The sequence below is a fragment of the Coregonus clupeaformis genome, chromosome 13 (genome assembly GCF_020615455.1).
Source record: "Coregonus clupeaformis isolate EN_2021a chromosome 13, ASM2061545v1, whole genome shotgun sequence".
NCBI lineage: Eukaryota > Metazoa > Chordata > Actinopteri > Salmoniformes > Salmonidae > Coregonus > Coregonus clupeaformis.
Window position 1 is genome coordinate 16,218,868 of NC_059204.1, and position 230,325 is coordinate 16,449,192.

At 43.1% G+C, this 230,325-nt stretch overlaps 13 protein-coding genes across 21 annotated transcripts in view; 7 read left to right on the forward strand and 6 right to left on the reverse strand.

Annotated features, from left to right (window-relative positions):
• Positions 1 to 26,069: 26,069 nt before the first annotated feature.
• Positions 26,070 to 29,253, forward strand: LOC121579345 (frizzled-9). Its single transcript, XM_041893864.2, has one exon. The coding sequence runs from the start codon at positions 26,742 to 26,744 to the stop codon at positions 28,476 to 28,478; it is 1,737 nt and encodes a 578-aa protein (XP_041749798.1). The 5' UTR covers positions 26,070 to 26,741; the 3' UTR covers positions 28,479 to 29,253.
• Positions 29,254 to 86,331: 57,078 nt separating this feature from the next.
• On the reverse strand, positions 86,332 to 101,634 carry LOC121562617. Of its 4 annotated transcripts, XM_045224252.1 has the most exons (8): positions 101,533 to 101,634; positions 101,354 to 101,392; positions 101,145 to 101,219; positions 90,050 to 90,154; positions 89,823 to 89,966; positions 89,647 to 89,739; positions 87,565 to 88,099; positions 87,342 to 87,433 (listed from the first exon to the last, which is right to left on the reverse strand). In XM_045224252.1, exons 1-7 carry the CDS (start codon positions 101,569 to 101,571, stop codon positions 87,593 to 87,595), a joined length of 1,002 nt encoding a protein of 333 aa, XP_045080187.1. In that variant the 5' UTR covers positions 101,572 to 101,634; the 3' UTR covers positions 87,342 to 87,433; positions 87,565 to 87,592. The 4 variants fall into 4 exon arrangements, with proteins under 4 accessions (XP_045080191.1, XP_045080187.1, XP_045080188.1 ...); XM_045224253.1 differs by lacking the exon at positions 101,354 to 101,392; XM_045224254.1 differs by lacking the exons at positions 101,145 to 101,219; positions 101,354 to 101,392; positions 101,533 to 101,634 and adding an exon at positions 100,201 to 100,964.
• Positions 101,635 to 103,603: 1,969 nt separating this feature from the next.
• On the forward strand, positions 103,604 to 105,356 carry LOC123492181 (zinc transporter 7-like). Its single transcript, XM_045224260.1, has 4 exons — positions 103,604 to 103,770; positions 103,987 to 104,134; positions 104,382 to 104,832; positions 105,299 to 105,356. Exons 2-4 carry the CDS (start codon positions 104,016 to 104,018, stop codon positions 105,335 to 105,337), a joined length of 609 nt encoding a protein of 202 aa, XP_045080195.1. The 5' UTR covers positions 103,604 to 103,770; positions 103,987 to 104,015; the 3' UTR covers positions 105,338 to 105,356.
• Positions 105,357 to 106,064: 708 nt separating this feature from the next.
• Positions 106,065 to 120,521, reverse strand: LOC121562619. The gene is made up of 8 exons (XM_045224615.1): positions 120,001 to 120,521; positions 109,166 to 109,240; positions 108,987 to 109,025; positions 108,788 to 108,862; positions 108,358 to 108,459; positions 108,131 to 108,274; positions 107,955 to 108,047; positions 106,065 to 106,175 (listed from the first exon to the last, which is right to left on the reverse strand). Exons 2-8 carry the CDS (start codon positions 109,202 to 109,204, stop codon positions 106,065 to 106,067), a joined length of 603 nt encoding a protein of 200 aa, XP_045080550.1. The 5' UTR covers positions 109,205 to 109,240; positions 120,001 to 120,521.
• A 131-nt stretch (positions 120,522 to 120,652) lies between these two features.
• LOC123492180 (rhomboid domain-containing protein 2-like) lies at positions 120,653 to 123,335 on the forward strand. The gene is made up of 5 exons (XM_045224251.1): positions 120,653 to 120,932; positions 121,320 to 121,724; positions 121,966 to 122,113; positions 122,361 to 122,811; positions 123,278 to 123,335. The coding sequence occupies exons 1-5, from the start codon at positions 120,746 to 120,748 to the stop codon at positions 123,314 to 123,316; spliced, it is 1,230 nt and encodes a 409-aa protein (XP_045080186.1). The 5' UTR covers positions 120,653 to 120,745; the 3' UTR covers positions 123,317 to 123,335.
• Positions 123,336 to 123,393: 58 nt separating this feature from the next.
• LOC121566785 lies at positions 123,394 to 130,624 on the reverse strand. Of its 3 annotated transcripts, XM_045224259.1 has the most exons (8): positions 129,968 to 130,624; positions 129,624 to 129,877; positions 129,414 to 129,488; positions 128,981 to 129,085; positions 128,754 to 128,897; positions 128,578 to 128,670; positions 123,617 to 124,154; positions 123,394 to 123,485 (listed from the first exon to the last, which is right to left on the reverse strand). In XM_045224259.1, exons 4-7 carry the CDS (start codon positions 129,062 to 129,064, stop codon positions 123,789 to 123,791), a joined length of 687 nt encoding a protein of 228 aa, XP_045080194.1. In that variant the 5' UTR covers positions 129,065 to 129,085; positions 129,414 to 129,488; positions 129,624 to 129,877; positions 129,968 to 130,624; the 3' UTR covers positions 123,394 to 123,485; positions 123,617 to 123,788. The 3 variants fall into 3 exon arrangements, with proteins under 3 accessions (XP_045080194.1, XP_045080192.1, XP_045080193.1); XM_045224257.1 differs by having other exon boundaries at positions 128,981 to 129,488; XM_045224258.1 differs by having other exon boundaries at positions 129,414 to 129,877.
• A 206-nt stretch (positions 130,625 to 130,830) lies between these two features.
• LOC123492221 (rhomboid domain-containing protein 2-like) lies at positions 130,831 to 134,500 on the forward strand. Its single transcript, XM_045224560.1, has 4 exons — positions 130,831 to 131,193; positions 132,294 to 132,698; positions 132,915 to 133,062; positions 133,310 to 134,500. The coding sequence occupies exons 1-4, from the start codon at positions 131,007 to 131,009 to the stop codon at positions 133,797 to 133,799; spliced, it is 1,230 nt and encodes a 409-aa protein (XP_045080495.1). The 5' UTR covers positions 130,831 to 131,006; the 3' UTR covers positions 133,800 to 134,500.
• Positions 134,501 to 138,995: 4,495 nt separating this feature from the next.
• On the reverse strand, positions 138,996 to 169,311 carry LOC121580195 (NADPH--cytochrome P450 reductase-like). Its single transcript, XM_041895252.2, has 16 exons — positions 169,119 to 169,311; positions 163,417 to 163,423; positions 161,978 to 162,024; positions 149,524 to 149,652; positions 149,058 to 149,207; positions 146,435 to 146,559; positions 146,247 to 146,336; positions 145,397 to 145,495; positions 144,811 to 144,927; positions 144,030 to 144,148; positions 143,572 to 143,753; positions 142,689 to 142,838; positions 142,190 to 142,460; positions 141,711 to 141,856; positions 141,352 to 141,437; positions 138,996 to 139,513 (listed from the first exon to the last, which is right to left on the reverse strand). Exons 1-16 carry the CDS (start codon positions 169,302 to 169,304, stop codon positions 139,369 to 139,371), a joined length of 2,049 nt encoding a protein of 682 aa, XP_041751186.1. The 5' UTR covers positions 169,305 to 169,311; the 3' UTR covers positions 138,996 to 139,368.
• Positions 169,312 to 175,963: 6,652 nt separating this feature from the next.
• Positions 175,964 to 184,920, reverse strand: LOC121579346 (ion channel TACAN). The gene is made up of 12 exons (XM_041893865.2): positions 184,763 to 184,920; positions 180,887 to 181,005; positions 180,604 to 180,720; positions 180,303 to 180,362; positions 180,074 to 180,169; positions 179,747 to 179,836; positions 179,386 to 179,451; positions 179,032 to 179,093; positions 178,701 to 178,793; positions 176,872 to 176,936; positions 176,656 to 176,724; positions 175,964 to 176,482 (listed from the first exon to the last, which is right to left on the reverse strand). The coding sequence occupies exons 1-12, from the start codon at positions 184,838 to 184,840 to the stop codon at positions 176,369 to 176,371; spliced, it is 1,029 nt and encodes a 342-aa protein (XP_041749799.1). The 5' UTR covers positions 184,841 to 184,920; the 3' UTR covers positions 175,964 to 176,368.
• Positions 184,921 to 186,077: 1,157 nt separating this feature from the next.
• LOC121578868 (serine/threonine/tyrosine-interacting-like protein 1) lies at positions 186,078 to 193,953 on the reverse strand. The gene is made up of 3 exons (XM_041893193.2): positions 193,882 to 193,953; positions 187,867 to 188,148; positions 186,078 to 186,364 (listed from the first exon to the last, which is right to left on the reverse strand). The coding sequence occupies exons 2-3, from the start codon at positions 188,128 to 188,130 to the stop codon at positions 186,182 to 186,184; spliced, it is 447 nt and encodes a 148-aa protein (XP_041749127.2). The 5' UTR covers positions 188,131 to 188,148; positions 193,882 to 193,953; the 3' UTR covers positions 186,078 to 186,181.
• Positions 193,954 to 194,435: 482 nt separating this feature from the next.
• LOC121580196 (proline-rich protein 11) lies at positions 194,436 to 205,493 on the forward strand. 3 transcript variants are annotated; one of them, XM_041895255.2, is made up of 10 exons: positions 194,436 to 194,562; positions 195,462 to 195,580; positions 196,094 to 196,208; positions 200,583 to 200,705; positions 200,812 to 201,051; positions 201,150 to 201,248; positions 201,428 to 201,546; positions 201,862 to 201,921; positions 202,058 to 202,154; positions 204,680 to 205,493. In XM_041895255.2, the coding sequence occupies exons 2-10, from the start codon at positions 195,525 to 195,527 to the stop codon at positions 204,746 to 204,748; spliced, it is 978 nt and encodes a 325-aa protein (XP_041751189.2). In that variant the 5' UTR covers positions 194,436 to 194,562; positions 195,462 to 195,524; the 3' UTR covers positions 204,749 to 205,493. The 3 variants fall into 3 exon arrangements, with proteins under 3 accessions (XP_041751189.2, XP_041751187.2, XP_041751188.2); XM_041895253.2 differs by lacking the exon at positions 194,436 to 194,562 and adding an exon at positions 194,595 to 194,724; XM_041895254.2 differs by lacking the exon at positions 194,436 to 194,562 and adding an exon at positions 194,596 to 194,724 and having other exon boundaries at positions 200,815 to 201,051.
• A 204-nt stretch (positions 205,494 to 205,697) lies between these two features.
• LOC121579347 (protein SMG8) lies at positions 205,698 to 225,329 on the forward strand. Its single transcript, XM_041893866.2, has 4 exons — positions 205,698 to 207,287; positions 209,717 to 209,862; positions 223,580 to 224,503; positions 224,808 to 225,329. Exons 1-4 carry the CDS (start codon positions 205,769 to 205,771, stop codon positions 225,021 to 225,023), a joined length of 2,805 nt encoding a protein of 934 aa, XP_041749800.2. The 5' UTR covers positions 205,698 to 205,768; the 3' UTR covers positions 225,024 to 225,329.
• A 4,984-nt stretch (positions 225,330 to 230,313) lies between these two features.
• The window catches only part of LOC121579349 (protein yippee-like 1), a 16,121-nt gene continuing 16,109 nt past the window's right edge, over positions 230,314 to 230,325 (forward strand). For both annotated transcript variants that reach the window (XR_006661658.1, XM_041893867.2), the window contains exon 1: positions 230,314 to 230,325. This exon is cut by the window's right edge and continues 138 nt beyond it. The gene's annotated coding sequence lies outside the window, so the exon portion shown is untranslated.

Sequence of the window (230,325 nt, forward strand, 5' to 3'; positions counted from 1 at the left end):
AACTATAGCACATAAATACACCGTTTTTTTTTCTTCATATATTAATACATTAACATAAAGGGGTGGAACAGGGCTGCAACCACCAAACACTTTCATTTGAGCGCATGTAATTTGTAAATATTAAATTTTTTCAATTCCACAAAGAATGTACATCAAAATAAAGTTATATTTCTTCTTCTTGGGATGTGTCGAGACCGTGCTTATAAGTGCAACAGGAAAGCCAATGTATTCCGTTGAGCCCATTTCAGCAACTACCGGGTGTGTTAGACAGTTCATTACAAACATTTCTGTGGTTGTAATGTTAATGGGAAAAAAACGACAGGCACAAGCAAGAGTATAAAAGGTTGCAGGAGTCAAAGCAATCAATCCAGCGAGATTTAAGTGACAAGTGGATTTTCCACCCCTCAAACACAGGAAATAGATGGCTGAAAAGGACAGATCCTCAGGTGGGCGGGGCATGGGCGTTGCTGCTTCAACCGCACTAGGAGTAGCTTTTAGGCGTTGTTCAGTAAATTATGTTAAAATGATTGATTTGCTGTTTCATTATGCAGACAGCAGCATCAAATCAATCTATTTGGTTATTTTTTATTATTTTACCTTTATTTAACTAGGCAAGTCAGTTAAGAACAAATTCTTATTTACAATGACGGCCTACACCGGCCAAACCCGGACCAATTGTGCGCTGCCCTATGGGACTCCCAATCACGGACGGTTGTGATACAGCCTGGAATCGAACCAGGGGGTCTGTAGTGACGCCTCAAGCACTGAGATGCAGTGCCTTAGACCGCTGCGACACTCGTAACCAAACAATAAATCAAACTCTTAAAACCATATTTGGATCCTATGCCTGATTCTATTCTGCATTCGGCTCTCCATTAATCATCTTACTCTTATGTACTCGCACAAGTTATTGATGTATTTAGTGTTTGGGGCAACACAATGTACTTCTAGACACTCCCATAAAGCCAGACATGCATCCATATATTTGTATTAAAATGAAATCCAACTATTGGTAGAACTTGTTTGCCATGGTGGCCAGTGAGCTCTGTCAGGTAACATCCAGTGTTCCCAGTACGACACAACTCTGGGCATTGACCATGGCTGAGCATTATCACTTCATCTACCAAATTAGCATTATGGTTTCAGAAGCCATAAATTAGGAATTGCTTCAAGCTGACTACAATTTACTTGTGGGCCTATTTCTAAGATCAAATCAGGTTTTGGAAAGAGCTGTGAGCTTGATTCGACGGTGGTCCAGTGGATATTTTTATTTTAACACTGACCAACCTAAAGAGCCTATGTGGTTCTTTGAGGTAAGGTGTGCGTGCAGTGTAGAGTGGAAGCCGTGTCTATGGTTATTTAGCCCTTCACCTTACCAAATCCTGTAGCCCAGGGCTAGGCCTTTTACTAGGACCCCTTTTACTGCCTCCGCTTCCTGCCACGCAGTGCCCACTCCCCAAGCGCTGATGAATTCAATGGAGGAACTTGAAAGGTACATCTGAATAGTCTAAAATGGCTTCCTACCTTCCTCTCCTCATATTGTTTATTTCGTTTATACTGGTGTGAAAGAACTGGACAAGTGATAGTACATTTCTGTAGGGTATCTGCCATATTGCTTTTACCTGTGTTTTCAGATCTGTGTAGATGGAGTAGGAAAAAAGGGGAGGAAGCCACATTAGACCTGAGATTTATCCTAAATGTTCACCTGTTCTGCTTGGCTGACCGTTGGGCATGATTGCCGGGTACTCTGTGGACAATGGGGTTTCCGTCTACCATCGTTGTCCAGGAGTGAGCCTGCCTTAGCGAGTGTGCCTCACCAAGGATCTTTGTCAGAGACCTTCAGCGAAACAGTGTTCGGCTTTTAACCACACGTGAGGCAGAGAAACTCTCCCACCCGGTGTTTGTTTAAAGTGGTTGTTGATTGCGAGATAGCTTGCTCATTATAGCGGACCCAGAGCCATTCCAATTATTATGATTGGAAGTGAAACCATTATGTTTTTACTGCTAAAGGAGTTAGTCAATGAAGCATAATAGGCTAGAGGCACTCATTTTTCAAAGTCTAGGTCTATAGTCATTGGTGCAGGTTGGAGGCAACCCATTATTCTGTACGGAGTGACTGTGGTTCCGGATTTTCTGTAAACCCGATTTACCGTGGCTAAAGACATTTGCAGGTTTTTTTCACGTAGCTGCTGCCTACGTAGCTGCTGCTCAGTGCTACACTGCAGCTTCCCCCTCCTTGATCAGCGATGAACGCCTTTGTCTGGTGCAGCCTACAAACTTCATGTTGTACGCAAGACATGATCAACATGTTCATACAAACTCGCAGATTGTTTTTTGCCCCAATGCAATACTCAAGTGGGGAGTTACATGCAGCTATCTAGGCAGCATATCAAACACAAGCAAGACACAGCCTCGCAATCTAATTAGTCATTTAATGTTCTTTTTTCATCATCATTGCAAACATTGGCTAAAAATGATATGCTACTTATCCCTTTCTCTATAAAATGTCTTGCACAACTAGCTACATTTGTTTTTAATCACTTTATACAATTATTTTGGGATTCCACCCTGTAAACGCTCGATTGGAGTAGTAATTTCATACAAGCGCATTTTTGCCTACTTTCCCGCTCCTTGTCGCCTCTCCTCGATTACCTTTGACCTTTTTCAAAAAGAGGACGGAGTAGAGAGGATACAGGAGTTGAGCAAATCGAGTTGAGAAAAGGCCCATGTAATCAGGCGTTTGAAATAGGGTGGGAAGATCTTGTGGAGAGCAGCAACTCTCCTCTCCCTCTGTCTGTTACATCCACAACAACACTAACTACAATTAGATCATTCCTAGCTGAGAACACCTGACCTGACAGAGCAGGAAATTAGTCGAGCATGTGACTGTTGAGGGGTTTTGACTTATTCAAGGGGTTTTATCGTGGGTTGTGTACTTGTGTTCATTAGGCACCAAACGGAAAAAAACGCCGGGAAGTTGTGTAGGCCATAGTATTCAATTGAGCATATTTACATTTCGTATAATGTCAATATTAATGACAATGTCAGAGCCTATCATCAGTATTCACTCGGGCTCCCTGTATTTGGGGAGTTTCTCCCATTCTCTGCAGATCCTCTCAAGCTCTGTCAGGTTGGATGGGGATCGTCGCTGCACAGATATTTTCAGGTCTCTCCAGAGATGTTCGGGTTCAAGTTTGGGCTCTGGCTGGGCCACTCAAGGACATTCAGAGACTTGTCCCAAAGCCACTCCTTCGTTGTCTTGGCAGTGTGCTTAGGGTCGTTATCCTGTTGGAAGGTGAACCTTCGCCCCCAGTCTGAGGTCCTGAGCGCTCTGGAGTAGGTTTTCATCAAGGATCTCTCTGTACTTTGCTCCGTTCATCTTTCCCTCGATCCTGACTAGTCTCCCAGTCCCTGCCGCTGAAAAACATTCCTACATCATGATGCTGCCACCACCATGCTTCACCGTAGGGATGGTGCCAGGTTTCCTCCAGACGTGACGCTTGGCATTCAGGCCAAAGAGTTCAATTTTGGTTTCATCAGACCAGAGAATCTTGTTTCTCATGGTCCGAGAGTCCTTTAGGTGCCTTTTGGCAAACTCCAAGCAGGCTGTCATGTGCCCTTTACTGAGGAGTGGCTTCTCTACTATAAAGCCCTTATTGGTGGAGTGCTGCAGAGATGGTTGTCCTTCTGGAAGGTTCTCCCAGCTCCACAGAGGAACTCTGGAGCTCTGTTAGAGTGACCATCGGGTTCTTGGTCACCTCCCTGACCAAGGCCCTTCTCCCCCGATTGCTCAGTTTTGGCCGGGCGACCAGCTCTAGGAAGTGTCTCGGTGGTTCCAAACTTCTTCTATTTAAGATTGATGGAGGCCACTGTGTTCTTGGGGACCTTCAATGCTGCAGACATTTTTGGTACCTTCCCCAGATCTGTGCCTCAACACAATCCTGTCTCGCAGCTCTACGGACAATTCCTACAGACAATTCCTTCGACCTCATGGCTTGGTTTTTGCTCTGACATGCACTGTCAACTGTGGGAACTAATATAGACAGGTGTGTGCCTTTCCAAATCATGTCCAATCAATTTAATATACCACAGGTGGACTCCAATCAATTTGTAGAAACATCTCAAGGATGATCAATGGAAACAGGATGCACCTTAGTTCAATTTCGAGTCTCATAGCAAAGGGTCTGAATTAAGGTATTTCCTTTTTTTCTTTTTTATACATTTGCAAAAACCTGCTTTCACTTTGTCATTATTGGGTATTGTGTGTAGTTTGAGTTTTTTTAAAATCCATTTTAGAATAAGGCTGTAACGTAACAAAATGTGGAAAAAGGGAAGTGGTCTGAATACTTTCCGAAGGCACTGTATTTCCATTACATGCATTCTGGCAGGAGTGTAGTTAGTCCTATTAATTATCTAGAATTGCAATAGTTTGTGTCTAAGATATCTGTGACCAATTGTTCTCCTCAATTTCTTCCTTCAGATCTGTTTCCCATGTTGTCCTTATCGGTTCTGAACTATGAGGAGTTTCAATTAACTTGGCAATCAACTTCTTTGGAGTAGCAGCTATTTTCAGTAAAGCTAGATGTCTTGGGTTCATCCAGATTCTTTTGAAGCGCTTGAATAAGATTTCTTAGTTTTAAGAACTTTTAAAAAATGGCCTTGGATAACCCACATTTCTTGTCACTGATTTAAAGACAGAGAGCCATCATAGTACACATGCTCAATATTCATGATGCCACTTTGGAACCAGGACTTAAAGGTGTTGTCATTAAACACTAGAGGTACAATTCAAATGGTTTTGGTGGTCTGATGGTTTAATTTAAGGGGAGCTACATGTTTTTTTCTCTGGTGCAAAATGCTTTGTTAATAAAGGGGAACAAATATGCAATTGTCCCAAATAATTAGGTGGTTCCTACATTATCTATCCAGTCATGTTGAACGTTTCATCCCCTTTCTCTTGGCAAGTGTTTTGTTTTTGTTTTTTCAACCCACAGTAACTGACATTATTTTATGGTCAAATACAATTAATCCAAACCAGATGCCCTTTGGAAATAGTGGTTTCGGTCAATGTTGTGCAAGTAAGAAGCCTCAGTCAGCGTTAGATTTTTTTTCTCTCACAAAGCTAAGTTACTGCTGCTTTTTGGGTTGAGTGGCTTTGGTTGATGCCGTTCCATGCTCTCGCTGTTTGCGGCTTTGCAGACTAAGTGTGTCTGGTGCTAATGCTTCATATTTTGACTATTCCGGTCATGTTCAGTAGACACGAAACTGCCATCTTCATATTGCAAGTAGAAAAGACAGTAACTCGTCCAATATGTCATGGAAGACAGCAGCTCCAGCATTTGGAATTTTAGGTGTTCATTTGGAAGTTTGTGTTTGCAGGGCACGTCCGTTTCCTTTTGAGCCCCAATAAGAAAATCAGTAGCAATAATTGTTTTATGTGGTTGTTGCTGTGTAAATTGTGCACGGAACACTTATGGCTAAATGTGGAATGGGTGTGGGTATTTATATACTTTCTGTTGTTTAGCAGCATTGACAACATTTCAGTCATTAACTATGCAGATCTGTCCACAATCCTGCTCCGGTCCACAGGGATGTACTCTACCTCTCATTTTAGTTGTCATTCCCTCTGTGATCCTGTCCTCTTGACTTTAAATGAATGAGTGCAGGCTTATATTTGAATCAGGACATCCAAATTCATTTTAGTATGACTTTCAAAAGTCTGTCCAATTTGCAAAGTTATGTCATTTTAAGATTTGTTTATGGTAGAGGGTGAGCAACCACGTTTGTTTAGAATCCATGAATGCTGTTGAGTAATTGTGTTTACAGTAAAGTCTCTAATAAAAAAATGACAAAGCGTTTTGAGCGTGATTGTCAGCATCTAAAATGCAGTGGTTTGCACTGAATCTCCCACCTTGAAAAAAAGGTGCTATCTAGAACCTAAAAGGGTTATTCGGCTGTCGCCATAGGAGAAGCCTTTGAAGAACGCTTTTTGGTTCCAGGTAGAAACCTTTTGGTTCCAGGTAGAACCCTTTCCACCTGGAACCAAAAAGGGTTATCCTATGGGGACAGCCAAAGAACCCTTTTTGCTAAGAGTGTATCCATTTACCTTGTATGGAAAGTGCAATATTTTGACTTGTTATTGTTCATTTATGAAGATACAGGATGGAATCTGAAATATCACTACCAAGTAATGGGTTAGAGTAATTATTTTGGGTTGATGAATACATTCTGTTTGTTGAGAATAGTCGGAGTAATGAACGGAGGAGGAGTGATGTCGACGTAGGGTTTTGGGAATTAGTCTAACCATTAACATTTTCTCTAAAGTATCTGAAGCGCTTGTCTTTGAGTGATCAAGACGGAACACTAGGCTTTGTACTCTCGTCTTTGGGACTTGAAAGGCTTGGATTTAGGTATTTTGTGCGTGGAGAGTTTTTAGTCTGGTGTGAATATATTTGCATCCATTACATTAGCCAGTGCGGGTGTGAAACCACTCATTTAGGTTGCTCTACAGTCATGTATGGTGTGTGACAGCGTCCTTTCTGACACATTCAGCAAGAGGTCAGACCATATAATGCTGCCTTTATAAACTGTGGTATCTCTCTCACTCACTCACACATACACCAGAATTGGCGGTCATCGTTGTAAACCCAGTCAGACAAGCCCCGCTTTAGTTCCTTGGGGTTCCCTGAGGCTGTTTTGTAGAGGGCTGAAGAAAATGCTTGTCCTACCCAGGGTTCTGAAGCTGAGGTAAACTGAACCTTGTTTTCCTTGGGTCGTAATTGCAATTGATTGAAAATAAATACTGGATATTTTAGGCTTTTTGAATGAATGGAGCGGTTTAGTTTTCTTTGTTGGCATCCTACGAAGGTAAAATGCTTATCCATCCACTTTCTGTGCCCTCTCACCCTGTCCACATTAAAGGCATAACTGCACATCCACAATATCAATATCAGCAACATTCCGTATGTGCTCCTTTTCAGATGTTTTAACTACTGATATACTTCGTCTTTTGATATATTTTCCTGTAAATACACATTCTAATTTAAGTTTACAAAATAACCGAATGTAATGTTGTACAAAGGCAGTTTTCACCTGTCACCCCCCCCACCCCACCCCCCTTTCTCTGAAGACTTCCTCCTGTGCAGAAGGCTGAGTGCCTATGTATATCCAACCGCTGGCTACGTTCCTTTTCAAACTTTCTATACGCTCCATCAAGTTACTAACCTATCATCCAAGATTTGTCAAAGTCAATTATTCCCCTAATAAGTTCCACTTAAATAAGTTCCCCTTAAAGTTGAGAAACATACTGCCAATCATATGAGTTAGATACACTGAGGGTTTGTATGTTAAGCCCCCTGAAAGGCTGGAGAAAGCGTCAGAACTCTCACCTCATCCACATCCATATAACTCCGTCCCAAAGTTTTTGTCCTCTTTTTGTCTTATTTTTCGTGCCAGTGGTTGGCAGCAAAGAGCAGTGTGTTTTGGGCTTGATACAGTAGTTGTCTCCAGGCTGACACCCTGTCAATGGATTGGTCTGTCTATCAAGCATTTTTCATCCACTCAGTGTGCTTACATTCAAGTTATACACTGTAATTACACAGGTTGGTGTGCAACTAAAGGTGCATCTCAATTGTCTAACTTTGATGTACCCTAGGTGTGTGTTACAGATAGCAGTCTCAGGGTATAATATTCATATGAAAAGCATAATTTGTATGTATGGCGATGAAACTGAAAAACTGTTTTGATAATGAAGATGCTCAAAAGCCTACTTAAGTTTTGGACCTACCCCAACGCAAGCCCATTGCATGTCTAGACAACGCAAGCCCATTGCAGATCTGTTTGTGTACACAGGCCTTCGTGCAAACTCGGAGCAGATAGCGCCTTCAGATGGTACAAGCCGATAAGGTCTACACAAAGGGATCAGCTCTATGCCTGAGCTCTAGTTTGTTCCTGAGGAGGAGACGATGGAACCCAATGACCGTCCATAGAGGAAGGCCAGCCAGATAAGATAGCGCTGCCATGGAGTCTGCAGAGAGGCAGGACCAACGGAGCCACCCAGCAACAACGAAGATATTATCAGAGACTGTGATACCATTTACTCTCTGGGTGAGGTAGACCACACGAGCTGAGACGTGACGTTAGGGGCTTGACACACTTGACAGTTTGTATGTACTTAAAGATGAAGAGGATGCAGTGGGTTAAAAACACTCCCAAACCTACAGCAACATCAGAAGTAATTGTTGGCCTATGCTTTTAGCTACACAGCCCATGAGTGCCAATGCTCTCCTGGGGTACGTAGAGGTACGGTCAAAATCACTCAGGTGATGATGGCACATCAAACCGAGCTCCAAGAAACGTCTAAGATTAGCTGTGTCCTGGGAGTTGGATGACCAGAGGGGCACGGGCACACTACCATGCCTGTTCTGCTAGGTCTACTTTAATATACCAGTGGTGGTGACAGAAACATGGCCTTTGAGATGTGCAAGCGCTCACTGTCTTGTGTGTGTGTGTGTGTGTGTGTGTGTGTGTGTGTGTGTGTGTGTGTGTGTGTGTGTGTGTCAGCCCTCACTCCCCTGGAGTCAATGAGCCAGAGAGAGCATTAGGGCTGCGGCACACACGGTGAGAGAGAACCAGCCAAGTCAGCCAGCCAATTCAGCCCCAGCCAGCATCAGGGCCAAGAAGACAGCCACGCTATAGAGAAGCAACCAAAACATGTCTAACCAGGCGCATAGGGAACATGCTGAGGAGAAAGAAGAAACACACCGTAGTCTTAAATCAACTCTGCCTGAGGAGGAAGAAGAAAATACTCCTAGGCCGTTTGCATATATTCGACCCCCTCCTCTCAAACCCATTTGGTGGATCAATGTCCTATTCATAACTTCTAAAGTGGTGCTGCCATCCCCCCATTTTTTTCAGGTTTAGGAAAGGTTGTGTTTTCTTTTCCTCTCGCTGCTCTCCCACCTCTGATTAAACACACTCCCTGCCGTTTGGAATAGCAGCGCTCTAAAGAGAGAGAGAAGGAGGATGTTTCCTTTCTTTTCCCCTCCAATACAGAAGTGGCTTTGTCAAGGAGCTGATTGCTTATCGCCATATCTTGGAGATTCGGTTCCTGCCACCACTAGCAGGGAATGAGGGCTCCTTTCTCTGTTGGAGGTCAAGTATATGTAGGCCTATGTGTCGAGGGGCGGAGAAACCTACAAGGGGACGTCATAAAAACAGTGGTGTTTTTGTTCAGGCCTCTTTCCTTGCATATAAAGCGGAGAGCCCTTTTTTTCCTCTTGGACCCTCTGTATAATTACTTGCAGATTTGACAGCTCAGCTTTTCCCCCAATGTTTTTCTTGAAGGATTTCAAATGGAGCTGAAGCGAGTTCTTCCGAAGACTGCAACCTTTTCATCTTGAACATTCATTTATCAAATGGGTGATTGGTTTTCGGATAGACGAATGCCAACATGGTTACCTTATTGGGCACAGAGGGTCATTGTTGATGTACAAATTATGCTGCCCGCTTTCTCTGGTGTGGTGAGCTATTTGTTCTTGCAGAGCAGGGTTAGATGGCACAGGCACAGCTCCTTGCCAGCCTGTGGATGGAGGGCGTGATACAGAAGGAGGAGATGGGTAGAAAGGACAGAACAAATAAAGTTTATTGATGGGCCGATTTGAAATCCTACTGTTTTTATATCACCAATAGTATCAAGGAGTTTAATTGTTTTGTTGTTGTGAAATTGCGAACAATGATACAATATGCTGCATTGGAATGTATCTTTGTCCTAAGGCTAAGCTGTTGGTTTTAAACAAAACAATAAATCAGGGGGGGTTGAATGTACCCTTAAGGGCAGGAAAAATATTTTAGATGGTCCTCATCTCAACCATTTGATTGGCCTACAGAGAGGTCATTTTTCCACATGCCAAAGCTACCCCGCACGGCTTTCCTTGGCCATCTGAGACCACTTGATGCAGCTCCAGCCTCTGTGTGGAGAGATCCAAATGCAACTTTTTCTCATGGGATACGTAGCAAACGGCATGGCGAAACGTAGCCCCAGGTCTGTTTCCGATGTTTGCGGCTCCATTCTCCCTTAAATGCCCGCTCTAGTCCCCAGCATTTAGGACAATTACCAGAGAAACACAAGTTTCTGCTTTTACATGCCCCCTGCAGCACAAATGCCCCATTTATCCTGGCTCCAACTGAATACACACTTTGTATTCAATAAACCTATAAAAATGGGCCACTTAATAAAAAGAGAAATAATTGTTCCAATCATGTGTCCAGTTTTAGTGACCTGCAAGGATGTGGTTTTTAAATTATCTTTCTTGGCATCAGTGTTTTTAAACCCCCACACAAATGATGACTCGTTGGTCAGATATGTAAGATTTGAACCATACACAATAACTGAGAGCAGCATAAGGTATTTAGGTACGTTACACTACATGACCAAAAGTATGTGGACACCTGCTCATCGAACATCTCATTCCAAAATCATGGGCATTAATATGGAGTTGGTCCCCCCTTTGCTGCTATAACAGCCTCCACTCTTCTGGGAAGGCTTTCCACTAGATGTTGGAATATTGCTGCGGGGACTTGCTTCCATTTAGCCACGAGCATTAGTGAGGTCGGGCACTGATGTTGGGCGATTAAGCCTGGCTCGCAGTCGGCAATCCAATTCATTCCAAAGGGTTCGATGGGGTTGAGGTCAGGGCTCTGTGCAGAACAGTCAAGTTCTTCCACACTGATCTCGATAAACCATTTCTGTATGGACCTCGCTTTGTGCACAGGGGCATTGTCATGCTGAAACATGAAAGGTCCTTCCCCAAACTGTTGCCACAAAGTTGGAAGCACAGAATCATCTAGAATGTCATTGTATGCTGTAGCGTTAAGATTTCCCTTCATTGTAACTAAGGGGCCTAGCCCGAACCATGAAAAACAGCCCCAGACCATTATTCCTCCTCCACCAAACTTTACAGTTGGCACTATGCATTCAGGTAGGTAGCGTTCTCCTGGCATCCTCCAAACCCAGATTAGTCCGTCGGACTGTCAGATGGTGAAGAGTGATTCATCACTCCAGAGAACGCGTTTCCACTGCTCCAGAGTCCAATGGCGGACGAGCTTTACAACACTCCAGCCGACGCTTGGCATTGCGCATAGTAATCTTAGGCTTGTGCGCGGCTGCTCGGCCCTGGAAACCCATTTCATGAAGCTCCTGATGAACAGTTCTTGTGCTGACGTTGCTTCCGAAGGCAGTTTGGAACGCAGTAGTGAGTGTTGCAACCGAGGACAGACTATTTTCACGCTCTACGCGCTTCAGCACTCAGCGGTTCCATTCTGTGAGCTTGTGTGGCCTACCACTTCCTGGCTGAGCCGTTGTTGCTCCTAGATGTTGCCACTTCACAATAACAGCACTTACAGTTGACCGGAGCAGCTCTAGCAGGGGAGAAATTTGACGAATTTACTTGTTGGAAAGGTGCTATATGACTGTGCCACGTTGAAAGTCACTGAGCTCTTCAGTAAGGCCATTCTACTGCCAATGTTTGTCTATGGAGATTGCATGGCTGTGTGCTTGATTTTATACACCTGTCAGCAACGGGTGTGGCTGAAATAGCCGAATACACTAATTTGAAGGGATGTCTACATACTTTTGTATACAGTGCATTCGGAAAGTATTCACACCCCTTGACTTTTTCCACGTTTCAGCCTTATTCTACAATGGTTTAAATTATTATTATTTTCTCTACAATCTACACACAATACCCCATAATGAAAAAGTGAAAGTATGTTTTTAGAAATGTTTGCAAATGTATTAAAAAACAGAAATACCTTATTTACATAAGTTTTCAGACCCTTTACTATGAGACTCGAAATTGAGCTCAGGTGCATCCTTTTTCCATTGAACATCCTTGAGATGTTTCTACAACTTGATTGGAGTTCACCTGTGGTAAATTCAATTGATTGGACGTGTTTTGGAAAGGCACACACCTGTTTAAATAAGGTCCCACAGTTGACAGTGCATTTCAGAGCAAAAACCAAGCCTTGAGGTCGAAAGAATTGTCCGTAGAGCTCCGAGACCGGATTGTGTCGAGGCAGAAATCTGGGGATGGGTACCAAAAAATGTCTGCAGCATTGAAGGTCCCCAAGAACACAATGGCCTCCATCATTCTTAAATGGAAGAAGGGCCTTTGTCAGGGAGGTGACCAAGAACACGATGGTCACTCTGACAGAGCTCCAGAGTTCCTCTGTGGAGATGGGAGAACTTTCCAGAAGGACAACCATCTCTGCAGCACTCCACCAATCAGGCCTTTATGGTAGTGGCCAGACGGAAGTCAATCCTCAGTAAAAGGCACATGACAGCCCACTTGGAGTTTACCAAAAGGCACCTAAAGGACTCTGACCATGAGAAACAAGATTCTCTGGTCTGATGAAACCAAGATTGAACTCTTTGGCCTGAATGCCAAGCGTCACGTCTGGAGGAAACCTGGCACCATCCCTACGGTGAACCATGGTGATGGCAGCATAATGCTGTGGGTATGTTTTTCAGGGGAAGGGACTGGGAGACTAGTCAGGATCGAGGGAAAGATGAACGGAGCAAAGTACAGATAGATCCTTGAGGAAAACCTGCTCCAGAGCGCTCAGGTCCTCAGACTGGGGTGAAGATTCACCTTCCAACAGGATAACGACCCTAAGCACAAAGCCAAGACAACGCAGGAGTGGCTTCGGGACAAGTCTCTGAATGTTCTTGAGTGGCACAGCCAGAGCCTGGACTTGATCCCGATCAAGCATCTCTGGAGAGACCTGAAAATAGCTGTGCAGCGACGCTCCCCATCCAACCTAACAGAGCTTGAGAGGATCTGCAGAGAAGAATGGGAGAACATCCCTAAATACAGGTGTGCCAAGCTTGTAGCGTCATACCCAAAAAGACTCGAGGCTGAAATCGCTTCAAAGGTGCTTCAACAAAGTACTAAGTAAAGTCTGAATACTTAAGTAAATGTGAAATTTCCGTTTTTATTTTGTTATAAATTTGCAATAATTTATAAAGACCTGTTTTTTGGTTTGTTCATATGGGGTATTTTGTGTAGAATAAGGTTGTAACGTAACAAATTGGAAAAAGTGAAGGGGTCTGAATACTTTCCAAATGCACTGTATATAGTGTATATCATTGTGCAGTGTCGCTCTAAGCTACAACTGCATGAAACCAGGCATAACACTGTTGTCCATGAAGGTGCCCAATAATGGGGGCAGGGAAGTTGGCACTGTTTGGGAAGGGAAAGGATCTGGGGCTTTTTTATCTAAAGCAGGCTGTTATCAGTGTCATCGCAGGTATGTCCAGACTTGGTAGCCTAGCCTATAATTTAAGGAAGGAAGCAGGATTTCTATTCGGCCAATGGGGGCCAAGTTCTGTATATCCTTTGTGGCAGTATTTTGGGCATTCACACCGTACAAGGCATTGATAATAGCTTACTTTTACAGTTGTAACTAATTTTGGAGAATTCACATTACACTTGCTAAACATGCTCCCAACTTATGTAACTCAAAACCCAATACTGTAGGTATGGCCTCAATTTCGACATAATTCCTTCTATTCTACTGCTTTTCCCAAACGGCCAGCCTGAAAACAGCCTAATATCTGTTTAAGGCACAGTTACCCTCAAGGTGTTTAGAAAGTCTCCAAATGTGCATCCTGCAAAACAATTATCCTGTATCATAAAGGTTTAGCAAGCCATGTAGTCTCCATTCCACCACTTCATAATTCTCCACAAAGCATGGCATCTATTCCTGAGAACCAGCGGTGACATTGTATGGCCCCACTGTCCCATGCCAAAAATGAAAAGTATGTGGACACCCCTTCAAATGAGTGGATTTGGCTATTTCAGCCACACCCGTTGCTGACAGGTGTATAAAATCGAGCACACAGCCATGCAATCTCCATAGACGAACATTGGCAGTAGAATGTCCCGTACTGAAGAGCTCCGTGACTTTCAACGTGGCACCGTCATAGGATGCCACCTTTCCAACAAGTCAGTTTGTAAAATGTCTGCCCTGCTAGAGCTCCCCGGTCAACTGTAAGTGCTGTTATTGTGAAGTGGAAAGGAACAACAACAGCTCAGCCGCAAAGTGGTAGGCCACCCAAGCTCACAGAACGGGACTGCTGAAGCGCGTAGCGCGTAAACATTTTCTGTCCTCGGTTGCAACACTCACTACTGAGTTCCAAACTGCCACTAGAAGCAAAGTCAGCACAATAACTGTTCGTCGGGAGCTTCATGAAATGGGTTTCCATGGCCAAGCAGCCGCATACAAGCCTAAGATCACCATGCGCAATGCCAAGCATTGGCTGGAGTGATGTAAAGCTCGCCGCCATTTGACTCTGGAGCAGTGGAAACGCGTTCTCTGGAGTGATGAATCATGCTTCACCATCTAGCAGTCCGACGGACTAATCTGGGTTTGGCGGATGCCAGGAGAACCGTACCTGCCCGAATGCATAGTGCCAACTGTAAAGTTTGGTGGAGGAGGAATAATGGTCTGGGGCTGTTTTTCATGGTTCGGGCTAGGCCCCTTGGATCCAGTGAAGGGAAATCTTAACGTTACAGCATACAATGACATTCTAGACGATTTGGGGAAGGACCTTTCCTGTTTCATCATGACAATGCCCCCTTGCACAAAGCGAGGTCCATACAGAAATGTTTTGTCGAGATCGGTGTGGATGAACTTGACTGGCCCTGACCTCAACCCCATCTAACCCTTTGGGATGAATTTTAAGACCGACTGCGAGCCAGGCCTAATTGCCCAACATCGGTGCCTGACCTCACTAATGCGCTTATTCCAGCAATATTCCAACATCTAGTGGAAAGTCTTCCCAGAAGAGTGGAGGCTGTTATAGCAGCAAAGGGGGGACTAACTTCATATTAATGCCCATGATTATGGAATGAGATGTTCGACAAGCAGTATATGTTTTTCCTTTTCCTCGTTGTCCCTCTGCAGATCCTCTCAAGCTCTATCAGGTTGGATGGGGAGTGATGCTGCACAATTATTTTCAGGTCTCTCCACAGATGTTCGATCAGGTTCAAGTCCGGGCTCTGGCTGGGCCACTCAAGGACATTCAGAGACTTGTCCCGAAGCCACTCCTGCGGCTGTGTGCTTAGGGTGGTTGTCCTGTTGGAAATTGAACCTTCGCCCCAGTCTGAGGTCCTGAGCGCTCTGGAGCAGGTTTTCATCAAGGATCTCTCTGTACTTTGCTCCGTTCATCTTTGCCTCGATCCTGACTAGTCTCCCAGTCCATGCCGCTGGACAGCATCTCCACAGCATGATGCTGCCACCACCATGCTTCACCGTAGGGATGGTGCCAGCTTTTCTCCAGACGTGATGCTTGCCATTCAGGCCAAAGAGTTCAATCTTGGTTTCATCAGACCAGATAATCTTGTTTCTCATGGTCAGAGTCCTTTAGGTGCCTTTTGGCAAACTCCAAGCGGGCTGTCATGTGCCTTTTACTGAGGAGTGGCTTCCGTCTGGCCACTCTACCATAAAGGTCTGATTGGTGGAGTGCTGCAGAGATGGTTGTCCTTCTGGAAGGTTCTCCCATCTCCACAGAGGAACTCTGGAGCTCTGTCAGAGTGACCATTGGGTTCTTGGTCACCTCCCTGACCAAGGCCCTTCTCCCCCGATTGCTCAGTTTGGCCGGGCGACCAGCTCTAGGAAGTGTCTTGGTGCTTCCAAACTTCTTCCGTTTAAGAAAGATGGAGGCCACTGTGTTCTTGGGGACCTTCAATGCTGCAGACATTTTTTGGTACCCTTTCCCAGATCTGTGCCTCGACACAATCCTGTCTCTGAGCTCTACGGACAATTCCTTTGACCTCATGACTTGGTTTTTGCTCTGACATGCACTGTCAACTGTGGGACCTTATATAGACAGGTGTGTGCCTTTCCAAATCATGTCCAATCAATTGAATTTACCACAGGTGAACTCCAATGAAGTTGTAGAAACAACTCAAGGATGATCAATGGAAACCGAATGCACCTGAGCTCAATTCCGAGTCTCATAGCAAAGGGTCTGAATACTTATGTAAATAAGGTATTTCAGTTTTAAAAATTTTATACATTTGCAAAAATGTCTAAAAGCCAGTTTTCGCTTTGTCATTATGGGGTATTGTGTGTAGATTGCGGAGAAAAAATATATATTTAATCCATTTTAGAATAAGGCTGTAACGTACAAAATGTGGAAAATGTTTCTGAATACTTTCCGAAGGCACTCTATGTGTAGATAATATGAAACATTCATCCCATGATCTGAAAGTGTTTGAATTGATAGATTGAGTTTGATTTTGCCTCATGCACAATTTTATAAATTGAAAATAAAAACAACAGATTGTTGTTTTAGCTTTCTAATTTGAATTAATCTATTAGCTTGGACAACACATTGAGATTGAGTTGATATTGGGCTATGGACTTGTGTATGTCTCCCCTCTTCGTGAGAGTCTAGGTCTATACCCAGTTACACATCTCTCTCTCGTAAATGTCACATCCCAGTGACAGTGCATCTGACCTGTGCTGTGCATGACCTCGGTGACACATATCTGGCCCCCCTGTTACCATCTCCGCCCTTAGTGGGCCCTGCTGCCTGCCACACCCTGGCCCAGCCACTCGGGTCACGTCTAGATGGGATACAGTTTATGTCAAATTGACGTCCACATTTTTGTTGTTGTTGTTCCTAACCTTTTCCTAACCTTAACCTAATTCTCCTAACGTGCTGTGTAAGTTCTCCTTACCTGCTATTAAAAGTCAATTCTGACATACAGAGTTGTAAACTGTATACCATCTAGTCAAAACCAGCCACTCACTGCCAGCCATGGAGATGCCACCTGGCCCCTCTGTCCGTCCACACTGTATTAATAGGACTTGTTTGGCATGCCTGCCTTGCTGGTAACCCAAGCTGGGGAGGGAGGTGATAGGTTAGGAGGGGAGGGGGAGAAAAAGGGAGAACCAGAGCAGAGGGGGAGGGAGAAGGAGAGAGTAGATGGGAGGAGGAGGCGGGCAATATATCTTAATCTGCCACCGTCACGTCAGGCTTCTCTTGTCCTCCAGCAGTCAGTCTCATGTGCCAGTGGCCTTTCCTTCAGCTGGGGCTAATATAGGCCCCCTTGTCTCCACAGCCCCTGTTCTCACCTCTGCTCCCATCTTTATCCCCTGCTGGGCTGCAAGCTGAATAAAACAATAGGACAAGTGCCCCCAAGAGATCCACAGATGACGCAATCTCTACTGCACTCCACACTAGAGGTCTTCACGGGTCCAAAAAGTTGGACCCGTTCCGAAATGGACCTGGGGCTAGACCCGTTCCGAACGGAACCGAGGACAACTAGACCCTTTCCTTATAGACCTGGTCGGATCCAGACCCAGTCTGACCCGATCTGAGTGAGGGAAACAGCAGGGTGAGAGGTGCTGCTCTAGCAGGCGGGGGAGGGGCCTTACTGTGAGCAGGGACAGCAACCAACCAAGCTGACTCACGCTATAGTAGACTAATAGCTGCCATAGCTAGGTTATTTATCATCAAATATGATTAGGTAGTACCTGTCTTGACTGCATCAAACCGGGAGAAGCTATTTAGGCTGCAGTGCATGCACTTCCTCATCCTACAGTTACAAATAACTCCATTCAGAATATTAAGTAGCAGCCTACCTGTTAGCTCTTGGTCGTTTTAGCCTATCCTCCTTTTAATTCCATCGATTAGATATCTCCTTTTTTATTTTACCAGGTAAGTTGACTGAGAACGCATTCTCATTTACAGAAACAACCTGGGGAATAGTTACAGGGGAGAGGAGGTGAATAAGCCAATTGGAAGCTGGGGATGATTAGGTGTCCATGATGGTATGAGGGCCAGACTGGGAATTTAGCCAGGACACCAGGGTTAACACCCTTACAATAAATGCCTTGGGATCTTTTAGTGACCACAGAGAGTCAGGACACCCGTTTTAATGCCCCAGCTGAAAGACAGCACCCTACAATGTCCCCAATCACTGTCCTAGGGCATTGGGATCTTTTTTTAGATCAGAGGAAAGAGTGCCTCCTACTGGCCCTCCAACACTACTTCCAGCAGCATCTGGTCACCCATCCAGGACCGAACTTCTTTAGCTTCAGTGGCAAGCCAACAGTGGGATGCAGGGTGGTATGCTGCTGGTATTCTATCTTTTGCCACACACGGAGGCTCTATGACAGTAGCCTATTGGCGCTTTGATGACTTATGATTGGCCAACAACAACAACAAGCCACACGCGCCACTCTCCACTCTTGTGAAAAGGAAGAGCAGCAGCATAAATGTTCAAATGTATCTCTCTCTCTACTGCAGCAGTTGCGTTCAAATGTGTACGGCCCTTTCGGACAAATCAGAATTTAGAATTCTGGTTCTGGACACGCTCGGATCCCGGATCGGGTCTCGGGTATTCTGATACAGGTGGATCCGTGAAGACCTCTACTCCACACTGCCCTTTCCCACCTGGACAAAAGGAACACCTACCTGAGTTCTACAGCTGCACCATTGAGAGCCTCTTGACTGGCTGCATCACCGCTTGGTATGGCAATTGCTTGGCATCCTACCGCAAGGAGGTACAGAGGGTAGCGTGTATGGCCCAGTACATCACTGGGGACGAGCTCCCTGCCATCCAGGACCTCTACACCAGGCGGTGTCAGAGGAAGGCCCTAAACATTTTCAAAGACTCCAGCCACCCAAGTTATAGACTGTTCTCTCTGCTACCGCAAGGCAAGTGGTACCGGAGTGCCAAGTCTGGGACCAATAGGCTCCTGAACAGCTTCTACCCCAAGCCATAAGACTGCTGAACAATTAATCAAATGGCTACCCGGACTGTTTGCATCGACCCCCTTTTTTTGTTTTACGGACTCTCTTGCACTGGCTCTATGCACACTCACTGGACTCTACCCACACACTCACACATACTACACTGACACAGCAACACACACATACACACACACACTACATACGCTCACACACACACAGCACATACACACACATGCATATTGACACACTTTCACACTCTTTACACACGCTGCTGCTACTCTGTTTATTATCTATCCTGATTGCCTGGTCACTTTTACCCCTACCTACATGTACATATTACCTCAATCACCTCAACTATCTCGTACTCCCTGCACATTGACTCGGTACCGGTCCTCCTTGTATATAGTCTCGTTATTGTTATTTTATTGTGTTATTATTTTTGTGCATATTTTCTTACTTTCTAACTCTGCATTGTTAGGAAAGTGCTCGTAAGTAAGCATTTCACGGTAAAGTCTACACTTGTTGTATTCTCCGCATGTGACGAATAATATTGGATTGGACTTGATTTGAATAGCAATATAGGCCTAAAGGGTTTATAGCTCTGGTTTACTGATAGTCTCAACATTGATGGTGGGAAGTGGCTTATTGTTGATCATTATGGGCAAGACTACACTTTAGATATGATGATAATTATCGGAGTCTATGTTAACTGAACTTGCACGGGCATGCTCAGTCAGCTGATCTACACTGTTTCTTTCTTTTAGTGCGTACAGCTCACATGTCTAGCCCCTCTATGGAGTCCACAGGCCAGGCTCATGCTCTAAATGTATTCCCGTAGCTGTGATATAAATATCTGCTGTCTGTTCAGGCAAGAGAGACGGGACTGTGTGTGTGTGTGTGTTTGTCCTGTAGACACTGCCGTTGAGTAAAGAGGCGGCCCCAGAGGCGGTGACAGATGAGGCGGAAGCACCCCTTCCAGGTATTTTCCCGTTAATTAGACCGATTTGTCAGATATTTATGGTTTTGACGGGGGTCTGGCCCTGGCCTTTTCTAGTATACGCTTCCTCAAAATAGTCCGAATTGATCTAAGATAACTCAAGAAATCTGTCATTAATTTTGACGTTATTGCAGAGATCTTAATCGCACAATTTTACATCTAACTAAAAAATTTGCATGAAAATGATTTGTCTCACGTTGAATGACAAACACTTTATTGAAGAATCCCTACTGGTGACCAATCACTGACGAAGGGGCGTAGACTTCGTCTACCGACTTCGGCTTGCCCCGGGAAACGTTTGTGCACGAACAAGTGAAAAAAAACCTTGCCGAAGACCAAAACGAACATAAATGTCCCAAAATGTAGTCATAATATACAGTATGCATGAACAGTTTCCTAACAGTTTGGTCTGGGAAACATGCGGACGCCATAACTGCTGATGCCGTGGCTACAAAGACGTATGTTTCCATCCCCCAGGTCCTGGTGGGAGATGACAGTGAGTGTCTGTTTGCTTAGTAGAGACCTCTTGGGCTGAGATGTTTTGCCCCCCTCCTTTATCTAAACTGAGATTGTAGCAAAGGGGAAGAAGAGAGAGGCTGTAGGCCGATACACCACACTTTTTTTTTTTTTTTTTTTTTTCACCTTTATTTAACCAGGTAAGCCAGTTGAGAACAGGTTCTCATTTACAACTGCGACCTGGCCAAGATAAAGCAAAGTAGTGCAATAAAAACAACACAGAGTTACATATGGGGTAAAAAAAAACAAAGTCAGAAATACAACAGAAAATATATATACAGTGTGTGCAAATGTAGCAAGTTATGGAGGTAAGGCAATAAATAGGCTATAGTGCAGAATAATTACAATAGTATTAACACTGGAATGCTAGATGTGCAAGAGATGATGTGCAAATAGAGATACTGGGGTGCAAAAGAGCAAAATAAATAACAATATAGGGATGAGGTAGTTGGGTGGGCTAATTTCAGATGGGCTGTGTACAGGTGCAGTGATCGGTAAGGTGCTCTGACAACTGATGCTTAAAGTTAGTGAGGGAGATAAGAGTCTCCAGCTTCAGAGATTTTTGCAATTCGTTCCAGTCATTGGCAGCAGAGAACTGGAAGGAATGGCGGCCAAAGGAGGTGTTGGCTTTGGGAATGACCAGTGAGATATACCTGCTGGAGCGCAGACTACGGGTGGGTGCTGCTATGGTGACCAATGAGCTAAGATAAGGCGGGGATTTGCCTAGCAGTGATTTATAGATGGCCTGGAGCCAGTGGGTTTGACGACGCATGTAGGACATGTAGTGAGGACCAGCCAACAAGAGCGTACAGGTCACAGTGGTGGGTAGTGTATGGGGCTTTGGAGACAAAACGGATGGCACTGTGATAGACTACATCCAATTTGCTGAGTAGAGTGTTGGAGGCTATTTTGTAAATGACATCGCCGAAGTCAAGGATCGGTAGGATAGTCAGTTTTACGAGGGCATGTTTGGCAGCATGAGTGAAGGAGGCTTTGTTGCGAAATAGGAAGCCGATTCTAGATTTAACTTTGGATTGGAGATTCTTTATGTGAGTCTGGAAGTTGAGTTTACAGTCTAACCAGACACCTAGATATTTGTAGTTGTCCACATACTCTAGGTCAGACCCGTCGAGAGTGGTGATTCTAGTCGGGTGGGCGGGTGCTAGCAGCGTTCGATTGAAAAGCATGCATTTAGTTTTACTAGTGTTTAAGAGCAGTTGAAGGCTACTGAAGGATTGTTGTATGGCATTGAAGCTCGTTTGGAGGTTTGTTAACACAGTGTCCAATGAAGGGCCAGATGTATACAAAATGGTGTCGTCTGCGTAGAGGTGGATCTGAGAGTCACCAGCAGCAAGAGCGACATCATTGATATACACGGAGAAAAGTGTCGGCCCAAGAATTGAACCCTGTGGCACCCCCATAGAGACTGCCATAGGTCCAGACAACAGGCCCTCCGATTTGACACACTGAACTCTATCTGAGAAGTAGTTGGTGAACCAGGCGAGGCAGTCATTTGAGAAACCAAGGCTATTTAGTCTGCCAATAAGAATGCGGTGGTTGACAGAGTCGAAAGCCTTGGCCAGGTCGATGAAGACGGCTGCACAGTACTGTCTATTATCAATCGTGGTTATAATATCGTTTAGGACCTTGAGCGTGGCACTGTGCTGGTATAAGTCTCACATTTTAAGATTTTTTTCCCTCCCATGTCTGATTTCTCCAGTAACAAGAGGGGACTATTTAATGGAGTCTGCTGCATCTCGAGCCCAGACTCCTTCTGCCCATTTCTGTTCAAATTTCTCAAAATATTTGCTTTCCTTGGCATCCTGCATTCTGTTCATAGTTCTGAGGAGGCCAAACGCGTGCATCTACTGCCAGGTTTGCTCTATTTCAGGGCAGAAGACCGCAGAAGACCGCAAACACCATGTCGTCTTGGCCTGTGGTTGAAATGGGCATATTTACGAGTCACCTTCTCTCTACTCCATCTGCCCCCTAAAGCCATACAGGTCACTGTGGTGCCACACCAAGTTTGATGAGAAGGCAGATGTGTTTTCGAAAGCGAAAGAATTGGAGGCTTTTGTGGCCTGTCACTCATTAGGGAAATCGATGACATATGTGCGACGCATTTAGACCGAGACACTACACAAACACGCTCGTCCTTAATGAAAATAAGTGTCAGGGGAAAGACACCACAAATGTTGTGAAAGGAAGGTCTGTCTGGAGACACATTGTAAAAGTAATATCATGTGGGGTTTTTCAAGATGGAAACTACCTGGACCAGTCTTCCTAAATAGGTTCTGAACAGATTAATTAGCCATTGTCAAAGATTTCCTGTATGTCCCTGGTTTGAAATGTTGTTTTTCCTTGAAACTGTGGGAAACCTTCATCTTCTGAAACCTGGACAAAATGTGGTCAGGGCTGATTGTGCAAATCTGACTTTGAATCTCCAACCAAGTAGTTTAATTTCACTGAAAGAAGTTAAATGACTGGGCTACTATCGATTCTCTTCATTCATGTATGTACCCTAAAGCTCTCATACAACATTATAGCGTTGTTTCACCAAGCTTTGGTATAGAATAGTACACTGTTCTCATGTCTCTCTACCTCCATGAATCTGACCAGTTACCTGTCTTGTAACTAATTCCACCTCTTACGACTAGACAGTAGGTCATTTGTGAAGGCAGCGTTGTGCTCTGCTGTGAGTACACTTGTGTTTTAGTGTTTAAGAGAATGACAGCTGGCAGATGGGTAATAGGGTGGTGAAGAGATTAACCCTTGAAATCCTAGTGGCTACCATGGGTGTCAACCAATTAGAATGTCACATTTCTCTAGGCTTAAAAAAAAGTTATGGTGCCAACTGCTACTCCTAAAAAAATAAAAAAATAAAAAAAATTCAGACACTGTGAATTTATGGAGTGTAGATGTAGGATTCTTTTCATTTCCATTCAAGCTAGAATCCTTAGTTGCTACATCAATGTTTGGACTTTTAAATTAATTATATACTGTATATTCTTGAAGAATATAACTTATAAATGCCTCATGAGCTTAGTTAAACTGTCGTACCCCATCAGAACCCAAAATATTAGCTTGTTTTACTCCGATGTTTGTAAACCACGTAAATGTAAACAAACACTGTATAGCCTCAAAACATAGTTAAACTATAATTTTGATATCATGGATGGTCCTTGCATCCATAGCACTGTCTATGAATTTGAGAGTGGCTACATTTCTCCAGGCCCATCCCTCAGCCTTTTACCAAAACTAAGGCGGGACAACCGCTTTGTTATTATTTCAATTAAAGATTCTAGTATTAACCATGTCATATAACATGTCATTTTGACATTATCAAAATTGTTTCCTCACTTATGTATGGGTTCTCTGTGTGTCATATTTCTTAACTCGACCACAACCATAAAGGCAAACATACTAATAGTAACACTTCACCTATCAGTGAGTGAGTCTGAGCATTGAGTGAGTCTGGGCCAAAATTACTGTAGAGAATTTGGTTTTGTGATTGGATTAGTGAATGAATCAGAGCTGAGAAAATGATGTGGTATCTGACTCAGGTTCTAGCACCACATCAAAATATACATTTTTTTTATTTTGCATTCTCTGCATATATAACCCAAACTTCTCTACACAAACTACAGAATCATTAGTCAGTCCTCTGAAACACACACACACACACACACCCTTTGTGTCAGTGCAGCGGTCTGTTAGTTTTAAATAAGTTAGCTAATGGTGAAGTTTATGGAAAAGCTCTTCCCCATCCTGATGCCTACAATTGTAACCTTAACTGATTGCCCTTGTAGCTGCGGTTTCCCTTTCTTTATTTTCTCCTCATCCAGTGAGCGCAAAGAATAGCCCCTTTTCATGGCAGGCTGAAGAAGACTTGCAGAGTACGTGGAAAGCGCTGCTTAAACAGCTCTCAGCCAAAACAAAAACAGCCGCCAAAAGGAATCCCATTTCATTTAAATGAGCAGGAAATTGACCCGTCGGAGAAAGAAAAAAAAATAAGCGAGTGAGTGGTGAACCGATCCTGTAGTCTGTGGGAACTTGACAAGTGGGCCTGCTTTTCTAAGTGCCTTCGGGAACAGGGCCGTTTTTGGGGAGTCTCGCTCCGGCACTCAGAGTGCACTCCTGTGCAAGGCTGCTTAGCATGACAATGAAGCTGGGAGATGGGCTCTGGGAAGCAGGTGCCGCTCTTGTCACCCCTCCGACCTGCAGTTTGGTCAAGAGGGGAATCGATATGGGTTAGCCTGATAGAGAGGTACCCTGGCCTCGTGTAGGCCTAGGCCCAGAGATGGAGAGGTTTTCATATGGAAAACATGGCCCTAGTGATTTTGTCCAAACAAAATGGACAATCGAATAACCCTGTGTATAGAAGGACCTTCTACAGGTTTCGTTACTGAACCATTCATTGGAAACTGGCGAAACACAAGGCTGAATGCCTCAGGGGGGAGGAAGAGAGGTGAGGGGGTTCTGACTGAGCCTAAAAGGAGAACAACATGGGTTGTTCTGTTTTCCCTTCAGAGTCTCTCAGTACTAGGCAGACAGTCATGTTGTTGGAAACAGATGGTTTTGCACAACCACCATAAGCATCTATCACTTTCTCAATTGTTTTTGAGAAACTGATAGATGAGATGGCAATTGAGTACAAGCACAAAGTATTTAACAATTCATACAAAGCAGGCCTTATGCTGCAGTTCATATACTGTTCTTCCTAAGGTTAACTAAAGCAATTGATCAATGACAAGTGGAAGCATATGACTCCTCTTTCTTCTATGTGTGCAATGCACCATGGATGGATGCTGTGTGGAGAGTGACCACTAGATGGGAACAATAGCCTATCAGGCCTTCAACTCTAACTGTTCCAGTTAACCCATGTTGTACAGTCACTGCTCAGTAATAGAGTGACACAGCTATCTGACATGGAGAAAATAGAAAGAGACATCATTAAAGTCCTAACTTCATTGAGCTTACAACTCATTTAAATTTAGATTGCAATCATCTGACCCTTGTTAATAGGGAATGGCCCAGTATTCTAGGAAATGAGTTTTGCAGACTCTATGCTAATTGAAATGTATTCTGATGTTTCCCAAGCTACACTTGCCACCCGGTGTAGACTACTTCATATGGACTGGAATACTAATGTCTTCTGTATGTTGTGAAAGGTCATGTTTCATGAAGACAGAGGTCAGGTGATGGACACTTATGCTTGACCAAAGCTTGTTGTTTTATAAGCAAATAAAACATGCTTATTACATAGGCTATAACATATAATACCATTCTTGTCCCAAAAAAACCCACATTCCTATTCAAACTAATTGAATTGTAGATTATATGATTGTTGTTATTGATTTTAATGGTGAAAATAAACTGGTGAAAATAAACTGAACCATATATTGATTGGCATTCAATATTAGTAAATGTTCACCATCAGGATGCACAAAACCTAAACTCGCGACAACCTAAGCTGTTTTCATTTAAGGCCACTGTGTGGAATGTCGATAAAAAATTTTTAACAGGGAGTAATATACGCACTTTCATTACATTAACCGCGCTAGCTGACCAACAGCTGACCAATTATTGAATTCAGACCTTCCAGCAAAAGTAGTGGTCCCCTATGGCTTGTGGCTCGTATTTTCTGCGTAAAGCCAGTAAGAAAAAGTAATTTGAGAATGAGTTTAAGGCGGGGCGAAACAAGTTCGTCACCTAATTCCCGCCCCGTTATTGAAGAGGCAGAGAGAGAGCACAAAAAAAAGTATGCACTTAAGCGATGGACGGAGAGCAAGACTGACAGAGCTGGACAACTTGACTATTTTTAAACGACCCAGTATCCCTCCGTGCTGTGCGCTTGTGTGGTTACAAACAGGAGCCTACTAACATGGGATTCTGAATAGCCTGTCATCTAAAAATCAATTCGGAAAATAAGGACTTTACCGAGGATTATTACGGTAAATAACGGTTCAACTCAACTGCCTGGTTTGAGATTTTACTATGCGTGCTACCAGTGGTATATTATAAACTAATTGTTTTCCATTCTAACTTTCACAGCATGTTGCCTTCAATTTGGTAAACATGTGAAGCATATCGTGCTTAAAAAAATTCGACTGGATTTGGAACTGTAACAACAAGCACATTTGTATTCCCCTTTTGTAATTCGCATACTGTTTCCAGGGAAAACAAAACGTTTTGCGTAGTTTGACCATAGGAGGTAACTTTAATCAGTATTAAAGTTCTCTCACCACCTTGGAACTAACGGACATGCTACATTGTTTTCATCAGATTTGACAGTGGGGAAATTTACACATTTCGGGCACAAACTCATCAATCTGGAATTGTTACAGCCACAGTTTCTTTCCTCAAAACTTTTTTCCTCATGGGATGAAATATTTTACTTTTCTTTTCTGTTTTAATACATGAAGCATTTCCTGATACATAAACTTTCCTGATATCACCATGGATGTTTTTAATTTGAGGATTGCCATTTTACTGTGGTGCCAACTTGTTATTGCTGCATCCAGCTTGGAGATCGGCGCCTATGATATAGAGAGAGGCAGACCTGCAAAATGTGAACTCATCACCATCCCCATGTGCCAGGGCATTGGCTACAATATGACAAGAATGCCCAACTTCATGAAATATGAAAGCCAAGCGGAGGCCAGCATCAAACTAAATGAGTTTGCCCCTCTAGTGGAATACGGCTGTGACATGCACCTGCGCTTTTTCCTCTGCTCCCTCTACGTCCCCATGTGCACTGACAAAGTGTCCACCACCATCCCTGCCTGCCGACCAATGTGTGAGCAGGCCAGGCAAAAGTGCTCTCCCATCATGGAGAAGTTCAGCTTTGGCTGGCCTGACTCACTGGACTGCTCCAAGCTGCCCACTAAAAACGACCCCAACTCCCTGTGCATGGAGGCGCCTGAGAATGACACAAAGCAGGAGACCAAGAAGGGGGAGGGCATGCTCCCGGTGCCCCCCAGACCCAGGCAGCCCAGCTCGGGTACCAGCCTGGGCTCCTGCGAGAACCCGGAGAAGTTCCAGTATGTGGAGAAGAGCCAGTCGTGCGCCCCGCGCTGCTCCTCTGCGGTGGACGTGTTCTGGTCGAAGCAGGACAAGGACTTTGCCTTCATCTGGATGGCGGTGTGGTCCACACTCTGCTTTGTCTCCACCGCCTTCACCGTCCTCACCTTCCTGCTGGACCCGCAGCGCTTCCAGTACCCGGAGCGGCCCATCATCTTCCTCTCGATGTGCTACAATGTCTACTCGGTGGCCTTCATCATCCGCTCGGTGGCCGGTTCCGAGAACATCGCCTGTGACCGGGAGAATGGCGAGCTCTACATCATCCAGGAGGGGCTGGAGTCCACGGGCTGCACCATCGTATTCCTCATCCTCTACTACTTCGGTATGGCCTCATCCATCTGGTGGGTCATCCTCACCCTCACCTGGTTCCTGGCCGCTGGCAAGAAGTGGGGCCACGAGGCCATCGAGGCCCACAGCAGCTACTTCCACATGGCCGCCTGGGGCATCCCAGCCATGAAGACCATAGTCATCCTCACCATGAGGAAGGTGGCCGGGGACGAGCTGACGGGGCTGTGCTACGTGGGCAGCATGGATGTCAACGCCCTGACTGGCTTCGTGCTCATTCCTTTGTCCTGCTACCTGGTCATTGGCACCTCCTTCATCCTCACGGGCTTCGTAGCGCTCTTCCACATCCGCAAGATAATGAAGACGGGTGGCACCAACACGGAGAAGCTGGAAAAGCTCATGGTGAAGATCGGTGTGTTCTCCATCCTGTACACGGTGCCCGCCACCTGCGTCATCATATGCTACTTCTACGAGAGGCTCAACATGGACTACTGGAAGTTCCGGGTGCTGGAGAGCAAGTGTGTGTCATTCCCTGGGCGCCGGAACAAGGACTGCTCCCTGGAGGAGTCGATACCCACCGTGGCGGTGTTCATGCTGAAGATCTTTATGTCTCTGGTGGTGGGCATCACCAGCGGCGTGTGGGTATGGAGCTCCAAGACCCTGCAGACCTGGCAGGGTCTGTGCAACAGGAAGCTGGCGGTGCGGACTAGTAGGAAGCCCTGTGGCAGCATCAGCTGCAGCACCTCCCACTGCCACTATAAGGCCCCAGCCGTGGTGCTCCACATGTCCAAAACAGACTCCTACATAGAGAGCCCAACACACGTCTGACACTTCAAGTGACATTTCTCAAGTGTTTTGTAAAGACAATGCCAAAGGGAAAGGAGGCTATTTTGTTATGTGATCATTTGAAAAGCTCAGGTTGGACTGCATCTGATGTTCGTTGAGTAGCAATACCTGAAAGTGACAGTGCTTGTGCTGTCGTTTGGGGACATTATCCAAATTGCTTGCAGTTAAACCACACAGTTTGGTGCAGAATCAGATATGCTTCTAAAGGGAACGTTTCTTGTATTGCATGCCATAAAGTTGGTTGTTTCTGCTTAACTAATTGCAAAAGAGAACTTGCATGGATGTATCAATATTTGGTTTATGCTCCCCTCCCTGTAAGTTTATTTATTGTGTTGTATATTTAATTGCAGGTTCTTCATGGTGTTTCATAAGTTTTTGTATATTGTATGTAAGCGCACGTACTAAATAGTTATGAATATAGGGCCTGTTGAGATGTACAAGTGCCTTTTGAAAAGTAATATTTTTTTGAAAAATGTAGGTTAATAAAACATATTTATATATTTTCACTGATGACTTTACTCTCCATTACTTTACAACACATGTAAAATTGTTAGGGGTAGTGGTCATAAACATGAGCAAAGCAAAGACATTCAACAATAGTATTTAAAAAAAATTGTTTAAATACCTGCTTTGTAAATATTAATTTGTGCCTGAAACATTTTGATTTAGATTTGCTACAGTGCCTCTTCAAATCGACAAGCTCTACAGTGGTCATTTACTTGAGGTAATAATGATCTAAGATGGTACCGTTTTAAGATGGAAGAATATATTGTGTGAATAAAATAAACATATAATTAGTTTGGGTGACATTCCTAAATGTAATAATTTTTGTTTATTATTCAGTAGACTTTGATGACCTTGTGGACCCACCTACAGTATGAAGCTCTCACTGGCAAAATGAGTCATATTTTCCCAAGTGACATCAGCTGTTAATTTTATATGCCCTTTCATGTATAATTCTGTCCTCGCATTGCATCAGTGTTCTGTTACATTTGTGGAATTCAAAAAGCTTGAGTAAAATGCGAACAAAAAGCTGTGTGTTCCACACAGTTGAGCCTTGTGCCAAATTTCTGGTCGGTTGACAAAAGCGTTAATATTTTTTTAACCTGCAGCCTCGGTTGAGGTGGAAAACAGTCAGCGCCTCTCTGCCTGCCCATGTTTGTGAAGCTATGCTGAACTTTCTGTTTTCCAATGAAACATCAGCTCCAGAAAAAATAACTTACATGGGGTGACAGCATTCCATGGTGCGGGAAAGAGAGAGAGACAGAGTTTTAACGATGAGTCATGACACTGCCTTTAAGAACATTTTTCTCTGCGTTTCCCAAATATAACACACAGGCAGTCAAAATGTCAGTCTTTATAAAGCTAAAGAATACATAGCATTATCCTTGTTGAATAGGTACAGTTTAGCAGATTTCTGCTACTGTGCTGCAGACCCCTTTTTACACCTCATCATTCCATTTTAGGCCTTAAGAATGATTATATTTACATTTTGGGCTGGTCCAGCCCACCAGCCTATCCTTAAATAGGGACATTAGATTTTTATCATCCTCTCTTCCCTGTTGCTGGTGCCTGCCTCCTGCCGGCGCAGACATTGTCCATGGCTTGGCAGCACGTGTCCCCCTGGAGCTGAAACCACTGTTACATTTCACCATAAAAAGCTGGGTTTGTCTTGGAACTGCGCATTGGGACCCCTCTCTGGTGTGTAAACCACATGTACCAGTCACAATTAAGTGCAATTAATGTGTGCCAGCTTTCAAGTTTCTATATGGGTGACATGCATAAACACTTCCCAGCTAGCACATAACGTTCTGAGAACCATATGTTTCTTAGAGCTTGGTGAGAGCATGGTTGTCCTATGGTTATTTTGTATACAACCTTCCCACAACATTCTGTAAATGGTGCAGGATACCCAGCTAGCACATAACGTTCTGAGAACCATATGTTTCTTAGGTGGGAATTTCAGTACTTCAGCATAACGTTTCCTACAGGTTTCCTCATGGTTCTATTTAAAGTAATGTTCCCAGAACAATCATAGAACGTTAGGAACAACGTTCTTCTGTGGGAAGTTCAGTACTTCAGCATAACGTTTTCTACAGGCTTCCTCATGGTTCTGTTTTTCCAGTTTATTTTTTTGATATTTCCACACTATGCGGTCGAAATAACACTCTGAAATTGTGAAAATTATGATGATGCCCTTTCTGTGTTTCGGGTGGGATGTAGTTTTGTAACTTTTGTAATTTTAAAGTCACCAGGCGATTGATTATAGAATTTGATTATAATAGACCAATTAACGTTCATCGTTTATTTACATATTCCCGCCTAGTTTTGGTGCTGGTCCAGCCCAAAAGCAAGAGCGTATGGCTGCCTTTGCACTGTATTCCATCCGAACAATCACTTTGTCTGATTTGGCTTCGATTTATTTTTCATAATCAACTGTCAGATAAATTCAGTCGAACCTCCTGCACAGCACACTTTGCATCGGACTACATTGCAAATCAGGCTAGGTACACATGGATTTCCCAGCAGCTCCATCAAGCATCGCATGGATCTTGAAATCGGCAGCAGCAGCAACCATTCATGAAGTAAGTGTCTAGATGGTTATCTTTCTATTATAAGTGAAGGACATGCTATTCATGGGTTGCATGCTTCGTCACAATATGGTTTTGAACATTCTTGTGAGGACTGATGCCTGAATTAATGTTCTACTAGCTACTCAATGGCAATCTCTGAGCTGCCATGTGCTGATGAAGATTTCAAATCAAATTGTATTTGTCACATGCGCCGAATACAACAGGTGTAGACCTTACCGTGAAATGCTTACTTGCAAGCCCTTAACCAACAATGCAGTTCAAGAAATAGAGTTAAGAAAATATTTACTAAATAAACAAATGTAAAAAATAGAAAGTAACACCATAAAATTACATAACAATAACGAGTCTATATACAGGGGGTACCGGTACCGAGTCAATGTGTGGGGGTACAGGTTAGTCGAGGTAGTTTGTACATGTAGGTTGGGGTAAAGTGACTATGCATAGATAATAAACAGCGAGTAGCAGCAGTGTCAATGTAAATAGTTCGGGTGGCCATTTTATTAATTGTTCAACAGTCTTATAGCTTGGTGGTAGAATCTGTTAAGGAGCCTTTTGGACCTAGACTTGGCGCTCCGGTACCGCTTGCCGTGCGGTAGCAGAGAGAACAGTCTATGACTTGGGTGACTGGAGTCTTTGACAATTTTTTGGGCCTTCCTCTGACACCGCCTAGTATATAGGTCCTGGATGGCAGGAAGGTTGGCCCCAGTGATGTACTGGGCCGTACGCACTACCCTCTGTAGCGACTTACGGTCGGATGCCGAGCAGTTGCCATACCAGGTGGTGATGCAACCGGTCAGGATGCTCTCGGTGGTGCAGCTGTATAACTTTTTGAGGCTCTGGGGACCCATGCCAAATCTTTTCAGTCTCCTGAGGGGGAAAAGGTATTGTCGTGCCCTCTTCATGACTGTCTTGGTGTGTTTGGACCATGATAGTTTGTTGGTGATGTGGACACCAAGGATCTTGAAACTCTCGACACCCTCCACCATAGCCCCGTCGATGTTAATGGGGGCCTGTTCGGCCCTCCTTTCCCTGTAGTCCACGATCATCTCCTTTGTCTTGCTCACATTGAGGGAGAGGTTGTTGTCCTGGCACCACACTGCCAGGTCTCTGACATCCTCCCTATCGGCTGTCTCATCATTGTCGGTGATCAGGCCTACCACTGTTGTGTCGTCAGCAAACTTAATGATGGTGTTGGAGTCGTGCTTGGCCACGCAGTCGTGGGTGAACAGGGAGTACAGGAGGGGAATAAGCATCACCCCTGAGGGGCCCCGGTGTTGATGATCAGCGTGGCAGATGTGTTGTTGCTTACCCTTACCACTGGGGCGGCCTGTCAGGAATTCCAGGATCCAGTTGCAGAGGGAGGTGTTTAGTCCCAGGGTCCTTAGCTTAGTGATAAGCTTTGTGGGCACTATGGTGTTGAACGCTGAGCTGTAGGCAATTAACATAATTCTCACATAGGTGTTCCTTTTGTCCAGGTGGGAAAGGTCAGTGTGGAGTGCGATTGAGATTGCGTCATCTGTGGATCTGTTGGGGCGGTATGGGAATGATGGTGTTGATGTGAGCCATGACCAGCCTTTCAAAGCACTGCATGGCTACCGACGTGAGTGCTACTGGGCGGTAGTCATTTAGGCAAGTTACCTTCGCATTCTTGGGCATTCTTGTGTTTTCGTCTGAAGTGCATTATAGTGACTTGGAAAAATGATGACATTTCTAAAGGAGGCAAATCATTAGTAGGAAAACCTTTTGTAATCACTGTGATGTCACCAGATTGACTTTAGATGGAGTATAATTTTAGCTAGCTAGCTAAGATTGAGGGACAGGACCGTATTTTAGCTAGCTAAAGTTAACATAGCTAGTTAGCTATTTTTTACTAACTTTTCTAGCTATGACAATTGCCATCTCTCTAAAGTAAATTTGACGACATGATAATGATGGCAAAGTTGTTTCCTACTAATTGCTTGCCTACTTTAGCAATGTCATCATATTTCCAGGCTAACTATAATGTCTCCTCAAATAATGTTAGCTAGATTGCTAGCTACCAAAATCTGTGAGCTAACTAATGGTAGCTAGCCTGTTGACTGTTGTTAAAGCTGCAGTCAGTTATTCACCCAAAACGGACCAAGGTACCCTACTTGATTTAGCATGTGTATAGTTTTTTTTGTTTGTGTTTTCTTTGATGACTGTACAAAATAAAATGCTCAAATTGACAATTTAAAGAGTCTTTTTCATTAGGTATTAGAGTTAAAACAAACTGGCGTGTGATTGGATTTGAATCTACTAGCCTGCCAGCCAGAAGAAAGAAAGAGGGTAGCTATTATTATTATTAGCTAGTGAGATATCTCATTAGGTGTATGTTTATCTGTGATATGATTCCTAAATAAATAGTAAGCCTTCTGGCGGTTGAACGCAAGAATGAATGTATAACCCTTATGATAGATCATATGACTTATGAAAGCTCAGGCTGGAGGTCTAGCTGGTTTGACTTTGCTACAGGCATACATGATCATATTATTTCAGTTATGGACTATCAGATATTACATTATGTTACATATTCTCAAATGTGAGAGTAAAAACTTTAGAATTATAAAATGTAACTTTGTCACCTTGCCAACAGGTTGATAACTTGTAGCTACACAATTCCCTACCTTTCATGATCCGCTTTCTTATGTGCTAAGGGGTCATCGCTGAGGAATGCAGGATGAGGAGGACCATGAGGTCATGGGCATTTTGGAGGAAGATGCTTTTGATTAGGAGCTACTTGGTGAATACTAGGATGAAGAGTATGAGACACACACACACAGACAGGACAGACATGTGAACATCGACTGGCAGAGAAGCAGCTGAACTGGTTCCCCCCCTAACACTCCTAGGTTTATGCTGGTGGTGGTTGCTGTACTTACCAAGCTGTTGGTGCAGGTCGTAGAAAAGCTATAGCCTGGTCCCAGATCTGTTTATGCTGTCTTTCTAACTCCTAATGTATGATAGTTGTAATGCTGTGTTACCATAGCAGTTGGCTTGGCTATACATAGGAGTTGGCTATATAGCACAAACAGATCAAAGACCAAGCTAACATTTGGCTGATTGTCAGAACAGAAAGCGTGAAACTTCAATGTACTTGAGGACTACTCTAGAAATTCTTGGCTTTGTTACAGGAAAGATAGAAAGGAGAATATGACTTGGTTTGCTTGTGTGGCACGCATAGCCGCGGGAAGTAGGGGTGCTGAGGGTGCTCCAGCACACACCGATAAATCACAATTAAAAAATAATGTAATAATAAACAATACAAAAATATGAAGAAAAAACATTTCCACCAAATTAGTGCACTAGGCCTATATCCTTTACTACTCCTGTATGAGCAGCGAAAAATACTCCTCTTTATTTACTTTCAACAACAGAATTCAGAGTGTTTACTCATTAGAAACATTTAAATAAGTTATAATCTCCAGTATCGCCACAAAGTCTTTTTCGCAAAATGATGAAACAGACTTTGTGATGATACTGAAGATTATACCATTAGCCATTGCGTCTCAGAGGCCTAACACATCAAGTAATACTAAGTGTCACGTCTACCCCCGCTCTGGTGCTCGACGTCGCCGGTCTACTAACCACCGGTCCTGGCAACCCATCATTACATACACCTGCGCCCCATCATTAGGCACACCTGGACTTCATCAATACCCTGATTACTTCCCCTTTATCTAGCACTCCGTTGTATTACCCATCAGGCAGTATTGTTTCTGTTTTCATGTTCAGACCCTACTCCTGTTTTTTTATTCACTCAATGCTCATTCTGATTAAACTCACCAACTGCACCTGCTTCCTGACTCCCTGCGTCTTCGTTTACAGAATACTGCCTCACCATGGAGGTAGGGGCCACACGCCTCTCTGCGGCTGAGCAACGCTGTCGGAGACAGCTGGGGCTCTGTCCTTATTGTGGTCAGGAGGGGCACCAGCTTCAACGGTGTCCGCTATGTCCCAACCCGGGTTCCACTAGAGCAGAGGGGCGGCCTCGTGACCATCCGTCTCCTGGGGTAGGCATGAGTATTCCATCTTCATCACTTTCCACCAAACCCTTTTTAGTACCGATTTCGCTAGCTGGCTGTTCCTCATGTGTTGTTTCTACAGCTCTAGTGGACTCCGGTGCCACGGGGAATTTCATTGACAATCGCACACATCACAGCACCACTCACCATCACTGTGGGACCCCTGCACCAAGAAAGCCTTCCCTTCCTCATCATCGAGGCACTCGTACACAAAGTCTCAATCCATCTCCGTTAAGTACTGGTGGCCCACCTTGGCGCAGGAAGTTGTCCCCTACGTCAACTCCTGCTCCATATATGCCCAAACCAAATCACCTCGGCACGCTCCAGCAGGGAAACTCCTTCCCCTTCTGTCCATAGATTTTGTTACTGATCTTCCCCCATCTGATGGTTTCACCACTGTTATGGTTGTTGTGGACAGATTCTCCAAATCCTGCCTTTTTATCCCTCTCTCTGGTCTCCCTACCACTCTCCAGGTCGCTGAAGCACTGTTCCAGCAGGTCTTCCGACACTATGGCCTTCTGGAGGACATCGTCTCCGACCGTGGTCCCACGTCGTGGGTATGGAGAGCCTTCATGGAGAAGCTGGGGGTCACGTCAGCCTCACATCCGGGTACCGGCCTCAGTCCAACGGGCAGGTAGAGAGGACTAACCAGGAGCTGGTGAGGTTCCTTAGGAATCACTGTCAGGACCGGCAGGGGGAGTGGGCCCGGTTCATTCCCTGGGCGGAGTACGCCCAGAACTCACTTCGTCACTCTGCCACCGCGCTGTCTCCCTTCCAGTGCGTCCTGTGGTACCAGCCGGCCCTGGCTCCGTGGACCCAGAGCCAGACCGAAGCTCCTGTGGTGGCCGAGTGGTTCCGGCGCGCAGAGGCGGTTTGGAACGTTGCCCACCTGAGGCTCCAGCATGGCGTCCGCCGCCAGAAGGAGCATAACGGATCGCCACTGCAGTGAGGCTCCTGTGTTCCATCATGGTGCTCGCGTCTGGCTCTCCACCAGGGACCTCCTGCTCTGCCTGCCCTGCCGGAAGCTGAGCCCCCGCTTTGTGGGGCCATTCAAAGTCCTCCAGAGGGTCAATGAGGTAACATACCGAATACAGCTCCCCACTAACTACCGGATCTCACCCTCTTTTCACATTTCCCTCCTCAGGCCGGTGGTTCCTGGTCCCCTGGCTGATGCCGTCCCCCACAACATCCCTCCGCCACCCCTGGACTTCGAGGGAAGCCCCGCCTATGCCGTCAGATCCCTCCTCGACTCCTGACGTCGTGGGGGTCGGCTCGTGATGCTCATTTAAACTTCCTGTCTTGTTCAGCTTCAGAAAAACAGTAAATATGTCTCCCTTTCCTCTGCACAGTTCTCTCACAGTGAGAAACAATAGGATTACAATAGAGTGTGCTATGATTTCTTGAGATTTAAGTGATGGAATGATTTTAGTCTTAGCTAGTCAGAGAACTGATGAGGATTCTCACATTGATGTATTTGTTGGTGTATTTTTAAGTGGCCACGTTGAGAGAAACTCTTCCAACAGTCAGAGCAGGAGTACCAGATCTCTTGATATTTTGCAGCTCTTCCCACAGTCAGAGCAGGGATACAGATTATTTCCTGTGTGTATTGTAGGTGTATTTTTAGCTTTGATAGAATTGGGAAAATCTCCTCACAATGTGGGCAGTGGTGAGACCTCTTAGCTCTGTGATCTTCCTGCTGTTGCTCTCTGGATGTACAGAATGTCTCAACATGGTCTCCTGTGTGAACAACATCAGAAGAACCAGTCAGTTGGTGTGATATACATGTCAATCAAATGTATTTTATGAAGCCCTTTTTACATCAGAAGTTGTCACAAAGTGCTTTATAGAAACTGCCCTGTAGATAATCATGGCATTCTGCAATGAATAGACGGTAGACAGGGTATGACTAAAATGTCAAATGAAGAGCGTCCTCTTCTGGTGACCTATTGAAAACAGTACAACAATGATATAGCAAATTTAGGTGCATTATGCATGCCTTTTGTTTTGATGACAAGAAAATTAGCCTACACACCTGTGAAAGTGTGAAAGCCTTTGTTGTTGTTTTTTGAAGGGGTAAGCGGGTGGGCTCTAGACCATCCTATCAGCCAATCAGGCTGTGTATGTAAATATCTAATTTCATATTACATTTTGTTTTCTAACGCCCACACAATCAGACTGAGCATTCCAGTGGCCCAAGGAGGCTCAGGGAAAAAATATATATTTTGGAGTTATATTAAAAAGAAACACACACAGTGATTTATTAGACATAAAGTGATGATTAAAAAAGTTAATTAAAAGGACTGCGTGGGAGCTTTAAGAAATCTTTCCAATAAAAACAGTAATGTTCAAAGACATTTACATTACATTTTAGTCATTTAGCAGACGCTCTTATCCAGAGCGACTTACAGGAGCAATTAGGGTTAAGTGCCTTGCTTAAGGGCACATCGACAGATTTTTCACCTAGTCGGCTCGGGGATTAGAACCAGCGACCTTTCAGTTACTGGCACAACGCTCTTACCCACTAAGCTACCTGCCGCCCTGGCCAAAGACCATTCTAAGAATGTTATTTAAAAACATTTACATTCTGTTCTTAGCAACAACAGAACTCTCTCTATCCTCTATCTTGTTAAGTGTGTTCAGGTGTGTTGCCCACGCCCACTAATTGCCACACCTGATCTTAATGAGTGATTCTTTCCTTTAAATAGGGTCTGTTTGAATAGACTAAAATGATCAGCTTTGTATGAATTAAAAAAACATGGCATGCAAGCTCCATCCTGGTGACGCAATGGACTCATTCCTTGGATAGAGAACAGAAGATCATAGGTTCGAATCTCACTTGCGCCGTGCCACAATAAAAAAGACGTGTTTGCATGATTAACGCCTAAGCAAATAAATGTATTGTGTCCTATCTGCCCTTGGAGTTCCAAATGAGTACTTCTTTCCTTTGAAATGGGGTCTGTTTGAATAGCAGTCTTATTGAAATATGTTCTCAGAAGGTCATTTAATTACCTTCAAATAACCTATGATTTTTGTTCTCAGAATGTTAATAAAACATCCCAGGAAAACTTTCAGGGAACCATAGTAAAACGTTCTCAGAACCTACCTGCAACCTTCACAGAACAGGCGAAATTTGCACTTCCATTCTCAGAATGTTTAACTTACCGGTCAGGAAACCTATGGCTTCGTTACCAGAACTGATGGGAAACCAAAAACGAACATTCCTATAACTTCCAAGGAACCAAATGTGCTAGCTGTGTTGCTTCTCATAACAATAATAATCTGCTTGCTCTGCATCAGCCATTACAACTAACAAAGCCTTTAATGATAAGATACTAGAGCCCCCTGCTCCTGGTTTTGTGGTAAGGGCATATTGGGTACAATGAAAAAGTGTTTGTTTGGCAGAAAGAGCATACAATAGCCAGTTATTAAGCCTTTATTTGTGTTGAAATAAAAGTCAGCATTCTTTGTATTATCTGAAGGGAAAAGCCATAGATCTGAAGCCAACCAACTTTTTACAAAGAAATAATTCAGAATTATGTAAGAATTAATGTAATTCAAATTCCCTTCAAATTGCGAACAGGAATTGACAATCACATTATAATTCACATACTGTGCTTGAAATCTTTCGAATGTTAATTGGAGAAATGGTATTGGATATGCTTAAAATATCTCCCCAGACATAAAGGAAAATACTCAGTCCATGAATGTGGAATTTCTCTTTCTGAGGGTTTGTAAGTCAAGCTAAAGTCTTTATTCAACCAATCAAAACCACTGAAATGTGCCACATTGACGTCCTAGCTTCTTAGCCGAATCATTCACAAAGACAGAAACCCCTTGGGAGACAACACAATAATAGAGATTCCTAATGGCATTTTAGGAGAGCAGACAAGATAGAGTATCTGTGTAATTGTGTGCTCTCTGAAAGGAAAAGGCTATGTCAGCCCATACGTTTGATTAAAGGAGATAATTAAAGCATCAGGGCTTTTCCCCCTCTTTCAAAAAAGAATGAAAAAGAGAGAAAGGGATGGAGAAAGGGCTCCTCATTACTCCCCACCCCCAGGCAGTATCCCTTTCCTGCGCTGGTTTTGATGTGGAAATTAGTCTATTGAAAAAGCCCATTGAAAAGCTGCAGCCCCTGAAAAGGGTGTCCTTCCGAAATGTCCCCCCCCTGAGCCTTGTGTGCCACTACCTCGGCCACGTCCCACGAGTACCCTTTGTGTTACTTGCATCCGCTAACACTCACACACACACAGGCAAACACACATGCACTAAGACTCACCAGGTTGTTGAAGTACACGGTAACATTGAACATCCCTCTAAACCTAGATTAGGTGAGTGGTGTAAAGAAACATAGACTATTGTTCCTCTGTGTACTGTGTACAATATGATGTTGTTGCTGTGGCTTGGACATTCTGATTTCCTATGCCACCCCTTATTTTAACTAGATATCACATTCATACTCTGTTGCAGAGTATTTGATATCTGACTACTGTGTTTGTTTCGCTGGGGTATCTATTCCTCATTCACTCTGCTTGCTTTACTTGACAGCCATCCAGCTCAAAGCAGACAGAAGACATCTCTCGCCGTGTGACAAACACACATCAGCCTCTCATCGCCCAATCACATGCAGCTATCAAAGACGCCACATTATCTAGGTCAGATGGTTGGGAGTTTGCCCCTCTTTAGTTGCCATTTTGATTGTGGTTGCTATGCAAGAGAAAGAAATAGCGAGGGAAAGTAAAAGACGGAAGGGGAAAGAGAGAGAAGGAGTAGGGCAGTGCTGCTGCACTCATGACTTGTCTTTATTGAATTTCAAAGTCGAATAGACAGATGGAAGACAGAGATGCTGTTAACTTATCCATGTGCCCCAACTGCTCTCTCACCCCTATTCTTGTGTCCCTTCCCTGTGTTAGGTTTCTACTGCCGTCCATGGCGTTTTCATAGATTTTCAGACATCTACTGTACATTTGCCTTTGATGTTTATTTTTACCTTCTGTTTGAAGCGTTTTGATTCCAGAATAAGGTGGAGCGGATTGACGTTGATTAACACACACATGCACACACACACACACACACACACACACACACACACACACACACACACACACACACACACACACACACACACACACACACACACTACAGGTGGAGTTGTTGGACAACTGCATGTCGTACATGCATTGTTGTACATGCATTACGCTATAGGACAAGCTGACTGAGGATTCTGCAGGAGCGTTAAGCACAATCCCACATTTCTTTGATCTCATGCTTGGGTATCAAAAGCTGTCTCTCTGCACTCTGCCTCTCATGAAGCCAGTTCCTCTTTCTCTGCCTCTCCTCCCTACCAGCTCTTAGACTTGAGTGTCCTTTCTGGTGTGGCTGTGTATATAGCATTGTTTTTGCTTTTTATGTATGAGTGTAATACACTGCTCAAAAAAATAAAGGGAACACTAAAATAACACATCCTAGATCTGAATGAATGAAATAATCTTATTAAATACTTTTTTCTTTACATAGTTGAATGTGCTGACAACAAAATCCCACACAAATTATCAATGGAAATCAAATTTATCAACCCATGGAGGTCTGGATTTGGAGTCACCCTCAAAATTAAAGTGGAAAACCACACTACAGGCTGATCCAACTTTGATGTAATGTCCTTAAAACAAGTCAAAATGAGGCTCAGTAGTGTGTGTGGCCTCCACGTGCCTGTATGACCTCCCTACAACGCCTGGGCATGCTCCTGATGAGGTGGCGGATGGTCTCCTGAGGGATCTCCTCCCAGACCTGGACTAAAGCATCCGCCAACTCCTGGACAGTCTGTGGTGCAACGTGGCGTTAGTGGATGGAGCGAGACATGATGTCCCAGATGTGCTCAATTGGATTCAGGTCTGGGGAACGGGCGGTCCATAGCATCAATGCCTTCCTCTTGCAGGAACTGCTGACACACTCCAGCCACATGAGGTCTAGCATTGTCTTGCATTAGGAGGAACCCAGGGCCAACCGCACCAGCATATGGTCTCACAAGGGGTCTGAGGATCTCATCTCGGTACCTAATGGCAGTCAGGCTACCTCTGGCGAGCACATGGAGGGCTGTGCGGCCCCCCAAAGAAATGCCACCCCACACCATGACTGACCCACCGCCAAACCGGTCATGCTGGAGGATGTTGCAGGCAGCAGAACGTTCTCCATGGCGTCTCCAGACTCTTTCACGTCTGTCACATGTGCTCAGTGTGAACCTGCTTTCATCTGTGAAGAGCACAGAGCGCCAGTGGCGAATTTGCCAATCTTGGTGTTCTCTGGCAAATGCCAAACGTCCTGCACGGTGTTGGGCTGTAAGCACAACCCCCACCTGTGGACGTCGGGCCCTCATACCACCCTCATGGAGTCTGTTTCTGACCGTTTGAGCAGACACATGCACATTTGTGGCCTGCTGGAGGTCATTTTGCAGGGCTCTGGCAGTGCTCCTCCTGCTCCTCCTTGCACAAAGGCGGAGGTAGCAGTCCTGCTGCTGGGTTGTTGCCCTCCTACGTCCTCCTCCACGTCTCCTGATGTACTGGCCTGTCTCCTGGTAGCGCCTCCATGCTCTGGGCACTACGCTGACAGACACAGCAAACCTTCTTGCCACAGCTCGCATTGATGTGCCATCCTGGATGAGCTGCACTACCTGAGCCACTTGTGTGGGTTGTAGACTCCATCTCATGCTACCATTAGAGTGAAAGCACCGCCAGCATTCAAAAGTGACCAAAACATCAGCCAGGAAGCATAGGAACTGAGAAGTGGTCTGTGGTCACCACCTGCAAAACCAGTCCTTTATTGGGGGTGTCTTGCTAATTGCCTATAATTTCCACCTGTTGTCTATTTCATTTGCACAACAGCATGTGACATTTATTGTCAATCAGTGTTGCTTCCTAAGTGGACAGTTTGATTTCACAGAAGTGTGATTGACTTGGAGTTACATTGTGTTGTTTAAGTGTTCCCTTTATTTTTTTGAGCAGTGTATATTGGGTTAAGTGTAATATTTGTCCGTTTTTCCTGGTTTGAATCTTTTTTTCTTTCTTCATATTTCAGATGTTGAATTACATGTTTACTGTAGTTTTTCATTATTTTCTGTTTAAATCTAAATTGTGCTTGTTAAAGGAATGCACCAGGCTCTCAGTCAATGTTTTTACTTCAGTATGTACATTTGAAGTCGGAAGTTTACATACACTTATGTTGGAGTCATTAAAACTTGTTTTTCAACCACTCCACAAATTTCTTGTTAACAAACTATAGTTTTGGCAAGTCAGTTAGGACATTTACTTTGTGCATGACACAAGTAATTTTTCCAACAATTGTTTACAGACAGATTATTTCACTTATAATTCACTGTATCACAAATCCAGTGGGTCAGAAGTTTACATACACTAAGTTAACTGTGCCTTTAACATTGACATTTTAGTAATTTAGCAGACGCTCTTATCCAGAGCGACTTACAGTTAGTGAGTGCATACATTTTTCATACTGGCCCCCCTGTGGGAATCGAACCCACAACCCTGGTGTTGCAAGCGCCATGCTCTACCAACTGAGCTACAGGAGGTCTGTATAAAACAGCTTGGAAAATTCCAGAAAATGATGTCATGGCTTTAGAAGCTTCTGATAGGCTAATTGACATAATTTGAGTCAATTGGAGGTGTACTTGTGGATGTATTTCAAGGCCTACCTTCAAACTCAGTGCCTCTTTGCTTGACATCATGGGAAAATCAAAAGAAATCAGCCAAGACCTCAGAACATTTTTTTTGACCTCCACAAGTCTGATTCATCCTTGGGAGCAATTTCCAAACGCCTGAAGGTACCACTTCATCTGGGACCACGCAGCCGTCATACCACTCAGGAAGGAGACAAGTTCTGTCTCCTAGAGATGAACGTACTTTGGTGCGAAAAGTGCAAATCAATCCCAGAACAACAGCAAAGGACCTTGTGAAGATGCTGGAGGAAACAGGTACAAAATTATCTATATCCACAGTAAAACGAGTCCTATATTGACAGAAAGGCCCCTCAGCAAGGAAGAAGCCACTGCTCCAAAACCGCCATAAAAAAGCCAGACTACGGTTTGCAACTGCACATGGGGACAAAGATCGTACTTTTTGGAGAAATGTCCTCTGGTCTGATGAAACAAAAATATAACTGTTTGGCCATAATGACCATCGTTATGTTTGGAGGAAAAAGGGGAAGGCTTGCAAGCCGAAGAACACCATCCCAACCGTGAAGCACAGTGGTCGCAGCATCATGCTGTGGGGGTGATTTGCTGCAGGAGGGACTGGTGCACCTCACAAAATAGATGGCATCATGAGGAAGGAAAATTATGTGGATATATTGAAGCAACATCTCAAGACATCAGTCAGGAAGTTAAAGCTTGGTCGCAAATGGGTCTTCCAAATGGACAAGCATACTTCCAAAGTTGTGGCAAAATGGTTTAAGGACAACAAAGTCAAGGTATTGGAGTGGCCATCACAAAGCCCTGACTTCAATCGTATAGAAAATGTGTGGGTAGAACTGAAAAGGCTTGTGTGAGCAAGGAGGCCTACAAACCTGACTCAGTTACACCAGCTCTGTCAGGAGGAATGGGCCAAAATTCACCCAACTTATTGTGGGAAGGTTGTGGAAGGCTACCCAAAACGTTTGACCCAAGTTAAACAATTTAAAGGCAATGCTACCAAATACTAATTGAGTGTATGTAAACTTCTGACCCACTGGGAATGTGAGGAAATAAATAATAGCTGAAATAAATAATTCTCTCTACAATTATTCTGACATTTCACATCGTTGAAATAAAGTGGTGATCCTAACTGACCTAAGACAGGGAATTTTTACAAGGATTAAATGTCAGGAATTGTGAAAAACTGAGTTTAAATGTATTTGGCTAAGGTGTATGTAAACTTCCGACTTCAACTGTATGTATACATTTACATTTGAGTCATTTAGCTGATGCTCTTATCCAGAGCGACTTACAGTTAGTGAGTGCATACATTTTTCATATGCAATTGCATATGCAATGATGACACAATCAAGTCAAGCATATATCAATGTCTGCTTTGTAAGTATACTCTTCATGTAGTGTATCATCTCTCACTTTCTATGTTTAGCCTTTGAATTTGGCAACCCTGTGAGCAAACACTGTTGTCCTTCAACAGCACTAGATAACACGCTCATCTCCATTTTTCTGTTTGTCCTTCCAGCAGTCGGACCAAATAAAATAAACAGAATTTATTCAGGAATGGGCTAACCGAGGAGCACACATACAGTATTTAAGGAATCAACAAACTGAAACATATTTGGCATAAAGACTTCTCACTGAGTTGGTTTTGGGTCTGCCACAAACGGGCCTTTTTAGACACAATTGCATTGCTGAATTGGCATTAATAGACACTTACTGTATGCATGCCCCCCTTAACATTCCCCCCCCTTGGTATACAAAAATGAGATTGACATTGAAAGATATGTTTTAGATTTAGGGAGAGTTGGAGTTCACCAGAGAGTTGCACAATGTTGATCACTTAGTAGTACAGTGCATTCGGAAAGTATTCAGACCCATTGACTTTTTCCACATTTTGTTACGTTACAGCCTCATTTTAAAATTGATTAAATATATATTTTCCCCTCATCAATCTACACACAGTACCCCATAATGACAAAGTGAAAACAGTTTTTTTTTTTGTGTGCAAATGTGTAAAAAATGAAAAACAGAAATACCTTATTTACATAAGTATTCAGACCCTTTGCTATGATACTCGAAATTGAGCTCAGGTGCATCCTGTTTCCATTGATCATCCTTGAGATGTCTCTACAACTTGATTGGAGTCCACCTGGTATATTCAATTTATTGGACATGATTTGGAACGGCACACACCTGTCTATATGAGGTCCCACAGTTGACAGTGCATGTCAGAGCAAAAACCAAGCCATGAGGTCGAAGAAATTATCCGTAGCGCTCCGAGACAGGATTGTGTCGAGGCACAGATCTGGGGAAGGGTACCAAAACATTTCTGGAGCTTTGAAGGTCCCCAAGAACACAGTGGCCTCCATCATTCTTAAATGGAAGAAGTTTGGAACCACCTAGACACTTCCTAGAGCTGGCCGGCCAGCCAAACTGAGCAATCGGGGGAGAAGGCCCTTGGTCAGGGAGGTGACCAAGAACCTGATGGTCACCCTGACAGAGCTCCAGAGTTCCTCTGTGGAGATGGGAGAACCTTCCAGAAGGACAACCATCTCTGCAGCACTCCACCAACCAGGCCTTTATGGTAGAGTGGCCAGATGGAAGCCACTCCTCAGTAAAAGGCACATGACAGCCCACTTGCAGTTTGCCTAAAGGTCTCTCAGACAATGAGAAACAAGATTCTCTGGTCTGATGAAACCAAGATTGAACTCTTTGGCCTGAACCTGGCACCATCCCTACGGTGAAGCATGGTGGTGGCAGCATCATGCTGTGGGGATGTTTTTCAGCGGCAGAGACTGGGAGACTAGTCAGGATCAAGGGAAAGATGAACGGAGCAAAGTGCAGAGAGATCCTTGATGAAAACCGTCTCCAGAGCGCTCAGGACTTCAGACTGGGGCGAAGGTTCACCTTCCAACAAGACAACGACCCTAAGCACACAGCCAAGACAATGCAGGAGTGGCTTCGGGACAAGTCTCTGAATGTCCTTGAGTGGCCCAGTCAGAGCCCGGACTTGAACTTGATCGAACATCTCTGGAGAGCTGAAAATTAGCTGTGCAGCGACACTCCCCATCCAACCTGACCGAGCTTGAGAGGATCTGCAGAGAAAAATGTGAGAAACTCCCCAAATACAGGTGTGCCAAGCTTGTAGCGTCATACCCAATAAGACTCGAGGCTGTAATCGCTGCCAAAGGTGCTTCAACAGTACTGAGTAAAGGGTCTGAATACTTATGTAAATACACCATTTAAATTTCTAAAAACCTGTTTTTGGTTTGTCATTATGGGGTAATGTGTGTAGATTGATGAGGGGAAAGAACTATCTAATCCATTTTAGAATAAGGCTGTAACGTAACAAAATGTGGAAGAAGTCAAGGGGTCTGAATACTTTCCGAATGCACTGTATACTGTTAAATAGTACTGTGCTATACAATGAGCACTGTGTAGGCATAGACCTGGGAGACCAAGTGAGTGGACTGATCACTGACATTAAGTGATCAATAGACAGTCTGTTAGACAACCAAGCCTGCAGGCACTCCGGCTGTAGATCCATTGGATGCCATACAAGTTAGGTCTGTACCTGAGTGACATAGGAGCATGTCATGTATAATTGTCATAGTGGAGTTCAGATATATCCAGGGATATGTCCAATGGCCTTGCTCCTATTAAAATTGTACTTTTTGCTCATGGCAAGTGCCAGTGGGATGTAGTTTGTGAAAATTACAACCAATTTCAGAAAGTAGGGCCTGAGACAAACATTGGGCTTGAGGCTGTGCTGTTAAGTTGACAGTGGTTGAGAGGCATGTATAATTTAGGCAACCCTCAAAACCCAGAGACAGCAGCCACCTGTAACAAAGGTGCCATTGCTCTGGCCTGGCCTGAGATGGGTAGCACAGAGAGGGCTTTGTACTTACAGAGAGAACAAGGGATAAAAAGGGAGTGTGAGAGAGAGGTCCACCAGGGGAGTGAAAACCTTGAAGCAGCCAGATGCTGCCAGGTCTGTCCCCTGCCCCCACCTCACTCTTTAATTTCTGGGCACGTCAATGCACAAGCGTGACATGTTATAGAGGCCAGACAACAGGCCACTGAGTATTACACACACACAACACAGAGAGACAGACAGACAGAAATGCATACACAACCTTTATAAAGGTGTTTGTCAGTATTACGCATATGAGTGAGTCCAGACCCACTGGTGTTGTAGTAAAAAAAGGTACTGCTAGGCCACATGTAGCCCATTTTTTATTTTTATTTGATTAGCCCTGCTCACACCAATGTGGGGCAGGTTCCCCTAGCAGGCTGGCACCCAGCATGGCATCCCCTGGAGTGCTGGGGCCTGGCTGGCATCCTCACCCTGCCAGTCCAGGTGATGAGTCGGGGATATGATGATTTAACACACTAGCAATGTCCCGCATCGGCTTTACTGCCCACCGCTTGGCCAGACAACTGATTGGCGGACGTTGGTTCCAGGAAGAGGCACATAAAGGAAATTAAGGTGTCTTAATGTAAGGGGTGGACGTTTTGTGAGAGTTCGCCGCTTTAAGATTTTCCACGTTTAGCGAGTAATGGGGCAGGTGATTAAATTATGGATGATGGTTGAGATGTAGTCATTCGCTGAATTTCAGGGGGCTGGCTGAAAAATAGGTTATTGAGTGTGAAAGTGGTTGTAGTCGGTCTAATGCTGAGTGAGGACAAATTCCAGTGAGGTGCCGGTTTACCTTTCTATAACTAGTGAGCTAATTGGCTTGTGGGGAAAAAATATCCCCTTTTTCTTACAAAAGTACGTGAAATTATCAAGTACTATTTCAAAAACAATTTCATAATGTGGGTTTTTAAAAATCCGGTTACTTCTGCGTATTTCCTTTCCCTTTCTTTATAGGCACCACATTCAGAACTAAAGTAGTATTTTCTCAGTCAATCATTTGTTGTACAAAGTTTAGGACACATTTTATGGCTGTTTAATTAGATCCAGACCTGTGTTTCTTGCTTCCTGCCCTTGTGATGCTGTGGGAAAACAGGGAGGTTACAAGTGGGAATACATTGAATAGAGCCATTAATAGAGAATTCTATTAAACATTTCCAAATGCATAGAAACTTGGAACAGAACCAAGATCTCTGACAGACAGGTTGTTGCACATTGGATTCACGTATTGTACTTTTTTGTGTATTGTAACATACACCTTCGCCTTCTCTACGAACACTGAGTCAATAAAAATACTATACTGCTCAGGCGGAGGAAACGGGATGAAAATGAAAAGAGTGATCATGTGCCTGTGTTTGTGGAGCCCTTGGTAATCCGTCATGCAAAGGGAAGCAGAGATTACCTCACAGAGAGCAACAGTCACTACATATTTATCTTAAAAAGCTCCATATGGCCCAGAACCTCTTGTTTCAGGGAGCCAGAGGAGCTGCTCAGGCCAGAATTGTTTTTCTTATAAGCTTTTAATGAAATGAGGTGAAAGACTGAACGAAATGGACGCCGGGCCGGGACTGGGATAAGAAGGAGGTTTTGGTTTCCTCGCAGCAGGGGGTAGAGTCGTGGAATGAAAGCGAGAGCACCGGGGCCTTAATGTAACAAGGCCACAACGGAAATGCTGATGGTGTGAAAAACTCTCCCTTGTTTTTGTTTGCCTTTTTTTTTTTTTGCGCTCGTTCCTTCCATCTGGAGCAACTTGGGTGATAGAATGTGTCCATTGTTTTCCTGGCCCACCCCCTCGGCTCATCACTATTACAACACAACCTGTGGAGACAGCAGCTCTACCACTAGCCAAACCCACATGATATCTGTGGACAGTCATTCTGCTTCCTCAAGACATTGAGAATTTAGAATAATTCTATGGACAACCTCAGCATCTTAACTCTGTTTTGATCAAGTCTTTTTGGTGCTGTGTTATCAACCTGGATTTGCTCAATCTGACCATATGACAGAATACTGTAAATCATAGCCTTAGCAATCAAAACAAAACAAAGTTACTTTTATTTAAATGTTGTTTTCAGTTCACATTTTAGCAGACACTCTTATCCAGAGTTACTAGGGTTAAGTGCCTTGCTCAAAGGCACATCAACATACTTTTTCACCTAGTCAGCTCGGGGATTCAAACCAGCAGCCTTTTGGTTATTGGCCCAACGCTCTTAACCACTAGGCTACCTGAAGCACTATGGTCACAGATATGTGTGCTTTAATCAGCATCTGACTCTGGACTTCATGTCATCTCACTTTAGATCACTTTTTATAGAAGACTTCAAACCAAGTTTCTGGCCAGGCCAATTAGAGTAAACTAGCTCTCACAGGTACAAAAATTGCCAATTTTAGGCCCATCAGGAAGCATTGAGTTTAACTGAAATTCAGGTCTGCTCTCATTCTTCCAGACACAATTTCAGTTCCCATAAACAGACGACCACCACACCATGTCTGCACATCACGACATCCATACCTGTCTGACACACAGCCTGTACAGCAAAAAAAAAAAAAAACTACGAGACCACGTTAGACATGAGAGCCAATCACATTGTCTGGAACCCAAAGAATCCCCACCCTGGGGTGTGCGCCAACATTTGTGGCTTTTCCCACTTGCTCTGGCAGGCCTGCGAAGGCCGTTTGCTCAGCCCAGGAGCTAGTCTTACAATACCTCTCTCCCACCTGCACTGCATTACTGGGCCTGACGCTCTGCCCGCCACTCAAAGGAGACTTTATGGATCTGTAAGACTGCGAGCTGCTCCCTCTCAGACTGTTTCCCATTAAGATCTCCATCGCCATCGAGGTTCTCTGTTACATACTTACACCGACTCACACCTCCCCAAAAAACCTGCCTTAATTTTACCTCCACTGACATAGCCTGTTTTCTTTTCTACAAACTGGAACGGTGAGCTGATTGAAGGCGGTGTGGTGTTAAGATGTGGCATGTGGCTTCGCCTAGGCAACTTTTCCCCTTCTGTTTTACTGTTATTGAATGGTACTGAAAGCCCTACAGTCACCTCGATGTTATGAGAGAGACGTTGTCGACCAGGATTAGTAGTTTGTTAGAGAAGTCAGTCAGCAACGGTCTGGGTTTGTCTTTTTTGCCTGAGGTACATTTGGTGTCCTGCACTCTGTGGCTTGTTTTACCTCAAATGAGAGGGTACGGTATGATGCGGCTTACACAACGCAGTTACTACGCCAAACTCACTTCTAGGCCAGTTAATCATACGTACTGTAAATGTGTGTGTGTAAGATGACACAAACCTTTGTATGAGAATGAGTGTGCTCTTTTCATTGAATAAGTATGTCTGAGTAAGACAGTGAGTGTGTTCCTGTGCCTGCGAGGGTATGTGTGTCTGTGTATGTGTGTGTACTGTACTGTACAATATGTGTTTACAGTAAATAAAATAAATGTACTGTTCCTTTGTATTTGCACGAATAGCAGAAGGGAAAAGTATTTAGCCTGTCTAGTCCAAGCCTTGCTGATAGACGTACGGGTCGGTGGAGGGACAAAGGGGGAGAGGTGATAGGATACCCTTCCAGGTGTTAGCTCCAGGAGGAGCCTAGCCAAGAGGATGTGGTTTTCCTCTCCACCCCAGCCTGGCTCACCAAGAATGCTGAGTTATTGGGAAAAGCGGGACAGGGAAAAGATACAGCGCGTACCGACCAGGGCAGCACTATTTTGTGTTTTACTAACTAAATTAGGCACACATGGCCCTAGCCTCACACTTTTTACCTCAGCAGATTCTGCAAAGCTGCTTTCTGTATTGTTCTGCCGAGGCTGTGTTTATAACATGTGTTTATCAGGACTATACGGTGGTTTGTTATGGCTGACTCAGGGCTTGTTCTACAATCGTGAATCATTTGAGCCAAAGCATTAGGAAAGCTAAGGGTCAGCAAGAACCTTTGAGAATGATAATAAAGCAGGGTGTAATATGACCTGAGCGTGAATCTGAACACTACATGGATCCAAATTGGAATGACTTGACTCCCTGTTTGCTCATATTAATGGGAGCACAGACATGGATTTAGTTTTGGGCAGGGTTTCCTTACTCTATTCTCTATGATAGACCTTAGCCAGCAGGGTCTGAGCACCTGGCTCCACCTGCTATCATTTTACCTTTCAGCATTTATATGCAAGTTTTTCCTCTTCGTCAATTATAGATTGAATTCAATGACCGTTGTAACCATGGCATGATTGGTCAGTATCGTACATTGCCAAAACAAGCAATGTATGTACATTTACATTTATTTGACAGGGACAATACACATCAATCAACATTTCCGTAAATGTGCCAGATTTAGCCAGCTGGCTATTTTTCAACCCATTACACCCCAATTATGATCCCATTTCAACACAGAAGGCTCTAGCCTCCCCAGTTACTATACTACAGCCAGTTATTCAGTCCCTGGCCCTTATGCACTGAGTTCTAACTACTTCTGCTCTCAAAATGTCTGTCCTCCCTGAAGAGATGTGAAAATATGGTATTGTGTTTCCATATTGGTGAAAGTACCAAACAAGAGGAAGTCTGAGAGCATGCAATAGCCACAGAGGGAATGGAGGAGGGGGAGCGTAGACCAAAATAAAAACACTGCAACATTCCAATAAAGGTTATGTGCCTTTATGAAAACAGGAGCAGCATCACTTAGAAAATATCTGCTAGAAATAACATTATTGCTGCAAACAAATGTTTTGTGGGAAACATGATCGGCTGCCAGCTGTTCTGTTTTTTTCCTCTTGTAAAAATTTGCCAGTTTGTATAATTCAGAACTTGTCAACATAATTTGAAGCGAGGCATTATATATATATTGGCAAAGATTAATTGAATACCAAGGCACAGAGATAAACTTGGGCACCTGAGTAATCACTCAGTCTACACAACAGAAATGCCACAATAACATTACTTCCATTGAAGAAGAAGTCAGAAATGTTCAGTAAAGATGGTGGTAATTTACTGAACTCTGTCATTGGGACATTTCACACAGACATACCCACAATGTATTGATACATGTAATGATACATTGTGGGTTTCCCTGTGGAAAGGAGCTGTTGTGAGGCTCTTACTAAACTACAGAAACAAATGAATAGTCAACTGAATGTGGCTAGATCATATCCTCCTATCGCCTCATATCCCTCTTCATCCTCCCCTCCTCCAATAGATGAAGTCTGGCAACAAGGCTAGCTATCGTACACCACGGAATCAAATCTTTAGTTACTTTTCATACCTCTCAGATGATTTCTTTGCAAGTTCACGGCCAAACTGCTTGTAACCTTGCAGTCAATGTAGCGCTCCCCGCTCACAGGCCTGTTGTTTTACCCTTGACCTGATGACCTCATTAAGTCGGTTGTAAGTTTATTGATACCGTCAGTGACCGTAGACCAGACTGCTTACGACTTTATACAAGATGTCCCTCTCTGCTGCTATTTGACTTTCAACCTGTGTGCTTGGACTCTTTCCAGCCTATGATCCAACCGCACTAGGCCCCCTAGGCCCCTAAGCATCCCCACGCATTTCCACGCCAAACAACCATCTCAATGTCAACTAAACATCCCTCAATACAGACACCACCTCTCCACCCTCACCCTCTGCCCTCCACGCCGTATCAGTTCCACACTGAAAAGTCTCCGCTTTCCAAACGGGAGTAAGGACACCGTTTCCACTTGAGCCCACTCTGCTTTATTGCATTACCCATAATCCCACACACACGCTACTGTGGCGAGGACTGCTCAGAGTTGGGTTTCCCAGAGTTGGCACACAAGCTGGGCCCTCACAGACATCCGTCCCCTCTGGCCTCCACTGAGAGGATGGGAGCAAACGGCACGTCTCTTGGCAGCGGAACACAGAGCCGTGAAGAATGGCAGTCTCGCCCCTGGCATTCTGCTCATTTAGCACCACTTCAAATGGTGGTGGCTGAGGGAGGAGGTGGACATGTCACTTCTCTTGTCTGATATTGGTTTCTGTACTAATGAAGAATGGCAAGTTGGCTCAAGAAACAAATATGTCTAGAACTGGAAGTTGGCTAAAGACTTGCACCCAGCAACTATCACAGCCCCTTCCCATTGTAAGTGCCATGCATTGTAAGCTTGGAACATATGCTAATGCTAACGCTAACGCGAATCCCTCACTGTTTATGAAAAGTGAGCATGTGTTTGGCCCAAGTAGGCGCAGAGCTGGGGCCCTTGGGGACCGGTCAAGCGGTTTGTGGTGGTAGCCCGACCCCCGGCCGCACGCCTTGACACACTCCCCGCCACTGACCCCAGCGGGCAATAAAACGGGTTGGCGCCAGAGATTCACTTTATTGCATCTGTCAGCAGGAAACAGGGCTGGATTAAGGGGACGGGGCTGGAGGGGTGGAGACGGCCATGTCTTGTTTGTTTCTCTGTCATGAACTCCCCTGTCAGCTGTCACTGTTAATGCAACTATTAATCCCCAAGTAGAGGCAGAGGAGACCCTGAGGTCTTAATATCACCGTCTTTATGAAGCCCTGATTGATATGTTAGGTTGATACGCTGTGGTGCTGTTGGCCCACAGTTGTCAGCTGTGAGCCATATCGATTTTAGTGGCAACTTATTGCTTGGAGGAAACTTTTTTAATATCCCCTCAGAAACTTGGCCATCCCAAATTTGTTTTGTGGTCCTCAAAGTTGACAACATGGAAAGCAAGTTTTGCGTACTGGACTTTCGATATGGCTCAAAATCTTGTTAGCCTGCTGAGTTAAGGCCTGAAGGCAAATCCTCAGGTCTCAGGCAAGATTGCTAGTCGCATAAGCATAGAGTAGCTCTGAAAACTACCTCCACTACAGACCATCACATAGCAACAATGACAACATAACTGAATTTCTGTTTGTTTAAAGAGCAGTCATTCAAGCTGCACTGCCTTTCTCAGGGGATGTTCTTTTGCCTCCTGCAGTCACTGCAGGAGCTTTTCCGCTCTACATCCGCCACACTGTGACCCACTGAGGACCAGAGCAATGGTCACACAGCAATGGTGTGTGTGTGTGGGTGTGTGTGTGGTGTGTGTGTGTGTGTGTGTGTGTGTGTGTGTGTGTGTAAGCAGTGAGCTGAGGCCTGATTCGCGTGGGGTGTTCTGTGGACTCTGCACACACATAAAGGGACCAGCCTCCTGTTTATTGCTGAAGCAATGATGGGAGGCCATTTTCTAGAGCTGTGAGCTGTGCAGGAGAAAACAAATGAGAAAGACAAATGTGGAGAATGACAAATGATGTGTCTCCACAAGACTAGACTCTGACGTTTGCCAGTCCCCTGGGGATAAAGCAATCTGGAATCAGGAGGCTGGTGCTGTGTCTCCAGAGTCAGGAAGCAGCTAGCACAGGAAGTGGCGGTTTTGAGATAGGGAGGCCTGATAGGACACAACACTATCCCAGCCAGCTGAGGGGTGCTGAGTAAGGAGCCCCAGCAGCCCATGGCTCTACCTCAGCGGCAGATTCCAGGCGGCCCCGGGGAATAGCTGGGAATGCTCGGACCAGCTGTTTGGGACTAGAGTGTGGGGAGCTAACGGGGTTGGAATGGGTTTAGCACATCCCAGGAGACCCAAAAACCAGTTTAACATTTAATCAGCTGGCCATATCTCTCTACCTCTCGCTCTGTTTTGTGGAGGCTGTGTACTGGAAGTAAGAAAACTCTGAGTTTTTTTGTCCTCTTCTCAGTAACCAGGACACTCCTTATGTCGGCCGTTTTTCTGTTGTTTTGACTGAGGTTTTGCATGTGCAATGTCTTATCAGCTAGAGTTAGTCTTAAGCCCGGTTTATACCTGACGCTTACATGTGTCCTTCGTCCTTATCTTGTCCTGATCTTGCCAGTTTACACTTGTAAGATCTGATCAAAATCAGTTCACGATGCGTATTTTAATCGTCTACACCTGTCTAGACATGTGGGTACAATCAGAATGAGGACAAGATTAGGACAAAGGGTGCATGTTAGAACCAGGTATAAACATGGCTTTAATGCTTGGGAGCTCTGTAAAATGTAAATCTTACTTGGTAAATAGTTATTTGTTGCATCATAATTTCTGTTGATTGGACGATCGAGTGTTCGGTTACATATACAGTATCATAATCACCTTTATTCACCAAATACATTTACATATACCCGGAATTTGATTAAGTGAAGTGGTGCTGCCACAGTAAACAGAGTCAAAAGACAGAATACAGACGATAAACATAATACAGTCAGAATATATCTGCGCTATATCTGCTAGCATGCTAACTGTTAGACCATAGGTAGCCCTTCCCTGGCAGTCTCTGTGGGAGTTTGCCTGGAGGAGGGTTGGGGGTCAGGGGGGATGTGGGCCAGGGTGGGTGGGTGGCATTCCTGTCAGTGCCATCTCTCACAGAGCAGTCTTGTTCAGCAGACAGGCCCAGTTGTCACCAGGAAGGGAGAGCTTTGTCTGCCTCACTCTGCCTCCTTCCTCACCACATGGCCCCTCACAGACAGCTGCTCTGCCATTACACAGCCCACAGGACAGGAGAAAAGGTTTTAAGTCAAGTAAATCAGAACAGGAGACAAGGGGTAAATAGAGGGAGGTTGTAGCCATCTGAATGGAACCATGCCCATTGCAGGAGATGAGGATAGGATGGTGTGAGTTGCCATACGAAGAAGCTACAGCAAAGCTTAATTAATAAAGCTAAGTGTGACCGGTGTAGATTGCCTCTGCGTTGTGTTTTCATTAGCTTGCATATGACCAAAGGATCTTGGTTGATGTTTATCTTTTATTCTCTGATAAAGAAACAAACAACATCCATAAATTAATTGTTGTGCAGCCCTTATGCACCAACACCTCTATTCCACATGGATACAATAAACAGGGCGCAAATAAGAATAACAATCGTCTCGTTTGACAACGATACAATATAGTGCAATGTACAGTATAAAATGTATAATGCAATGTACAGTATAAAATGTATAATGCAATGTACAGTATAAAATGTATATATAATGCAATGTACAGTATAAAATGTATATATAATGCAATGTACAGTATAAAATGTATATATAATGCAATGTACAGTATAAAATGTATATATAATGCAATGTACAGTATAAAATGTATATATAATGCAATGTACAATATAAAATGTATAATGCAATGTACAGTATAAAATGTATAATGCAATGTACAGTATAAAATGTATAATGCAATGTACAGTATAAAATGTATAATGCAATGCAATGTACAGTATAAAATGTATATATAGTGCAATGTACAGTATAGCCTAAGGCGCTAGACAACTTTCATAAATGACAGCCAGGCATAACAAAAACACGACATACCTGATAAAGAAACAAACAACATCCATAAATGAAATATTGTGCTGCCCTTAAGCACCAACTCCTCTGTAAAGTACAAATTAACAACAGGGGACATGAATAGCCATGCTAGCCCAATGACAACATGTAGCCTACAGTAGAAAGTACATTAGCTAGCTAGCATGTACAGCATTCACAAATCAACAGATGAAAAGTTAATAAATGCATGAAATGCATAAATATCACAATATACTGGTAGAAGACCATAATATTACAATGTCAGTGACAATATAAACTCAATATCCTTGCTTTAACATATAGGATTGATTGTGATTTTCATGGGACAATTTTTCAGTTACCGACCTCTTCCACATGGGTACAGTAGACAGGGAAGAGGTAAGGGGGCAGGGGATGTTTATGAGGGGGAATACAGAAGGAGAAGGAAGTGTGCAACATTAAAAAGGGCACTTACAGCAACAAAAGGAATGTACAGTAATATCAGGCATGGGAACTTGTTACATAAGCATGGGTGCTACAGTTTGTGATGTGGGCTGCCATAATGCCAGTACTGTTTATGTGACCCTGTCATTGTTATATTGTCAAGATGTGTCATAACATGTCATATCAACTTATGAACAGGTATTCATCTTGTATGATAAACTCTATTATGTATGAAACTGTCAAACATTAAACCAAAGTTTGTATGGTTACCTATGCAGGGTTTCCCAAACTTGGTCCTGGCCCAGGGGGGAAAAAGATATTTCAGTTTCATAGACGTCATTGTGAACCTTTAGCAACATGCATAATTTCTGGCTTGCTGTCAGCATTATCTGCAGATTAGGTTGTCATACGGGCTACATCATTAGAATATCATACTCCTTTCCACAAAGTTGCCCGCATACAGCTCACACACATCACACTCACACCATGTGATTGACTGGCAACTCCCCTGTCTCTAGTACAGGTAACAAGTTGACCAAGGAGATGTCTGGAGTGGACTGTTGGCATGTGGACAACATACAGTGGGGAGAACAAGTATTTGATACACTGCCGATTTTGCAGGTTTTCCTACTTACAAAGCATGTAGAAGTCTGTAATTTTATCATAGGTACACTTCAACTGTGAGAGACGGAATCTACAACAAAAATCCTGAAAATCACATTGTATGATTTTTAAGTAATTCATTTGCATTTTATTGCATGACATAAGTATTTGATACATCAGAAAAGCAGAACTTAATATTTGGTACAGAAACTTTTGTTTGCAATTACAGAGATCATACGTTTCCTGTAGGTCTTGACCAGGTTTGCACACACTGCAGCAGGGATTTTGGCCCACTCCTCCATACAGACCTTCTCCAGATCATTCAGGTTTCGGGGCTGTCGCTGGGCAATACGGACTTTCAGCTCCCTCCAAAGATTTTCTATTGGGTTCAGGTCTGGAGACTGGCTAGGCCACTCCAGGACCTTGAGATGCTTCTTACGGAGCCACTCCTTAGTTGCCCTGGCTGTGTGTTTCGGGTCGTTGTCATGCTGGAAGACCCAGCCACGACCCATCTTCAATGCTCTTACTGAGGGAAGGAGGTTGTTGGCCAAGTTCTCGCGATACATGGCCCCATCCATCCTCCCCTCAATACGGTGCAGTCGTCCTGTCCCCTTTGCAGAAAAGCATCCCCAAAGAATGATGTTTCCACCGCCATGCTTCACGGTTGGAATGGTGTTCTTGGGGTTGTACTCATCCTTCTTCTTCCTCCAAACACGGCGAGTGGAGTTTAGACCAAAAGCTATATTTTTGTCTCATCAGACCACATGACCTTCTCCCATTCCTCCTCTGGATCATCCAGATGGTCATTGGCAAACTTCAGACGGGCCTGGACATGCGCTGGCTTGAGCAGGGGGACCTTGCGTGCGCTGCAGGATTTTAATCCATGACGGCGTAGTGTGTTACTAATGGTTTTCTTTGAGACTGTGGTCCCAGCTCTCTTCAGGTCATTGACCAGGTCCTGCCATGTAGTTCTGGGCTGATCCCTCACCTTCCTCATGATCATTGATGCCCCACGAGGTGAGATCTTGCATGGAGCCCCAGACCGAGGGTGATTGACTGTCATCTTGAACTTCTTCCATTTTCTAATTATTGCGCCAATAGTTGTTGCCTTCTCACCAAGCTGCTTGCCTATTGTCCTGTAGCCCATCCCAGCCTTGTGCAGGTCTACAATTTTTATCCCTGATGTCCTTACACAGCTCTCTGGTCTTGGCCATTGTGGAGAGGTTGGAGTCTGTTTGATTGAGTGTGTGGACAGGTGTCTTTTATACAGGTAACGAGTTCAAACAGGTGCAGTTAATACAGGTAATGAGTGGAGAACAGGAGGACTTCTTAAAGAAAAACTAACAGGTCTGTGAGAGCCGGAATTCTTACTGGTTGGTAGGTGATCAAATACTTATGTCATGCAATAAAATGCTAATTAATTACTTACAAATTATACAATGTGATTTTCTGGATTTTTGTTTTAGATTCCGTCTCTCACAGTTGAAGTGTACCTATGATAAAAATTACAGACCTCTACATGCTTTGTAAGTAGGAAAACCTGCAAAATCGGCAGTGTATCAAATACTTGTTCTCCCCACTGTAGGTGACCTTAAAGACAAATAGCATAGATACACACCGGGGAGGGAAGGATGACGGTTTAGGCATGGCAACTAGTTAACAGCTTTTCAGATAGAGACATGGAGTGGGATGTGTCAGGGGGGCCGATCTGCACATAGCACCGGTGTTAAGAAGAGAACGGTGCTATGGGATGAGGGCATTGTCTGGCAGTGGGCCACCACTATTCTAATCCCCCCATGTTGGCAGACATGCAGCCCCACTCACACCATCACACACACTGGTAGGCTTGTGTGAGGCGCAAGGCCTCTGGGACTCGATATAGTGTGTGTGTGTGTGTGTGTCATGAGCGTGTTTATCTTTGTGTGTGTGTGTGTGTCTTTATTTGTGTGAGCATGTGTGTGTGTTGTCAAAAATAGGATTAACTCTGAGTCCCTCTCAGGGTTGTATGGCGTGTGGAGTGAGACAGTGTTTTACAAGGCAGCGATCAAGGCTGGCCTTGGGGGCCCAGATAAAAGCAGGGGCCCTGGGGTGTCACTGAGAGAGAAGAGGGAGGCACCCGCCCTGACACTAATGTAATACACACACACACACAGACCTGACGCCAAGCCCCCGACAGCCTCTCATCCCCCAAGACCTTGTGCCACAAAAAGTTGTCGTTATCTCTCCCAACATAGCCCCACTATCACCCCCACATCACCCATATAGCCATTCATATTTACACACTCTGTCATTCCCAGTAGGAAAACATTGCAACAGATCGTAATGCATAAGGTACACATAACGCATACATAGCCGCTCTCTCTCTATCAGCCTGTGGCGGTCTATCAGTGTCAATGTAACAGTGCCTCCTCCACTGTTATATAGCTATAGCGCCGGTCTCTGGGGGTGATGAGGCCTCTCTGAAGGCATTCGATGCCCGCATGGTCCACTGATAAGCAGGGGGATGTTTGGGATGCCGACACTTTCTAACGGCTGGGGGGGGGGGGGGGGGGAGGGAGGGAAGAAGGTTCTGCTAGTTGTCACTGGAGCTGTGGAGGTAGGCATACAGACAGGAAGACTGGGGTTACTGATACAGAGGGTGACCAAACAGGGGACTGATGCACTACCTGCCTTTATGTGATATAGAGAGGTGCAACTGTAACTTTCATATGACAAGGATGTGGTCACGATGATCAATTAAGAATACTGAAGTGGTCCTTACTGAATCCAAATCAAAATCGTTTTTTGCATGCCATTTAAAAACATGATTCATGGTGAATTGTCCTGAATTGACTATAAGCAACCTTGTTCACACACTGTCAGACTGAAAGTTTTGTGCTTTTGAAATTGTCTTCTTTGGAAGTTTTTAAGTAGCCGTGTTCAGTTCAAGAAATACATCACAATGTGAACAATACCCCCTCTATTGTAAAGCATTAATCCAAGAGTGATCCAGAATATTTTCATTATGGTGAAAATGTGTTATCCATGAACATGAACATGGAATACTTTCTGCAGTGGATTGTGGGGAGGGGTGTCCACATGGCAGCTGGGGCGAGAGGAGTGTGTGTGTATGTGTGTCTATGTGTGTGTGTTTCTGTGTATATGTGCTTGTGAGTGTGTGTGGGTGTGTGCATGGGTGCATGGAAGTGGTGCCAGCTGGCTCTCTGCAGGGAGGGGGCTAATTAAGTGGAGGTTGTGTTCTAGCTGACCTTGACCTCTGGGTCCTTAAACACTGGGCAGGTGTCCAGGGCATAGCCGGGGTGATTACACACACACACACACACACACACACACACACACACAACTTTGGATACAGCTTTAAAAACATTGTTCTAAAGCTGCATCCACACCCATTGGATGTAGTGACCATAATATAGTTGTTGTATCCAGTAAGGCCAAAGTTCTAAAGTATGGGCCTAAAATAGTGTATAAGAGATGATACAAAATGTTTTGTAGTGATTCCTATGTAGGAAATATTTGTTGGTCTGATGTGTGTAATGAGGAGCATCCAGACACTGCACTTGATGCATTTATGACATTGTTTCTTCCAGTTATTAATAAGCATGCACCTATTAAGAAACTGACTGTTAGAACTTTTAAGGCTCCTTGGATTGATGAGGAATTGAAAAATGGTATGGTTGAGAGAGATCAAATAAAATGTCTCACATGCTTCGTAAACAACAGGTGTAGACTAACAGTGAAATCCTGATTTACGGGCCCTTCCCAACAATGCAGAGAGATTAAAAAAAATAGGAGAAATAGTAGAAAAAAATAGAAAAATAATAACACAAGGAATAAATACACAATGGGTAACGATAACTTGGCTATATACACGGGGTACCAGTATAGAGTCTATGTGCAGGGGAATTAGGTAATTGAGGTAGATATGTACATATAGGTAGGGATAAAGTGACTAGGCAACAGAATAGATAATAAACAGTAACAGCAGCGTATGTGATGTGTCAAAAGAGATTAGTGCAAAAAGGGTATTATGGGTAGCTATTGGTTAACTATTTAACTAACTATTTAGCAGTCTTATAGCTTGGGAGTTGAAGCTGTTCAGGGTCCTGTTGGTTCCAGACTTGGTGCATCAGTACCACTTGCCATGCGTTAGCAGAAAGAACAGTATATGACTTGGGTGGCCGTAGTCTTTGACAATTTTTAGGGCATTCCTCTGACACTGCCTGGTATAGAGGTCCTGGATGGCAGGGAGGTCAGCCCCAGTGCTGTACATGGCCATACGCACTACCCTCTGTAGTGCCTTGTGGTCAGATGCCAAACAGTTGCCATACCAAGCGGTGATGCAGCCAGTCAAGATGCTCTCAATGGTGCAACTGTATAACTTTTTGAGGATCTGAATCTTGCCAAATCTTTTCAGCCTCCTGAGGGGGAAGAGGCGTTGTCGTGCCCTCTTCACGACTGTGTTGATGTGTGTGGACCATGATAGTTCCTTAGTGATGTGGACACAGAGGAAATTCAAGCTCTCGACCTGTTCCACAATAGCCCCGTCAATGTGGATTGGGGTGTACTCTGCCCTCCGTTTCCTGTAGTCCACGATTAGTTCCTTTGTCTTGCTGACGTTTGAGGGAGAGGTTGTTGTCCTGGCAACACTGCAAGGTCTCTGAACTCCTCCCTGTAGGCCCATCATCATCGGTAATCAGGCCTACCACCGTTGTGTTGTCTGCAAACTTAATGATGGTGTTGGAGTCGTACGTGGCCACGCAGTCGTGGGTGAACAGGAACTACAGGAGGGGACTAAGCACACACCCCTGAGGTGCCCCCCGTGTTGAGCATCAACGTGACGGATGTGTTGTTGCCTACCCTCACCACCTGGGGGCGGCCCGTCAGGAAGTCCAGTATCCAGTTGTAGAAAATGGTATTTAATCCCAGGGTCCTTAGCTTAGTGATGAGCTTGGAGGGCACAATCGCGTTGAATGCTGAGCTGTAGTCAATGAACAGCGTTCTCATGTAGGTGTTCCTTTTGTCCAGGTGGGAAAGGGCAGTGTCGAGTGCAATAGAGATTGCGTCATCTGTGGATCTGTTGGGTCGGTATGCGAATTGGAGTGGGTCCAGGGTGTCTGGGATGATGGTGTTGATGTGAGCCATGACCAGCCTTTCAAAGCTTTTCATGGCTACAGATGTGAGTGCTACGGGGCGATAGTCATTTAGACAGGTTACCTGGGCTAATAAGTCTGGCTGCACATCTGATTGGCAAACTTACTGTAAACTGAGAATTTATGTGACTAAACTGAACAAAAAGAAGAAGACACTGTATTATGAAAAATATATATATATAAAGTATGATAGAAAAAAGCTTTGGAGTACTTGAAATTATGGGCAGAAAAACTAATTCAACTGCATCTTTCATTGAATCAGAAGGCTCATTCATCACAAAACCTTTTGATATTGCCAATTATTTTAATGACTATTTCATTGACAAAGTGGGCAAACTTAGGCATGAAATGCCAACAACAAACTGTGAGACATCATATTCATGCATAAAATACCTAATCATTAAAGAAAAGCATTGTAATTTAGAATTTTGTAAAGTTAGTGTGGGAGAGGTGGGAAAAATATTGTTGTCCATCAATAATGAGAAACCGTGTAGCTCAATTGGTAGAGCATGGCGTTTGCAACGCCAGGGTTGTGGGTTCGTTTCCCACGGGGGGCCAGTATGAAAATAAAAAACATGGATAAGAGTGTCTGCTAAATGACAAAAATGTAAATGTAAACCACCTGGTATTGACAACTTAGATGGAAAGCTACTGAGGATGGTAGTGGGCTATATTGCCACTCCTGTTTGTCATATCTTAATCTGAGCCTGAAGAAAAGTGTTTGTCCTCAGACCTGAAGGGAAGCTAAAGTCATTCCGCTGCCCAAGAATGGTAAAGCGCCCTTTATTGGTTCTAACAGCCCACCAATCAGCTTGCTGCCGGCTCTTAGCAAACTTCAGGAAAAAATTATGTTTGACCAGATACAATGCTATTTCTCTGTGAATTAATTTACAACAGACTTTCAGCATGCTTATAGTGGAGGGAACTCAACATGTACTGTACTGACACAAATTACTGATAATTGTCTGAAAGAATTTGACAATAAGAAGATTGTGGGAGCTGTATTGTTCGACTTCAGTGCAGTCTTTGATATTATTGACCATAATCTGTTATTGGCTAAATGTATGTATTATGGCTTTACATCCTCTGCCATATCGTGGGTTGAGAGCTATCTATCCAATAGAACACAGAGGGTTTTCTTGAATGGAAGCTTCTCTAATGTAAAACATGTAAAGTGTGGTATACTGCAAGGCAGCTTTCTTGGCACATGACAGCCCGCTTGGAGTTTGCCAAAAGGCACCTAAAGACTCTCAGACCATGAGAAACAAGAGTATCTGGTCTGATGAAACCAAGATTGAACTCTTTGGCCTGAATGCCAAGCGTTACGTCTGGAGGAAAGCTGGCACCATCTCTACGGTGAAGCATGGTGGTGGCAGCAGCATCATACTGTGGGGACTGGGAGACTAGTCAGGATCGAGGGAAAGATTAATGGAGGAAGGTACAGAGAGGTCCTTGATGAAAACCTGTTCCAGAGCGCTCAGGACCTCAGACTGAGGCGAAGGTTCACCTTCCAACAGGACAATGACCCTAAGCACACAGCCAAGACAACGCAGGAGTGGCTTCGGGACAAGTCTCTGAATGTCCTTGAGTGGCCCAGCCAGATCCCGGACTTGAACCCGATCGAACATCTCTGGAGAGACCTGAAAATACCTGTGCAGCTATGCTCCCAACCTGACAGAGCTTGAGAGGATCTGCAGAGAAGAATGTAGAAACTCCCCAAATACAGGTGTGCCAAGCTTGTAGCATCATACCCAAGAAGATTTGAGGCTGTAATCGCTGCTAAAGGTGCTTCAACAAAGTACTGAGTGATATTTCCATTATTTATTTTTAATACATTTGCAAACATTGCTAAAAATCTATTTTTGCTTTGTCATTATGGGGTATTGTGTGTAGATTGATGAGGGGGAATTTTTTAAAATCCATTTTAGAATAAGGCTGTAACTTAACAAATTGTGGAAAATGTCAAGGGGTCTGAATACTTTCTGAATGCACTGTATGTACTGATGTGTGGGTAACTGTCAGCAATGTCAGTAGGACCTTTTTTTGGTTATATTTTTCTTATTGAACATTTGTGTAGTTCATGTCTATGGATGTTCTGTATTATGTCATGTTTTATGTTTAGTGGGGACCCCAGGAAGAGTAGCTGCTGCTTCAACAACAGCTAATGGGGATCCAAATAAATACTAAATACACACACACTCTGGTGTCTGTTTTCCCTCAGCTTACACTGCTGCTCATCGAGGCCCATTTCTGCAGAAAGTCATATTTTACATACGTTTCACTTCACCAAACATTCATTGCAAACACGGGGCTTATCTTTCTAAGATTGTGATTTTGTGACAGACTTTTTGACTATTGCTTTGGCCATGTTGATGGTCAGAAAATATCCTTAATTCAAGTTAATTCACTTATTCCGCTCCAGCCATTACCACGTGCCTGTCCTCCCCAATTAAGGTGCTGCCAACCTCCTGTGATATACACAACCTACTTTCTACAGTATAAACTCCTCCAAACCAAGAGTGACATCTACTGGTAGGCGAGCACAGAACAGCGTATGTATTATACTGTACCTGGCTGTTAAAGACTACCCACAGCTGAATTGTAGAGACATTTTAAACCTGATCAGATATTGTATTAAAAAAGGTTGTCCAGTAAGAATAATGCTCTGGCAATTGTATTCTCTTGATTCTCTTGATCTGTAGTTCCACAAACGATGAAGTAAATGTACTTCTATTCACGTTAAAGTGAAAGGAAGAACAAGAGTGGATTAACAGATGCATTAGTCTTTTAATTTTATTGGGATTTTTGTTTTTATCCCAATTGGTAGTTACAGTCTTGTCCCATCGCTGCAACTCCCCTACGGACTTGGGAGAGGCGAAGGTCGAGAGCCATGCGTCCTCCAAAACACGACCCTGCCAAGCCGCACTGCTTCTTGACACACTGCTCGCTAAACCCAGAAGCCAGCCACACCAATGTGTTGGAGGAAACACTGTCCAGCTGGCAACTGCAGTCAGGCGCCTGGCCCGCCACAAGGAGTCACTAGAGCGCAATGGGACAAGGAAATCCCGGCATACCAAACCCTCCCCTAACCCGGAGGACGCTGGGTCAATTGTGCACCGCCTCATGGGTCTACCGGTCACGGCTGGCTGTGACACAGCCTTGGATCGAACCCGGGTCTGTAGTGACGCCTCAAGCACTGCGATGCAGTGTCTTAGACCGCTGCGCCACTCGGGAGGCCCCAGATGCATTAGTTTTTCACATCCTCCCAAGACAGCAGTAGTCACAGCTGGGCTGGCTGGGCAGCGCTCCCGTGGGTTTCTGTAAAAATAAAACTTTCCCACAATCCCCCTGTCTGTCACTGCTGGGACATGTCTCCTCTCACAGCTAGGGACCCTCTTCCCATCAGCCACCTCTCTTCCTGGACCCTCATTCTCATTCAAAACATACAATTCTTGATTGGAAATTGACATTTGAACATTTAGTACGCATGATTTCTTTCTTGCTTCAGACCAATAGGTTCCTCCTCTCTTCCTGCTGATGTTACTTTTGTGAGACTTGTGAAACAACAGCCTTCTAGTTATATAGTGTTTTACAATATAAAATATAAACTTTATATTTCTGATATATCTGTGTTTAGTCAGTCACCTGACCCTCAGCCAGAGGAATCAGGGCCGGGTCATCTCCTCCTCGCCGGGCCCCGTGGTCAGCCGCTAATCAGGAGACAAAGTTCAGCAGAGCCTCTAATGAAGATGCCTAGCACGTCTGACAGGATGATGTGCGCACACACACGTGTACCTGTGTGCGTGCATGCTTGTGTGTATGTTAAGAGGGGGGTCGTTTGGCAGATCTGTCAACGAGAGGGTCTGCGTGGGACTCCATGAACTAATAAAAGCACCCCCTTACCTGTTGAAAAGGAGGGAGGGAGGGAGGGAGGGAGGGAATTACTATCTTTTGCTTTTGGACTACATACCTCCAATAGGGTCATTCTTTATTTTGCACTCTCCAAGCCACAACCATTACATCCATGCCAAATAGCATGACACAAGCACTACATTGTATATGATGGGATGCTAAATAGTTGTTGTGCCACTTTTAGTACCCATTGGGATATTTAATTTGTCCCAGTAACTATGATCGGTTTACACCTGGCTCCCGCTGTGGCTTTCTGAGAACAACAAAGCGACATTAAATTACAGAATGTAGCTGCCATAGCAAACTGTTCTCAGTGTTACATTTGATGCAAGCAGATGGCAAGTGCCATGCATTTCAGAGGCAGAGTGGGCACCAGTACACCATTCAATGACGTTAAATGATATAACATGAAAGAAAAGGCATGATATCATGATACTGTTCATCCTAGCCTCTGATAGCATGCTTGTCTGAGAATGAAGTGTGACATCTATCTCAGGTCCTTGAGTATGTGGTGCCGATTCTATCAGATAATGGAATGGAGTTGTTCAAATGGTTAAGTCAAACTGAGCAGTATTACAAAAGATCTCTAAAACCCAGACGTTTTCATATGACTGGTCAGTGTAAGCAATGGAAATAACTAATGCTGCTGGAGGAAGCAGTGAACAGTAAATCTCTTTTTTAGTCTGCACATACACTGTATATTACATTATTGTAAATAATCACCCTACCCTTCAATGCTTTTGTGGTCCAATCCAAGCTTGACATAACTACCAGGCCAATGCAGGTACATGGACTGCACCATTGTGCGGGAGAGTGGGTGCAGTAGGTCTTGTGTGAAAGGGTTCAGATTGGTGTGTCAGTAAGTAGCCTAGCAGTGCAGCTGATAGTGGACTAAGTGGACTGGTCTATATCAGTCTGCCTGTCAGCTCTCTACAGAGACCCCCACAGACCCCCTGCACATACTCTGTTACATTAGCGCCCTAGAAAACATACACACGCACACACACTTATCGCCTAGCTGAGAAGATAAGTGCAGGAAAGTAATCCTCCCCTCTCCCCCGACTTGTAGTCACTTTATCATCTCCGCTCATTGGTCAGTCACACAAGACAGCCCAGAGGCCTCATAACAGAATATTGTTATTGAGAAGTCTAGCAGGCAAGAGAGAGGTTCAACTTATATAGGAGCAAGGTGGAATCCTATTACATAGGCTCCAATGCCCGACGCATGTGGCAGGGTCTACAGTCCATTATGGATTACAAAGGGAGACCCAGCCGTGATCTGCCCAACAATGCCTCTCTACCAGACGAACTCAGTGCATTTTATGCATGCTACGACAAAAACAACACAGAGCCATGCACGAGGGCCCCCGCTGACCCAGGGGAGTGGGTGATCTTGCTCTCCAAGGCCGACATTAGTAAGATTTTTAAAAAGGTCAACACTTATAAGGCCGCGGACAGAACAGCTGGCAGGCTTATTCATGGTCATTTTCAACCTCTCCTTGTCCCAGTCTCAAGCTGACCACCATCATTACTGTTCCCAAGAACTCTAAGGCTACCTGCCACAATGACTTTCACCCTGTAGCACTCTCATCTGTAATCATGAAGTGCTTTAAAAGGCTGGTTATGGCACACATTAACTCAATCAGCCCAGACACCCTAGACCCACTCCAATTTGCATACCGCCCCAACAGGTTCATAGATGATGCAATCTCAATTGCACTCCACATTGCCCTCACCCACCTAGATATGTATGCCATTTAAGTCCTTCAAGCTCCGACGATAAGAGGAATACCTATGTGAGAATGCTGTTCATTGACTACAGCTCAGCATTCAACACCATAGTCCCCTCCAAGCTTGTCACCAAGCTTGGGACCCTGGGACTGAACACCTCCCTCTGAAACTGGATCCTGGACTTCCTGATGGGCCGACCCTAGGTGGTAAGGGCAGGCAACATTACCTCCACCACGCTGACCCTCAACACGGGGGCCCCACAGGGGTGTGTGCTTAGTCCTCTCCCTGTTCACCCAGGACTACATGGCCACGCATGACTCCAACGTCTTAATCAAGTTTGCTGATGACACAACGGTGGTAGGCCTGATCACCCGCGATGATGAGACAGCCTACAGGGAGGAGGTCAGTGACCTGGCAGTGTGGTGCCAGGACAACAACCTCTCCCTCAACGTCAGTAAGACCAAGTAACTGATTGTGGACTACAGGAAACGGGTGGGCGAGCACGCCCCCATCCACATCGACGGGGCTGCAGTGGAGCGGGTCGAGAGCTTCAAGGACTTAAAATGGTCCACACACATGCAAACAGTTGTGAAGAAGGCGTGACAATGCCTCTTCCCCCTCAGGAGGTTGAAAAGATTTGGCATGGGCCCTCAAATCCTCAAAGTTCTACAGCTGCACCATTGAGATCATCTTGACTGGCTGCATCGCTGCTTGGTATGGCAACTGCACAGCCCTCGATCGCATGGCGCTACAGAGGGTGGTGAGGACAGCCCAGTACATCACTGGGGCCGAGCTCCCTGCCATCCAGGACCGCTATATCAGGCGGTGTGAAAAGAAGGCCCTGAAAATTGTTAAAGATTCCAGCCACCCAAGCCATAGACTGTTCTCTCTGCTTCCACACAGCAAGTGGTCCCGGAGCATCAAGTCTGACACCAACAGGATCCTGAACAGCTTCTATCCCCAAGCCATAAGACTGCTGAATAGCTAACAAAATGGCTACACAGACTATCTGCATGGACCCTTCTCTGTGCACACTCACACACTAACTCACACACACCCACACTGACAGTCCAACACAGACACACACTTCATTTGCTCACACACACATAACCTGCAAACACATTCGTACTAACTCTACACACACGCACACACACTCATACAATCATTATGTACGCTGCTTCTACTTTGTTTATAATATATCCTGATGCCTAGTCACCTTACCCCTATACATATCTAACCCTACCACTCCAGTATCTCTGCACATGGTATTGGCACTGACCCTGGAACTGACCTTGTATATAGCTTCTTACTTTCTCGTGTTCTTCTTATTTCTATTTCTCGTGTGCTTTTGTTCTACTTGACTTTCTTTTTTCTTTTGTATAGTACTACTGATATTGATTACTGCATTGTTGGGAAAGAGCAAGCAAGAAAGGCATTTCACTTTACTAGTGCACCTGACAATCAAAACTTGAAACTTCACAACTATAGTAGTTGCCATTCAAGATCTATTTAACAATGAATAAAGGTTTTCAAAAATCAATCCAGCCACTTGAAGTTCCACCACCAAATTGCGAGACAGAATACAACGAACATACATTTAAAAAACATTTCCAAACCCTTTATCTTGTGTGCCAGACGACCTCCATTATCTATCAACAATTATAAACTGGGTGGTTCGAGCCCTGAATGCTGATTGGCTGACAGCCGTGGTATGTCAGACCGTATACCACAAGTATGACAAAACATGTATTTTTACTGCTCTAATCACTTTGGTAACCAGTTTATAATAGCAATAAGGCACCTCGGGGGTTTGTGGTATATGGCCAATATACCACGGCTAATGGCTATATCCAGGCACTCCGCATTGCGTCATGCGTAAGAACAGCCCTTAGCCTTGGTATATTGGCCATAAACCACACCCCCTTGTGCCTAATTACTTAAATAATAAACCTAGACACATCAACAAAAAAGAAAAAAACTAAATGGATTTCACTCTGACATGACCTTGTGTCAAAGTGCTAGCAAGTTTCCATTAGGACAACCAACTATAGATGTTTGTAATGTATACAGTTTCATTAGGGGAGGGAGACAGACAGTGTTCACACCATGGCCAGTGCCAGGCCACTCTGTGGCGGTGCCAGCAGGGCTGGTGACAGAGGCAGGTGTGTAGCAGGCGCCCAGACGGGCAGAGGGGAACGCCAGCACTGACAGTTTCCTGGCACCCTCACTCCTCTCAGACACTGTGCTACACATGGGAGTGAGACGTGCTCAGCAGTGAGAGAGCTGCACACACCGTAGGGGGAAAGTCTCATCTTATGCCATAACAGGCTTAATACAACCTGGACTTTACTAGGTAGACCTGTGCTCATCTCATTTCTCTAAATTAAATTACAAATAAATGTTAACAAAGATCCCAATTAAATTGACCCAATGATAGCAGAGTAATGTTTCATATACATTTATCAAACTGTCGCACACAACATATACGCATGTTTTCATTGATAAATCAGAGGCATATTTACGAGCGCTACAACCCCGCCTGGAAAACGCCCTCCATTCACCTTTTATGGTAACAAAAATGCCCTCATTTGTGCTGGCAGAATACTAGTCTCATTTGCTGTATGATTTGGAAATGTTGGAACTGGGCCATTTCTAAATGAAAGCGCAACAGAAAATGTTATCGCATTTCAGTAGAGAATGTTTTAATCTTTTGCAGTGACTTTTTCAAGCTAAAAATGCATACCACCTACAGTCGTGGTCAAAAGTTTTGAGAATGACACAAATATTAATTTTCACAAAGTCTGCTGCCTCAGTTTTTATGATGGCAATTTGCATATACTCCAGAATGTTATGACGAGTGATCAGATGAATTGCAATTAATTGCAAAGTCCCTCTTTGCCATGAAAATGAACGTAATCCCAAAAAAACATTTCCACTGCATTTCAGCCCTTCCACAAAAGGACCAGCTGACATCATGTCAGTGATTCTCTCGTTAACACAGGTGAGAGTGTTGACGAGGACAAGGCTGGAGATCACTCTGTCATGCTGATTGAGTTAGAATAACAGACTGGAAGCTTTAAAAGGAGGGTGGTGCTTGAAATCATTGTTCTTCCTCTGTTAACCATGGTTACCTGCAAGGAAACACGTGCCGTCATCATTGCTTTGCACAAAAAGGGCTTCATAGGCAAGGATATTGCTGCTAGTAAGATTGCACCTAAATTAACCATTTATCGGATCATCAAGAACTTGAAGGAGAGAGGTTCAATTGTTGTGAAGAAGGCTTCAGGGCGCCCAAGAAAGTCCAGCAAGCGCCAGGACCGTCTCCTAAAGTTGATTCAGCTGCGGGATCGGGGCACCACCAGTGCAGAACTTGCTCAGGAATGGCAGCAGGCAGGTGTGAGTGCATCTGCACGCACAGTGAGGCGAAGACTTTTGGAGGATGGCCTGGTGTCAAGAAGGGCAGTGAGGAAGCCACTTCTCTCCAGGAAAAACATCAGGGACAGACTGATATTCTGCAAAAGGTACAGGGATTGGACTGCTGAGGACTGGGGTAAAGTCATTTTCTCTGATGAATCCCCTTTCCGATTGTTTGGGCATCTGGAAAAAAGCTTGTCCGGAGAAGACAAGGTGAGCGCTACCATGAGCGCTACCATCAGTCCTGTGTCATGCCAACAGTAAAGCATCCTGAGACCATTCATGTGTGGGGTTGCTTCTCAGCCAAGGGAGTGGGCTCACTCACAATTTTGCCTAAGAACACATCCATGAATAAAGAATGGTACCAACACATCCTCCGAGAGCAACTTCTCCCAACCATCCAAGAACAGTTTGGTGACAAACTATGCCTTTTACAGCATGGTGGAGCACCTTGCCATAAGGCAAAAGTGATAACTAAGTGGCTCGGGGAACAAAACATCGACATTTTGGGTCCATGGCCAGGAAACTCCCCAGACCTTAATCCCATTGAGAACTTGTGGTCAATCCTCAAGAGGCGGGTGGACAAACAAAAACCCACAAATTCTGACAAACTCCAAGCATTGATTATGCAAGAATGGGCTGTCATCAGTCAGGATGTGGCCTAGAAGTTAATTGACAGCCTGCCAGGGCGGATTGCAGAGGTCTTGAAAAAGAAGGGTCAACACTGCAAATATTGACTCTTTGCATAAACTTAATGTAATTGTCAATAAAAGCCTTTGACACTGTAATTATACTTCAGTATACCATAGTAACATCTGACAAAAATATCTAAAAACATTGAAGCAGCAAACTTTGTGAAGACCAATACTTGTGTCATTCTCAATACTTTTGACCACGACTGTATAGCGAGTGCCAAACACTATCTGCGCTTTCTGAATGTTTGTCTATTAAAACAATTTAAAAGTAGGCTAAATGCTACAGCCAGACTATGCAAAAGAAGTGTTGTTCAATATTTTGTTTGTAAATAGATGATTGTGTTGCTATCTCCTGTCTTGGTATAGGCTCTTAGATAAAATAGGCTATGATGTCACGCTCCTATCACACAACAATACTGCGGCCTACCCATACTGTCTAGACTACCGGTCTATTTACTTTCAAGCATAATATTTGTTGTGTAGCGGGAATAAACCTGTCATGTCAGACAATATGATATAATAATACTCAAAGAAACATATTAGACTACATGCTGCTATGCTATCTCATTACCAACAGCAAATGCATATGTATTATCATTAGCTTACATTTTCATGTTTTTATTAGACTACCATTATTACAATTCCCATGCGTCAAACACCTCCATTTCCCCCAAAACAACATTTACTTGTAATACAATTATTCTACCACTAAAAGTAGTGCGTAAGCATGGTCTGAGATTTGCGTAGAGATACTCACTTTCCTGTCAAATTTCAATTAGATAAATACCAACCTTTGCGGGATGTGGCGCATGCACGTTTTTTTGTCTTTTTTTGTGCGCACGCACCTTTGATAAATGAGGCCCCTGGAGAGCACACATGAGCGGTATGGCTAGGACCTTTATGGATTGCTTCATTTAAGCTTTAGGCTAGTCCTGTTGACTTCATGTTTTCTTTTTTAAGTTTAAAGTCTGACACATATGTCTAGATCTCTAAAAACGCCAGGATTTCATTAGCCTTTTCTTAATATATGCCTCTTTGTTTGCACCATGCTCCTGTCTCCTGTGCCTTTATCTTTGAGTCATTGCCTATGCCTGACAGTGTTAAACCCCTTGTACTGTCACAGCCTCACAAACACTTTTTTAAAGATGTGAGTCTCAGATAATAAGCATATATTAGTTTTATTATAAAATCAATTGAACAACTATGATAACAAAACATTGAAAATAGTTCATACATCATCTGACACTGTGCTATAAAGTCATCAAAATACAACATCAAAGGCAATGTACATCTCTTAAAATATCTCAACCACATCTCAAAATATATACAGGTAATCTTGGATACTGGAATTTCTTTAGCAGGTTGTTTCAGGTTATCGTTGTGCTGCCTATGTAATACACTGTATGTGTCTATGCAGTGGAATCAGAGTTGAGTTGGGCTGAGGTGTTGTTAAGGTCTCTGTGAAGACTCTCTGTTTTCAGAGCACAAATACATTGTTTACCAGACTACGGTACTTGCTTTTGCTCAGTATATCATGCACCAGCATCTTGACTATTTGGACATGCTATTCCTTACCCAGCACATTATAGAAAGCTCCTTGCTGACTGAAGCCTCCCAGCTGGTCCAGAACACGCTGCCTCTTCTTCTTCAGGTTGCTGGCTTCAACAAACGCCCTGCACACAAGGTAAGCACAGTGACGTTAAACAAACAACAGAGAAAATATGGCCCAAATTGAAAGCATCCAGATCTCTAAAAGTCATAAATGTTTACATTATTCTGCTTTACCCCATACTGAACATAACTGCGGACCCCTCATATAAATAATCTGAAAATATTAATTGTGGTATTTTCATGTGTGCAACCAGACTCACCTGGCATGCTGGACACAATGGACATTGAAGGTGATGCTGCCTGTGGTCTGTATGCGGAAGCCAAAGCGACTCAGCCTCTCTCCATACATAGACAGAGTCCAGGGTTAGCTAGACTTGAATTTAAAGAAATCCTTCTCTTCTAAGTCAGTGGTTTTAGCACTTTATTCCCGAGAACTGCTGTATTTTATTTGTACCTTGAAGGTCCCTGGCACTCTGACGTAACTGTAGTCCTCCAGCTCAGGGGATCCACCAATAAAGAAGCATCTCAGTTCTGACACGGTCCCGGTCTGCAGTGGTCTCCACGTATGGCACGTTATTGTATGCTTCCCTATGGGATACAGACACACACCTGTTTGAGCCAAAGTAGATAAAATGTATACTACTTTCAGAAAACAATTCTGACTGTCATTGAACGCGCCATGCTCTATACACATCTTACCAGGGATGGAAGGGATGACCAGGTAGCCATAGCCTTCAGTTCTGTAGCGCTGCCAGAAGTCCAGGGAGAGGACCTTGAAGTAGAGCACTGGCCATTGGGGGAGGGACTCTATGATAAAATAATTAGCAGAAAAGTTAAATAAATGCCATATGAAGTTATGCTATGATGAAATGCATGGAGCCATGAAAATGCCCGTCACATATATCATTTCATTTTCATTATTATCAGGAATAAAATATAAACTCACCTTCTGTCTCATCCTCTCCCCTTTGTTTAGGCAAGCCTAAATTAGTTCAGGAGTAAAATTTGGCATAACAAATCACTTAATAAGTTACATGGACTCACTCTGTGTGAAATAATTGCAGTTGACATGATTTTTGAGTGACTAACCCTTCCTCTGTCCCCCATACATACAACATATTTAAGGTCCCTCAGTCAAGTATTGAATGTCAAGCATAGATTATACTACAAAGACCAGGGAGCTTTTCGAAAGCCTCATAAAGAAGGGCAGTGATTGGTAGATGGGTAACAATAGCAAATCAGACATTGTATATCTCTTTAAGCATGGTCAAGTTAATAATTATGCTGTGGATTATGTATTAAACCACCCAGACACATCAAAGATACAATCATCCTTCTGAACTGAGCTGCAGGACAAGAATGAAACTGCTCTGGGATGTTACCATGAGGCCATTGGTGATTTTAAAACAGCTACAGAGTTCAATGGCTGTGATGGGAGAAAACTGAGGATGGATCAACAACATTGTAGTGACTCCACAATATTAGCCTAAATGACAGAGTGAAAAGAAGAATACAAATACAGAATACAAATATAAAACATATATCTTGTATGCAACAAGGTACTAAAGTAATACTGCCAAAAAACACAGCAAAGGAATATACTTTTTGGCCTAAATGCAAAGTCTTATGTTTGCGACAAAACCAACACAACACATCACTGAGTAACTGCCTCCTTATTTTCAAGAATGGTGGTGGCAGCATCATGGTATGGGTATGCTTGACATCAACAAATACTGGGGAGGTTTTCAGGATAAAAATAAACGGGATGGAGCTCAGCACAGGCAAAATCCTAAAGGAAAACCTGCTTCAGTCTGCTTTACACCAGAGACTGGGAGAGGAATTCACCTTTCAGCAGGACAATAACCTACAACACAAGGCCAAATCTACACTGGAGCTGCATACCAAGAAGACAGTGAGTGCGGTTACATGCACACAATAATGCGATTATTGTGGATAGTCAGATTAATGTAATACTTAGATTAAAACGTTTACATGCTTTGCAAGAAGAACGATTTCCCTAATAATCCTTTTTACATAGACACATCTGAAATCAGGCTACCTGATGGCACTCTGATAATGCAGAAAATCGCCAATGAAAATAAACATTCTACCATAGCAAACATGTTATTTTTGGGAAGCATATTTGATTCTGAGTTCGGACATATACATTTTATATGTGAAAACTACTTCTGAGATGCATACGTTGTTGTTCCAAACACACTTCACTCGCGCTGAAGGGGGAGGCTCGCTTGGTTGCTGCTAGCACACTGCTGGAACGCCGATTAAGGTCCTAATAATTCAGAAAACCGGGTGTTTTAATCAGCATATGCTTATTTCGATTTTTACCTTACGCCGACTAAGATAAACGGGGTAAGGTGTTTACATGACTATTGCATAATATGCCTACTACCATAATCAGTTTAATATTGAATTATTAGTGTGCATGTAAACGTACTCATTGAATGTTCCTGGCTTAAATCTGCTTGAAAATCTAAGGCAAGACTTGAATCCCAACATCTTGACAGAGCTTGAAGATAGGGCTGGGCGATATGGCCTAAAACCCATATCTCGATTTTTTTCAAATTTATGGGTGATTCACGATATATTATATCTTGATTTTAAAAAAATATATATATATCTAAATAAGCTTTGTTGTACAATTAAAGGTCAAATACACTGCATTGCAAACAGTTAGCAATAATCTAATGAATTCAGAGCTTATGAAATTATACCTAGGCTGAATATATGCCTTCCACAACCATAAGACCCACTAATAATGTAATTATTTTATCAAAATAGTTGTACATGCTTTTTTTTTTGCAATAATCACTGATCTGGCTTTCAGGTCTGTCTATAAAAATGCATTTCTTTTTTCACATTTAACCAGAACCATGCATAATGCACATTCACTAATAATGTAGCAGGCATTATAGAAAATTAACACAGGTCTCATAAACAATCTCTCAAGCACAAGCCCACGTGCTAGTGAGTAGCCAGCTAATCTTTATATTTATACCACTAAGAAGCAAAATTAGGTTTTACATCAAAATGATAATTATTGCAAGTTTATGTCGCAAGAGAAAAGATAAATCGCCCTTATTAAACTCTCCAGATAATTTTCCATCAATGGATGTCGATTTAACTTATTTTGACTGCTATGAATAAACAATAAGGCCCTAAGAGGTGTGGTATATAGCCAATATACCACGGCTAAGGGCTGGTCTTTGCCATATATTTTTCAACTGTGCTGTGATGTTTCACAAAAGTTCTGAACCTTTCTATTCTCATAGTTTCTACAGATTGTAAATTAAAGATAAACATTTTTGTTAAAAGTGTTATTATATTATTGATCGATTGACTATGACTTTTCAAATCACCCAGTAGTGCTATCTGCAGAGTTAGCTCCAGGTAAATGTTCTATCTGCAGAGTTAGCTCCAGGTAAATGTTGCACTTCTTCAACCATTCCTGGACCTTTGACCAAAAACAAGCTACACATGGACAGTACCAAAACAAATTATCTAATGAATCGGTCTCTTCGCAGCAAAATCTGCAGAGCTGGGATGGTTGTATCCCCCATATATATTACATTCTATTGGTTGCAAGAATTTTGTATAATAATTTTAATTGAAAAATGTTAGGTTTTGAATCCGGCGTTGTTTTGCGTATCAGTTCATAAATCATGTGCCATGGTATCGGTACATCAAAAATCTCTTTCCAACTATTTTGCAATCTATATGGCACAGCTGTCCATTTTTTTGTCCTTAAATAAAACTGATATACTTTTTTATTTATCACAATTTTCTTTAAACAATTTTGGTCTTTAATTAAGACAAGTTCCTTATTTTTTCCCCCTTCCACTTGCCTCTTCCATTTTTGCGTTAATGCTGCAATTAGTTGGTTGTAATTTTGGGTAGAGCAGACATTTCCATATATTTTTGTTAGCTGCATGTGTGACATAACTCCACTAGTCCTATTTATGATATCATTTACAAAGATTATACATTTTTTAAACATTTTTTCGAAAAAATAATAATATAAAAATTATATTTGAGTTTAATCACAATATTTGTTGTATTATTTGTTCTGTATTTTCTGGTGGATTAAATATTTTGGAGATGATTTCATTTTCAGTGAGAGGTTGTAATCTGAATAAAGGGGAAAAGGCCGTTCTTCAAAATCCAAGATGGCGTAGTAGTGCAGTCCTGTTTTTGTCGTGTGTCTGTAAATAGCCTGTAAATACCCTGTTTTTTTTGTATTTTTCGTACATATTTTCCTATCAGACTTTTCATCCTTCTACAAAATATACTTTCCTGCAACCCGCCTCACTCAATGTGGAACGGATTCTATTATTGACTTACCTTTTATCTAGAATCTCCAGTTGAAACTAGCTAGCCAGCTAACTAGCTACTTGCTATTAGCCACAGTTGCTATTTCACCCAGAACATTGGATTTTCTGCCGGACAGGGGCGGTGTGTTCATTAGGGCGATATGGGCGACGCACTGCCAAACGGGAAAAGGAAGGGATTTTTTTTCTAATCAATTATATCACGGCAACAGTAGTTATTAGTGTTCTAATCTAGACGTCTGATCTGCCACTAAATGTCCAATCAGGCTAAAGTCGTGCTTCAAATGGCCCCGCCTGTTTTGGGGCGATTTCAGTCAGGTTGAAAATCGCCCAGAAGTGTCTCATAGCCTCTCATGTAAAATCTTTTTTTTTTCAAATATCAGAGCTTTCAATACAATCTCTATGGGTTCCGGGAGGGCTTGCACTTACGCGCTTTCGTCATACGTAACATAACTAAGAAAAGAGCGGGTAGCAGCGTCAATCAAGATGGCTAGCGTTCAGTGCAACCTCGATTGTCTCTTTGAAAGAAGTTCGTTTTTGTCGGCGAACAAATCAAGATAAATTGGCAACGAAACAATTAGGACCTCCCAGACCAAATTTAATAATTCAACAGGTTTCTACTAAAAGGGGGAAAGTCCTACACCCGAGGATTTTCCAAAAATTGGGCTGTCAAAGACCCACATGGATAGCTGTTTGAGATTGTCTGCTTTGGGGAGAGTGAACATTGCCACTCAACTGGATGAGGGATACAGGCTAGCTGTCCGCCGCCACAACGATGAGGTTAGCAAGAACCGCCACATCCTCAGCCGGCTAATCCAGTGTGTGAAGTTTTGCGGAGTGTTTGAGTTAGCTTTGCGAGGCAAAGATGAAACGGAGGGCTCCACCAACCCTGGTATTTTTCTTGGACTTGTCAACTTTGTGGCACAATTAGATAAGGTGTTTGATGACCATCTTAAAAATGCTAAAGTTTTCAAGGGCACATCAAAGACCATTCAAAACGAGCTACTGGAGTGTATGCTAGCGGTCATGAGGGAACATATTGTGGAGGAGGTGAAGTCGGCGAACTTCGTAGCTATCCAAGCTGACGAGACCACGGACGTTTCTACACAGACACAGCTGGTGCTTGTGCTGAGGTACATAGATAGCAAGAATATTTTATTTTTTTCCTGGGGCTTTTTCACAAAATCATGCCCCACATCGACATTCTGTACCAGAAGCTACAGAAGAAGGACATCGATGCTGTCTTCATCAAACGTGCCCTCGACAGCTTCACAAGGAGTGTGCAGGCCATAAGGTAAGATTAAACAATATCATTCGATCTTTCTCAAAGCAGAGCTTTATTTGAAAATGTATGCATGAAAGGAGACATCATCATATTTACAAATCTATACAATTGGCCAGAATATGGTTGTTCATTTTTACAAAGCCATACAGATAGCTGTGTTTACCTTTTCTAGAAATTATTTTCAAATTCTGTTTTCAGGCAAAATGTCTATCACTGTTCATTTTCACAAATCTATACAAGAGGGAAGAATATGGAAGTCTATAAAAATGTCTTATTACCAATAACTTGCATCAATGTTTTCAGTAGCCTCTATCAAAAGCTCCTGCTTGCTTGTTGTGAATTATGCTCAGGTGCACATATTTCCAATTGAACCATGAGGCCTTTTTGAAGCAAGTAATGTGTATATCAGTATTGACTTATATGCTGCCCCTGTCTTCATGTTGTTGCTGGACATATCTTTTTTTAAATGTGTGTAGGTCACCTAAATCATCAGAAAAATTGCCCCCCCTGAGAATTTTTTCAGGAGCCGCCACTGCTGCCGGAATAATTTAATCACTGGACATTAATCACCGGATCGCAACTAGCTAGCCGCAACCGAATGGATGTTGCTGTTTGGCTAATCACCACTGCCCCCGATGCAAGCACCAGTTAGCCTCGAGCTAGCCTAGAGCCAGGCTCATATCCCGGCTATCTACCTCTAGGTCTACCGGACGGGAGTAGCCAGCTAACTAGCTACTTGCTATCAGCTACCGTTAGCGGTTTTTCACCATTGTCCGTGGCCTGCACCACCTACCAGCCAGCTCTAGTCTGGACTATTATTCGGCCAGTCTGCACTGTCTGCACAGCGCGTTATCGACCCAGAACATATCAGTTTTTCTGCCGGAATCACTGGACCTTTAACTCCGGATTCATCGCTACCAGCTAGCTGCAACAAAATGGACGTTGAGGTCTGGCTAATCATCCTGAGCTAGGCCCATCTCCCATCTATCTACCTCTCTGTCAACCGGACGGGACCACCTAGTGTTGACACGGAGCCCAGCCGATCCTACACGACTGGTCTGCCGACTAAATCGTCTGATGAGGTAGATTTTACAACAGGCTTCCCGTTACGACGTTGACCACGAAGATTCCATCTGCTAGCCCCGGCCTGCTAGCACACGCTAGCCGTGCCCTCTTGCTCGCTATTGCTTTAGCAGCCCCCGAACTACCTCCGAACTATCCTATTGCTGTTCACCGGACCTTATAACTCAGCTATACAGCTGATGTCTGCTGGACTGTTCCTTTTTACGGTACTGCATCCTGTTTATGTTTAGCCTCAGCCCAAACTGTGTCGTCATTACCAGCTGTTGTCTTAGCTCTCTCAAATTACACCTTGATTGCTTTATGCCTCTCTCCCTTGTCAATATGGTTAGCTTATTGTTGTTTCGGTTATTTTTAATTGTACTATTTCACTGTAGATCCCCCAGCCCAGCTAAACCTGCCTTAGATAGCTCCTTTGTCCCACCCCCCCATACATGCGGAGACCGACTCAATTGGTGCCTCCAGTGATGCTATCTCTTTCATTGTTACCCAACGCTTAGGTTTACCTCCACTTTACTCATATCCTTCCATATCCTTGTCTGTACATAATGCCCTGAATCTTTTCTACAACGCCCGGAAATCTGCCCCCTTTATTCTATGTACCCAACGCACTAGAAGACCAGTTCTTAAAGCCTTTAGCCGTATCCTTATTCTAGTCCTCCTCTGTTCCTCTGGTGATGTAGAGGCTAACCCAGGCCCTGCAGCCCTCAGTATCACTCCTACTCCCCAGGCGCTATCATTTGCTGACTTCTGTAATCGCAAAAGTCTTGGTTTCTTGCACGTAAATATCAGAAGTCTACTTCCTAAGTTTGAGTTATTCACTGCGTTAGCACACTCCGCCAACCCTGATGTTCTAGCAGTGTCTGAATCCTGGCTTAGGAAGGCCACCAAAAATTCTGAAATTTCCATCCCCAACTATAACATTTTCCGTCTAGATAGAACTGCCAAAGGGGGTGGAGTTGCAATCTACTGTAGAGAGAGCCTGCAGAGCTCTATCATACTATCCAGGGCTGTGCCCAAACAGTTTGAGCTTCTACTTCTAAAAATCCACCTTTCCAGAAATAAGTCTCTCACTGTTGCCGCTTGCTACAGACCCCCCTCAGCCCCCAGCTGTGCCCTGGATACCATATGTGAATTGATTGCCCCCCATTTATCCTCAGAGTTCGTACTGCTTGGTGACCTAAACTGGGATATGCTTAACACCCCGGCCATCCTACAATCCAAACTAGATGCCCTCAATCTCACACAAATTATCAAGGAACCTACCAGGTACAACCCTAAATCCGTAAACATGGGCACCGTTATAGATATCATCCTGACTAACTTACCCTCTAAATACACCTCCGCTGTCTTCAACCAGGATCTCAGCGATCACTGCCTTATTGCCTGCGTCCGTAACGGGTCCGCGGTCAAACGACCACCCCTCATCACTGTCAAACGCTCCCTAAAACACTTTAGCGAGCAGGCCTTCCTAATTGACCTGGCCCAGGTATCCTGGATGGATATAGATCTCATTCCGTCAGTAGAGGATGCCTGGTTGTTCTTTAAAAGTAATTTCCTCTCAATCTTAAATAAACATGCCCCATTCTACTAAGAACAGATATAACCAAGAACAGATAGAGCCCCTGGTTCTCCTCAGACTTGACTGCCCTTGACCAGCACAAAAACATCCTGTGGCGTACTGCATTAGCATCAAATAGCCCCCGCGATATGCAACTTTTCAGGGAAGTTAGGAACCAATATACACAAGCAGTCAGGAAAGCAAAGGCTAACTTTTTCAAACAGAAATTTGCATCCTGTAGCACTAACTCCAAAAAGTTTTGGGACACTGTAAAGTCCATGGAGAATAAGAGCACTTCCTCCCAGCTGCCCACTGCACTGAGGCTAGGAAACACTATCACCACCGATAAATCTACAATAATCGAGAATTTCAACAAGCATTTTGCTACGGCTGGCTATGCTTTCCACCTGGCTACCACTACCCCGGCCACCAACTCTGCACCCTCCGCTGCAACTTGCCCATGCCCCCCCCGCTTCTCCTTCACACAAATTCAGACAGCTGATGTTCTGAAAGAGCTGCAAAATCTGGACCCCTACAAATCAGCTGGGCTAGACAATCTGGACCCTTTCTTTCTAAAACTAGCCGCAGAAATTGTCGCAACCCCTATTACTAGCCTGTTCAACCTCTCTTTCGTAACGTCTGAGATCCCCAGAGATTGGAAAGCTGCCGCGGTCATCCCCCTCTTCAAAGGGGTGACACTCTAGATCCAAACTGTTACAGACCTATATCCATCCTGCCCTGCCTTTCGAAAGTATTTGAAAGCCAAGTTAACAAACAGATCACCAACCATTTCGAATGCCACCGTACCTTCTCCGCTATGCAATCCGGTTTCCGAGCTGGTCATGGGTGCACTTCAGCCACGCTCAAGGTCCTAAACGATATTATAACCGCGATCGATAATAGACAGTACTGTGCAGCCGTCTTCATCGACCTGGCCAAGGCTTTCGACTCTGTCAACCACTGCATTCTTATTGGCAGAATAAATAGCCTTGGTTTCTCAAATGACTGCCTCGCCTGGTTCACCAACTACTTCTCAGATAGAGTTCAATGTGTGAAATCGGAGGGCCTGTTGTCTGGACCTATGGCAGTCTCTATGGGGGTGCCACAGGGTTCAATTCTTGGGCCGACTCTTTTCTCAGTGTATATCAATGATGTCGTTCTTGCTGCTGGTGACTCTCAGATCCACCTCTACGCAGACGACACGATTTTGTATACATCTGGCCCTTCATTGGACACTGTGTTAACAAACCTCCAAATGAGCTTCAATGCCATACAACACTCCTTCAGTAGCCTCCAACTGCTCTTAAACACTAGTAAAACTAAATGCATGCTCTTCAATCGAACGCTGCTGGCACCCGCCCACCCGACTAGAATCACCACTCTCGACGGGTCTGACCTAGAGTATGTGGACAACTACAAATACCTAGGTGTCTGGTTAGACTGTAAACTCTCCTTCCAGACTCACATTAAGAATCTCCAATCCAAAGTTAAATCTAGAATCGGCTTCCTATTTCGCAACAAAGCCTCCTTCACTCATGCTGCTAAACATGCCCTCGTAAAACTGACTATCCTACCGATCCTTGACTTCGGCGATGTCATTTACAAAATAGCCTCCAACACTCTACTCAGCAAATTGGAAGTAGTCTATCACAGTGCCATCCGTTTTGTCTCCAAAGCCCCATACACTACCCACCACTGTGACCTGTACGCTCTTGTTGGCTGGTCCTCACTACATGTTCGTCGTCAAACCCACTGGCTCCAGGTCATCTATAAATCACTGCTAGGCAAATCCCCGCCTTATCTTAGCTCATTGGTCACCATAGCAGCACCCACCCGTAGTCTGCGCTCCAGCAGGTATATCTCACTGGTCATTCCCAAAGCCAACACCTCCTTTGGCCGCCATTCCTTCCAGTTCTCTGCTGCCAATGACTGGAACGAATTGCAAAAATCTCTGAAGCTGGAGACTCTTATCTCCCTCACTAACTTTAAGCATCAGTTGTCAGAGCACCTTACCGATCACTGCACCTGTACACAGCCCATCTGAAATTAGCCCACCCAACTACCTCATCCCTATATTGTTATTTATTTTGCTCTTTTGCACCCCAGTATCTCTATTTGCACATAATCTCTTGCACATCTAGCATTCCAGTGTTAATACTAATTGTAATTATTTTGCACTATAGCCTATTTATTGCCTTACCTCCATAACTTGCTACATTTGCACACACTGTATATATATTTTCTGTTGTATTTTATGACCTTATGTTTTTTTTACCCCATATGTAACTCTGTGTTGTTGTTTTTATCGCACTGCTTTGCTTTATCTTGGCCAGGTCGCAGTTGTAAATGAGAACTTGTTCTCAACTGGCTTACCTGGTTAAATAAAGGTGAAATTTAAAAAAAGTAAAAAATAATTGAACATGGGGTGAGATATTCTTATTAATCTGCTAGAAAACCAGTTCGGATTTAAGTATAACTTTTGCATGACTGAAGCCTTTAGTGAGAGGTCTAATGCTTTAATATTTAATAATTTCTGCCCTCCGAATTCATGTTCATTATATAAATAGGCACGTTTAATTTTGTCTGGCTTGCCGTTCCAAATAAAATTGAATATTTTTTGCTCATATAATTGTTTTAAACAGGTCCCTAGATGTAGGCAAGACCATAAGCAAATAGGTAAACTGGGATATGACTAAAGAGTTAATCAGGGTGATTTTACCACAAATATTGTATATATTTTTGCTAACTTTCTATTAAAATGTATTGTAGTGAGATAATTTCTTTATTTCGGGATATGTATACCGAGTATGTCCACATCACCGTCAGACCATTTTATTGGTAAACTACACGGTAATGTAAAAGGTTAGAAAAAGTACCTAGATCCTCTATGAGGCTGTGGAGGGATCCAAATTGTGGATTTAAAGAAAGCATGAATCATCAGCGTACAATGACATCTTTGTTTTTAAGCCCTTGATTTCTAACCCCTTGATATTATTGTTGGATCTGATTTTAATAGCTAACATTTCGATGGCCATAATAAATAGATATGCAGATAGTGGACAACCTTGTTTTACTCCTCTTGACAGCTTAATACTTTCTGAGAAGTAGTTATTATTTACTATTTGACACCTAGGGTTACTATACATACTGTAACTTTAACCCATTTTATAAGAGATTCTCCAAAATTGAAATTTATTCCAGGCATTTATATATAAATTCCAGTCGTACTTTATCAAAAGCCTTTTCAAAGTCAGCTATGAATACCAGGCCTGGTTTCCCAGATTTTTCATAGTGTTCTATTGTTTCCAGTACTTGTCTTATATTATCTCCAATGTATCATCCATGTAAACAACCTGTCTGATTAGGATGAATAATATCCGACAATACCTTTTTAATTCTATACGCTATACAATTTGCTAGAATTTTTGCATCACAACACTGAAGTGTAAGGGGCCTCCAATTGTTTTAATGGACCGGATCTTTATATTTACCACTTGGATGCTGTTTCAGTAATAATGAAATCAGACCTTGTTGAGTATCTGATAATCTACCATTTTTGTAGGTGTGGTTAAAACATGCTAATAAGGGTCCTCTGAGTATATCAAATAAGGTTTGGTATACCTCGACTGGTATGCCATCCAACCCTGGAGTTTTCCCAGACTTAAAGGCTTTAATTGCATCAAGAAGTTCCTCCTCTGTAATCTGGCCTTCACAAGAGTCTTTCTGTACAGCTGTTTATTTTACATAATTAATAGAAAAATATATATACAATTATCTTCGGTTAGTGGAGATGGAGGAGACTGAAACGAAAACATATGCTTAAAGTTATAGGCTATTTATTACATCTGTTTGCCAGCTCCAGGTAAGCTACACAAGTGGCACAAATTGACTTGCAATGACTCCAGTGATATCTTAATTTCAACATATTTATTGTATCAAATGGTAGGCTACAGTATCCTACAATGGCATACAAATTAATAGCATACTTGATGGCCGGTGACTCAGCTGCCTGCTGTGGCTCTAAAACACACACACAAAAACACGGCCCTCCCCCTTCCTACTGCTCACTCAGTAACAACCTGCCTGCTCACTGCCTGGTAGTCAGCAGCAGGTCACAGTGAAAAATATGTTTTGTTTGAAGAAATGCCATGTTTACCCCCCGCTACATCGTTTTTCAAAGTAGCCCAAATGTTAGCAAAACTGCGGACATGGCAACCCTGCACTGAAGCATCTGCTCGTTGCATGGTAACAATAGTCTCTCTGCCTGGTTGGGTTTCTGGTGAGCAAACCAACTATTTTGTGCACTACTGCCACCTACAGTGGGATCCAGTGCAGGACAGCAGAATATAAAACACCCACTGGTACATAACATGTCATGTAATGTCACTACAATAATTGTTCCCTTGCTGTAATTAATGAAGAAAAAAAAAACAGTCTGACACAAATAATAGCAATTTCAAAAGCTTTATTGGAAATTTTTTGTAGTTTTTTTATTTTAAAGAATAGTGCATGTCTCAAAATATTTGAACGAGAACAATATGTGTATTTTGCTAAACATAGTTCCTGTGTCTGAAATTAAGTTTCTGTGTGTATTGGAGGAGTAAGCAATACTCAAAATATCTGTGTGTGTGTGTGTTGTAGTAGTAGATGGCCATTATTTATTCAAACATCTCAGTTTGGGCAGCAGCCACTGGAGAAACCTGTCAATCAAACAGGAGAATAAATAGTAGTTTTCACTTACACATCAGATAGCTGCTCTTTCTCTGCTATCTCATTCTATTTCTATAATTCTCTACCTCATTCTATTTCTATAAATCTCAAAAATGCCCTTGTTATGTTCTACTTCTCCTTCTTCTATTTCCTCACCTCTTCCTCAGACTCTTCTTTTCCTCTTTCTTGTCCTCCTTACTTTCTCCAACATTTTCCACCTGCTTCATGTTACTGGCCTGCTCTTGCTTCACTCGCTTTTTTGCCTTGCCCTTTTTCCTTTTGACCTTCCCTTCCTGAATATTTTGGACAAGGAGATAAAGTAATATAAGCTTATGGCTATTTTCTACTCTTGAGCTACGATATCTAGAGTTATGATATACTGTAGGACATATGGCCAATATCCCCTTCCTGTTTCCTCTCACCTGTGGGTACACTCCTGCCATTTTCTGCGCCGTTTCCTGGAGCAGCTTCCTGCTGTTCTCACTCAGGTTGGTGATGGGGGCCAGGCGAGGGCTTCCTGTATTGGTGATGGGGGCCAGGCAAGGGCTTTCTGTATTTCCTCTCACCTGTGGGGCCACTCCTGACATTTTCTGGAGCAGCTTCCTACCGTTCTCGCTCAGGTTGGTGATTGGGGCCAGGCGAGGGCTGTGGTGGTATGGTAAGTACTCCACAGCAGGCGGAGCAACAATGACAGGGACAGGGCTGGGAGGAGTCAGAGGCTTTGGGACATCCTCTGGAGAGGGCAGGGCCCGTAGGGCTTCAGCCAGGGTCCAGGGTGCTGAGGTCACAAGAGGAGAAAGGCCAGTCTGGCCAGACACAGGACCAGAGACTTTCCCTGGGCTCTGTAATACCAGAAACAACAAACAAACTGTCAGGACAGTGCTATGTTATACACAATCTCTAGATATACTGTATAACTAATCGATAAATACATTAGATACATGACTACACTCAATAAGTAAGAGTAACTTACAAAGCGCTGGACTTCATACTTCTTTTTTTCAAGCTTGAGGAGCCTGTTCTTGGCTATGCTGGTCTTCATTTCTGCCATGCTCTCTACCATTTTGGCCATCTCCAGTGCATTTCTTGAAGGCCACTTTCAACCTTTCCAAGTCATTCAGCCAACTGTCCAAGTCTACTGCCTCAAGATCTCTTTCGCTGCAGTTTCTCTTCATCACTTGGATCAGTGCCCTCAACTTCTCGCCCCTCCTCCCTTTGTCTTCCCTATTCACATCTTCATCCCTCAGTCTTTCCTCCTTCCTCCTCCCCATCCACTTCTCAATCCAGGCTCTGAAGCATCCCTCATTCTTCTTCTGCCTCTCTTGGTTGATGTCCAGACCGTCATTGACCGTCTTCAGGCCTTCCTCCAGGTCAAGCTCTATGGAGGCCAGGTTTTCTTTAATTCTCCTCAGGCTCTCCTCGTTGGTGTTGGTCCACTGTGTCTTCTTGTCCAGCTGCTGCCTGCAGGGCCGGACAGTAGGGACCACCTCCATCTGGCGTGACACCTTCTTCAGGGCACTCACAGAGGCAGGGAGAGGGATGTTGGGTTTGGTCACAATAATTTGTACAGACATAGAGTCAAACAATTGAGATGTGACACACACTAGAGATGCGCGGGTTGACTCATAACCAGAAGTCCTGCGGTTATATCCACAGGGCGGGGGATTTAGGGTCATGAAATATTGTTGAATAAACAGAAAACAATACCGTATTTTCCGCACTATAAGCCGCACTGGACTATAAGCCGCAGGTGTTTTAATGTTTAATTACCATATGTAAGGGTTCGTGCACAGAGGGGATTGTCGGGAAAGAGACAAACTGTCTCGCTCTCGTAATGTCTGTCTGTCTTGCTCTCGTTCTGTCTCTCGTACCACTCTCGGTTCCACTTTTACTTTTGCGCGCTACCTGTATCACTCTTTTCCGGCCCTCCAGCTTTTCCTGCTGGAGCCCGCCGCTTAAAGGTGGGGGGCGCGGACCGGTCATAGAGCCCATAGAGTTAAAGTTGGTGGACTGTAACCTGTAAAATCCATAGATTTAGGAGGTCTTCTAGTGGCCGTTAGCTGTAAAAATCCATAGATTAGCCGCACCGTTATATAAGCCGCAGGGTCGAAAAATTGGAAAAAAGGCACGGCTTATAGTCCGAAAATTACGGTACATTAAAAAATCCATAAATGTATAATTATTGTGCAAGTTATATCTATAGGCTATTTGGCATTAGTGCGTAACCATAAACTTTAGGGCATAACTTGACGCGCGCCAGATAGACTACACACCAATCACCAAACGCTTTAATTCAATAAGAGAAAAGCTACGAAATGGAAAGTTGAAAATAAAGAAGGGACGGCCAGAAAAGTAATGTTTGGAAAATATTTGGTGAAGTGTTAAAAGAGGATGATGGCAGTGCCTATGTTATGTGTGATGATTGTGAGGCACTATAGAAATTCGACAGTCACAAGAGGGGGATTCAAATAGGCCTATGGCACGTCAAGGGAACAAACAGCCTACTGTTCAGATGGGTTAAATGGAAACTGAAATCTGGACACTGACTGTAGATCTTTAACCTCTCACAGTCTTAATATTAACTCCTGCAGAATTAAGCATTTCTTGCAGTAAAATGATAGGCTACACCAAATGTAGGCTTTATTTTGACACGGGAACAGCAGTGGAGAAATATGATTTTGCACAGAAAATGTTTCCCTTTTTTTCTTAAGTTATTGCATTTTCTTCTTGATCCCTAAAAGTTTTTGGTTTATTTAGTCTTCTATCTAATTATAGACAAGTTGACTAACAAATAGCCTACCAGAATGTTGGAAGTTATAAGCAGAAACATATCCAAATTAGGCATAAAAAAATCCTGCACCCCCTGCTAAGAAATCGTTCTGACAGTGTTCTATATTTGCGGGTTAGGGTCAGGTGCGGGCCTCAGATTTTCACTTTATCACATATAGTCGGGCGGTTGCGGATGGGTTATTAGCAATTGCGGGTGGGTTCGGTTGAACAAACAGCTGACCCGCGCACCACTAACACACACACACACACACACGTAAGAGCCTACCAGTCGAGGGTCCTTCAGTGAAGCCCCTTTTCTCAGTGGTTCCTTTGAAGGCCCTGGACTGTCCTCAGCAGAGGCATCATTGCCATTATCACGCTGTGTGTCAGAGAGCTAGTTGGTCATAGTCCATTCTCCACATTCAGTCAAAGAGTTACTCAAATACATGCTGCAGAACATACCAGAAAGTCTGACTTATCGAAGGAGTGGAGAGAAAGATCGTCGTCCTCTACCATATCCCTCACTTTAAGCCTTGTCACCTTTCCATCCTCCTCATCCTTCACATTCAGCGGTGGTGTCCTCCTTTCATGATCCTCATCATCAGACTGTGTATCAGAGTCAACTAGTCAGAGACTATTCTCCTTACAGTGATGTCACTCAACAAAGACATGGTGTACAACTGTCTTACCTCAGATTCACAGTCAGTGAAGGAGTAGATAGAGATGTCATCAGAGTTGGAGGATGAGATCACCACATCATCATTTCTATCCATCAGCCGAGTCACCCTTCCAGACTGAGGAGACAGACAAAGGCATGTACTTAGGGCAGCCATAGAATACACTGGCATTGACTGTCAAGAAAATGTTGAATATTTAGGCAATCCAACATAGTTGTACAAGTAGTGAGTAATTTATGGGTAATTGAAAATGCAAGTGTATTGAAATGCAATAAATGCAACTCCCATAACATTAGGGATGGGGCTAAAGACTTTCCATACTGTAGAATTCTTTAGCATTTCTCTGTTCAAATATTTTTTTATTGAACACACACAAGAATGGTGTATAGGTATGAAAGACATGTGTACAGTTCTTATCTAAACATAAGAGAACAGACATGAACAACAAGACCCAGAGTTCTGGACACAAAACAAATATTACAAAACACGACATACAGAACAGGGACAGGTAGAAAGAAAAAGGGTAGATGTAACCCCCCACTTATACCCCCCTTTATCCCCCCCCCCTATTCCACCCTATTCCCCTCCCGACTGCTCGAGTGTCGGGGCCAGCACACGCTGCCCAAAGGTGTATATATAAATATGACAATTGAGAGTGCGTTAAAAAGTATAAATTCACAGCACCGACTGGTCCAGGTAAGAGAGGAAAGGCTGCCAGATTTGATCAAATGTTGATAATTTATTGTTCAGAATATATCTAATTCTTTCTAAGTGTACAGTTTTTGCCACTTCGCTGAGCCATAATTTGGTAGAGGGCGCTTCCCTCCTTTTCCAAAACAACAAGATTAATTTTTTTGCCGAGATGAGACTGTAAGAGATGAGTTGTTTTTGGGAGTTGGTTAATCCGTTTAGGGAGTCGGACACTCCCAGGATTATCAGAAGCGGGTCTGGGTCTATTGAAGTCTCCAGAACTTCAGAGAGGACCCCAAATATTCCACACCAATAACCATACAGACTAGAGCATAGGGCAAAGCAGTGGAGTAGTGTACCCTGCTCAGCCTGACATTTATCACACATAGGGGATGTATCAGGAAATATCCTATGCAGTTTAGTTTTGGAGTAGTGTAATCTGTGTAATACCTTAAATTGTATGAGACGATGTCTGGAGTTAATGGAGCAGGTGTGGATATACTCCAAGCTATCCTCCCAGTCTGCCACCGAAATATCAGTCCCTAGTTCTTCCTCCCATTTTGCCTTAATGGCATCTGTAGAGGGTGCGCTAACAGATTGAAAAGCGTCATATAGACGAGATATCAGTTTGTCTGAGGTGGGGCATATTTTTATGCATCCGTCAAACATGGAAGGTTTAGCATTCTCAAATGTTGGGAGGTGTTTTCTAACAGTCTCTAATTTGTAGGTATCTGAAAAAGTTACTTCTGGGAAGGTTATAAGTTTCCCTCAGCGCTTCAAAGGAAGCAAAGGTCCCTCCTATATATAAATCCCCTATGGTACTTATCCCCAACTCTCCCCATCGCTCAAAGGTGTTATCAAGGTTAGAGGGGGCAAAGGAGAGATTCCTGGCAACAGGGAGCATGAATGATATTGGTCTAAACTCAAAGTGGACTTTAATTTGCTTCCAGATTCGGACTGTGCTATGTATAATAGGATTGTTATGGTAAAGTGACATCTCCAGATTAACAGGTGACAAAATCACGGCACCAATAGAGAAGGGGTGACACTCCTCCCGCTCCATGCTAAGCCAGCTGGATGGCGGGGTTGCGTCATCCAGCAAAAACGTAACAGCGCGGAGGTTAGCGGCCCAATAGTAAAATATAACATTTGGGAGAGACAATCCTCCTTCCATCTTGGATTTACATAGGTGTTTTTTACCTATCCTGTGTGTTTTATAATCCCAGATGAAAGGATTGATAATAGAGTCCAGTTGTTTATGAAATGATTTAGGTATGAATACTGGGATGTTCTGGTATAGGTAGAGCAGTTGTGGGAGGAAGACCATTTTAATGGCATTAATTCTTCCGAGCAGAGAAATTGGGAGAGTTCTCCAAAACTGTATGTTTGCCTTGAGATTTTGCATCAGAGAAGGGAAATTCTCTTTAAATAGTAAGGAGTATTGTTTGGTAACTACAATTCCAAGGTAGATAAATTTTTCTGAAGATAACTTAACTGGAAGATGTTCTAGCCAGGAGGTGTTTTGCAACCGTATGGGCATTAATTCACTCTTGTTCCAATTTATTCTATATCCCGAGAAGGTACCAAACAAATTAATCACCTCAAGAATAGCTGGAATACTAGCTTGGGGTTCTGTTACATAGAGGAGAATATCATCTGCGTATAGGGAAATCTTATTTAGAGTATCTTTAGTATTATAACCGTGTATTGCTGAATGAGATCTGATCGCTTGAGCGAGAGGTTCAATAATTAGGGCGAAGAGCATAGGCGACAGCGCACAACCCTGCCTTGTCCCTCTGTGGAGGTTAAATCGGGGCGACATTGATTGGTTAGTGAGTATTCTCGCACAGGGGTTCCTATATAAAAGCTGGATCCAATTTATGAACCCATCTCCAATATTAAATTTCTGTAGGACCTTGAATAGATAGGGCCACTCAACTTGGTCAAAGGCCTTTTCAAGCGTCAAGAGATATAACGGCAAGGTCCACGTTAGGTAACCTCTGAGAATACATAATGTTGAAGAGGCGCCTGAGATTGAAGAATGAGTTTCTATTAGGGATAAAGCCGGTCTGGTCCGAATGGACCAATTTGCCAATTAAAGTGCTAAGCCTGTTAGCCAGAGTTTTTGCTAAAATCTTTTGGTCTGTATTAAGGAGGGATATTGGTCTGTATGACCCTACCTCTTCCGGATCTTTACCCTTCTTATGTATAACTGTAATAAACGCCTCATCCAAAGTAGATGGGAGAGCTCCATCCTCATTGGCCCGAACCAACATTTTGTGCAGGTAGGGAGATAGCATGTTGCTGAATGTTTTATAGAATTCACCAGGGTATCCATCTGGGCCCGGGGTCTTGCCACTCTTTAGAGATTTAATTGTTTCTCTAATTTCTTCAAGAGATATTTCCTTATTCAGGAAGTTAGAGTCTTCCTGGTTCAGGGCAGGAAGATTACAGTCCTCCAAAAAGTTATGCATAATTAAGGGGTTAGGATCCGCTTTAGATGTATATAGAGTCTCATAAAACTGACGGAATCTGTCATTGATGTCTTTGGGGGAGGAGAGTAATTCCCCAGATGCAGATTTAACTTTGTGAATCATTCGGTCACTCACGTTTTTGAAGTTGTCTGGCGAGTAATTTGTGTGGTTTGTCACCAAACTCAAAATATTTTTGCTTGGTATAGAGAAAAGATTTAGCAATTTTAGCCGAGAGGATCTGATTGTATTTAAATTTTAAAGACATAATTTGTTTATGTTTCTCCATAGATGGATGTCTAGCATTCTCCCTATCCAGTAAGTGAATTTGTCCCTCCAGTTCTACCAATTTTTTTCTGTTTTGCCTACTCCTGGCAGTCTGAAAGGAGATGATACAGCCTCTCAAATAAGCCTTCAGCGTTTCCCACAATAATGCTGGGGAAGTCTCTGTGTTGTCGTTGGTATCAAAGAAAAATGTAATTTGGTCTTTAAGATGTTCACAGAATGTTGGTTCTGTGAGGAGCTGAGGATTCAACCTCCAGACCCTCTGTCACCCAATCTCAGGGAGAAGGTGAGTGGACTGTGGTCAGAGATTATAATATCATGATATCTCACATTACAGGTATAGGGGAGTAGTTTAGCATCAACCAAAAAGTAGTCAATTCGAGTATATACATTGTGAACATGAGAGTAAAAGGAGTATTCCCTACCCGTAGGATTAGAGATCCTCCATATATCAAATAAGTTAGAATTTTTTATGTAGGTATTCAAGAATTCGCTTGAATAGGAGGTAGGGGTTCGCCGGGTACAGGATCTATCCAAATATTGGTCTAGTACACAGTTAAGGTCCCCTCCAATGACCAGATTAGTATGGGAGATATCTGGAATCAGGGCAAGGACTCTTTTGAAAAAAGAGGGGTTATCAATGTTTGGCCCATAGATATTTAGTAGAGTTACAGAAGTAGAATGGATCTCTCCTATTACGATCACATAACGACCCTCTTTATCCACAATAGTGGTTTTATGTAGAACGGGAATTCCTTTCCGTACCAGAATCGCTGTGCCTCTCGTTTTGGCAGAGAAGTTAGAGTGATACACATGTCCCACCCACTTACATTTAAGTCTGTTATGAGATTTGTTTTTCAGATGGGTTTCTTGCAAAAATATAATATCAGACGAAAGTGCTTTCAAGTGGGCTAGGACCCTGCCTCTCTTAATTGGTTCGTTTAAACCCTTGACATTCCAGGAAGTGAATGTAAGTCCCGCCCTCCTCTCATTTGTAGTTCCTATGGTGGCCTGCATAACATGTAACTCACTAAAAAGGTAAGAAAGCGCACCAAACCATCACGATCAGCATATGTAGCACCTACACCCGAGCAGTATCCAACCCACCCTCCCCCCCGCAAGCACCTTTACTCTCCACCCTGTTCCCCTACTTTCCCCAACCTTTACCCCCCCCCATCAACCCACATTTAACAGGCATACACACATAGGACAGAAAAAAATGTGAAAATAAAAATAACAAACACATTGTCTGGCCGATGCCAAAAAAGCACGGCGCGACCTCGAACAAGAGGTAAAACACAAATAAAATCCCAACTATGCGCTCACCTCTCGCTATCCTAGAACTTCTACTAACATATGAACTGAGGAGGCTCCCGCACTTAAAGTGTTCAATTAGCATCTAATAAACCTAAACAGAATAAGTTGCAACTTAAACATATTGCGCACTTAAGGTTCATCTTGGGTCAATCCCTGAGATAAGCAAGATGTATCATCACAAGATTCTATTGCTAAGCAATACCGGTCTAAACATAAACCATCAGTAACCAACATAGACAGCAGTACAGTTACATATTGTGGGTTAGGAGAAGGGAACAAGGATTTTGATAAATTGAACGTACCCCCCAATCAAAAAAATAACAAAGTCAATAAAAATGTAAAAAAATTAAAAATGTAAAAATAATAATAATAATAATAAATTATTTTCAAATAATTTTAAAAAAATAGTGATTTATATATACATATGTGCACACATACACATATACACATCCACACACACACACACACACACATACATACATACATACATACATACATACATACATACCTACATACATACACACACACACACGTATATATATACGCACACACACACACACACATATACACACGTATACACGCACACATACATACACACACCCAAAAAAATATATACATATAAAATAAATATTCTTAAATATATACAGATACATACACACGCATACATCCATACACACACATGCATACCCCAGAATAATAATCTATACAAATTTAAAATATACACATACATAATACTAAAATGCTAAGAGAAAATAATAATAAAGTACAAATAATTATTATTATATGTACGCACAGGAATAATGTAAGAATTGAAAAATAAATAACGAAACAAAACAAAAATGGGGGAATATAAGTATATCCATCCGAAAGTGTCAATGATCCGACCTGGAAGGCCTCCCAAACAGGCATCGCTCTAGCTAATTTTCCCCAAACATCAGACACCCCCTGACCTTGGACACTCTCTAGCGGTTGGAGGACTGAATCACCTCGAGCTCAACATTTAAATGGACTGAAAAATAACGGTACGTTTTGTGACTAACGACACCCTTTTAGCTAGCTGACCACCGATTTTCAGTGCAATTTCTGTAAGTTAAGTTAGGTTTTGAGAGTTTTCAAAAAAGTTATATGTACACATTTAGTGGAACACGCTGCATATTGTAAAATTCGACTGCGCGACAGACCACACCTAATTTAATATCCAACTTTTTACCTCTGAAATATAGCTAACGGATGTTCTAATGTTGCTATCTTAGTTGCTAAATGTTGATAGAACTGCTAAGTAAGCAAAAAGGAAAGAAATTGTAAGTGTTAGATAATACATATCACGAAAACAGCTGCATGTTGTCAAGCTTTACCGTATCAAAATTGGAGTCCTCTGACGGAGGCGTTTTGCACAATCTGCAAAAATGTATTTGGAACTTTGAACCATGAACTTTTTGACACCTATCACTGTTGGCTATGTTTCATCTTACAACAGCTACATAGAGGCAGTATTTAGTTAAATGGTACAATGTATGCATCAATATTACACTAATTGGGACACTAATTTTCATTACAGATAACATCAAACAAAAAACGTGGGTACACTTTCAGTTATTGTGAAAACTTTCATCACCTTTCAATGCCTTAGCTTTGAAATGTAAATGTTTATACATATTCAGATTGAGTTATCTTTCTAAAATGTGTATAGTATGCCAAGTTATTTAGCTACATGTATTTACCACCACAGCATGGAGAAAGTCAAGAGGAAGCAGTGGAGTGAGGTGGACATGTTCCATGCCATGGAGGACTGCGGGGCAGGGATGGCTATCCGCCAGGCTGCCAAGGTTAGGCATCTTTTGTTTTTAGGAGATTACCACGTGTATGTGAATTTTATCTGCTAGTAACAGTTTTATTTTCTTATCTACCAAGGTGCATGGTGTACCTCGGCAGACCCTGGCGGACAGGCTGAGCGGCCGGGTGACCCATGGTTGTCGCAGTGGACCACCCACATTGCTTGCACCAGAGGATGAAAAGTCTCTGGTGCAGTACTGTATCTACTGCGCCAGCCATGGGTTCCCCTTCACCAGACAGAGGCTGATGAAATACGGCGACAAAATACGCAGGTATTTGGTGTTCTATGTGTTTATGTATGTAGAATGCTGGACTGACTGTTATCAATGTGTGTGATGTAAATGTGGATGTGTATGGTGATGCCAAAACAAACATTTTCATCCTGGATGGACAATTATATATTCTATTCTATTGTAGGTTTCGGCACCCAGGGGAAACAATCCCACCACTGGGGAAGAGGTGGTGGGAAATGTTCAGGAGGAGGCACAAGAACCTAAGCATGAGGAGGCCGGACACCCTGGATAGGGGGAGAGCTGAGTGTGCCACACGTCCGACGATGGACACCTTCTTCACTTCTTATGAGAAGCACTTGGAGGAGAGTGGGTTGAGGGAGAAACCCAGACAAATCTATAACTGCGATGAGTCTGGGTTTCGTAGCGACCAGAGCAGGCACAAAGTGCTGGCTCCCCGGGCGCAAAACACGTGTACCAGCAGGCTCCGGGGACCAAGGAGCACATCACAGTGCTGGCCTGCTTCAACGCAACTGGGGAGGACATCCCCCGTTTATCATCTACCCCAAGTGTTTCCCCGGTGGCCACTACACACTGGGAGGCCCCCCCCCAAGCCTTGTATGGACGGTCAAGCAGTGGCTACATTGACGGGGACCTGTTCAGGAAGTGGTTTCAGCACTTCATTAAGTATGCAGTGAAAGAGCGCCCTCTCCTTCTCCTCTTTGATGGGCACAAGAGCCACATGGACCCGGAAGTGCTCGCGGTGGCACTAAGGGAAGGGGTTATACTTATTTGTCTTCCACCACACTGCACCCATGTCCTGCAGCCGCTGGACGTGGCATACTTTGGCCCTTTAAAGGCTGAGTTCTCCAAGGTAGCTGGAGACCTTAGCCATTTTGACCACTCCTACATGGTAAACAAATCAGAATTTGCCAGAGTATTCCGCTACCCGTACCAGCGATGCAAGGACATGCGCTATGTGGTGGAAGGGTTTAAGAAGTGTGGCCTCTTCCCTTTTGACCCTTCAGCCATTGAAGGGTCCCGTTTCACGCCGTCTCGGACCCTACCGAGTCCCAACACCGCCTCTACTGGAACCAGCAGCAATGTGCCATCCATCAGCACCTCCTCCCCAGCGACCACAGGAGGACCCTCAGCCCCTGCCCCAGTCCCAGCCGCTGCTCCAGTCCTATCCCTAGCTCTAGAAGAGCACCCCCTAATAGAGGGGGGCTGATAGCGAAGGACCTGGGGCACATCCTTACTGTCCTGAAGTATCGGCTGGACCGATACAGAAGACTCCCTGTGGTCGCCACATGCCTCACCGGGGAGGAATACACGCGCCAGTGGCAGGAGAGGGGTGAGAAGGAGAGGGCCGGGGCAGAGGAGAAAGAGCGTCGGGCAGCCCTCAGAACACAGAGGGCACAGGAGAGGGCTGCCATGGATGAGACCATTGACGCCATCGCCTCTGCTGGACCCCCTGCTGGAACCACTCCTGACAGCTGCATCACCACTGCCAGTGCCTCCCAGTGTGCAACACCTGTAGGAGCCGCCGGAGTCCCCAGCTGCAGAAGAAGGCCACATGCCTACTCTCCCGGCCACACCATCGTCGGCCCCTCAACCCCCACCATTACAAACACCAGCTCCTCCAAGCCATCGTCGGCGGTTTTGTCCACCACCACCCCAATGCACACCACCCCCCATGTCTGTCACCACCAACACGGCCTCCTCTGGACCAACTGCCTCCTTCGTCTCCCCTGGTCACACCACCATAGCAGCCTCGTCTGGTGTCCCTGCCCCCTGCAATTTGAATACCACCACCTCCACAGGTAAACACATGTTAAATTACGAAAAAATGACTGTTATCTGTTTTATAAAACAGCAATGTAAAAAAAAAATATATATATCTTTATATATCTACAGTAAATAGCACCAGCCCTCAAGTCATCTCCGCCTCCTCCAAAACCTCTGCAGCTTCCTCCAGAGGTATTGATGTAAAAAAGTTGAAAAGGGTTTTCATGCAACATGCTCTGTCTAACACTACTTTTTCTCAAACTGCAGCACAGAAAAGGAAGAGAAAAGCTACACCGGTCACATCTGTCACACCACCCATGGCACCACTCTCAGGTACTTCATAATCTGTTTTTCTCGCTCTCTCAGTTGTATCAATTACTATTGTTGTTGAAGAACTTCTACATTTTGCAAAACCATATTAATCAATTTGTATTATTATTTAATTTTTTATAAAAGAAGACACCACCTGCTGTGCTCGCTGCGGGGAGCGTGATCCGCCTGCAAGCTCCTCTCAGGAGTGCAGATCCGAGGTGCCATGGGTGTGCTGTGACTTTTGCCAGCACTGGTTCCACTGCAGGTGTGTGCAGTGGGATCAAGAGGTAGCGGTGGAGCTGGATTTTTATTGTGATTTTTGTGACAATATAGGGATGGAGGTCGAGATTTAATTGTTTGTTTTGTTTGTGTTCATATGAAATTATTTATTTGTTCAAAAAATAAATGTCTAAAATATAATATATATATTTATTGAACCCATCTTGTGTATTTCTTCCTTTACTTTCCAAGTGCACCTCTGCAACACAAACTCCAACAGTGTTTTCATTGTTTTATTTTAATGCACATAACTGAAATTAAAGTGTATTTGATGTAAATTATTAATACTCATATTTCATTTGGTTACAACACTGAATATGTTGGTGAAGAACCATTTTTTAAGAGTCCACAAGAGGGCGCACCGGGCTACGCAATGAAAAGTTGACAGGCAAATCATTTATTTTTTACCTGAAGACTAGCCAACTAGTCAACTATCTAGTAAACACTTCGGGTACGTGGTTGGTGTCTCTTTTTTCAACAAAATTAAACGGATATATCTTGTAATTGAACAAAATAGTAAGGTGCCCAATAACTGGGGGCCGTATACAGATAATACGGGACGTATTTTTTTGCTAAACCGCTTATCAAAAGCAGATAACAGTAATATTTTCAAATGAAATGTCAAACTTGCTAATTGCTAAACCGTTAGCTAACATTTTTACGACACCAATAATCACAAAACATTGAAGGCTTGATCACAAGATAACACTGTTGAAGGTAATATATTTCTTAAACGCTGTTGAATATGCCGATAATACGGGATTCTACGCTAAACCCAATCGGAATGAAAGTGAAATTAACGTTAAGTGAGAGCTCTGACCGCCCTCCATTGGTCAGCTCATCGTACTACATGTTCGGTAGCCCTTGCTGAGACCGTTTAATACGGTTTCACCCGTTATGGTATGGTATGGATTCGAGTCCGTGAGCAGACCTTAACACACAATGACAAGGCACTAACCTGTACGGGGGATTGGTGTATATTCCCGGACAAACTTCTCTGCGTCCAGAACCGAGGAGAGCCAGATCTTCTCCCCGGAAGGCGGGGTAATTCTTAGTCTTGCAGGGAAGAGCAAGGCTGGACGAAGATGGAGTTTGTAGAGTTTGGTCATGACATCTCTGTAGCCAGCGCGGTGCTTTGCCACATCGGGCGCATAGTCCTCATAGACACGAAAGGGGTGCCCTTTATGTAACAGGTTGCCCCTCATTCGAGCCTCGCGCAGGATAAGATCCTTGGTCTTGAAACTGTGACAACAGATGATTACTGGGCGAGGACGCTGGCCCGGTCCAGGCACTGGGACCACTTTCACAGAAAGCCTCTGCACATTATCCTGCAATGACGTGCATAGCTTCTCTAACTCGTCGATCCTACCAGCGTTGAATTCAGAAGCTTTCTCAAGGTCCACAATACTCTGGCCCTGCGAAGCGACCGTTCGAATGGTGCTCTCGATTTTAGTGTCCAGTTCAGCAATAGTAGCCTTAAGATCCTCCGCTATACCAACAGTAGTTATCCCAAAGCCCGGGTAAGTTCTGTAAGTGTCACGTTGTTACCTGTGCCTTCCGCCATGTTTGTCTCGTTGTTTGGTGGGGAGTAGGCCTCTGATGGGGATTTATTGTCCTTTGGTCGCTTATTACTAGGCATTTTCACATAGAAAGTTACAATATTGTATTAGAAAGAAAAGTTTGTTGTAACAAGTGCAATAAAGTAAATTAGGTTAGATTATTTCGCAAAAAAGTTGCGGGAGCCTCTCACACAGCCGTTCACTCCAACATGCTAGCTCCGCCCCATTCTTTAGCATTTCTAATGAATGATTGTCAATTCAACCAAGCCAACCAAAATGGCCATATGAATCAACATATTGATCTATCTGTTCTGTCTCTATGGGAACAGCAGAGATGTCTGACCTGGCTAAGAGGCTCTGGATTGATGTCCCATCCATCCCCAGATGTCTGTTCCTGCCCACAGCTCACAATGATTGGCTGTGAACAGTAAAGAAAAATGTAACACTCTTTTGCTCATTTTGGCCTTGGAAATAACTTGGAAATAAATGATGTAGCTATCAATAAATAATTTAAGTAGCTACTGTTATGTGGTTGATTTGAATGTGACATACAGGCCTTTTGTGGATCTGAGGGGTCTGCACTGAAGTAGACTGTCAAGACAATATTCAATTTCAAATGTGGTTAGATAAGGAGGGATATCTGCACTTGCTTTTATTGTGATAACTGCAGTTTGTACATGCAGCATAACTAATGTTTATGTGTTATTGTTTTCAGGTCAGATTTGACTTACAGGCCTTGGCCTTCTGCGCACTTTGCCGGTTGGCCACATCACAGAATCAGGGGTGTTCACCCTCACTGGATTCAACTGTCAACACAACACTCCATTTAAAAGGTGATAACAAAAACAGAAGATTTTTTAAATATATAGCTCTTTTGATTCTCTCATCATTACGATTCATCTTGCTTTCTGAGGGATACATTTCCATCAATTGATTGGCACAAAACATATCCTGGCACACACACGCATAAAGGGCATGTCCCAAATGGCACCCCAGTGCCCATATATTGCACTTATTTTGACCTGAGTCCAATGGGCACAGGTCAAAAGTAGTACACTACAGGGTGCCATTTGGGACCAAAGAATGTAAGAGCCTACCAGACGTTCTAAACTCCAAATCACCTTGTGCAGTGCGCACGGGTCTATCCAACCGTTTCCAATCGTAGTATTTATTCTCTGCACAGTGTCAACTAGGGCAGACTATGCACCTGAAACAACCTGACTGAAGAAAGCGATTGTACTGATGATATCAAAGCTGAACACATTTTATGTAGTGAATTTATGCTTGGTTACGTCACAATAGGTCACAGTTTTATGGCTGCGCATAATACGTCACAGGAAAGGCTTGTATGGGACTGGACTGGTGGTATCTCCCCCTGGTCGTAATTTATTACATTTACATCATTTAGCAGACGCTCTTATCCAGAGCGACTTACAAATTTGTGCATTCACCTTATAGCCAGTGGGATAACTGGATTATCCCACTGGAAGGATTACTTTATCCTATCCCAGGTATTCCTTAAAGAGGTGGGGTTTCAAATGTCTCTGGAAGGTGGTGAGTGACTCCGCTGTCCTGGCGTCGTGAGGGAGCTTGTTCCACCATTGGGGTGCCAGAGCAGCGAACAGTTTTGACTGGGCTGAGCGGGAACTATGCATTTATAACTGTCAAATAAAATCTATCTAGCTATCTAACTCAAATGGCTGTTGAGGACTCTTTGATCATCACATTTGAGGCACATGTCAGCAGGTGGCAGTGTCTTCAAATGCAGCACTTGATGATCTGAGCAACAGTTGAGCAACTTTGTGGTTGTGACGAATCCAAATGCGGAAGTCCAGTACATTTGTTTTTGCTTAGCAAGCTTTCCCGCCTATTTCTACAATTCATCTTCTTAAACTCGGATTTTAAACTTAACCACACTGCTAACCTTATGCCCAACCTTAAATTAAGACCAAAAAGCCTATTTTTGTTTTCATTAATTTTTACGATATAGCCTATTTGTACTTTGTGGCTGTGTTATCTAGTGGGAACCTCTAGCTAGCTAGCTAGCTAGCTACCTACAATCTGGCTAAAGTGTTGCGCAATATTGGAGGAAAAGTTGATTGATTATTGTGCTTGATTATCCAAGTACTAGTTTGACAAATATGCATTGGGCATCAAAATGATATCCCGAATAATTTTAAAACATATGGTTCAGAGGTTCAAGAGTTTTACTCCTGAGTTCAGGCTCACGAGTGGGATTGTTGCTGTCATTATAGTATCATTTGTTTTGTTTACTGTCACTACATATTTCGGTTTATCAGAGGATGTCTTCAGTCTTGGAACGACAGTTTTTGGCAATGGGCATGGTAAGTTAGCTAGGAGGGTCTGAGTGAATCAACAGTTATATATGCTCAGTAGCTACTTTGTATGAGAGTGTTGTAACGTTAGCTAGCTTGCTAAAACTTATAGCTAATGTAACAGATGGTGCCAGTAGGCTACAGCAGCAGGCTACAGCACAACACACCAGTGCAGCTTATGTCTGTCAACCCTATAATTTATGTTTTAATAATTTCCTCTTCCTTTGCAGTGCACAAGCTCCTCACATACTCCTTCCACCACAAGACAGTGACCCAGCTACTCCTCAGTATTGGGGTTCTGGTGCCCCTCTGTGGAGGTATTGAGAAGAATGTGGGCACTGTTCGGTTCCTCCTCATGTTTCTGCTGCTCTCTATCAGCACAGGGGTGTTGTACACCATACTGGGTCTGCTACTGTTTGGTGCATCTGCCCAGAACCAGGTGGAGGGGTTCATTCCAGTGTCCTCTCCCTTATGGGTATGGCCACAGTGCACTCCCGTATGGTTAAGGGCTTTCTTTTCGGGGTCACTGTACCCATGTTAGCCCTGCCCTGGCTGTTTCTGTTCATCATAACACTTTTGGTCCCACACACTGTCTTCCTTTGCAATGCCATCGCCATCATCGCAGGGGGATCTGTATCCTTACTCCAACCTCATTGTGGTTCAAAATAACTGATACACTCCTCTGCAGTATGTCACAGCTTTATAAGTGTGCTTAGTAGTGTAGTTAAGTGGTAATAGGTTATAGGTGTTGTATATGAATCCTGCTGCTGAACATTATGGCATGTTTGTTTAGAAAAAATCTTGCATCACTGCGTCACACATTCTCCTTAACTTGCACTGGTGAAACAGACGGAAAGGGCTGGCTCTCACTTCTGGACATGTCCGATGCCAGGGCATCAGTGCTGGACAAGAAGATGCCTTTCAGGCTGCTGAGGAACATTGGTGTCCTGTATGTCCCTGCATCAACAGAGGAGAGAAGGAAGACGGTCCACCCACCGTGAGTACTGAGAAAGCACCAGACATATCATTTATCAGACAAGACAAGAGGTCATTAAATAACAATTACTGTGTGCAAGCCAGAGCACATAATGTTCTACAGTATAATGAGGTGCAGTTATAATTGATGATCCTCAGCTGTAATTTAATACTGTACAATAGGCACCTAGTGGTCCCCCATGATTAGATAGAGAATCACTGGTATAGATAGGTTCTCTGAAATCTGTCCACGTTCTCATTGATTGCAGAATCATTCCAACCCCAGGCTCCTACCCAGTCCAAGCCTACGCTCCAGTGTCCTTTACCTCCAACCTACAGGCTACCGAGACCACACCAAAGACATTTGAAGGCTGGGCCCACTCCTACTATACACAGGGGAGCCCTGTTCAGCTCTCAGGTTATTACGGACACAACCATGGATATGGCCTCAAGCATAGCTTTGGGCCAAGTCACGGACATAGTCACGAACATGGACACAGCTGCAGCCACAGCCAAGGTCATGGACATAGTCACGAACACAGCTTCGGCCATGGACTCAGTCATGGGCATGCATCTGCCTCTCAAACCAGCAGTCACTGGGCTCCAGTGGCTCAACATCCACATTCTCAACATTCCCACCTCAGTCCACTGTCTGTGTCTGTCAGTGCCCCCCAGAGTTTCACAGCAAAAATGCCGGAGTCACTGCCAGAATCTGTGATGGTGTCAAGGTTGAGTGTAGAGGCTTCGTACTAACGTCTTTAGTGAAGACAAAAAATAACAAGCCAAACACGGCTAAATACAACCTGGCAGGCAAGCGAACTTTACGCACACCGGTAAAGTACAAACTAAAGGCACACACTGTGTGGAACTCTCTTCAAAAACAACACAGAGAGAATAAACGAACTAGCATCCCAAAATGACACGAACAAAACAACAAACGATAACGTGACGTCCAAAGGTGCAAAACACAAACCTACACAGGAAGAAGATCCCACCAACACTGTGGGAAAACTGGCTGCTTAAGTATGGTCCCCAATCAGAGACAACAAGCAACAGCTGATACCCGTTGCCTCTGATTGAGAACCACACTGGCCAACATAGAAATACTAAACTAGAACGAAAACAAACGAAAACTCACACCCTGGCTCAACATACTAGAGTCCCCAGAGCCAGGGCGTGACAGATGGTTCACCCAGGAGCACCTGTGTCTTCACTGACAGACTGATGACTTCAATCCGTAACGGCAAAACTCGCTATAGCTCGATTGAAATTTAAAGGCAATGTTCTGGAGAGGGCAGGGCCCGTAGGGCTTCAGCCAGGGTCCAGGGTGCTGAGGTCACAAGAGGAGAAAGGCCAGTCTGGCCAGACACAGGACCAGAGACTTTCCCTGGGCTCTGTAATACCAGAAACAACAAACAAACTGTCAGGACAGTGCTATGTTATACACAATCTCTAGATATACTGTATAACTAATCGATAAATACATTAGATACATGACTACACTCAATAAGTAAGAGTAACTTACAAAGCGCTGGACTTCATACTTCTTTTTTTCAAGCTTGAGGAGCCTGTTCTTGGCTATGCTGGTCTTCATTTCTGCCATGCTCTCTACCATTTTGGCCATCTCTCCAGTGCATTTCTTGAAGGCCACTTTCAACTTTTCCAAGTCATTCAGCCAACTGTCCAAGTCTACTGCCTCAAGATCTCTTTTGCTGCAGTTTCTCTTCATCACTTGGATCAGTGCCCTCAACTTCTCGCCCCTCCTCCCTTTGTCTTCCCTATTCACATCTTCATCCCTCAGTCTTTCCTCCTTCCTCCTCCCCATCCACTTCTCAATCCAGGCTCTGAAGCATCCCTCATTCTTCTTCTGCCTCTCTTGGTTGATGTCCAGACCGTCATTGACCGTCTTCAGGCCTTCCTCCAGGTCAAGCTCTATGGAGGCCAGGTTTTCTTTAATTCTCCTCAGGCTCTCCTCGTTGGTGTTGGTCCACTGTGTCTTCTTGTCCAGCTGCTGCCTGCAGGGCCGGGACAGTAGGGACCACCTCCATCTGGCGTGACACCTTCTTCAGGGCACTCACAGAGGCAGGGAGAGGGATGTTGGGTTTGGTCACAATAATTTGTACAGACATAGAGTCAAACAATTGAGATGTGACACACACTAGTGATGCGCGGGTTGACTCATAACCAGAAGTCCCGCGGTTATATCCACAGGGCGGGGGATTTAGGGTCATGAAATATTGTTGAATAAACAGAAAACAATACCGTATTTTCCGCACTATAAGGCGCACCGGAGTATAAGCCGCAGCAGCTAAATTGAATGATATTGAATGATGTGTACATATATAAGCCGCACTGGACTATAAGCCGCAGGTGTTTTAATGTTTAATTACCATATGTAAGGGTTCGTGCACAGAGGGGATTGTCGGGAAAGAGACAAACTGTCTCGCTCTCGTAATGTCTGTCTGTCTTGCTCTCGTTCTGTCTCTCGTACCACTCTCGGTTCCACTTTTACTTTTGCGCGCTACCTGTATCACTCTTTTCCGGCCCTCCAGCTTTTCCTGCTGGAGCCCGCCGCTAAAGGTGGGGGCGCGGACCGGTCATAGAGCCCATAGAGTTAAAGTTGGTGGACTGTAACCTGTAAAATCCATAGATTTAGGAGGTCTTCTAGTGGCCGTTAGCTGTAAAAATCCATAGATTAGCCGCACCGTTATATAAACCGCAGGGTCGAAAAATGGGGAAAAAGGCGCGGCTTATAGTCCGAAAATTACGGTACATTAAAAAATCCATAAATGTATAATTATTGTGCAAGTTATATCTATAGGCTATTTGGCATTAGTGCGTAAGCCTAAACTTTAGGGCATAACTTGACGCGCGCCAGATAGACTACACACCAATCACCAAACGCTTTAATTCAATAAGAGAAAAGCTACGAAATGGAAAGTTGAAAATAAAGAAGGGACGGCCAGAAAAGTAATGTTTGGAAAATATTTGGTGAAGTGTTAAAAGAGGATGATGGCAGTGCCTATGTTATGTGTGATGATTGTGAGGCACTATAGAAATTCGACAGTCACAAGAGGGGGATTCAAATAGGCCTATGGCACGTCAAGGGAACAAACAGCCTACTGTTCAGATGGGTTAAATGGAAACTGAAATCTGGACACTGACTGTAGATCTTTAACCTCTCACAGTCTTAATGTTAACTCCTGCAGAATTAAGCATTTCTTGCAGTAAAATGATAGGCTACACCAAATGTAGGCTTTATTTTGACACGGGAACAGCAGTGGAGAAATATGATTTCTTTCAGCATCTTGAGGGAATGCGAATGCGCAGCTAGGGACTGCTTTATCAGCATCCTAAAAGCTGATAATATTTCAACCACATAAAATGTGCATCCAAGCCGAACTGAAATCTTATCAGAAACATGTCTGGTCGTTTTCAACCCGTCAAACTGATGTCATTTGGAAATTTTGCACAGAAAATGTTTCCCTTTTTTTTCTTAAGTTATTGCATTTTCTTCTTGATCCCTAAAAGTTTTTGGTTTATTTAGTCTTCTATCTAATTATAGACAAGTTGACTAACAAATAGCCTACCAAAATGTTGGAAGTTATAAGCAGAAACATATCCAAATTAGGCATAAAAAATCCTGCACCCCCTGCGAAGAAATCGTTCTGACGGTGTTCTATATTTGCGGGTTAGGGTCAGGTGCGGGCCTCAGATTTTCACTTTATCACATATAGTCGGGCGGTTGCGGATGGGTTATTAGCAATTGCGGGTGGGTTCGGTTGAACAAACAGCTGACCCGCGCACCACTAACACACACACACACACACGTAAGAGCCTACCAGTCGAGGGTCCTTCAGTGAAGCCCCTTTTCTCAGTGGTTCCTTTGAAGGCCCTGGACTGTCCTCAGCAGAGGCATCATTGCCATTATCACGCTGTGTGTCAGAGAGCTAGTTGGTCATAGTCCATTCTCCACATTCAGTCAAAGAGTTACTCAAATTCATGCTGCAGAACATACCAGAAAGTCTGACTCATCGAAGGAGTGGAGAGAAAGATCGTCGTCCTCTACCATATCCCTCACTTTAAGCCTTGTCACCTTTCCATCCTCCTCATCCTTCACTTTCAGCGGTGGTGTCCTCCTTTCATGATCCTCATCATCAGACTGTGTATCAGAGTCAACTAGTCAGAGACTATTCTCCTTACAGTGATGTCACTCAACAAAGACATGGTGTACAACTGTCTTACCTCAGATTCACAGTCAGTGAAGGAGTAGATAGAGATGTCAGAGTTGGAGGATGAGATCACCCCATCATAATTTCTATCCATCAGCCGAGTCACCCTTCCAGACTGAGGAGACAGACAAAGCCATGTACTTAGGGCAGCCATAGAATACACTGGCATTGACTGTCAAGAAAATGTTGAATATTTAGGCAATCCAACATAGTTGTACAAGTAGTGAGTAATTTATGGGTAATTGAAAATGCAAGTGTATTGAAATGCAATAAATGCAACTCCCATAACATTAGGGATGGGGCTAAAGACTTTCCATACTGTAGGATTCTTTAGCATTTCTAATGAATGATTGTCAATTCAACCAAGCCAACCAAAATGGCCATATGAATCAACAGATTGATCTATCTGTTCTGTCTCTATGGGTACAGCAGAGATGTCTGACCTGGCTAAGAGTCTCTGGATTGATGTCCCATCCATCCCCAGATGTCTGTTCCTGCCCACAGCTCACAATGATTGGCTGTGAACAGTAAAGAAAAAATGTAACACTCTTTTGCTCATTTTGGCCTTGGAAATAAATGATGTAGCTATCAATAAATAATTTAAGTAGCTACTGTTATGTGGTTGATTTGAATGTGACATACAGGCCTTTTGTGGATCTGAGGGGTCTGCACTGAAGTAGACTGTCAAGACAATATTCAATTTCAAATGTGGTTAGATAAGGAGGGATATCTGCACTTGCTTTTATTGTGATAACTGCAGTTTGTACATGCAGCATAACTAATGTTTATGTGTTATTGTTTTCAGGTCAGATTTGACTTACAGGCCTTGGCCTTCTGCGCACTTTGCCTGTTGGCCACATCACAGAATCAGGGGTGTTCACCCTCACTGGATTCAACTGTCAACACAACACTCAATTTAAAAGGTGATAACAAAAACAGAAGATTTTTTAAATATATATATATATATATTTGATATTTACCACATAAGGGCAGCGCCTTAAAGCTCTTTTGATTCTCTCATCATTACGATTAATCTTGCTTTCTGAGGGATACATTTCCATCAATTGATTGGCACAAAACATATCCTGGCACACACACGCATAAAGGGTATGTCCCAAATGGCACCCCAGTGCCCGTATATTGCACTTATTTTGACCTGAGCCCAATGGGCACAGGTCAAAAGTAGTACACTACAGGGTGCCATTTGGGACCAAAGAATGTAAGAGCCTATGTCGTAGTAAATATATAATGTTATAGCTTGGTCTGACTAAAATCTTGTGCATGACCCATCTTGTGTTGGGCCTTTGTATTTAATACAATGCACAAAAGACTTCTATCTTGTCAGCCTTATCAGCAGGTGGCTATGGACAACACCCACGCCATAGGTCTCTCAGTTCTTCCAACTCACGAGTTCTTGCTCTGAGGACACACACACACACACCCACACACACACACACACACACACATCATCACTGATAAACACACACACACACACACACACACACACACACACCACTGAAAAACACACACACACACACACACCACTGTTAAACACACACAAACACACACACACACAAAAACCCCCTTCTCTTAGGCTGAACATCTGAAGACAGAGAACCCGACTCAGAGCCAATGCAACAGTGACACTAGCCTGGAGGTGACCTCGCCCAACTCATCAGGACCAATCAGAAGATCAGAACTACTAGAATCAACCTACTTTATTTTATTGTATAAAATGTCAGCACACAATGTTTAGGGGCTCTCGCTCAGATATCTCCCTACGAGATTGACGAACGGGTCCGTGCACGCTATTTACAGATATCTTTACCTCTGAATAAACTGCCTTATATTATACAATTATCCACCTTGTCCGAAAGTCTCTACTTGGTCTCCGTTCTCCAGTAAACTTGTGATCATCAACAAAATTGGTAGCAGAGGATGGTTTTCTAACTCTGAATTCGGTCCATAAAAGTTGATAGAGACAGGAGACAAGTAAGAGACGGATCAGAAAAATACGGGTGACCTGTTCGCAGGAGCAGCCGGGAATCCAGCTCGCCTCAGGAAACTGATCTAAACGGACGTCAATACAAAGGTAAGCAGAACCTGTTAAAACAAAATCTGCATATTGTATTGTAGGATAAACCAAATTAAGATCAGTAGTACTGAGCGTGAGTATGGATTACCGTTAAATTTATAACATATCTATTATGACTCAAAAGGCATATATGTAAAGATATCTGAATTCTTTAGGTTTTTACTGTTGAAATGTGACTCTAGGTGAGGAGTCTATTTACAGAGGTTGTGGTTCACGAGAGAAGGACCCTTTTATTTTTACTGTTGATATCTGAAATCTTAGGGTTTTTACTGTTGAAATGTGACTCTAAGAGAAGAAGTCTAGTTACAGTGGTTCACAAGCGAAGGACCGACTTTTATTTTCTGTTGAATTGTGGCTTTCTAGTGAGGAGCCTATTTACAGAGGTTTGGTTCACAAGAGATGGACCCTTTTATTTGATCCACAAGAGAAGGATCTGGTGACTTGATAAAAAGATTCAGATAGTCGGGTTGAGTTAATTCCGTGAGAATCCAAGTCCAGAAAAGGTTCTCCCGACTAGACGCCAGTTGAATGGTTTAAACGACTGGGAGTCTCCTTGAGGAGAATCAATAAAATAAAATAAAAATACAAGTTCAGATAGTCGGGCAATGGTTGGCTTGGCACTCAACTAGATGTACTGTGAGGAACTCAAACTGAATTCGTGTGTTGATGTTGATATGTAAATGCAAAATGTAAATGTTGAAAGTGTTAACCTGAATGTTGTGTAAGATTGGCCGTTTCATGAGACTAACTAGTTGATAACTTTTAAGAGGACCACCGAGTCCTATTTTGCCTGTTATGCAGCCGCTGCGCTAAAAGCTGACTTGTACTTTTTTCCCTCTTGTGGTGTTGGTATTTCCTTAGTTCCTAAAATTAAATTGATAATTATTTTGGAAGCACTCGAGTTGGTTAATATATTGTTCCAAAAGGGCGATTCTGATACCTTTTGGGAAAATATATAATAACTCGAATACCTGAAAAACAATAATAACTTTTGCAAAATAATTCCCAAAATTAAATTGATAATTATTTTAGGAGCGCTCGAGTTTGCTAATATATTCTTCCAAAAGGGCGATTCTGATACCTTTTGGGAAAATATATAATAACTCGAATACCTGAAAAACAATAATAACTTTTGCAAATAATTTCTAAAATTAAATTGATAATTATTTTAAGAGCGCTCGAGTTTGCTAATATATTCTTCCAAAAGGGCGATTCTGATACCTTCTGGGAAAATATATAATAACTCGAATACCTGAAAAACAATAATAACTTTTGCAAATAATTCCTAGAATTAGATTGATAATTATTTTAGGAGCGCTTGAGTTTGTTAATATATTCTTCCAAAAGGGCGATTCTGATACCTTTTGGGAAAATATATAATAGCTCGAGTACCTGAAAGACAATAATAACTTTTGAAAAATAATTCCTGGGATTAAATTGATGATTGTTTTGGGAGTCGCTCGGGTTTGTTAATATATTGTTCCAAAAGGGCGATTCTGATACCTTTTGGGAAAATATATAATAATTCGAATAATTGAAAAACAATAATACCTTTTGCAAAATAATTCCTAATAATAAAGTATTGAACATTTTTTGTGTACGAGGGTGGGACATCAGAGATAAGTCTCAGTCAGCGCCAAGAATACATTGCTGGATTCGGCCAGTGACGGGCTAAGTGCACCAAGATAGTCTAAAAACTGTATAACCATGGCAACCACTACCGTCCCAAAACTCAAATTTAATGAATATCTAGATCAAAAAATACAGGATAGAGCGGAGGGAAAGAACAGTATAAGACAGTAAAGAAAGTGTGGGAGGGAGTGAAACTCAAATGGACACAGGCAGGTTACTTTAGCGGGGTGCCCCGTCCAGAGGGCAACTCACCTCTATGGAGAAAGAGCTAGGGGAGGCAGTGAGGGAAGGAACAGAAAGTGAAGTGGAAAGGAATAAGTCTCACTTATTCAAGAAGGAAGGGACTAAACACAGAGAGAGAGCAGAGGCTGAGCTAAGGATAGGTACGTGGGCAATTGAGGAAACACGACGAGCACACCCATACAAGAAACCAGACATGATGGGTGTGGTGATTGAACCCACAACTGAGACAACACCAATAGTGGGGACACAGTCCATGAGTGACATACCAGCGCCCTCAGCACCACTGTATCCGACCCTGCATCAGGAAGCGAAGAGCACACCACCCGCATACACACCCACTCCTCCAACTAACCCTTATAACCCATTCCTAAGTCCTGCAGTGGTACAAGCGCCTGTGTTCGTGGTGCAAGGAGGACACCTAGAGGGGAACATGGCACTAAGACCATACCATTGCTCTTCCAATGGGGCCCTTCCAATTTGAAGCATCAATTCCTATATTGTCCCAACTGTCCAATCAACCTATTAGGAAGGGACCTATTGTGCAAACTAAAATGTTCAATCTACCTTACCGAAAAGGGTGTGGAGGTTTCCATTGATCCCATTACCTCCACACCAGTTCATCCAGTTAGGGTGCTGATGCTACCCATCATCCCAACCCCAGTGCTCTCCTGACCCAAGAAATATACTGGTTGAAGTGCATCGAATCCGGCCAAGGAACCCCTGAGGTTCAATTCAAGTTCAACCAGCTGAGACAACTCATTTACACATTTCACCCATACAAGACTCCTCAAGCTGAAATCCACTGTACACTTAATGTGACTGACAATGATGTCAACCCATATACCGATGACTGGGATGAAAACATGATGCACCTGACACCAACAATCAGATGTTGTACCATAGTGTGTGGACAAGAAGGAGTGGCTGCTCCGGTTATCCTACCTTCCCATTTGAAATCCTGGTACCTACTGGGCGAAGAATCTGCTCCCCATGTTACACTGGCAGTTGGACACGGTTTTGAGGCAAGGAGCCTTGGGCCTATGATCAGAAGAGCATCCAAACTCCAGTGGGAACCCACCCAAACTCCAGGAATAACCAAAGCCACCACTGAGAACATGTGGAGGTTTATGACAGTTGACACAGAGGAACATTGCCTTCCTGAACGTTTGACTCTCCCAAGACACCATGGTAAACCTTACACAGACCACCCCTCATCACAAGCACTGCTTTCCACCGTTGATGAAGGCATATGGACACACACCCCATTTGATGTTGGACAACTACAGGTGGCACCAGTCACCATCACCTTACTCAACCCTGATCAAATTCCTATCTACCGAACACAGTACCGTCTGAAACCTGAACAGACCATGGGGATCAAACCAACCATAGATGGGTTGTTGGGAGCTCGTGTCATATATCGCACTGTGTCTCCATGGAACACACCAATCTTACCAGTCTTGAAAACAGGAGGCGAAACATACCGGATGGTACAAGACTTCCGAGCAGTGAACGACGTCACTGCACCCATTGACCTACCTGTCCCTGACCCTCACATTACACTGAGTAATCTCTCACCAAAACACCAATACTTCACCGTTGTGGATCTGGCTAATGCCTTCTTCAGCATTCCACTGGATGAGGCTTCACAGCCTCTCTTTGCCTTCACATATGAACATCAACAGTATACGTATTCGGTTCTTCCACAGGGTTACAGGTGTTCTCCCGGAATCTTCAATCATATCCTAAAGACACACCTGGCCGAATTGAAAATCCCTGAAGGAGTGATACTCATCCAATATGTAGATGACCTTTTGCTGGGGGCTCCCACATCTGATCTCTGTCTACAAATGACAAAAACCCTACTTGACTTCTTGGCTGTCAAAGGCTACAAGGTCAAAATGAGCAAAGTCCAGTCCTGTCGCAGAACTGTCCTTTTCCTTGGCAGAGAAATCTCAGGAGAAGGTGCTGGTCTCTCGAAATCCCACCGAGATTCCATACTCCATCATCCACGTCCCATCACAGTGTCAGGCATGTTGTCCTTCCTGGGGTTGACAGGGTACAGCCGTACCCACATCCCTGACTACACATCCAGGACTGAACCACTGAGAGAAATAGTGAGAGAAGCAGGACCAAGAAACTTACACTCCTCACTTACCTGGACACCTGAAGCATCAACAGCATTTGCTCTCCTAAAAACCGATCTCTCGGTGGCAGCAGCTCTGACAGCACCCGACTACAAAAACAAATTTCATCTTGATGTTTCTGAAAAGGAGGGGTTCACTTCTTCCATCCTTTTTCAGAAACAAGAGGGGGAGAGAAGAGTACTGATGTATCATTCCTCTAAGTTGGACCATATTGAAGCAGGTCAGACAACATGTTCCAGGTACGTGGCTGCAGTGGCAAAAGCTATTGAAAAAACCGCCCACCTGGTAATGTGCCACAAATTGGAAATCCATACGCACCATGGGGTTGCAGCATATCTGATGAGCAAGGAATTCACGTTCAGCGCTGAAAGAAAGAAAAAAATCCAGAATAAATGCACCCAATCACACATTACTTTTGTCAACACCGACAAAAAACATGGCAGACGCACTCAATGCAGAAGAAGGGTTGGCACACTCCTGCGAAGAGAGGGCGGCACAGGAACTGAAACTGCGACCAGACTTGGGAAACGAACCCCTTACCAATCCTGATCTATGGTTGTACACCGATGGATGCTGCTATAGAGGAGAAGAAGGGAACATAGCAGCATATGCAGTGGTACAGCAGCTTCCAGACGGGTCACACGTGACCCTGGAATCAGACATCATCCCACAACCTGCCTCAGCCCAACTAGCCGAGATCATTGGTTTGACTCAAGCCCTGGAAAAGGCTGAAGGAAAGACTGTGAACATCTACACTGACTCAGCATATGCTCATGGAGCAGTCCATACAGATGGACCACAATGGGTCAGACGTAACTTCACCACAACAGGAAACCTTCCGATCAAACACAAGGCACAAATGGAGAGACTGATAAAAGCAGTCTCACTACCTGAGCAGGTGGCCATCATGAAGTGCAAAGGACATCAGCAACTCAAGAACAAAGTCAGCGAGGAAATGACGCAGCTGACAAAGCAGCCAAGAAAGCTGGGGGCTACACTCCAAGACAGATGGTGCTGCAGACTCAACCAGCTAGAACAGAACTCACAGACCAACACATAAAGGAACTACAATTCACAGCGGGCCCGTATGAGCACTCGGTATGGGGACAGAATGGAGCCACCAAAGGACCTGATGAACTTTGGAGATGCCATGACGGCAGGTTGGTGGCCCCAGCTAATCTCTGTCCCGAGCTGATACGTGAGGCTCATGGGCCCACCCATGAAGGGAAACTCAAAACTTTACAGAAGGTTTCCCATATTTGGTGGCACCCACACATTAAGGACATGACAGACTTGTTTTGTGATGAGTGCAGCATTTGTGGCAGCCACAACCCAAAGAAACCTTTCCAAACACCCATGGGTTCATACCCAGTACCTAATGCATGTTTTCAGGACATTAGCATAGATTACACTGACATGGGGGCTGATAATGTAACTAATGGGAAAAGGTACTTATTGGTAATGGTAGATCGATTCTCCAAATGGGTTGAGGCAATACCAACAGCACGTGAGGATGCTAGGTCAGTTATTAAGTGGCTGCAGACTGAACTCATACCAAGGTATGGGGTTCCAAGACAAATTCGATCCGACAACGGGTCCCATTTCAGTAACCAACACCTGAGACAGGTGGAGGAGAGGTTCGGCATTGTGCACAAGTTTGGGTCAGTGTACCGGCCGCAATCTCAGGGCCTCGTGGAACGCGCCAATCAAACTTTGAAAGCTAAGATAGCCAAGGTATGTGCAGGTTCTAAATTGACGTGGTGGAAGCCCTGCCCCTTGCGTTGATGGCCATGAGGTCCTCACCAGGAGCAGGGACACATCTTTCACCCCATGAAATAATGACCGGAAGAGTTATGCCAGGTCCACCAAGAGAGGGAGGTCATATGCCCCCTCTTGATGTACACCAGATAGGTATGACTGACTATGTAAGGAAATTGACGGAACTGTCTGCAGCTCTCTCCAAACAGATACACAGAGTCTAAGAGGGGGAGCTGACGGGGGATCCAGAACCACTGAAGGTAAAGGTTGGCGACTGGGTAAGGATCAAGGTTCACAAGAGAAAGTGGCAAGATCCCAGGTGGACTGGACCGTGCGAAGTGAAGGAGGTTACTTCACACTCAGTCCAGGTCAAAGGTAAATCAGGCGCACCTTGGCACCACTTGACACATTGTACACCAGCACCAACTCCTTCCAGAACCCTGACTGAAGTCAGAAGTGATTTAATCACATTAAATTCGGATCAAATTCTTGACACCAACACTATCTGAATATGTGGAGGAGACTCCCATCTTCAGATACTGGAGGGGGAAAAACAGAGGAGGGACAGACCACCATGGGAGAGACTGGGGTGCTCTGCTCCACTCCTTGTTTTGCTGATTGTAACTATTGGGGTTACTCTAGGAATCATACTCTGGTCAGTACAGCACATGACACAGACACCCATTACACCCACTAGTAAACCTAACGACACATTCAATGCCACAACCATACGTCCGACCAACCTGCACTCCGACACATTGAGCCCAGATCAGAATGTAAGCCACAGCCACCACGTAAATAAACGACAAGTTGTCTCTAACACCCTTTCCTGTGGGCCCAGACAATTGTATAGAAGCACCACATTATGTATACCCTTTAATGTTACCACTACTGCGACAGTGCCGTGGGTAGACTTCGGAGAACTTACCTACTACCGTGACTGGGACTGGTATATGACAGTGGGGGACACCCATAGCGATTGGACTTGGACAAACTTGGTATGTGAGACTAATTATGACTGGTCCAGTTGCACCTCTACTACATTAGGAAAACAATGGAGGAAACTCTTGACTTTGACAAAAAACTCTAAAGGACTCAAATTTACTATCTATCCTGGTATTGCATTAGGCTGCCAGGACTTTAGACTTGCTCCTTATGTAAGCTGTACCACTGCACCAGTCCATTGGAATGTTCGAATTTGTCATATTAATAACACAAAAGCACAGGCTATTAATGAAAATGGTAATAAGAATAATTCTATTATTTTACTTGCAGCACCGCCTACTCTTGACGGTGCTATCCTTACAGCTACAGGGGTCTCGGGACTTACGAATAATTGGGTATTATTGGCTGAGGAGGCGGGCAAGGCCACCCACCAGAGTTGTGTGGTTTGTATGGGGGCACGGCCATTGCTTCGCATTATCCCTGCCGCCATTACGCCAGAATGCTTCCTGTCTGTCATGAAACATGACAACCCTTCCGCCAATTGTACACTATGGGACGTAGTTCATCCCTTGGTTACTAAAGCAACTAAGAAACCAATTTTTTCCTATCAGGTGGCTAGAGCTAACTTTACCTGTGTTAATCTCACGAAAGGTCTACCATTGTTGGGTATGGTACCTGTTGGATGGTGTCGGTTTATCTATACGCCTAATGCTGAGTTTAAACCTGTTTCCAGGGCTGATGTCTGGTGGTGGTGTGGAGGCGTTCGTCTGTTTGATGGACTGCCTGGAAATGCCACAGGCACCTGTGCACTAGTCTCTCTTTGCTACCAATTTCTGTGTATCCAACAGGTGTTCAGGAGCTGGTGACCCATGTGTCTGACTTAATTCCTACCAGGACCAGGCGCGCTGTGGGCCCTACTCATGGGGACCCAACCTACATTGATGCAATTGGGGTCCCTAGGGGGTACCAGATGAGTATAAATTGATTGACCAAGTAGCCGCAGGTTTTGAATCTTCATTTTGCTGGTGGTGCCACGATTAATAAAAATGTTGACAGAATCAATTATGTCCATTTTAATGTTCAAAAATTAGGCAATTGGACACAACAAGGTTTTGAGGCGGTGCATGGCCAGTTGGCTGCGACCTCTCTCATGGCTTTCCAAAAATCGTATTGCTGTCGACATGCTCCTGGCTGAAAAAGGAGGAGTATGTGCTATGTTTGGTGAACAATGTTGTACCTTTATTCCCAACAATACAGCCACAGATGGCAGCTTGACTGTCGCCCTGGAAGGGTTACGAACTCTTAATGGCAAAATGAAGAGCCACTCAGGGGTGGATACTTCAATGTGGGACTCTTGGATGGATGCGTTTGGTAAATATAAAACGCTTGTTTCTTCTATACTTGTATCCATCTCTGTTTTTGCTGCAATTCTAGTGCTTTGTGGATGCTGTTGCATTCCATGCATACGGACGCTGACAACCAGGATTATAACCACCGCTATTGATCCACATCCTGCAGATAACGGTCAGATGTTTCCTTTGCTTGCTATTGACGATGCTGACCAAGGATATCTGGATGATGAATAGCATTTAAGCTTTTGTCATGTCTCTTGTGAGACGTGAAGAGGGGGAATGTAAAACTTTATCTTCTGATAAAGTTTTCCCTATTTTGCCAATTGCAGCATTTAAGCTTTTGTCACGTCTCTTGTGAGACGTGAAGAGGGGGAATGTAAAACTTTATCTTCTGATAAAGTTTTCCCTATTTTGCCAATTGCAGCTTTAAGCTTTTTGTCACGTCTCTTGTGAGACGTGAAGAGGGGGAATGTAAAACTTTATCTTCTGATAAAGTTTTCCCTATTTTGCCAATTGCACTATTAAGCTTGTGTCACGTCTCTTGTGAGACGTGAAGAGGGGAATGTAAAACTTTATCTTCTGATAAAGTTTTCCCTATTTTGCCAAATTGCAGCATTTAAGCTTTATGTCACGTCTCTTGTGAGACGTGAAGAGGGGGAATCAAAACTTTATCTTCTGATAAAGTTTTCCCTATTTTGCCAATTACACTGTTAGCTTGTGTCACGTCTTAAGTTTTCCTTCTTTACTGTTACTTGGTCACGTCTCTGGGGAGACGTGAAGAGAGGGATTTGTCGTAGTAAATATATAATGTTATAGCTTGGTCTGACTAAAATCTTGTGCATGACCCATCTTGTGTTGGGCCTTTGTATTTAATACAATGCACAAAAGACTTCTATCTTGTCAGCCTTATCAGCAGGTGGCTATGGACAACACCCACGCCATAGGTCTCTCAGTTCTTCCAACTCACGAGTTCTTGCTCTGAGGACACACACACACACACCCCACACACACACACACACACACATCATCACTGATAAACACACACACACACACACACACACACACACCACTGAAAAAACACACACACACACACACACACCACTGTTAAACACACACAAACACACACACACACAAAAACCCCCTTCTCTTAGGCTGAACATCTGAAGACAGAGAACCCGACTCAGAGCCAATGCAACAGTGACACTAGCCTGGAGGTGACCTCGCCCAACTCATCAGGACCAATCAGAAGATCAGAACTACTAGAATCAACCTACTTTATTTTATTGTATAAAATGTCAGCACACAATGTTTAGGGGCTCTCGCTCAGATATCTCCCTACGAGATTGACGAACGGGTCCGTGCACGCTATTTACAGATATCTTTACCTCTGAATAAACTGCCTTATATTATACAATTATCCACCTTGTCCGAAAGTCTCTACTTGGTCTCCGTTCTCCAGTAAACTTGTGATCATCAACACCTACCAGACGTTCTAAACTCCAAGGACGGGTCTATCCAACCGTTTCCAATCGTAGTATTTATTCTCTGCACAGTGTCAGCTAGGGCAGACTATGCACCTGAAACAACCTGACTGAAGAAAGCGATTGTACTGATGATATCAAAGCTGAACACAGTTTATGTAGTGAATTTATGCTTGGTTACGTCACAATAGGTCACAGTTTTATGGGCGCGCATAATACGTCACAGGAAAGGCTTGTATGGGACTGGACTGGTGGTATCTCCCCCTGGTCGTAATTTATAACTGTCAAATAAAATCTATCTAGCTATCTAACTCAAATGGCTGTTGAGGACTCTTTGATCATCACATTTGAGGCACATGTCAGCAGGTGGCAGTGTCTTCAAATGCAGCACTTGATGATCTGAGCAACAGTTGAGCAACTTTGTGGTTGTGACGAATCCAAATGCGGAAGTCCAGTACATTTGTTTTTGCTTAGCAAGCTTTCCCGCCTATTTCTACAATTCATCTTCTTAAACTCGGATTTTAAACTTATGCCCAACCTTAAATTAAGACCAAAAAGCCTATTTTTGTTTTCATTAATTTTTACGATATAGCCTATTTGTACTTTGTGGCTGTGTTATCTAGTGGGAACCTCTAGCTAGCTAGCTACAATCTGGCTAAAGTGTTGCGCAATATTGGAGGAAAAGTTGATTGATTATTGTGCTTGATTATCCAAGTACTAGTTTGACAAATATGCATTGGGCATCAAAATGATATCCCGAATAATTTTAAAACATATGGTTCAGAGGTTCAAGAGTTTTACTCCTGAGTTCAGGCTCACGAGTGGGATTGTTACTGTCATTATAGTATCATTTGTTTTGTTTACTGTCACTACATATTTCGGTTTATCAGAGGATGTCTTCAGTCTTGGAACGACAGTTTTTGGCAATGGGCATGGTAAGTTAGCTAGGAGGGTCTGAGTGAATCAACAGTTATATATGCTCAGTAGCTACTTTGTATGAGAGTGTTGTAACGTTAGCTAGCTTGCTAGAATGGTGGTCCTCTGTAGCTCAGCTGGTAGAGCACGGCGCTTGTAACGCCAAGATAGTGGGTTCGATCCCCGGGACCACCCATACACAAAAATGTATGCACGCATGACTGTAAGTCGCTTTGGATAAAAGCGTCTGCTAAATGGCATATTATTATTATTATTATTAAAACTTTAGCTAATGTAACAGATGGTGCCAGTAGGCTACAGCAGCAGAATACAGCACAACACACCAGTGCAGCTTATGTCTGTCAACCCTATAATTTATGTTTTAATAATTTCCTCTTCCTTTGCAGTGCACAAGCTCATCACATACTCCTTCCACCACAAGACAGTGACCCAGCTACTCCTCAGTATTGGGGTTCTGGTGCCCCTCTGTGGAGGCATTGAGAAGAGTGTGGGCACTGTTCGGTTCCTCCTCATGTTTCTGCTGCTCTCTATCAGCACAGGGGTGTTGTACACCATACTGGGTCTGCTACTGTTTGGTGCATCTGCCCAGAACCAGGTGGAGGGGTTCATTCCAGTGTCCCTCTCCCTTATGGGTATGGCCACAGTGCACTCCCGTATGGTTAAGGGCTTTCTTTTCGGGGTCACTGTACCCATGTTAGCCCTGCCCTGGCTGTTTCTGTTCATCATAACACTTTTGGTCCCACACACTGTCTTCCTTTGCAATGCCATCGCCATCATCGCAGGGGGGATCTGTATCCTTACTCCAACCTCATTGTGGTTCAAAATAACTGATACACTCCTCTGCAGTATGTCACAGCTTTATAAGTGTGCTTAGTAGTGTAGTTAAGTGGTAATAGGTTATAGGTGTTAATAATAATAATAATAATAGGTGTTGTATATGAATCCTGCTGCTGAACATTATGGCATGTTTGTTTAGAAAAAATCTTGCATCACTGCGTCACACATTCTCCTTAACTTGCACTGGTGAAACAGACGGAAAGGGCTGGCTCTCACTTCTGGACATGTCCGATGCCAGGGCATCAGTGCTGGACAAGAAGATGCCTTTCAGGCTGCTGAGGAACATTGGTGTCCTGTATGTCCCTGCATCAACAGAGGAGAGAAGGAAGACGGTCCACCCACCGTGAGTACTGAGAAAGCACCAGACATATCATTTATCAGACAAGACAAGAGGTCATTAAATAACAATTACTGTGTGCAAGCCAGAGCACATAATGTACTACAGTATAATGAGGTGCAGTTATAATTGATGATCCTCAGCTGTAATTTAATACTGTACAATAGGCACCTAGTGGTCCCCCATGATTAGATAGAGAATCACTGGTATAGATAGGCTCTCTGAAATCTGTCCACGTTCTCATTGATTGCAGAATCATTCCAACCCCAGGCTCCTACCCAGTCCAAGCCTACGCTCCAGTGTCCTTTACCTCCAACCTACAGGCTACCGAGACCACACCAAAGACATTTGAAGGCTGGGCCCACTCCTACTATACACAGGGGAGCCCTGTTCAGCTCTCAGGTTATTACGGACACAACCATGGATATGGCCTCAAGCATAGCTTTGGGCCAAGTCACGGACATAGTCACGAACATGGACACAGCTGCAGCCACAGCCAAGGTCATGGACATAGTCACGAACACAGCTTCGGCCATGGACTCAGTCATGGGCATGCATCTGCCTCTCAAACCAGCAGTCACTGGGCTCCAGTGGCTCAACATCCACATTCTCAACATTCCCACCTTAGTCCACTGTCTGTGTCTGTCAGTGCCCCCCAGAGTTTCACAGCAAAAATGCCGGAGTCACTGCCAGAATCTGTGATGGTGTCAAGGTTGAGTGTAGAGGCTTCGTACTAACGTCTTTAGTGAAGACAAAAAAGAACAAGCCAAACACGGCTAAATACAACCTGGCAGGCAAGCGAACTTTACGCACACCGGTAAAGTACAAAGTAAAGGCACACACTGTGTGGAACTCTCTTCAAAAACAACACAGAGAGAATAAACGAACTAGCATCCCAAAATGACACGAACAAAACAACAAACGATAACGTGACGTCCAAAGGTGCAAAACACAAACCTACACAGGAAGAAGATCCCACCAACACTGTGGGAAAACTGGCTGCTTAAGTATGGTGCCCAATCAGAGACAACAAGCAACAGCTGATACCCGTTGCCTCTGATTGAGAACCACACTGGCCAACATAGAAATACTAAACTAGAACGAAAACAAACGAAAACTCACACCCTGGCTCAACATACTAGAGTCCCCAGAGCCAGGGCGTGACAGATGGTTCACCCAGGAGCACCTGTGTCTTCACTGACAGACTGATGACTTCAATCCGTAACGGCAAAACTCGCTATAGCTCGATTGAAATTTAAAGGCAATGTTCTGGAGAGGGCAGGGCCCGTAGGGCTTCAGCCAGGGTCCAGGGTGCTGAGGTCACAAGAGGAGAAAGGCAAGTCTGGCCAGGCACAGGACCAGAGACTTTCCCTGGGCTCTGTAATACCAGAAACAACAAACAAACTGTCAGGACAGTGCTATGTTATACACAATCTCTAGATATACTGTATAACTAATCTATAAATACATTAGATACATGACTACACTCAATAAGTAAGAGTAACTTACAAAGCGCTGGACTTCATACTTCTTTTTTTCAAGCTTGAGGAGCCTGTTCTTGGCTATGCTGGTCTTCATTTCTGCCATGCTCTCTACCATTTCGGCCATCTCTCCAGTGCATTTCTTGAAAGCCACTTTCAACCTTTCCAAGTCATTCAGCCAACTGTCCAGGTCTACTGCCTCAAGATCTCATTTTGCTGCAGTTTCTCTTCATCACTTGGATCAGTGCCCTCAACTTCTCACCCCTCCTCCCTTTGTCTTCCCTATTCCCATCTTCATCCCTCAGTCTTTCCTCCTTCCTCCTCCCCATCCATTTCTCAATCCAGGCTCTGAAGCATCCCTCATTCTTCTTCTGCCTCTCTTGGTTGATGTCCAGACCGTCATTGACCGTCTTCAGGCCTTCCTCCAGGTCAAGCTCTATGGAGGCCAGGTTTTCTTTAATTCTCCTCAGGCTCTCCTCGTTGGTGTTGGTCCACTGTGTCTTCTTGTCCAGCTGCTGCCTGCAGGGCCGGACAGTAGGGACCACCTCCATCTGGCGTGACACCTTCTTCAGGGCACTCACAGAGGCAGGGAGAGGGATGTTGGGTTTGGTCACAATAATTTGTACAGACATAGAGTCAAACAATTGAGATGTGACACACACTAGTGATGCGCGGGTTGACTCATAACCAGAAGTCCCGCGGTTATATCCACAGGGCGGGGGATTTAGGGTCATGAAATATTGTTGAATAAACAGAAAACAATACCGTATTTTCCGCACTATAAGGCGCACCGGAGTATAAGCCGCAGCAGCTAAATTGAATGATATTGAATGATGTGTACATATATAAGCCGCACTGGACTATAAGCCGCAGGTGTTTTAATGTTTAATTACCATATGTAAGGGATCGTGCACAGAGGGGATAGTCGGGAAAGAGACAATCTGTCTCGCTCTCGTAATGTCTGTCTGTCTTGCTCTCGTTCTGTCTCTCGTACCACTCTCGGTTCCACTTTTACTTTTGCGCGCTACCTGTATCACTCTTTTCCGGCCCTCCAGCTTTTCCTGCTGGAGCCCGCTGCTTAAAGGTGGGGGGCGCGGACTGGTCATAGAGCCCATAGAGTTAAAGTTGGTGGACTGTAACCTGTAAAATCCATAGATTTAGGAGGTCTTCTAGTGGCCGTTAGCTGTAAAAATCCATAGATTAGCTGCACCGTTATATAAGCCGCAGGGTCGAAAAATTGGAAAAAAGGCGCGGCTTATAGTCAGAAAATTACGGTACATTAAAAAATCCATAAATGTATAATTATTGTGCAAGTTATATCTATAGGCTATTTGGCATTAGTGCGTAAGCCTAAACTTTAGGGCATAACTTGACGCGCGCCAGATAGACTACATGTCACGGTCGTCTATGTCGTCTAAGTATGACCAAGGCGCAGCGTGTCCAAGAAACATGACTTTATTAATTAAACGTATCGAACTACAAAACAAAAGACGACTCAATGAAGTCCACGGTACACTGACCGAAACGGAACAAAAACCCACAACCCACATGAGAACACAAACAGTTTAAATATGGCTCCCAATCAGAGATAACGAGCCGACAGCTGACACTCGTTACCTCCGATTGGGAGTCACCCGACACTACAAAACTCACCCAAAACACAACCAAACGAATACACCCTATACAACAAAACCCCACAACAAAACCCAACAAAACAAATACACCCCTGGCTCAAATACAAAAGTCCCGGAGCCAGAGTGTCACAGTACCCCCTAAAGGTGCGACCTCCGGGCGCACCAGCATACAGTCTAGGGAGGGTCTGGGTGGGCGTCTGTCCACGGTGGCGGTTCTGGCCCTGGTCGTGGTCCCCACCCCACCTTAGTCACCACCCGCTTCCCTAGCCTCCTCCACATGACCACCCTCCAACTTACCCCACCTGGATTTAGGGGCAGCACCGGGCTAAGAGGCAGCACCAGGATAAGGGGCAGCACCGGGCTAAGGGACAGCATCGGGCTAAGGGACAGCACCGGACTCAATGGCGGATCCTGGCTGGCTGGCTCTGGCGGATCCTTGCTGGACGGCTCTGGCGGATCCTGGCTGGACGGCTCATGGCTGGCTGAAAGATCTGGCTGCTCATGGCTGGCTGACGGATCTGGCTGCTCATGGCTGGCTGACGGATCTGGCTGCTCGCGGCTGGCTGACGGATCTGGCTGCTCATGGCTGGCTGACGGATCTGGCTGCTCATGGCTGGCTGACGGATCTGGCTGCTCATGGCTGGCCGACGGATCTGGCTGCTCATGGCTGGCTGACGGATCTGGCTGCTCGTGGCTGGCTGACGGATCTGGCTGCTCATGGCTGGCTGACGGATCTGGCTGCTCATGGCTGGCGGAAGGCTCTGGCTGATCCTGTCTGGCGGAAGGCTCTGGCTGATCCTGTCTGGCGGAAGGCTCTAGCGGCTCCCGGTCTGGCGGACGGCTTTGAAGGCTCATGGCAGACGGGCGGCTTTGCAGGCTCAGTACAGATGGCCAGTTCAAGCGCCTTAGGGCAGACGGGCAGTTCAGGCCCCGTTGGGCAGAGCGGCAGACTCTGGCCGTCTGAGGCGCACCGTAGGCCTGGTGCGTGGTGCCGGAACTGGAGGTACCGGGCTGAGGACACGCATCTCAGGGCTAGTGCGGGGAGAAGCAACAGGGCATGCTGGACCCTGGGGGACGCACATAAGGCCTAGTGCGGAGAGCAGGAACAGGGCATGCTGGACCCTGGGGACGCACATAAGGCCCTAGTGCGGAGAGCAGCAACAGGACGCACAGGACTCGGGGAACACACAGGAGGCTTGGTGCGTGGTGTAGGCACTGGTGGGAAAAGGCTGGAGACACGCACCATACAGCTAGTGCGTGGAGGAGACACAGGGCTCTGCAGACGTACAGGAAGCCTAGTGCGTGGTGTAGGCACTGGTGGTACTGGGCTGGAGCGGGGAGGTGGCGCCGGAAATACCGGACCGTGCAGGCTTACTGGCCCCCTTGAGCACTGAGCCTGCCCAACCTTACCCGGGTTGATGCTCCCCGTCGCCCGACCAGTACGGGGAGGTGGAATAACCCGCACCGGCCTATGTGGGCGAACCGGGACACCATGCGTAAGGCTGGTGCCATGTAAGCCGGCCCGAGGAGACGCACTGGTGGCCAGATGCGTTGGGCCGGCTTCATGACATCCGGCTCAACGCTCAATCTAGCCCGGCCGATACGTGGAGCTGGAATGTACCGAACCGGGCTATGCCTGCGTACAGGAGACACCATGCGCTCTACTGCGTAACACGGTGTCTGCCCGTACTCTCGCTCTCCACGGTAAGTCCAGGGAGTAGGCGCAGGTCTCCTACCTGACTTCGCCACACTCCCTTTAAGCCCCCCCCCAAGAAATTTTTGGGTAGTACCCACGGGCTTCCAGCCTTGACTCCGTGCTGCCTCCTCATACCGCCTCCTCTCGGCTTTATCTGCCTCCAGCTCTTCACGAGGGCGGCGATATTCTCCCGGTTGTGCCCAAGGACCCTTTCCATCCAGTATCTCCTCCCATGTCCATGAATCCTTGATAGGCGTCCATAAATCCTGTGTAGGTAGGTCCTGTTGCCGCTTGACACGCTGCTTGGTCCTTTTACGGTGGGTTTTTCTGTCACGGTCGTCTATGTCGTCTAAGTATGACCAAGGCGCAGCGTGTCCAAGAAACATGACTTTATTAATTAAACGTATCGAACTACAAAACAAAAGACGACTCAATGAAGTCCACGGTACACTGACCGAAACGGAACAAAAACCCACAACCCACATGAGAACACAAACAGTTTAAATATGGCTCCCAATCAGAGATAACGAGCCGACAGCTGACACTCGTTACCTCCGATTGGGAGTCACCCGACACTACAAAACTCACCCAAAACACAACCAAACGAATACACCTTATACAACAAAACCCCACAACAAAACCCAACAAAACAAATACACCCTGGCTCAAATACAAAAGTCCCGGAGCCAGAGTGTCACACTACACACCAATCACCAAACGCTTTAATTCAATAAGAGAAAAGCTACGAAATGGAAAGTTGAAAATAAAGAAGGGACGGCCAGAAAAGTAATGTTTGGAAAATATTTGGTGAAGTGTTAAAAGAGGATGATGGCAGTGCCTATGTTATGTGTGAATATTTGTGAGGCACTATAGAAATTCGACAGTCACAAGAGGGGGATTCAAATAGGCCTATGGCACGTCAAGGGAACAAACAGCCTACTGTTCAGATGGGTTAAATGGAAACTGAAATCTGGACACTGACTGTAGATCTTTAACCTCTCACAGTCTTAATATTAACTCCTGCAGAATTAAGCATTTCTTGCAGTAAAATGATAGGCTACACCAAATGTAGGCTTTATTTTGACACGGGAACAGCAGTGGAGAAATATGATTTCTTTCAGCATCTTGAGGGAATGCGAATGCGCAGCTAGGGACTGCTTTATCAGCATCCTAAAAGCTGATAATATTTCAACCACATAAAATGTGCATCCAAGCCGAACTGAAATCTTATCAGAAACATGTCTGGTCGTTTTCAACCCGTCAAACTGATGTCATTTGGAAATTTTGCACAGAAAATGTTTCCCTTTTTTTCTTAAGTTATTGCATTTTCTTCTTGATCCCTAAAAGTTTTTGGTTTATTTAGTCTTCTATCTAATTATAGACAAGTTGACTAACAAATAGCCTACCAAAATGTTGGAAGTTATAAGCAGAAACATATCCAAATTAGGCATAAAAAAATCCTGCACCCCCTGCTAAGAAATCGTTCTGACGGTGTTCTATATTTGCGGGTTAGGGTCAGGTGCGGGCCTCAGATTTTCACTTTATCACATATAGTCGGGCGGTTGCGGATGGGTTATTAGCAATTGCGGGTGGGTTCGGTTGAACAAACAGCTGACCCGCGCACCACTAACACACACACACACACACGTAAAAGCCTACCAGTCGAGGGTCCTTCAGTGAAGCCCCTTTTCTCAGTGGTTCCTTTGAAGGCCCTGGACTGTCCTCAGCAGAGGCATCATTGCCATTATCACGCTGTGTGTCAGAGAGCTAGTTGGTCATAGTCCATTCTCCACATTCAGTCAAAGAGTTACTGAAATACATGCTGCAGAACATACCAGAAAGTCTGACTCATCGAAGGAGTGGAGAGAAAGATCGTCGTCCTCTACCATATCCCTCACTTTAAGCCTTGTCACCTTTCCATCCTCCTCATCCTTCACTTTCAGCGGTGGTGTCCTCCTTTCATGATCCTCATCATCAGACTGTGTATCAGAGTCAACTAGTCAGAGACTATTCTCCTTACAGTGATGTCACTCAACAAAGACATGGTGTACAACTGTCTTACCTCAGATTCACAGTCAGTGAAGGAGTAGATAGAGATGTCATCAGAGTTGGAGGATGAGATCACCACATCATAATTTCTATCCATCAGCCGAGTCACCCTTCCAGACTGAGGAGACAGACAAAGCCATGTACTTAGGGCAGCCATAGAATACACTGGCATTGACTGTCAAGAAAATGTTGAATATTTAGGCAATCCAACATAGTTGTACAAGTAGTGAGTAATTTATGGGTAATTGAAAATGCAAGTGTATTGAAATGCAATAAATGCAACTCCCATAACATTAGGGATGGGGCTAAAGACTTTCCATACTGTAGGATTCTTTAGCATTTCTAATGAATGATTGTCAATTCAACCAAGCCAACCAAAATGGCCATATGAATCAACAGATTGATCTATCTGTTCTGTCTCTATGGGAACAGCAGAGATGTCTGACCTGGCTAAGAGTCTCTGGATTGATGTCCCATCCATCCCCAGATGTCTGTTCCTGCCCACAGCTCACAATGATTGGCTGTGAACAGTAAAGAAAAAATGTAACACTCTTTTGCTCATTTTGGCCTTGGAAATAACTTGGAAATAAATGATGTAGCTATCAATAAATAATTTAAGTAGCTACTGTTATGTGGTTGATTTGAATGTGACATACAGGCCTTTTGTGGATCTGAGGGGTCTGCACTGAAGTAGACTGTCAAGACAATATTCAATTTCAAATGTGGTTAGATAAGGAGGGATATCTGCACTTGCTTTTATTGTGATAACTGCAGTTTGTACATGCAGCATAACTAATGTTTATGTGTTATTGTTTTCAAGTCAGATTTGGCTTACAGGCCTTGGTCTTCTGCGCACTTTGCCGGTTGGCCACATCACAGAATCAGGGGTGTTCACCCTCACTGGATTCAACTGTCAACACAACACACAATTTAAAAGGTGATAATAAAAACAGAATATTTTTTAAATATATATATATATATATATATATTTGATATTTACCACATAAGGGCGGCGCCTTAAAGCTCTTTTGATTCTCTCATCATTACGATTCATCTTGCTTTCTGAGGGATACATTTCCATCAATTGATTGGCACAAAACATATCCTGGCACACACACGCATAAAGGGCATGTCCCAAATGGCACCCCAGTGCCCATATATTGCACTTATTTTGACCTGAGCCCAATGGGCACAGGTCAAAAGTAGTACACTACAGGGTGCCATTTGGGACCAAAGAATGTAAGAGCCTACCAGACGTTCTAAACTCCAAATCACCTTGTGCAGTGCGCACGGGTCTATCCAACCGTTTCCAATCGTAGTATTTATACTTTGCACAGTGTCAGCTAGGGCAGACTATGCACCTGAAACAACCTGACTGAAGAAAGCGATTGTACTGATGATATCAAAGCTGAACACAGTTTATGTAGTGAATTTATGCTTGGTTACGTCACAATAGGTCACAGTTTCATGGCCGCGCATAATACGTCACAGGAAAGGCTTGTATGGGACTGGACTGGTGGTATCTCCCCCTGGTCGTAATTTATAACTGTCAAATAAAATCTATCTAGCTATCTAACTCAAATGGCTGTTGAGGACTCTTTGATCATCACATTTGAGGCACATGTCAGCAGGTGGCAGTGTCTTCAAATGCAGCACTTGATGATTTGTGCAACAGTTGAGGAACTTTGTGGTTGTGACGAATCCAAATGCGGAAGTCCAGTACATTTGTTTTTGCTTAGCAAGCTTGCCCGCCTATTTCTACAATTCATCTTCTTAAACTCGGATTTTAAACTTAACCACACTGCTAACCTTATGCCCAACCTTAAATTAAGACAAAAAGCCTATTTTTGTTTTCATGAATTTTTTACGATAAAGCCTATTTGTACTTTGTGGCTGTGTTATCTAGTGGGAACCTCTAGCTAGCTAGCTAGCTACCTACAATCTGGCTAAAGAGTTGCGCAATATTGGAGGAAAAGTTGATTGATTATTGTGCTTGATTATCCAAGTACTAGTTTGACAAATATGCATTGGTCATCAAAATGATATCCCGAATAGTTTTAAAACATATGGTTCAGAGGTTCAAGAGTTTTACTCCTGAGTTCAGGCTCACGAGTGGGATTGTTGCTGTCATTATAGTATCATTTGTTTTGTTTACTGTCACTACATATTTCGGTTTATCAGAGGATGTCTTCAGTCTTGGAACGACAGTTTTTGGCAATGGGCATGGTAAGTGTTGATGATCACAAGTTTACTGGAGAACGGAGACCAAGTAGAGACTTTCGGACAAGGTGGATAATTGTATAATATGAGGCAGTTTATTCAGAGGTAAAGATATCTGTAAATAGCGTGCACGGACCCGTTCGTCAACCTCGTAGGGAGATATCTGAGAGCGAGCCCCTAAACATTGTGTGCTGACATTTTATACAATAAAATAAAGTAGGTTGATTCTAGTAGTTCTGATCTTCTGATTGGTCCTGATGAGTTGGTCGAGGTCACTTCCATTGCATTGGCTCTGAGTCGGGTTCTCTGTCTTCAGATGTTCAGCCTAAGAGAAGGGGGTTTTTGTGTGTGTGTGCTTAACAATGATGATGTGTGTGTGTGTGTGTGTGCGTGTGTGTGTGTGTGTGTGTATGTGTGTGTGTGTGTATGTGTGTGTGTGTGTATGTGTGTATGTTTAACAATGATGATGTGTGTGTGTGTGTGTGTGTGTGTATGTGTGTGTGTGTGTGGGGGTGTGTGTGTGTATGTCCTCAGAGCAATAACTCGTGAGTTGGGAGAACTGAGAGACCTATGGCGTGGGTGTTGTCCATAGCCACCTGCTGATAAGGCCGACAAGATAGAAGTCTTTGTGCATTGTATTAAATACAGAGGCCCAACACAAGATGGGTCATGCACAAGATTTTAGACAGACCAAGCTATAACATTATATATTTACTACGACATAAGTTAGCTAGGAGGGTCTGAGTGAATCAACAGTTATATATGCTCAGTAGCTACGTTGAATGAGAGTGTTGTAACGTTAGCTAGCTTTTTAAAATGGTGGTCCTCTGTAGCTCAGCTGGTAGAGCACGGCGCTTGTAACGCCAAGGTAGTGGGTTCGATCCCTGGGACCACCCATACACAAAAATGTATGCACGCATGACTGTATGTCGCTTTGGATAAAAGCGTCTGCTAAATGGCATATTATTATTATTATTAAAACGTATAGCTAATGTAACAGATGGTGCCAGTAGGCTACAGCAGCAGGCTACAGCACAACACACCAGTGCAGCTTATGTCTGTCAACCCTATAATTTATGTTTTAATAATTTCCTCTTCCTTTGCAGTGCACAAGCTCCTCACATACTCCTTCCACCACAAGACAGTGACCCAGCTACTCCTCAGTATTGGGGTTCTGGTGCCCCTCTGTGGAGGCATTGAGAAGAATGTGGGCACTGTTCGGTTCCTCCTCATGTTTCTGCTGCTCTCTATCAGCACAGGGGTGTTGTACACCATACTGGGTCTGCTACTGTTTGGTGCATCTGCCCAGAACCAGGTGGAGGGGTTCATTCCAGTGTCCCTCTCCCTTATGGGTATGGCCACAGTGCACTCCCGTATGGTTAAGGGCTTTCTTTTCGGGGTCACTGTACCCATGTTAGCCCTGCCCTGGCTGTTTCTGTTCATCATAACACTTTTGGTCCCACACACTGTCTTCCTTTGCAATGCCATCGCCATCATCGCAGGGGGGATCTGTATCCTTACTCCAACCTCATTGTGGTTCAAAATAACTGATACACTCCTCTGCAGTATGTCACAGCTTTATAAGTGTGCTTAGTAGTGTAGTTAAGTGGTAATAGGTTATAGGTGTTGTATATGAATCCTGCTACTGAACATTATGGCATGTTTGTTTAGAAAAAATATTGCATCACTGCGTCACACATTCTCCTTAACGTGCACTGGTGAAACAGACGGAAAGGGCTGGCTCTCACTTCTGGACATGTCCGATGCCAGGGCATCAGTGCTGGACAAGAAGATGCCTTTCAGGCTGCTGAGGAACATTGGTGTCCTGTATGTCCCTGCATCAACAGAGGAGAGAAGGAAGACGGTCCACCCACCGTGAGTACTGAGAAAGCACCAGACATATCATTTATCAGACAAGACAAGAGGTCATTAAATAACAATTACTGTGTGCAAGCCAGAGCACATAATGTTCTACAGTATAATGAGGTGCAGTTATAATTGATGATCCTCAGCTGTAATTTAATACTGTACAATAGGCACCTAGTGGTCCCCCATGATTAGATAGAGAATCACTGGTATAGATAGGCTCTCTGAAATCTGTCCACGTTCTCATTGATTGCAGAATCATTCCAACCCCAGGCTCCTACCCAGTCCAAGCCTACGCTCCAGTGTCCTTTACCTCCAACCTACAGGCTACCGAGACCACACCAAAGACATTTGAAGGCTGGGCCCACTCCTACTATACACAGGGGAGCCCTGTTCAGCTCTCAGGTTATTACGGACACAACCATGGATATGGCCTCAAGCATAGCTTTGGGCCAAGTCACGGACATAGTCACGAACATGGACACAGCTGCAGCCACAGCCAAGGTCATGGACATAGTCACGAACACAGCTTCGGCCATGGACTCAGTCATGGGCATGCATCTGCCTCTCAAACCAGCAGTCACTGGGCTCCAGTGGCTCAACATCCACATTCTCAACATTCCCACCTCAGTCCACTGTCTGTGTCTGTCAGTGCCCCCCAGAGTTTCACAGCAAAAATGCCAGAGTCACTGCCAGAATCTGTAATGGTTCACCCAGGAGCACCTGTGTCTTCACTGACAGATTGATGACTTCAATCCGTAACGGCAAAACTCGCTATAGCTCGATTGAAATTTAAAGGCAATGTTCGCGAAGACCGGAAATTACATTTACATTTCAAGCGTGCTATTTTCAGCAATCACAATCCTTGTAAAAACGTCAACTCTTGGTATAACTAATAACATAAAAAAAATACAAATGTCAGTGTGGTTATAAGCCGCTATAGCTCTGAACTACGGCGATACGGATTTAATCGAGCCCATAGTTGTCATTCAATGTGTTTTCTGTCTCATGTTATACATTGAGATGTAATATGCTTGGACAAGTGGTTTGAGGCAGTACTTGAAGGTCCACTTTTTCTTCACTGATGTTTTTGGTTTTAATATACAAGCAGGCTCTGAATGTTCAAGGTCAAATCAATGCAAGAAGGGTTTGATTGTCAGTTGATTGTAAGACCACTCCTTTTGGCTTGTGTGTTTTGTACTTTGTGTTTTTTTACACATACGGTAGACAAATCTCTTGGTACTCTTGATTTATACAACCTAGATTAAAACAACGTTTTTCAAAACCCTTAGTAAACCAGAACAGTTTTTAGTTCAAACTAAACATTTTTATCACACTAATGTATTATCAGTTTTTCCCCCTTAACTACACTTAACAAAATATAAATGCAACATGTAAAGTGTTGGTCCCATGTTTCATGAGCTGAAATAAAAGATCCCAGAAATTTTCCAAACGTACAAAAAGCTTCTTTCTCTAATTTTGTATACAAATTTGTTTAAATCTCTGTTAGTGAGCATTCGTCCTTTGCCAAGATAATCCATCCACCTGACAGGTGTAGCATATCAAGAAGCTGATTAAACAGCATGATCATTACACAGGTGCTTCTTGTGCTGGGGACAATAAAAGAGGCACTCTAAAATGTGCAGTTTTGTCACACAACACAATGCTACATATGTCTCAAGTTTTGAGGAAGCGTGCAATTGGCATGCTGACTGCAGAAATGTCCACCAGAGATGTTGCGAGAGAATTTAAAATTCATTTCTGTACCATAAGCCGACTCCAACGTCGTTTTAGAGAATTTGGCAGTACGTCCAACCGGCCTCACAACCGCAGATCACGTGTAACCACGCCACCCCAGGACCAGCAGAGTGCCCAATGGTGGCGGTGGGGTTATGATATGGGCAAGCAATGAACAGCAACTTCGCACAGCTGTTGAAGAGTGGCACAACATTCCACAGGCCACAATCAACAGCCTGATCAACTCTATGCGAAGGATATGTGTCGTGCTGCTTGAGGGAAATGGTGGTCACACCAGATACTGTTTGGTTTTCTGATCCACGCACCTACCTTTCTTTTAAGGTATCTGTGTTCTTAGAATAAAATACAAAATAGCATCCACTCACCACTAAATTAGATCCATTACATTCAGTTTGTTTTGCAATGCATCGTTCAAATATGTTGTAAATTCAGAAGCAGGGGACAAGTGGGTGAGGTGATCAAGAGTGTGGGCTACAAGGGCAGATTATGATGTAATCTTTGGAAAATGAACTAGTCATGCACAGTAAAGAGAAGCCATAAATGACAACCAAGACTAAATAAAGCAAATCAATGATCTCCATTTATTATTTATTTACAAATGCATGCTTTAAAGTTACTGTTTATATACAAATAGCTATTTTGCATATAAAACTGGATCAAGTGGTAAGAGTCATGTAACACAGGTCAATTTTAAAAAGGCACATTTCTTATTTAAATGACAACATGTACCATGCCATATTTGATTCTGTATCACTACAATAGTTGAGGGTTACTCTATTAAAAGAAACACAAAATGACGTGCTAAAATGATAGACTGCTGAACATCACCCGTATATCATCCACTTGATTCTATTTCATACGGTTACAGAACCTCAGAAAATTGAAGTAAATATTTTGTATTTAGGCTTTCAACCATCAGCATAAGAAAATAAAACTAGATAAAGTTCTTACATATACATATCCCAGAATTAGTGATTATCAGAACACACATAAATGACAGTTAATAGATGTATTCATGTTGTACTGCAAGTGCACATACAATACAACACATATTGCATTGCCTAAATGCCGTGGTAGTGTCCAGCTAAACATAACTAGTCGGTACTAAGCCTTACAGTGGGAGAGCATGAGAAAAAAACACCTGGGCATTTTTACAGTAAACCACCATTTAATCTACAACCTTTTCGTTTAATGAACCAATGAAGAACAAGGCTCAATGACTAAACAGTTACTGCAATTTAAATGTAGGAATTGTACAGTACATGGTACAATATGAATGTGCTACTAGTATGCATATTTGACTAATCTTGCACTGCTCTCTGTATTTACACAACCTTCGTGCATCTGAATAGGCAGCCATGTTGAACTTGTAAATACATTTAAAGATGCAAATATAGAATGCTTTCAATGCCGTAGACATTTCAGGAGTTAATTTACAATATTTTTTTATTTTTATCGCCTTGTGGGGATCTTCACAGCATGATAAACGTCCAGAGGCAATATTTCATATCATAATCACCTCTGTTTGCGCCTAGTTTCACTTACAAAAACGATGTGTAACATTCAATGTATAATGTATATCTCCAACTTTTCTAATCTGATGGGAAACAATGAAGGTCTGCACTCTATTTTATAAAAAAATCTATTGGTTTATTCCAAAATGTTCCATAACCTTAAAAGGAGCGCTTGGACCAAATCTACACTGAACAAAAATATAAACGCAACATGCAACTATTTCAAAGATTTTACTGAGTTACAGTTCATATACAGTGGGGGAAAAAAGTATTTAGTCAGCCACCAATTGTGCAAGTTCTCCCACTTAAAAAGATGAGAGAGGCCTGTAATTTTCATCATAGGTACACGTCAACTATGACAGACAAATTGAGAAAAAAATCCAGAGAATCACATTGTAGGATTTTTAATGAATTTATTTGCAAATTATGGTGGAAAATAAGTATTTGGTCACCTACAAACAAGCAAGATTTCTGGCTCTCACAGACCTGTAACTTCTTCTTTAAGAGGCTCCTCTGTCCTCCACTCGTTACCTGTATTAATGGAACCTGTTTGAACTTGTTATCAGTATAAAAGACACCTGTCCACAACCTCAAACAGTCACACTCCAAACTCCACTATGGCCAAGACCAATGAGCTGTCAAAGGACACCAGAATCAAAATTGTAGACCTGCAACAGGCTGGAAAGACTGAATCTGCAATAGGTAAGCAGCTTGGTTTGAAGAAATCAACTCTGGGAGCAATTATTAGGAAATGGAAGACATACAAGACCACTGATAATCTCCCTCAATCTGGGGCTCCACACAAGATCTCACCCCGTGGGGTCAAAATGATCACAAGAACGGTGAGCAAAAATCCCAGAACCACACGGGGGAACCTAGTGAATGACCTGCAGAGAGCTGGGACCAAAGTAACAAAGCCTACCATCAGTAACACACTACGCCGCCAGGAACTCAAATCCTGCAGTGCGAGACGTGTCCCCCTGCTTAAGCCAGTACATGTCCAGGCCCGTCTGAAGTTTGCTAGAGTGCATTTGGATGATCCAGAAGAGGATTGGGAGAATGTCATATGGTCAGATGAAACCAAAATATAACTTTTTTGGTAAAAACTCAACTCGTCGTGTTTGGAGGACAAAGAATGCTGAGTTGCATCCAAAGAACACCATACCTACTGTGAAGCATGGGGGTGGAAACATCATGCTTTGGGGCTGTTTTTCTGCAAAGGGACCAGGACGACTGATCCGTGTAAAGGAAAGAATGAATGGGGCCATGTATTGTGAGATTTTGAGTGAAAACCTCCTTCCATCAGCAAGGGCATTGAAGATGAAACGTGGCTGGGTCTTTCAGCATGACAATGATCCCAAACACACCGCCCGGGCAACAAAGGAGTGGCTTCGTAAGAAGCATTTCAAGGTCCTGGAGTGGCCTAGCCAGTCTCCAGATCTCAACCCCATAGAAAATCTTTGGAGGGAGTTGATAGTCCATGTTGCCCAGCGACAGCCCCAAAACATCACTGCTCTAGAGGAGATCTGCATGGAGGAATGGGCCAAAATACCAGCAACAGTGTGTGAAAACCTTGTGAAGACATACAGAAAACGTTTGACCTGTGTCATTGCCAATAAAGGGTATATAACAAAGTATTGAGAAACTTTTGCTGTTGACCAAATACTTATTTTCCACCATAATTTGCAAATAAATTCATAAAAAATCCTACAATGTGATTTTCTGGATTTTTTTTCCTCATTTTGTCTGTCATAGTTGACGTGTACCTATGATGAAAATTACAGGCCTCTCTCATATTTTTAAGTGAGAGAACTTGCACAATTGGTGGCTGACTAAATACTTTTTTCCCCCACTGTAAGGAAATCAGTCAATTGAAATGAATAAATTAGGCCCTAATCTATGGATTTCACATGACTGGGAATTCAGATATGGAACACGCTGTCGTACACGTCAATCCAGAGCATCCCAAACATGCTCAATCAGTGACATGTCTGGTGAGTATGCAGGCCATGGAAGAACTGGGACATTTTCAGCTTCCAGAAATTGTGAACAGATCCTTGTGACATGGGGCCGTGCATTATTGTGCTGAAACGTGAGGTGATGGTGGCGGATGAATGACACGACAATGGGCCTCAGGATCTCGTCACGGTATCTCTGTGCATTCAAATTGCCATCGATTTAAAATGCAATTGTGTTCATTGTCCGTAGCTTATGCCTGTCCATACCATAACCCCACCACCACGGGGCACTCTGTCCACAATGTTGACATCAGCAAACCGCTCGCCCACATGGCGCCATACACGCTGACTTCTACCCGGTACAGTTGAAACCGGGATTCATCCGTGAAGAGCACACTTCTCCAGCATGCCAGTTGCTATCGAAGGTGAGCATTTGCCCACAGAAGTCAGTTACGACGCCGAACTGCAGTCAGGTCAAGACCCTGGTGAGGACGACGAGCATGCAGATTAGCTTCCCTGAGACGGTTACTGACAGTTTGTGCAGAAATTCTTCTGTTGTGCAAACCCACAGATTCATCAGCTGTCCGGGTGGTTGGTCTCAGACGATCCCACAGGTGAAGGAGCCGGATGTGGAGGTCCTGGGCTGGCGTGGTTACACGTGCACAAAATTTGAGAGAAATAAGATTTTTGTGTGGATGGAAAATGTCTGGGATCTTTTATTTCAGCTCATGAAACATGGGACCAACACTTTACATGCGTTGCGTTTATATTTTGTTCAGTGTACATGAAAGGCCTGGGGGTTAGGGGTCGATTTGGAGTATGAGCCCATTCCCAACCAATCTTGAATGAATTGCACTACCTCTCAGCACGAGTCTCTACAAAATGCTGTCAGTAAGATTACACAACAAGACAATAAGTACAACAAACATTCATTCATACGTCTTTCCATTTAGTGATTATGTGCTGACACGTTACCTCCAAAAACAGTTTAAAACTGTTTTCCGTTACCACTCACCCTCCACCCGAATGAAATAGGTTAACATATGGGGTTGTGAGGGTGTGCTGTAACGTTAACTTAATCTTCCTTAGCTCCACACGTCCTGAGAGTAGCGGCCCTTGGTCATCAGCTTCTTGATGTAAGCCACAGCCTGTGTGTGTGTGAGACCTCCCACCTCCTCAACGATGTCATAGAAGGAATTCTGCACATCCCGCGCCATGTTCCGAGCATTCCTAGGAAAAGACAAGTGGCAGCCATATTTACAGTAGGCACACAATAATGATGGATTTCTCTTTCAAAAAACCCTCAAAGCTTGTACATGTACTGTGCCTTCAGGAAGTATTCACACCCACATTTTGTTGTGTTACAGCCTGAATTTAAAATGGAATAAATTGAGATTTTCTGTCACTGACCTACACACAACACCCCATAATGTCAAAGTGGAATTATGTTTTTAGAAATGTTTAGAAAGCTATAAAAAATGAAAAGCTGAAATGTCTCGAGTCAATATGTATTCAACCCCTTTGTTATGGCAAGCCTAAATAAGTTCAGGAGTAAAAATATGCTTAACAACTCACATAATAAGTTGCAATAATAGTGTTTGACATGATTTTTGAATGACTACCTCATCTCTGTACCCCACACATACAATTATCTGTAAGGTCCCTCACTCGAACAGTGAATTTCAAACACAGATTCAACCATAAAGACGAGGGAGGTTTTCCAATGCCTTGCAAAGAAGGGCACCTATTGGTAGATGGGTAAAAATTAAAAAAGCTCACATTGAATATCCCTTTGAGAATGGTGAAGTTATTAATTACACTTTGGATGGTGTATCAATACACCCAGTCACTACAAAGATACATGCATACTTCCTAACTCAGTTGCCGGAGAGGAAGGAAACTGCTCACGGACTTCACCATGAGGCCAATGGTGACTTTAAAACAGTTAAGAGTTTAATGGCTGTGATAGGAGAAAACTGAGGATGGATCAACAACATTTTAGCTACTCCACAATACTAACCTAAATGACAGAGTGAAAAGAAGGAAGCCTTTACAGAGTCAAAATATTCCAAAACACGCATCCTGTTTGCAACAAGGCACTAAAGTAAAACTGCAAAAAATGTGGCAAGGAAATTAACTGTCCTGAATACAAAGCGTTACATGTTGTGTTGGATTTTCCCCAAACATCACTGAGTACCACTCTTCATATTTTCAAGCATGGTGGTGGCTGCATCATGTTATGGGTATGCTTGTCATTGGCAAGGACTAGGGAATTGTTGGGGATAAAATTAAACGGAATAGAGCTAAGCACAGGCGGAAGCACCTAGAGGAAGATCTGATTCAGTCTGCTTTCCAACAGTCACTGGGAGACAAATTCACCTTTCAGCAGGACAATAACCTAAAACACAACACCAAATATACACTGGAGTTGCTTACCAAGACGACATTGAATGTTCCCTAGTGGCCTAGTCACAGTTTTGAAATTGGCTTGAAAATCTATGGCAAGACTTGAAAATGGCTGTCTAGCAATGATCAACCACCAGCTTGACAGAACTTGAAGAATTTTAAAAAGAATAATGTGCAAATATTGTTAGGAATACCTGGGATAGGATAAAGTAATCCTTCTACCCCCCCCCCCCAAAAAAATAAATAAAATAAATAGTGGTTGTCCCACTGGCTATCATAAGGTGAATGCACCAATTTGTATGTCGCTCTGGATAAGAGCGTCTGCTAAATGACGAAAATGTAAATGTAAATGTAATTGTACAATACAGGTGTGCACAGCTCTTAGACACTTACCCAGAAAGACTCACAGCTGTAATTCTCTGCCAAAGGTGATTCTAATATGTATTGACTCAGGGGTGTGAATACTTCTGTAAATGAGATATTTCATTTTCAATATATTAGCAAACATTTCTAAAAACGTTTTCACTTTGTCATTATGGGGTATTGTGTGTAGATGGGTGAGAAATTCAGGCTGTAACACAACAAAATGTGGAATAAGTCAAGGGGTATGAATACTTTCTGAAGGCACTGTACATATGCAGGTGGTCTGAAATGGTTCTTACCCACAAATGTAGACGTGAGCATTGTCAGTATGGATCAGCTTCCACAGGTGTTCCTTGTTCTTCTTCAGGAGATGCTGCACGTACACCTGAGCATTCATAATCAAACAATTAGCCTAACTGAACAATTCATTTAAATTAATTTTAGTGATACAAAATACATTCTCTTGAAGTCTGCAGGTTCTTAAGGCAATACGAATCATAGGCAGTATCAAATATTGTACCTTATCTACGTCATTGATAAGAGCTTATTGAATCTTATCACAGATTTTATGCCTCAAAACACTGTTGGTAGTATAGCTAGACATGCTAACTCTAACATAGTTAGGAGTTGACAGAGAAGTTAAGGTGTGCTGTGTTACCTTCTCCTCTTGGTCTCTGGAGAAGGCCACGTTGAGCTGAGTCAGCACGCCCACCTTCTCAAACTCTTCCAGTTCCTGCTGGTACAGGAAGTCCTCGTTTCTGTGGCGACAGCCAAAGTACAGTATTGTCTCGCCGACATCCTTCCCTGATAGCGAAACAACACACTCTTGATGTGAAACTGTGTCACACTGGCACTCTTTTCCCTTTCCCTCCCCCTTATGCTAACACATACAAGCATACTTGTTGACAACAAACTCAGGTCAACCTAATTTACTGTAGAACAAGGAGACTTGCTTGCTGTGGACTCCATCTATGCACAAGCCAAACACTGTTCCGTTTTAACGGCTGTTCTTCAAAATCACAAAATAACACACAATACCAGAAAATCCACACTCTAGACACGTTTCAATTTTCCAATTCAATAGGTAGACTTAGATGCCAGACGAGGCCCAGGGCTTCTTGCCCCCTAGCTGGTTACCTTGCTCCTTCATCCAGCCTCGCTCCTGGAGGAAGCCCATGAAGGGGGCGATGCCTGTGCCGGGCCCAATCATCACCACTGGGTTGCTGGCCTTGAAGGGCAGCCGGAACTGGGACTTGCGGACGTACATGGGCACAGTGGCCTTGTGGCCGTTGTCCGTCACCACCACCTTGTCCTTCAGCCAGTTGGTGGCCACTCCCTTGAAACTCCGCCCTGTGCTGGTCTGGAACTCCACCACCATCGCACAGATGCTCACCATGGTGGAGTACACCTGATATCAAGACAATACACAGTTATTAAGTAAACATAAAGAAACAAAATAAAGAAACAAATAACTGAAAAAGTGGGAACTGAAATGGCAATAAAAGGTCTGCTGTTCTCTGATTCCAGGTACCATATCCATAAACTGCTCTCCATCCAAGGGCGCTGCTATTCAAATGTCTATTTCTCCCTAAAATCGACAAAGTCTTATTATTATTTTTCTAATAGTGGGTCTCACCTTGCCTGAGGAGGCGATGGAATAGTAGCGGGCCTGGAGGCGGGGCAGCAGCTCACACAGGTGGTCTATGGTAGGGTGGAGGGACGGCATGTCCTCCAACACAGCCAGGATGTTCCTCTGAGCATCCAGCACCCAGCTCTGGTACAGACCCTGACAGAGAGACACAGACAGACTAACAGTTACTCTCCATTGAGTACGTTTACATGTACACTAATAATTCGATATGAAACTGATTATGGTAGAAGGCAGAGTATGGCATTAGTCATGTAAACACCTTACTCTGCTTATCTTACTCGGCGTAAGGTCATAATCGAAGTAAGCATATGCCGATTAAAACACCTGGTTTTCTGAGCAATCTTTCAAACTATTATGACATGTAAACAGCTTAATCGGCGTTCCAGCGGTGTATTTGATCTGCGCATGTGCCAGCATCGGGTAGCACTAGCCTCCCTCTTATGCGTGAGTGAAGTGAGGTCGAAAAAACTGAAAGTATGCATCTTATAAATAGTTTTCACATACAAACTTTATATGTCCGAATCAAATAGTCTTCACAAAAATAACATGGTTACTGTGGTAGAATGTTTATTTTGATTGCCGATTTTCAGCATTTATCAAAAGTCCCATCAGTAGCCTGATTTCAGATGTGTCGATATAAACAGGATTATTAGGGAAATCGATCTTCTTGCAAAGCATGTAAACGTTTTAATCGAACTATTATATTAACCTGACTGTCCACAATAATCACATTATTGTGTGCATGTAACCGTGCTCATTGATACGGAGCATTTACAGCGATTCAAACCCATTGACAGCAAGAATTTCTGGGTGGTCAGTGGAGTGTCTGTCAGTCAGCTAGAGGCTCAGAGGTTTGAGGGGTGCCAACCTTGCCCTCGGGGGAGGCGGAGGCCATCTTGCGCAGGATGTCCTGGTCCTTGGGGTCGGTGGCGTACTGGGCCAGCTCAAACAGCACGTTGGTGCGAGGGGCGTTGGTGATGTCCAGGTAGTGGGTCAGAGCCGTGCGGTACGTGGTCGGACACGGGAATGGGTGCTTTTTATTGGACTCCTCTGAAACACACACAGAGGAAGAATCTTATCAGCATCATTGTTTAAGGTTCAAGTTCCCTTTATTTAGAGGCCACTGTATCCATTTTGGTTGTTAATGGTAGACTATATGATTTAGTTGATAATGTGTGCAGCAGTATCTTTTCAACCTCTGGATCATGTGCATTACATTGCAACCAAATATTATGGAAAATGCCAATGGAAAAAATAACTACTCCAATGCAAATATAGATGCAAAGCAGCTCACATCATATCCCTGAGCCATGATTTACAACTGACCATCGAGGTTGTTGAGAGAGATAACAGTGTCCAGGTCGGCATCCAGGATCTGGCCTATTCTATTCACTATTGACACGTCATTAACGGGGTAAACAGCAACGTGGTCTCCAGAGTCATATCTACAGGGAGGGAGAGAGACAGGGAGATGGATGAACAAGACTTCCCACTGTCTTTATCTAACAAACAAATGTCATTACATATACAACATATTTACATGCTTTTTGCCAGTGTGTGAAAAAGAAAAAACACTTTAATGATTAACCAACTCAACACTTGTTGGCAAACAGAAGTAATGCAGTAGGCATAGGAAGGCAGAAGTGTATGATATTTAAAGGCCCAATGCAGCCAAAAATGTGATATATATATTTCCACACTATGAGGTTGGAATAATACTGTGAAATTGTGAAAATGATAATGCCCTTTTAGTGTAAGAGCTGTTTGTAAAGACTGCCTGAAATGTGGGATGGAGCTTTGGCCTGCCTGGTGACATCACCAGGTGGTAAATTGGTTAATAGACCAATAAGAAAGAGAGTTCCAAACCTCTCTGCCAATAACAATAGTTATCAGTTTTCCCCTCCCTACTCAGACCTCTCCCAGACAGTCTTAGCAAAATTCTTGCTTGGGAAATGTTTGTTTCTTTTTGACCATTTTAATTGAAAACAATCACAGTAAGGTACTTAATTGTTACCCAGAAATGATCTGATATTGAGATAACAACTGCTGCATTGGACCTTAAATGGCATAGGACTTTTCATATAAAATATTAAAGCAGAGCAGATACCTGATTTTGGAGCCTGAGATGTCCAGCTCTAGATGCATCAGATGGCGGTCGCCGGCTTGGTTCAGCTGGCGGTTAACCACCACTGTGGCCAAGTATGGGTTCTTAGCATCAAAAGGCCTCCAATGACAAATATACTGGAGTTATCACAAAGCCATTTCAGACAAATGGAGAAAAGTGCTACTGTTGTAAAAAGGGTTCGTCCAAAGGTCCAATAAATAAATAACATTTGAGAGGAGATTTCTAATATTAAGGATAAAATACAAATTAAATGATCAGAGAAAAAAGACAGGTGAAAGCATTATGGCCAAGGTGTATAGAGGAATTTAGTTTACACCTGTCTAGTTCTCTCAGATCAGTGCAGATGAAGGAAAAGAGATGAGGAGAGGAGGCCACTTTGGACTATTTGCTGTTGGCACTGGGGAGATGGTGAGAATCAGGTCAGCGTCATGACAACAGTCATCCCTTTATTGCCCTGAACAACAATCATAATCTATTAATTCCGTTCCATGACAACCCAGCTCTGTCATTACATCTGATAGCTGAGTTCCCTACACCACTTCCCGTGTGTGTGAAGCTGTCAACTCACGGTTTCTGGGTCTCAAAGCTCTTGAGGCGACCCATCTCCCCAGTATACACCTTATTCATGTTGATGTCAGTTGGAACCACCAACTCGTACTGCCGGATACTAAAGGAGAGGAAGAAAAGGACAGGTGGTTACTTCCTGCTCTGCATCTCGACCAATCATGATCACACACCTATGAAGTCTAAAATGAACCCTTGTCAGTGTAGCTAAGGGCCGATATGGGGTTTGCTCTCTGTGATGCAAATTAAATGATGCATGTGCGTATGGTAAAAGGGTCGGATGCCATACAGAGCAGAGTGAAAGGCCTCAAAGCACAGGGGAGACATTCATGTCGGGCACTATTATGCATGTAAACAGAATTTGAAATGGAAATGTGCCGTTGTTTAACCAAATGTGTGGACGGTCATTTAGGTTTGTTATTTGCAGTTGAAGCTTTATGGTTGTTTTTCTGAAAACATGCAAACAATGTCAGGGTCTATCAACGATTAATTAATCAATTGTTTAATATATCTGATACGTCCAGTATTCATAGCTGCTGATATTACCAAGAACCCTTGTTCTGTATTGAATTGAAATACAACGTAAAACATTATGAGCCGGATTCCCAGATACAGATTAAGCCTAGTCCTGGACTATAAAGCTTTTCAATGGAGAATCTCAATTGAGAATATTTTTTTTATCCTGAACTAGGCTTGATCTGTTTCTGGGAAACCAACCCTCTAGGTCTTTAAAAAATATATTATTTATAAAAGGAAGTACATCTGATCCTAAAGCTTCATAGTAAATATCTATAGTTGGCAACAAGTCTGAGTCTGACCAGGAGAGAGAGAGGGGGTAGCCAACTAGCTATTACCTGGTGTCATCTCCTGTGGCCTCCACCCCAAAGTGTTCACACACAGCAGGCCACAACTGCTCCTTCCATGATACAAAGTCTTCCTCAAGGCTGGGGAAGAGGGTAAGACAGACATAGAACACAGTCATAGTATTATATTTTGTTAAGATAAATGCATATTTATGAATATGGATTCATTTAGTACTCACTTGCCATCATCGTCTCCCATTCCCAGGTCATAGATCCTCTTGCCACCCAGCTCTTCCAGTCTCTTGTCTGTATACTTTCCCATTGCATTGAAGTGCTCATATGTTTTATTCCCCAAGCCAAACACCTGCAGAGTTCAAAGGCAGACGCTATCAGATATCATAGTAGATCAAAATTAATGACCTACATACACAGTACCAGTCAAAGGTTTAGACACACCTACTCATTCCAGGGTTTTTCTTTATCTTTTCTATTTTCTACATTGTAGAATAATAGTAAAGACATCAAAACTATGAAATAACACATATGGAATCATGTAGTAACCAAAAAAGTGGTAAACAAATAACAATATATTTTATATTTGAGATTCTTCAAAGTAGCCACCCTTTGCCTTGATGACAGCTTTGCAAACTCTTGGCATTTTCTCAACCAGCTTCATGAGGTAGCCACCTGGAATGCATTTCAATTAACAGGTGTGCCTTGTTCTAAGTTAATTTGTGAAATGTCTTTCCTTCTTAATGCATTTGAGCCAATCAGTTGTGACAAGATAGGGGTGGTATACAGAAGATAGCCCTATTTGGTAAAAGACCAAATGATGAAACTGGCTCTCATGAGGACCGCCACAGGAAAGGAAGACCCAGAGTTACCTCTGCTGCAGAGGATAAGTTCATTAGAGTTAACTGCACCTCAGATTGCAGCCCAAATAAATGCTTCACAGAGTTCAAGTAACAGACACATCTCAACATCAACTGTTCAGAGGACACTGCATCAATCAGGCCTTCATGGTCGAATTGCTGCAAAGAAACCACTACTAAAGGACACCAATAAGAAGAAGAGACTTGTTTGGGCCAAGAAACACGAGTAATGGACATTAGACTAGTGGAAATCTGTCCTTTGGTCTTATGAGTCCAAGTTTGAGATTTTTGGTTCTAACCGCCGTGTCTTTGTGAGATGCAGAGTAGGTGAACGGATTATCTCTGCATGTGTGGTTCCCACCGTGAAGCATGGAGGAGGAGGTGTGATGTTGTGGGTGTGCTTTGTTGGTGACTTTATTTAGAATTCAAGGCACACTTAACCAGCATGGCTACCACAGCATTCTGCAACGATATGCCATCCCATCTGGTTTGCGTTTAGTGGGACTATCATTTGTTTTTCAACAGGACAATGTCCCAAAACACACCTCCAGGCTGTGTAAGGGCTATTTGACCAAGGAGAGTGATGGAGTGCTGCATCAGATGACCAGGCCTCCACAATCACCCGACCTCAACCCAATTGAGATGGTTTGGGATGACTTGGACTGCAGAGTGAAGGAAAAGCAGCCAACAAGTGCTCATCATATGTGTGAACTCAAGACTGTTGGAAAAGCATTCCTCATGAAGCTGGTTGAGAGAATGCCAAGAGTGTGCAAAGCTGTCATCAAGGCAAAGGGTGGCTACTTTGAAGAATCTAAAATATAACATATATTTTGATTTGTTTACCACTTTTTTGGTTACTACATGATTCCATATGTGTTATTTAATAGTTTTGATGTCTTCACTATTATTCTACAATGTAGAAAATAGTAAAAATAAAGAAACACCCTTGAATGAGTAGGTGTGTCCAAACTTTTGACTGGTACTGTAAATGCAAAGCTTCCATGATATAGGTCTACGGCCTATATCATGATGCAAACCTGAGTTGACTGTAAATGCAGTAATACACTATATCCTCATGTCCAAGCTGTACATTTACTCAATTACACCATATGGATCAGATCTGCAATCTAAGTGGCTTTCTATGGCTGGATGCACAACAAATGTCAAGAACAAGAAAACATGGATTTCCCAGATAAAACGCCACAACCACATCACAATGCTGTCTCAGGAGAGTCGCACAGCGAGACCCGGAGGAAGCCATGGTTAACATTGTTCAGTAGTGATGTCAATGAGAAAACACTCCAAAACGGAGACTCCCAATGTCTCCAAGCCACAAACTGCCAGTGCTCTCCAGCTCCAGCCTTGAGGTTGGCCAGGCCCGGAGTTTTGTTTGGCAGGACCACATGTTTCCACTTGGTGAGTGAGTTTGGAGGGAAGTGGTGCACTGTAGTAAAGTGTGCATTCCACTAGAGCCTTTCACATGGGAAAGCCTTACACACAGACATCTCAATCCCTACCTCCCCTTCAATGGAGATGCAATATGACTTATTCTGTGTGGATCCTGTCAAAGCTAAACTTGCTGAGCTGCACACCAATGTTGATACATTTACATTTTAGTCATTTAGCAGACGCTCTTATCCAGAGCGACTTACAGTTAGTGCATACATATTTTTTTTTTCATACCCCCTGTGGGAATCGAACCCACAACTCTGACGTTGCAAACGCCATGCTCTATCAACTGAGCTACATCCCTGCCGGCCATTCCCTCCCCTACCCTGGACGATGCTAGGCCAATTGTGCGCCGCCCCATGGGTCTCCCGGTCTCGGCCGGCTACGACAGAGCCTGGATTCGAACCAGGATCTCTAGTGGCACAGCTAGCACTGTGATGCAGTGCCTTAGACCACTGCGCCACTCGGGAGATACCCATGCACCTTGATGCACCTACTACAGATCTATCTCAAAACTAAATTCAGACAGCAAAATACCAACCGCAAAGTTGACTCCGTTCAGGTCCTCATCGGTCTCCTGCATCCAGTCGTAGAAGTCCTGAGCATTGTCTGTGGGGTCCCCCTCCCCATAGGTGGCCATGCAGAACACAGCCAGGGAGTTGTCAATCTCCGCAAGACGAGGCAGCTCCGACTGAGGAGAGAAAGGAATAAAAATACATTGAAAATTGCAAACAGGATTCATTCACCAAACAGCTCTCAGGATGCAACAATGCAGTCATTAGCTCTCCTAATGTTATTAATATAATAAATATCCAATTACATTTTTGGATTTAACTTGAAATGAACAAAAATACATTCTAAGACTAAACTTGAAATAAACAAAAATACACAATAATGGTAAATATTCCACACAAAGCTACTGGAGGTTACATGCGGTATGTAGAACACTGAGACAATATAAATAGTGCACTATACACATGTAAAGTCAGCGGGATTAAGACCAGTACTATGTCATATTCCTCAGGGTCAGCTGACATGCCGCTCATTCCGTAGCGCTGGGCGTCTTTGGCCAGTCGGCCGCAGAACTCCTCAGCAGTGCCCGTCTGAGAGCCATAGAACACCACCATGTTCCTGTTCTGGAGAGGGAGATGGCATCATCAGCAGTCATCCTACATTATAGAGGACTTCTTAAAGTTTCTTAGCTGGACCCATTGGGAACATTGCTTACATCCGCTATGACAGGCTCATTGTACACCCTCCCTCCCAAAAGCCTGGGAGGAATGAGAGAGCCAAGTCTCAGGGTCAGTAGCTTCAGCCCAACATCACATACACACACAAACATACATTTATTTAGTCTCCATATTATGTCTATCTCCGATAAGCTACCAAGGAAAGGGCTAAGAATAGCCCATATTAATATATGTAGCCTTAGAAATAAGGTTAATGAAATCAATAACTTGCTAACATCAGATAACATGCATACTGGCCATCTCTGAAACTAACTTAGATAATTAATTTGAGGATACAGCAGTAGCAATACAGAGATATAACATCTACAGAACAGACAGGAATGTCTATGGGGGAGGTGTTGCTGTTTAGGGCCATATTTCTGTAAAGCTTAGATAGGATCTCATGTCAAATGTCGTTAAAATGTTGTAGTTGCAAGTTCACCTGCTTCATCTAAAGCCTCTTCTTTTGGGTAGTTGTTAAAGGCCACCAAGTGCTGACAGTCAGTATTTGGATAATATGTGTGCAATGCTTGATAATGTGTGTGATTTATTTATTTAATTTTTTATTTCACCTTTATTTAACCAGGTAAGCCAGTTGAGAACAAGTTCTCATGTACAACTGCGACCTGGCCAAGATAAAGCAAAGCAGTGCGATAAAAACAACAACACAGAGTTACATATGGGGTAAAACAAAACATAAAGTCAAAAATACAACAGAAAAATTTAAAATATATATACAGTGTGTGCAAATGTAGCAAGTTATGGAGGTAAGGCAATAAATAGGCCATAGTGCAAAAATAATTACAATTAGTATTAACACTGGAATGATAGATGTGCAAGAGATGATGTGCAAATAGAGATACTGGGGTGCAAATGATCAAAATAAATAACAATATGGGGATGAGGTAGTTGGGTGGGCTAATTTCAGATGGGCTGTGTACAGGTGCAGTGATCGGTAAGGTGCTCTGACAACTGATGCTTAAAGTTAGTGAGGGAGATAAGAGTCTCCAGCTTCAGAGATTTTTGCAGTTCGTTCCAGTCATTGGCAGCAGAGAACTGGAAGGAATGGCGGCCAAAGGAGGTGTTGGCTTTGGGGATGACCAGTGAGATATACCTGCTGGAGCGCATACTACGGATGTGTGTTGCTATGGTGACCAATGAGCTAAGATAAGGCAAGGATTTGCCTAGCAGTGATTTATAGATGGCTTGGAGCCAGTGGGTTTGGCGATGAATATGTAGTGAGGACCAGCCAACAAGAGCGTACAGGTCACAGTGGTGGGTAGTATATGGGGCTTTGGTGACAAAACGGATGGCACTGTGATAGACTACATCCAATTTGCTGAGTAGAGTGTTGGAGGCTATTTTGTAAATGACATCGCCGAAGTCAAGGATCGGTAGGATAGTCAGTTTTACGAGGGCATGTTTGGCAGCATGAGTGAAGGAGGCTTTGTTGCGAAATAGGAAGCCGATTCTGGATTTAACTTTGGATTGGAGATGCTTAATGTGAGTCTGGAAGGAGAGTTTACAGTCTAACCAGACACCTAAGTATTTGTAGTTGTCCACATACTCTAGGTCAGACCCGTCGAGAGTAGTGATTCTAGTCGGGTGGGCGGGTGCCAGCACCGTTCGATTGAAGAGCATGCATTTAGTTTTACTTGTGTTTAAGAGCAGTTGGAGGCTACGGAAGGAGTGTTGTATGGCATTGAAGCTCGTTTGGAGGTTTGTTAACACAGTGTCCAATGAAGGGCCAGATGTATACAAAATGGTGTCGTCTGCATAGAGGTGGATCTGAGAATCACCAGCAGCAAGAGCGACATCATTGATATACACAGAGAAAAGAGTCGGCCCAAGAATTGAACACTGTGGCACCCCAATAGAGACTGCCATAGGTCCAGACAACAGGCCCTCCGATTTGACACATTGAACTCTATCTGAGAAGTAGTTGGTGAACCAGGCGAGGCAGTCATTTGAGAAACCAAGGCTATTTAATCTGCCAATAAGAATGCGGTGGTTGACAGAGTCGAAAGCCTTGGCCAGGTCGATGAAGACGGCTGCACAGTACTGTCTATTATCGATCGCGGTTATAATATCGTTTAGGACCTTGAGCGTGGCTGAGGTGCACCCATGACCAGCTCGGAAACCGGATTGCATAGCGGAGAAGTTACGGTGTGATTCGAAATGGTCGGTGATCTGTTTGTTAACTTGGCTTTCAAAAACTTTCGAAAGGCAGGGCAGGATGGATATAGGTCTGTAACAGTTTGGATCTAGAGTGTCACCCCCTGGGGATCTCAGACGTTACAAAAGAGAGGTTGAACAGGCTAGTAATAGGGGTTGCGACAATTTCGGCGGCTAGTTTTAGAAAGAAAGGGTCCAGATTGTCTAGCGCAGATGATTTGTAGGAGTCCAGATTTTGCAGCTCTTTCAGAACATCAGCTGTCTGAATTTATGTGAAGGAGAAGTTGGGGGGCATGGGCAAGATGCAGCGGAGGGTGCAGAGCTGGTGACCAGGGTAGTGGTAGCCAGGTGGAAAGCATGGCCAGCCGTAGCAAAATGCTTGTTGAAATTCTCGATTATTGTAGATTTATCAGTGGTGATAGTGTTTCCTAGCCTCAGTGCAGTGGGCAGCTGGGAGGAGGTGCTCTTATTCTCCATGGACTTTACAGTGTCCCAAAACGTTTTGGAGTTAGTGCTACAGGATGCTAATTTCTGTTTGAAAAAGCTAGCCTTTGCTTTCCTAACTTCCCTGAAAAGTTGCATATCGCGGGGGCTATTCGATGCTAATGCAGTACGCCACAGGATGTTTTTGTGCTGGTCAAGGGCAGTCAAGTCTGAGGAGAACCAGGGGCTATATCTGTTCTTAGTTCTGAATTTTTTGAATGGGGCATGCTTATTTAAGATTGAGAGGAAAGCACTTTTAAAGAACAACCAGGCATCCTCTACTGACGGAATGAGATCGATATCCATCCAGGATACCTGGGCTAGGTCAATTAGGAAGGCCTGCTCGCTAAAGTGTTTTAGGGAGCGTTTGACAGTGATGAGGGGTGGTCGTTTGACCGTGGACCCGTTACGGACGCAGGCAATAAGGCAGTGATCGTTGAGATCCTGGTTGAAGACAGCGGAGGTGTATTTAGAGGGTAAGTTAGTCAGGATGATATCTATAACGGTGCCCATGTTTACGGATTTAGGGTTGTACCTGGTAGGTTCCTTGATAATTTGTGTGAGATTGAGGGCATCTAGTTTGGATTGTAGGATGGCCGGGGTGTTAAGCATATCCCAGTTTAGGTCACCAAGCAGTACAAACTCTGAGGATAGATGGGGGGCAATCAATTCACATATGGTGTCCAGGGCACAGCTGGGGGCTGAAGGGGGTCTGTAGCAAGCGGCAACAGTGAGAGACTTATTTCTGGAAAGGTGGATTTTTAGAAGTAGGAGCTCAAACTGTTTGGGCACAGACCTGGATAGTATGATAGATCTCTACAGTAGATTGCAACTCCACCCCCTTTGGCAGTTCTATCTAGATGGAAAATGTTGTAGTTGGGGATGGACATTTCGAATTGATGCTACAGCACAGGCTAGCAGGAGGCACGGCTGTTGTTTGCGTGTGCTAGCGGGCCGGGGCTAGCAGATGGATCTTCGTGGTCGTCGCAACGGGAAGCCTGTTGAAACCACAGACGATTACGTCGGCAGACCAGTCGTGATGGATCGGTGGGGCTCCGTGTCGACTCTAGGAGGTCCCGTCCGGTTGACAGAGAAGTAGATAGCCGGGAGATGGGCCTGACTCGAGGCTAGCTCAAGGCTGATTAGCCAACAACAACATCCATTTGGTTGCAGCTAGCTAGTTGCGATGATCCGGAGTTAAAGGTGCAGTGATTCAGTGATTCCGGCAGAAAAACCGATATGTTCTGGGTCGATAACGCGCTGTGCAGACAGTGCAGACTGGCCGATAATAGTCCAGGCTAGAGCTGGCTGGTAGGTAGTGCAGGCCACGGACAATGGTGAAAAACCGCTAACGGTGGCTAATAGCAAGTAGCTAGTTAGCTGGCTACTCCCGTCTGGTAGACAGAGAGGTAGATAGCCGGGATATGGGCCTGGTTAGAGGCTAGCTCAAGGCTAACTGGTGCTTGCTGCGGGGGCAGTGGTGATTAGTCAACAGCAACATCCATTCGGTTGCGGCTAGCTAGTTGCGATCCGGTGTTAATGTCCAGTGATTCAGTTATTCCGGCAGAAAATCTGATGTTCTGGGTGAAAACTGCTAACGCTGGCTAATAGCAAGTAGCTAGTTAGCTGGCTAGCTAGTTTCAACTGGAGATTCTAGATAAAAGGTAAGTCAATAATAGAATCCGTTCCACATTGAGTGAGGCGGGTTGCTGGAAAGTATATTTAGTAGAAGGATGAAAAGTGTGATAGGGAAATATGTAAGAAAAATACAAAAATAATACAAAAACAGGCTATTTACACGGACACACACACAGAGTACACGACCGCACTGCTACCCCATCTTGGACATAATGATGTTAACAGAGAGGTCTATTGTCTGGGTGACTTGAACATTGACTGTTTAGCAACTAGCTGTCCTCTCAAGAGGAAGCTTCTAACTGTGACTAATGCCTTAATACGACCCAGGTTATCACTCAACCAACTAGAGTGCATACCAATAGTGTTGGATCTGTGACATCCACTTGTATTGATCATATCTTCACTAATGCTGCAGAGCTTTTCTGCAAAGCAATATCAATTTCCATTGGCTGAAGTGACCATAATATTGTGACAATAAGAAGGAAAGCCAAAGTGCAAAAGGTTGGGCCCAAAGAAATTGATAAGAGATCATAAAAAATGTTTTCTCAGGACTCTTGTTGAAGATGCAAAACATGTATGGTGGTGTATTAGGAAGTTAATCCAGATGCAGCACTGGAAGTATATAAAAAATATATTCCAGCACTGGACGTATTTGTAAATTAATTATTGTCAATTGTTGGCAAGTATGCACCTGTTAAGAAACTAACTGTGAGAACTGTTAGAGCCCCCTGGATTGAATATGAATTGGAAAAAATTGTGGTTCAAAGAAAGTATGCAAAAGAGGTGGCAAACAAGTCAGGCTGCTCAGCTGATTGGTTGATATACTGTAAATTGAGACATTTTATGACTAAACTTAACAAAAAGAACAATAAATTATTTTACCAAATGCAATGGAAAAGGACTTTGGAGTACCTTCAATTACACTGAACAAAAATATAAACGCAACATGTACATTTTCCATACACACTTAAAGCTTAATTCTCTAAAATGTGCAGTTTTGTTACACAACACAATGCCACAGATGTCTCAAGTTTTGAGGGAGCGTGCAACTGGTATGCTGACAGCATAAGCCTCCTCCAACGTCGTTTTAGAGAATTTGACAGTACGTCCAACCCGCCACATAACCGCAGACCACGTGTATGATGTCGTGTGGTCGAGTGGTTTGCACGTTGTGAACAGAGTGCCCCATGGTGGCAGTGGGGTTATGGTATGGGCAGGCATAAGATACGGACAACAAACACAATTGCATTTTATTAACGGCAATTTGAATGCACAGAGATAACGTGACGAGATCCTGAGGCCCATTGTCGTGCCATTAATCCGCCGCCATCACCTCATGTTTCAGCATGATAATGCACGGCCCCATGTCGCAAGGATCTGTACACAATTCCTGGAAGCTGAAAATGTCCCAGTTCTTCCATGGCCTGCATACTCAGACGTCACCCACTGAGCATGTTTGGGATGTTCTGGATCGACGTGTACGACAGCATGTTCCAGTTCCCACCAATATTCAGCAACTTCGCACAGCCATTGAAGAGGAGTGGGACAACATTCCACATGCCACAACAACAGCCTGATCAACTCTATGCGAAGGAGATGTCGCGCTGCATGAGGCAAATGGCAGTCATACCAGATACTGACTGGTTTTCTGATCCACGCCCCTACCTTTTAAAAAAAGCTATCTGTGACCAACAGATGCATATCTGTATTCCCAGTCATGTGAAATCCATAGAGTAGGGCCTAATTAATTTATTTCAATTGACTGATTTCCTTTTATGAACTGTAACTCAGCAAAATCTTTGAAATTGTTGCATGTTGCTTTATATTTTTGTTCAGTATATACAGTGGGGAAAAAAAGTATTTAGTCAGCCACCAATTGTGCAAGTTCTCCCACTTAAAAAGATGAGAGAGGCCTGTAATTTTCATCATAGGTACACGTCAACTATGACAGACAAAATGAGAAAAAATAATCCAGAAAATCACATTGTAGGATTTTTAATGAATTTATTGGCAAATGATGGTGGAAAATAAGTATTTGGTCAATAACAAAAGTTTCTCAATACTTTGTTATATACCCTTTGTTGGCAATGACACAGGTCAAACGTTTTCTGTAAGTCTTCACAAGGTTTTCACACACTGTTTCTGGTATTTTGGCCCATTCCTCCATGCAGATCTCCTCTAGAGCAGTGATGTTTTGAGGCTGTCGCTGGGCAACACGGACTTTCAACTCCCTCCAAAGATTTTCTATGGGGTTGAGATCTGGAGACTGGCTAGGCCACTCCAGGACCTTGAAATGCTTCTTACGAAGCCACTCCTTCGTTGCCCGGGCGGTGTGTTTGGGATCATTGTCATGCTGAAAGACTCAGCCACGTTTCATCTTCAATGCCCTTGCTGATGGAAGGAGGTTTTCACTCAAAATCTCACGATACATGGCCCCATTCATTCTTTCCTTTACACGGATCAGTCGTCCTGGTCCCTTTGCAGAAAAACAGCCCCAAAGCATGATGTTTCCACCCCCATGCTTCACAGTAGGTATGGTGTTCTTTGGATGCAACTCAGCATTCTTTGTCCTCCAAACATGACGAGTTGAGTTTTTACCAAAAAGTTATATTTTGGTTTCATCTGACCATATGACATTCTCCCAATCCTCTTCTGGATCATCCAAATGCACTTCAGACGGGCCTGGACATGTACTGGCTTAAGCAGGGGGACACGTCTTGCACTGCAGGATTTGAGTCCCTGGCGGCGTAGTGTGTTACTGATGGTAGGCTTTGTTACTTTGGTCCCAGCTCTCTGCAGGTCATTCACTAGGTCCCCCGTGTGGTTCTGGGATTTTTGCTCACCGTTCTTGTGATCATTTTGACCCCACGGGGTGAGATCTTGCGTGGAGCCCCAGATCGAGGGAGATTATCAGTGGTCTTGTATGTCTTCCATTTCCTAATAATTGCTCCCACAGTTGATTTCTTCAAACCAAGCTGCTTACCTATTGCAGATTCAGTCTTCCCAGCCTGGTGCAGGTCTACAATTTTGTTTCTGGTGTCCTTTGACAGCTCTTTGGTCTTGGCCATAGTGGAGTTTGGAGTGTGACTGTTTGAGGTTGTGGACAGGTGTATTTTATACTGATAACAAGTTCAAACAGGTGCCATTAATACAGGTAACGAGTGGAGGACAGAGGAGCCTCTTAAAGAAGAAGTTACAGGTCTGTGAGAGCCAGAAATCTTGCTTGTTTGTAGGTGACCAAATACTTATTTTCCACCATAATTTGCAAATAAATTCATAAAAAATCCTACGATGTGATTTTCTGGATTTTTTTTCCTCAATTTGTCTGTCATAGTTGACGTGTACCTTTGATGAAAATTACAGGCATCTCTCATCTTTTTAAGTGGGAGAACTTGCACAATTGGTGGCTGACTAAATACTTTTTTTCCCCACTGTATCATGGTCAGAAACCCCAATTAATCTCCATCGTTCATTGAAGTTGATGGGTAATTTATAACAAAACCTTTCGATATTGTCAATCATTACAATTACTATTTCACTAGTAAAGTGGAAAAACTTAGAAGTGAAATGACAACATGGAACAGTGAACCATCATATTTTTATATAAAAGATCTAATAATGAAAGAGAAGGATTGCTGTTTTGAATTTGGTCAAGTTAGTGTGGGAGAGGTGGAAAAACGATTGTTATCCATCAATAATGATAAGCCACCAGGTATAGACAACTTTGATGGGAACATTTTGAGAATGGTAGCAGACTGTATTGCCAACCCTATGTGCTATATCTTTAACCAAAGCCTAAAGCAGCGATTCTCAACTGGTGGGTCGCGACCTAAGGTTTTGAATGGGTCGTGAGCGTAAAAAAGGTTGAAAAATATATATACACTACCGTTCAAAAGTTTGGGGTCACATAGAAATGTCCTTGTTTTCGAAAGAAAAGCACTTTTTTTGTACATTAAAATAAAATAAAATTGATCAGAAATACAGTGTAGACATTGTTAATGTTGTAAATGGCTATTGTAGCTGGAAACTGCTGATTTTTTATGGAATATCTACATAGGCGTACAGAGGCCCATTATCAGCAACCATCAGTCCTGTGTTCCAATGGCACGCTGTGTTTGCTAATCCAAGTTTATCATTTTAAAAGGCTAATTGATCATTAGAAAACCCTTTTGCAATTATGTTAGCACAGCTGAAAACTGTTGAGCAGATTAAAGAAGCAATAAAACTGGCCTTCTTGAGACTAGTTGAGTATCTGGAGCATCAGCAATTGTGGGTTCGATTACAGGCTCAAAATGGCCAGAAACAAATAACTTTCTTCTGAAACTCGTCAGTCTATTCTTGTTCTGAGAAATGAAGGCTATTCCATGCGAGAAATTGCCAAGAAACTGAAGATCTCGTACAACGCTGTGTACTACTCACTCAACAGCCAGCTACAATAGCCATTTACAACATTAACAAGTCTACACTGTATTTCTGATCAATTTGATGTTATTTTAATGGATAAAAAAATTGCTTTTCTTTCGAAAACAACGACATTTCTAAGTGACCCCAAACTTTTGAACGGTAGTGTATATTATATTTTTAAAAATACTCCAGTCCGAACTTAAATGTCTAAAACCAGGTAGAAAGTGTGTAGAAATGATAATGAACCTATACTTCTAAATAATTTAACCTCAACTATTTTTCTTCAATCACAGTATTTTTGGATTTGGTTGTTTTTGTAGTCTCAAACCAGTGAGCTTAACATTCTTCATCAAGAATATGGCCAAAATGGAATTATTGTCAATGAAAAAGGTGGGACTGATGTTCCCTTATCATATAATTGGTACATTTACAATATAACATTAAACATAGTTTTCCAGATTGCATTTTGGCAACAACAAAATAATGCGATGCGAATATTGGATCGCAAATGAGAAACCTGGTTCAATTTGGGTCCAGAGGCAAAACCAGTTGAGAACCACTGGCCTAAAGGAGTGTGTGTGTCCATAGGCCTGAAAGGAAGCTAAAGTAATTCCACTGCCTAAAAAAGTAGTAAAGCACCCTTTGCTGGCTCTAACAGCCAATCAGTTTGCTGCCTGTTCTTGGTAAACTGATGGAGAGGATTGTGTTTGACCAAATGCAATGCTATTTTTTAAATACAATGGTTTACATGTCAGCACCCAAAGCCAGTGAGATACAGTCAGTATCAGAATGTATGATTAATAATAAACTGGTCTTAAATACTCACATCAACACCATCATCCCGGAAACCCTAGACCCACTTAAATTCCCATACCGCCCCAACAGATCCATAGATGACGCAATCTCAATCGCACTCCACACTGCCCTTTCCCACCTGGACAAAAGGAACACCTATGTGAGAATGCTGTTCATTGACTACAGCTCAGCGTTCAACACCATAGTGGCCACAAAGCTCATCACTAAGCTAAGGACCCTGGGACTAAACACCTCCCTCTGCAACTGGATCCTAGACTTCCTGACGGGCCGCCCCCGGGTGGTAAGGGTAGGCAACAACATCTGCCACGCTGATCCTCAACACGGGGGCCCATCAGGGGTGCTTGCTTAGTCCCCTCCTGTACTCCCTGTTCACCCACGACTGTGTTGCCAAGCACGACTCCAACTCCATCATTAAGTTTGCTGATGACACAACGGTGGTAGGCCTGATCACCGACAACGATGAAACAGCCTGTAGGGAGGAGGTCAGAGACCTGGCAGTGTGGTGCCAGGACAACAACCTCGCCCTCATTGTGAGCAAGACAAAGGAGATGATCGCAGACTACAGGAAAAGGAGGGCCGAACACGCCCCCATTCACATCGATGGGGCTGTAGTGGAGCAGGTCGAGAGTTTCAAGTTCCTTGGTGTCCACATCAACAACAAACTATCATGGTCCAAACACAACAAGAAAGTCGTGAAGAGGGCACGACAACGCCTTTTTCCCCTCAGGAGACTGAAAAGATTTGGCATTGTATTTGGTTCAAAACCTTCTCTAAGACCTAAACCTCAACTGAAGTTGTACATAAATGGTGTGACCATTGAGCAAGTTGAGGAAGCTAAACTCCTAGGTATAACATTGGATGGTCAATTATCATGGGCAAGTCATATAAGTTGTTGTGAAGATGGGGAGGGGTATGTCTGTTATAAAAAGATGTTATGCGTTTTTGACACAAAAATCAACTGTACTAATTGTTCAGGCTCTGGTCTTGTCCCATCTTGATTACTGTCCGGTAATATGGTCAAGTGTAGCAAAGAAAACTGAGTAGCACGCCTTGCCCTTAACTGCACATACAGAACTAACATCAACAACATGCACGGCAGTCTTTCCTGGTTGAGGGTTGACGAGAGATTAACTGCTTCTCTTCTAGTTTTTACTTTACGAAAATTCCATATTGTCTGCATAATCAAATAACATTCAGCTCAGACACCCATACATACCCCACAAGACACGCACCAGGGGTCTCTTCAAAGTCGCCAAGTCCAAAACGAATTCACGGCAACGGACAGTTTTATACAGAGCCATGACCACATGGAACTCCCTTCCATCTCCAATTACTCAAGCAAACAGCAAAATTACCTTTAAAAACTGATTCAACAACAACTCATGGAATGGCGGAGACACACACACACATCATCTTTTGTTGTTGTATTGTTTGTATTATTTATTTTTTGTATATCATTGTATTTAAAATTGTGTGACTGTCCTTGTATTTATTATGGCTCCCCATTAGCTGTCACCAAGGCAGCAGCTACACTTCCTGATTAAGGCAGTTAAATACAATTTTATATACAATTCAATACATTTCACCACACATTATGTGTGTGCACTCAGGCCACTACTCTTCAACACAAAATCCATGTGTATGTGTGTATAGTGCATATGTTATCGTGTTTATGCCTGTGACTGTGCGTCTCTTCACAGTCCTCGCTGTTCCATTAGGTTTCTTTTTTTCTGATTTTTTTATCTGATTTTACTGCTTGCATGAGTTACTTGATGTGGAACAGAGTTCCATGTAGTCATTGCTCTATGTAGTACTGTGTGCCTCCCATGGACTTGGGGACTGTGAAGAGACCTCTGGTGGCATGTCTTGTGGGGTATGCATGGGTGTCTGAGCTGTGTCCTAGTAGTCTAAACAGACAGCTCGGTACATTCAGCATGTCAATACTTCTCACAAATATAAGTAGTGATGAAGTCAATCTCTCCTCCACTTTGAGCCAGGAGAGATTGACATGCATATTATTAATGTTAGCTCTCTGTGTACATTTAAGGGCCAGCCGTGCTGCCTTGTTTTGGGCCGATTTTAATTTTCCAAAGTCCCTCTTTGTGGCACCTGACCACACAACTAGATAGTAGTCAAGGTGCAACAAAACAAGGGCCTGTAGGACCTGCCTTGTTGATAGCGTTGTTAAGAAGGCAGAGCAGGGCTTTATTATGGACAGACCTCTCCCCATCTTAGCTACTGTTGCATCAATATTTATTGACCATGACAGTTTACAATCCAGGGTTACTCCAAGCAGTTTAGTCTCCTCAAATTGCTCAATTTCCACATTATTCATTACAAGATTTAGTTGAGGTTTAGGGTTTAGTGAATGATTTGTCCCAAATGCAATGCCTTTAGTTTTTGAAATATTTAGGGCTAACTTAATTCTTGCCACCCATTCTGAAACTGACTGCAGCTCTTTGTCTATCAGTGTATCAGTGTTTTGTTACTTGTCATGTTCTGTGCTTTTTGTGGACCCCAGGAAAAGTAGCTGCTGCTTCTGCAAAAGCTAATATCGTCCAAATATACCCCGACTAGAAACCACATTTTTTTATATGACAGTCACCAAAGCAAGTTAAGTGGCATATTGCCTACATTTACTAAATAAATAGACATAATTTTATCTAAACTAATTGCTTTCTACTTAGGACACAGCATTTAGCATAAAGCTACTAACCGTTTTCTTCATTTTCTCAATGAAGCTGGTTTCTCGCTGTGGGGTGACTCTGGAGAAAAACACAAAGCAGATGTTAAAGGCAAACATCAGCATGTTAACTTAGTTATTCAGTCTACTAAATGGCTATTACACTGACTCGCAAATGAGAGGCCATTTGAGGAGGGAGAGTAGAAAATGTTCTTTACTCTGGCATTCTCAACCCCTTCTGACCCCATGGGAGAGATTTTTGTATGAGTCACACCCACTTGCTAACATGTACCACAGTACTGAAATCCCTTCACAAGTCATGGAAACGCAGAACAGAAATAGCTCAGTTTATCGTTGGTAAAAACTTTGAACAAAGACAGTAAATACATGTGAAACTCATTAATGATTATAACATGTCAATTGTCAATGAAACGTGTGCTCCTTAGCAGAGAACATTGGAGGTATAATTTCAAGTTACGCTCTTGCAACATAGAATTATCAAGAGGAAGTCAAGAAGTGACAATTGTTGCATGTGGTGACAGTATCTTAAGTCAATTGTTAGGCTACTTTCAGACTATAGCCTTTTTGATGACATGCTATCATAATCATAAGATTCTGCAACATTGATTCTTATCTCTAAAACACTGGTAAGCAGCCTGGGAAGCTGAAGTGCAAATGAGCTAATCAAGTCTAATCTTTTGCAAAAGTAACACACATTTCCCTGAAGAGCATCAACATGATAGACAGTGGACGGAGCATAGTGGAACAAGCTGTCACACACACACACACACACACAGAGAGCGAGAGAGAGACTGACCTGGCTGCTGCTGCCTGTCTCTCTTTGGGCAGAGAGAACACACATCCCATGGCTAGAGGCAGTGTTCTCCAGCACCCCACAACACACTTGATCCACAGTGGGACACAATCCAATAAAGCGGTTGAGGAAGAAGCCCCTCAGGACTGACTAAGGGCTGGCCTCGCCATAGTGAATTATGCCGATGCGGGAGCGATTCTCAGTCTCTCACTGAACATACTTCCCACCACCACCCCCGGCAGCAAGGCTGGGAAGGCACCGACAATATAGCATGACATTTCCCTTAAAGCCCTTCAAGCAGAGCAGCCGACGACACACATAATCCAAAAAAACTGACATGCCCCTGCACACACACACATCAACACTCTGACATACTCATCCGCTCACTACATCCTTCCTCCTTTCCTCTACAATCTGTAGGGACTAGACCACCCGAGTCACCCTGGCAACCATTAACTTCGTAAATATGTATTTATAAAGAGAGATGAGGCAGAGCTGAATGAGGCACATTTCAAACCCCTGAGCCGAGAGTGTGTCACTATGGTTACCTAATCTATCATAAAAGGTTGCCATTTGTGACACGGCTCTGCTCCATTCATGCTCCCTAAAAGGCAAATTAGGAACGGCTTCCGCAGAAGAGAGGCTGAACAGAGAATACTGCTTGGCTTTGGCCTCAACTTTCCACCTCGGAGAGCTTTCAAAGGGAAAGAGCATCTGCTGGGTCTTCTGGCGCACTGGGGAAATTTCAAAAATGGGCTGTGTAGAAGACCAAAGACAAAAATAGTGCACAAAGACAGTGTCTTCTTCTCCAACAAAAAAGAACCACAGTGAAATGCGAGCCAGCCAAGCACAAGGAAACTCCAAGGTAGCTCTCCCCTTTCCTGCACTCCCCGAAACCTTTTCCTGGAATTTTCATAGCTTCAGTTGTGGGCCATTTCCTCCTCCTGCATATTTCATTCAATGGGGTTTTGGTGGTGCGGAGGGGAGCCAGGGGATATGAGTGAGAGAGTGAGAGAGTGAGAGAGTGAGAGTGAGAGAGTGAGAGAGTGAGAGAGTGAGAGAGTGAGAACCAAAGAAAAGTAACAACAGTGATAAACGGTTTGATGAAGAATGCAAAAACCTAAGAAAGACATTGAGAAACCTATCTAACCAAAAACATAGAGACCCAGAAAACCTGAGCCTACGCCTTCACTATGGTGAATCACTAAAACAATACAGAAATACACTACGGAAAAAGAAGGAACAGCATGTCAGAAATCAGCTCAATGTAATTGAAGAATCCATAGACTCTAACCACTTCTGGGAAAATTGGAAAACACTAAACAAACAAACACGAAGAGCTATCTATCCAAAATGGAGATGTATGGGTAAACCACTTCTCCAATCTTTTTGGCCCTATAACAGAGAACAAACAGCAAAAAAATATACATGATCAAATGCAAATCTTAGAATCAACTATTAAAGACTACCAGAACCCACTGGATTCTCCAATTACATTGAATGAACTACAGGACAAAATACAAACCCTCCAACCCAAAAAGTCCTGTGGTGTTGATGGTATCCTCAATGAAATGATAAAATATACAGACCACAAATTTCAATTAGCTATACTTAAACTCTTTAACATCATCCTTAGCTCTGGCATCTTCCCCAATATTTGGAACCAAGGACTGATCACCCCAATCCACAAAAGTGGAGACAAATTTGACCCCAATAACTACTGTGGGATGTGCGTCAACAGCAACCTTGGGAAAATCCTCTGCATTATCATTAACAGCAGACTAGTTCATTTCCTCAGTGAAAACAATGTACTGAGCAAATGTCAAATTGGCTTTTTACCAAATTACCGTACGACAGACCACGTATTCACCCTGCACACCCTAACTGACAAACAAACAAACCAAAACAAAGGCAAAGTCTTCTCATGCTTTGTTGATTTCAAAAAAAGCTTTTGACTCAATTTGGCATGAGGGTCTGCTATACAAATTGATGGAAAGTGGGGTTGGGGGAAAAAACATACGACATGATAAAATCCATGTACACAAACAACAAGTGTGCGGTTAAAATTGGCAAAAAACACACACATTTCTTTCCACAGGGCCGTGGGGTGAGACAGGGATGCAGTTTAAGCCCCACCCTCTTCAACATATATATATCAACGAATTGGCGAGGGCACTAGAACAGTCTGCAGCACCCGGCCTCACCCTACTAGAATCTGAAGTCAAATGTCTTCTGTTTGCTGATGATCTGGTGCTTCTGTCACCAACCAAGGAGGGCCTACAGCAGCACCTAGATCTTCTGCACAGATTCTGTCAGACCTGGGCCCTGACAGTAAATCTCAGCAAGACAAAAATAATGGTGTTCCAAAAAAGGTCCAGTTGCCAGGACCACAAATACAAATTCCATCTAGACACTGTTGCCCTAGAGCACACAAAAAACTATACATACCTCGGCCTAAACATCAGCGCCACAGGTAACTTCCACAAAGCTGTGAACGATCTGAGAGACAAGGCAAGAAGGGCCTTCTATGCCATCAAAAGGAACATAAAATTTGACATACCAATTAGGATCTGGCTAAAAATACTTGAATCAGTTATAGAACCCATTGCCCTTTATGGTTGTGAGGTCTGGGGTCCGCTCACCAACCAAGAATTCACAAAATGAGACAAACACCAAATTGAGACTCTGCATGCAGAATTCTGCAAAAACATCCTCTGTGTACAACGTAAAACACCAAATAATGCATGCAGAGCAGAATTAGGCCAATACCCGCTAATTATCAAAATCCAGAAAAGAGCCGTTAAATTCTATAACCACTTAAAAGGAAGCGATTCCCAAACCTTCCATAACAAAGCCATCACCTACAGAGAGATGAACTTGGAGAAGAGTCCCCTAAGTAAGCTGGTCCTGGGGCAACACAATTAGACCCAACCAAATCATGAGAAAACAAAAAGAGAATTACTTGACACATTGGAAAGATCAAACAAAAAAACAGAGCAAACTAGAATGCTATTTGGCCCTAAACAGAGAGTACACAGTGGCAGAATACCTGACCACTGTGACTGACCCAAACTTAAGGAAAGCTTTGACTATGTACAGACTCAGTGAGCATAGCCTTGCTATTGAGAAAGGCCGCCGTAGGCAGACCTGGCTCTCAAGAGAAGACAGGCTATGTGCACACTGCCCACAAAATGAGGTGGAAACTGAGCTGCACTTCCTAACCTCCTGTCAAGGGTGCTGAAGGTGGGTGTGGTGTAGGAATCAAGCGCAGGACGCAGAAACTAAGTCCAAAAGACTTTAGTGAAAATACACGTAATACACGAGCCCAACAAGCCCGGAGGCGATATACAAACGCACACAGGCGTAAACAAAAGGCGCACTAACATGTGCGAAAAACCTCTCCAACCAACGGAGGGAAACACGTAGCAACGAACACCAAACAGAAGCGTAATCACACACAACACCTGACGCACACAACGAGAACTAAATAGGACACTAATGAACACTAACTAGAAACAGGTGTACAACATCAAGACAAAACCAAACGAACATGAAACATAGAACGGTGGCAGCTAGTACTCCGGGGACGACGACCGCCGAAACCTGCCCGAGCAAGGAGGAGGAGCAGCCTCGGCCGAAACCGTGACACCTCCTGCCAAATGTATGACCATATTAGAGACACATATTTCCCTCAGATTACAGCGATCTACAAAGAATTCGAAAACAAACCCAATTTTGATAAACTCCCTTATCTACTGGGTGAAAAACCACAGCGTGCCATCACAGCTGCAAGATTTGTGACCTGTTGCCACAAGAAAAGGGCAACCAGTGAAGAACAAACACCATTGTAAATACAACCCATATTTATGTTTATTTATTTTCCCATTTGTACTTTAACTATTTGCACATTGTTACAACACTGTATATATACATAATATGACATTTGAAATGTCTTTATTCTTTTGAAACTTCTGAGTGTAATGTTTACTGTTAATATTTATTGTTTATTTCACTTTTGTTTACTATCTACTTCACTTGCTTTGGCAATGTTAACATACGTTTCCCATGCCAATAAAGCCCTTAAATTATAATTAGAGAGAGAGAGAGAGAGAGAGAGAGAGAGAGAGAGAGAGAGAGAGAGAGAGAGAGAGAGAGAGAGAGAGAGAGAGAGAGAGAGAGAGAGAGAGAGAGAGAGAGAGAGAGAGAGAGAGAGAGAGAGAGAGAGAGAGAGAGAGAGAGAGAGAGAGAGAGAGAGAGAGAGAGAGAGAGAGAGAGAGAGAGAGAGAGAGAGAGAGAGAGAGAGAGAGAGAGAGAGAGAGAGAGAGAGAAGAAAACACACACACACAGAGCGAGAGAGAGAGACTGACCTGGCTGCTGCTGCCTGTCTCTCTTTGGGCAGAGAGAACACACATCCCATGGCTAGAGGCAGTGTTCTCCAGCACCCCACAACACACTTGATCCACAGTGGGACACAATCCAATAAAGCAGTTGAGGAAGAAGCCCCTCAGGACTGACTAAGGGCTGGCCTCGCCATAGTGAGAAGGAAGAGAGAGGAGAAAGAGAGAGAGGAGAAAGAGAGAGAGAAAGGAGAAAGAGGGAGAGGAGAAATAAAAGAGATAGATAGAGATAGGAGAATGATGGGGAGAGGAGAAAGAGAGAGAGAAGAGAGAGAGGAGAAAGAGGGAGAGAGGAGAAAGAGAGAGAGCGAGAGAGCAAGAGAGAGAGCGAGAGAGAGTGCGAGCGAGGAGAAAAAGAGAGAGAGGAGAAAGAGAGAGAAGAGAGAGAAGAGAGAGGATATATATAGAGAGAGAGGAGAAAGAGGGAGAGAGGCTAAAGGAAGAGAAGAAAGAAAGAAAGAAAGAAAGAAAGAGGAGAAAGAGAGGAGAGAGAGAAGAGAGAGGAGAAAGAGAGAGAGAGAGGAGAAAGAGAGAGAGAGGAGAGAGAGAGAAGAGCAAAAAAGAGAGAGAGGAGAAAGAGAGAGAGAAGAGTGAAAAAGAGAGGAGAGATAAAGAGGAGAAAGAGAGGAGAAAGAGAGAACAAGAGAGAAGAGAAAGAGAGAGAGGAGAAGAGAGAATAAGAGAGAGACAGAGATAGAGAAATAGAGAGATGAGAAAGAGAGAGGAGAACGAGAGCAGAGAGAGCGAGAGAGAGCAAGAGAGAGCAAGAGAGTGAGAGAAATTAACTACTAGTGTGTTTTAGCTCTCTCTCAACACTGTTCCCATTCAGACAGAGAGAGCCAGTGGGCCTCTTTCTGGTGGTTTCAACATTTCCAGCTATTAAAACCTCCTTCAAGTCCATTGTTTGGGGGGGGAAGGGAGAGCAGAGCTGGTATTTTCCCTGTGGAGGGAATTGATTTTCCCTGTGGAGGGAATTGATCCAAGCGACGCCAACAAAGGAACATAGGCAACAGTTACTGATCAAGCCTCATGCCAAGTCCTGCCTGCCTATTCCATGGCAGCAGCTAAGTGGAGACAATGAAACACAAGGCTCTCAGTAACATTGGTGTGAGATGGACTTTTCAAGCATCCACCTTTCAAGGAAACAGAATAAAAACAAACAGTTCAAACACTTTTTACAGCTTCCTCAAATAGCCTCAACCAGTACCTTATTCAACAGATTAACGCATGTATAGACCTAATCCAGAACGTTACAAGGAAAAATAGGTGAGAAAACAATTAAAACCACTACAATTGCTCCAGTACGGTTCTGCATGTGGCCTGGGCGATGTAGCCTAATGTCTAGGGTATGTTAAAATAAGCTACACAGTCATCCAAGACTCTTAACCACTTCAAATATTGTTTTCCTTTTGAAAAAACAACTATAAATTTAAACTAATGTGACCACACACATGCCCCCAGTTAGGCTTACATGAGGTCAACGCATTAAAATGCTGGAACCCCTGCCCAGCCCAACCACAGTGTGGTCTAAAGCAGCAAATGCACAAGCACACTGCCAATCCCTGCTTTCCAGTCAGCTCCAAGTTCCAGGGCATGAAAATACAAATGACTTTTGGTCACCAGGTTGTGATAAAATGGGAGTGTTCTGATTTAAACTTCCTTGGCTATTGAGGGGGAAATATGAGCAAATACACTATAATGTTGAATAAACCTTGATGATATAAACGAACGGCTAAGCACAATCTTTGAAGATCATCGGCATTATCCCACTTCTGACACCAATAAAGCAGATATTTACAGTGCAACTTCCCCTGCCGGTCTCGAACCCGGTTCTCCCAGTGTGTAGGCAAACTTACTACCACTGTTCCAATAGCATAAACTCCCTTGGGAGTTGGGAATTTACCTAGGCAAGGGTTGTTTCAAAATATCAAATCATAGAATTTTGGTGGAAGAACACTTACACAGTGGTGAGCCTCTTGAATTCTGGGATTGCCTCCTCAGTCTTCTTGTGGGAGAGGAACCAGTAGATGAGTAGGCCAACGATGAGAGAGAAGAGGAATAGGTCCAAGTTACTGAACAGAGGTTCCTGCTCAACAGGGGCCACGTCAGGGCCCTCCGGGACCACACTCTCTGCCTCCATGTCCTCCATGGGGCCACTCGCTGTCTGACAGGTCAATACTGGCTGCAGCCAGGGCAGAGAAAGGACCTGAGGAAACAATTACATTAACTAGGTGTAAAATTAGGCTATAAGGTAATAATGTAACAAAGGTGGTATATGTGCATCTACACTACCAGTCAGAAGTTTGGACACACCTACTCATTCAGGGGTTTTTCTTTATTTTTACTATTTTTTACATTGTAGAATAATAGTGAAGATATCAAAACTATGAAATAACACATATGGAATCATGTAGTAACCAAAAAAGTGTTAAACAAATCAAAATATATTTTATATTTGAGATTCTTCAAATAGCCACCCTTTGCCTTGATGACAGCTTTGCACACTCTTGGCATTCTCTCAACCAGCTTCATGAGGTAGTCACCTGGATTGCATTTCAATTAACAGGTGTGCCTTCTTAAAAGTGTATTTGTGGGACATCTTTCCTTCTTAATGCGTTTGAGCCAATCAGTTGTGTTGTGACAAGGTAGGGGGGGTTAGGGGGGGGTATACAGAAGATAGCCCTATTTGGTATAAGACCAAGTCCATATTATGGCAAGAACAGCTCAAATAAGCAAAGAGAAACGACTTTAAGACATGAAGGTCAGTCAATCCAGAAAATGTAAAGAACTTGAGAGAATGCCAAGAGTGTGAAAAGCTGTCATCAAGGCAAAGGGTGGCTATTTGAAGAATCTCAAATATAAAATATATTTTGATTTGTTTAACACTTTTTTGGTTACTACATGATTCCATATGTGTTATTTCATAGTTTTGATGTCTTTACTATTATTCTACAATGTACAAAATAGTAAAAATAAAGAAAAACACTTAAATGAGTAGGTGTGTCCAAACTTTTGACTGGTACTGTATATTGCCTCATTTGCATACTTTAATTAAATATTTCAGAAAAGGTGTAATACAAAAACTCAACTGGTAAAGATTAATTTTGAAATATATAAAGATTTAAAAAACGACCCTATTAGGGTGTGGCTTAAACTATGGCCTTAGCCTATGCAGTATACTATTCAGGCTACCTGTAATATAGTCCTAATGTACTATATGCCTTCTGCTGACATTTTAGAAAACATTCCAGGTGACAACAAATGGGTAAAGCCATTTGAATTCAATCACTTTTTGACAGACTTTCCTTCAAAATGGCTATCCATGTTTTGAAATAAGACTTGCAAACTCATTTGTTCAGTCTCACCAAAAAACTTGTCCATTTCATGTGACCTCCATAATGCCTCTTATTTTCTTTCTTTCTCCAACATGCCAGAATTCCGCTTTTTGGGGTATACACTCCCCCCAAGGGGTACTATAGACACAAAAGTTTCATTCATATTTTGTTTGTCCATTCGTTGTGATTTTGCATGCAAATGTAACATCCAGAACGCTGTAAGTAATATCAGTGTTGGCAGCAGCATAGTTAGTGAGATGAATGTTTGACACAGCTGAGATTCAGTCATGTAAAGATGAGTGATGACTTGGATTTTGCCAGCATTTCTCTCCATTGGTATGACAAAATGAAAGGCAGAATGTTGTGCTCTAGGCTCAAGTAGTACTGAGAACCATTTTTGTCTTTCAATATGCCTTTACTTATTCTGTCAGTCACGCACAAAAAAACATTGAAAGCCTGTGGGTAACTTCGTAATTTAATCACAAGAGGAAAATGTGAGCAAAATGTACACATTGTTCTTTTGAATTTCAGTCCATACATACAGCATGCTATGGATAAAGAAAGTAACTGAAAGCTATAGTGTCATATACCTGGTATTTCCAATAAGTTCTGTCAGTTTTGATAGATGACTTCTGTTGCATCACATTTCCCCCATTATAGCATACAGTCTTGTTGTCTGGGGCCAATTCAATGAAAACAAATGCAAAATGACAAATAATTATCCCAATTGTTCAATTACACCAATTAAAATTATTTAATGAGGTATATATTAAGGTCGATAATAGTTTTAACAAATAAAAACTCACTGGTGCACACTTCACTATTGTACTTTAAAATGAAGAAGAGAAATGGTAGAACTGGGCGGGGTTTGCTGCTGGTTGCTGGTCTGGGCTGACTGTTAGGGGTTAAGGTTAGGTTAGGGTTAGGAGTTAGGTTAATCAGCTAGTGTTAGGGGAAGGGTTAGTTAACATGCTAAGTAGTTGCAAAGTAGCTCAAAAGTAGTAAGTACACTGAACAAAAATATAAACACAACATGCAACAATTTCAAAGATTTTACTGAGTTTGTATTTGTATTTATTATGGATTCCCATTAGCTGCCGCCAAGGCAGCAGCGACTCTTCCTGGGGACCAGCAAAATTAAGGCAGTTATATATATATATTTTTTTAAACATTACAATACATTCACTACAGATTTCACAACATATTAAGTGTGTGCCTTCAGGCCCCTACTCTACTACCACATATCTACAACACAAAATCCATGTGTACGTGTGTGTATAGTGCGTATGTTATCGTGTGTTTGTATGCATGTGTCTGTGTCTATGTTTGTGTTGCTTCACAGTCCCCGCTGTTCCATAAGGTGTATTTTTATCTGTTTTTTAAATCTAATTTTACTGCTTGCATGAGTTACTTGATGTGGAATAGAGTTCCATGTAGTCATGGCTCTATGTAGTACTGTGCGCCTCCCATAGTCTGTTCTGGACTTGGGGACTGTGAAGAGACCTCTGGTGGCATGTCTTGTGGGGTATGCATGGGTGTTTGAGCTGTTTGCCAGTAGTTCAAACAGACAGCTCGGTGCATTCAACATGTCAATACCTCTCACAAATACAAGTAGTGATGAACTAAATCTCTCCTCCACTTTGAGCCAGGAGAGATTGATATGCATATTATTAATGTTAGCTCTCTGTGTACATCCAAGGGCCAGCCGTGCTGCCCTGTTCTGAGCCAATTGCAATTTTCCAAAGTCCCTCTTTGTGGCACCTGACTACACAACTAGATAGTAGTCCAGGTGCAACAAAACAAGGGCCTGTAGGACCTGCCTTGCTGTTAGTGCTGTTAAGAATGCAGCGTAGTGCTTTATTATGGACAGTCAATTAAAATAAATGAATTAGGCCCTAATCTATGGATTTCACATTACCGGGAATATAGATATGCATCTGTTGGTCACAGATACCTTTAAAAAAATAAAGTATGGGGCGTGGATCAGAAAACCAGTCAGTATCTCTTCAATGGCTGTGTGAAGTTCCTGGATATTGGCAGGAACTGGAACACGCTGTCGTACACGTCGATCCAGAGCATCCCAAACATGCTCAATGGGTGGCATGTCTGGTCAGTATGCAGGCCATGGAAGAACTGGGACATTTTCAGCTTACAGGAATTGTGTAAAGATCCTTCGGTCGTGCAAACCCACAGTTTCATCAACTGTCCGGGTGGCTGGTCTCAGACGATCCCGCAGGTTAAGAAGCTGGATGTGGAGGTCCTGGGCTGGCGTGGTTACACGTGGTCTGCGGTTGTGAGGCCGGTTGGACATACCGCCAAATTCTCTAAAATGATGTTGGAGGCGGCTTATGGTAGAGAACTGAACTTTAAATTATCTGGCAATAGCTCTGGTGGACATTCCTGCAGTCAGCATGCCAATTGCACGCTCCCTCAAAACTTGAGACATCTGTGGCATTGTGTTGTCTGACAAAACTGCACATTTTAGAGTGGCCTTTTATTTTCCTCAGCACAAGGTGCACCTGTGTAATGATCATGCTGTTTAATCAGCTTCTTGATATGCCACACCTGTCAGGTAGATGGATTATCTTGGCAAAGGAGAAATGCTCACTAACAGGGATGTAAACAAATGTGTGCACAAAATGTGAGATAAATAAGCTTTTTGTGCGTATGCAACATTTCTGGGATCTTTTATTTCAGCTCATGAAACATGGGACCAACATTTTAGAAGTTGTGTTCATATTTTTGTTCAGTGTAGTTGCAAAGTTGCTAATTAGCTCAAATGCTAAAGTTGTCCATGATGAGATTAGAACAAACAACCTTTGGGTTACTAGACATTCATTTTTGCCTTACCAAACTTAATATATCATACTCATTTGAGTGTCCTGAATTTACGTTTACTATGTTACGTCTAGTCAATGTAATGTAACATAAAGTAGCATATAATACTAAATAGAGTGGCAAGGATTTTTGTTAAAGGTGCACTATGCAGAAATCGCTTCGTCATTTCCTGGATGCTAAAATTCTAATAGTTAGCCTAATTTCAGTTTATTTGACAAAACAAGCAAGTATAGTGTAGGGAATCATTCTACCATCTAAACCACTGTGAAATATATTTTCCATAACCAAAAATATTGTATTTTCAGCTTTTTGAAGCTGGTTTACAAAACCGAAAGTAAAAGACGCAAAACGAAACTTAAGAATGGGAAGCATATAGAAACAGTGCATATAGAACAGATCTACCGCTTCTTTCAATGAATCAACAGATCTATAACTCATATTTCTATGTGAATTTGGTCTGGTCTCCCAAAAAGTTACATATTGCAGCTTTAAATATAATACGTTTGCTCTGAGACCAGGCTAAACATTTTGGTTGCTAGACTTTTACTTTATAACCAACCACCCTCCTTTCATTTTTGCCTTAAGTAACATACTCTCCGTACCAAACGTAACATATCATACTAATTTGAGTATCCCGGTTTTATGTTTACTATGATACCTCTAGTCAAAGTAATATAACCTAACATAAAGTAACATATAATACTAAATGGAGTGGCACGGATTTTAGTAAAATATAATACGTTTTGCTCTGAGATCAGGGTTTATGACTTTGTGACTGTGGTAACTCCTGATGAGCCTCACGTTTATGTACATAGTGCTTTAAAAATAGCATCACAGTGAAAGTAGGCTAAAGGCCGGCAGATGGCGATATTGAGTAGTTTCATTTTACCAGCCAAAGGGAACGTGTGCAGCCAGGTATACACTCCTGTCACCCTTTGAACGGTTCATATATAACATATTCTCCATTCAGGCTGGCAAGAAGGCATAAAAAAACGGGGGAAATATGCATACTTTTTTTTATCCCTTACGAAAAAAGATTGCAGTTAGAGTGCAGTATAACGGCATTATGCTGCAAATACTGCTTCCAAAACAACAACAAGATTTTACTGCAGTTCAACTGCAGTACACTGCAGTTATACTGCACTTTTACTTCAGTTTCAAAACTGCAATCTTTTTTTGTAAGGGATGAAACAGCATTTTCCACCACCATTGACATTTTAATAATTTAGCAGACGCTCTTATCCAGAGCGATTTACAGTTAGTGAGTGCATACATTTTCATACTGGCCCCCCGTGGGAAACGAACCCACAACCCTGGCGTTGCAAGCGCCATGCTCTACCAACTGAGCTACAGGGGACCATGCTAGAGTGGCTAATGCTAGTCCTGGATGTTGTATAATGCGTTCAGTCAATAAGGTTGCAGTAGTCTGTTTTTTCACAGTCAGTGCTATCAAGGATCCTTGGGACTTCCCTACCCTTACCTTAGTAATTTTAAATGTAAACTTCAATGGGGTAGGGATGTCGCAAGGATCCTGGCTGTGCCTGTGTCCTGCTGCCTATCCTGTGCTGCTGACTACCTGGCGTGCCCTGGAATTATCCCTGACTGCCATGCCCCTTACCACCACACCCACATACATTGACTTCCTATTTATTATGGGTTTTAGGCTGAATATCTGTAAAACACTTGATGTCAAAAGGGCTTTACAAAATAAATGTGATTGGTTGAAGTGTGCTGCCTTCTATTTCGTTATACATAATCATACAATTCATTTATATGATGCAATTTGTTTTATTGATATTATTTATTGACTATTAATTACACAAGTTTATGAACATATAATTTAATAAACCTGTAAACACAATCATTACATTAATTGCATATTGCATCTGGGGTATGTATTTTACTCTAAATCAAATTTTTACTTCATAATTTCACTTATTAAATGTTTAATCTTTATTAAAACTGTGAATAATGTTCTGTAAATGAGTTTATGCAAACAAATCCAATACATATAATTAAAAACAGTGTTCAGTAAGCACATTTAGTTTGAAACTATCAGACCAGGGGTGAAAAAACGGACTGCTACAACCTGATTGGCTGAACGCGTTACACAACAACATCCGGGACTAGCATTAGCCACTCTAGTATGGTGGTTGAAAATGGTTCCCCATCCCCTTTGGTTGGTAAGCTGAAATGACTCAATATCGCCATCTGCCAGCCTTTGGGCTACAGCGAAATGTCATTTAATTTTTTATTTATTTAACTAGGCAAGTCAGTTAAGAACAAATTATTATTTACAATGACGGCCTACACCGGCCAAACCCGGACGACACTGGACCAATTGTGCGCCGCCCTATGGGACTCCCAATCACGGCCGGTTGTGATACAGCCTGGAATCGAACCAGGGGGTCTGTAGTGACGCCTCAAGCACTGAGATGCAGTGCCTTAGACCGCTGCGCCACCATGTCCCTGAAAGCTCCTATAATTGAACTAATTAAGAGCTCACTTTGATATCAACCATCCTATCAAACCATCGAGAAGAACACTATCCATCCTCAAAATAGTATGAGACAAGAAGAAAGTAATATTGTCAACATATCCCTAACATACCAGTAGTAATACGCATGGCACAGTCTCATGATGAAACATTTAATTAACAAAGCACAGACTCAGTCAGTGGCTTATTATTGCAGTGAGCTCTCTTTTGACACAGCTGAATATGTAGACAGTTTAGTGATTGTCAGTGCAAGGCTTGTAATTCTCTTCCACTGTAATATATCCAACCTATTCAGGTAATCTCACACACAATTAAATAATGTGATGCTGAAAGTGACAAGCTGCATTTCACAGAAAAACAAAGAACAATGTGATTTACACAAAACATGTTTGATAAAAAGGTGCAACAGAAAAAAGCAAACGTTTACAAGACACACGTATAAAATAGACATAAAAAGCACATTAGTATAACACCTTTTGCACATATTCTTTTGAATAAATAGTTGGGTTCATAACAATGTCCAGTTATCTTTCTCGTCCAGTCTTATAGGCTCTTGGACTTGTCTTGGTTGTGGATGTACTTATGGTAGACTACTCCAAGTGTGGTGGAGAAGTTCCCCATGAACAACACAAGGTAGGAGCAGCCACACATGAACACCTGTAGGGTGGGGAGGGAGTACAGGTTAGGAATACAGTAGCAAATGTTCACTTTAAATTTGACTGTCAACAAAATAAAATACAAAAAAACTAAAAGGAGCTTGCCACATATTCATATAAAGTTTAATTCATTTTCTCTGTGAAATGAAAAGAGCATCTGTGAAATGCACTGACCTGCCACTCTTTACACTCTGGGAGCTGGGCCATCCTGAACAGTGTTAGGCCATTGTAAAGCTGCCAGAACTACAAACACACAGAACATAGTGGTGTCACTCTTCCTCAAGACATACAACTGCAGTAACAACAATATCCAGAAATAACTTTGGTACTTTCAATAACCTAAATTGCTGAGAAGAGGATGGACTATGACCCACCCACCCCGATACTCACATGACCAAAGAACAGGAAGGGCAGAAGGAAGGTCAGGCCTCGCCACATCCACGACTGGAAACCCTCTGAGGTGGAGGAATGTTTGTTTACGTCACTAAATACACAACATGACCAAAGTATGTGGACACCTGCTCGTCGAACATCTCATTCCAAAATCATGGACAATAATATGGAGTTGGTCCCCCCTTCACTGCTATAACAGCCTCCACTCCTCTGGGAAGGCTATCCACTAGATGTTTGAACATTGCTTCGGCTACTTGCTTCCAATCATACACAAGAGCATTAGTGAGGTCGGGCACTGATGTTGGGCGATTAGGCCTGGCTCGCAGTCGTTCCAATTCATCCCAAAGATGTTCGATGGGGTTGAGGTCAAGGCTCTGTGCAGGCCAGTCAAGTTCTTCTACACTGATCTCAACAAACCATTTCTGTATGGACCTCGCTTTGTGCACGGGGGCATTGTCATGCTGAAACAGGAAAGGGCCTTCCCCAAATTGTTGCCACAAAGTTGGAAGCACAGAATCGTCTAGAATGTCATTGTATGCTGTAGTCTAAGATTTCCCTTCACTGGAACTAAGGGGCCTAGCCCGAACCATGAAAAACAGCCCCAGACCATTATTCCTCCTCCACCAAACTTTACAGTTGGCACTATGCATTCGGGCAGGTAGCGTTCTCCTGGCATCCGCCAAACCCAGATTATTCCGTCGCACTGCCAGATGGTGAACTGTGATTCATCACTTCAGAGAACGCGTTTCCACTGCTCCAGTGTCGGCGAGCTTTACACCACTCTAGCTGAAGCTTGGCATTGCGCATGGTGATCTTAGGCTTGTGTGTGGCTGCTCGCCCATGGAAACCCATTTCATGAAGCTCCCGACGAACAGTTATTGTGCTGACGTAGCTTACAGAGGCAGTTTGGGATTCGGTAGTGAGCGTTGCAACCTAGGACAGACGATTTTTACGCGCTTCAGCACTCGGCGGTCCCGTTCTGTGAGCTTGTGTGGCCCATCACTTCGTGGCTGACCTGTTGTTGCTCCTAGATGTTGCCACTTCACAATAACAGCATTTACAGTTGACCGGAGCAGCTCTAGCAGGGCAGAAATTTGACGAACTGACTTGTTGGAAAGGTGGTATCCTATGACGGTGCCACGTTGAAAGTCACTGAGCTCTTCATTAAGGCTATTCTACTGCCAATGTTTGTCTATGGAGATTGCATGGCTGTGTGCTCGATTTTATACACCTGTCAGCAACGGGTGTGGCTGAAATAGCCGAATCCACTAATTTGAAGGGGTGTCCACATACTTATGTATATATAGTGTATATGGAATGCACTTTTTTTTTTTTTACATTTTAGTCATTTTAGCAGACGCTCTTATCCAGAGCGACTTACAGTTAGTGAGTGCATACATCATTTTTTATTTTATTTATACTGGCCCCCCATGGGAATCGAACCCACAACCCTGGCGTTGCAAACGACATGCTCTACCAACTGAGCTACATCCCTGCCGGTCATTCCCTCCCCTACCCTGGACGACGCTGAGCCAATTGTGCGCCGCCCCATGGGTCTCCCGGTCGCGGCCGGCTACGACAGAGCCTGGATTCGAACCAGGTTCTCTAGTGGCACAGCTAGCACTGCGATGCTGTGCCTTAGACCACTGCGCCATAACCATATACTATACAATACCAGTAAACATGTACTATACAGCTGCAAACTACAGTATGTGTTGATGATGATATTAGGTCAATGAGGAGTAATTTTGGTCATGTACCTCTTAAACACGTGTGATCAGTGAGTAGTCATGATGACACACAACAATGTGTAACTTCTCACTCACCAACTGTCAAGTCCATGTTGTGACTCTCTCCCAGGGCTCGAAGTCTGTACAGACAGCCACTCTGGTAATAGTACTGGAGAAACTGGACAAAACCTATTTTGCACAGACAACACAACAACAGAAGTGTACTGTATTAATACTGACACTATTCTATTTCGTCCCAGGTTTTGGGTCAATACCATTTTCATTTCAAAGGTGAATTAATTGAAATGTCTATTCAAAAGTTGAATAGTGCCATTTGTTTTCAATAATGATAGCCTCAGATTAAAAACAACTGTATGCAATTTACTCCATAGTCAATTCTCACTTAAAGATATTACAGTTGTCTTACTTTGGTACAAGCAGTAGGTGAGGAACTGATTCCTGAACATCTGGTAGAGTATGCCTTCCGGCCTGTAGGACAGACAGGGCAGTTAGATAAGTACTATGGTGAAAATTCCATTCTAGCCAATCAGAGGGCATAAAAATACATTTGGGTCAAGGGTCAACAAGCTACCTAATGTGTTCTTCTTGTCTTGTGCACTCATAAATATGGTAATAAAAATTGTAATATGGTAACATACTAAAACTCCAGGCCTCTGAGGCTGCAGTGTTCAGTGTCTCCCTCGTGCTTAATTTGATCACATGCCCAGCCATAGTTAGAGTGATACCATATTGCAGATATAGAACATTGGGGTGCACTTACCAAGTCAGCATCACTCCAGACAGGAAGCAGAACACATAGTGATGAAACACCCACCAACCCTTGATCCTGAAGCAAACAAACAAACAAGTCACACCAAGATCTATGTACAGGCCACAGCGAATAAATAGCTATAACGGACAGTACATATGAGATATAAATCAGTGTATTATAAATGCAGGATTGTACATTAAAGTACAGTAGGCATCAACATGCCTCCATGTAATGAGGCAGACACAGACAGTGTGCTGTTTCATTGGACCACTGTTGTAGTGCACACACACAGTGGTGCAGTGTCTTCAGCTGAATGCAAACACACACCAGCAGTATGAAATGGATAATGGCCTGAAGGTTGACTACTGACCTGGAGCCATTGCTAATGAGGATACTCTCCCGAATGGTCAGTGTGCAGTAGTACCACACCAGCAGGAAGTTGAAGAGAGCGTCTAAGGCTCTGCCAAACAAAGACGTACACAACCACAAACACTAGTTCAAAGTTCACAGATAAGTTCACGGAGTTCAGAGTCAAAGACAAACAGGAGCAAATGTAATTTATAGGTATTAGTGCATGATAACAATATATTACAGCTAATAATACATACAATAGTGGAACGTTTTTAATGAGTTCAAAATGTTTGATAATACTCCTGATATGGATTGTGAGTAAAATGGCATATGAGAGGTTACTCACCTGTAACTAAATACAAAACGACATGTGAATGAGAAGAAGAGGAGTAGGACGGTGAGGACCAATTTGAATTTCTCATATTCATCTTTGTAGGCAAATCTTGTGGCGAGAGAACAGAGAAAAAGCATCGGTTACGTTCACCAAGAGGCAAACAGTTAGAGTATGAGTTCTCGTTGTCATGTCATCATTATTAAATTGCAATACATTTGTTAAATTACTGAAAAGCGCTTACTTGGAGTGTTTGTTGAGCAATGTTACATTCACGTTCCCAAGAACGAGACTGAGGTATAACCTGTACAGCAAAGGAGAGAGAATTCTATCAAGAAAAAAACTGTCAACAAATCTTCTCTAATAGAGAGCCAAACTCGCTTTTGTCTAGTAGAGAGCCAACCCGTATCAAGCTAAACTGTTTTACATTGCCAGTTTGAACTGCACACTATGTGCTTAAGGCGTGTTGTAGTAGATAACCTAACACCGAGACGGTAGCCTGCGAACTGTTAGTGCTATGCAAAAGACGGCTATATTTGTTTTACTCATTCTTCTTTGGCAGGAAAGACTCCATTTCAAAGAAAACATTTGGCCTGTCCTTGATAGATTCCTGGATCCCATCTATTGCATTCATTTCCTCTGGACTCAGTGTTTCTTTGCATCTAAAAAGGAAAAAGACAACATGATTTAGTAATAAGTACAAAGTGGAACAATAGAATAACGAGAACTATGACTACAGTGTAGGTCTATTACACTGTTATTACTAAATAACAGTGAAAAATGTGAGGTTCCATGTGTCCTATTACATCAACTGTGCTTGATACTCACTCTCCCAGCGACACTGTGAGCTCTTTTAATTTCTTCCTCTGTCGTGCTATGGCATTGGAGCAGCTGTCTTGTAGCTTGGAGACCTCCTCAAGCTTCTGTTTATACAGACGGTGAGTCTCCTAGAGGAAAACAGAGATGGTAAGAACAATTTAGCATCTCTATTGTGCATATGCATCACTTTGTATCATCTCAATCACTCAGCAATGTGGTTGGACTAGATATAGCCTACATGATGGGATATTTCACTAACTGACACTTATTGTCATTGCACGTAACCTACAGTTGAAGTCGGAAGTTTACATACACTTAGGTTGGCGTCATTAAAACTAGTTTTTCAACCACTCCACAAATTTCTTGTTAATAAACTATAATTTTGGCAAGTCGGTTAGGACATCTACTTTGTGAATGACACAAGTAATTTTTCCAACAATTGTTTACAGACAGATTATTTCACTATCACAATTCCAGTGGGTCAGAAGTTTACATACACTAAATTGACTGTGCCTTTAAACAGCTTGGAAAATTCCAGAAAATGATGTCATGGCTTTAGAAGGTTCTGTTAGGCTAATTGACATCATTTGAGTCAATTGGGGGTGTACCTGTGGATGTATTTCAAGGCCTACCTTCAAACTCAGTGCCTCTTTGCTTGATATCATGGGAAAATCAAAAGAAATCAGCCAAGACCTAATTTTAATAGAAAGTTTGCAAAAATAGATAAGATCTTGCTACCATGGAAAGGTAAATACCTGCCAATTTGTGGAAAAATCACCCTGATTAACTCTTTAGTATTATCCCAGTTTACCTATTTGCTTATGGTCTTGCCTACGCCTAGCGAACAGTTTTTTAAATTATATGAGAAAAAGATATTCACTTTTATTTGGAACGGCAAGCCAGACAACATTAAACGGGCCCATTTATATAATGAATTTGAATTCAGAGGACAGAAATGATTAAATATTAAAGCATTAGACCTATCACTAAAAGCTTCAGTCATACAAAAGTCATACTTAAATCCGAACTGCTTCTCTAGCAAATTAGTAAGATTGTCTCACCCAATGTTCAAGAATGGCCTTTTTCCCTTTCTTCAGATTACAACCTGTCACTTTCAGTTATTTGTAAAGGAAATAAATCTCCCAAATATCACTATTTCTAAAACAAGCCATAGAAAGTTGGTTGCAATTTCAATTTAATCCCCCAGAAACGACAGAACAAATAATGCAAAAAATATTGTGGTTAAACTCAAATATACTAATTGATACTGTAGCTCAGTTGGTAGAGCATGGCGCTTGCAACGCCAGGGTTGTGGGTTCGTTTCCCACGGGGGGCCAGTATGAAAAATGTATGCACTCACTAACTGTAAGTCGCTCTGGATAAGAGCGTCTGCTAAATGACTAAAATGTAAATAAAAAACCATTATTCTTTGAAAAAATGTTTAAAAAAAGGTATAATCTTCGTAAATGATATCATAGGTAGGACTAAATAAAAAAGTATACCACTTTCATTTAAGGACCAAAGGATTGACAGCTGTCCCATATAGCAAAATAGTTGGGAAGAGATTTTTGATGTACCGATTCCATGGCATAGTGTTTATGAAAAAAAGGGGGTTACTTGCAAGCCGAAGAACACCATCCCAACCGTGAAGCACGGGGGTGGCAGCATCATGCTGTGGGGGTGCTTTGCTGCAGGAGGGACTGGTGCGCTTCACAAAATAGATGGCATCATGAGGAAGGAAAATTATGTGGATATATTGAAGCAACATCTCAAGACATCAGTCAGGAAGTTTGGTCGCAAATGGGTCTTCCAAATGGACAATGACCCCAAGCATACTTCCAAAGTTGTGGCAAAATGGCTTAATAATAATAATAATATGCCATTTAGCAGACGCTTTTATCCAAAGCGACTTACAGTCGTGAAGGACAACAAAGTCAAGGTATTGGAATGGCCATCACAAAGCCCTGACCTCAATCCTATAGAAGATTTGTGGGCAGAACTGAAAAAGCGTGTGCGAGCAAGGAGGCCTACAAACCTGACTCAGTTACACCAGCTCTGTCAGGAGGAATGGGCCAAAATTCACCCAACTTATTGTGGGAAGCTTGTGGAAGGCTACCCGAAACGTTTGACCCAAGTTAAACAATTTAAAGGGAATGCTACCAAATACTAATTGAGTGTATGTAAACTTCTGACCCACTGGGAATGTGATGAAAGAAATAAAAGCTGAAAGAAATCACTCTCTACTATTATTCTGACATTTCACATTCTTAAAATAAAGTGGTGATCCTAACTGACCTAAGAATTTTTTACAAGGATTAAATGTCAGGAATTGTGAAAAACTGAGTTTAAATGTATTTGGCTAAGGTGTATGTAAACTTCTGACTTAAACTGTAAGTATGACCATAACGCTGTATCAAAAAGCGTGCTTGTGCTAAGCCTATTCATTTTGTTTAGGCTAAGTTTCATAATCTACCTTGACATTTGTACAGAACAGAAGGTCTCACACTTTGGGAATTATGGAAATGAATTTCAAAATGTTGGTCTAGTTGTACTGCTTGCTTGTGAGGCTTCCAATGCAACTGTTTTTATCTCAATATCAAAACCTTACTGTGATTGTTTTCAATTAAAATGGTCAAAAAGAAAACAAAAATAGCTTCTTAGCAAAGAGCAATTTCTCAAGCAAGAATTTTGCTAGGACTGTCTGGGAGTCGTCTGAGTGGGGAGGGGAAAACTGAAAACTAGCTTTTATTGGCAGAGAGGTTTGGAACTCTTGGTCTATAACAAATGTACCGCCTGGTGCTGACACCAGGCAGGCCAAAACGCCATCCCACCACAACAGGCTGACATTTCAGGCGGTCTTTTCAAACAGCTCTTACACTATAAGAGCATTATCCTAATTTCAAAGTATTATTCCAACCTCATAGTTGAACTATATATAAAAACACAGGAAAATCAAGTTGACTGCACTGGGCCTTTAAAAAATAAGAAAAGAGATAGCTACTGATCTGTATGCCCTCCAATGTTATAACATCCCAAGAGTTTTAATGTCAATTTACAGTGATAAAAATTGTAGCAGTAAATTCAATTAGTTCAAAATATATTTCATAGTGATATTTTTTGTTGGTAGAAATCAGATAATCCGGAAGCAGCCTATTATCACCAGGTTGGATACAGAACGTGTTTGATATCATATTATAGTGGAATTTAATATATATAAAGTATGATATATTTCACGTATTATATGTAGTACTGTACTGTGGTATGATTGTTGAATGCATTTTGGGATATTTCATATGTCTTAATTACATTTCAAGGTACAACTTTAAACAAACAAACTTTACGACATTGTTGTGCCTGTCCAACTACTGCTGTAATCCTGTGATAAGAACCTGTGTGCCATTTTTTGTTAAAAAATGAAATCAGATTATCAAAACAGCTTTCAACAAGTTTTTGGTCCTACCGAAGAACCTTCATTCTTGCATTCTTTCTTGGATGTGCTAGCTAGCTATGTTGACAGTTTGCCAGAGTAGTGGAACACTGAGTGTGGACAGCTTGTTCATGAACACCCCATGCCATGGATAATTCCCATGACATTTAGTTAGATTACTATTTCAAGGAACTCGCTAACGTTAGTCAGTTCAGGATTGTAAAATGTGCAATCGCAGCTAGCTAGCCTACAAGTACATGTTTCTGGATTGGCGAGCATTATATAGCTACCTAACTAGCTAGCTAACGTTACCTACCTAGCTAGCTAGCTAGCTGTCGTCAGCACACATTGTGCGGATTAGCTATTTTATGTGCGTCTGGCCGTAGCGAGTTGGCGAACCGCTAACTTCAGGTCAGCAAGTTTGTAGGAAATATACTTTTCTAAAACATGCCCCTTACCTGGACCCGTTGAAAGTCTTTTTCCAGACCCTCCCACTCCTGTAAGCAATCAGCCAAACTAGTTGGGTTGAATAACATTGTATTCCTATGTGGGCAAAGGCAAGACCACAAGAACTTTCAGCTGTGCAACAGTTGTAAAACCTATCACTTCGAGGACACCTCTTCCAACTCTGTTTATCCAATGAGGTGTCCCGATTCATTTCTTGGAGTTTTCACCGCCCATGCGTGAGCCAATGAACGCCTTCGAATAATTCAACAGCTGCTTCGGTCACTATTTCTGTATTTTTTGCGCAAGATCATGGTGTTCTCAGTGGTGGAAACATTTCCCAATTGTCATACTTAAGTAAAAGTAAAGATTCATATAAAAGGACTCAAGTAAAAGTGAAAGTCACCCAGTAAAATACTACTTGAGTAAAAGTCTAGAAGTATTTGGTTTTAAATATACATAAGTATCGAAAGTAAATGTAATTGCTAAAATATACTTAAGTATCAAAAGTAAAAGTATAAATCATTTCAAATTCCTTATATTAAGCAAACCAGACTGCACGATTGTCTCCTAAAAAAAAAAAAGTGAATGGATAGCCAGGGGCACACTCCAACACTCAGACATAATTTACAAATGAAGCATTTGTGTTTAGTGAGTTCACCAGATCAGAGGCAGTTGGGATGACCAGGGATGTTCTCTTGATAAGTCTGTGGATTGGACAATTTTCCTGTCCTGCTAAGCATTCAAAATGTAAGGAATACTTTTGGGTGTCAGGGAAAATGAATGGAGTAAAAAGTACATTATTTTATTTAGGATGTAGTAAAGTAAAAGTTGTCACAAATATAAATAGTAACGTAAAGTACATATATCCCCAAAAATGACTTAAGTAGTACTTTAAAGTATTTTTACTTAAGTACTTTACACCACTGGGTGTGCCACTGGACCTTATCATTACATTGATTACATAATCCTGAAAAGTTGTCATTCAGCATTCCTATGAAATTCTCAGGACCTATGATTACAGAATATCAGCAGGACAAATGTATCAATGTGTATAAGTGGTTTTAGGTGCACTGATGCCTGGGTCTTCAGAAAACATAATATTGCATATGGAAAGTGAATATCTTACAATGAACTGATGATCAGCAAGCCTATGGCCTGACAAGCAACGCTTGCAAGCTGGTTCTCACATAATTGTGTTTGTGTGTGTGTGTGTGTACTATGTCCATACTTTAAATATTTGTGAGAAATTGGTGCTCATTGCATGCAAATGTTATCAACCACCCAAGAAGGCCAATATAAAGGAGGAAGGGAACTTCATGACAAAAATATCCATGTATTTTTTATTTGCTTTGGGTAAATAGTGTTCCAGTGAATTACAGGGCTTTGGTGCCATTAAGGTCTGGACTAATTCAAATTATCTACTGTCCATCTTAATAGCGGGGCTCTGCAATATCAGTCATTCTTCTACCCAGTGTGTGCAGCTCCCAGTCGGACAGCTGTTGAACAAACACTCGGTTTGGCCTCATGTTGGTTTTACATTGCATGACATGCTCCCAGGCCTCCTGCAGTGAGAAAAGTGCCATCAATATCATAACGGTGTGGCGGGAATAACAGAAAAATTAGCCACTCACCAAATGCAGCAGCTTACAGGTTAGTCGAGATAATTGAGGTAATATGTACATGTAGGTTGGGGTAAAGTGATTATGCATAGATAATAAACAGAGAGTAGCAGCAGCATATGTGAAGAGTGTGAAGGAATGTGAATGTGTGTGTCATCAATATGCATGTGTGTGTGTGTTTTGTGTGCATGTGTGTGTGTGTGTGTGTGTGTGTTGGAGTGTCAGTGTAGTATGTGTGAGTGTGTGGTTAGAGTCCAGTGAGTGTACATCAAGCCTGTGCAAAAGAGTCAGTGGAAAAAATAAGAATAAATAAGAATAAAATAAGGGGGTCAATGCAAATAGTCCGGGTAGCCATTTTATTAACTGTTCAGCAGTCTTATGGCTTGGAGGTAGAAGCTGTTAAGGAGACTTTTGGTCCCAGACTTGGCACTCCGGAGCCTAAATGGGGAAAATTTGCAACACGATAAGATATCATGTTTCATGAGCTGAAATAAAAGATCCCAGAAATTTTCCATACACACAAAAAGCTTATTTCTCTCAAATGTAGTGCACAAATTTGTTTACATCCCTGTTAGTGGCTCTCATGAGGACTGCCACAGGAAAGGAAGACCCAGAGTTACCTCTGCTGCAGAGGATAAGTTCATTAGAGTTACCAGCCTCAGAAATTGCAGCCCAAATAAATGCTTGACAGAGTTCAAGTAACAGACACATCTCAACATCAACTGTTCAGAGGAGACTGCGTGAATAAGGCCTTCATGGTCGAATTGCTGCAAAGAAACCACTACTAAAGGACACCAATAAGAAGAAGAGACTTGCTTCATTTGGTCTGATAAGTCCAAATTTGAGATGTTTGGTTCCAACCGCCGTGTGAGACGCAGAGTAGGTGAACGGATGATCTCCACATGTGTGGTTCCCACCATGAAGCATGGAGGAGGAGGTGTGATAGTGCTTTGCTGGTGACACTGTCAGTGAATTCAAGGCACACTTAACCAGCATGAATACCACAGCATTCTGCAGCGATACACCATTCCATCTGGTTTGCGCCTAGTGGGACTATCAGTTGTTTTTCAACAGGACAATGACCCAACACACCTCCAGGCTGTGTAAGGGCTATATGACCAAGAATGAGAGTGATTGTGTGCTGCATCAGATGACCTGGCCTCCACAATCACCCGACCTCAACCCAATTGAGATGGTTTGGGATGAGTTGGACCACAGAGTGAAGGAAAAGCAGCCAACAAGTGCTCAGCATTTGTGGTAACTCCTTCAAGACTGTTGGAAAAGCCTTACAGGTGAAGCAGGTTGAGAGAATGCCAAGTGTGCAAAGCTGTCATCAAGGCAAAGGGTGGCTACTTTGAAGAATCTCAAATATATTTAGATTTGTTTAACACTTCTTTGGTTACTACATGATTCCATATGTGTTATTTCATAGTTTTGATGTCTTCACTATTATTCTACAATGTAGAAAATAGTAAAAATAAAGAAAAACCCTGGAATGAGTAGGTGTGTCCAAACTTTTGACCTGTACTGTACCTCATACTCTCCACATCCACTCCTGCAGGCATAATGAATTTACCTTTAGAGTCCTGTAGAGTACAACAATGACAATTAAATCGTGTTGAACCAATATGACAGTCTGCCCCTACCGGCCTCTTACCAATCAAACAGAGGTAGTTGAACTCTGCTAGTCTGGACAGGCGAGTGTACTGATTGAGAATGTTGTAAAGCTCAGACGCCTCACAAAAGTTTGTTCCAGCCATTATAGGAAGCCTGACAATCTGAAAATAAAAAGTCAGTGTTTTCAAAACCCTGCATTGGACTACTACACTAGCTAGTTAGCTAACGTTAGCTCGTCCACATCATGCTTCAAATACTAGCTAACTTGTGTTAAGAATACAGATATTTGTTTTCTCAGTATATCAACATCTTTCTGTAGCTAAAGTTAGCTGGTCGAGTTTGCAAACTAACATCAGAGATGGTAGAGCACCCTAGCTAGCTAGCACAAAAAAGATTTGACCCTAGCCTAATGTCTGTCTCTGCCATTGACTGTAACTTTAGGTCTCTACTAACAACACACATACTGTAATAATAAAGCACATTTATAGTAGGTATAGTATTTTATAAAGGGATAAGACAGTATTATTAGAAAAGATAACAAGCAAAATAATTAATCTTCAAATACAACTAAATTAGAACACAAGTACTCAATCAACATAGTGGAGATAAAAACATAGCAAACGGAAGACATAGAAGGCACAGTATGTGGGTATGTGTGGATGAATTGTGATGGAAAGTGTGGTGTGCGTTTTTTGTGTTTGAATAAGTGTGGCGTTAAGTGAGTGAGAAAGGAAATGGTTGCATATCCCAGAACCAACGTGTGTCTGTGAGCAGGGGTTGTGAGAGAGATCTTTCAATTTTGTGTATACATCTAATATATTTTTTTATTGTCCTTTCATGATGGAACGATCCCCAACCCTATATCCTATCCTAAAATTGGAGGCCCCTTACACTTCAGTGTTGTGATGCAAAAATTTTAGCAAAATGTATAGCTCATAGAATTAAAAAGGTATCGTCGGACATTATTCATTCTAATCAGACAGGTTTTTTACATGGAAGATACATTGGAGATAATATAAGACAAGTACTGGAAACAATAGAACACTATGAAAAATCTGGGAAACCAGGACTGCAATTTATAGCAGACTTCAAAAAGGCATTTGATAAAGTATGACTGGGGTTTATATATAAATGCCTGGAGCATTTCAATTTTGGAGAATCTCTTATAAAATGGGTTAAAATCATGTATAGTAACCCTAGGTGTAAAATAGTAAATAATGGCTATTTCTTAGAAAGTTTTAAACTGTCAAGAAGAGTGAAACAAGGTTGTCCACTATCGGCATATCTATTTATTATGGCCATCGAGATGTTAGCTATTAAAATCAGATCCAACAATAATATCACCGGCCTTGCATTAAAGAACATAATTGGTTAAAGAAAACTGTGATAAATAAAAAAGTATATCAGTTTCATTTAAGGACCAAAGGATTGACAGCCGTCCCATATACAGTGGGGAAAAAAAGTATTTAGTCAGCCACCAATTGTGCAAGTTCTCCCACTTAAAAAGATGAGAGAGGCCTGTAATTTCATCATAGGTACACGTCAACTATGACAGACAAATTGAGCATTTCTTTTCCAGAAAATCACATTGTAGGATTTTTTATGAATTTATTTGCAAATTATGGTGGAAAATAAGTATTTGGTCACCTACAAACAAGCAAGATTTCTGGCTCTCACAGACCTGTAACTTCTTCTTTAAGAGGCTCCACTGTCCTCCACTCATTACCTGTATTAATGGCACCTGTTTGAACTTGTTATCAGTATAAAATACACCTGTCCACAACCTCAAACAGTCACACTCCAAACTCCACTATGACCAAGACCAAAGAGCTGTCAAAGGACACCAGAAACAAAATTGTAGACCTGCACCAGGCTGGGAAGACTGAATCTGCAATAGGTAAGCAGCTTGGTTTGAAGAAATCAACTGTGGGAGCAATTATTAGGAAATGGAAGACATACAAGACCACTGATAATCTCCCTCGATCTGGGGCTCCACGCAAGATCTCACCCCGTGGGGTCAAAATGATCACAAGAACGGTGAGCAAAAATCCCAGAACCACACGGGGGGACCTAGTGAATGACCTGCAGAGAGCTGGGACCAAAGTAACAAAGCCTACCATCAGTAACACACTATGCCGCCAGGGACTCAAATCCTGCAGTGCCAGACGTGTCCCCCTGCTTAAGCCAGTACATGTCCAGGCCCGTCTGAAGTTTGCTAGAGTGCATTTGGATGATCCAGAAGAGGATTGGGAGAATGTCATATGGTCAGATGAAACCAAAATATAACTTTTTGGTAAAAACTCAACTCGTCGTGTTTGGAGGACAAAGAATGCTGAGTTGCATCCAAAGAACACCATACCTACTGTGAAGCATGGGGGTGGAAACATCATGCTTTGGGGCTGTTTTTCTGCAAAGGGACTAGGACGACTGATCCGTGTAAAGGAAAGAATGAATGGGGCCATGTATCGTGAGATTTTGAGTGAAAACCTCCTTCCATCAGCAAGGGCATTGAAGATGAAACGTGGCTGGGTCTTTCAGCATGACAATGATCCCAAACACACCGCCCGGGCAACGAAGGAGTGGCTTGGTAAGAAGCATTTCAAGGTCCTGGAGTGGCCTAGCCAGTCTGCAGATCTCAACCCCATAGAAAATCTTTGGAGAGAGTTGAAAGTCCGTGTTGCCCAGCGACAGCCCCAAAACATCACTGCTCTAGAGGAGATCTGCATGGAGGAATGGGCCAAAATACCAGCAACAGTGTGTGAAAACCTTGTGAAGACATACAGAAAACGTTTGACCTGTGTCATTGCCAACAAAGGGTATATAACAAAGTATTGAGAAACTTTTGTTATTGACCAAATACTTATTTTCCACCATAATTTGCAAATAAATTCATTAAAAATCCTACAATGTGATTTTCTGGAGAAAAATAATCTCATTTTGTCTGTCATAGTTGACGTGTACCTATGATGAAAATTACAGGCCTCTCTCATCTTTTGAAGTGGGAGAACTTGCACAATTGGTGGCTGACTAAATACTTTTTTCCCCCACTGTAGATTGAAAAATAGTTGGGAAGAGATTTTTGACGTACTGATCCAATGGCATAGTGTTTATGAACTGATGCGCGCAAAATGATGCCAGATTCAAAACTTAGAATTGTTCAATTTAAATTATTACAGTGGGGAGAACAAGTATTTGATACACTGCCGATTTTGCAGGTTTTCCTACTTACAAAGCATGTAGAGGTCTGTAATATTTATCATAGGTACACAAAAATCCAGAAAATCACATTGTATGATTTTTTAGTAATTAATTTGCATTTTATTGCATGACATAAGTATTTGATCACCTACCAACCAGTAAGAATTCCGGCTCTCACAGACCTGTTAGTTTTTCTTTAAGAAGCCCTCCTGTTCTCCACTCATTACCTGTATTAACTGCACCTGTTTGAACTCGTTACCTGTATAAAACACACCTGTCCACACACTCAATCAAACAGACTCCAACCTCTCCACAATGGCCAAGACCAGAGAGCTGTGTAAGGACATCAGGGATAAAATTGTAGACCTGCACAAGGCTGGGATGGGCTACAGGACAATAGGCAAGCAGCTTGATGAGAAGGCAACAACTGTTGATGCAATTATTAGAAAATGGAAGAAGTTCAAGATGACGGTCAATCACCCTCGGTCTGGGGCTCCATGCAAGATCTCACCTCGTGGGGCATCAATGATCATGAGGAAGGTGAGGGATCAGCCCAGAACTACACGGCAGGACCTGGTCAATGACCTGAAGAGAGCTGGGACCACAGTCTCAAAGAAAACCATTAGTAACACACTACGCCGTCATGGATTAAAATCCTGCAGCGCACGCAAGGTCCCCCTGCTCAAGCCAGCGTATGTCCAGGCCCGTCTGAAGTTTGCCAATGACCATCTGGATGATCCAGAGGAGGAATGGGAGAAGGTCATGTGGTCTGATGAGACAAAAATAGAGCTTTTTGGTCTAAACTCCACTCGCCGTGTTTGGAGGAAGAAGAAGGATGAGTACAAACCCAAGAACACCATCCCAACCGTGAAGCATGGAGGTGGAAACATCATTATTTGGGGATGCTTTTCTGCAGAGGGGACAGGACGACTGCACCGTATTGAGGGGAGGATGGATGGGACCATGTATCGCAAGATATTGGCCAACAACCTCCTTCCCTCAGTAAGAGCATTGAAGATGGGTCGTGGCTGGGTCTTCCAGCATGACAACGACCCGAAACACACAGCCTTGGCAAGACGGAGCTGCTCTTCCTCCCGGGGAAGGACTGCCTGTTCCATGATCTCGCCATCACGGTTGACAACTCCGTTGTGTCCTCCTCCCAGAGTGCGAAGAGCCTTGGCGTGACCCTGGACAACACCCTGTCGTTCTCCGCTAACATCAAGGCGGTGACCCGATCCTGTAGGTTCATGCTCTACAACATTCGGAGAGTACGACCCTGCCTTACACAGGAAGCGGCACAGGTCCTAATCCAGGCACTTGTCATCTCCCGTCTGGATTACTGCAACTCGCTGTTGGCTGGGCTCCCTGCCTGTGCCATTAAACCCCTACAACTCATCCAGAATGCCGCAGCCCGTCTGGTGTTCAACCTTCCCAAGTTCTCTCACGTCACCCCGCTCCTCCGCAAACTCCACTGGCTTCCAGTTGAAGCTCGCATCTGCTACAAGACCATGGTGCTTGCCTACGGAGCTGTGAGGGGAACGGCACCTCCGTACCTTCAGGCTCTGATCAGTCCCTACACCCAAACGAGGGCATTGCATTCATCCACCTCTGGCCTGCTGGCTCCCCTACCTCTGCGGAAGCATAGTTCCCGCTCAGCCCAGTCAAAACTGTTCGCTGCTCTGGCACCCCAATGGTGGAACAAGCTCCCTCACGACGCCAGGACAGCGGAGTCACTCACCACCTTCCGGAGACATTTGAAACCCCACCTCTTTAAGGAATACCTGGGATAGGATAAAGTAATCCTTCTACCCCCCCCTTACCCCAACCCACCCTCCCCCACCCAAAAAAAAAAAAATAATAATAATATTATAATAAAAAAAAACATTGTAAAGTGGTTATAAGGTGAATGCACCTATTTGTAAGTCGCTCTGGATAAGAGCGTCTGCTAAATGACGTAAATGTAAATGTAAATGTAACTAAGGAGTGGCTCCGTAAGAAGCATCTCAAGGTCCTGGAGTGGCCTAGCCAGTCTCCAGACCTGAACCCAATAGAAAATCTTTGGAGGGAGCTGAAAGTCCGTATTGCCCAGCGACAGCCCCGAAACCTGAAGGAGAAGGTCTGTATGGAGGAGTGGGCCAAAATCCCTGCTGCAGTGTGTGCAAACCTGGTCAAGACCTACAGGAAACGTATGATCTCTGTAATTGCAAACAAAGGTTTCTCTACCAAATATTAAGTTCTGCTTTTCTGATGTATCAAATACTTATGTCATGCAACAAAATGCAAATTAATTACTTAAAAATCATACAATGTGATTTTCTGTTTTTTTGTTTTAGATTCCGTCTCTCACAGTTGAAGTGTACGTATGATAAAAAATTACAGACCTCTACATGCTTTGTAAGTAGGAAAACCTGCAAAATCGGCAGTGTATCAAATACTTGTTCTCCCCACTGTATGTGTATATATGTTTGTATGTATGTATGTGTATATATATATATTTGCGAGAAGAAAAAAAACATGGGGGATTGGAAATGATGCAGACAATTACATTGATGGAAGTTACAATCTATCTGCAATATTAAAGCTGATCTACCCCCTAAAAAAAACATTTTTTTTAAAACACACATACTTGGCTAACTCATTCACTGATGATGCTAGTAAAAATCTGCAGGCAGTTACAGGTTAGGGCAGAAACTTACCTGGTTAAGATGAAAATGACAAAATGACTTTTTCCACTCAAGTTAACTAACCAAAGGCACTTAGCTTTCTAGCTACAACATTTCTAAAACATATCTGAACTAACCACACATTAAGGGTGTGTTTGTAAATTTAATCTGGAGTTCCAGAGTGCGCTCAGAGTGCCCTCAGGGCGTTCGTAAATTCAGAACGTTTCGCTCTCGGAGCGTTCAGAGCGCACACTGCAGGACGCTCTGGCCGAGGAGTAGGGTTGATCCGAGCGTTCTGGCCTCAACGGCAGTCAAGCACCCAAGCTAACTGGCTACCGTTGGCTAGCTACTTCCAGACACAAATGAGAAAACACCTCACTCTGACCATTTTACTCGCCGTAGTAGAGCTGGTTAACCTGTTTGTATGTTATCCAGAGCGTTGCCGATGTTTACTGACACCGGCCATATTCAACGGGTGTTGAGCGTTTGTAAATTCGTCTGTTATTCTGCGCTCTGGCACACTCATACGAGAGTGCTCTGAATTCGGAGTAGATAGCCAGAGTGAATTTACGAATGCACCCTAATATTGAGGAAATTACACGTTTGTTTAGGTTTTGTTGCTAGCTAACAAAATAACCGGCATTGCATTTGGCTGGACAGTAGTCATCTGTGATTGGTCATTCTATCTACTTCCGTATTCAGTAGCCTATCCACGTACGTATTCATCCAGCTGTGTGTAATACGTTTCCTGATTTGTTGAAGCGACTTTAGTAGTGAATTTTGAAAATCCCTGCTTGTTGAACGAAGCAAAGATTGTACAAATATTTGTTTTTATCCTCTAGCTAGTTTGAATACGTTTTTATGGCTGGATCGTGGGTATGTAACGTTAGTTATAAGTTTCACTAACTTGCGGACTAAACTAGCGCCACGAATACAGATGTGTGTTAACGTCTATATGGTCTGACGGTGTTAGCTAATGTTAGCTAGCTAGCTGGTGCAAAAGCGTTGCTGGCAGGCAAAACCTAACTTGTTCATGCATTCGCTTGGCTGTTGAAGCAGTATGCGTTAGCTACGTATGAAAAAGCAGGAAGTCCAGCCTGTTTGTTGTAACGTTAATTGTTATTTAGCTAGCTACAATTATGGTAATTAAGATAAAATAGTCATCTAAACATCGTTTTTGTGTTCTATGCTCCCTGACTTTCTAGCTTTCATTTTGGTGATTTTTATCATTTGTAGTCTACACAGTTTAGATTTGGTTTGAGTCATTTTACAGTATATTTACCCCCCCCGTATATTTACCCCCCCTTCTCTCTCTCAAAGTATTATTATTATTATTATTATTATTATTATTATATATAAAAAAAAATACCCAACCGCGGGCCATATGTTTGACACCCCTGACCTAGGCTATGGGCTGCCAATAGAAAACATGGCTGGCTAACTTGTACAATTGGATATTGCCCATTTACCATTGCAGCCAAAACATTAAAAGGTGTGTGTGAGAGAGCTAGTGAGTTTGAATGTAAGTCTGGTGTGTAAATAACTAACTTGTGCATTAACCCATACATATTTTGAAATGTAACTGAATCCGACTTTCTTCACTGTGCCTTTAGGGACCAAGCAAAGCCTTCCTGCAACGCAGGAAGAAGAGGGCCAGCAGCAGACGCTGGGCTGTTATGAGTAAAAGGCTTCAAGAAACACCTGAGCCCATCATCACACCTGTAACCACACAGTGAGTCAATCTATGGCAGTCATCACTGCAACATTTTAGTTCATACATTTACATTTTAGTCATTTAGCAGACACTCTTATCCAGAGCGACTTACAGTTAGTGAATACATTTTTTATACTGGCCCCCCGTGGGAATCGAACCCACAACCCTGGCGTTGCAAACGCCATGCTCTATCAACTGAGCTACATCCCTGCCGGCCATTCCCTCCACTACCCTGGGCCAATTGTGCGCCGCCCATGAGTCTCCCGGTCGCGGCCGGCTGCGACAGAGCCTAGATTCGAACCAGGATCTCTATTGGCACTGCGATGCAGTGCCTTAGACCACTGCGCCACTCATACAGTAGGGTTGTTGTTGACTAACCCTTATTAGTCTAGCCTACTAACAGTTGTCCTTCTATTGTTGCCTACAATGTCAACATGAATCTAAGGATGGCTGAATGATCATGCACAAGAGGGAGGACAACCCTTTCCTCAACTCTCTTAGCACTTATCATTATGTGTGTATTTTCTTTAGACTTGGAAATTGTGACCCAATCACCCAAACCAGTCCGGTTCCTTTACTGGGTGTCAGAGTGTTGCTGCTGGAATTTGGCAGGATATGCCAAATCTGGAGGAACTGCCTGAGCCAGGTAGGTTTATACAGCATGGCTATGTTTGTAACAGGGCTGTTTTGGTTGAGGGAAATGTTATGTTAGATTTAATTCCCAAACACTTACCTACATGATTCACTCTATATGTCAGTGACACTAACCACGTTTCCATCCACAGTTTTTATGTGAGTAAAGTCATACTGTATAAAAAAAAATCACAACAGCTGTGACGGAAACAGGAAGTTTCGTTAAAATTGTATATACGCTGACAGATCATTTGTTCGTTCGACTTGGTGGGATCTTTTTGTGTTTGTAAAATTAATTATGCGAGAAATGGTGGTGGAAGCGTTTTTATGCGCATCATATCACGTGACTCCAAGTTAGTAAACTTGATATGGTGTGTGATCCTCCCACTATGACTCGGGGAAACCATGCAGTGTATTAGGCTACAGATGAAATAACTTATGATGAACTTCACAGGGTGGTGAAAGTGCACAGTGATCTTGATGATCCTTTCCAATAAATATCGAGGATCCTATTCTGGTGACATGATGATCGATGCTTGACTGCCATTTGACAAATAAAAATATATTCTTGCTCTTATCCATAATAATCTCATCATGGACAGTGCCCTCCACTAATATTGGCACCCTTGGTAAATATGAGCAAAACAGGCTGTGAAAAAAATGTCTTTATTGTTTATCCTCTTGGTCTTTCATTCCAAATATTCACAAAAATCTACCCTTTAATTCAAGTAAAATAATTGAAAGAAAAAATAAATAATTATCATAAAACAAATATTTTTCTCAAATATACAGTACCAGTGAAACATTTGGACATACCTACTCATTCCGGGGTTTTTCTTTCTTTTTTACTATTTTCTACATTGTAGAATAATAGTGAAGACATCAAAACTATGAAATAACACATGGAATCATGTAGTAACCAAAAAAGTGTTAAACAAATCAAAATATATGTTATATTTTAGATTCTTCAAAGTAGCCACCCTTTGCCTTAATGACAGCTTTGCACACTCTTGGCATTCTCTCAACCAGCTTCATGAGGTAGTCACCTGGAATTCATTTCAATTAACAGGTGTGCCTTCTTAAAAGTTAATTTATGGAATTTATTTCCTTCTTAATGCGTTTGAGCCAATCAATTGTGTTGTGACAAGGTAGGGGGGTATACAGAAGATAGCCCTATTTGGTAAAACACCAAGTCCATATTATGGCAAGAACAGCTCAAATAAGCAAAGAGAAACGACAGTCCATCATTACTTTAAGACATGAAGGTCAGTCAATATGGAACATTTCAAGAACTTTGAAAGTTTCTTCAAGTGCACTCGCAAAAACCATCAAGCGCTATGATGAAACGGGCTCTCATGAGGACCACCACAGGAATGGAGTTACTAGCCTCAGAAATTGCAGCCCAAATAAATGCTTCACAGAGTTCAAGTAACAGACACATCTCAACATCAACTGTTCAGAGGAGACTGTGTGAATCAGGCCTTCATGGTCGAATTGCTGCAAATAAACCATTACTAAAGGACACCAACAAGAAGAAGATACTTGCTTGGGCCAAGAAACACGAGCAATAGACATTAGACCGGTAGAAAATAGTCCAAATTTGAGATTTTTGGTTCCAACCGCCGTGTCTTAGTGAGACGCGATGTGGGTGTACGGATGATCTCCGCATGTGTATTTCCCACCGTAAAGCATGGAGGAGGAAGTGTTATGGTGTGGGGGTGCTTTGCTGGTGACACTGTCTGTGATTTATTTAGAATTCAAGGCACACTTAACCAGCATGGCTACAACAGCATTCTACAGCGATACGCCGTCCCATCTGGTTTGGGCTTAGTGGGACTATCATTTGTTTTTCAACAGGACAATGACCCAACACACCTCCAGGCTGCGTAAGGGCTATTTTACCAAGAAGGAGAGTGATGGAGTGTTGCATCAGATGACCTGGCCTCCACAATCCCCCGACCTCAACCAAATTGAGATGGTTTGGGATGAGTCGGACCGCAGAGTGAAGGAAAAGCAGCCAACGAGTGCTCAGCATATATGGGAACTCCTTCAAGACTGTTGGAAAAGCATTCCAGGTGAAGCTGGTTGAGAGAATGCCAAGAGTGTGCAAAGCTGTCATCAAGGCAAAGGGTGGCTATTTGATGAATCTCAAATATAAAATATATATTTATTTGTTTAAACTTTTTTGGTTACTACATGATTCCATATGTGTTATTTCATAGTTTTGATGTCTTCACGATTATTCTACAATGTAGAAAATAGTAAAAAATAAAGAAAAACCCTATAATGAGTAGGTGTGTCTAAACTTTTGACTGGGACTGTATGTGTGCCACAATTATTGGCACCCCTTCATTCAATACTTTGTGCAACCTCCCTTTGCCAAGATAACAGCTCTGAGTCTTCTCCTATAATGCGTAATGAGGTTGGAGAACACATGGTAAGGGATCTGAGACCATTCTTCCATACAGAATCTCTCCAGATCCTTCAGATTCCGAGGTCCACGCTTGTGGACTCTCCTCTTCAGCTCATCCCACAGGTTTTCTATTGGGTTTAGGTCAGGGGACTTGGATGGCCATGGCAAAACCTTGATTCTGTGGTCAGTGAACCATTTTTGTGTTGATTTTGAGGTGTGCTTTGGATCATTGTCCTGCTGGAAGATCCAACCACGGCCCAGTTTAAGTTTCCTAGCAGAGGCAGTCAGGTTTTGATTTATTATCTGCTGCTATTTGATGAATCTCAAATATAAAATATATATTTATTTGTTTAAACTTTTTTGGTTACTACATGATTCCATATGTGTTATTTCATAGTTTTGATGTCTTCACGATTATTCTACAATGTAGAAAATAGTAAAAAATAAAGAAAAACCCTATAATGAGTAGGTGTGTCTAAACTTTTGACTGGGACTGTATGTGTGCCACAATTATTGGCACCCCTTCATTCAATACTTTGTGCAACCTCCCTTTGCCAAGATAACAGCTCTGAGTCTTCTCCTATAATGCGTAATGAGGTTGGAGAACACATGGTAAGGGATCTGAGACCATTCTTCCATACAGAATCTCTCCAGATCCTTCAGATTCCGAGGTCCACGCTTGTGGACTCTCCTCTTCAGCTCATCCCACAGGTTTTCTATTGGGTTTAGGTCAGGGGACTTGGATGGCCATGGCAAAACCTTGATTCTGTGGTCAGTGAACCATTTTTGTGTTGATTTTGAGGTGTGCTTTGGATCATTGTCCTGCTGGAAGATCCAACCACGGCCCAGTTTAAGTTTCCTAGCAGAGGCAGTCAGGTTTTGATTTATTATCTGCTGGTATTTGATGGATTCCATGATACCATGTATCCTAACAAGTTGTCCAGGGCCTTTGGAAGAAAAAAAGCCCCACAACATCAAAGATCCACCACCATACTTCACAGTGGGGATGAGGTACTTTTCTGCATGGCTATCGTTCTCTACGCCAAACCCACCTCTGGTGTTTGTTTGCAAAAAGCTCTATTTTGGTCTCATCTGACCATAGAACCCAATCCCATTGAAAAGTCCAGTAACGTTTGGCAACCTGTAGGCGCTTGAGTTTGTTGTTTGATGACAGCAAAGGCTTTTTTTATGGCAACCCTCCCAAACCACTTGTGGTTATGTAGGTGGCGTCTGATCGTAGTTTTGGAGACTTTCTGACCCCAAGACCCAGCTAACGTCTGCAATTCTCCAGCTGTGATCCTTGGAGATTTTTTTCGCCACGCGTACCATCCTCCTCACTGTGCGTGGGGTCAATATAGACACACGTCCTCTTCCAGGCCGATTGTTAACATCTCCAATTGCTTTAAACTTCTTAATTATTGCCCTGATTGTGGAAATTGGCATTTTCAACCGTTGAGCTATTTTCTTATAGCAAATTCCTGATTTGTGCAGCTCCACAACCTTTTGTCGCACATCATTACTGTATTCTCAGGTCTTTCCCATAGTGATGGATGACAATGGGAACTTGGCTTGTGTGTCACCCCAGTGAAACAGGAAGTCATGGCTTACCACTTAAGTGTTCCTAATCACTCAGGTGAACTTAAAAATGTAAAATATTAATGGGAATATACTTCAGTTAGATTTTACTCATAAGAATTTGTAGGGGTGACAATAATTGTGTCACATGTTTTGGAGAAAAATATTTATTTAATTTATTTCACATTCATTTTTTCAATTAAAGGTTTGATTTTTGTAAATATTTAAACAGCAAAGCCATTTTTTTCACAGCCTGTCTTTCTCATATTTACCAAGGGTGCCAATATTAGTGGAGGGCACTATAGACTAGCCTACCCGCACTGCCATCTTTATGCACCTTTGCCATTGGATGGAAGCCTAGCTACTGACCCAATTTCTACTTCCATCTATCTATTGCAGTCATTTGCTGGATTCTTGAAAACATTTTTCTTCTGGCGGGAGTATGCCAAACAATTAGAGACCCTCCAGAATCAAATGGCTGAGCTGCAGAGGGAGATGGGTGCCTTGCATTCTGCTCTTCAGGTGAGACACCAACAATTACACTCAACTGAATATACCTTATGGTGTGATCATGATGTGACAAACAGCCACATGCAGTACTACGTCACTAAAGCCTGTCTTGTTTCAGCAGGGTGGTAACACTGCATGCCATTGCCATGGGACTGTGGCTGGTGGTTTAGTCCGTCCAATGTTCCCTACTCCTCCCCCTCTTCCGTTGGGCTGTGGGTCAAGTGTGGACCCTCTCCCTGCTCTCACACCACCAGTCCCAGCCCCACCTCCTCCTCCACCACCACCTCCTCCTCCCCCGTCTACCACTGTTCTGCAACCCTACGTCCCTAAAAAAAGAGTGGCCTCCAATACTCAACAGGTAAGAACTTAACTCACCTTTCTTTCTTTCTTTTTTGGTGGTCATAGATCGATTTCAGTCTCATCTCTCCTATGATCTGACCTCTGTCTGTCACTTAGAGCTCCAAGGAGAAGCAGGACATACTGGTGGCTGTGACCCTCAGGGATTTACAGGCTGTTAAACTGAGAAAGGTCATTGCCAGCAGAGTGAAATTGAAGGTAAGCAAGGCATATCCTTAGCCTACTCAAAGTAATGTGTGCTTCCACCTGTCCAAAATGTAAGATCCATAGGACACTCCCACATAGCATGCAGTAATGTGCCTGATTCTCTCTTGCATTTCCAGCATAAACGTGTGCAACAAGGCCATTGTCTGACAATGGGTCTGTCTCTATTTCAGAGGACTCCAGAGAAGATACGTGCCCCTCTGGTCACTGCGGCAGACCTGCAGAATGTCCGTCTGAAACGATCCCACTGCCAACTGCCCCCTACGCTCCCCAAACACCTTAACGCTGGAAGGTAAACCTATCCCCTATTTCTTCATCTGCTGCCATTGTTTTGTGACCAGGAGATTATCACAGTGTTCTCCATCATGGTCCTGGGGATCCACCACATGTTGTGCAGGCTTTTGCTCCAGGCCAATACTGATAATCATTTGAATCATGTTTATCAGTGTTTATCATGTTTATCAGTGTTTATCATGATTATCAGGCCTGGACAAAAGCCTGCACACCTGGACGAGAATTGAAGAACAGCTTTTGAAACATTTTGTTTTCTTTATTGGATTTATGTTGTCTTATTGTAGAGATGATCAAATGTTATTTCCCACCCTAGAACACCTACCAAAAGCCCCATGAATCTGCGTACACAGCTGAAGAGGGTTCAAATCAATAGGTAATGCATTTGAACACTCAAGTGCTTTATTCTTGTGTTGGCTTTATTCTGGGGTTCTTGTGTTACTTCAAAACAGGAATTCGAAGGACTATAATCAAGTGAATGCTCAGTCTGACTGTTTCTCTTCACTCTTTAGGAGTCCTGGTGGTACTCCTCTGTTTGACAAGGAGAATATGGAGACAGGCACTGGCCTCACCCCCATCATGACTCAGGCCCTGCGACGCAGGTTCCAGGTAGGTCACTCACTCAATTTGGGGCACCACAGCTTTACAGAGCCCGTGTGTGTATGTATGTATGTATGTACACTACCAGTCAAAAGTTTGGACACACCTACTCATTCAAGAGTTTTTCTTTATTTTTACTATTTTCTACATTGTAGAATAATAGTGAAGACATCAAAACTATGAAATAACACATATGGAATCATGTAGTAAACAAAAAAGTGTTAAACAAATCAAAGTATATTTTATATTTGAGAATCTTCAAATAGCCACCCTTTGCCTTGATGACAGCTTTGCACACTCAGCATTCTTTCAACCAGCTTCACCTGGAATGCTGAAGGAGTTCCAACATACAGTGGGGAAAAAAAGTATTTAGTCAGCCACCAATTGTGCAAGTTCTCCCACTTAAAAAGATGAGAGAGGCCTGTAATTTTCATCATAGGTACACGTCAACTATGACAGACAAAATGAGAGAAAAAAATCCAGAAAATCACATTGTAGGATTTTTAATGAATTTATTTGCAAATTATGGTGGAAAATAAGTATTTGGTCAATAACAAGTTTCTCAATACTTTGTTATATACCCTTTGTTGGCAATGACACAGGTCAAACGTTTTCTGTAAGTCTTCACAAGGTTTTCACACACTGTTGCTGGTATTTTGGCCCATTCCTCCATGCAGATCTCCTCTAGAGCAGTGATGTTTTGGGGCTGTCGCTGGGCAACACGGACTTTCAACTCCCTCCAAAGATTTTCTATGGGGTTGAGATCTCGTGGAGTTGCAATGATCATGAGAACGGTGAGGAATCAGCCCAGAACTACACAGGAGGATCTTGTCAATGATCTCAAGGCAGCTGGGACCATAGTCACCAAGAAAACAATTGGTAACACACTACGCCTTGAAGGACTGAAATCCTGCAGCGCCCGCAAGGTCCCCCTGCTCAAGAAAGCACATATACAGGCCCGTCTGAAGTTTGCCAATGAACATCTGAATGATTCAGAGGAGAACTGGGTGAAAGTGTTGTGGTCAGATGAGACCAAAATGGAGCTCTTTGGCATCAACTCAACTCGCCGCGTTTGGAGGAGGATGAATGCAGCTTATGACCCCAAGAACACCATCCCCACCGTCAAACATGGAGGTGGAAACATTATGCTTTGGGGGTGTTTTTCTGCTAAGGGGACAGGACAACTTCACCGCATCAAAGGGACGATGGACAGGCCATGTACCGTCAAATCTTGGGTGAGAACCTCCTTCCCTCAGCCAGGGCATTGAAAATGGGTCGTGGATGGGTATTCCAGCATAACAATGACCCAAAACACACGGCCAAGGCAACATAGGAGTGGCTCAAGAAGAAGCACATTAAAGGTCCTGGAGTGGCCTAGCCAGTCTCCAGACCTTAATCCCATAGGAAATCTGTGGAGGGAGCGGAAGGTTCGAGTTGCCAAACGTCAGCCTCGAAACCTTAATGACTTGGAGAAGATCTGCAAAGAGGAGTGGGACAAAATCACTCCTGAGATGTGTGCAAACCTGGTGGCCAACTACAAGAAATGTCTGACCTCTGTGATTGCCAACAAGGGTTTTGCCACCAAGTACTAAGTCATGTTTTGCAGAGGGGTCAAATACTTATTTCCCTCATTAAAATGCAAATCAATTTATAACATTTTTGACATGCGTTTTTCTGGATTTTTTTTGTTTGTGATTCTGTCTCTCACTGTTCAAATAAACCTACCATTAAAATTATAGACTGATCATGTGTTTGTCAGTGGGCAAACATACAAAATCAGCAGGGGATCAAATACTTTTTTTCCCTCACTGTAACTCTGTGAAGCATTTATTTGGGCTGCAATTTCTGAGGCTGGTAACTCTAATGAATTTATCCTCTGCAGCAGAGTTAATTCTGGGTCTTCCATTCGTGTCGCGGTCCTCATGAGAGCCAGTTTCATCATAGCGCTTGATGGTTTTGCGACTGCACTTGAAGAAACTTTCAAAGTTCTTGAAATGTTCCGTATTGACTGACCTTCATGTCTTAAAGTAATGATGAACTGTCGTTTCTCTTTGCTTATTTGAGCTGTTCTTGCCATAATATGGACTTTATATTTTACCAAATAGGGCTATCTTCTGTATACCACCCCTACCTTGTCACAACACAACTGATTGGCTCAAACGCATTAAGAAGGAAATAAATTCCACAAATGAACTTTTAAGAAGGCACACCTGTTAATTGAAATGCATTCCAGGTGACTACCTCATGAAGCTGGTTGAGAGAATGCCAAGAGTGTGCAAAGCCGTCATCAAGGCAAAGGGTGGCTATTTGACGAATTTCAATATTTTGATTTGTTTAACACTTTTTTGGTTACTAAATGATTCCATATGTGTTATTTAATTGTTTTGATGTCTTCACTACCATTCTACAATGTAAAAAATAGTAAATAAACCCTGGAATGAGTAGGTGTGTCCAAACTTTTGACAGGTACTGTATGTATGGTTATAAAGGTGTGTCACCTTTTTCACTACTTACGTTGTTATTTATTCCCTCAGAGTGCCTTACCACGAGGACCATCTCCAAAGGCAAAGAATTGCAATGGAACCTTTTATTATCAAAACTGAGACATTTGTTGATAAATACACGGATGTCGATCAAGACGAGTTGAAATGTAACGGTGAAAGGCGGCTGTTCTGATAAAAAAAAGGTTCCAGTGTTGTATGAGGATGGTATGCAAGCTATGGATGTAACTATTGGCGCAATGCACATTTTCTAGCGCTTTCTGCTTTCCACTGCTTAATGGGTTACTAAGTGCTAGGGAGATTGAAGATGAAAAGAGGAAACACTTGTGTCTTGAACCACTATTTTAAAACGGACATAAAAGTTCTGAAAGCAAGCAGTTTCTGTGAATGCTGCTTTTTCAGAACAGTCCTGTTAATTCATTGAATGACAGATGAGGACTTGCCTTGACTGCCCCTCTGTATCAGACATTGGATTGGTCAATCCCGACACTGCCTTAAAGGTTTTTGGAACAGTGACTCCAAGGAGGATGTTAAGTGAGCAATACTGATATTTAAAAAGCAGTAGTTGAGATACTCTGTACATGTTGAGGAAACACAATCTATGACGAGTTACTTGAACTGAGTCAGACGCATCACGTTTTTAATGTGGGTTCAGTTAGTCGTCATTTTATGAGGAAGTAAATGTATCTGACGGACTATATTTGGAAATTGCGCATTGACTGGGGACCCAAAATGTTTGTGAGCTATTGTGTTTTGATCTTTGTTTATGTAACTTTTTTCTAAAAGCTTATATTGCATGATCTTTTAATTTGCTACTGTAACCAAATAAAAATGTTTACATTTTTAATTTGTTTAAGAACTTATTTTTACCACTATTGTGCTTATAAGAATACAATTACATTTGTGAATTCCTAGACATGTTTTAAGTATATATATTATTCGTTTATTGGGACAATTTCGGTATCCATAAAAGACGATACATTTAACTGTTTTGGTTGCGGGAATTGTAAAAAGGGACACAGAAATGTCCCTTGTTTCTACACGGAACATTTTACTTGTGTTCACGGAAAGTGGCCTTGTGCGCAGCTATTTATCGTCCTCACATTGATTTGGGCGGAAAAAATGGCGTTGCCCATGAGTGTTGGAGGGCTCCTAGAATCAGAAGTAATAGAGGATCCATTGTACAAAGATGAAGGTCTCTGTGTACTTGGTATATTCGGTAAGACTGCGATGCAACCCGGATCACCGAAAGAGTTTCTAATCAACACGCTCGCGGACAAGCACATCTATCATCTCTTCGGACTGGATGAGACCGACAATCAGAACAGTGGAAGCTTGATTCAGGCGTACTACAGCCAAGAAAACCGCGTATTGTATCTGGTGCTTACTTCAGTTTGTGACAACCGACAGCTTTTGCGGGCGTGTGAGTCTTTGAGTACGAGCATCGGACACTCGGAGGCGCACGAATTCTGGAAAGGGGCGGATAAACAGCATTGTTTAGCATTGCTCTATCTCTTCTCCTTGTGCCATGTCCTGCTATTGGTCCATCCTACATGCTGTTTTGATGTCACCTATGACAGATTGTTCCGTGCTGTGGATGCACTTCGCCAGAAAGCTCTGCCACTACTACGTGCTGCCATTAAGGATTCCAACATATCCAAAGAATGGAAGGTGAACTGCCGCCCCTGTCCCCCGCGCCTGCTATTTGTATTCCAGATGAATGGAACCCTGAGAAGCTGTGGTGGAAATGGTTCAGATCCTTTTGGGGGAAATGCTGACAAGCCCAAGAAACACTCACCACGAAGACGCCTACAGCATGCATTGGAGGACCAAATATATCGCATTTTCCGGAAAAGTCGGGTCCTCACCAACCAGAGCAGTAATTGCTTGTTCACTGTTCCTGCTAACCAGGCGTTTGTGTATGTGGTGCCAGGGCCAGAGGAGGACCCAGTGGCAGCCGTCCTGGGGCAGCTGCGCTCCAACTGTGCCCTGCGGGAAAATGACACCAACACCTCAGTATCTGGACCCAGGCGCTATCAACAAATGCGTCACTCCGCTAGACATCCATCCTTCAATGTAGAAAGCAGCAGCCTCTCAGGGGGGCAACTAGTGGACTGTAGTCTGAAGGAGTTCCTTTGGCAGCATGTCGAACTGGTGTTGACCAAGAAAGGCTTTGACGACAGCGTCGGTCGCAATCCGCAGCCTTCCCATTTTGAGCTTCCAACGTACTCCAAGTGGGCCCAAGTGGCCTACAGGCTGCATCAGGTCATGATAGCCAACACAGATGAGGAAAGTGCCGAGCTGTCCGTCAAAGTACAAAGTCAGCTTAAAGTGTTGGAGGGTTTCCTGGATGCAGACGCCAAGTTCTCTGAGAACCGCTGCCAGAAAGCCCTGCCGCTGGCACATAGCACCTACCAGTCCAACCTTCCTCATAACTATACCACCACGGTGCACAAAAACCAACTGACACAAGCACTTCGGGTCTATAGTCAGCATGCACGTGGCGTAGCTTTTCAGCGCTACGCCTTGCAGTTGCATGAGGACTGCTACAAGTTCTGGAGTAATGGGCATCAGTTATGTGAAGAGCGCAGTCTGACGGACCAACACTGTGTGCACAAGTTTCACCTGCTGCCTCAGCCAGGTAAAGCCTTAATCACTACATTTACATTTTAGTCATTTAGCAGACGCTCTTATCCAGAGCGACTTACAGGAGCAATTAGGGTTAAGTGCCTTAAGGGCACATCGACAGATTTTTCACCTAGTCGGCTCGGGGATTAGAACCAGCGACCTTTCGGTTACTGGCACAACGCTCTTACCCACTAAGCTACCTGCCGCCCCAGCCCAAGCAATTGGAACTTAAACTGTTACAGTGAATGCATGGAAGGATGTGGGTTTGAGAGTGAAAAGAAACACAGATTTGTTAAAAACTAATTATGAAAATAAAGAGTACAGTACCATACAGAACAAACTGTTACTATAATTTCTCAAATAATTTCCATATTTAAAACACAAATTATAGGTATCATAACGGGTATCAACATTGTTGGTAATCAGTGTACCTCAGAGTATTAATTTTGAATTGTATTGTTATTATGGCTAAAATCAAATGTTATTTGTCACATGTGCCGGAACAGGTGTAGATCTTACAGTGAAATGCTTACTTACAAGCCCTTAACCAACAATGCAGTTTTAAGAAAGAATACCCCAAAAAAGCACAAAAAAAGACAATACGAAATAAAAGTAACATAATTAAAGAGCAGCAGTAAAAATAACAATAGACAGGGGGTACCGGTACCGAGTCAATGTGCGGGGGCACCGGTTAGTCGAGGTAATTGAGGTAATATTTACATGTAGGTAGAGTTATTAAAGTGACTATGCATAGATAATAAACCGAGAGTAGCAGCAGCGTAAAAGAGGGGGGGCAATGCAAATAGTCTGGGTAGCCATTTGATTAGATGTTCATGAGGCTTATGGCTTCGGGGTAGAAGCTGTTTAGAAGCCTCTTGAACCTAGGCTTGGCGCCCCGGTACCGCTTGCCGTGCGGTAGCAGAGAGAACAGTCTATGACTAGGGTGGCTGGAGTCTTAGACAATTTTTAGGGCCTTCCTCTGACACCGCCTGGTATAGAGGTCCTGGATGGCAGGAAGCTTGGCCCTTGCGGTCGGAGGCCGAGCAGTTGCCATACCAGGAAGTGACGCAACCAGTCAGGATGCTCTCGATGGTGCAGCTGTAGAACCTTTTGAGGATCTGAGGACCCATGCCAAATCTTTTCAGTCTCCTTAGGGGTAATAGGTTTTGTCGTGCCTTCTTCACGACTGTCTTGGTGTGCTTGGACCATGTTAGTTTGTTGGTGATGTGGACACCAAGGAACTTGAAGCTCTCAACCTGCTCCACTACAGCCCCGTCGATGAGAATGGGGGTGTGCTCGGTCCTCTTCTTTTTCCTGTTGTCCACAATCATCTCCTTTGTCTTGATCACGTTGAGGGAGAGGTTGTTGACCTGGCACCACACGGCCAGGCCTCTGACCTCCTCCCTATAGGCTGTCTCGTCATTGTCGGTGATCAGGCCTACCACTGTTGTGTCATCGGCAAACGTAATGATGGTGTTGGAGTCGTGCCTGGCCATGCAGTCATGAGAGAACAGGGAGTACAGGAGGGGACTGAGCACGCACCTCTGAGGGGCCCCGTGTTGAGGATCAGCGTGGTGGATGTGTTGTTACCGACCCTTACCACCTGGGGGCGGCCCGTCAGGAAATCGAGGATCTAGTTGCAGAGGGAGGTGTTTAGTCCCAGGGTCCTTAGCTTAGTGATGAGCTTTGAGGGCACTATGGTGTTGAACGCTGAGCTGTACTCAATGAATAGTATTCTCACATAGGTGTTCCTTTTGTCCAGGTGTGAAAATGCAGTGTGTGGAGCGCAATAGAGATTGCATCATCTGTGGATCTGTTGGGGTGGTATGCAAATTGGAGTGGGTTTAGGGTTTCTGGGATGATGGTGTTGCTGTCCAGAACAGCTGATGCTCTCATGCATGTTTCAGTGTTACTTGCCTTGAAGCGGGCATAGAAGTAATTTAGCTCGTCTGGTAGGCTCGTGTCACTGGGCAGCTCACTTGCTGTGCTTCCCTTTGTAGTCTGTAATAGTTTGCAAGCCCTGCCACATCCGACGAGCGTCGGAGCCGGTGTAGTACGATTAGATTTTAGTCCTGTATTGACGCTTTGCCTGTTTGATGGTTCGTCGGAGGGCATAGTGGGATTTCTTACAAGCTTCCGGGTTAGTCCCGCTCCTTGAAAGCGGCAGCTCTACCCTTTAGCTCAGTGCGGATGTTGCCTGTAATCCATGGCTTCTGGTTGGGGTATGTACATACAGTCACTGTTGGAACGACGTCATCGATGCACTTATTGATGAAGCCAGTGACTGATATGGTGTACTCCTCAATGCCATCGGAAGAATCCCGGAACATATTCCAGTGTGTGCTAGCAAAACAGTCCTGTAGCTTAGCATCTGCTTCATCTGACCACTTTTTAATTGACAGAGTCACTGGTGCTTCCTGCTGTCTTCTATGCCATCTGCAGGTGAGAAGCCAGAGATGGACCGCAACCCGCCCATCCTCAACCACAACAGCAGGGGGCGTTCCACTAGCTCGTGTAACTGTGGCCGGAAGCAAGCCCCTCGTGAGGACCCCTTCGTCATCCAAGCTGCCAACTACGACTTCTACCAAGTTAGTATCTATCACTTTTTATGCAGAACTTTGTTCTAAAGCTGTATCCACACCCATTGGATGTAGTGAACATAATCAAGTGTCTATATCCAGAAAAGCCAAAGGCTGGGCTTAAAATAGTGTATGAGATCATATAAAACATTTTGTAGTGATTCCTATGTTTAAAAAAAAAAAAAAAAAAAAAAAGTTAACACATTTGTTGGTCTGAAGTGTGTAATGAGGAGCATCCAGACACTGCACTTGATGCATTTATGACATTGTTTCTTCCAGTTATTGATAAGCATGCGCCTATTAAGAAACTAACTGTTAGAACTGATGAGGAATTGAAAAACTGTATGGTTGAGAGAGATGAAGCACAAGGAGTGGCTAATAAGTCTAGCTGCACATCTGATTGGCAAACTTACTGTAAATTGAGAAATTATGTGACTGAACAAAATAAACTATTAAACTAAGAAAAATAATACAGTTGAAGTCGGAAGTTTACATACACCTTAGCCAAATACATTTAAACTCAGTTTTTCACAATTCCTGATATTTAATCCTAGTAAAAATTCCCTGTCTTAGGTCAGTTAGGATCACCACTTTATTTTAAGAATGTGAAATGTCAGAATAATAGTAGATAGAATGATTTATTTAAGCTTTTATCACATTCCCAGTGGGTCAGAAGTTTACATACACTCAATTAGTATTTGGTAGCATTGCCTTTAAATTGTTTAACTTGGGTCAAACGTTTTGGGTAGCCTTCCACAAGCTTCCCACAATAAGTTGGGTGAATTTTGGCCCATTCCTCCTGACAGAGCTGGTGTAACTGACCATTGTCCATTTGGAAGACCATTTGCGACCAAGCTTTAACTTCCTGACTGATGTCTTGAGATGTTGCTTCAATATATCCACATAATTTTCCTTCCTCATGATGCCATCTATTTTGTGAAGTTCACCAGTCCCTCCTGCAGCAAAGCACCCCCACAGCATGATGCTGCCACCCCCGTGCTTCACGGTTAGCAAGCATCCCCCTTTTTCCTCCAAACATAACGATGGTCATTATGGCCAAACAGTTCTATTTTTGTTTAATCAGACCAGAGGAAATTTCTCCAAAAAGTACAATCTTTGTCCCCATGTGCAGTTGCAAACCGTAGTCTGGCTTTTTTATGGCGGTTTTGGAGCAGTGGCTTCTTCCTTGCTGAGCGGCCTTTCATGTTATGTCGATATAGGACTCGTTTTACTGTGGATATACAGTGGTGTGAAAAAGTGTTTGCCCCCTTCCTGATTTCTGATTTGTTTGCATGTTTGTCACACTTAAATGTTTCAGATCATCAAACACATTTAAATATTAGTCAAAGATGACAAGTAAACACAAAATGCAGTTTTGAAATGAAGGTTGTTATTATTAAGGGAAAACAAAATCCAAACCCACATGGCCCTGTGTGAAAAAGTGATTGCCCCCTACAACCTAATAACTGGTTGGGCCACCCTTAGCAGCAACAACTGCAATCAAGCGTTTGCAATAACTTGCAATGAGTCTTTTACAGCGCTGTGGAGGAATTTTGGCCCACTCACTTTGCAGAATTGTTGTAATTCAGCCACATTGGAGGGTTTTCGAGCATGAACTGCCTTTTTAAGGTCATGCCACAGCATCTCAATAGGATTCAGGTAAGGACTTTGACTAGGCCACTCCAAAGTCTTCATTTTGTTTTTCTTCAGCCATTCAGAGGTGGACTTGCTGGTGTGTTTTGGATCATTGTCCTGCTACAGAACCCAAGTTCGCTTCAGCTTGAGGTCACGAAGTGATGGCCGGACATTTTCCTTCAGGATTTTTTTGGTAGACAGCCGAATTCATGGTTCCATTTATCACAGCAAGTCTTCCAGGTCCTGAAGCAGCAAAACAGGCCCTAACCATTACACTACCACCACCATATTTTACTGTTGGTATGATGTTCTTTTTCTGAAATGCGGTGTTACTTTTACGCCAGATGTAATGGGACACACACCTTCCAAAAAGTTCAACTTTTGTCTCGTCAGTCCACAGAGTATTTTCCCAAAGGTCTTGGGGATCATCAAGATGTTTTCTGGCAAAAATGAGACGAGTCTTAATGTTATTTTTGCTCAGCAGTGGTTTTCATCTTGGAACTCTGCCATGCAGGCCATTTTTGCCCAGTCTCTTTCTTATGGTGGAGTCATGAACACTGACCTTAACTGAGGCAAGTGAGGCCTGCAGCTCTTTGGATGTTGTTGTGGGGTCTTTTGTGACCTCTTGGATGAGTCGTCGCTGCGCTCTTGGGGTAATTTTGGTCGGCCGGCCACTCCTGGGAAGGTTCACCAGTTTTCCATGTTTTCGCCATTTGTGGATAATGGCTCTCACTGTGGTTCACAGGAGTCCCAAAGCTTTAGAAATGGCTTTATAACCTTTTCCAGACTGATGGATCTCAATTACTTTCTTTCTCATTTGTTCCTGAATTTCTTTGGATCTCGGCATGATGTCTAGCTTTTGAGGATCTTTTGGTCTACTTCACTTTGTCAGGCAGGTCCTCTGTAGCTCAATTGGTAGAGCATGGCGCTTGTAATGCCAGGGTAGTGGGTTCGATCCCCGGGACCACCCATACGTAAAAATGTATGCGCACATGACTGTAAGTCGCTTTGGATAAAAGCGTCTGCTAAATGGCATTATAATAATAATAATAATAATAATAATAATAAGTGATTCCTTGATTGAGAACAGGTGTGGCAGTAATCAGGCCTGGGTGTGGCTAGAGGAATTGAACTCAGGTGTGATAAACCACAGTTGAGTTGTGTTATAACGGGGGGGGCAAACACTTTTTCACACAGGGCCATGTAGGTTTGGATTTTGTTTTCCCTTAATAATAACAACCTTTATTTCAAAACTGCATTCTGTGTTTACTTGTGTTATCTTTGACTAGTATTTACATTTGTTTGATGATCTGAAACATTTAAGTGTGGCAAACAAATAACAAATCACGAAGGGGGCAAACACTTTTTCACACCACTGTAGATACTTTTGTACCTGTTTCCTCCAGCATCTTCACAAGGTCCTTTGCTGTTCTGGGATTGATTTGCACTTTTCGCACCAAAGTACGTTCATCTCTAGGAGACAGAACGCGTCTCCTTCCAGAGCGGTATGACGGCTGCGTGGTCCCATGGTGTTTATACTTGCGTACTATTGTTTGTACAGATGAACGTGGTACCTTCAGGCATTTGGAAATTACTCCCAAGGATGAACCAGACTTGTGGAGGTCTACAATTTTTTTGCTGATTTTTATTGATTTGACCATGATGTCAAGCAGATGCACTGAGTTTGAAGGTACAGTGGGGAAAAAAAGTATTTAGTCAGCCACCAATTGTGCAAGTTCTCCCACTTAAAAAGATGAGAGAGGCCTGTCATTTTCATCATAGGTACACGTCAACTATGACAGACAAATTGAGGAAAGAAAATCACATTGTAGGATTTTTAATGAATTTATTTTCAAATTATGGTGGAAAATAAGTATTTGGTCACCTACAAACAAGCAAGATTTTTGGCTCTCACAGACCTGTAACTTCTTCTTTAAGAGGCTCCTCTGTCCTCCACTCGTTACCTGTATTAATGGCACCTGTTTGAACTTGTTATCAGTATAAAAGACACCTGTCCACAACCTCAAACAGTCACACTCCAAACTCCACTATGGCCAAGACCAAAGAGCTGTCAAAGGACACCAGAAACAAAATTGTAGACCTGCACCAGGCTGGGAAGACTGAATCTGCAATAGGTAAGCAGCTTGGTTTGAAGAAATCAACTGTGGGAGCAATTATTAGGAAATGGAAGACATACAAGACCACTGATAATCTCCCTCGATCTGGGGCTCCACGCAAGATCTCACCCCGTGGGGTCAAAATGATCACAAGAACGGTGAGCAAAAATCCCAGAACCACACGGGGGGACCTAGTGAATGACCTGCAGAGAGCTGGGACCAAAGTAACAAAGCCTACCATCAGTAACACACTACGCTGCCAGGGACTCAAATCCTGCAGTGCCAGACGTGTCCCCCTGCTTAAGCCAGTACATGTCCAGGCCCGTCTGAAGTTTGCTAGAGTGCATTTGGGTAATCCAGAAGAGGATTGGGAGAATGTCATATGGTCAGATGAAACCAAAATATAACTTTTTGGTAAAAACTCAACTCATCGTGTTTGGAGGACAAAGAATGCTGAGTTGCATCCAAAGAACACCATACCTACTGTGAAGCATGGGGGTGGAAACATCATGCTTTGGGGCTGTTTTTCTGCAAAGGGACCAGGACGACTGATCCGTGTAAAGGAAAGAATGAATGGGGCCATGTATCGTGAGATTTTGAGTGAAAACCTCCTTCCATCAGCAAGGGTATTGAAGATGAAACGTGTCTGGGTCTTTCAGCATGACAATGATCCCAAACACACCGCCCGGGCAACGAAGGAGTGGCTTCGTAAGAAGCATTTCAAGGTCCTGGAGTGGCCTAGCCAGTCTCCAGATCTCAACCCCATAGAAAATCTTTGGAGGGAGTTGAAAGTCCGTGTTGCCCAGCGACAGCCCCAAAACATCACTGCTCTAGAGGAGATCTGCATGGAGGAATGGGCCAAAATACCAGCAACAGTGTGTGAAAACCTTGTGAAGACTTACAGAAAACGTTTGACCTGTGTCATTGCCAACAAAGGGTATATAACAAAGTATTGAGAAACTTTTGTTATTGACCAAATACTTATTTTCCACCATAATTTGCAAATAAATTCATTAAAAATCGTACAATGTGATTTTCTGGATTTTTTTTCTTCTCAATTTGTCTGTCATAGTTGACGTGTACCTATGATGAAAATTACAGGCCACTCATCTTTTAAGTGGGAGAACTTGCACAATTGGTGGCTGACTAAATACTTTTTTTCCCCACTGTAGGCCTTGAAATACATCCACAGGTACACCTCCAATTGACTCAAATAGCCTATCAGAAGCTTCTAAAGCCATGATCTGGAATTTTACAAGCTGTTTAAAGGCACAGTCAACTTAGTGTATGTAAACTTCTGACCCACTGGAATTGTGATACAGTAAATTATAAGTGAAAAAGTCTGTAAACAATTGTTGGAAAAATTACTTGTGTCATGCACAAAGAAGATGTCCTAACCGACTTGCCAAAACTATAGTTTGTTAACAAGACATTTGTGGAGTGGTTGAAAAACAAGTTTTAATGACTCCAACCTAAGTGAATGTTAACTTCCGACTTCAACTGTATAAAGTATGATGGAAAAAAGCTTTGGAGTACATTAAATGAAATTATGGGCAGAAAGACAAATTCAACTCCATATTTTATTGAAACAGAAGGCTCAGTCATCACAAAACATTTTGATATTGCCAATTATTCATATATTCATGCATAAAATACCTAATAATTAAAGAAAAGCATTGTAATTTTGAATTCTGTGAAGTTAGTGTGGGAGAGGTAGGAAAGGTATTGTTGTCCATCAATAATGAGAAACCACCTGGTACTGACATCTTAGATGGAAAGCTACTGACAATGTTAGCGGACTATATTGCCACTCCTGTTTGTTGTAACTTTAATCTGAGCCTGGAGAAAAGTGTTTTTCCTCAGACCTGGAGGGAAGCAAAAGTCTGGACATATGACTTTGGACATACAGGGCATTTGGAAAGTATTCAGACCCCTTCCCTTTTTCCACATTGTGTTACGTTACAGCCTTATTCTAAAATGGATGAAATAAAAAAAATCCTCATCAATCTACACACAATACCCCATAATGACAAAGTGAAAACAGCTTTTTAGACATTTTTGCACATTTATATATAAAAAAATAATAATACCTTATTTACATAAGTATTCAGACCCTTTGCAATGAGACTCGAGATTGAGCTCAGGTGCATCCTGTTTCCATTGATCATCATTGAGATGTTTCTACAACTTGATTGGATTCCACCCGTGGTAAATTCAATTGATTGGACATGATTTGGAAAGGCACACACCTGTCTATATAAGGTCCCACAGTTGACAGTGCATATCAGAGCAAAAACCAAGCCATGAGGTCGAAGGAATTGTCCGTAGAGCTCCGAGACAGGATTCTGGAGGAAACCTGTCACCATCCCTACGGCGAAGCATGGTGGTGGCAACATCATGCAGTGGGATGTTTTTCATCGGCAGGGACTGGGAGACTAGTCAGGATCGATGAAAAGATGAACGAAGCAAAGTACAGAGAGATCCTTGATGGAAATCTGCTCCAGGACCTGACTGGGGTGAATGTTCACCTTCCAACAGGTGATCGACCCTAAGCACACAGCCAAGACAATGCAGGAGTGGCTTCGGGACAAGTCTCCGAATGTCCTTGAGTGGCCCAGCCAGAGCCCGGACTTGAACCCGATCGAACATCTCTGGAGAGACCTGAAAATAGCTGTGCAGCAACACTCCCCATCCAACCTGACAGAGCTTGAGAGGATCTGCAGAGAAGAATGGGAGAAACTCCGCAAATACAGGTGCGCCAAGCTTGTAGCGTCATACCCAAGAAGGCTGAAGGCTGTAATTGCTGCCAAAGGTGCTTCAACAAAGTACTGAGTACTTACGTAAATGTGATATTTCCGTTTTTTATTTTTATTACATTTGCAAAAATGTCTAAAAACCTGTTTTTGCTTTGTCATTATGGGGTATTGTGTGTAGATTGAGGACAATATACTATTTAATCAATGTTAGAATAAGGCTGTAACGTAACAAAATGTGTAAACAGGGAAGGGGTCTGAATACTTTCCGAATGCACTGTATATATCAACACCACCTCCATTTGCATTCCTATCTTTTCTGTATATGCTATAACCATGTATACTAAAAAAAAGCATACGCATGACCATGGTAGCAATTGAAAGGGAACACTTTGGAGATTATAGAGAAATTATCAGATGAAAGGTTTGGACACAACAGTTCACCTGACAAAAGACTGAATCCAAACATTACACTGATTTTATGTGCATATTACATTTGCTGCACTTTTCACAGCATTTGTCAATAACAAAAACTGAAAATACTCTCGATACATTCAGTAACATAAGGAAATTCATTGAAATGTTGGAGTAGGTGCAAGATAGAAAAAAGATTACAAGGTTTTGAGTGAGGGGTCCAACTGGTATCTACAAGTGGCCACAGACCTCTCCAAACTGTGCACAGTTACTAAGTAATTTCAATGCACTTTTTTGACTCAAGGAAAGAGCCTTCAACTTGAAGCTGCTTTTTTTTTTTTTTCTCCTTGTTTTGCCATTGAGGAACTGAAGCAAGGACACTTGTAGTTTTTGGTTTGGAACATAGCCCTGCGTCCCCGCCATCAAACAATTACTGTTTATACAATCCAAAAACGTTCCATTATTAATCACAATCTGAGTCAGGTGGGCATCATTTGACAGCTTATTCTATTGCCAACATGCTTCAGGTGGGCATCATTTGACAGCTTATTTTATTGCCAACATGGCTAAGTAAGTTATAAAAATACGATTTTACACTGTTAGGCTTTCAAAAGGCATACAGATTGTAATGTTGGTGCGCGTAGAATGGAGTCATGAGTGCATTCATGTTCTGCACTTGAATGCAGGCTCATTCTGTTCAGGACAAACCAGGGTATAACACGTCATTGTAACTGTAGATCAAACATAGCGATCATTAACGTTGATACTGTAAATGACGTTTTCAAATATGGAAATGTGAAGTGCATATTTAGACTCACGGGTGTCTGGTTTGCTTTTGTGACATCAAAGCAGTATTTATTATGATCCTCAACGTCTCATCTTTCAGAACACATCGACTCCTCTCCCTTAACAGCATTTCCCTCACTCTGACCAAAGGAGCGGGATGGATGTGGGTATCTTGTCGCACGCGGTGCTCAAGTTTATAACGTCTGTCAGTCAAAACCCACACTGTGCAAATGGTGTGAAACTGAGCTCTGACATGTATAGCATGTTACTGTACAGCCACTGCGTTCCAATTTAGCCGCTTTTCAATGACAAAATCTGCCATTTTCAACCCATATACGGGATGACTGGCTGAGAGTGGAAAGGGCTACACAAAGCTTGTGTGTCTGTACGCTGATGATTCAACATTATACACGTCAGCAACCACAGCTAGTGAAACAAAGAGTTGCAGTCAGTTTTGGAATGGGTGGCTAGTAATAAACTAGTCTTGAACAGCTGAATCTGGTAATGAATGTGGTTGTTGAGCAAGTTGAGGAGAATATACTTCTTGGTGTCACCTTAGACTGTAAATTGGCATGGTCAAGGCATATTGATTCTTGTTGTAAAGATGGGGAGAGGTCTATCTGTGAGAAAGAGATGCTCAGCATTTAACACCACAGTCGACCAAACAAGTCCTGCAGGCTCTGGTTTTATCTAATATTGACTATTGCCCAGTGATATGGTCAAGTCCTGCAGGCTCTGGTTTTATCTAATATTGACTATTGCCCAGTGATATGGTCAAGTCCTGCAGGCTCTGGTTTTATCTAATATTGACTATTGCCCAGTGATATGGTCAAGTCCTGCAGGCTCTGGTTTTATCTAATATTGACTATTGCCCAGTGATATGGTCAAGTGCTAGAAAAGCTGCAGCTAGCCCAGAACAGAGCAGCACATCTTGACCTTCAATGTACACAGAGGGCTAATGTCAACAGTATGCATCAGTCTCTCTTGGCTCAAAGTAGAGGAGAGATTAACTGCATAAATTCTTGTTTTTGTGAGAAATATTGTGTTCAATTCCAAATGTTCTGTATAATCAACTTACACTGAACAAAAATATAAACGCAACATGTAACGTGTTGGTCCCATGTTTCAGGAGCTAAAATAAGATTCCATATGCACAAAAAGCGTATTTCTCTCCAATGTTGTGCACACATTTCTTTACATCCCTGTTAGTGAGCATTTCTCGTTTGCCAAGATAATCCATCCACCTGACAGGTGTGGCATAGCAAGAAGCTGATTAAATGGCATGATCATAACGCAGGTGCAACTTGTGCTGGGGACAATAAAAGGCCACACTAAAATGTGCACAATGCCACAGATGTCTCAAGTTTTGAAGAAGCGTGCAATTGGCATGCTGACTGCAGGAATGTCCACCAGAGCTGTTGCCAGAGAATGTAATGTTAATTTCTCTACCATTAGCCGCCTCCAATGTTGTTAGAGAATTTGGCAGTACGTCCAACCATCCTCACAACCGCAGACCAAATGTAACCACGCCAGCCCAGGACCTCCACATCCGGCTTCTTCACCTGCGGGGACGTCTGAGACCAGCCACCCGGACAGCTGATGAAACTGTGGGTTTGCACAACCGAATAATTTCTACATAAACTGCAGTTTGGCGTCGTAACCAACTTCCGTGGGCAAATGCTCACATTCGATGGCCACTGGCACACTGGAGAAGTGTGCTCTTCACGGATGAATCCCGGTTTCAACTGTACCGGGCAGATGGCGTGTATGGTGTCGTGTGGGCGAGCAGTTTGCTGATGTCAACATTGTGAACAGAGTGCCCCATGGTGGCGGTGGGGTTATGGTATGGGCAGGCATAAGCTACGGACAACGAACACAATTGCATTTTATCGATGGCAATTTGAGTGAACAGATACCGTAACGAGATCCTGAAGCCCATTGTCGTGCCATTCATCTGCCTTCATCACATCTTTCAGCATTAAAATGCATGGCTCCCTGTCACAAGGATCTGTACACAGTTCCTGGAAACTGAAAATGTCCCAGTTCTTCCATGGCTTGCATACTCACCAGACATGTCACCCATTGAGCATGTTTGGGATGCTCTTGATCGACGTGTACAACAGCGTGTTCCAGTACCCACCAATACCCCATACTTTTTTTGTGCACTTTATTTTTTTTATAGAAAAACTGAAATCACAGTTACATAAGTATTCAGACCCTTTACTCAGTACTTTATTGAAGCATCTTTGGCAGCGATTACAGCCTCTAGTCTTTTTGGGTATGACGCAAAAGCTTTGCACACCTGTATTGGGGTTTCTCCCATTCTTATTTGCAGATCCTCTCAAGCTCTGTCAGATTGGATGGGGAGCGTCGCTGCACAGCTATTTTCAGGTCTCTCCAGAGATGTTCGATCGGGTTCAAGTCCGGGCTCTGGCTGGGCCACTCAAGGATGTTCAGAGACTTGTCCCGAAGCCACTACTGCGTTGTCTTGGCTGTGTGCTTAGGGTCATTGTCCTGTTGGAAGGTGAACCTTCGCCCTAGTCTGAGGTCCTGAGCGCTCTGGAGCAGGTTTTCATCAAGGATCTCTCTGAACTTTGCTCTGTTCATCATGTCCAATCAATTGAAATTACCACAGGTGGACTCCAATCAAGTTGTCGAAACATCTCAAGGATGATCAATGGAAACAGGATGCACCTGAGCTCAATTATCGAGTCTCATAGCAAAGGGTCTGAATACTTATGTAAATAAGGTATTTCTGTTTTTAAACCTGTTCAATTTTACATTTACATTTTAGTCCGTTTGCAGACGCTCTTATCCAGAGCGACTTACAGTTAGTGAGTGCATACATTTTTTTTCATACTGGCCCCCCGTGGGAATCAAACCCACAACCCTGGCGTTGCAAACGCCATGCTCCACTAACTGAGCTACACGGGACTATGACAACAATTTACCTTTCCTCTCAAATACAGTACAGTAGCCTATAAACATCCTGATTCCGTGGGTGAGATCCTTTAATCGTACATATATGTTGCTTCTTCACACTTGATTTGTCTTTCCTCTCTTTTTAACATGAGAAAGCACCCTTTTGAAAATAACCTAGGGTTCGCAAAAAAAAGAAATGTTCCTGATGAGGCGTAAAACTTGTGCCAAGTTGCCTACAAAATAATTAGTCTATTTACAAAAATAAATATAGGGTCAGTAATTTAATCAGCGTTCGTTAGCTAAAGAGATACAGGTTGGGGGATGTGTCCTTGTATGTGTCCATTTGGCAAGAGAAAAACTTCACCCAGCAGCCTTCAATACATCAGTCAGTTACCAAACTGAGGAAACTGAGGGATATCACACGTCTTTACATTCTGTCAAGTCCTTGATTGGTTTGAATGGTCGCCTGACAATCCAGAAAATCTTCCTGAACCGTTTGCTAAAATGGATGGGGATGAAGGGTAGTGATAGGTGGTTGGAAACCAAGCGCGTTCCTGGAATGTATAGGGGGAGGCTGTAACGTAACAAAATGTGGAAAAAGTCAAGGGGTCTGAATACTTTCCGAATGGACTGTGTGTATATTTTCCGAATGGACTGTGTATGTACTGTTGTGTACATGTGTGTCAGCAATGTGTGTAACTGTCATTAGGACCTTTATTTTGTTATATTATTTTAAATGTGTGTAGTTCAGTCCTTGAGATATTCTTGTCTATTGCTGTTCTGTATTACAGTGAGGGAAAAAGGTATTTGATCCCCTGCTGATTTTGTACGTTTGCCCACTGACAAAGAAATTATCAGTCTATAATTTTAATGGTAGGTTTATTTGAACAGTGAGAGACAGAATAACAACAAAATAATCCAGAAAAACACATGTCAAAAATGTTATAAATTGATTTGCATTTTAATGAGGGAAATAAGTATTTGACCCCTCTCAATCAGAAAGATTTCTGGCTCCCAGGTGTCTTTTATACAGGTAACGAGCTGAGATTAGGAGCACACTCTTAAAGGGAGTGCTCCTAATCTCAGCTTGTTACCTGTATTAAAGACACCTGTCCACAGAAGCAATCAATCGATTCCAAACTCTCCACCATGGCCAAGACCAAAGAGCTCTCCAAGGATGTCAGGGACAAGATTGTAGACCTACACAAGGCTGGAATGGGCTACATGACCATCGCCAAGCAGCTTGGTGAGAAGGTGACAACAGTTGGTGTGATTATTCGCAAATGGAAGAAACACAAAATAACTGTCAAACTCCCTCGGCCTCGGGCTCCATGCAAGATCTCACCTCGTGGAGTGGCAATGATCATGAGAACGGTGAGGAATCAGCCCAGAACTACACAGGAGGATCTTGTCAATGATCTCAAGGCAGCTGGGACCATAGTAACCAAGAAAACAATTGGTAACACACTACGCCGTGAAGGACTGAAATCCTGCAGCGCCCGCAAGGTCCCCCTGCTCAAGAAAGCACATATACAGGGTCGTCTGAAGTTTGCCAATGAACATATGAATGATTCAGAGGAGAACTGGGTGAAAGTGTTGTGGTCAGATGAGACCAAAATCAAGCTCTTTGGCATCAACTCAACTCGCCATGTTTGGAGGAGGAGGAATGCTGCCTATGACCCCAAGAACACCATCCCCACCGTCAAACATGGAGGTGGAAACATTATGCTTTGGGGGTGTTTTTCTGCTAAGGGGACAGGACAACTTCACTGCATCAATGGGACGATGGACGGGGCAATTTACCGTCAAATCTTGGGTGAGAACCTCCTTCCCTCAGCCAGGGCATTGAAAATGGGTCGTGGATGGGTATTCCAGCATGACAATGACCCAAAACACACGGCCAAGGCAACAAAGGAGTGGCTCAAGAAGAAGCACATTAAGGTCCTGGAGTGGCCTAGCCAGTCTCCAGACCTTAATCCCATAGAAAATCTGTGGAGGGAGCTGAAGGTTCGAGTTGCCAAACGTCAGCCTCGAAACCTTAATGACTTGGAGAAGATCTGCAAAGAGGAGTGGGACAAAATCCCTCCTGAGATGTGTGCAAACCTGGTGGCCAACTACAAGAAACGTCTGACCTCTGATTGCCAACAAGGGTTTTGCCACCAAGTACTAAATCAAGTTTTGCAGAGGGGTCAAATACTTATTTCCCTAATTAAAATGCAAATCAATGTATAACATTTTTGACATGCGTTTTTCTGGATTTTGTTGTTGTTATTCTGTCTCTCACTGTTCAAATAAACCTACCATTAAAATTATAGACTGATCATGTGTTTGTCAGTGGGCAAACATACAAAATCAGCAGGGGATCAAATACTTTTTTCTCTCACTGTATGTCATGTTTTGTGTGGACCCCAGGAAGAGTAGCTGCTGCTTCAGCAACAGGTAATGGGGATCAGCATAAGATATTAAAATACTATCCACTTCAACAGATCTCTGCAGACAGCCTGGTCTCATAGACTAGACGTAACATAGTAAATATAAGACCGGGACACTCAAATTAGTATGATATGTTACGTTTGGTATGGTTACATGAGCCAGATGGTTATTTAAGGCAAAAACGATAGTAAGGTGGTTGTTCATGGGTGAATGTATAATGCAAATGTCTAGCAACCCAAAGGTTGTGAGTTCGAATCTCATCAGACACGTTAGCGTTTTAGCTAATTACCAACTTTTCAACTACTTTGCATGTACTTAGTGTTAGCTATCCCAAGACTAGCTAACATTAGCCACTTAGCAACCTAGCTAGAATTGCTAACATATCATACGTTTTGCAAATTCGTAACATATTGTACATTTCGCACATTTTTAACATACATTCATTGTTATTTGTAACATGTCAAATGAAATGAGCGATGGACATCCACAAATTAGTACATACCATACGAATCAATTCATACTAAATGGAGTGTCTCCGATTTACGTACAGACTAATACGAAATGCTCTGAGACCAGGTTGCTGCAGAGGACACCAGCATAACCCTCAGTAACCCCCAACTGTACCGCAGTCTTGTTTTCACTTTGTCTCACCCTGTTGCCCTATAGATGCTTGAAGAGAAATGCTGCGGGAAGCTGGAGAGGATCGACTTTCCTGTTTTCCAGCCGAGCACCCCAGAACCAGCCCCTGCCTGCGAAGAAGCACCCAGGTCCCCTGAGGTGGCAGCCCCAGTCCCATCGTCAGGGTCAGAGCCTGGGTCAGGGCCATCCGAGGGGGAGAAGCTGAAGGAGAGCATACCAGCGTCCCACCCAGTGTCCCACACCCCTGGGGAGAGCACCAGCCTCAGCCTGGCCCTCAGCCTGGGTCAGTCCACTGACAGCCTGGGGCCCTATGGAGATGGAGGGGGAGGCGAGGGCCACGAGAAGAGGCCCAGCCTGGTGGACCGCCAGGCCTCCACCGTGGAGTACCTCCCAGGCATGCTCCACTCAGGCTGCCCCAAAGGCCTGCTGCCCAAGTTCTCTAGCTGGTCGCTGGTCAAGCTGGGCCCTGCCAAGGCCTACAACCCCCACACTGGCCTGGAGCAGCTGGGCTTCCTACCTGGCTCCTCCTTCCTCCTGCCCTGGGACGTGGTGATTCGCTCCCGCTCCGAAGAGGAAGTGGGCTTAATTGAGCCCCTGGATGGGGGACCCTCTTCCTGGCCGGCCCCCAACAAAGCCCTGGTAGGAAAGAGGGGGAGCGCAGGGGGCCTTGGTAGGGGACGCAGGCGGGATGACGTGGCCCGGGCCTTCGTGGGCTTTGAGTACGAGGACAGTAGGGGCCGGCGTTTCCTTAGCTCAGGGCCTGATAAAGTGGTGAAGGTGCTGGGGCCTGGAGGGGCCAAAGAGCCGGCCACCAGGGCCCTGAACACAGACATGCCCCTGTACATCCCTTCTCCAGCCCAGGGGCGCGGCCTGAAGCCCCACTACGCCCAGCTGGCGCGTCTCTACATTGTGGTCCCTGACGCCAACCTGGAGATAACACTAAACCCACAGGTACACTTGCCTGGCCTACATTTACCTATCAACTGGTGTTAGTCACCAGGAAAACATGAGAATAATTAACTTATCTATAAGTAAATTCCTCACTTCTCATGTTTTCCTGGTGACAAACACTAGTTATGCTAAACTCTCAATGCAATTAGAACTGAACTCATTTTGAGTTCTTAGTGTAGCAATATGCTGTGTGGACTGGAGATTAATTTTTGTTGGCAAATAGTCCCTTTGTTGATTAATGAGAAAGATGTAATGCTTGATTAATGTTGACTGTGAAACACTGCCCCTTTCTTTTTCTTCTTAGGTCCAACCGGGCCCTCCTCCCTGTCCAGTGTTCCATCCGGAGCAGACGGAGCTGGTGCTGCCCCCTGATGGCCTGTGGGTCCTACGTTTCCCCTACTCCTACGTCACAGACCGTGGCCCATGTTACCCACCTAAAGACAACCAGCCCCTGGCCAACTACAAGGTCCTCAGAGGCATCCTGCGTGCCAACACTACCAGCCCCCTTCCACCACAGTAACCCCCACTCATAACATTGCACCGCAATGTGGCTCTCACTTTTTTGCAAGGTTAGTGTAAAAATTACTGAGTTGGTTGGACCGTGACCTCTTGACTGGTGTTGTTTTATCCCCTAACAAACTGAGTTAAATGGAATTGGACTGGATTAGTTTATTATGAATGGCAATCTCTTAAAAGAAAAAGGTGTTGGTCTGCACTAACTGTCTCCACTTGGATATATTCAAATTGAAGATATTGTTCTCTCAGCTCTGTTGTTCATGTAAACAATGTCTATTAAGGAGAGAATAAATGGCATCTTATGGATAAACCTTGTCTGTTGGCTTTATTCACTGTTATTGTGCATACTCAATCCAGCCTGTATAGAGGCTAATTTTGAGCTTGACTCTAGGATGATCATTATTCAGACAACCATATAATGGTGAGATCACACATCATTAGTTTGTCCTCAATAAATAAAATGGCATGTAACGTTTATTATGTGAAGCCTGGTCTCGCGTTGCCATACCTCGAATATCACGTCGTTGTCATGCCTCCCTTGGAGGTCTGGATAATTTTGTATTGCAAAAATGGTTTGAATGGTCCGCTGATTGGATGTTACATTTTAAGAACCCTCACCCCACACACCGGTAGAAGGGGTGCTGTGTGTTATGTGCGTGACTGTTTTCCGTCCGCGTAGTTGTAGCGTTATATTTATTGAAATTGAAAGTGGATTACGCTGGTAAAATCAAATCAAACGACACAACACGTTCTAAACCGCTCTGGCTGTGCTTTCCTAACGTTACCACCGAAAATACCGTCAAGATTGCCCATTATTTTGTTTTTGTAAGGACCAAAAAAACTGAGGCAGTGGAAGAACCTATTCAAGTAAGTAAATACATTTGTGTAAAAAACGATGTATTATTAGCTAGTTAGCTGGCTACAGTGGGCCACTTTGTAGGCTAACTCAACTGAGCAGCTAGCTAACTTCCTATTATCTAGCTATCTTGATGGAATCATTGTAAATTAAAAACAGTCTCCAAATGCATTTGTAGATAACAGCTATGAAAAAGGGTGAAATTGCAGCTCCAGCTGTCAGTAAAGGGAGAGTGTAGGCTACTGGATAGGGCAGGTCATTTTGTGGGAGGACATTATGAAAATATTATCCAGTTCCAGTCCATAGAGGGGAAAACTGAGGACAGAGAGATAATAGCAACAAAATATTCAGTGCCATCTAATGAGTATGATGAAGCCTGTTTCTTTGTTGTTTTCAGTCCTCAGATATGGAAAGCTGTGAAAGCCTGTTTGCAGATGAAGAGAAAGGTCCCAATGACTGTCCCAAGAGACTAAGGGTATATCATATGTGTAGGACTACCTATGCTAGCAAATGTTGCATACAAAAATATTGCATACAGTTAAACATCACACACAATGTATAAACCTATTACAATTGGAGCAGGCCAACCCTGCTGGAGGTCTGCTGGGTTCTGTTTCAGCCCAGCAATAACACACCTGATTCAACTCATCAAATCTAATGAGTTGATAATCAAGTGTGCTTTTGCTGGGCTGGAATAGAAGTTTGCTCACCCAGTAGATCAGGGATCAGTGGAGCTTTAGTAATAATAGCCTACTTTATACTACTGAATTATCTATTGTTGTTTAGACCAAGATGTTTAATCTTTACATACGAGTTAGCTTAATTGTACATTTAAGTGTTGATTATTTTGAAGTGAAGTGTTGAAACTTTTTAAATTGTTGATGAACTACTGTCAATGTTGATTAATCACATCACAATACTGCAATAAAGAAGGGAAGGGGTTCTGTCTGTAATGTCAGTTTCTGTGTTGTATTCTCAAATTAACATTTCCTTTCTAGTTGTAAACTCTCCAATCTGTTTTATTTGATTGTCACTCTCAGTATAACAGCTATGTTAATTCATTTTGCAGCCATAGGCCTACAGCATGATGGCATTACTGGCCTTATGGGCATATGTCATCTGAAGCAGAGAATAGCTAAAGTCACACCTTGTTTACATGTTGCATATGTTCTCAATTTAAAAATGATACCAGTAGATAATGTAAATTATATGAGGCAAACCATATACCTGATTTTTTTTTTTTTTTTTTTTTACATGCGTTTTAAGTGCTGACATTCAATTGTTTAGTGCATATCCAACCCTTGTAATTTAGGTACAGGATGAAAATAAGGAGATGACAATTAGGCTACAGAAGATGAGCATTTCAGGTAACATTTCATGAGATTCATTTAATTTAATTCATTTTAGCAATGTTGCAAGCAAAATGATTGTAGTTGTGCCCATAGATTAACAGTACATGGTTGATCTATGTTAGAGGTCTTCGACCTGTTCCGAAATGGATCCGTGGCTTTCCAACCTGACCAAATATGCATACATTATTAATTTTTTTAACGGAGACCCGTTCCGAGTGGACCCGGGGACAGAGTAGAAAGAGTGAGAGAAAGAAACCTCCAACTGGGCGCTGCCAGCGCCATCAATAAATGAGCGATGTTGGCCAAATGATCCACAGTTGGGTCGTACGTGTCCTTACCTGCCTATAACAAACACTTCGATGTGTAGCATATTCAAAACATTATAGCCTATTTTATTGTTTTTACTGTCCTCAAACAATAATTGCCCACCTCACCGTTCAGCTGTCGGTTATTTGAGCGCTAAATGCATCAGATACTTGTCCCTCATGCTAGCTTTTACAGCCTTCACATTTTTTTTTTTTTATAAATATTGATTGTAGACCATTTCTCCCCGCTTGCTTTAGCTCATCTCGAAATCACAGAAAAATGCTGAGAAACCCAGCGTGCTTCAAACGTTCTAAAATGTTTTGTCACCCGTGCTTGCTTTGTTGACATTTAGTCCTCATGCACTGTTGCTACTACCGCACTAATCTGGTGGGCACCTTTGGAACTCCGCCCAAGTAAGGCATTTGATTGGTTTGACGTGTTGCAAGGTGTCAATGCTTTACAACGGGTTCCGACCAATGATTTGTTTATATACAAACATTTACATGTGCACAGTATTCCAGATAGTAGCTCATATACCGCTTAAGGTCTTATTCGGGATAAGCTGTTTACATGCACCTTTGATATCCCGCTCATGATTATCCCTGTATCCGTGAATAAGCATAACTAATTTAAGTATATGGGTTAAATGGAATAGTAACTGAAATATGGAAACTGACTGTATGTAGGCCTATAACCTCTCACATGTTGCGTAATATTAACTCCTGCAGAATTATGCAGTTCTTGCAGTGAAATTATACAACAAATGTTAATTTGGGACAGGAATGGAGAAATATGATTTCTTTCTTTCAGCATCTCCTCTTGAGAAAATGCGAATATGCATGTAATGTGTTATCTTTGACACTTATGCAAGCAGACAGTATTTCAACCACATAAAATATGCACCCAAGACCCACTGTGAAGTCTTATCAGAAACGTGTTTCGTCGTTTTCTCAGTTTTTAATTTCCTTAAAACCAATCTTTCCACTGTTTTGGAGGCATTGCGTTTTCTCCCAAGTCCCTAAACCAAACAGACAACTTTACCGGTGTTAACTAGATTACTAATGCATTCCTTCTATCGATGTAAGACAGTATTCTGGGGCAACAAGTTATGACAGAAGAGAAGCTGCATGTATCAAACTATAGCTGACAAACAAATGGCCTACCAAATGTCGGAAATTATAAGCAGAAACGTGTCTAAATTAGGGGTGAACGTAGCCAGTAGTAAATGTAATTATTATTGTTGTGGATTGAACTGCGCAGGTAGCCTACTTTTTTTTGAAGTGATTTGTTTGACAATCAGATGAAAACATCACACAAGACCCATGATATGCGAAACTGAGCCTGCGCTGACCGCAAAAACAACAGTAAACAGGATAAGATGTTTACATGCCCCAGTATCCTGTCTTTGATCAGCATATCCCAGGCATTTTATCGGGGTTTCTCATAATCGGGATATAAGCTTTTTTTTAGGTTGTTGTAAACGGAATATGTTTGTGTCAACTCAAAAACACAATAATTCAGTATCCCTAATAATAACTGGACATTGGTGTGCATGTGAAGTGGTCACTGATACCGACCCCTCTAGCTGATTTCTGCCATGGAACTTGGTCACGGCTAGAAGGGATGCAGCTTTTGTCGAATTAACGTCTGATTTGACGTTTCATAGCAGGTTAGTAGAATTTACGCATCAGGTTAGGAGAATTATGAAAAGGGTTAGGTTTAGCTAAAACGCACAAAATTGGACAAATGCTGGAACCCTTCTAGCCATGACGAGTCTTATTTTTGCCTATGTGAACCCTAGCCACTGAATTATCAGATAAGGCACAGCATTACCCACTAGATGTCGCTGTTAACCAAGTTCTCGAGTGTGGTGTGAGAATTCTCTACATGCGCCCCTAACAAAAAGTAATTATTTTCCTTGCAAAAGGATAAATAACGCTGTCATTTCCAATGCTTCGTATGTATCTTTTGTATTTCCTTTATTTTGTCATTCAGTCCTGTATGTATGGCATGGTCATGCATGTCTCCAGCTTTTATTTCAATGCTTAAAATAAATATATTGTTCTGCAGGTACATGGTTTGCTCAAATCAAATTGTATTTGTCACATGCGCCGAATACAACAGGCGTAGACCTTACCGTGAAATGCTTACTTACAAGCCCTTAACCAACAATGCAGTTCAAGAAATATTAACTAAATAAACTAAAGTAAAAAATAAAAAGTAACACAATAAAATAACAATAACGAGGCTGTTTACAGGGGGTACCGGTACCGAGTCAATGTGCGGGGGTACAGCTTAGTCGATGTAATTTGTACATGTAGGTAGGGGTAAAGTGACTATATGCATAGATAATAAACAGCGAGTAGCAGCAGTGTAAACATTATTTTTTTTTTGCTGCTGAACTGTATATGCTTAATGTATGTAGGCCTATTTGCTTTCCTACCATGACTGTAATTATGGACAATATGGACATTTGTCCATGTTGTCTGGTAAGTTGGTAGGCTACTTACTGAGGCGCAAAGTCTGCAAAGAGTCTGTTCATGACCGCGGCTAATGTGGTTCACTTCTGCGTAACGTACAGTAAGCACCTAACGTAGCCTGCGTAAAAAAAAGTAGGCACTTGATGCTCTCCCCGCAACGATTGGTCAGCCACATTACCATCTGTAGCCAATGGGCACAATGTTGCTATGCTGTAATGTTACATTGATTGGTTCCCTTGACTGTCAGTCTACCCCAGACGGGGTACTGTCTTTGGGCAATTTAAACGGTGCGCTCTACAGTCAGTATCCGAT

Bases quoted from the DNA above. Each gene is read 5' to 3' on its own strand.
- LOC121579345 (XM_041893864.2), top strand. From the start codon at position 26,742: ATGGATGTTTTTAATTTGAGGATTGCCATTTTACTGTGGTGCCAACTT.
- LOC121562617 (XM_045224252.1), bottom strand. From the start codon at position 101,571: ATGTGGCCAACCGGCAAAGTGCGCAGAAGGCCAAGGCCT. The intron at 101,393-101,532 runs GTAAGTCAAATC...TTGTCTTGACAG, and splicing joins TGCGCAGAAGGCCAAGGCCT to TCTACTTCAGTGCAGACCCC. The intron at 89,740-89,822 runs GTATGTTCTGCA...TCTGACACACAG, and splicing joins TCGATAAGTCAGACTTTCTG to CGTGATAATGGCAATGATGC.
- LOC123492181 (XM_045224260.1), top strand. From the start codon at position 104,016: ATGTCCGATGCCAGGGCATCAGTGCTGGACAAGAAGATGCCTTTCAGG. The intron at 104,135-104,381 runs GTGAGTACTGAG...CATTGATTGCAG, and splicing joins AGGAAGACGGTCCACCCACC to AATCATTCCAACCCCAGGCT. The intron at 104,833-105,298 runs GTGTCAAGGTTG...GCGTGACAGATG, and splicing joins CACTGCCAGAATCTGTGATG to GTTCACCCAGGAGCACCTGT.
- LOC121562619 (XM_045224615.1), bottom strand. From the start codon at position 109,204: ATGTGGCCAACAGGCAAAGTGCGCAGAAGGCCAAGGCCT. The intron at 109,026-109,165 runs GTAAGTCAAATC...TTGTCTTGACAG, and splicing joins TGCGCAGAAGGCCAAGGCCT to TCTACTTCAGTGCAGACCCC. The intron at 108,275-108,357 runs GTAAGACAGTTG...TCTGATACACAG, and splicing joins TCACTGACTGTGAATCTGAG to TCTGATGATGAGGATCATGA.
- LOC123492180 (XM_045224251.1), top strand. From the start codon at position 120,746: ATGATATCCCGAATAATTTTAAAACATATGGTTCAGAGGTTCAAGAGT. The intron at 120,933-121,319 runs GTAAGTTAGCTA...CTTCCTTTGCAG, and splicing joins AGTTTTTGGCAATGGGCATG to TGCACAAGCTCATCACATAC. The intron at 122,114-122,360 runs GTGAGTACTGAG...CATTGATTGCAG, and splicing joins AGGAAGACGGTCCACCCACC to AATCATTCCAACCCCAGGCT.
- LOC121566785 (XM_045224257.1), bottom strand. From the start codon at position 129,139: ATGCCAGTGTATTCTATGGCTGCCCTAAGTACATGGCTTTGTCTGTCT. The intron at 128,898-128,980 runs GTAAGACAGTTG...TCTGATACACAG, and splicing joins TCACTGACTGTGAATCTGAG to TCTGATGATGAGGATCATGA. The intron at 124,155-128,577 runs GTAGGCTTTTAC...AGTGCCCTGAAG, and splicing joins CACTGAAGGACCCTCGACTG to AAGGTGTCACGCCAGATGGA.
- LOC123492221 (XM_045224560.1), top strand. From the start codon at position 131,007: ATGATATCCCGAATAGTTTTAAAACATATGGTTCAGAGGTTCAAGAGT. The intron at 131,194-132,293 runs GTAAGTGTTGAT...CTTCCTTTGCAG, and splicing joins AGTTTTTGGCAATGGGCATG to TGCACAAGCTCCTCACATAC. The intron at 133,063-133,309 runs GTGAGTACTGAG...CATTGATTGCAG, and splicing joins AGGAAGACGGTCCACCCACC to AATCATTCCAACCCCAGGCT.
- LOC121580195 (XM_041895252.2), bottom strand. From the start codon at position 169,304: ATGGAGGACATGGAGGCAGAGAGTGTGGTCCCGGAGGGCCCTGACGTG. The intron at 143,754-144,029 runs GTCAGTTGTAAA...TGTGTGTTTCAG, and splicing joins CTCTCTCAACAACCTCGATG to AGGAGTCCAATAAAAAGCAC. The intron at 139,514-141,351 runs GTAAGAACCATT...GTCTTTTCCTAG, and splicing joins GCTCACGTCTACATTTGTGG to GAATGCTCGGAACATGGCGC.
- LOC121579346 (XM_041893865.2), bottom strand. From the start codon at position 184,840: ATGTTATTCAACCCAACTAGTTTGGCTGATTGCTTACAGGAGTGGGAG. The intron at 180,721-180,886 runs GTGAGTATCAAG...TTTCCTTTTTAG, and splicing joins CTCACAGTGTCGCTGGGAGA to ATGCAAAGAAACACTGAGTC. The intron at 179,094-179,385 runs GTAAGTGCACCC...TCTGTCCTACAG, and splicing joins TCTGGAGTGATGCTGACTTG to GCCGGAAGGCATACTCTACC.
- LOC121578868 (XM_041893193.2), bottom strand. From the start codon at position 188,130: ATGGCTGGAACAAACTTTTGTGAGGCGTCTGAGCTTTACAACATTCTC. The intron at 186,365-187,866 runs TTCCAGGGTTTT...GGCTAATTTTTC, and splicing joins AGTTTGGACACACCTACTCA to TGTTATTCCCGCCACACCGT.
- LOC121580196 (XM_041895253.2), top strand. The intron at 201,249-201,427 runs GTAAGCAAGGCA...TCTCTATTTCAG, and splicing joins CCAGCAGAGTGAAATTGAAG to AGGACTCCAGAGAAGATACG. The intron at 202,155-204,679 runs GTAGGTCACTCA...TTATTCCCTCAG, and splicing joins CCCTGCGACGCAGGTTCCAG to AGTGCCTTACCACGAGGACC.
- LOC121579347 (XM_041893866.2), top strand. From the start codon at position 205,769: ATGGCGTTGCCCATGAGTGTTGGAGGGCTCCTAGAATCAGAAGTAATA. The intron at 209,863-223,579 runs GTTAGTATCTAT...GTTGCCCTATAG, and splicing joins CCAACTACGACTTCTACCAA to ATGCTTGAAGAGAAATGCTG. The intron at 224,504-224,807 runs GTACACTTGCCT...TTTTCTTCTTAG, and splicing joins AGATAACACTAAACCCACAG to GTCCAACCGGGCCCTCCTCC.